General features: G+C 48.8%; 8 protein-coding genes across 10 annotated transcripts; 5 read left to right on the forward strand and 3 right to left on the reverse strand.

Moving 5' to 3' along the window:
• Positions 1-3,771: 3,771 nt before the first annotated feature.
• SLC2A4 (solute carrier family 2 member 4) lies at positions 3,772-56,787 on the forward strand. The gene is made up of 11 exons (XM_081167942.1): positions 3,772-4,096; positions 27,856-27,975; positions 30,719-30,879; positions 36,741-36,865; positions 39,369-39,484; positions 42,409-42,571; positions 44,421-44,608; positions 45,915-46,019; positions 50,015-50,116; positions 51,727-51,930; positions 53,575-56,787. The coding sequence occupies exons 1-11, from the start codon at positions 4,052-4,054 to the stop codon at positions 53,776-53,778; spliced, it is 1,533 nt and encodes a 510-aa protein (XP_081024068.1). The 5' UTR covers positions 3,772-4,051; the 3' UTR covers positions 53,779-56,787.
• Positions 56,788-59,942: 3,155 nt separating this feature from the next.
• Positions 59,943-74,755, reverse strand: YBX2 (Y-box binding protein 2). The gene is made up of 10 exons (XM_081168017.1): positions 74,467-74,755; positions 71,017-71,080; positions 68,801-68,834; positions 67,891-67,980; positions 67,505-67,798; positions 66,534-66,646; positions 64,809-64,983; positions 63,086-63,265; positions 62,106-62,198; positions 59,943-60,277 (listed from the first exon to the last, which is right to left on the reverse strand). Exons 1-9 carry the CDS (start codon positions 74,633-74,635, stop codon positions 62,148-62,150), a joined length of 1,170 nt encoding a protein of 389 aa, XP_081024143.1. The 5' UTR covers positions 74,636-74,755; the 3' UTR covers positions 59,943-60,277; positions 62,106-62,147.
• A 16,977-nt stretch (positions 74,756-91,732) lies between these two features.
• EIF5A (eukaryotic translation initiation factor 5A) lies at positions 91,733-106,945 on the forward strand. 2 transcript variants are annotated; one of them, XM_081168250.1, is made up of 6 exons: positions 91,733-91,879; positions 98,353-98,539; positions 101,694-101,798; positions 102,592-102,723; positions 105,310-105,383; positions 105,547-106,945. In XM_081168250.1, exons 2-5 carry the CDS (start codon positions 98,375-98,377, stop codon positions 105,370-105,372), a joined length of 465 nt encoding a protein of 154 aa, XP_081024376.1. In that variant the 5' UTR covers positions 91,733-91,879; positions 98,353-98,374; the 3' UTR covers positions 105,373-105,383; positions 105,547-106,945. The 2 variants fall into 2 exon arrangements, with proteins under 2 accessions (XP_081024376.1, XP_081024377.1); XM_081168251.1 differs by having other exon boundaries at positions 91,756-91,879; positions 98,350-98,539.
• Positions 106,946-108,809: 1,864 nt separating this feature from the next.
• GPS2 (G protein pathway suppressor 2) lies at positions 108,810-122,930 on the reverse strand. Of its 2 annotated transcripts, none has more exons than XM_081168030.1 (11): positions 122,710-122,928; positions 120,913-121,022; positions 120,461-120,573; positions 118,648-118,727; positions 117,516-117,598; positions 115,881-116,031; positions 115,679-115,765; positions 114,625-114,704; positions 113,538-113,633; positions 113,189-113,272; positions 108,810-109,072 (listed from the first exon to the last, which is right to left on the reverse strand). In XM_081168030.1, the coding sequence occupies exons 1-11, from the start codon at positions 122,801-122,803 to the stop codon at positions 108,986-108,988; spliced, it is 1,065 nt and encodes a 354-aa protein (XP_081024156.1). In that variant the 5' UTR covers positions 122,804-122,928; the 3' UTR covers positions 108,810-108,985. The 2 variants fall into 2 exon arrangements, with proteins under 2 accessions (XP_081024156.1, XP_081024155.1); XM_081168029.1 differs by lacking the exon at positions 108,810-109,072 and adding an exon at positions 112,557-112,702 and having other exon boundaries at positions 113,113-113,272; positions 122,710-122,930.
• A 2,857-nt stretch (positions 122,931-125,787) lies between these two features.
• On the reverse strand, positions 125,788-193,335 carry NEURL4 (neuralized E3 ubiquitin protein ligase 4; the record flags this gene model as incomplete). The annotated part of the gene is made up of 29 exons (XM_081167670.1): positions 125,788-127,617; positions 129,694-129,904; positions 132,008-132,120; positions 134,417-134,561; positions 136,691-136,798; positions 137,842-137,935; positions 138,549-138,728; positions 140,707-140,865; positions 141,728-141,892; positions 142,941-143,093; positions 145,020-145,118; positions 147,758-147,973; positions 149,425-149,570; positions 151,417-151,545; positions 152,616-152,791; positions 156,692-156,770; positions 158,067-158,143; positions 160,044-160,242; positions 163,027-163,189; positions 165,374-165,459; positions 166,989-167,170; positions 168,992-169,259; positions 170,215-170,287; positions 170,387-170,475; positions 173,617-173,728; positions 179,185-179,468; positions 182,644-182,709; positions 187,128-187,506; positions 193,108-193,335. 29 exons carry the CDS (start codon positions 193,333-193,335, stop codon positions 127,413-127,415), a joined length of 4,584 nt encoding a protein of 1,527 aa, XP_081023796.1. The 3' UTR covers positions 125,788-127,412.
• A 1,065-nt stretch (positions 193,336-194,400) lies between these two features.
• Positions 194,401-207,247, forward strand: LOC308572210 (zona pellucida sperm-binding protein 3-like). The gene is made up of 5 exons (XM_081168186.1): positions 194,401-195,576; positions 197,067-197,185; positions 200,363-200,475; positions 202,401-202,514; positions 207,082-207,247. Exons 1-5 carry the CDS (start codon positions 195,274-195,276, stop codon positions 207,192-207,194), a joined length of 762 nt encoding a protein of 253 aa, XP_081024312.1. The 5' UTR covers positions 194,401-195,273; the 3' UTR covers positions 207,195-207,247.
• Positions 207,248-210,767: 3,520 nt separating this feature from the next.
• On the forward strand, positions 210,768-226,612 carry ELP5 (elongator acetyltransferase complex subunit 5). The gene is made up of 8 exons (XM_081168147.1): positions 210,768-210,887; positions 212,017-212,077; positions 213,082-213,162; positions 215,141-215,367; positions 217,654-217,847; positions 219,949-220,059; positions 223,866-223,966; positions 226,242-226,612. The coding sequence occupies exons 1-8, from the start codon at positions 210,836-210,838 to the stop codon at positions 226,348-226,350; spliced, it is 936 nt and encodes a 311-aa protein (XP_081024273.1). The 5' UTR covers positions 210,768-210,835; the 3' UTR covers positions 226,351-226,612.
• A 2,688-nt stretch (positions 226,613-229,300) lies between these two features.
• CTDNEP1 (CTD nuclear envelope phosphatase 1) lies at positions 229,301-253,940 on the forward strand. Its single transcript, XM_081168196.1, has 8 exons — positions 229,301-229,591; positions 241,644-241,710; positions 241,855-241,973; positions 244,127-244,198; positions 247,309-247,425; positions 248,178-248,289; positions 251,857-251,941; positions 253,134-253,940. The coding sequence occupies exons 1-8, from the start codon at positions 229,490-229,492 to the stop codon at positions 253,192-253,194; spliced, it is 735 nt and encodes a 244-aa protein (XP_081024322.1). The 5' UTR covers positions 229,301-229,489; the 3' UTR covers positions 253,195-253,940.
• Positions 253,941-256,801: the final 2,861 nt, after the last annotated feature.

Raw genomic sequence — 256,801 nt, forward strand, 5'->3', positions numbered from 1 at the left:
AAGTCAAGTCCCATAGAGTGCAAGAAGACCAAACCTATCCATTCTGAAGGAAATCAGCCCTGAGTGCTCACTGGAAGGACAGATCCTGAAGCGGAGGCTCCAAGACTTTGGCAACCTCATGAGAAGAGAAGACTCCCTGGAAAAGACCCTGATGTTGGGAAAGATCGAGGGCAGAAGGAGAAGGGGACGACAGAGGACGAGATGGTGGGACAGTGTTCTCAAAGCTACCAGCATAAGTTTGACCAAACTGCGGGAGGCAGTGGAAGACAGGAGAGCCTGGCGTGCTCTGGTCCAGGGGGTCACGAAGAAGCAGACACGACTAAACAACAACAATTATTAATTCCACGATTCAAGAAACGTAAGGAGATTCTCCGCTAAAAGGGTGTCCATTTCAAATCCCTTTGGGAGTCCCAGAGGTGATGGATAGCTGCCATATACACAGAGGTTTGGGTCCAACAGAATGCCAGCGTGGCTGAACAGTAGCGTAAGTCCATTTCCCCCCCCCCCACTGGCAGAGAAACCGCCCCCTTTCCCTATCCTGTTTCCCAATCTCCCCTTCTTCAAACCCACACACAACTCATCACCCTCTTTTTCCTCCTAGGGGCTGGGAGAATATCGCCAGAACCTGCTGAGAGACGGGATCTGTAGCTTGCGGACTATTTTCGGAGGAACTGAGCCGGGTGCCAGCAGTGTGTGACTCGCGTCTGCTGGGGGGGGGGTCCCTGGGGAGGGAGGGGTGTCTGAAGGACATCAAGGCTTCTCTAAAGGCCACACACAAGGGGACAGCTGACACGAGACTTGGGGGGGGGGGGAGACACAGGGAAGACCTTTTCCTCTCCCCCCCCCCACACTTTCCCTCTCTGGCTTTGAACTCAAATATCAGGTTGCATCCTCGCCCCCAGGAGAGAGAGAGGCCTGAGGATTGTTGTGACGTCAAAAGAAAAAGCCACAGGCCAGTTATATCTTTACAACCTCCCTGGCCAAAATGTCACAAAGGGGCAGAGAAGAAGAAGGTTTTCATGGATCCAAGCGTGTATTGCAGGCAATGCCCCAGTGGCGTAGCATGGGGGGTGCAGGGGGGCCGGCCGCACCGGGCGCAACATCTGGGGGTTAGGGTTAGGGGGCGCAAATCCACGGGTTAGGGGGCGCAAATTACTTGCCTTGCCCCGGGTGCTGACAACCCACGCTACACCACTGCAATGCCCGATTTATGTATAAGCCAAACAAGCTATAGCTTAGGGTCCCACTCTCTTAGGGACCCCCCCCAAAAAAATTTAAGGGGGAAAAAACCTGGTTGTACATTTCCAAAATGTAAGATAAAAATTAAATAAAATCTGTCTTTGCATTATTAAGTTTGCTATAATAATAGTAGTAGTAATAATAATAATAATAATAATAATAATAATAATAATAATAATAATAATAATAATACAGTGGTACCTCAGGTTACATACGCTTCAGGTTACATACGTTTCAGGTTACAGACTCTGTTAACCCAGATATAGTGCTTCAGGTTAAGAACTTTGCTTCAGGATAAGAACAGAAATTGGGCTCCAGGTGCGCGGCGGCAGCAGGAGGCCCCATTAGCTAAAGTGGTGCTTCAAGTTAAGAACAGTTTCAGGTTAAGAACGGACCTCCGGAACGAATTAAATACTTAACCAAAGGTACCACTGTATAATAATAATAATAATAATAATAATAATAATAATAATAATAATAACAACAACAACAACAACAACAACAACAAAATTTATTTATACCCCGCCCTCCCCAGCCAGAGCCGGGATCAGGGCAGCTAACATCAGTAAAATTACAGTAAAAACATAATGGGGGGACCAATTGAAAATACAGGTTAAAATGCAATTTAAAATGCAGCCTCATTTTAAAAGGAGCCCATTTTAAGTTAGAGCTTAATAATTATTTCACTCTTAATATACTTCTTCTTAATTGTATTTCACTATTAATATGTTCTTCTTAGTTGTATTTCAGTTCCACAATTACTTTGATAAAATACATGTATTGTTATGTGCAAATGGCTTGAGATGCCTATGAGGTCCATAAATTACCATATAGCATATATTCAACACACAAAAAAGGTGAAGCTCTGTTCTGAAGCCTCAGACAGCCCTGCGATGTAGGCTGGGCTGCGAGAGGGGGGAATGCGGATGATGGGAGTTGTAGTCCCAGACATCTGCTTGTCGACCAATAATAATAATAATAATTTATTATTTATACCCCGCCCATCTGGCTGGGTTTCCCCAGCCACTCTGGGCGGCTTCCAAAAGAATATTAAAATACAATAACCTATTAAACATTAAAAGCTTCCCTGAACAGGGCTGCCTTCAGATGTCTTCTAAAAGTCTGGTAGTTGTTTATTTCCTTGACATGTGATGGGAGGGCGTTCCACAGGGCGGGTGCCACCACCGAGAAGGCCCTCTGCCTGGTTCCCTGTAACTTGGCTTCTCGCAGGGAGGGAACCGCCAGGAGGCCCTTAGAGCTGGACCTCACTGTCTGGGCAGAACGATGGTGGTGGAGATGCTCCTTCAGGTCTACTGGGCCTTTGAGGCCGTTTAGGGCTTTCAAGGTCAGCACCAACACTTTGAACTGTGCTCGGAAACGTACTGGGAGCCAATGGAGGTCTTTCAAGACCGGTGTTATGTGGTCTCCCAGTCCCCAGTCTGGCTGCTGCATTCTGGATTAGTTGCAGTTTCCGGGTCACCTTCAAAGGTAGCCCCACATAGAGAGCATTGCAGTAGTCCAAGCGGGAGATAACCAGAGCATGCACCACTCTGGTGAGACAGAGAGATCTAGTCCAACCCCATTCAAAGACGGTGGGCTTCCTTTGCGCCCATTTCACGGAGTGGGACCACTGAGGCGCGTCCCTCGATTTCCCCCCTTTCGCGACCCCGTCCGGGGAGCCAGCCAGGAACTGCTGCCCGCCCCGCCGGGCCTGGTGCCAGCCCAGCGATGCCAGCCAATGGGAGCGGGCGGGGCGGGGCGGGGCGTGGGGGCGTGCTGTTTGCTTTGCCCCCTGCCCAGCCCAGCCCAGCCCTGGCCAAACTGCAGACCTGCCAGCCGCCCGGGAGTTCTTTCCACGAGGGTCTTGCCCAGTTCTCCTTCCTCGCGGCTTTCTCCTTCCCCTCTTCTCTACATCTCTCTCCTCCTCACCCCGATTTCCCTGCTCTTTGAAGACCCCCAATTCTTTCTTTCTTTCTTTCTTTCTTTCTTTCTTTCTTTCTTTCTTTCTTTTTTTCTTGTTTCCCTCTTTGCCCGACTCTTCTCCTTTTCTCCCCTCTGTCCCCTCTTTGGAATTATTCCTCTATCTCACAATTTCACCTTTCCTCTGCTTCTTTGACACTCCCTCTCTTTCCTCCCTTATTCTTTCTTTCCTTCCCTCCATCCGTCTGTCCTTCACCTTCCTTCCTTCCTTCCTTCCTTCCCTCCATCCGTCTGCCCTTCACTCCCTCTCTTTCCTCTCTTTCCTCCCTTTCGTCTTTCTTTCTTTCTTTCTTTCTTTCTTTCTTTCTTTCTTTCCTTCCTTCCTTCCTTCCTTCCTTCCTTCCTTCTCTCCATCCGTCTGTCCTTCACTCCCTCTCTTTCCTCCCTTTCTTCATTCTTTCTTTCTTTCCTTCCCTCCATCCGTCTGTCCTTCCCTCCCTCTCTTCATTCTTCCTTCCCTTCATCCGTCTCTTATTCCATCAAACTTTCCCCTCTCTCTTTTTTATCTGTTTCTGTCTCTTTTCACCTGTTTTTTTTTTCTCTCTCTCTCTCTCCACCTGTTCCCCCCCTCTCTTTCTCTCCCTCTCTCCCTCCTTTCACCTCTTCCCCTCTTCCCTACTTTCCTCCCCTCAGGACATTTCCGGACTCCCCCCTTTTTTGTTTTCAATCCTTAGTACCCCCACACCTCCAATCCCCGCCTTGACCTTGACTTTGGATTTAAACTTCTTTCCCCAAAGAAGAAGGGCCAGCCTTTAAGCGAAAGAGAAGACAACTCTCTGCGTCATCTCCAGCAGGATTCGAACTCGCCACAGCCCCGGGCGCCTCCGTAAAGATGCCGGCTGGTTTCCAGCAGATACGGAGAGAGGACGAGGACGAGGTAAATGTTGGGTTGGGGGGCTGGAGAAGAGAAGACAGTGGGTGGTGGGGTGCTGTGGGGGTGCTGAGATCCAAAGCTCAAGGTGACCCATAGATTTGGGAGCACATTTTGGGGGGCTGTTGCTTTTTCTGGGATTCCTCAGAATATTCCATCGCTGGCAAACGTATCTTTACATGCCTCCGAGTTGTGACTTGAAGAGTTGGGTTTCACGCCGGGTCATGCAAGCAACTATTTATACCTACTTAGTTCAGGGTGTCCCTGTGACTGCGAAATGAGGGTCATGTTTACTCAGAGGTTAAGCCACGCTGTCTGCAGTGGGGCGTCTCCCCAAGTTGCTTTTCACCCAATTGCGGCTCTCAGACGCTTCCAGAATAGATGCGGACTGCCTTCGTCGCAGCGGGTTGGTCTGGATGACTCTCAGGTGTCCCTTTCCGATTCCACAGCTCTGTAATTCTATGGCGAGTGGTCCTCTCACAAACAAGTTCTTTGCAGTGTCCGGGTTTGATTTATCGCAATATCCGTTTAGCTTCCGCTTCCATTGCATTCTGCTTTCACCCGCCCAACAACCTCCCTGCAAGGCAGGCCTCTGAGCTGGGAAGAGAGGCAGTCTTAGTTTTCAGCCATAGAGGCAGCAAGGGAATTGGGCCCTGATTTCACCTCTAGGGATTTTTGAGCTTCTGTGTCATTCCCCTGAAAATATTGCCTCTGAGCATGTGCAATGTGTCTTTTTGAGCCGAGCCTTGTTCTCCGCAGAATCGCCGCACCCAGTAGACGCAGAAGGATGACAGGGCTTGTGGGTTCCTGGGATGGATGAGCCCCATGGGAGGGAGGGCAGAACACAGGCATCTTGCAAAGAACCCAACGCATTTTCCACGTTTTCAGAATGGAGGGTTTCTAGACCTCATGGAGTTTCGGGAATCAAGCCACCGAGTCGTGTTTGCTAGCAAAGTTTTTAACGCTCAGTGGAGAAACCGGATATTTTTTATGGGACGTGTAATGGATTGTCTTCTTTGAGGCACACCCGTTGTGATCCATTGCAGCCTGGAAGGAATAATAATAATAATAATAATAATAATAATAAATCATAGAGTTGAAATGTACCCAAAGGTCGTCTAGTCCAACCCCCTGAAACGCAGGAATCCCGGGAATGCTTCCTTTTGTTTGGGGACAGCCTCGGCGCTCCGGTGCCAGGTTGCAAGGAGCTGTGTCCGGCCCAGCTTCTTTCGAGTGAATTTCATTTTGCGTGCTCGGGGTCTGAGTGCGAATCATGCCCCTTTGCCAACACAGGCCGTATCCCTTGATTGCGAGGAGGGAGCGCAAAAAGCTGCGTTATACTACTCCAGACCGGCACTCTGATTCCTTGCAAAAGGCACTGAGAGGGATTATCTAGCTGCGAATCCCAAATCCAGGGGGCTGGACTGGATATCCTTAGGGGAGCCTCTTCCAACTTCACCATTCAGTGATTCTTTGAGAAGCGTGCTGCCTCCGAGAACAGGCCTTGTGGCTCCAAGGCTTTACCTTCTTTAAATGCTATCTGAATCGATGCCGTCGCTGCATCTCGTGGGAGCGAGCGCCGCAGCTGAGCTATGCGCTGCGCGTAGCTTGGCTCGCTTACCCGAGTAACGCAGGGACACAAAAAGCAGTTGTGTACTGAGTTCGATCGCAGATCCATCTATGTCAGTGTTGCCTGGTAGCAATTCTCCAGGGTTTGGGGCCGGGGATAATGTCTGTCACTGAGCTGTAGTCAGACCCGCTGAAAATAAAAGCAAGATTCTTTTTTTTTTTTTTTGAAACAATAATATTTATTAGTTTTCAATAGACATAATGGAAAGGATATACAACCACACAACAACATAGCAACAACAACGGTATAGAAATTAAAAAAAAAAGAATAACAGACTTGACATACCTAAACAGAAAAAAGTAAAAAAATAATAAAAATCAGTTAATTAATTAATATCCATTTTCATAAAAAATTTAGTTGACTTCCTCTAATCTTCTCCATCTGAATTTCCTCTTAAATTGAATGTAGCAGTTTCCAATATCATTATTTCATAAAACAATATTACAGTCATATTCCACTTTCTTTACCTTTCTTATAGTGCATTTTCTTATTTATACTTATAAATCTAATTTTGTCCTAGGCCTAATTGGTTCTTTCAAGTGGTTACATACCTTTAATGTTAGAATATTTATTCAAATAGTCTTTGAATTTCTTCCAGGTTTCTAGTCCTCATATTTCTGCGTGCAAGGCTGAAGGTCGATAGGAAGGCAGGAAGCTGATATTCCTGTTGTCCCTGAAAGCCCTGCGGCTCCCACTCTGCCCCACATTATCTCATCTATTCCCCCAGCTCTGCAGGAATCTTTCTGCCCAGCGTGGGATTCGAACCCTGAACCCCAAGATTCACAGTCTACCGACTGAGCTATTTTCGTCTATCGTTCCTTTGACTTTCCTGATTTTTTTTGCTATTTCCCCAGGGCTAGGTTTATTGTTTTGCCTTTTTCTCGTCAACCATTCTGACCTTCTTTTTTAACCATCAAGGGTTATATACATTTTAATAAAGGCATGCATTTGTGTATGCAAACAATGCGTTATTTGCATAATCAAAACCGTTCCCAAACCGCTGAATTTCTGCAGCGTTCTCCCCGCCGCTTGCCCAATTATGCCGCTCTGCTGAGAGAAACGCCATCAAGCCACCGCGGTAATTATAATCCCCGAACCAACCTGAGTAGCTATTTAGGAATTTTAATTGCTGTGGATTTTCTTAGGGGAGGCAGCGTGACCGAACCCATCCCTGACGTGACATTTTCTGCTGCAATTCTTAGATCAAGCCGCAACACACCCTCGGCTCGCCTGCGTTACTAACTTGCAAAAACTTGACCTGCAAATGACCCTGTGGTCTTGCGCCCATTTTGCAGATAGAAGGACTGAGGCTCAGAGAGAGAGAGAGACTTGCCCTAAGTTGTACAGACTCAACCATCTTTCCCCCTTCTAAGCCAGGTGCCATTGGCGTGCAGGACTAGAGACCAAAACAGGCAGGAGTATATAAATATTACCTTTATACCTTTACTTTTAAAAGACAACTGAAGACAGCCCTGTTTAGGGAAGTTTTTAAATATTCTTTTTAATATTCTGTTGGGAGCTGCCCAGAGTGACTGGGGAAACCCAGCCAGATGGGTAGAGTATAAATAATAATTTATTATTATTATTATTATTATTATTATTATTATTATTATTATTATTCTGTTCCCTGCATTCTATCCTCCATCCAGGAAGCATGATCAGACCTCAAGGGCACATCTCAGCTGTGAGCCGATTAATAATAATAATAATAATAATAATAATAATAATAATATTTTATTTGTATCCTGCCCTCCCCGGCCAAAGCCAGGCTACTAACGACAGTTAAAAATAGCACAGTGTCCATAAAACCGCACAGTCAATTAATTAAAATACATTCTAATAATAATAATATCGGTAAATACTGGGGGGGGGTGTTAACCGGAGAATATAAGCAGCGATCGGGGTTCAACTTGGGACATATAAGGAGAGCGGGAAACTGGTTTTGGAAACGGTTATCAATTGATTTGGCTGTGATTTGTAATAACTTGGAAAATCAATAGAAGTTATTGGCAAAAAATGGAGTGTGTTTTCTGCCTTGGGCTGGATGAGATTGGGGGGGTCCCTTGCAAGCGTACAGTTCTATGATTGTGCGACCCCAGCCTGGGAAAAAACATTAAAGGGAGTTAGGGTTTGGGTGAGATGTTTGCGGGAAAGTGTGTTGCCTTGGGACAGTCTTGAGGGCCGTTAGAAATTTTTGGAGGGCCGCAATTGAGGTTTTCGGGCCTTGCTCTCCACGCTGATGCAGACAGCAAACAGTGCCCCATATCTCTCTTCCTTTCTCTCTCTCTCTCTCTCTCTCTCTCTCTCTTTCTTTCTTTCTTTCTTTCTTTCTTTCTTTTTCTCTCTCTCTTTCTCTCTCTCTCTTTCTTTCGTTCTTTCTTTCTCTCTCTCCTCTCTCTTTCTCGCTTTCTTTCTTTCCTTTGTAAATATTTTTTATTGATCAATTTCCACCATATAATCACATACGTTATGTTTTCCCTTTCCCCCGCCCCAGGACTCCCCTCATCTCCTCTCCCTGATTTCTCTTCCCATATTTTCTCTGCATATTATAAAATTGCACATATCCTTACATGTCCATCCATCATGTTATTAACCAATAAATGTGTGTATGCTTATTCAAAACCTGCCAGGGAGTCCAGCTCGTTTTGTTGTCTTTTCAAATAGTTTGTAAAAAGTTCCCATTATCCTTATCTCAATTATCCTTATCTCGCAATTTGTAAGTCAATTTGGCCAATTCTGCATAGTTCATCAATTTTTCTTGCCACTGTTCTTTCGTCAGGGTTTCCTCGTTCTTCCATCCTTGTGCTATCAAGACTCTTGCCGCTGTTGTCGCATACATAAATAAATTCTTTGTTTTCCTTGGCAGGTCTTGTCTTACAATCCCTAACAGAAATGCTTCTGGTTTTTTTTTTTACAAATGTCATTTTAAACATTTTTTTTCAATTCATTGTATATCATTTCCCAATTTTTAAAAACTTCTCTACACTCCCACCACATATGATAAAAAGTCCCTTCTTTTACATTTCCAACAAATGTTTGAGCCGGTTTTGTACATTTTTGCTATCTTTCTTTCTTTTTTAATACCTTTATTATACATCGATTAACATCAGTTGACACATATAACTTATAACTTACACTATTTAACTTCGACAATACATATAACACAAACAGGACACACTACACAACATAAACACACCTTAAACACTAACTTCTAAGTCTTCTCATTTTACCATTTAACATTTTGTTAATCTGCACACAGTTCATTTTAATTTTTTTAGCTTTCCCATTTCTTATCCAGAAAATTCTGTTATAGGTACTCTCTTTATATTTCAAGATTCATTCTAAGTTTGCCAGGAGCTTACCATTATCACAATCATTTTTTAAGGTATTCTTTAAACATTATCCAATCTTTATTAACTTTCTGTACTAAATTTCCTCTTAATCTTTCTGTCATCCTTGCAAGTTGTGAATAACGGATGTTATCAGTTCTTTTCCAGTTCTTTACTATTAAAATCCTAGCCGCTGTGGTTGCGTACATAAAAAGAGGTCCAACATTTTTCTTAATTTCCATGGACATAATTCCTAACAAGAAGGCCTCAGGTTTTTTTGTGAATGAGAATTTGAATATCTTTTTAAGTTCTTTATATATGGTATCCCAAAATTCTCGCAATCAGCACCCCATATGTAGTCCATTTTCAGTAGGCTGGATTGGGCCCAGAATGGGTCACATCTGCACAGGGTGGATAAAAATCCATGATTATTTTTTTTAAATAAAATTTTAAAAAATCAGATTTTTAAAAATTTAAATTGGGTGTTGTTTTTTATTTCAATTGGATTTTTAAAATAAAATGCTATTGGAGGAAAAATCATTCTAAAGATAGTTTTCTATTTAAGTGACATTATAATCTAAAGGCTATTTATCAGGAAATAAGGATTTGTTTAAAGTTTTTTCATGTGTGCTAAAACGCAGTCTAAGGTGTTGTTTTTTTAAAAAAAGTTTAACCACATCAGTTAACAAACATGGATACATATGCTACAATGTTATTGTTTTAGTTAAATAAATTGTTTAAATAGTTATTAAGGAAATGATTATTTTTCTCCTTCTGATAAAGTACAGCAGAAAAGTTGTCCAAATATAAACAGTTAAATTATCAAACTACCTGTCAATGTATTTCTAATAGTAGAATCAAATCAGTAATTTCTGATATAACTGTAATAACTACTCTGAAGATTTATTATTCCGAAAATGAAAGCTTCATCTGGTTGGTAAATATTCAGATTATACCAGCAAGGATGAGCCTTTCTGTTAAATAAAAAAAAGATTTAAATTGGGTCTTACTGACTCGTGATTTAAATTGATTTGATTTAAATCAGATCCATCCTGCAGTTGCGGCACTCTGCACGTTCTCTTGCGCAGAGCTTCTGGAGCAATTGTCCGTCATTCTGATGCGTGTGCAAAGCACAACTACCTTCTGTGACATCACGGACAGCACATGCATGTGGCGAGCGTGACCTGGAGCTGCATTGCTGAATTCAAATTTTGTGGCCGTGCGATGGCTGCATCGCACCCAGCGATTGGCACTCTGCTACCTAGCAGGGAGACTGCAGGATTGCATTCAAGTCGCCTCTGTCATTTAGCTCATGCGCAAACAATTGCACATCGCACCAATCTTTCACCGCGCATGCGCCTCCCCTCCGCTATTCAGAGCGCACAGAAATCCTGCACTATTTAGCTGTGCCATATTGGCATCCTGGAACATTTTCGTGTGTGGCCCAGCTCCTGCTTATAAACATCACTTTTATTTATTAAATCGCAGAACGGTTTGCAGTATAAAAAGACAAAAAATGCTTAACAAAGTAACAAACTAAAGCAACACACCCAAAACGGTTTAAATGGCCATAGATTTAATTAGCCAAAGACCCAGGAGAAGAGGAACATTTTTGCCTGTATATTGAAGGCACCAGGCGAACTTTCCTGGGCAGACGGAGGAGCCACCACAGATAAGGCCCTGTTCTTGCGTCGCCACCCTCCGGACACGGAGGAGGCACACAAAGGAGGTCCTAAGGGGATGATCAAAGGGTCCCGGTTGGCTTATATGGGGAGAGGTGGTCCTGCGCCCTTTTAAGGCTTGATAGACAGGGCCAGATTTAGGTTGGATGAGGCCCTAAGCTACAGAAGGTAATGGGGCCCTTTATATGTCCAGCTGTCCTTTGTCAACAGCAAATTGTCCCGTTTTGTGTGTGTTGAATATATGCTCTGTGGTCATTGATGGACCTAATACGTCCATACACAACACAAAACACTGTATTGTATGTAGGTTTTATTTTATTCGTTTTTTATCTTATATTTTGGAAATGTACATTCAGGTCTCTAAAGCCATATGCACATAACAAAATATGTATTTTGTCAAAGTAAATGTTGAACTGAAATACAATTCAGAAGAAGTACAGTGGTGCCCCGCAAGACGAATGCCTCGCAAGACGGAAAACTCGCTAGACGAAAGAGTTTTCCGTTTTGGAGGTGCTTCGCAAAACGAATTTCCTATGGGCTTGCTTCGCAAGACGAAAATGTATTGCGAGTTCCTGCTGGTTTTTTTTCCTCCCCCCCCCCTTTTTCTAAGCCGCTAAGCCGCTTTTCAGCTGATCCGATCAGCAGATAAGCCGCTAAAAGCCGCTAATAGCGCTAATCCGCTAATCCATCAATGGGCTTGCTTCGCAAGACGAAAAAAACCGCTAGACGAAGAGAATCACAGAACGGATTCTTTTCGTCTTGCGAGGCACCACTGTATTTTAATAGGGAAACACAATTGAGAAGAAGTATGTTAGTGAAATAATTATTCAGTTCTAACTTCAAATGATTTTTTAAATCTTAACAAACTTCATAATGCAAACACATTGGCACTTGGCAATAACAAGAGTTCCTTTAGAAACACCATTTACAAAGACTGATAATCTAGTCTCGGGAAACTTGCTATAACATGAAATACTGTAATAATAGGTGTAAATATATGGTGCAAACTACTAATAATTATAAACAGCAGAATGTAGGCACCCTATATATAGAAAGGAGCAAACCAGTGATATTTTAGGGAGCAGGCTAGCAGGCGGGACCTATGACCGACATCCTAGGAGCCTACACAACACAAAACACACTGTTGCTGCATGTAGGTTTTATTTCATTTCTTTTTTATCTTATATTTTGGAAATGTACATCCAGTTGTTTTTTTCCTTTAATTTTTTGGGGGCCTCAAGAGAGTGGGGCCCTAAGCTACACTCTCTTGAGCTTATACGGTGGACGCTCGGGTTACGAACATGATCCGTGCGGGAAGCATGCGCGGGTTGCAATTCGGTGCTTCTGTGCATGCGCAAAGCGCAATTTAGCACTTCTGCGCAAGCGCAAGCGCAAAACCCAGAAGTAACCTGTTTCAGTACTTCCGGGTTCGGCGCAGTGCGCAACCCGAAATCACACAACCCGAAGCATCTATAACCCGAGGTATGACTGTACGTAAATCGGGCACTGTCGATAGGTCAAAAGCAGAAACGAATCGGCAGCCAGTGTCGTCGGGCCAGGGTTGGCGTTATAATGCTCAAACCGTTTTGCTCCGGTGCAGAAATGGGCTGCTGAATTCAGAGCATAGCTGTCAACTTACAGATTTGAAAATAAGGGATCAGCAGCCAAAATAAGGGATTTTCCGGGCACAGGTATTTTCAACTTCTGAGCCCTTCCGAGCCAAAGGCAGAAAGCCCAGCCAGCAGCCAAACGAAGCCTCATCAATAAGGGACAGGGGCGGGACATGGCGCTGGGATAAGGGACTGTCCCGCCACATAAGGGACGCTTGGCAGCTATGGTTCAGAGGCAGCCCTACATAGAACGCATTGCAGTAATCTAACCTAAAGGTTACCAGAGCATAGACAACAGAAGTGAGGCTTCCATCAATACAGGCTTATGCCCTTATGTTTATTTTGGATTTTCCTTTTGTCTGGGAGAGCATCCATTCAGTGGCGTAGTGTGGGGGGTGCAGGGGGGGGCCGGCCGCACCGGGCGCAACATCTGGGGGTTAGGGTTAGGGGGCGTAAATCCACGGGTTAGGGGGCGCAAATTACTTGCCTTGCCCTGGGTGCTGACAACCCACGCTACACCACTGCATCCATTTCTCAGATGAGACTCCACCAGGCTAAAGAGTCTCTGATCTGGAAGCTTTTGTCCCTAAACCTGCCCCTGTAGGGCGATGCTGAGCTTTACTCGCTGGGGAGAGACATTCGCCCACTCTGCACATGCTCAGAGGAACCTTCTTTTAATAAAATAAAAAGTTCATTTCTTGCATTTATACCCCACCTTTTTTCTCCAAGGAGCGCAAATTGGTTTGCACGTTTCTCCTCCCGCTCCTCATTTAAACCTTGTGAGGTAGTTTAGCCTGAGTAAAGTCAGTGACTGGCTGAAGGCCAGTGAATTTTGTGGTTCAGGGGACTTGAACCCTGGTCCCGCCCAGGTCTCGGACCAAAAGGTAGACCTGAGTTAGCTATGTCCGTTAATTTCAATTAATGGTTCCCTCAGTGCTCCGTACAGCACAGAATTCACCATAATTAAACATGACAAGTAAATATTGGGTTGTGACTACCGGAAAATTGTAGACGCAACCACCTTCCTTCCTTCCTTCCTTCCTTCCTTCCTTCCTTCTTTCTTTCTTTCTTTCTTTCTTTCTTTCTTTCTTTCTTTCTTTCTCTTTTTTTAAAAAAACAACATTAATTTTATTTCACTTAATAATACGCATGAACATACAACACAAAGCATTAGGTTCAAAAATCAAAACTATATTATTATTATTTCCCTTTAATTCTATACGCAGAGACTGATATTAAATCCTCAATGAATCACTTTACATAGACAAAGATATAAATATTTAGCTTTTATAAATATAATCAAACATTTGCCACGAAAAGATAATTAAGCTTTTAGCAAATAATTCCAGATTATCCTCGCTCTCATTTTTTGCAAAGCTTTTGGTTGTTGTTGTTTTTTTTAAAAAAAATCATTTTATAATGTATATAGAAGGGCTATAACAACAGACGGAAACTAAGAGCTGGAAAACCAAAACTACAAAATAGGCATGAGTACAGTCGCACGTGGGTTACGATAACAAAACCCAAGTGAAGAATATCTGATTATAAACCAGATTAAGTTGCTGGGGCAGTGCGGTATAGTGGTTAGGGCGTCTGCCTAGAACCTGGATGAGACTTGGGTTCAAATCACCCTGAAGCTCACCGGGTGACCTTGAGCCCAGTTGGCCTGACCTCCCTCGCAGGGTTAAGTGAGAAAGAGCCAGAATAGAGCCCCATACAAGACTTTGAGCTCCTTGCAGAAAACGCCGGGATTTAAATGCATTAATGACAGCAATATAATAGAACTGACGTTTTGCCTCTTTTTGAAATCACTGTGGCGTTTTTCTTCCTGCCTTAGTTTAGCTGGCAGTGCCATCCATCCCTAACTTTGCCTACTCGGAAGTAAGCCCCACTGAATCCCAAGGGTGCTTGCTCCCAGGGTAACTGGGGGGGGGGCTTACTCTGCAAGCAATGCTGAGCTTTTGCAGCGGGGATCGGAGCCGATTGCCAGCAGTCTGCAGACCCTCTCAAGTGCCCCTATTTTCCCGGGACAGTCCCGGATCAACAGAAGAAGGGACCGATTCAGGACTGATGAGGCCCTAAGCTACTGAAGGTAACGGGGCCCTTTATATGTCCAGCTGTCCTTTGTCAACAACAAATGGTCCCTTTTTTGTGTTGAATATATGCTCTATGGTCATTTATAGACCTAATAGGTCCATACACAGGACGCGGGTGGCGCTGGTGGTTAAACCACTGAGCCTAGGACTTGCCGATCAGAAGGTTGGTGGTTCGAATCCCTGCGACAGGGTGAACTCCCGTTGCTCGGTCCCTGCTCCTGCCAACCTAGCAGTTCGAAAGCACGTCAAAGTGCAAGTAGATAAATAGGTACCACTCTGGCGGGAAGGTAAACGGCGTTTCCGTGCGCTGCTCTGGTTCGCCAGAAGCGGCTTAGTCCTGCTGGCCACATGACCCGGAAGCTGTACACCGGCTACCTCAACCAGTAAAGTGAGATGAGCGCCGTAACCCCAGAGTCGGCCACGACTGGACCGAATGGTCAGGGGTCCCTTTACCTTTACCTTTAGGTCCATACACAACACAAAACACTGTATGTCGGTTTTACTTTATTTTTTATATTTTGGAAATGTACATCCAGGGTTTCCCCCCCCCTTTAATTTTTTTGGGGGGCCCCAATCGAGTGGGGCCCTAAACTAGAGCTTGTTTATTTTACACGTAAATCCGGCAATGGACAGAAACCACCCCCATTTTTTATTTGATCCCTCAATGTGCCGCTTGCCCTTTTGGACGTTCCTGTTCCCGTCGGAAAAACATTGGGACTTAAAAAAAAAAAAGCACTTTGCAAAAGCTGTTCTTCTGTTCTTCCAGGCCTGGAGGCAGGAATGAACCTCAGCTGCTGGAGACAGAGGGAAAAAAGCCATATTTGGCTCCTTCCATCCAGATCAGGCCTGTCTCCTATTACGCTGAGTAATGGCGGCAAAGGCGCATGTCTCTGCCTATTCCCCTCTGGCCCTTTAAAAAAAAATTAAATTAAATTACACTTGCCTCGCCCAGCAGCCGAACAGGTGCTGGCTGCCAGGCCACCCGTTGATTGACAGGGTGCAGAGGTTGTCAAGGCAGCCGCAGAGGCCCCCACCCCCCTTCCTATTTCGGGAAGGGGGCAGTGAGAAGCCTGGGTGGCTTAAAAATAAATAAATATGGATGTACCGTGCCATATTAGACGCAAAAAATCTTGTTTTGGTGAATCGGAAGAGCTGGGAAAAAGATCCCACTGTGCACATGGATTGACAACACGGACAGACTAGTTACATGCGAATCAAGAATTGCATATCAAGAATGGATAAATATGAAGAAATCTGGAAGGAATATTTAAGCAATAAGGCATAAAAATGGTGGGAGTTAAGGGGAGGAGAGGTGGAGAAATAATGTTAAAAGGGTATAGTTATAGGTATATCCATACTCAACTCTGAATTGTTAAATTGTATTCTTTTTCCTTTTTATTGGTTTCCCCAATATTATAAACAAACAAACACATAAGACAAACAAACATAAATCCTAGCCTTATTGAAAATTACACTTATTAACTTTGTTAAGTGACTTCCTCGCTTCCCCTTGGTTGAATTTCATTGCATAACGGTTTCCCAGGTCACCATTCTTATAAAATTTAACTTCAACATTAACGTCCTTAAATCTTAACTTTACGAAATTAAACATATTAACATAAATAAAATCCTCAGCCAATTAAGTATCTGCAAGCTGTTTTCAGTTCATTTAACTTAACGCATTTAACTAAGTAATCGTTAAATTTAAATTGTATTCTTAGTGTTATTGTGGTTTTCGTTGCATGTGGTTTTTGTGGTTGCTGTCGCTATTAAAAAAAGAATAAATGAATTTAAAAATAAAAAAGCAGACCCAGTTTCCTACTTCAGAGCCTGTCAAAGATGTTGCTGTCATATTTTTTTTGGGGGGGGGAGAAGAGGATGGTGGGACACACAGAGAGAGACAAGGACATTGGGGGGGGGGGTCCTGCGCGTGCAAGTAACTGGACCCTCTCCCACACGATGACATGCCCGTCACCTGCCACTCAAATGCATCGCGTGTCGTCCCCCCCCCCCCTCTCAAACAGAGGATGAAATCCTAGCCTGCCTTGGAAACTTTCCCATCTCAGAGCTGGAAACTGCCAGGTGAAACCTTGGTTTCCCCAGAGACTTGGGAAAGGGATTGAATGTTGAGGAGGTGGGGAGGCAGCGAGGCCAAATTAAGAGGAGGTATTAAAAGAAGGGGGGAGATTGCCGGCCTTTCTGGGGGGGGCAAGGCGGGCGTCCTATAAACGGAAATTATTACCGCGGATTTCTGTTCCCGGAGGGCAGTCTCCTGGGATGGAATGGATCCTTCTCTCACACAGGTAAGAAGGGTCTAATAATAATAATAATAATAATAATAATAATAATAATAATAATAATAATTTGAATCCTCCTGCCCTTTGGAAGTCCCTGCTGATTGACACCTGCCAGCGCCTTCGCTGGATTCTTTTTGACACCCCCCCCCCCTGTAAACATCCTTGTTTAGACAAGCCTACCCAGGCTAATAATAATAAAAATAATAAATTTTATTTATACCCCGCCCTCCCCAGCCAAGACCGGGCTCAGGGTGGCTAAAACCAGGTATAAAAACAATTGATAAAATACAACTTAAAAACAAGGTTATAGTACAACATTAAAATGCAGCCTCATTTCAGTAGAAACTTGGTTATAGAAAGTTGGTTTTAATTTGTCTTCTTCTTCTTCTCCTTCTTCTCAGGGCTGTTAACAACTTTTTAGTACGTTTCAAAGGATCGTAAACCACTTGGAGCTTTTTCCGTTTTAACAATTGGGCGGTGCCTAATTTTTAGGAAATAAATAATGATGTGTTCTGTTTCCCCTACCTACCCATCCCAGATATTCCACCGTGACCTTGAACGACCCTGCGTAACTCCATAAGGAGAGTCTGGCTGCCTGATCATGCCAAAGGCTTTTTTTGCATTCCTGGGCTTGCAGAATCGTAGAGACCTCAGAGACACCCCAGAGGTCATCCAGCCCAACCCCCGGCGACGCAGGAATATGCAGGTGTCCCTTACGGGGCTCGAACCTGCAACCTTGGGGTTATCAGTGAGAGCTAAATGGAGCCCCCATGTCCGGGCGCAGTCTACCTTTGAACCCTGGCAGCTCAGGAGGAGGACAGTAATAATAATAATAATAATAATAATAATAATAATAATAATAATAATAATAATAATTTTTTATTTATATCCCACCCTCCCGAGACGAAGCCGGGCTCAGGGCGGCTAACAACAATAAAATAATACAGCATTCTAAAATCATTTCATTATAAAATTAATTCAAATCAAATTGATGGCTAGAGTTCTGTGAAGATTGCCAAAGGAGGGAGTCAGGCTGTGCCTTGGCCAAAGGCCTGGTGGAACAGCTCTGTCTTGCAGGCCCTGCGGAAAGATGTCAAGTCCCGCAGGGCCCTAGTCTCTTGTGACAGAGCGTTCCACCAGATCGGGGCCACAGCCGAAAAGGCCCTGGCTCTGGTTGAGGCCAGCCTAACCTCTCTGTGGCCTGGGACCTCCAAGGTGTTTTTGTTTGAAGACCTTAAGGTCCTCTGTGGGGCATACCAGGAGAGGCGGTCCTGTAGGTACGAGGGTCCTAGGCCGCATAGGGCTTTAAAGGTTAAAACCAGCACCTTAAACCTGATCCTGTACTCCACCGGGAGCCAGTGCAGCTGGTATAGCACCGGGTGAATGTGATCTCGTAGCGAGGACCCCGTAAGGAGTCTCACTGCGGCATTCTGCACCCGCTGGAGTTTCTGGGTCAGTCTCAGGGGCAGCCCCACGTAGAGCGAGTTACAATAATCCAGTCTGGAGGTGACCGTCACGTGGATCAGAGTGGCTAGGTCAGGGCGAGAGAGGTAAGGAGCCAACTGCTTAGCTTGGCGGAGATGGAAAAATGCCACCTTTGTTATAGCTGCAATCTGCGCCTCCATGGAAAGGGAGGTGTCGAAGATTACACCCAAACTCTTAACGGACTGCGCCCCCGCAAGAGATGGGACAAAATGACAGAGGGTGTTTTTGCCACACCTGGGCTGGCGCAGTCGGACGCCGGATGATGGAGAAGGGTGGGCCTTTTGTTCAGAACCACCGGGGCTCTCTGTTTTCTGCCTTTAATGTTCATTTATTATCTTTGCACCGGCCGCCGAAATGGGGCGTTGTGAGCAAAAAGACCGCGTGCCTGAGCTTCCTTCTCCTTTGAAGCTCTCAAAAAAAGTTTTGATCTCACAATGGACCTGGCGGCGCTTATTTATAGACTTCTCAGAAGGCAGGCGGGCTTAGATCTGTCCGCCGAAGAGGGGAAGTGACACGCCATCCTTTAAACGCAGTCGCATTTTCATGCACGTACACACCGCAGCGTCCTTTGCCCTCCCGGCGCCTCGCGCTACAACTCCCCAGACGCCTGGAGAGCGCCACGTTGGAGAACGGCGCGTTGGAGGCGGCCTCCCCCCAGGCCGGTCATGAACTAGGGAGGCAAAAAATTAAGGGGGTCTCCTCTACATTTCCCCCAAAGCCGGGATAAAAGCAGGCTGGGCAGGCATTGAATTAGATGTGCATATGTTATATTACAATTTCTTCTATATATATATCCATTTAAAATAAATACATGGATGAGAAAACAGGCGTACATACAAATAAACAAACATACAATCAAAGAAATAGCAGAAAAATCAAACAAACCGCCGCACTATAAGATACAAGGAAGTTATATTCCACTTTTTGCATTCAAACAAACATTAAAAAGGAATAAGTAAAAAGGAAACATCAAACATTATAAAGGCAGTTGGAGTCTCTGCCAGACTTCATCTTCTATTATCCCCCAGCGGTTAATCGCTCCCTTGTGCCACACCCTTTGTCGCAGCCGCTCAAAGAAATGCAGGGAACTCTGTGCGTGCTCAGAGGCCCTTTGTTCGCGGGAGCGAATTGTCGCTCAGCAAAATTTAATTTGCTGCGTGGTTGCCAGAAGGAGCCCCTTAAAGTTTTGGTGGAGATGGCTTGAGATTGGTTGCCAGTTAACCCTTGCTGTCCCTCCTCCTCCTCCTCCTCCTCCTCCTCCTCCTCCTCCCTTTTTTTGGGGTCAAGCAGCCCTTTCCGTGTTTACATTTCTGAAGCTTCCTGACTCCAGCATCATCCCCTAATATGGTCCTCTCTTGTGCGGATGTCTGTCAGGACAGATCGCCCTCCCCTGGGTGCCTGGGGTGGGAGGTCCGTTCCAGATTGCCGGAAAACAAATGCACTAATAAACACACACACACACAACACTAACCTTAGCCACACTGCTGTCTCTCTCTCTCTTCTCCAGCAGAGCACAAACCCTCAGGGCCTCCAGAAAGCCATCCTTAAAGCCTGCCTTTCCTCCTCCAGCTCAAAAAAAAAAAGAGAAAACCCACAATTCCCCCCTCAAAAGGGGCTCCCAGCACCCCTGCTCTACTCTGACCCATAAGCCAGCAGTATTCGCCTTAAAACTCAAGTGGCAGGCAGGAATCCAACAGGTGAAGCGCCCCCAAAAAGCTCCACGTGTTGGATTCCCATCCCTCAAAAGGAGCCCCCAGCCCCTCTCCACTCTGACCCACAAGCCAGCAGCGTCTGATTTAAAATTCAAGCGGCAGGCAGGAATCCAACAGGTGAAGCGCCCCAAAAAACCTCCACGTGTTGGATTCCCACCCCTCAAAAGGAGCCCCCAGGCCCTCTCCACTCTGACCCACAAGCCAGCAGCGTTTGCTTTAAAACTCAAGCGGCAGGCAGGAATCCAACCGGTGAAGCGCCCCAAAAAAGCTCCACGTGTTGCATTCCCCCCTCAAAAGGAGCCCCCAGCCCCTCTCCACTCTGACCCACAAGCAAGCAGCGTTTGCCTTAAAACTCAAGCGGCAGGCAGAAACCCAACCGGTGAAGCGCCCCCACAAAGCTCCACGTGTTGGATTTCTGCCTGCCAGCTCGGGTGGGGGGAACCTTGCCGGAAAATTAAAAGTTTGCAAGGGAGCTTTGCTTCGCCCCATAGGCCGCACAGCCTGCAGGGTTCCCCCCCCCTCGCCTCCTTCCTCGCCTGTCTGGCTGCCCCTCCCTGCCTCCCAGTGCTATGGAAACGGGCCTCGCCCCAAATACCAGACCCAGAGGAAGAGGGAGGGGACAGGCCTCCAGCGACTGCGGCAGCAAGCAGGAGGCGTGAGTCACTTGGAGGGCAGCCTGGGAGCCGGCTCAGGATGGTTCTTCGGAGGAAGGTATGTGTGGCATCCCCTTTGCAGCCCCCTTCCTAGCCCCACATGCTCCTTCCAGCCCCCTCCACCCCATGTTGCCACCCCAAACCAGTCGCCAGAAGAAGCCGCCAGAGCGGAGAGCGGCTCTCGAACTCGGATCCCGCTGGCGGGCTCCCCAGAAAAGGCATCTATCTGGTTGGCCCCACAGAGGGACAGGATGCCGGGCCGGCGGAACCAACCACCGGCCTGATCCTGCCCCGTGCCGTCTGTTTTGTGCAGGAACCGGCTCCCTGAAAATGCAGCCGGCTCTGGGGTGGAGGAGGGCATTGATGCCGCCTGGCGATCTTTGCATGGGGCTGTGGCGGCGGTTGGCAGGGATCCTCGGTTTACGAGGGGCAGGGCGGGCATGGGCATGTGGAAGGCATTCCCCCGGAAGCCGAAAACTCAGATGTTTTCGGAGGGCCATTAAAGGACGGCACCACCGCATTTTCAGTGTGGCAGAGCGCAAGATCTCCTTTGCCAGGGAGCTGGCGGCAAAACTCTTGAACGTGAGGAAATGGGCACAGATGAGAAACCCACAAGGGGCACCAGAGCAGAGGCCAGCCCTATAGCTCTGGACAGGCGTTGCTCACTCCTCGCACACCTAAATAGCCTCGGCGTGAGTGTTGTGCAAAGGTGGCAGCCTGGCACGTTTTTGCGCCACTGCCCCGGGGCGAAATAACATTCGGCCTTGAGGCTGTGCGCTGTGGTGCGCCATCCTGGGGCTACGTGCGGTACGTGGGGTTATGGGAAGCCCTCATCAGCCAGCGCATCGCTGAAGAGCTCTGTGTCACAACACGCCTTGCTATCTGCCGGCAGGCGGGCCGTCGATGGCGCAATATGTGGGAGACAAAATGCCCCCCAGGTATGGGGTCCTGTTCTCAGATGCCCAGTGGACCCTCTCCTCACTAAAACCCAGCGAAGGAGGAACATGGCCATTGCGGCTGTTCACCATTGATCCTCCAGCGTTGACCTATGAGATCGGGCACATTCCACATTTATAAGACCATATTAGCGTGGCTGCGCCTGAACTTTGGAACTCCCCGCCTCTTGACGACAGGCCTTCAACTTCACTTTTTCTGGTGCCTGCTAAAAAAACACACCCCAGAATCTGCCTTTCCATTTATTGTTAGTTTAATTTTCGGATTGTCTTCAACGGATGTTGTTGATCAATTTGCTGCATTTTCCTTTCGAAAAGAATGTAAATAAATAAATTGGCCGGATCGGTTTTTCCAAGGCCATTGAAACCGGGGGCCGTCGCTTGCACGAGAGCAAATTCTGTGGTTGAACCGTGTGGCGGCTGTTGGACAATTTCCTTTGTTGTGAGGTCCTACGGCTTTCCTCCTGCAAAAGTTTTTCCACTTTGGGGCAAGGCCGAAAACAGTTGGGGGGGGGTGTTTGTGTGCAAGCTCCCAATTTCCCGTACCCACCCCCCCCCTCCACAAATGTGATCTTTTGGGACTGAGTTTGCCGCTGTTGGTGGTGAGGGGAGACAATGATAGTGCATAACATAATCACTATTCTCAAATATTGACATTACTCCTGCCAACCCGAGCGCAGTCCACGCTGGGCAAGGCTGGCCTCGCCCTAGTTCCTGGGAACTGGGAAGAGATGGCAATTTGCAACATCTTTGGTTTCCAAAGCTCATTTCCTTTCTCCTTTTGGTGCCACACGCTGGAGGGGGCAGGCGCCGTTGGCGTTACAGGAAATATGGAATTATTTGTTTTCGCCAAGGCCAATAATAAGTAGGTTAAAACCAGAAGCAGACTAATGCGGCAGTTTATGGGGTACCACTGATTCTCCCCTCTCTCTCAAGTTCCCAACAATATCTCTCTTCTGGGGGCTTCTTTTAAAAATCAAGGATGCCGGCGTTTGGGAACGGGAAAATGAGTCGCTTTGGTGGCTCAGGTGGAAAATTTAAGCGGGACATGTCTGCCCTACAGCGCACATTTTGAATAACATCATGATTGCTATTATTCCTTACATAATCATTACAGTGGTACCTCAGGTTACATACACTTCAGGTTACAGACTCCGCTAACGCAGAAATAGTGCTTCAGGTTAAGAACTTTGCTTCAGGATAAGAACAGAAATTGTGCTCCAGTGGCGCAGCAGCAGCAGGAGACCCCATTAGCTAAAGTGGTGCTTCAGGTTAAGAACAGTTTCAGGTTAAGAACAGACCTCCGGAATGAATTAAGTACTTAACCTGAGGTACCACTGTACCGTATTTTCCGCTCTACAAGACGCACCTGACCGTAAGACACACCAAGTTTTTAGAGGAGGAAAACAAAGCAAAAAATATTGTGAATCAAATGTTGTTGAAGAGGCTTTGCAAGAGTTCTGGCTTCAGCGATAGCTGTGCAGCCTGCATTCGCTCCATAAGACGCACACACATTTCCCCTTACTTTTTAGGAGGGAAAAAGTGCGTCTTATAGAGCAAAAAATACGGTATATGGAAGGTAAAAGTAAAGGGACCCCTGACCATTAGGTCCAGTCGTGGCCGACTCTGGGGTTGTGACGCTCATCTCGCTTTACCGGCCGAGGGAGCCGGCGTACAGCTTCCGGGTCAGGTGGCCAGCATGACTAAGTCGCTTCTGGAGAACCAGAGCAGCGCACAGAAACGCTGTTTACCTTCCCGCTGGAGTGGTACCTATTTATCTACTTGCACTTTGAGGTACTTTCGAACTGCTAGGTTGGCAGGAGCAGGGACCGAGCAACGGGAGCTCACCCCGTCGCGGGGATTCGAACCGCCGACCTTTTGATCGGCAAGTCCTAGGCTCTGTAGTCTAACCCACAGCGCCACCGGCATCCCTCAATCATTATACGTACGTCCACTGAATTCAAGATGTTTTGTTATGCCTTTTACGTTTTGTTGGAAGCTGCCCAGAGTGGTTGGGGGTAGCCCAGTCAGATGGGCGGGGTACAATATTATTATTATTATTATTATTATTATTATTATTATTATTATTACCTCCAATACACATGTGTCTCAAGGCAATCTGCAAAATGCAATGAGAACAGTTTGAAAGCAACCCTGAAAATGACATCTGATAAATTTTGAGGTGTGTGGACTATGCTAAGCTGGGAAAACTAGTCCCTCAAATACAGTAGAGTGAAAATTTAAGAACATAAAAGAAAGGGCTTTCTCCCTAGGCGTGGAGTTCCATAGATTATGTGTTGCATTAAAAAGTGCTTTCTTTTCTGTGCCCTCAATCTCCCAACATTCAGCGTCACTGGAGTTCTAGTGTTATGAGAGGAAAACTTTTCTCTAGCCATTCCACCCCCCCATCGCATAATTTTATAATTTTCTGTAGGGAAATTTTATAATTTTATAATTTTCTGTCATGTCGCCTCTCACTCACCTGGCGTTTGAAACCCTTTCCCCTCGATCATTTTGGTTCTCCTTTCCCCGAACCTTTTCCAACTTTGCATTATTGGTTTCCGAGGTTTCTGGTCTATCTAGTCCTGAGAAGAAGAAAAAGGCAGGTTTTTTTGCTCCATTTTTCTCTCGGTTTGAAGGTGACCTCTCACCTTCAGGCCCAGAGAGAGAGAGAGAAAGGTGAGGAGGAAGTTGTAAAAGAACACTGTAACCTGAGAGGTATCTGTAAACAACAAAGAGATGGAGGGAGAAATCGTCATAAAGATACAGTACCTTGGTTCTCAAACTTGATCCGTTCCGGCAGTCCGTTCCAAAACCAAAGCGTTCCAAAACCAAGGCGTGCTTTCCCATAGAAAGTAACGCAAAAGGGATTAATCCGTTCCAGACTTTTAAAAACAACCCCTAAAACAGCCATCTAACATGAATTTTACTCTCTAACGAGACCATGGCTCCATAAAATGAAAGCAATAATCAATGTACTGTACAGGGACGCGGGTGGCGCTGTGGGTAAAACCACAGTGCCTAGGACTTGCCGATCGTATGGTCGGCGGTTCGAATCCCCGCGACGGGGTGAGCTCCCGTCTTTTGGTCCCAGCTCCTGCCCACCTAGCAGTTCGAAAGCACCCTTAAAAGTGCAAGTAGATAAATAGGTACTGCTTTATAGCGGGAAGGTAAACGGCGTTTCCGTGTGCAGCTCTGGCTCGCCAGAGCAGCTTCGTCACTGGCCACGTGACCTGGAAGTGTCTGCGGACGGCGCTGGCTCCCGGCCTCTAGAGTGAGATGAGCACACAACCCTAGAGTCTGACTAGACTGGCCCGTACGGGCAGGGGTACCTTTACATTTACTATAAAATAAATAAGACAGTATCGTAGATGATACAAATTAAAATTACATTATTTTTTCTTACCTGCACTGATGATAGTCCTTGTTTGGATGGGGAGCTTTTATCCATTTCCGCAGTCACACAATCCACCCATCAGTAGCTGAACTGGGTTCCACGCAGTCACAAAAAACTAACAGAAAAAACCTCAAAAACAAAAACACAAAATAAAGAGCAAAAACGAAAGCGCCAAACCTAATCCGTTCCGGAAGTCCGTTTGACTTCCGGAATATTCGAAAACCAAGGCGCGGCTTCTGATTGGTGCAGGCGCCCCAGAAACAATAGACGACAGCTGTATTGGACCTTTGGCTCCCGAAAAACGTTCAAAAACCAGAACACTTATTTCCTGGTTTTTGGCGTTTGGGAAGCAAGGTACCACTGTATAGGGATAACCTGGGACTCTGAAGGTTTCTTAATTCCATCTCTGTGAACCGTCTTCTGAACACAAAGTTTGCAACACGGGTGGTGGGTGCTTTGGGGTGCAGATTTGGGGTGCCGTGGACAGCGAGGTGAAGATGCTCTGGGTGGCAGCTGGAATAATAATAATAATAATAATAATAATAATAATAATAATAATTTTATTTAATGGCAACCATTTGGCTAGAGTTCTATGAGGATTACCAAAGGAGGGGGTCAGACCGACTCCAAACCAAAGGCCAGGGCATGCTTCTGGGCATGTGCAAAGTGTCTTTTCCCTCAAATGTGGGGTTTTGTGTATGCTCACGTGCGCGACATCAGGATGTCAAAATATCACACGCATAAGTAAATAAATGTTTATTTATACCCCTCCCTCGCCGGCAGGGCAGGGCTCACAGCGGCTAGCACCAAATACGAATTACAGTAAAACGTAATAGAAAAACAACAACCGCCACCAAACAGTTAATTAAAATATGGCTTAAAATGCAGCCTCATTTTAGTAAAGGTAAAGGGACCCCTGACCATTAGGTCCAGTCGTGGCCGACTCTGGGGTTGCGGCGCTCATCTCGCTTTATTGGCCGAGGGAGCCGGCGTACAGCTTCCGAGTCATATGGCCAGCAGGACTAAGCCGCTTCTGGCGAACCAGAGCAGCGCACAGAAACGCCGTTTACCTTCCTGCTGGAGCGGTACCTATTTATCTACTTGCACTTTGACGTGCTTTTGAACTGCTAGGTTGGCAGGAGCAAGGACCGAGCAACGGCAGCACACCCAGTGGCGGGGATTCGAACCGCCGACCTTCTGATTGGCAAGTCCTAGGCCAGGGGTCTGCAACCTTTAAGACAAAAAGAGCCACTTGGACTCGTTTCCGAAGGGGGGGGAAACTGGGAGCCGCAAAACAAGCCAAATGTAAATAACCACACATTCTTCCCCTTCCCCCATTCTCTCTCTTTTCCCTGAGTCTATTTCAGATAGCAAAGAGGGGTATGGTACCTCTCATATCCATTTTTTGCAAAGCACCATGTGCATAGAGGGCATTATACAAATTAATACATAGAAAAGTGTCTGTCCCTCCCTGCAGTTCAACTCCCTCTCTTTTTACTAACAGTACATATCCATTCCTTCTGCTGGTGCAACTTTCTCATCATTTCTACATAGCAGCATTTACAGTGGTGCCTCGCAAGACGAAATTAATTCGTTCCGCAAGTCTCTTCGTCTTGCGGTTTTTTCGTCTTGCGATGCACGGTTTCCCATAGGAATGCATTGAAAATCAATCAATGCGTTCCTATGGAAACCGCCTTCAGACCAGGTCCGGGGACAGTCTGTCCCCTGACCTCTTCTGAAGGCTGGGGGGGGGGGACAAGGGCTTTTCTTCCCACCCCCAGCATTTTTAAAAACCCCGGGACAGTGGAGGACTGGACCTCTTCTGAAGGCGGGCGGGGGGCGAAAGTCTTTGCTCTCACCCCCCCCCGCCTGCCTTCAAAAGCCCTCCGCAGCGCGTTTCTCCGCTCTCCCGGGAAGGCAGGCAGGGGGGAGCAAAGACTTTTGCCCCCCGCCGGCCTTCAGAAGAGGTCCTGGACCTCTTCTGAAGGCCGGCGGGGGGCAAAAGTCTTTGCTCCCCCCCCCCGCCCTCACACACACACACACACACCCCGCCCTGCCCTGCCATCTCGAGCGCGCTCTCTCTCTCCCCCTCGCCTCAGGTGCCTCGCGCGCGGGGCTGAGGAGAGCGTGGCCTGGGTGGGCGGGGGAAGCTATGAGCCATGAAGCCGCCTGGCAGAACTTCCCTCCGGCGGCAGCAGCAGCAGCAGCCCTTCTCTGGCCGCCGCCGCCTCCTCCTCCATCCCAGCAGCTGCCACCTCTCGAGCTCCGCCGCCGCCGCCTTGCTTTGCCCGGCTCGGCTGCCCAGCTCCATCCCCCTCCTCTTTCTGACGGTCTTCTTTTCTGCTCAGGGTCCCCGAGGATCTGCAGAGCCGCGGCAAAGGTGCAAAAGAGCCGCATGCGGCTCCGGAGCCGCGGGTTGCCGACCTCTGCCCTAGGCTCTGTGGTTTAACCCACAGCGCCAGTAGTAGCCCATAAATCAAGACCATAAAGGGAGGAAACATCAGATATTCACCCGAGCAAGCTATCCATGCTGGTCCTACATGTCTCAGCAAAAAAGCCAAGAGAAAATTTATATACCAAATCCCATATAAGGGGTCAGAGTGAGTCCAAGCCGAAGGCCAGGCGGAAAAGCTCTGTCTTGCAGGCCCTGTGGAAAGATGTCAAGTCCCGCAGGGCCCTGGTCTCTTGTGACAGAGCGTTCCACCAAGTCGGGGCCAGTGCTGAAAAGGCCCTGTCCCTAGTTGAGACCAATCTAACCTCCTTGCAACCTGGGACCCCCAAAATGTTGTTATTTGTGGACCTCTCCGTGGGGCGTACCAGGAGAGCCGGTCCTGTAGGTACGTGGGTCCTAGGAATCCAGCTGCGAGCTGAGAAAAGGGATCCATCACTCACTCTTTTTTTTCCTCCTTGTTTTCTCCCAGGAAGGAGAGGAAGATTCGGGGAGCGGGATAACCTTCACCTTAATCTTGTCCGTCTTCACGGCCGTGTTGGGGTCTCTGCAGTTTGGATACAACATCGGAGTCATCAACGCGCCGCAAGAGGTTTGTTGGGGGGGGGTGTTCCCCTGGAAGGAGAGAGGGTCAGACCCCCAAGGCTGTCTGGGGAGAAAAGAGAGGGGTGGTCCCAGTCTTCTGGAGGGCAGCAAGTTGGGGAAGGCTGAGAGAATGGTAGATAATTCTGTTTCTTAAGTATATTATTGGGTATGAAAGGACAGGAAATTACAGAGTGAATCAATACTGTGTTGTTGTTATTATTAATTTCATATATATATATATACACACAGACACACACACCTACAGACACACACACACACACACATATATATATATATACACACACACATACATACACATTTTTATTATTGTTTTTAACATATCAGTTCCAACAGTCATACAACATAATGTCTCATCTTATACAATATTTTGGACTTCCGTCAACACCTCTGATGATTTTCCGTTCTTTATCACTTATTCCGCATTTCTTACTTTCTTTTTACATATAATTACCCTTAACTAATACTTCTCTTCATGGTCTATATTTCAAAAAATCCACCTTACAAAACTTCTTTCAGTCCTACTAGCGTAATCTGTTCATCACAGTTGCTTTTCAAATAGTTCATACATTTACTCCAGTCTTCTAAGAATCTCTGGTCCCGCCGGTTTCGAATCCTTCCTGATAATTTATCTAATTCTGTGCATTATTATTAATTTCTAGGCACTGTACAAAAATATGTTTTTAAAATCGAAGCAGCCCCATTTTGTGTTACAGCGGAACCTCGGTTTTCGAATGTCTCGGCAGCCGGACGATTTGGAAGCCGAACGCTGAAAATCCGGAAGTAATTGCTCCGGTTTTTGAATGATTTTCGGAAGCCGAATGTTCGACACGGCTTCCGTTTGGAGTTTCCCTGTTGTACTGAGGCTTCCACTTTCGGTTTTCGGACGTTTCGGAAGTCGAACAGTCTTCCGGAACGGATTACGTTTGAAAACCGAGACTCCACTGTATAAGAATTTGCATTAAACATTCTTCCAAATGTTTTTTAAATACCTGCTTTTTAACAACAATTTTAATTTGTGTTTTTTGTAAGCGACTTAGGTTGTTGGGCTTTTTTTGTACAATCGAGCGGTAGATGGATTTTCTTAAATGAAAAATGAAATGGTTTTTCTTAAATGAAATGACAAAACAATTCGGAACAGAAGGCAATGCCTCCTATGGAGTCAGACCAGTAGTCCGCCAAACCCAGTATTGTCCACACCAGCCCCTCTCAACCAGGTATTGTTGGACTACAACTCCCATCATCCACTGGGCCTGCTAGCTAGGGATGATGGGAGTTGTAGTCTAGCAACACCTAGGGAAAGGCGGCGTTCCCAACCCTAAATCCCAAGGATCTAAACCCGAGATGTTCTTCATGGCAAACAACCGCTCTGTCCACGAACTATTATAGTAATCTAAAGAATTCACTGCGGATTATTGATACGGTCTGGTTTGCTCTGATAAACTTAATAAAGAGAAAGCCGGGCCCTGTCTTCGTACTCGCAATTTAAGATACGCAATAGAAAAGAGTTAAAGGTGGAGAGAGGAGAATCAGCAATGTTGGCCGCCTGTGTGTGGTTGTGCGCTTGTGGCTCCCGGAGCACAAATCAGGGTATTTTAAACACACTTTAATAAATAAATTGTGAAACTATTATTATAATAATAACTTATATACAGTACTGGCCAAGCGAACACGTTTAATTAGAGAAAAACCATCACCGACATTTGCGAAGGACTGGAAATTTCTCTCTTTTTGCATGAAAGAGAAAACGAACTTTTAATATTGGGGTGTGAAGAAATCGAAAAAAATCCTGGTTTATAGAGGATAGAATGGTTGAAGGAATAAAGATTCAGGACAGAGAGCTGGAAGTCATTTTCCTCTCTTCTATGTTTCTGTAGTTTTTTCCTTCCTTTCTCTTTTCTTTCCCTTTCTCTTTAGGAACCTCCTTTTCTTGTTTCCCCCCATCTTCCTGACTTTGTTCTTTCTTTGGACTTAAGTAGCTATCTTACCTTAGTATATTATAGAAAGATGCTCTGTGATGGGTCAGCGTTTTTGTATATGAATGATAAATAAATAACTTTTTATTTATTTAACTTATTTATTATTATTATTATTGTTATTAAAAAGTTATTTATTTATCATTCATAGATAAACAAAAACACTATAAGTTAATAAGTTAAATATTATTTATTTAACTTATTTATTATTAATAATAAGTTATTTATTTATCTTGAGAGTCCCATGGACTGCAAGAAGATCAAACCTCTCCATTCTGAAGGAAATCAGCCCTGAGTGCTCCCTGGAAGGACAGATCCTGAAGCTGAGTCTCCAATACTTTGGTCACCTCATGAGAAGAGAAGACTCCCTGGGAAAGACCCTGATGTTGGGGGAAATGGAGGGCACAGGGGGAAGGGGACGACAGAGGAGGAGATGGTTGGATGGTATTCTCGAAGCTACCAGCATGAGTCTGTCCAAACCGCGGGAGGCAGTGGAAGACAGGAGTGCCTGGCATGCTCTGGTCCATGGGGTCACGAAGAGTCGGACACGACTAAACGACTAAACAACAACAACATTTATTTATCATTCATAGATATACAAAAATGCCGACCCATTACAGAGTAGTAATAATAATAATAATAATAATATAATAAAGTAAGCTTCTATTCTGCCCTCCATCCGAAGACCACAGATCGGTTTACGATATAAGAGGGGCTTTTCGCTACTCACCCCGTTTTTATTCCTGCTTTGCTCAGATAATCGAACAGAACTACAATGCTACCTGGCTACACCGAAATGGGGAGCACATCGACCCCAACACCCTCAAAACGCTCTGGTCCCTGTCGGTCGCCATTTTTTCCATCGGCGGAATGATCTCTGCCTTCATGGTGGGCGTTGTCTCGGAATGGCTCGGCAGGTAAGACCGCTCCGTGCGAAGCTGCAACAAAGCACCGTATTTTTCGCTCCATAGGACGCATTTTTTTCTTCCTAAAAAGGGGAAATGTCTGTGCGTCTTATGGAGCGAATGGGTGGGTCCCTGGAGCCTAATTGCCCAGGGGCAAAAAGCAGCTCATTTTTTGAAAGAGGGAAGCGGGTGTTGAAACAAAGCCGCTGATCGTTTGCTGATCGGGGGAGAGATAAGGGATGCTAGAGATAAAGGAGGCTGCCTGGGAGGGGGAGGTAAAGACAGCCAACTTGCAAAGGGTGGAAACAGGAAGACCAAAGCAATAAGGAGAGAAATTAGAAGGAAAGGAGGAGCAAAAAACTGCTCCAGCTAAGGAAAAGACACTAAGGCAAACAAGAGGGAATGGAGTGTTGAAAGGAAGCAGCTGATCAGCAAGCGATCGGGAAGAGAGATAAGGGATGCTAGCAATAAAGGAGGCTGCCTGGGAGGGAGGAGGTAAAAGCCCGTGGATCCTCAGGATTTTTGCATTGAGCCACCCCAAATTCACCATCAGATCACATAGCATGTCCATGGCTACAGCCTGCACCAAAAGAATCATGCACCCACTGTTGCCTGGGGCCGCAATGGTGCAAAAATGTGGTTACAAAGCACGGATCCACATGGATTCTCAGTATTTTTGCACTGGGTCACCCCCAAATTCACCATCAGATCACATGTCTGTGGCCACAGCATGAACCACAAAAATCATACATCCATTGTTTCGTTCAGAATATTTTTTTTCTTGTTTTCCTCCTCTAAAAACTAGGTGCGTCTAATGGAGCGAAAACTACGGTACCTGTAGAAGTTTCCTCTGAACATGTGCAGAGCACCCATCCATGGGCAAACTACAACCAGGGTGGATTTGATTTAAATCAAAATAATAATAATAATAATAATAATAATAATAATAATAATAATAATAATAATAATAATAAATTTTAATTTATACCCCGCCCTTCCCGGTTCAGAAAACCGGGCTCAGGGCAGCTAACAACAAATTTAATTGATGCAACAAAAAATCAGCTTAAAATACAGTATAAAATGTGAATAACAATAAATTCCAAATTCAAAAATCAGTTTAGGGGGGAAATCCATCCAATAAACATTAGATGATCACCAGGGCTGGCTGGCTCAATTAGTCCTATTTGGGCCAGCGAGGAGACCAGGAGAGAATTAGCTGTGGGATCCCAGAGTGGGCAATCTTCATAAAAAGGGGAAGGTGAATAAAAGATCATGCTAAGTTCAAATTGAAAGCCAGGCGGAATAGCTGTCTTTAAATCACAATTTAACTCACTAGTCAGTAAGACTTGATTTAAATCACTAATTGGTAAGACTTGGTTTAAATCATTTTTTTTACAGAAAGACTCATTTTTGTTGGTATAATCTTAATATTTACCAACCAGATGAAGATTTCATTTTCGGAATAATAAATTTTCAGAGTATTTTTTACAGTTGTATCAAAAATTGCTGATGTGGTTATATACTGTACTATTAGAAATACATAGACAGATAATTATGAAATTATTGTGAGGTTTAATAAGCGAACTGTTTATATTTGGACAACTTTTCTGCTGTGCATTATTGGAAGGAGAAAAATAATCATTCCCTTAATAACAATTAAAACAATTTATTTAACTAAAGCAATAACATTGTAGCATATGTATCCATGTTTGTTAACTGATGTGGTTAAACGATTTAAAAAAAAACAACTTAGACTGAGTTTTAGTACACATGAGAAACTTAAAACAAATCCTTATTTCCTGATGAATAGCCTTTGGACTATAATGTAACTTAAATAGAAAACTACCTTTAGAAAGTTTTTTCCTCCAAAAGCTTTTTATTTTAAAAAATCCAATTTAAATTTTTTAAAAAATTGTGTGTTTTTTAAAAACCACACATTGTTTTTTGTCCACCCTGACTACAACCAATCACTCCAAATTTATCGAGGATTGGGCAGATTGCCAATATTTGGCAGTGTTTGTGAGCACGTAATAACCGTATGAGGGGACATGACTGGCGCTGTGGGTTAAACCACAGAGCCTAGGACTAGCTGATCAGAAGGTCGGCGGTTTGAATCCCCGCGACGGGGTGAGCTCCCGTTGCTCGGTCCCTGCTCCTGCCAACCTAGCAGTTCGAAAGCACGTCAAAGTGCAAGTAGATAAATAGGTACTACTCCGGCGGGAAGGTAAACGGCGTTTCCGTGCGCTGCTTTGGTTCGCCAGAAGCGGCTTAGTCATGCTGGCCACATGACCGGAAGCTGGACGCCGGCTCCCTCGGGCAGTAAAGCGAGATGAGTGCCGCAACCCCAGAGTCGGCCACGACTGGACCTAATGGTCCGGGGTCCCTTTACCCTTTACCTTTAATAACCGTATGACCGGCAGTAATTCAACAGGTGAAGCTTTGTCACTGCTTGCCTATGTTGGAAGAGGCGGCACCTGTTGAGTTGCCGTCTGCTATAGAGCAACACAGGAGCCAGCCCAGAAATAAGAACAAAGTAGACTTAATAGTTATTTGCAAGGTCACCTTACCCATAAAAGCATGCTTGTCCACTTTGTTCTGCAGAAATGGCACTCTTACAGGTGACACATAATATTTGTTCTGTTCTTGGAAGAAATCAGATATTTTAGTGTAGCAGCGCTTAGACTTTGGAACTCCCTGCCTCTTGATGACAGGCAAACACCTTTGCTGTACCCTTCTTGGCACCTGCTTAAAACCTTTTCACTTAGGTAAACCTTTCCAGAAATATGTACTGTATTTTTTGCTCTATAAGACTCACTTTTTCACTCCTAAAAAGTAAGGGGAAATGTGTGTGCGTCTTATGGGGCGAATGCAGGCTGCGCAGCTATCCCAGAAGCCAGAACAGCAAGAGGGATTGCTGCTTTCACTGCGCAACGATCCCTCTTGCTGTTCTGGCTTCTGAGATTCAGAATATTTTTTTTTCTTGTTTTCCTCCTCCAAAAACTAGGTGCGTCTTTTGGTCTGGTGTGTCTTATAGAGCGAAAAATACGGGTAGGTACCGCTCCGGCGGGAAGGTAAACGGCGTTTCCGTGCGCTGCTCTGGTTTGCAAAAATACGGTGCACTGATGTGTTTTGATCTCCCTTTTGTCTGCTGTTGATCCTTTTAATCTTGTAAGTGTTTTAAACTGTTTTTAAATCCCTGTGGAACGCCATAAACAACCATCTGACTTTTAGAAGACATCTGAAGGCAGCCCTGTTTAGGGAAGCTTTAACAGACTAGTGTATTTTAATACTTTGTTGGAAGCTGCCCAGAGTGGCTGGGGAAGCCTAGCCAGATATGCGGAGTATAAATATATTATTATTATTATTATTATTATTATTATTATTATTATTATTAGCCACAGATAGCCCTCTCCGCCGCCGTGAATTTGCCAAGTCCTCACCATCATCTTAATTGATCGTTTTAATATTTCTTGTAAACCTGCTTCAATGTTTCAGGACATAAATTTTGCCAGAAAGAAACCAGCAAATAGCTAAGAAGTCTTCTCAGAAAATAGGATTTATATACCGGTCCAAAAACCTCTAAGCGGTTGACAATAAATACGAAAACTCTATTTCTTTATTATATCGATAGCCTTAATACTTCTCGTAACCTGCTTCAAGGTTTCACGACAACCAAGTAAATCTCGTTAGTCAACGCATAAATAGGAATTATTATCAGAAAACGGCATTTGTACTCCGATTGGCCTCTATAAATATGAAAGTTAGAAATAAAAGCGGTGGAAACCGTTTAAACGATAAATTAAAACCAACAGTAGGCTGAAGAGAGATTAAAACAGATCATCGTTGACGTGTCCAGATTGGCTTGCCTGAACAAAAAATGCTTTCAGCGAGCGGTTAAGACCTGTATAAACGTAACTTTGATTTTACGCTCCTTCAGGTTGTGCCCTCAGAGGCAATTTGCAAGCTGCAACTTGGAGCTGGGATTTTAATCCCTCGTTTCTTGCGGCGAACGCGTAATCGTTTCTTCTTCTACAGCAGAGGAGCCTTGCCTGCGGTGCGTGGGCCGGATCCAGCCCTGCACGCTGGGGCAAAAAGACTTGCCAGCCTTTGCTCTTTATCTCATGATCTGAACGTTAGGGAGGGATGTCTAAAGGGCAAGATTATCTCCTGGCACTGATAATCTGGAGATAAAATATTGCTTGAGCAGCTCTTTAGAGATCCTCTCTAGACAGCGGCCTGAGGATGGGGAGGGGGGCAGCGCAGCGCAGAATTAACCTGTGGAACTACCCGCCACAGGAGACCGCGATGGCCAACAACTTGGACGGCTTTAAAAGAGGATTGGGCCAATTCATGGAAGGGGAGAGGGCTCTCGATATCTGCTAGGCCTGCTAGGCTATACTCCAACTCAATGCTGTAACGCTGGAAAATGTCAATCACTTCTCCTACCTGGGCAGTTATCTTTCCACAAGGGCCGACATTGATGCCAAAATCCAGCATCGCCTGAGCTCTGTGAGTGCAATTTTCTCCCGATTGAAGTGCAGAGCGTTTGAGGACCGGGACATTCGCAGGGAAACCAAAATGTTTGCTTACAAAGCTATTGCACTGCCAATTTTACAGTGTGAAATATGGACCATTTATAAATGCCATCTCCAACTCCTCGAAAGATTCCATCAACGGCGTCTCCGAAATTTTTACACATCACTTGGGAAGACAGGCGAACTAATACCAGGGTACTGGAAGAAGCAAAGATCACCAGTGTCGAAGCGATGATTCTTCAACATCAGCTTCACTGGACTGGTCATGTTCAGATGTCTGATTATCGTCTTCCAAAGCAACTACTCTATTCTGAATTTAAAAATGGAAAGCATAATGCTGGTGGTCAACAAAAGAGGTTTAAAGACTCAAGGCAAATCTTAAAAAATGTAATATAAACACCGATAACTGGGAAACACCGGCCTGCGAGCACTCCAGTTGGAAAACAGCCTTTACCAAAGGTGTCATGGACTTTGAAGACACTCGAACTCAGGACGCAAGGGAGAAACGTGCTCAGAGGAAGGCACGCTTGGCAAATCCACACCGTGATCAACTCCCATCAGGAAACCAATGTCCCCACTGTGGAAGGATGTGTGGATCCAGAATTGGCCTCCACAGTCACTTACGGACTCATTGTTAAAACCCTGTTTATGGAAGACAATCTTACTCGGCTACGAGGGATCGCCAAAGAAGATGCCTCTGACAGTGGCGACAGAAGATAGCCGTTGTGGGCTCTGTGGATTTGCCCAATTCTCTTTTAAAGCCACCCAGGTTGGTAGCCATTTCTGCCTCCTGTGTCAAGGAGTTCCGCAGGTTAACGTCGTGCTCTGTAAAGAAAGACTTTCTTTTATCTGAATCTTCCACAGCTTTGTTGAATGTCCTCAAGTTCTGGTGCTTTGCGAAGGAGGAGGAAAACGCTCTCTCTACGCCACGCATAGTTTTATAAACGTCTAATCTCGTCGCCTCTTCCTCGCCTTTCCTCTAAACTAAAAAAATAATAATTCTTCAACGCTGCAACCTTTCTTCATAGCAGAGTCGCTCCATCCCCTTGACCAATATCTAAGGGGATTTGAGTCGTAAGTCGGTGCAGTGCTTAGTGTGTCAGGCTAGGTTCTGCGGGACCCGGGTTCGAATTCTGACTGAGCCACAAAAGTTCACTGGGTGACCTTGAGATTCAGTCGCTGCCTCTCAGCCTAATCTACCTTGCAAGGTTGTTGCGAGATGAGGTGTGGGGGATATGATTGTAATAAATAAATAAATGAAACGCTGTATTAAATTCTTCGAAACGAAACTAGCCGAACAACAACAACAGAAGCTTTCGTTTCCTCTGTGGTTTTTAGGAAAAGGGCGATGATTGTGAACAATGGCCTGGCTTTCCTCGGCGGCGGATTCATGGGGCTGGCCAAACTCGGCAAATCCTACGAGATGATGATCATCGGACGGTTCCTGATTGGGGCTTTCTCAGGTAAGGAAGCGGGTTGGGATAGATGACCTTTGGGGGGTCCCGTCTAACAATTCTATGAAAGGACACACGGGTTTTGAACAAGTGATGCTAGTGGGAATAGAGAAGAAAACCTGGATATATTTTTGTCAGTGGGGCCAGGCAAAAATGTTTCTCTGTAACCTGTCCTTTGGCTGGTTATTCGTTTAATTGTGTTTGTGGAAGGGGGTTTATTGGTTTGCTTTTGTTTCATTACATATTTTGCGTTCCCACCTTGTGTTTTTATGCGGCCAATCGCCCTGCGACCTTCGGATCTTCTACATCTCAGGTCTCGATTAAACTTGCTGCGCTGGGTTATACAGGAAGACTCATTCTTGCTGCTCTAGTCTCAATATTTACAACCAGATGAAGGTTTCGTTTTTGGAATAATACATTTTCAGAGCAGTTTTATCAAAAATCACTGGTGTGGTTATATACTATTAGAAATACATAGGCAGATAATGATGAAATTATTGTGAGGTTTAATAAGTGAACTGTTTATATTTGGACAACTTTTCTGCTGTACTTTATTAGGAGGAGGAAAAGAACAATTTCCTTAATAACAATTTAAACAATTTGTTTAACTAAAACAATAGCATTATAGCCTATGTATCCATGCTTGTTAACTGCTGTGGTTAAACATTTTTTTTTAAAAAAAAAAAACTTAGACTGAGTTTTAGCACACATGAAAAACTTAAAACAAATCCTTATTTCCTGATGAATAGCCTTTGGATGATAATGTAACTTAAACAGAAAACTATCTTTAGAAAGATTTTTCTCCGAAAGCATTTTATTTTAAAAATCCGATTTAAATTTTTAAAAATCCGATTTAAATTTTAAAAAATCCGATTTAATTTTTTTTTTAAATCCGATTTCTTTGATTTAAAAAATAATAATAATTGATTTTTATCCACCCTGAACTGGAGCATCATTCATTTCATGGTAGACCCACCCCCGGGAGAAATTAGCCTACAAAAGTCTACGATTAAGTTCGCTCTGCCCCCTTTTCACTCTGGCTCCGCCACCCATGGCCATGTGGTTCCCTGGGACTCGAAAAAGCTTCACCAAAGCGACTGCTGGTTTGTTCCCTGTGTGACTCAGCCGGAAATCATCCTCTGCGGCTGGACGTAACGTGACAAACTCCCAGGCGCAGAGAGGGAACATTTGAGTAACGGCCGCAGCAGACGAGAATCTTGGATGAACCTTTGGACTGAAGAGTCATCGCTACCCGTCAGCAAGACTGGATGCGTGCCCAGGGACACGGTGCCAAGGAAGAAAACTGCGTCTTGTAAAGAATAAAATGGGGCGCTTCCTTTCCCACCCTGTTTTGGGGCTTCCTGGAGTCATCTGTGGAAGGAAGCCGGGCTCATTTAGCAAGGGGAAGAAAAGGCATTCTCTGTTTGCCTGGACAGTCTTGCCAGAGTGGCGCATGCTCTGGTTATCTCCCGCTTGGACTACTGCCATGCGCTCTACGTGGGGCTACCTTTGAAGGTGACCCAGAAACTGCAACTAATCCAGAATGCAGCAGCTAGACTGGGGACTGGGAGCGGCCGCCGAGACCACATAACACCGGTCCTGAGAGATCTGCATTGGCTCCCAGTACGTTTCCGAGCACAATTCCAAGTGTTGGTGCTGACCTTGAAAGCCCTAAACGGCCTGGGTCCTGTATACAGTGGATGCTCAGGTTGCGAACGTGATCCATGCAGAATGCACATTCGCAACCGCAGCAGCGCGTCTGCGCATGCGCAGGTTGCGATTCGGTGCCTCTGTACATCCGCAAAGCTCGATTAAGCGCTTCTGCGCATGCGCGACCACCGAAACCTGGAAGTGACCCACTTCAGTAATTCCGGGTTTCGGCGCATCCATATCCCAAACGCGCAACTTGAAGCGTCTGTAACCCGAGGCATGACTATAATCCAGGATGCGGCAGCCAGACTGGGGACTGGGAGCGGCCCCCGAGACCACATGACACCGTTCCAGAAAGACCTACATTGGTTCCCAGGACGTTTCCGATCACAATTCAAAGTGTTGGTGCTGACCTTGAAAGCCCTAAACAGCCTCAAACCTGAAGGAGCGTCTCCACCTCCATCGTTCAGCCCGGACACTGAGGTCCAGCTCTGAGGGCCTCCTGGCGGTTCCCTCCCTACGAGAAGTGAGGTTACAGGGAACCAGGCAGAGGGCCTTCTCGGTGGTGGCGCCCGCCCTGTGGAACGCCCTCCCACCAGATGTCCAGGAAATAAGCATCTGACTTTTAGAAGACATCTGAAGCCATCCCTGTTCAGGGAAGTTTTGAATGTTTGATGCATTACTGTATTTTAATATTTTGCTGGAAGCCGCCCAGAGTGGCTGGGAAACCCAGCCAGATGGGCGGGGAATAAATAAATTATTATTAGTATTCCAGTTCTATGATTCTTCTGATGGCAGCTCCTGTTTTGTCACATTCTTCTGGCTGTTTCCAAGACTGATCCTATGTTTCCTCCCATCCTAGGATTTGCTTCGGGTCTGGTGCCCATGTACGTGGGCGAAATCTCCCCCACCAACCTTCGCGGGGCGCTGGGCACATTGAATCAGCTGGCCATCGTCATCGGCATTCTCATTGCCCAGGTAAAGAACAATTCCCCCTCTCTCCCTCACACACACAAGTAGCGTAGAATCCTAGGACTGTCGAGCGGGAAGGGACCTTGGGTCATCTAGCCCAACCCCAACAGTGCGGAAACCACCATTGGCCAGATTCTAGGAAAGTGAGAGGGCTCTGTTAATGGGATTCATCCATTCCAGACTTTGGAAAACAACCCCTGAAACAGAAGTTTAACATGAATTTTGCCATTGATCCATAAAATGAAAGCAAAAAAGCAATGTACTGCAGTCACACAATCAGTCAGTCGGAAGCGGAACTGGGTTCCACACAGTCACAAGAACAACAACAACAACAACAAAAGCCACAAAAACAAATATGCAAAATAACAGACAGACCTCAGCGCAACACTCAAAACGGAAGTGTGGAACTCAAAGCAGAGCTTGTTCTGCTTCCGAAAAAAGTTCGCAAACCGGAACACTTACTTCCTGGTTTGCAGTGTTTGGTTCCAAGTTGTTTGAGTACCAAGGCGTTTGAGAACCAAGGTACCACTGTAATCTCTTTGTTGAGTTTTCTGATGCAGTGACAGACTATACAGGGTTATTATTATTATTATTATTATTATTATTATTATTATTATTATTATTATTTATACCCCGCCCTCCCCAGCCAGAGCCAGGCTCGGGGTAGCTAACACCAATAAAATCACAGTAAAAACATAATATGGGGAAAAGAGAAGGGAAAAACAAACAAAACCAATTTAAAATACAGCTGAAAATGCAATTTAAAATGCAGGCTCATTTTAAAGTAGCTGATTAATCAAGACCATAAGGGGAGGGAAACATGAGGGTCAGACTGAGTCCAAACCAAAGGCCAGGCAGAACAGCTCCGTCTTGCAGGCCCTGCAGAAAGATGTCAAGTCCCACAGGGCCCTGGTCTCTTGGGACAGAGCGTTCCACCAAGTCGGGGCCAGTACTGAAAAGGCCCTGTCCATAGTTGAGACCAATCTAACCACCTTGCAATTTAGGACCTCCAAGGTGTTGTCATTTGTGGACCTCTCCACGGGGCAGACCAGGAGAGGCGGTCCCCTAGGTACGTGGGTCCTAGGCCAGTGATGGGGCAGACCCCAATATGAGGGTCAAGAGACTGCATGACCGCTGTCCGTTTCTTCTAACCCACGTTGGGTGACTGACACTTCCCCAGGCAATCGGAGTACAAGTCGGGCCGGACGGGGGGCCTGTGAAAACCTTTAAGGAAGTTGTGGGGAGGCGGACAGACAGCTCCAGAGAGGGATTTGGCTGCCAGACAGAACCTATTTCTGCGCTGTGTTTGGGGAACTTGGCAGAAGACGCTGCCTGCCTCGTTTGGGCAAAAGGAAGAGGCCAGGTCTCTCCTCCATGCTTGCCTGGCCTGGCATTCAAAACAGAAAGGGGCGTCTCAGTTTTTGAAATCCGCCCCAAGTCATTGGAATAGGGTGGATTAGAAAATATATTCAGTATCTGCTCATAGCTCAGAACTGAAAGAGCCTGGGGCATTTAAGAATATGAGAAGATCCCTGCTGGATCAGTCCAATGGCCTGATTAATAATAATAATAATAATAATAATAATAATAATAATAATAATAATAATTTCACAGAGGCAGAAGAATAGCCATCTTTGCTGGTAGCCCTCTCCTCCTCTATGAAGTTGTCCAGTCCTCTTAAAACCATCCAAATTAGACGGCATCACTTTTTCCTGTGGGAAGGAGTTCCGCAGTTTAACTATGCAGTCGTACCTTGGATCTCAAACGCCTTGGTTTCCAAACAAAGTGGCTCCCGAACGATCAAAACCCAGAAGTGAGTGTTCCCGTTTCCAAACAATTTTCGGAAGCCAAATGTCCGGCGCGGCTTCCGATTGGCTTGCAGGAGCTTCCCGCAGCCAATCAAAAGCCGCGCTTTGATTTCCGAACGTTTTGGAAGTCAAACGGACTTCCGGAACGGATTCCATTCGACTTCTGAGGTACGACTGTATCTCTGTGTGGCCACAAAAAGTATGGGGTATCGCATTATCGGGGGAAATTGGCTAAGGATATGAAGACTCTAGCTGAGGGGTCAGCAAACTTTTTCAGCAGGGGGCCGGTCCACTGTCCCTCAGACCTTGTTGGGGGCCGGACTATATTTTGAGGGGGGGGGAATTAACGAATTCCTATGCCCCACAAATAACCCAGAGATGCATTTTAAATAAAAGGACACATTCTACTCAGGTAAAAACACACTGATTCCCGGACAGTCCGCGGGCCGGATTGAGAAGGGGATTGGGCCGGATCCAGCCCCCAGGCCTCAGTTTGCCTACCCATTCAGTGGTTCTCAACCCGTGGGTCCCCAGATGTTGTCGGACTACAACTCCCATCATTCCTAGCCAGCATGACTAGTGGTCAGGGATGATGGGCGTTGTAGTCCAACAACATCTGGGGACCCACAGGTTGAAAACCATTGCATCTAGCTGATGGCTTTGTGGAAATCTGGTGCCCTGACATTCTCTGTTGAAAATTCAAATGTTTGGCATCGTCTGGAATCATGTTTACAACTACAGTGGTACCTCAGGTTACATACGCTTCAGGTTAAATACGCTTCAGGTTACATACGCTTCAGGTTACAGACTCCGCTAACCCAGAAATAGTGCTTCAGGTTAAGAACTTTGCTTCAGGATGAGAACAGAAATCGTGCTCCAGCAGCAGCAGGAGGCCCCATTAGCTAAAGTGGTGCTTCAGGTTAAGAACAGTTTCAGGTTAAGAACGGACCACCGGAACGAATTAAGTACTTAACCTGAGGTACCACTGTACTTATCTGTATGTTAACGTATGGTAAGGTAACAGTCTTGTTCTTTTTTCCACTGGAATCTGCAAAATCTGTTTTGAAAAATGAATGAAACGCGAAACATGTCAGGGGTCTAACTGGCTTTTTTGTGCAACAGGTGTTTGGTTTGGACAGTCTCCTGGGCACAAGTGAGCTGTGGCCGCTCTTGTTGGGTATTTCGGTCGTCCCTTCCATCCTCCAGCTCCTGATGTTCCCCTTCTGTCCGGAGAGCCCACGATATCTCTACATCATCCGCAACAAGGAGTCCAAGGCCAAAGAAAGTGAGATCTCGCCGTTTCCTTTCCCTCTGCCTTTTCCCATTCATAGAATCGTAGAATTGTCGAGTTAGAGAGGAGTTGTTGTTGTTTAGTTGTTTAGTCGTGTCGGACTCTTCGTGACCCCCTGGACCAGAGCACGCCAGGCACTCCTGTCTTCCACTGCCTCCCGCAGTTTGCTCAGACTCATGCTGGTAGCTTCGAGAACACTATCCAGCCATCTCGTCCTCCGTCGTCCCCTTCTCCTTGTGCCCTCCATCTTTCCCAACATCAGGGTCTTTTCCAGGGAGTCTTCTCTTCTCATGAGGTGGCCAAAGTCTTGGAGCCTCAGCTTCAGGATCTGTCCTTCCAGTGAGCACTCAGGGCTGATTTCCTTCAGAATGGAGAGATTTGATCTTCTTGCAGTCCATGGGACTCTCAAGAGTCTCCTCCAGCACCAGAATTCAAAAGCATCCATTCTTCGGCCATCAGCCTTCTTTATGGTCCAGCTCTCACTTCCATACATCACAGCTGGGAAAACCATAGCTTTAACTATATGGACCTTTGTCGGCAAGGTGATGTCTCTGCTTTTTAAGATGCTGTCTAGGTTTGTCATTGCTTTTCTCCCAAGAAGCAGGCATCTTTTAATTTCGTGGCTGCTGTCACCATCTGCAGTGATCATGGAGCCCAAGAAAGTAAAATCTCTCACTGCCTCCATTTCTTCCCGAGTTACAGAGGGATCCCCACAAAGTTCTCTAGCCCAGCCCCTGGCAATGCAGGTGTTACACTTAATTCACGTGACCACAACATCATTTTTTTTATTTTTAAATAGATTTTATTTTTTAAAAAAATGGGAGGGAAATACCACTGTTAATTTCAGATACCTTTTAATTCAAACTGAAAAGTTAACCTAAATCAATATGTGGACCAGGAAGAAAAAAGGGGTGGGGAAGGTGAAGGGAAAAGAAGAAAAGGTAAGAAAGAGAAAAGAAAAATAGAGAACTTCTGATTTTTTTCGTCTGTCAGCTATAAACAGAAAATTATTCAACGCATCCACTCCCAACAAATCCACTTTCTATAAACCTTATCTTCAATCTTCAAACCAAGATATCATAACTCCATTTACTTTCTCACGTAAAACGCCTATACTATAAGAAGTTTCCAATCTTTAGTAAATGTTGGCGATGGTTTTTCTCTGATTAAACACATCAACTTTGCCATCTCGGCTAGGTCCAATCATTTTAAACCAGCCATTCCTCCATGGTAGGTAATGATGAATTTTCCCATCTTTGTGTATATAAGTGTCTCACGGCTTGTAATCATATACAGTGTTACCTCGGGTTACATACGCTTCAGGTTACAGACTCCGCTAACCCAGAAATAGTGCTTCAGGTTAAGAACTTTGCTTCAGGATGAGAACAGAAATCGTGCTCCGGCGGTGCGGCAGCAGCAGGAGGTCCCATTAGCTAAAGTGGTGCTTCAGGTTAAGAACAGTTTCAGGTTAAGTACGGACTTCCGGAATGAATTAAGTACTTAACCCGAGGTACCACTGTATCGAAATAAAGTTCCATAGTCTTTTTTTCTAATTGTCTAGCCATTAGTCCCAGCAGGAAGAGTTCTGGTTCCAGCCGACCAACTCTACAATATCCTTTACGAGGCAAGGAGACCCAGAACTGCACACACAGTGCTCCAAATACAGTTGGGCCATAGATTCGAATCACGCCATTGTTCGATATTGGCAGTTTTCTGTTCGATCCCTCGCACGTAATCTTCCTTTTTTCACGTCTGCTGCCCCCTGAGCCTCCTATCTCTCTCGCCTCCTCTTCAACCTCCCCCCCAAACACACAGTGACGCCCCCTCTTCTTTCCCCCTCCAGGTCTCAAGCGGCTGACCGGCCAGGTGGACGTGACCGCGGCTCTGACAGAGATGAAGGAAGAGAAGCGGAGGATGGATTTGGAGCGCAAAGTCTCCATCGCACAGCTCTTCCGCTGCCGCATCTACCGCCAGCCCCTGCTGATCGCCGTGGTCTTGCAGCTATCGCAGCAGCTCTCCGGCGTCAACGCGGTGAGTTTGCTGCAGGGGGAGGAAGAATAATAGAACTGTCGAGTTCTAAGGGACCCCAAGATATCATCTAGTCCAGCCCCCCGCAATGCTGGAGTCCCGCAAACCTCCGAAGGAGTCCATTCCGCCACCGAACAGCTCTGACCGTGAGAAGGACGTGGGTGGCGCTGTGGTCTAAACCACGGAGCCTCTTGGGCTTGCCGATCGGAAGGTCGGCGGTTCGAATCCCTGCGACGGAGTGAGCTCCCGTTGCTCCATCCCTGCTCCTGCCAACCTAGCAGTTTGAAAGCATGCTAGTGCGAGTGGAGAAATAGGTACAGTCATACCTCGGGTTACAGACACTTCAGGTTGCTTTTTTTTGGGTTACGGACCCGCCGAAACCCGGAAATACCAGAACAGGTTTCAGAGGCCACACATGCGCAGAAGTGCTAAATTGTGCCTTGCGCATGCGCAGAAGCGCCAAATTGCAACCCGCGTGTGCACAGACGTGCTGCTGCGGCTTGCGAACGCTGTGGGTTGCATCCTGCATGGATCAAGTTCGCAACCCGAATGTCCACTGTACTGCTGCGGCGGGAAGGTAAACGGCGTTTCCGTGTGCTCTAGTTTCCATCGCTGTGTCCTGTTGTGCCAGAAGCGGTTTAGTCCTGCCAGCCGCATGACCCGGAAAGCTGTCTGCAGACAAACGCCGGCTCCCTCAGCCTGAAAGCGAGATGAGCGCCGCAACCCCCTAGTCGCCTTTGACTGGACTTAACCGTCCAGGGGTCTTTTGCCTTTTTTACCGTGAGAAAGGTTTAGTCAGGATCTCCTTTCTCGCGATGGTTCAGATCCTACCTTCTGGAGCAGGAGAAAACCAGTTTGCTTCGCTCCCCATTCTCAAAGAGGGGGACAATTGCCTCCCTCCAGTCTGCAGGGACCTCCCCAGTTCTCCAAGAATTCTCAGGGATTATAGACAGAGGCTCTGAAATGACACCCGCAAGCTCCTTTGGCACCCTTGGGTGCTGCTCATCAGACCCTGGAGATTTAAAGCAGCTATTCCTTTAGCATCTCTGTTCATCTCTTGGGCTGTTGCTCCCTCCCTGCATCACTCTATTCCAGGCTGCTTTCATTTTTGGGGTGAAAAAAGAGACAAAGTAGGTGTTGAGCAGTTAAGAAGGTGTTGACCAGGAGCAGGAAAAGAAGTGGAATTTTTTTGTGGGGGATGTTTGATGACTCGAAGGGGGCAGAGATGGTCCAGCCATGAGGCAAGATGTCTTGGCCCAGCCCTGCTGGGGGACACTGCCATTTGACCGCTCTCTCTCTGTCCTCTTAGATATTCTATTACTCAACCGACATCTTCAAAAAGGCCGGCTTGGACAAACCCATCTTCGCTACCATCGGGGCTGGCGTCGTGAACACGGTGTTCACCGTCGTTTCGGTAAGAACTTCCCACCGCTGTATCCGTGCCTGGCAAATCTTTTATTATATATATATATATATATATATATATATATATATATTATTGACTTAAGAAAATTATACAGACAGCAAAACGAAGAAATTAACACTGCCTTCTACCGATAAGAAATAATAGTAACTATTACAATAATGAAAATACTAAAAGTACATTTACTTCCCCTTTGGAACTTCTATTCTGGTTACAATATATTACTATTCTATAAGAATCTATTATATCCTTTGCTGTCCCATATCTTATCTTATTTCCCAAATTCAACCTAACCCTCCCCTCCTACGCACTGCTTCCCTTCCCCCGTGTGAGATTTTCCCATCATAATATTTATTCTAGTTGCTTTAATAAAATAGAATAGCATGAAAACTGTTAAATTATAATTACTTCTTTTATCCTTACACGCTTAACAATTGCCAATTAAGAGTTCTGCTATAACACCATATTTCTTCATGTATTCCCCTATGCATTCCCATTCTGTATAGAATTTTTGATTGGAGTAGACCCTGATAGATGCAGTCATTTTTGCCCGGCCAATCTTTATACGCATTTAATAAAAAGTAATAATAGCAATAAGGGACGCGGGTGGCGCTGTGGGTTAAACCACAGAGCCTAGGACTTGCCGATCAGAAGGTCGGCAGTTCGAATCCCCGCAACGGGGGGAGCTCCCATTGCTCGGTCCCTGCTCCTGCCAACCTAGCAGTTCGAAAGCACGTCAAAGTGCAAGTAGATAAATAGGTACCACTCCAGCGGGAAGGTGAACGGCGTTTCCGTGCGCTGCTCTGGTTCGCCAGAAGTGGCTTAGTCATGCTGGCCACATGACCCAGAAGCTGTACGCCGGCTCCCTCGGCCAGTAAAGCGAGATGAGCGCCGCAACCCCAGAGTCGGCCATGACTGGACCTAATGGTCAGGGGTCCCTTTACCTTTAATAATAGCAATAACAGTGCATTGTGGGAACATAAAAGGAATTCCCCTGCATCAGGCCAGTCGCCCACCTAGCCCACCATCCTGTTCTCAGAGGGGCAGCCAGAGGCCTGTGGGAAACCCGCAAGCAGGATTCGAACTCAAGAGCACCTGTATGGTTTCCAGCAACTGGTATTCAGAAGCGTTGTGCCATAGCCAGTGTGGCTCGCAGTCTTTGATAGCTCCCTCCTGGATGAATTCGTCCGTTCCTTTCAAAGTTGGTGGCCGTGACTGCCCCTTGTGGGAGGGAGTTCCACAGTTTAACTAGGTTCTGCATAATATCTGCCCTCCTTGTTGAGAAGGGTTAGGGTCCCCACTTCTGCTCCCTTCCCCCACCCCAGTGAGGACAGTTACAGGAGGTTAAAATCAGGGGTCAGCAAACTTTTTCAGCAGGGGGCCGGTCCACCGTCCCTCAGACCTTGTGGGGGGCCGGCCTATATTTTGAAAAAAAAAAAAATGAACGAATTCCTATGCCCCACAAATAACCCAGAGATGCATTTCAAATAAAAGGACACATTCTACACATGTAAAAACACGCTGATTCCCGGACCGTCTGCGGGTCGGATTGAGAAAGCGATTGGGCCACATCCTGCCCACGGGCCTTAGGTTGCCTACCCATGGGCTAAATGCATCTATGGGCTGTTAAGGTGGCTGAACAAGACTTCACAGAAATTGTTGTCGTCATCTTATATCCTGCCCATCTGACTAGGTTGCCCCAGCCACTCTGGGCAGCTTCCAACAGAATATAAATGAACACAACAAAACATCAAACGTTAAAAGCTTCCCTAAACAGGGCTGCCTTCAGATGTCTTCTAAAAGTCAGATAGTTGTTTATTTCCTTGACATCTGGTGGGAGGGCGTTCCACAGGGTGGGCGCCACCACTGAGGGCACCACCACACCCTCTGCCTGGTTCCTTGTAACCTCACTTCTCGCAGTGAGGGCCAGAAGGCCCTCAGAGCTGGACCTCAGTGTCCAGGCTGAACGATGGGGGTGGAGATGCTCCTTCACGTATACAGGGCTGAGGCTGTTTAGTTGAAAAAGTCCCCGAGGGTCATTGGTTCACAACCATTATAAGTGATAAATAACTACCTGACATTCAGAAGACATCTGAAGGCAGCCCTGTTCAGGGAAGTTTTTAATGTGTGATATTTTAGTGTATTTTAGGTTTCTATGGAAGCCGCCCAGAGTGGCTGGGGAAACCCAGCCAGATGGGCGGGGTACAAATAATAAATTATTATTATTATAACCCATGGGGCTACTGTGATACCTCTTCTTCCCTCTGGACCAGCGGTTCTCAATCTGTGGGTCCCCAGATGTTGTTGGACTACAACTCCCATCATCCCTGAGCTCTGGCCTTGCTAGCTAGGGTGATGGGAGTTGTAGTTCAACAACATCTGGGGACCCACAGGTTGAGAAAGGCTGCGAGTCTGGACCAATATGGTTGTCTCCCAGATGTTGCTTGCTGGACTATAACTCCCATCATTCCTGACTATTGGGCTATGCTGCCTGCTGGGAGTTGGAGTCCACCAATCTCTGGAAGGAGACACATTGGTTGCCTCCTGCTCTGCAAGGCCTTTGAGTGCCTGAATCCCTCCCTCTTTCTGACTTCCACACACCTTTCTATATTCTCCGCATTTCTATAATCACATGTTTACCTTTTATCTTATTATAATGTTTCATCTTATTATTGGTGTCAGGGGTTCAGGAGCAGAGGCGAGGGCAAGGGAGGAAACAGAGAGCGAGGGGGAGGAGGCAGAAGAAAAGATGAGTGATGACGACGACCCGAGATCTCCGAGTCTTTCCAGTGAATCAGAAGATTCACAGAAAGGAGCGCCAGTGGCCAGAGCAAGGGGGGAGCCTAGGGGGACACCCCAGGAAGAAGGGTCCAGAGGGGGCTCAGAGGGGAGCAGTTGGAAATCGGGACCAGCGTCACCAACAGAGAGCAGGGGAGAAGAAGGGCGCCAGGGATCAAGCGCTGGCAGCTCGCAACAGGAGGGAGGGCACGAGTCAGGAGTGGCCACACCTCCATCAGGGAGCGAAGAAACGGTCAGGCGGAAAGTGGAAGGTTGGGCGCGCGCGCCAAGTTCAAATGCACAGGAAGGTGGCGCAGTAAGCAGCCCGGAAAGGGAGCCAGGTCCTAAAGCCCGGCGCAAGGAGACAGGAGGGTCCGGGGGGTCAGCGTCAGAAGAGTCCCGGAAGGAAGAGACCACGGGGGGCAGAGGGACCCAGAGAAGGACGGTCAGGCGGAAAAGGTGGAGTAAGGCTAGGTTAGTAAGCTGGTGCACAGGGGGCGGAGACTCAGACGGAGCTTCGCCGGTCTAACCCTTAAGACGTAGAGTTGCGCGCAGCAGCTTGAGAATGGAAACTGTAACTCAATAAAGACTTTTATAAAGTGACCGCTGGCTAGCGTGATCCTCTGTGAGCTAGGATCTGGAAGCAGCTCTGACAATTGGTAATTCAGTTCCTTATATTTACATTACAAAACATTTCAATTCAAACCTACAAACGTTTTCAGATGTTTACAATTTTCTTTCATATAAAGTATAAATTTGTTCCAGTCCTTTTGAAACAGTTTGTCACGCTGATTCCGGATCTTCCCCATCAGCTTGGCCATCTCTGCGTACTCCACCATCTTAACCTGCCAGTCTTCCAGTGTTGGGAGTTTTTGAGCTAGGAGTATCCTTGCAGCCGTTGTGGCATACATAAACATATTTACATCTCTTTTATGTATTTCTTCTCCAATTAAACCTAGTAAAAATGCCTCTGGTTTTTTGTTAAAGTTACATTTTAAAACCTTTTTCAATTCATTATATATTATGTCCCAGAAGGCTTTCACTTTGGAGCAAGTCCACCACATATGGAGATAATTCCCCTCCTTCTCCTTACATTTCCAACAACTTTTGTCTTGGTTTCTATACATTTTAACGAGTTTGGCAGGTGTAATGTACCATCGATACATCATCTTAAATATATTTTCTTCATCTTTTCTTCTCTGCCCCAGGTGTTCCTGGTGGAGCGAGCCGGCCGGCGGACCTTGCATATGCTGGGATTGGCGGGGATGGCGGTGTGTGCCATCCTTATGACGGTGGCCCAGGGCTTGACGGTGAGTAACTGGGCAGAGGATGTAGCCCTTCATCGGCCTCAGACAGCCTTCACCCAGCTGGCGCCCTCCAGCTACTTTGGACTACAAATCCCATCAACCAGATCCAGCATTGCGCTGGTTCTGTATGATGGGATTTGTAGTCCAAAACAGCTGGAGAGCACCAGGGTGCCCTAGGCCTATCCAGTGTTGATTTGACTCATCTTCTGTTGGGGCTATTTCATCTGTGGGTCATCGTTTCAGCTCTTGGCTGGATTTAGGTTTAATGAGGCCCTAAGCTACTAAAGGTAATGGGGCCCTTTCTATGTCCAGCTGTCCTTTGTCAACAACAAATTGTAATTGTTTTTTTGTGTTGAATATATGCTATATGGTAAGGTTACCAGACAGTCCCTGGATTTACAAATCAGTCCCCCATACAAAATCCATTAAGTTGAAAAATGTCCCCGGATTCATTGGGGGGAAAATCTGGTAACCTTACTATATGGTAATTTATGGACCTAATAGGTATCTAAAGCCATTTGCACATAACAAAATATGTATTTTATCAAAGTAATTGTTACAACCACTCCATGCAGAATGTAGGCACCCTATACAGTGGTACCTCGGGTTACATACGCTTCAGGTTACATACGTTTCAGGTTACAGACTCCGCTAACCCAGAAATAGTACCTCAGGTTAAGCACTTTGCTTCAGGATGAGAACAGAAATCGTGCGGCTGCAGCAGGAGGCCCCATTAGCTAAAGTGGTGCTTCAGGTTAAGAACAGTTTCAGGTTAAGAACAGACCTCCGGAACGAATTAAGTACGTAACCAGAGGTACCACTGTATATAGAAATGAGCAAACACGTGATATTTTAGGGAGCAGGCGAGCAGGCGGGGCCCGTGACTTACACCCTAGGAGCCTACACAACGCAAAACACTGTTGCTGTCTGTAGGTTTTATTTTATTTGTCTTTTATCTTATATTTTGGAAATGGTAATCCAGGTTGTTGTTTTCCTTTACATTTTTGGGGGGCTCCCAAGAGAGTGGAGCCCTAAGCTGTAGCTTGTTTAAAGGTAAAGGGACCCCTGACCGTTAGGTCCAGTCGTGGCCGACTCTGGGGTTGTGGCGCTCATCTCGCTTTATTGGCCGAGGGAGCCGGTGTACAGTTTCTGGGTCATGTGGCCAGCAGGACTAAGCTGCTTCTGACGAACCAGAGCAGCACACGGAAACGCCGTTTACCCTCCCGCCGGAGCGGTACCTATTGATCTACTTGCACTTTGACGTGCTTTCGAACTGCTAGGTTGGCAGGAGCAGGGACCGAGCAACGGGAGCTCACCCCATCACGGGGATTCGAACCGCCGACCTTCTGATCGGCAAGCCCTAGGCTCTGTGGTTTAACCCACAGCGCCGCCCGCGTCCCTTATAGCTTGTTTAGCTTATACGTAAATCTGGCACCGCTCGCATATGCCTTGGACATAAAAGGCAAGATACTAGGGCGGAGAGGGTATCCCTGGCTTTTGCCATTGGTTTCCTTCTTCCTAGTTTTAAAGTAGAATATTTTACGTATGTATACGGTACATTTGGTCGCGAGAGGGTTGACGCAGCGCCTCCCGTTTCTCTCCACGCACCGCAGGACCGTGTGCCGGCAATGAGCTACCTCAGCATGGTGGCCACCTTTGGCTTTGTGGCGTTCTTTGAGATTGGCCCGGGGCCAATACCCTGGTTCATTGTGGCGGAGCTCTTCAGCCAAGGTCCCCGCCCGGCTGCAATGGCTGTGGCCGGCTTCGCCAACTGGACTTGCAACTTCATCATTGGGATGAGCTTCCCCTCGATTGAGGTGAGTTTCAGCCACTAGCCTGCCTCAGAATCATAGAACTGTAGAGGGTTTTATGGGTACCCCCAGGGGTCATCTAGTCCAACCCCCTGTGTTCGTGAGCAGGATGGCACGTTGCCTGGTGTCTGAAAGCAGAGCCGGGCATCAAATGGAAAGGAATGTGACACCCAGAATTCAGAGGATCTTCACTCTCACTTGTGGGGTGCCTCAGGGTTCCCTCCTCTCCCCCATGCTTTTCAACATCTACATGCAGCGGCTGGGAGAGATCATCAGGGGGGTTGGGCTGGGTGTCCATCAATATGCGGATGATACCCAGCTCCACCTCTCTTTCAAATCAGAACCAGTGAAGGCAGTGAAGGTCCTGTGTGAGTGTCTGGAGGCGGTTGGAGGATGGATGGCAGCTAACAGATTGGGGTGGAATCCTGACAAGACAGAAGTGCTGTTTTTGGGGGACAGGAGGCGGGCAGGTGTGGAGGACTCCCTGGTCCTGAATGGGGTAACGGTGCCCCTGAAGGACCAGGTGTGCAGCCTGGGAGTCATTTTGGACTCACAGCTGTCCATGGAGGCGCAGGTCAAATCTGTATCCAGGGCAGCTGTTTACCAGCTCCATCTGGTACGCAGGATGAGACCCTATCTGCCCGCTGTCTGTCTCGCCAGAGTGGTACATGCTCTGGTTATCTCCCGCTTGGACTACTGCAATGCGCTCTAGGTGGGGCTACCTTTGAAGGTGACCCGGAAACTACAACTAATCCAGAATGCGGCAGCTAGACTGGGGACTGGGAGCGGCTGCCAAGACCACATAACACTGGTCTTGAAAGATCTACATTGGCTCCCGGTATGTTTCCGAGCACAATTCAAAGTGTTGGTGCTGACCTTTAAAGCCCTAAACGGCCTCGGTCCAGTATATCTGATCGAGTGTCTCCACCCCCACTGTTCTGCCTGGACACTGAGGTCCAGCTCTGAGGGCCTTCTGGCGGTTTCCTCACTGCGAGAAGCCAAGTTACAGGGAACCAGGCAGAGGGCCTTCTCGGTAGTGATGCCCGCCCTGTGGAACGCCCTCCCATCAGATGTCAAGGAGATAAACAACTATCTGACTTTAAGAAGACATCTGAAGGCAGCCCTGTTTAAGGAAGCTTTTAATGTTTAATAGGTTATTGTATTTTAGTGTTCTGTTGGAAGCTGCCCAGAGTGGCTGAGGAAACCCAGCCAGATGGGTGGGGTATTAATAATAAATTATTACTATAAAAAAATTCCTTCCAGTAGCACCTTAAAGACCAACTAAGTTAGTTCTTGGTATGAGCTTTCGTGTGCATGCACACTTCTTCAGATACACTGAAACAGAAGTTGCCAGATCCTTCTATATAGTGAGAAGGTGGGGAGGGGTTATTATTATTATTTCAGACACGTGGTTTATATATTTATGTATGTGTTTGCCTTGTACATTTATGAACATTTATTTTAAATTTGAGACCTTAGAATTCTTATAAGGGGGTGGTTTCCCCGTCCTCGGAGGCTCAGGGGGTGACGCGTCCAAGAACAGGGCCTTCTCTGTGGCGGCCCCTAAGCTGTGGCGCTCTGAGGTCCTGCGCAGTTCGAGACCTGGCAGGGCTACAGTTTCTCACGCTCTCCTCTTCCTCCTCCTTGCAGGGAGCCCTCCACTCGTACGTCTTCCTCATCTTCGCAGCCCTTCTCTTTGTGTTCTTGATCTTCACGTACATCAAGGTTCCCGAGACGCGAGGCCGCACCTTTGACCAGATCGCCGCTACATTCCGACGGACGCCATCTTTGCTAGAACGAGAGATCAAGCCGTACACGGAACTGGACGAACTGAGCCCAGACGCCCATGAATGATAGGGTTTGGGCAGGCGGTGAACCCTAGCGCCCAAAAGGCACGGCAAATGTGGACCGTGGTGTTCAGGGTAGCCCGCAAGAGGTACCAGGATCTGCGTAGCACTTTAATGGTGCCACAAGCCTTACCGGCACGTGGTCAGAGTTGAACCCTATTTTTTTCTTTGTTTTCATTAGGTCAGTTTTTAGCCTGGATGTGTTTTTAACTTCTTTCCCTTTTTTTAAGAAAGAAAGGAAAAACATTAATAAAAAGCAGGGTGGGCATTGTGGGGGCGTGGGGGACACAAGGCCCCTCGCCCCGCTTTCTTTGTTTCGGAGGGCAAGAAGTTTGTGGCGTCGAGCCGGGAGCCACGAGTTCCGATTCTGTAAATAAAGGATCGTGAGGGATTTGCACTGAGAGCAGACAGGAGGCTGATGTGCTGTCGAGATCCAGGAAACGCATTCTCCCCAAAAGCAAAGTTCAAAGGCAGAGGCTGAATTTGAAAAAGGGACGGTGGACGGTGGGGTGGAAGTAATAATTCTGAGGACAGCGACTAAATTAATCTTCTCACCGATTTTCGGGTTATTTATATGCTGACTCCATTTCTGCATCGAGCCAGGGCTCAGCCCTGACTTACACAAGCAGCTGTTGCAGCTGAGAAAAGAGTGCCCCAGAGCGTGTGCTGAGTTCTTTCCCGCTCACACCCTAAGGAGCCACGTTCAGGCCTGTCCCATCACCCACTTTTGGGGTGTGGGGAGGGGTCAGGGCATTTAGGCCCGAGGACTGACCCATCTCCTTCTAGAAATTAAGAACTGGATGGTGGGTATGAAGAAAAACATCCTTGTATGCTCATGGAGAGGTAATATGGTCAGTAGTGACATTGCTGGGGTCTCAAGCCCCCCAAAAAATCATTTTTCCCTGGCCGTGTTTAGCGACCACCATGTGTGTTGCCTAAACACTCCTCTGTTGAGGACTCTGTGGCACAGTGAAGTAGGGCAGGGAAGTAAGGGCGCAGACCAAGGCCCCATTCGCTTTAATCAGCGTTGGTTATGGGAACTGTAGTTTTCTAATGGTGCCAAATCATTGGGGGGGGGGACCCAGGTCCATTCCCAGAGTGGTTTAACAATCAATTCCTCTTCATGGAGGACTCTGGGAATTGTAGTTCTGAGACAGGGGCTAGGGGGGTCTCCTAACGACGCTCAGCATCTGTTACAAACTACAGTTCCCAGGATCCTTTGGGGGCAGCCATGACTGTTTAAATTGCTATCAGTTGTGTTTTCAACATTGTATAGTGTGACTGTGGCCTAAGAGTAGGTGCAGAGAGGAGGATATGTCACCCATTCTCCAGCTTTGAATGTCAAGGCCATCTCGACGGATTCCCCAACAGCTTATTCTGCACTTCTAGAACTCCCTCCTATGAGGAATATTAAACCACCGGCAAGGCCGCTTGCGGAGGATGTCACAGCAATCGCTTCCCTACCAGAACACCCCGGGAATTAAGTTTTCTAGCGGTGTTGAGTTTTCTTTTGCTGCCTGGTCTCATGGTTGCGTTGGTTAGTGTCTCGGCGCAGAGAAATGCAAACCGCCACACGCCATGAATAAACCAAGAGGTCTAACTATGGGCAGAATATAAAGTTACGTGGGTGGACTTCCTCTTGTGTAACGGGATTTCGCCTTCCTTCATCTACTCCAGAGGGTTCCACAAACCTTCTAGAGCAGATTATGAGGAAGCAGGGAGAAGATGGTGACAGTCCCATCATGGAAGCCTGTTGCTCTCGAGAGCGCATGGACAGCGCATAGAAGAACCCTGTGGTTTATAGAGCTCTATGGATGGTCCATAGCAGTTCAAAAAGGCTTCTCGTGTGAAGAAGAGAATCTGAGGCAAGGATTTCCCCTTCCTTTATTTCAGTGTGGCTTGCTTACAAGGGTCACATATTTTTTTAAGAAACACTCAATCTTAGGTGATTGTGGTTCATCCTCTATTATTGCCAACTGATTAATGTTATCAGTTTGATTCCAAATGTATAGCTTGGTTTTCTGGAAGGTGAAACAATAATTTGCTTGCAAAACAAAAATGGAGGAGAGAAAGAACTCCAGGAAGGCCTCTTGGTCCATTGCAACCTGAGTTGGTTGGGAAGTTGTAGTCTAATTTATCTGAAGGGCACCAGGTTGAGAAAGGCTGGTGTACATGTCCACTATCTTAAAATTGCAATAGCACTCACCTGAGATGTGCCGGAACTGAGTTCCAGATGGAAAAATGTCTTGGCCTCACCAGTTACAAAGCCCAACCCCACACCCTACCTCAAGGGCAATACTTGGGAAGGTGAAATAACAAGTTCTCTTCTAGGCAGAACAGCTGCAAGGATATGTATTTATATCGTTTGGCATTAATCGTAAATGGCAAGTATTAAACCGCAGGGAACCTGGCTAACCCAGTCGTTTTCAGGTATTGCCAAACTGGTTTGAAACCATTGGTGGTTTTCACCCTAAGCCTCGCAAGGACATCTTTGAAAACACGCTGAGCGTGGGAACACAGGGTTTCTTGGCTGGGAGCGATGGAAATTATAAAGGGATTTTAATGTTGTAGAACAGGCCCTGTGAAGCTGTGACATCGGAGTCCACACCATCTTACAAATCCAGACTTGAACACGTGTAGTGAACTTTCTAGTGGTTTGAGCTTTGCACTGATTCTTCAGCACTTTTCACCATGGCACTTAAACCCCAAGAGGGCTAGGACGACTTTTCTATTAAAGGTGGGCTTTTAAAACAAGAGCAAATGGACTGCATCACTCCATAGGCTACGTTAGCCACCCACCACTCAAAATACTAAATGGAAGCAAGAAATGGGGGGGAGGAAAGGACACCCACTTTGTAAAAAGGGTTTCCCTCGGGACTGTGCAAAGGATTCTGTTTTCTGTGTATTTAATCGGAGGAAGAGACTCTCGAGATTACAGGCATGTTTGTGTGTGCGTGCGCATGATAATGTTTGTATTTCCAAGAAAAAATATTTGTATATAAAGAATAGACTCTTATACGGCTGTTGCTTGCTTTACATTAGTTCTCTCCAGTTCTAAATATTTAATGCATAAACAATCTGTTCCAAAAAGTAAAAGGAACAGGATAGTTCAAAATGCTACACAGATAATAGGGGAGTTGAGTCTGCGCCGCTACTTCTTAATATTTTCCTTCTCCAAAGTCTGAATCCTGGCACTCAGTAGCTAGAGAGACGGGCCTCCCAACTGCCCCTGCTTTTCTGGAAAGGTTAACAATGCCACAAGCTTCTTTAGTGATTTATCACTTGATCACTGTGACCTGTTCCTCAACTTTCAAGGAATATTTTGCACAACTCCCTTTTTGCTCAAGCCCAGGGGTCAGCAGACTTTTTCAGCAGGGGGCCGGACTATATTTAGCGGGGGGGGGGCGGGGAATGAACAAATTCCATAGAATCATAGAGTTGGAAGAGACCACAAGGGCCATCGAGTCCAACCCCCTGCCAAGCAGGAAACACCATCAGAGCACTCCTGACATTCCTATGCCCCACAAATAACCCAGAGATGCATTTTATATAAAAGCACACTTTGTAAAAACACACTGATTCCCAGACCATCCGTGGGCCAGATTTAGAAGGCGATTGGGCCGGATCCGGCCCCCGGGCCTCAGTTTGCCTACCCATGCTCAAGCCCATTGCTGGACGTATTTTTGCACATGAGCAAAGAAACTGGCTGTACTCTCCCACCCGCAAAAAGTCAGTTTTTGCCAAAGAGAGCGCAACTGAGGCTGCTTAATTTTGCTGGGCCTTTACAGTACATGAAGATACGGGGTTGTTTTGGCTTAAGCCATGTCACCGGCCCATGTACTCTAGCGGTGTCTACTTGAATTAACGGCAGCTCCCATGTCTTTTACCCCAAGACTTCCTGCATGCATACAGCACCCTCCACTCCTGAGCTAAGTGGCTCCTTCCCAGGGACTCAAAATTGAGATTATCCCAGCAAAAAAATGATGTTTCAGTTAAGTTGGACTCCACAATGTCTTTACAGGAAGTTATTGTTTATTACTGGTAGATGCTGGAAGTGCAATGCTGCAAATGCCATGTTGAGGCGTATGATGTGGGCATGTCCAGTGAGATGTTCAAGATGTTGACAATGACACAAGAACCTCGGAGTGGGTAAGACCAAAGACCCGTGAAATCTAGTATTCTGTTCCCATGGTGAGCAATCAGCTGCTTCTGGGACGCATGCAAGCAGGACCTCAAGAACTGGTATTCATAAGTAGACTAATGAGGACATCTAGCCATCGCAGCTAGTAGACACCAACAGCCCTGTCTTCCATGATTTTGTCTTAATTCCCTTTTAAAGCCATCCAACTGTGCTCACACTATAGATTTGTGGTTTTATCTATGCACTGTTGGAAAACAGTAGTTCCTTTTGCCTGTCCCAACATTCAGGTTCCTTGTGGTTGACCTTCCTTGGGTTCTGGAAAAGGAGACAAACTTTTCACTTTCCCCAAGCCACACATAATTTTTTACATCTCTTATCATGTCAACTCTTGCTCACTTTTCCAAATTAAAAGCCCCAAATGTTCTAGCCTTTCCAGTTCCTTCCACAATGCCATCTCTGAGATGCATAGACTAGAACAGTACAGAGTGTTCCAAGCATTAGCACACCATAGATTTAAGGAATTACAATATTGGCAGTTGTATTTTTCATCTTTTCCCTAATGCTCCCTAACATAGCTTGCTTTGTGTATATCTGAAGCTGAATTCTTTTTTGCCCCAATGTGCATTACTTTTATCATAATCAATTTATTAATTGCTTTCTAAACAACCGTCTCAAGTGATGCATTCTAAATTTAAAAATAGTTTAAATTGAGCCACATTTTAAAGGCCTGCCCACCCCAGATTAGAGATCCTTTTGAAGCACTTCACAATCCCTTTTTCATTTTTTCAGCTGTGATTTATTTGCATTGGACACTGCTGACCTCTAAACTCCAGATCTATGAATGTTAAAAAGCATAAATCCGAATTCAGATCCTTGGGGCACCCCACTTCTTACAGCCCTCCCTGGGCAGAACTGCCCATTTAATTCTTCTCCTACTTTAAGAGGACCTGTTATCCGATCCCATGGCTGTGAAATTTGGTGAGAAGTCTTTTGGACTTCCAAAAAGCTTTTGACAAGTACACAACAGGTGGCATTCAGCCTAGTCCTCCTCAGAGGAAAACCACCAAAATTAATGAACCTAAGATAGTAATGTCCATTAACGACACCAGGCTAGACAGGACTTCCCTTTGCAGAAGTGATGCAGATTCTTTTTCAGCAAGACTTCTGTTTCCTTGAAAATTTCGACTTTAATCAAAACATACATTAAGTTGCCCAGAACACACATTAAGCAAAGTGGCCTGTAATATCCTGGGCTCCCTTTTGTTAAAAAAAACCCACTTGTGTTACAGTGATCACTTTCCTGTTTTCAGGTTCCAGCACCAAACTTAAAGAGACAAGTTACGTATTTGGTGGAAGACCATAAATTTCACATTTCAGTTCTTCTAGAACTCTGGGGTAGGATATGTTTTGGACCCAGTGGTTTGTTAGCAACCGTGGCGAAACACACCGGACTTGGGCTTTGCTCCAGGAAAATGATTTTTGACGCTACCAGTGGTTACTTAGGGTCTGATGCTTTCCTGCTCACCACATTAGCAGGAACAGCAACTTCCTTTTTGCAAAAACACTCCCTTGGGAAGCAGTAAGTTAAGCAAATGTAAATTCCTTTTATAGGCTGACAGAGAGTCCTGCTACTACAATAACCACTACATTACTGTCTGCGCTTGAGGAAGTTAGGCACCACCTTTCTAATAATTTAGAAGCCTCTTTTTAAAAAGCAGCCTAGTGTGGGGCTGGTGCCCCCTATGGAATTATCCCGACTCCTGGACAATCTCTGACCTCTATCCATCCAAACTTCAGTTGCGGCCCCTCTGCATAGTACTAAGCAAGCAGCAACACTTGGTGCCAGGAACTATTCTCCGCTTCCTCCAAGTTATTTTTAAGTATTATGGGGTAGGTCTTAGGATTCCTTAAGATCAAGATCCTCCATATGCCTTCACCAAGAGCTGTGGGGTAAAGGACAAAGCAGCACCTTAAGGCAGCATTTATTTCCTTGTGGGGGGGGGGAGAAAAAAAACACAAGGGACACAAAGTCTGTGCAATTTTTCTTTTTACTGACGCCCAAACTGCACACAATGGTTCACACAGGGTGTTCTTCAACAATGGGGGAGAAAAAAGTTAACTGAAGATTCAACAGCCAGTTTATTTTTCTCAAACTGGCAAAGCTGTGGGAGAGGGAAGACAAACCCCTCAGAAGGTTTTTAAAGCAAAGCGAGTTATCTTTTTGTTCAAATTCCCCCCACTCGGGTTTACTAAATTTTTTTTTCACATTCAGGGCTTCAACAGCAGCAAAGGGGGTATTGGTGAAGTTTGGGGTCTCTTCAAGTGCAGGATGAGGTAACTTGGGTTGTAGGCACATTGAGGACACCTGTGGAGGGGGAAAGATGTGGTCAGAGGCAGAAGGAGAAGCTGGAAGCAGCAGCCTTCAGGGAGCAGAAGTTGTGGGGATGCATTTTCAGAATAGGACATAGGGGTGCTATTCCCACAAGGTAAATACCAAACTCTAGCAGAAATACAGAAGTTATAGGGGCATAATAATAATAATAATTTTATTTGTACCCCGCCCATCTGGCTGGGCTTCCCCAGCCACTCTGGGCGGCTTCCACAAAGACCAAAAGTACACTAAGATGTCACACATTAAAAACTTCCCTGAACAGGGCTGTCTTAAGATGTCTTCTGAATGTCAGGTAGTTGTTTTTCTCTTTGACATCTGGTGGGAGGGCGTTCCACAGGGCGGGTGCCACCACCGAGAAGGCCCTCTGCCTGGTTCCCTGTAGCTTTGCTTCTCACAATGAGGGAACGGCCAGAAGGCCCTCGGAGCTGGACCTCAGTGTCCGGGCTGAACGATGGGGGTGGAGACGCTCCTTCAGGTCTACTGGGCCTTTGAGACCGTTTATGGCTTTAAAGGTCTGCACCAACACTTTGAATTGTGCTCAGAAATGTACTGGGAGCCAATGCAGGAATGCAAGTTTCAAGCATAAATGTTTCCCACAAGAAAACCTTGAAAATTGTAGTTTATGGCGAGAAACAAAAGTCAGTCTGAATTTTCAGCAAGAAGTGTTAATCCCTCTTCTCAGAGATAACCCCTCAAGCCTCTCAAAGCATCCTCTTGTGCCTTTGAGAGCTTTGAATTAATTCAGGAGGTGTGACTTCTTTTGCCATGCAGCTCTTAAATGCTAAAAAGCTCCCTTTCAGAAGAGGCTGAAAACCAGAGATGGGGCCCAGCACATCTTGCCATCTTTACTTATTCTTCACTTCTGAAATCATATGCCCAGTGAAGCACTATGTCACAACAGTAGGGGAACCCAAAGGAAGGGGAAGAAAAACTAGCTTGCTTCAGGGATTTAGAAGTTTTCATTCAGACTGTTTCCTAGCAGGTGTAAGGCACACAAGTGCATCAAATTTGGAAATCTTAGACTGCTATCCTCTGATCCAGCTATTAGCAGGGCTTGAGCCAATTCCTCTGGCTAACCCACCTCACAGGGTTGCTGTGAGGATAAAATGGGGAGGGGAGACCACTTATGGCACTGCCTTGGTGCCTCGCATGGCACAATACAAATACAGTGGTGCCTCGCAAGACGAAATTAATTCGTTCCGCAAGTTTTTTCTTCTTGCGAGTTTTTTGTCTTGCGAAGCACGGTTTCCCATAGGAATGCATTGAAAATCAATCAATGCGTTCCTATGGAGACCGTTCGGGGACAGAGGGGAAGCGCCGCTCTGTCCCCTCTTTTGAAGCAAGGGGCGGAGAGGAGAAGATCGCTTCTCCCCCTTGCCGCCCCTTGGTTCAAAAGGGGTCTGGGGAGAGAGGGGAAGGCGCTGCGCCTTCCTCTCTGTCCCCGGAGCTTGCGGGGCTGGCAACGGGGAGAAGCAATCTTCTCCGCGCCGCCCCTTGCTTCAAAAGAGGTCCGGGGAGAGCGGGAAGCGCAGCGCTTCTCCCCGCCGCCCCTTGCTTCAAAAGAGGTCCGGGGACAGCGGGGAAGACGCGCTGCGCTTCCTGCTGTCCCCAGAGCTTGCAGGGCAAGCTTCGTTTTGCGAAGCAAGCCCATAGGGAAATTCGTCTTGCGAAGCAACTCGAAAACGAAAAAACCTTTCGTTTTGTGAATTTTTCGTCTCGTGAGGCGTTCGTCTTGCAGGGCACCACTGTAAATCAACATCATCTCTGTTCAGTTTTAGCGTTCCTGCCCAGGCGTCCTTACCAGATCACAGCTCTTGGCATCCCCTCACCGTGTGCAGGTTCATCACGCCAGTAGGGCTGGGGCCAGCTCTCCCCCAGGCTCAGGTGTTGAGATCTGCCAAGAAAAAAATAGCCCTGCTGACAAGCCTGTCCCTTTCTGTACTAATAACTTTGCTTCTCTGAAGTTAACTCACGGAGGACACCGTGTGGCAAAGGAAAACATGACAGAGTGCCAGAAAGACATAATGGCTCTTAACCAGGGGTCAGCAAACTTTTTCAGCAGGGGGCCGGTCCACTGTCCCTCAGACTTTGTGGGGGGCCAGACTATATTTTGAAAAAAATAAAAATGAATTCCTATGCCCCACAAATAACGCAGTGATGCATTTTAAATAAAAGCACACATTCTACTCATGTAAAAACATGCTGATTCCTGGACCGTCCGCGGGCCGAATTTAGAAGGTGATTGGGCCGGATCCGGCCCCCGGGCCTTAGTTTGCCTACCCATGGTCTTAGCCATATGCAGCATAGCATTTCGGGTTCCATATACAGCGGTACCTTGGGTTACATATGCTTCAGGTTACAGACTCCGCTAACCCAGAAATAGTACCTCGGGTTAAGAACTTTGCTTGAGGATGAGAACAGAAATCGTGCTCCAGTGGCACGGCAGCAGCGGGAGGCCCCATTAGCTAAAGTGGTGCTTCAGGTTAAGAACAATTTCAGGTTAAGAACGGACCTCCAGAACGAATTAAGTATGTAACCAGAGGTACCACTGTACTGACAGAAGATGCAGCCTGTATTAACCAGAATTCATGCACCTTGGTTTACAACACGGAGAGGCAAAACCTATGTCCCCTCCCCACATGCCGTAGAACTGCAACTCCCAGCAGCCCCTGTCCAGGAACATCTCTGGTTAGAATAGGGCTTCCTTGCTTCTGTGAATTTGTCCTGGGAACGGAGGACTCTAAGGGAACTAAGGGCCTTTCACTGCCAGCATCTACTTACATCCACAAGCTGTTGCTGGATCTCCGGCAGCGGCTGGGAGGGATTCTCCTGGGCTGGGGAAGCAGGCTTGCTGGCTTCCACCACTGCTTCCTGAGCCATCGCAGGTGTGCTAGTGGCAGGGGTGTCTCCACCAGCAGCAGCAGAGCTCGGAGCAGGCTGCTCTTTGGTAGCTGTGGTAGCCTTAGGCAGGAAAAAAAGCGGGGTTAGGTTTCTGAATAGAGATTGGCATTGACACGCAGGCCATTTTTATGTTCGGTAGTTGAATGTGCATGCAGAGTGTGCAGTTCCTCAAGGTCTACAGAAACCTAGCTCAGTTTACGGATGCCCCTCACCTATGTCAAAGTAAGGCACAAAATCTTGCCCATCGCACAGCCCTTCTGAACAGTGAGTGGGAGATTTGGATACTGAGAAAGAACAAGGCAGCTATGCCATGTCAGCAAGGCAGAGATAATAATAAATAATAATAATAATAAATAAAATAAAATAAAATAAAATAATAATTTATTATTTGTACCCCGCCCATCTGGCTGGGTTTCCCCAGCCACTCTGGGTGGCTTCCAAGAGACCAAAATACACTAAAATGTCACACATTAAAAACTTCCCTGAACAGGGCTGCCTTAAGATGTCTTCTGAATGTCAGGTAGTTGTTTATCACTTTGACATCTGGTGGGAGGGCATTCCACAGGGCAGGCGCCACTACCGAGAAGGCCCTCTGTCTGGTTCCCTGTAGCTCTGCCTCTTGCAATGAGGGAACCGCCAGAAGGCCCTTGGCGCTGGACCTCAGTGTCCAGGCCGAACGATGGGGGTGGAGACGCTCTTTCAGGTCTGCTGGGCCGAGGCCATTTAGGGCTTTAAAGGTCAACACCAACACTTTTAATTGTGCTCGGAAACGTACTGGGAGCCAAGAGAGTTTTCTTTCTTTAGCAGAACCCTGTTTGCATTTTTTACATTTCTTGCGAGGGTTGAGCATAGAAGCCATGGGTATAAATAAAGCAGACGACAGGGGCACCTCCCCACCCCAGTAAAAAAGGAGAAAGAGAGGGAGTTGGAAGTGAAGGAGATTCGTTTTGCCTCCCTGCTTTGTAATATCCCACAGTTGGACAAACAAATTTGCAAGTAAGCACTGGCTATATTTCACCTCTTTTCAAATTACTTCTACTTCCATTTAGGAGAGCAGACTAACTAGCCAGTTTCAAATCCCACTGCTTTAAAGAAGTTTAACCCATGTTTACAGTGCACAGAACACTTTGCTTTGTACATCTTTTAAGCCAATGGTTGCAGAATTATCTGGACAGCCTTGGTGAGCAAGGTTCCTCCTGTTCAGAGCATTTGATTAACACTTGGGTTAAGATAAAGAACCCACTCTCTTTAGATTTTTATTTTTTAAATTTCAACATATTTTATTATTCCAAAAAGAAAAAAACACAAAAAGAAAAAGAAAAATCTCTTTAGATGATGTTTCACCAGGGGATGCCTTTATTTTTAACTGATGGGAGCTGCTTTGGGAGTTGCTAGCTCTCTGAAACAAAAAACGTAGCAAAGAAATACAAAAATAAATAGATAAGGCTTCCCATCTATCTCAGCCATTGAAATTTTAACAAATGCACTAAACAAGGCTGTGTTCTAGAGCTTCCAAAGAGACGGAAGAACAGAGGCTGGTATTGATGGCCAGAGATCCCATCCTATCCATCTGTAGGATCAATCAGTAGTCCCTGGATCTCACCTCAGTTGCAGTCTGGCGGGCGGCAGCTGTTTGCTGGCGCCTGCGCTGGAAGTAAGGTCGGTTGCGCTGGCGCTGGGGCTCAGGACGGATGCCGTCCGCTGGGGCTTGTGCCGCCTTTGTCTCGCCATCTCCTCCCTCAGTGGTGGGCTGCTGCGGTGGGCGGGGGCGGAAAGCTCTGGAAAAGCAAAGGATAGTCACACTCTGCTTATGGAGTCCTCCCAGATAAAATCAGGTCGCCCCTCACTCTGGCTATGTTCAGGCATAATTTGAAAACTCACCTGTGTGTTCAGGTCTTTGGAGTATGTTTGGTCTCAGGGCTGTATTACCTGCTGCTGCTTTTATTGACGAAGATCAGTTTGTGATTTAAAAGTTTTTTATGATTAACATATTGTTTTAAGTTGTTAGCCACCCCATTCTCCCTTCTGGGACAAAGGGCAGGATATAAAGAATATAATGAAAACGTTAAAGACAGACTTAGTGGCTGAAAGGAAGCAGGTTATTTAACAACATGGCTTAAGAACTTAAACAGGAAACTCCTTGTAAACAGTAGCTCCTCAAATGGGAGGTGGGGGAGAAAAGCAATTGGAAGAGGCTGCAGATTTCAAAGCAGAATATGCATCTCCTCTTGAAACTGTTTATGAGATATTAGCAGAGTAGACCCTTTCCCATCCCTTTCAAAAATGCACCTTGCAGAGAGCTGTCGTTTCCATCCTGGAAAAGCAGAGGAGCTGCCATATACAGTTGTACCTTGGTTTTCGAACAGCTTAGTTCTCAAACATTTTGGCTCCTGAACGCCACAAACTGTTCTGGTTTGGGAACTATTTTTGGAAGCCGAATGTCCAATGGGGCTTCCGCTGCTTCCGATTGGCTGCAGGAGCTTCCTGCAGCCAATCAGAAGCCGCGCTTTGGTTTCCAAACATTTGGCAACGGACTTCCAGAATGGATTCCGTTTGACCAGTGGCGTAGCGTGAGTTGTCAGCACCCAGGGCAACGCAAGTAATTTGCGCCCCCTAACCCGGGGCAAGGCAAGTAATTTGCGCCCCCCCTAACCCCTAACCTGCTGCGTCAGGTGATCCGAGGCGAGTTGCCACTGGCGCTGCCGCCCAAACGACGCCGCTTGCCCGGAGGAGGAGGGGGGCAGAGAGGCGAGGAAAATGCAACATGGCCCAGCAGCTGCTGCAGCAGCAGCGGAGGCGGGGCTGTGAGGAAGGGCAGCCTGGCGCGTCCTCTGCGGCCCTGATGCGCGGGGACCGCGGCAAGCGCTGAGAGCCGCTGCCTGCCAGACGCCTTCAGCCCGGACGTGCGCACAGCTCGTCGGTTCCGCAAAACACGCGGCTCTGCTACAGCCTGTGCCCGAGGCTCTTAGGCGACTCCGGAGGCAGCGAAAGCGCCCCCCCCCAGATGTTGCGCCCTGTGCGGCCGGCCCCCCTTGCACCCCCCACGCTACGCCGCTGCGTTTGACTTCCAAGGTACGACTGTACTCCCCTTATTCCTTTAAACACTACGCTGTTCCTTAAAGAGTAGGGAAGGTTCTCTTGTACATCAAGCATGTGAACAGCATACAAAGAGGACACCTGCCTAAATAACCCTACTCTTTGCTTTGATCATGTGGATATAGGTCCCCAGAAGGGATGTTGTGAAGGGAAAGATGGTTTGTAACTGAAATACCAGCCTTGGTGTTACTGGTTGAAGTCACAGACATGACGGTGCTGCCTGCAGCTTTACCTGCGGTATCTGGGACGGAAGCGAGGGCCTGGGGCTCTCTCACCAGCCTGGATCTGCTGTTGCTGGTCTCCCTCAGGCTGGGTGGCATCTTTGGGTTCTGTGCTTTCACTGCCCTGAGGGAGAAATATCACAATGCCTTCACTTCCTCGGGGTATTATCCCAAACTGCTCTTACCCCAAGGCCAGAAGAGCCACTTAGAACCATTGATACAATACACCCACAGCAAAGGATGGCAGGTGAACTAATGCCAGGGTACTGGAAGAAGCAAAGACCACCAGTGTCGAAGCAATGGTTCTTCAACATCAACTTCACTGGACTGGTCATGTTCAGATGTCTGATTATCGTCTTCCAAAGCAACTACTCTATTCTAAACTTAAAAATGGAAAGCGTAATGCTGGTGGTGAACAAAAGAGGTTCAAAGACTCTCAAGCCAAATCTTTTATTATTATTATTATTATTATTATTATTATTATTATTATTATTATTATTATTAACACTGACAACTGGGAAACACTAGCCAGTGAGTGCTCCAATTGGAGAACAACCTTTACAAAAGGTGTCATGGGCTTTGAAGACACTCAAATTCAGGATGAAAGGGAGAAATGTGCTAAGAGGAAGGCACGCTTGGCAAACCCTCACCGTGATCAACTCCCACCGGAAACCTATATCCCAACTGTGGAAGGATGTGTGGATCCAGAACTGGCCTCCACAGCCACTGTTAAGAGTGTGTTCAGGGAAGACCATCTTACTCAGCTACAAGTGATCGCCAAAGAAGATCATGGCTCAGTGGCGAAGGCCATTTGGCACAATGAAGTTCTGTACAAATTCACTTATGTGTAGGGCTGTGTTCTGTGTGTGAGTGAGAGATCGCAAAGTGTTACTCCCACAATGGCTGGAAAAAGACTAGATACTCTGCTTCTCCCACCTCTCAGCAGGTTCTCTAGCGAATTCCAGCCCCACAGAGGACTCACTTCTGCTGGCTGGGCCTGTTGCTGCTGGGCTTGAGCCCTAGGCCCTCGCACAAATCTCCGGCGGAAGAAAAATGGTGGGGGGCGCCTCCTTCGGGGGCGCTGCTGTACAGCATCATCAGCCCTCTCCCCCTCGCTGACCGTCTCTGCGGCCCCTTCTGTTCGGGTGGCATCCTGTGGCTGTTGGGCCTGCCGGGGCCTGGGGATGAACCTGCGGAAGCGGCGGCGGTTGGGAGCATAGCGGCTGCCCTTCACAGGAACGCCGCCTGGACCAGTCACATTGGCCGCCTCAGCCCCCTGCAAAAGAAAACAAGGAACAAAAGGAGTGGGGAGAGACTCTTCCATCGCAGTCTTCAACGGCTGGAAGGCTAGCGCCACAGTCCTCTTACCTTCTCTCCTTCCACAACATCAAACTCCACCGTTTCCCCGTCTCCCACACTTCGGAGGAATTTACGGGGGTTGTTCCTCTTAATTGCCGTCTAGTAAAGTGCAGAGAAGACAACATGAACTTTTCGGGAAGGCGATGTAACTCATGCTACATTCTCAAGTTTCTACCGATTCCCAAGTTAAACCCTTTTGTAAGCACCAACAACAAACCATTTTGGCTGCACCAAGTTTCTGGGATGCAGAATCGCTCTTCCTTGAGGAGTGGGGAAGAAAGCAAATACCTTATTCCCATCAAACCTTTACAGATAATGCACAAGAACTATATTCTAACTGAATTAACAAACTCTCAAACAATTGGAGATAGCTCTTTTCAATGTTCTTTTATAATGACCAGCAATTAGGAATGCAGGCTTATTTGGCTACTGATGCAAGTTTTAAGAAAAGAACATTCTCCAAACCATGTAGATAGACAAGAGTAGTCCAAGAAGAACCATGTTGCTTGTGGTTTACAGGAATAATAACTTGTAGCAACTGAAGTTCTTCTAAAGCTTTATCTGGATGGCAACGCTAACCTACCTTAAAAGAGGTAGCTCCTAATCTACAAAAGAGTTGCACATCTGTTTAATAAGTTACCCATCCAGTTCAGTAATACAAGCTTTGCATCCTTAAAGCTTAGTGCCTATCTAATGGACATCTGATCATCTAAAGAGAAGGATTTAGGGGGTCTCTCGTTAATTCAAACAATGATTTCCACGTCTAGGAAATTTCCTCTAGGAAATCCAGCAGAGCGCCGTAATTCAGATTTCTGTTTGCCAACTTATTTACCACATGGAATGAGCTTGTGATTAAGACACAAGCCTACAGCATAACAGAAAAGAGGGCAAAGAGAATGAACTTTAGTGCGTTTCTTACCTGGTGCACAAACACATCCTCCTTGGTATCATTCCTGTGTTGAGGGAAGGAGAGAGAGACAAAGCTCAGAATACGCAGAGGGTGAGAGTTCTGGATTTCATGTATGCCAAATGAGGACTCAAATTAGGGAGTGGGGAGGTACGAGTTCTACAATCCTCTCCCAATTTTAGCCAGATCCCATCTCCCACAGCTTGGAGGTAGGGAAGTAACAAAAGGTTTGTGGGTGGTAATACCCCATCTGACCCTGCTGCAATTTGAGTAATGTGCCCAGCGCCCACAACAAAACTTTAACGTGTCTACTCCTATACCAGCCTATGGTCACAGTCACTACCACCATACCCACTTGGTACCTCTTCAACTTGGACAGGCACCCAGCTAACTTAGTCTAAGGAAGCTGAGAGAAATTAGTCACAGGCATTGTTTTCCACAAGCATAAAAGGAGAACCATAACTGATCAGTTACAGGTAAGTGTTGGTCTGCCGTAGTTGAAACAAAAAAAAAATCCTTCCAGTAGCACCTTAGAGACCAAGTTTGTTATTGGTATGAGCTTTCGTGTGCATGCACACTTCATTATGTTTCCATAACTGATCAAGTGATGATGCATGTGATAGCTATCTAAGTTTCTACTGTATATTATGAGAAGTTTGAAATTCAGAATATAGAAATTCCCAGTCTGACAACAGGTCTCATTTAAGTTAAGCACTGCTCTACATACACATACACACACACACACACACACACACACCATCTGAAAGCTTCTAGCTCTCTGCTCTATCACCTTCACCAGAAATCCATGCTATTAGTACGAACAGTGGCTTTCTGCTAGCATAGCCAATTCCATTTACATACAGCCACCCAAAGAGGGCATCATAGTACCAACACACAGCATGGATAAACATCCCAAGTCCTTGGCTGGCTAGCTGGGAGTGTCACAGCTCTGCTTGTTGGCTTAATCAGATGTTTGTATTAGCCAAGCCACACACTGGCGTCTGACAGATTAGTAGTGCAACCAAGCAGCCCAGATTTCTAAAATCACACACGAGCAAACAGTATTCTATTTGTAAGGGGATTCAGTCAAATGCACAAAGGTCCAAGGAAGCTTCTTCCGAGCATGCACATATAGACCTGTTAAGGAGTTCTTGTGTTTCAGTACATTAGTTCTACAAAGATGTACTGGAAATCTTGCTCAGGTATGCTCAAGTCTTTCACTAGAGTTATCTTGGGTGGGGCACAATAATTTTTCTGCAAAAGAGCAGACCAGCTGGCAATTTCTGGGTTAGTCTTTGCTCCTGTGACTCAGAGGCTCTCTAAGAGAAATTAAGGAACTGAGAAGCAGCCCTGTTTTGTGGCACTAGGCTTAATTTCAGGCTCAGTTCACCTAAGAGAAAGTTCATTTCATTGAAGTGCAGTTCTCTTCATTGCTAATTCACAGCCAACATGCAAAACGAACTGAAGATATACCTACTAGTCAAGGCTGTCTTAAGCATATGTGGCGCCGAGGTGCGAGGGCGGAGCTGGCCGGCCGCCTCAGCGTCTCACTGGCTTGGTCGCCCCCGAACTTGCGGTACAGAGCCGCCCGCAGCAGAAGAGCCCGTCACGGCACTCCGACCGATGGGCGGGCTCTTCCCCGGACTCAACTCTCGGGACCCAGACTCTCGGCCTGGCACCCTTGAGAGCCCGGCGCACCGCACCCCTAGCACCTATGGGTAAGACGGCCCTGCTACTAGTCAAGCCTGGCCTCCTTTACATTTCCCTTTTTTGCCATCAGCCACCGTAGTGGGAATCTACTGAAGGGGACTTTCTTGAATGCTACTGTACTCAGGTCCTGTTTGCAGCCTTCCGATGGGCATCTAGAAGAATGGGACGCTGGACCAGATGGGCCACTGGTCTGATCCAGCCAGGTTCTATTTTTATGTAATCATTGTCCATTTATTATTTAAGCCAATAAATTTCAATAGATTAAACTACTGTAGAGTTGTCTTCCTTAAACGTTTGGTTGTAAAACTCGAAAGTTTTGCATTTTGTTCATCAGTATCGACAGAACTCCAGCTGCTTCTGACCTCCCGAGATGAAGAGTCCATTGCAACAAGGCTTGTTCCTTCTTAGGAAGGAAGCATGGAACGTAAATCAAATTTATAAATTCATAAGCATGTAAAATAAAAGGCCCAAGAGTTTCATGCATCTTCCAAGCCTTTGGGGAGGTAAACTAGGCTCACCTGTTTATAAATCCATAGCCATTGCGGACATTGAACCATTTCACAGTGCCCTGCACCTGGGTGGCTGCAAGTCGTTGGCAAGAAAGAAAGAAAATTAACATGTTGAGAGGCAGATACACTTCCACCCACCTGGTGAAACATCTTTCCCTTCTAAGCACACCTCCAAGCCACTTCCATACCCCAATACTACTCTGCAAGCATTAAGAGTTTCGGTTCAGGTCAGGAGTTCCAAAACAAGCTAAGATTTGCCCCTAAGGCTAGCTAATTTTTATTTCAACCCACTACAACTACACAGTTATTACATACTTCTTTGTTGTATGACCTTGGGGCGGGGCTGTGAGTGGTTTAAAGAGGGCGGCATAGAAATGTTTTAAAACAATCTAGTAGACACCTAGCTTGGTAATATACAGTCTTCTCTAGGCTTTAAAGAAGCAGTGCACACTTTTACGTTGGTGGTCAAGTCCCTCAATAGACTTTCAGGAGGCAGAATTCTCATGGCTCCAACTTCATTTGCATCAGTTTCAACTGCCAGAGGTCTAGCCATGTGGCATAGTGGTTAGAGTGTCAAACCAGTACCTGGGAAACCAGGGTTCAAAATCCCCAGCTATGAAGCTCATTGGGTAACCTTGGTTCAGACACTGCCTCTCAACCTAACCCACCTCACAGGGTTGTTGTGAGGATTAAATGAGGAGGGGAAGAAACATGTATGACACCCTGAGATTTAACAATAAAAGTAAACTAATGGGGGTTTTTTAGCTCTCTATAAGGCCAGGTAATTTAAGCAAAAACAACACCTTTACTCTGAAGCAAACAGCCCCATATCCATTTCTCCCATGGAACCCTAGACACGCCCCCTCACCAGCCCCAAACCAGGAACACTTCCGAGCATCCTACCTACATAAGTGCTTATCCTGTAAAAGGCCACAGCACACCATTCAGGCATCTCTTTACGATTGGGGGATGTGAGAGAGGTGGCAGAGTTTAAACTATTTCCAAGCCAAAAGGGTCAAAGCAAGGGAGGAGCCATAGCTTCACCAATGGGCAACATGCATTGCACACCGGTCCCAGATTCAAACCCTAATATCTTCTAATTAAACTTAATTAACTCTTGCATTTACATCCCACTTTCAATGAGCTCAAGGTGGCATGGGTGGTGAGGTCCTTTCCCTCTTAAAGGAACCAGGCACATGCATGGGCATAATGGGGAGCGGGCGCAGGGGGCAGTTGCCCACCCCAAGCAAGAGGAAAAAATGCTTAGCTGACCAATCGTGTCACAGATAGTTCCGCCCCCCCCCAAAGCCTGGCTACGCCCATGGGTACATGGAAAGCGGTATTAATTAAAACTTTCCCCAAATTATTTCTGCCCAAGAAATAGTATGCTGGTAAGACTAAAACTCTCAAAAGGGGTGCACTATTATTGTAAGTTTGGGAACCGCTGAACTAGAGCAACAAATTTAGCCAATTAAGGATCTAGCCAATTAAGCCCCAATCCCTTGGGGGAATGGCCCCCACCCTCTCTGGTGTCTTGCCCTCCTGCCCCGCCCACAAGCCCTTAAGTTACCCCCCTGCTCCACACCTCAAAGTTTGTTTTAAGGGCTCCCAAAGTAAACTTAGCCAAGTTAGTGTTTTTGTCAAATGAGCCACAACCCCTGGGGGGTGGGGTGGCCCCCATTGCCTAGCCCTTCTCTGCACCCAAATGACTCTGCTCACAGACCCTTAAGATGTTCTCTGTTCCCAGGACCTCGAAAGCCTGGTCTGCTATAATTTAGTCTTCGCTTTTCTTTTTGTAAAAAAAGTGCTGCTATCACAAATTTAGGGCAGTTAGTGGTTTTTGCCACAGCACTGCCCCTATATAGCTCTTTTCATTTTAAAAAGTGCTCCTAATGCAAACTTTGTCAAGTTGGTTTCCCCGCTCCCCAAAAAAGCTATAACATTTTGGGGTCGTGGCTCCCACCATCCCAGGCCCGCCTCTGCCCAGGTGACCCCGCCCACAATCCCTCAAGCCACACCCCTTACCCCACACCTGAGAGTCCAGCTTCTCTAAAGCACTTTTTTCATTAAAAAAGTGTTCCTACAAACTTTGCCAAGTTAGTGGGGTCCCCCCCCAAAAAAAAACTTGGGCACCTGCCCCACTAGCCCCGCCCCCAATCTCTTAAGCCACACCCCTGCCCCACACATCAAATCCTGACCAAATACCAAATAAGCACTTTTTTAATATAAAAAACTGCTCCTGCCACAAACTATGCCAAGTTAAGTGTTTTTTCGCCACAATCTTTTTGGGGACCAGCCCTCCGCCACCCTGACTCATAGCCCCGCCTCTGTCCAAGTGACCCGCCCACAATCCCTCAAGCCACACCCCCAGCCCCACTAGCCCCGCCCCAATGACACCGCCCACAACCTCTTAAGCCACACCCCCTGCCCCACACCTGAGAGTCCAGCTTCTCTAAAGCACTTTTTTCATTAAAAAAGTGTTCCTACAAACTTTGCAAAGTTAATGGGGTTCCCCCCCCATAAAAAACCCGTGGGCACCTGCCCCACCCCTAGCCTCTTAAGCCACACCCCTGCCCAACATTTCAGAGCCTGAGTTTCTCTAAAGCTCTCCTGCTACAAACTTTGCCAAGTTAGTGGGGTTCCCCCCCCACCAGAAAAAAAACCCTTGGGCACCTGCCTCACTAGCCCCGCCCCCAATCTCTTAAGCCACACCCCTGCCCCACACTTCAGAGCCGGAGTTCCTCTAAAACACTTCTTTAAAGCATTCCTGCTACAAATTTTGCAAAGTTGGTGGGGTCCCCCCCCAAAAAACACCTTGGGCTCTAGCCCCGCCCCCAAGAGACCCCGCCCCCAACCTCTTAAGCCCCACCCCTGCCCCACACTTCAGAGCCTGAGTTCCTCTAAAACACTTCTTTAAACCATTCCTGCTACAAATTTTGCAAAGTTGGTGGGGTCCCCCCCAAAAAATAACAACCTTGGGCTCTAGCCCCGCCCTCAAGAGACCCCGCCCCCAACCTCTTAAGCCACACCCCTGCCCCACACTTCAGAGCCTGAGTTCCTCTAAAACACTTCTTTAAAGCATTCCTGCTACAAATTTTGCAAAGGTGGTGGGGTCCCCCCCCAAAAAAAACACCTTGGGCTCTAGCCCCGCCCCCAAGAGACCCCGCCCCCAACCTCTTAAGCCACACCCCTGCCCCACACCAAATACTTTTTTAATATAAAACCTGCTCCCGCCACAAACTTTGCCAAGTCTTTTTCCCCCCCAATCTTTTTGGGGACCTGCCCCCCCCCCAGTATCCATGACGCCCCGCCCCCTCCCCCCGCGCCCCTCCCCCCGCTCCCGAGCTCGGCGCTGGCCCCGCCCACCCCTCCGGCCCCTCCCCCTCCCTCAGGTGCTCGCGGGGCAAACGGTTCCCTCAGAGGGTCTCCGCGCCCTCCTTCCCTCCTCAGCCCCCTCACCTAAGACGCGCTTGGCCGCCTGGCTCCGCGCCGCGGGTGCCGCGGGCAAGGCTGCCGCGGGCGGGGCGGGCTTGGCCGCGGGCTCCCCCGCGGGGCTCTCCCCGGGGCCGGTAACGGCTCCTCCTCCGCCTCCTCCTCCTCCTCCGCTCTCCACAGCTTCGCTCAGCATCCCCGCCGGCTGCGTCCGCCTCTCCGCCGCCTTCTCCTCCACCTGTTGGGTGTCCGCCTGCCCGTCCGTTGGTGCCGCCGCGGCCGCCGCCGAAGCGCCCCCTCCTCCTCCTCCTCGCCGCGCGCCCGCCCGCCTGCCTCTGCCGCTGCCCGCCTCGCGCCCGCCGACACACCCTCGCCCCGCGCCCAACGCCCAATCAGCAACGGCCGCCGCTCGCTCGCACGCCCGCGCGCCCTCCGGCCAATCAGCACCTCGCACCTGCCTACCGGCCGCGCTGACCACCCCCCTCCCCTTTTATATATAGAGGTGATAAGGCAGGGGGCGGGGCGTTCGGGGGAGAGGCACGCCCACGCCCCGCGGCCACGCCCACGCCCCGCGCTCCCATTGGACGGCCGGGTCCCGCTCAGGTGCTCCGCGGCCACGTGGGGGCCGGAGTGGGATGAAGGATGCGATGCAACGCCGGGAGAGAGAGAGAGGAATCCAGCGCCCGCGGGTGGGATGGCGAGGCGATTAATTGCTGGGCGTAATCAGCCTAATCAAGGTCCTGCGAAAGTTTTGCACCGCGGGGAGTTTTTTTGCACGGCTGGAGGGAAAAGCCTCCGTTGCAGATCGGCGGGATTTGCTTCCGAGTAGACCGAGCTGCGATCTACGACAAGGCTGTATATTGTCTCCCATGTTATTTAACTCATATGCAGAATTCATCATGCGAAAGGCTGGGCTCGATGAATCCCAAGGCGGAATTAAGATTGCCGGGAGAAATATCAACAACCTCAGATATGCAGATGACACAACCTTGATGGCAGAAAGTGAGGAGGAATTAAAGAACCTTTTAATGAGGGTGAAAGAGGAGAGCGCAAAATATGGTCTGAATCTCAACATCAAAAAAACGAAGATCGTGGCCACTGGTCCCATCACCTCCTGGCAAATAGAAGGGGAAGAAATGGAGGCAGTGAGAGATTTTGCTTTCTTGGGCTCCATGATCACTGCAGATGGTGACAGCAGCCACGAAATTAAAAGACGCCTGCTTCTTGGGAGAAAAACAATGACAAACCTAGAGAGCATCTTAAAAAGCAGAGACATCACCTTGCCAACAAAGGTCTGTATAGTTAAAGCCATGGTTTTCCCAGTAGTGATGTATGGAAGTGAGAGCTGGACTATAAAGAAGGCTGATCGCCGAAGAATTTATGCTTTTGAATTCTGGTGCTGGAGGAGACTCTTGAGAGTCCCATGGATTGCAAGAAGATCACACCTCTCCTTTCTGAAGGAAATCAGCCCTGAGTGCTTACTGGAAGGACAGATCCTGAAGCTGAGGCTCCAAGACTTTGGCCACCTCATGAGAAGAGAAGACTCCCTGGAAAAGACCCTGATGTTGGGAAAGATGGAGGGCCCAAGGAGAAGGGGACGACAGAGGACGAGATGGTGGGACAGTGTTCTTGAAGAGACCAGCATGAGTTTGACCAAACTGCAGGAGGCAGTGGAAGACAAGGAGGGCCTGGCGTGCTCTGGTCCAGGGGGTCACGAAGAGTTGGACACGACTAAACAACAACAACAAGGTTTCCAAGAAGCGCAGCAAGAGGGGTGGACCACCTCTGCCGCGCTCAGCTCTTTCACTTTCTGAAGCCTCTGCAAACGCAGGACCTTGTCGTGTGCTGTGTTGCAACTTGCGAAAGTGAAGTGCAGGCTCTCCATCACAGTTACATTGCCTTCAGATCAGTTTTGCTCCTGGCCCTAATTTGCAATAGCTACGCCGTTGGTTCCAGAGGCTCTAAACATACTTACACCCTGTTTGCGTAGGCTGGAGGGGCAGGTGTGTTTCTTTATTACTTGCACTCTTTTTTATTATTACTGTTACCATATTAGCTGCCATCTCTGCATCTTTTGGCAAGCATGAACCATGCAGGTCTTTGCATTTTGCAGAAGATTTTTGGCCCTGATTGTGCGTGCTTGATAGTAGTCACTTGCTGTCTTACATTTGCATTCGTGTGTATGCATGTATTATATATATATTCTGTATACAGTATTTAACACGTATACCCGCCTATTTTTTTAATTATTTATTAAATTTTTATACTACCCTTCATCCGAGGATCACAGGGCGGTTTGCAATATAAGCACACAAAAATAAATGAGGATTGACTGACACTCATATAGGTGTGCATTGGCTTTATCCTTTTGGGCTTGCTTGCTATGTCCATCTTTATCTAGAAGCATATACATGATGCAGATACCTCCTAACTGATTTGCACCTGTGATTCCTCGAAAGTAAGTGGGTGATCTGCAGTTGCAAACAGTTTAACTCTTTCTTTTGCACCAGTCCTGAACAATCTGTGCATCCAATTCTGTAGTTGTTGCTTACTTGGGAGCAAGTCCCAAGTGAGGCTTGGCTTCCGAGTAAACATACAGAGGGTATGTCTGCTTGTTTGTACCACTATTTGCACCTGAAGATAAGATTCAGCCACTTCTGATGAGACAGAATCATATCTTCATCCAGGAACTGGATAAAGGTCTCTCACTTGGCAGAAGGGTACAGCACCTTTGTGACCTGCAATTTCCTCTCTCTTTCTGGGTCAAACAAACTCCCCCTCTGCCCCAAAGCAGAGAACTTGATTCTTCCATTTTCATCCCCTTTTTGATTTCTGATTTCTTCCCTATCTCCACCACCCCCATCGCAATCAGTGTGCATTCTAATCTCCTTTTTTGTTATCAAGACAAGGTAAAAGTCCAACAGCCCCATTTCCTTGTATAACCATTAACTAAAAATAAGGTGTTCCGCTGCTTTGCTTTCCGCTGCAAAGCTGCGGCTCTCAATGTAATCAAACGCCAGGTCAGCTGGGGACAGATCTTGAAAGCACTTCCTTATTTTGGGACAGTGTAACAAAAAGTTACTCTTAGTTCGCCTCTGTGCTGCCTCTTGGGTTCTGTCATAGGAAGTATTAGGTTTCCCCTCGAATGTTGCCTCCTGGGCCCTTTAAACATATTTTATTGTGATAAGAAGCAAACAAATAAACAAGGAAAATTACACACTGCGTCTCCATTTTCGATTCATACAGTCTTTTTCACAGTTCACAGACGCTGTTGTCATAGACATCATGCAGTTTGAGGAAGAGAAAGGGGGATGGAGAGAGACGGAGGGGCTTAATGTTCTTTTGTTCTATTGCATAGTGTTAGTGTAGGGTTTGTGTCAGCAACACATTTATTTGTATATATTTGTATTTGTATTGGGAGAGATTAGGAGGTCCAGAGCTGGATTGGTTTTTAAGGTGAATTCTTAAGCCACCTTAAAAATTCCTAAGTCATCTCCCCACCCTGAGCTGGTCTTAAACCAGCATATCTGCTTAAACTGGCTGTGGGAGAGCCTGAATTAAGCTAGCGGAAGTTACGCTGGTGTAAACTATAGGTAAAGGTAAAGGGACCCCTGACTATTAGGTCCAGTCGTGGCCGACTCTGGGGTTGCGGCGCTCATCTCGCTTTATTGGCCGAGGGAGCCGGCGTACAGCTTCTGGGTCATGTGGCCAGCAGGACTAAGCCGCTTCTGGTGAACCAGAGCAGCACATGGAAATGCCGTTTACCTTCCCGCTGAAGTGGTACCTATTTATCTACTTGCACTTTGACGTGCTTTCAAACTGCTAGGTTGGCAGGAGCAGGGACCGAGCAACGGGAGCTCACCCCGTCGCGGGGATTCAAACCGCCGACCTTCTGATCAGCAAGTCCTAGGCTCTGTGGTTTAACCCACAGCGCCACCCGCGTCCCTGGTGTAAACTATACAAGCAATTAAAAACACATCCTTCCACATTGGTTAATTGATTGTGTTTTTAATTTTTTAATGGTTTTGTTGTACAGCTTTATGCTTTTCTCGCCATAAACTGCTTTGATTTTTTTGAATGACACAGTGGCATACCATATATTTTTTTACAAATGAAATCAGTAAAAAGGGCAAATGGAGGTGGGGGATGTCAAGGGTGCAGAAAGAGATAACCAACGTTATCCTATCTCCTTTAATTCATTGGTCCAGCCCACATAGCCTGGTGAAACTTACCCCAATGAAAAACAACAACACACAGGCATAACTAAATTCAACGGAAAGGCAGAAAAATGAAGATTTATGGCTTACACCCAGTCTAGCCACCCCCTGGCCACGAGCAGTCAGGAAGCAGCTTAATTTACACAAGACGGAGGCTTGCTTTTGCCAGCTTAGAATTGCTGTGCCCGAGTGCTGTAATCGCTTTCCTGGGAGTAATCTCCGTTTAACACAGTGGGACTTACCTCCAAGTAAATAGGCACAGGATTGGACTGCCTACAATGGCTTGTGGACAAAAAATAAAAGTAGCCTTCCACTTGCTCCGATGTTCCTTTGCTCAGCTGTGGTGGAGAACTTTTTCTGCTTTCCTCTTTGGGTTTGAGGTGCGATTTCTTTCTCATTTTCAATTTTTCAATTTTTCTCTCTAGCACAATCTTGATGACAAAAGACTTCAGGGAAACAAGACTTAGGAGTGTGATTTCAGCCCTCGGCATCAACCCCTGTGGGTATATGCCTTCGCTTAGCCTCAGTGTCCTAGTCAGTAAAATGGGAAGCATTTGCCCCCCCCCCCGCCTTCCCTGGGCTGTCATGAGGCTCAGCAGGCTGCAAGCATAAACTTGCTTTGTGCGGAAGCAAATGAAATGTGTAATAGGTCAATATGTAGGGGGAGAAGCAAGGACATTCAAGACGTAAGTGTTCTTTGGAGAAAATGCATTTATAGACTGACATCAACGATGAGACATAGAATACAAGCAAAAGCAAACTAATAATACACAAGTGCCTCATTGGTTTTTAACACAAGCTGACTAAGCAGGGGTCAGAATAGAATCCAAGTCCAGGGGAATTAATCGGCTGCTGTGCAGTTTTGAGCCTTGATGTCGTCGAGTGGTTCTTAAAGTGGGTGCCGCTGCTCCCTGGGGTGTGCTGGGATTATCGGGGGGGGGGGTTGCTAAGAGGCAAGGGGGTGGTGATGTACCCCACCCATTGAACTGGGTTGCCCAAGACCCTCTCGGCGGCTTCCAGCATATAAGGTAAAGGGACCGTGCCCATTAGGTCCAGTTGTGTCCGACTCTGGGGTTGCGGCGCTCATCTCGCTTTATTGGCCGAGGGAGCCAGTGTAGTTTCTGGATCATGTGGCCAGCAGGACTAATTTGCTTCTGGCAAACCAGAGCAGCACATGGAAACGCTGTTTACCTTCCCGCCGGGGTGGTACCTATTTATCTACTTGCACTTCAACAAAAGCTAGGTTGGCAGGAGCAGGGACCGTGCAACGGGAGCTCACCCTGTAGGGGGATTCAAACCGCCGACCTTCTGATCGGCAAGCCCTAGGCTCTGTGGATTAACCCACAGCACCACTCATGTCCCATATACAACAACATAATAAATTTACAGTGGTACCTCGTGTTAAGTACTTAATTCGTTCCGGAGGTCCGTACTTAACCTGAAACTGTTCTTAACCTGAAGCACCACTTCAGCTAATGGGGCCTCCTGCTGCTGCCGCGCCGCTGGAGCACGATTTCTGTTCTCATCCTGAAGCAAAGTTCTTAACCTGAAGTACTATTTCTGGGTTAGCGGAGTCTGTAACCTGAAGCATATGTACCTGAAGCGTATGTAACCCAAGGTACCACTGTAATTGGATTTTGAATAAATGTGCAATCAACTGTTTTGGATTTTATTGTGTTGTTAGCTTCCTTAGCTGGTTGTGCAAAGTGCTGTTCTGAATAATGCTTTTCATAAGAGAGAGTTTATGGAACCAAGGGGGGGCGGGGCCCCAAAAAGTTTGGGAAAACTGATGTAGTTGATACAGATTGCTGAGATCAGCTGTTTCCATTGCTCGCCCCACAAACTTGGAGGTTCACACGTATGAAAGATTCCCTGGCAGAAAGAACACAGAACTTCAACTGTCAGGGGTTAAGGGCAACTGAGTTGTGCAAGCTCAGAGTTTGTGGTTTGTGTTTGTGGTCTTTATTGCATATGCAGTCTTGAGGGTCATTTCAGCCGGGGGTGGCCAACTCCTGAGGGACTGCGATCTCCTTTCGGAATTAAAATCTGGCAGTGATCTACCTCCCTTTTTAGGGGTTCAGGTCAAAGTTGTTGAGAAAAGTTACGTTTGGGGGGCAACTTTTAGGGGGAAGGAATCCTAAGGTGGGATGTCGATCTGGTAAATTTATAAATAAATAACAATATTTATTGTTTTTTAATAACAATAAATAACAATTTATTTAATAAAAATAAATAACACTGAGGGCCTTCTGGTGGTTCCCTCACTCCGAGAAGCCAAGTTACAGGGAACCAGGCAGAGGGCCTTCTCGGTAGTGGCACCCGCTCTGTGGAACGCCCTCCCACCAGATGTCAAAGATAACAACAACTACCAGACTTTTAGAAGACATCTGAAGGCAGCCCTGTTTAGGGAAGCTTTTAATGTTTGATGTATTACAGTATTTTAATATATATATTTTTTGGAAGCAGCCCAGAGTGGCTGGGGAAGCCCAGCCAGATGGGCGGGGTATAAATAATAAATTATTATTATTATTATTATTATTATTATTATTATTATTATTAGTGAAACACTCATATTAGGACACACTGGTTGGGCGCTGTGAGGAACAGAATGCTGGACTACATAGGACTTTGGCCCGATCAGAAGAGGTTATTTTTATATTCCCACAACCCAGTCAAAGGTGGATAGCAAGTGCCAGCAAAGGGGAGGGCAGGGTGACCAGCTACCCCCTTACGGACACTCCCGGGATCCTCAGCCAAGATTTGCCACTGACAGGGGCATCCAGATGCAAAAGGGGGGGACTGATGTGTGCTTTTGAAAAAGGAAGGAAGAGGATGAGAAACGTTTTACCTGCCAATATCTGCTCTTCAGGAGGGACGCGGGTGGCGCTGTGGGTTAAACCACAGAGCCTAGGACTTGCCAATCAGAAGGTCGGCGGTTCGAATCCCCGCGACGGGGTGAGCTCCCATTGCTCAGTCCCAGCTCCTGCCAACCTAGCAGTTCGAAAGCTCATCGAAGTGCAAGTAGATAAATAGGTACCGCTCCGGCGGGAAGGTAAACGGGGTTTCCATGTGCTGCTCTGGTTCGCCAGAAGCAGCTTAGCCATGCTGGCCACATGACCTGGAAGCTGTACGCTGGCTCCCTCGGTCAGTAAAGCGAGATGAGCGCTGCAACCCCAGAGTCGGCCACGACTGGACCTAACGGTCAGGGGTCCCTTTACCTTTATCTGCTCTTCACTATAGGATTGTGCAGATCTCTGACCTCCTCTGATCATTGGAGGTTTTTAAACAAAGGTTGGGTGGCCAGCTGTCAGGAATTACTTAGCTATGATTCTTGCATTACAGGGGAAGGACTAGATGGCCCTTGGAGTTCCCTTCCAACTCCACAATTCTATAATTCTAATCACTTGGCTGATTCCTATTGTCCGATTCACACCTTGCTCCAGCTGCCCCCTGGTGTCTCCATCTGCATCCTGCAAGCTGTAGCTATAGATTACAGAATGGGTAGGCAAACTAAGACCTGGGGGCCGGATCCAGCCCAATCACCTTCTCAATCCGGCCCATGGATGGTCTGGGAATCAGCATGTTTTGACATGAGTAGACTGTGTCCTTTTATTTAAAATGCATCTCTGGGTTATTTGTGGGGCATAGGAATTCGTTCATTCCCCCACCCCAAATATAGTCCAGCCCCCCACAAGGTCTGAGGGACAGTGGACCGGCCCCCTGCTGAAAAAGTTTGCTGACCCCTGCTCTAGTGTTATTGTATGTGTTACTGATATTGCAAGTACAGTACAATCGCTGAGACATTTCATTCACAGTGGCGTAGCGTGGGTTGTCAGCACCCAGGGCAAGGCAAGTAATTTGTGCCCCCTAACCCATGGATTTGCGCCCCCTAATCCGTGGATTTGCGCCCCCTAACCCTAACCTCCAGATGTTGCGCCCGGTGCGGCCGGCCCCCCCTGCACCCCCCACGCTACGCCACTGTTCATTCATAACACCAGGAGTTTTTTTAAAAAGTATTCAGAGCAATGAATGGGGAAGAGAAGAAGTAAGCAGCAGATAGTAAGGAACTGCCAGCGTGGTGTAGCGGTTAGAGTGCTGGACTAGGACTTGAGAGAACAGGGTTCGAATCCCCGCTCAGCCTTGAAGCTCATTGCGTGACTTTGAACCAGGCGCTGCCTCTCAGCCTAGCCTATCTTGCAGGGTTGTGGGAATTAAAGGTGGAGGGTGGGGGAGAACCATGTACCTTGAGCTCCTTGGCGAAAAAGTTGAAACGTAAATGCAAAATAGAAATAAAATATCTGCTTGCTGCTGCTCTCACCAGTTAGACTGGGCCCCTGCTCCCCAGCAAAGAGGCCATTCCATCTGTTCCTGCTTCCCTTTGAAGAAGAAGCAGGAACCATCTGCACCAGTGGCGTAGCGTGGGGGGTGCAGGGGGGGCCGGCCGCACCGGGCGCAACATCTGGGGGTTAGGGTTAGGGGGCGCAAATCCACGGGTTAGGAGGCGCAAATCCACGGGTTAGGGGGCGCAAATTACTTGCCTTGCCCCGGGTGCTGACAACCCACGCTACGCCACTGATCTGCACTGGGGTTGATGGGATTTATTATTATTATTATTATTATTATTATTATTATTATTATTATACCCCGCCCATTTGGCCGGGTTTTCCCAGCTGCTCTGGGCGGCTTCCAACAGAATACTAAAATACAATAACCTATTAAATATTAAAAGCTTCCCTAAACAGGGCTGCCTTCAGATGTCTTCTAAAAGTTTGGTAGTTTGTTTTTCTCTTTGACATCTGGTGGGAGGGCGTTCCACAGGGCGGGCGCCACCACCGAGAAGGCTGCTTCCTTTAAGACTACAGCTTCCATCATCCTGACCGTTGGTCATGTGGACTGGGGCTGATGGGAGCTGGAGTCCAAACACATCTAGAGCAGGCTTCCTCAACCTCGGCCCTCCAGATGTTTTGAGACTACAATTCCCATCATCCCTGACCACTGGTCCTGCTAGCTAGGGATCGTGGGAGTTGTAGTCCCAAAAACATCTGGAGGGCCGAGGTTGAGGAAGCCTGATCTAGAGCAGGCATAGGCAAATTTGGCCCTCCAGATGTTTTGAGACTACAATTCCCATCATCCCTGACCGCTGGTCCTGTTAGCTAGGGATGATGGGAGTTGTAGTTCCAAAACATCTGGAGGGCTGAAGTTTGCCTATGCCTGATCTAGAGGGCCACAGGTTAGCTGCTGCCGCTGCCTGGTTGGGTCACCAGTCTGTTTTTCAGAGGCTGGCAAGCTCTGTTTCTTGACGTATGAGCCACCTGTTTCCATACAAGCTAATCATTATAAGAACCCTGCAGCATAAAAAAATCTTCGTTTCCCTCCTTTCGTGTCACGTCTTTGCAAGCCTTAAGGGCAGGAACAGGGTTTACGTTGATTACTTGGCAAGCTGCCCTGGCAGATTTTCTGGGGTAGAGATGGTTTGAACATATATTTAATTAAACGCACAAGCAAAAAAACAAAACAAACAAACAAAATTAAACCTTAACGATTAGCCACAAAAGCAGCAGTACATTATGAAATCAACTATATTTTTTTTATATAGTGTCGACTATGCCGGGGCTTTTCAAATTGTGATCTGCAGGCCACATGAACTGCTTCCATGAGTTTCACAGGTGCTTCACAAGGTGTGTGTAAAAATGCAGTTAAGAATCATACAGTATTTAGCACCCGCAATTGCAACAGGCTGAAAAATCACCAAATGGTCTACCAAGAACCTAAGCAATTTTCAAGAGATCTGTGGGTGGGAAGTTTGGGAACCACTGTTTTATGTGCATCGTGCTTTAGAAAGAATTGGTAGGGTAGGTTCCCTGGCTGAGGGGGGTTACAATCTCAAACCAGCCCCCCCAAAACAGTGGGGGGGGGAGCGGGGAATATGGAGGCATGAGCAGGTAGAATAATATGTTATTATTTTTGCTATACCAGGTTTCCCAAACTTGGGTCTCCAGCTGTTTTTGGACTGCAACTCCCATCATCCCTATCTAGCAGAACCAGTGGTCTGAGATGATGGGAACTGTAGTCCAAAAACAAGCTAATCGTGTCTACATTTACTCCTTTGGCTTTGCTCCTTGTAAAGCAGTGCTGGCCAACCTGTCCTGCTGATGTTGGGACTACAACCCCCATCATGCTTGCTCATTGGCCATGGTGGGTGGAGTTCACGAGAGATGGGAGTTTAACAACAAATGACAGGCCACAAGCGTAGGGAGAGCAGTAGTGGGCAACCTGTGGCCCTCCTGATGTTGGGACTCCCATCAGGCTCAGCCAATATGGCGAACGGGTAATGGATGATGGGAGATGTAGTCCGGCAACTTCTGGAGGAGTGCAGGACTATGTTGGATGGCGCAAAAACTTTGGAGGCAATGCAGGTTTTGTGGAGGGACTTAAAGGAAATTATGTGGTCACGTAGAATCATAGAATCATAGAATCCTAGAGTTGGAAGAGACCACAAGGGCCATTGAGTCCAACCCCCTGCCAAGCAGGAAACACCATCAGAGCACTCCTGACATATGGTTGTCAAGCCTCTGCTTAAAGACCTCCAAAGCAGGAGACTCCACCACACTCCTTGGCAGCAAATTCCACTGTCGAACAGCTCTTACTGTCAGGAAGTTCTTCCTAATGTTTAGGTGGAATCTTCTTTCTTGTAGTTTGGATCCATTGCTCCGTGTCCGCTTCTCTGGAGCAGCAGAAAACAACCTTTCTCCCTCCTCTATGTGACATCCTTTTATATATTTGAACATGGCTATCATAACACCCCTTAACCTCCTCTTCTCCAGGCTAAACATGCCCAGCTCCCTTAGCCGTTCCTCATAAGGCATCGTTTCCAGGCCTTTGACCATTTTGGTTGCCCTCCTCTGGACACGTTCCAGTTTGTCAGTGTCCTTCTTGAATTGTGGTGCCCAGAACTGGACACAGTACTCCAGGTGAGGTCTGACCAGAGCAGAATACAGTGGCACTATTACTTCCCTTGATCTAGATACTATACTCCTATTGATGCAGCCCAGAATTGCATTGGCTTTTTTAGCTGCCGCGTCACACTGTTGGCTCATGTCAAGTTTATGGTCAACCAAGACTCCTAGATCCTTTTCACATGTACTGCTCTCAAGCCAGGTGTCCCCCATCTTGTATTTGTGCCTCTAATTTTTTTTGCCCAAGTGCAATACTTTACATTTCTCCCTGTTAAAATTCATCTTGTTTGTTTTGGCCCAGTTCTCTAATCTGTCAAGGTCGTTTTGAAGTGTGCTCCTGTCCTCTGGGGTGTTAGCCACCCCTCCCAGTTTGGTGTCATCTGCAATTTTGATCAGGATGCCCTTGAGTCCATCATCCAAGTCGTTGATAAAGATGTTGAATAAGACCGGGCCCAAGACAGAACCCTGTGGCACCCCACTAGTCACTCTTCTCCAGGATGAAGAGGAACCATTGATGAGAACCCTTTGGGTTCGGTCAGTCAGCCAGTTACAAATCCACTGAGTGGTAGCATAGTCAAGACCGCATTTTACCAGCTTCTTTACAAGAATATCATGGGGCACCTTGTCAAATGCCTTGCTGAAATCAAGGTAGGCTACATCCACTGCGTTCCCTTCATCTACCAGGCTTGTAATTCTGTCAAAAAATGAGATCAGGTTAGTCTGACATGACTTATTTTTCAGAAATCCATGCTGACTATTGGTGATCACAGCATTCCTTTCTAGGTGCTCACAGACTGTTTGCTTAATGATCTGCTCCAGAATCTTCCCTGGTATTGATGTCAGACTGACTGGGCGATAATTATTTGGGTCCTCTCTTTTCCCCTTTTTGAAAATAGGGACAACATTTGCCCTCCTCCAGTCTGCCGGGACTTCGCCTGTTCTCCAGGAATTCTCAAAGATGACTGCCAGTGGTTCTGAGATCACATCTGCCAGTTCTTTTAATACTCTTGGATGCAGTTCATCTGGCCCTGGAGACTTGAATACATCTAAACTAGCCAAGTATTCTTGTACTATCTCCTTAGTTATTCTGGGCTGTGTTTCCTTTGCTGAATCATTTGCTCCAAATTCTTCAGGTCGGGCATTGTTTTCTTTATCGGAGAAGACTGAGGCAAAGAAGGCATTGAGGAGTTCAGCCTTTTCTGTGTCCCCTGTTTGCATTTCACCATCTTCTCCTCTGAGTGACCCCACTGTTTCTTTGTTCTTCCTTTTGCTACGAACATACCCATAAAAGCCTTTTTTGTTGCTTTTAACCTCTCTAGCCAGCCTGAGTTCATTCTGTGCTTTAGCTTTTCTGACTTTGTGTCTACACGTGCTGGCTATTTGTTTGAATTCCTCTTTGGTGGTTTCCCCCCTTTTCCATTTTTTGTACACATCCTTTTTTAATCTTAACTCAGTTAAAAGTTCTTTAGATAGCCACCCTGGCTTCTTTAAGCACCTTCCATGTTTCCGTCTCATTGGTATTGCCTGACGTTGTGCTTTTACTATCTCCCTCTTAACAAACTCCCAGCCATCATGAACTCCCTTTCCTTTTAGTATTACTGTCCATGGGATCTCACCCAGCACTTCCCTAAGTTTTTTGAAGTCGGCTTTCTTAAAGTCAAGAAATTGAGTCCTAGTATGCTTGGCTGCTCCTTTCCGCTGTATAGTAAACTTCAGAAGAGCATGATCACTCGCGCCTAATGATCCTTCCACTTCTACCCCACTAACCAGGTCATCAACATTGGTTAGGACCAGATCTAAAATGGCTGTTCCTCTTGTTGCTTCTCCCACTTTCTGGACAAGGAAGTTGTCTGCAAGGCCAGTGAGGAATCTGTTTGACCTTATGCTCTTGGCTGAGTTTGACATCCAACAAATATCCGGGTAATTGAAGTCCCCCATTACTACTATCTCCCTTCCTTTTGCATGCTTGGCCATCTGTTCCAGGAAGGCATCATCTATGTCCTCCGTTTGGCTTGGGGATCTATAGTAAACTCCCACAATGAGGTCTCTGTTATTCTTCTCTCCCTTAATTTTGACCCAAATGCTCTCACTTTGGCTTTGAGGTTCTAAATCTTGGATCTCTTCACAGGTATACACATTCCTGACGTGGAGGCAGTTTGAGTGGCAGTTCCCTCTCTAAGGGGTAGCGAGGCAAAAGAGACTTAATGGTGGAGTCAGATACAGGCAGGAGGGCGAAACATGAGGCTTTGGCAGAGGGGTCAGCCAGCTTTTTCAGCAGGGGGCCAGTCCACTGTCCCTCAGACCTTGTGGGGGGCCAGACTATATGGGGGGGGGGGGAATGAACGAATTTCTACGCCCCACAAATAACCCCGAGATGCATTTTAAATAAAAGCACACATTCTACTCATGTAAAAACACCAGGCAGCCCCCACAAATAACCCAGAGATGCATTTGAAATAAAAGCACACATTCTACTCATGTAAAAACATGCTGATTCCTGGACTGTCTGTGGGCCAAATTTAGAAGGCAATTGGGCCAGACCCGGTCCCCAGGCCTTAGTTTGCCTACCCATGCTTTGGTATGTGAAGTGGGTATTTGGTGGTTGGTGCAAGAGTCCGGAGAGAGCAACAGAGAGGGGAGCCATTGGAAGAATTTCCATTGTTAACGGAAAAATCCGAGGGCTCCCTTGGACAAAAACAAAGACACCAACCAGGATAATTTGCAGCAAAACAGCAGCCTGTAGGCTTGGCCTTTATTGAACTGTTGCAACAGGGTGCTCCCCTCACTTGCAGGAGAGAGGAAGGACCCAGAAAAATGCTGTGCAAGGTCTTATAAAGACTTTTGAAATTGCCACCCTGCAGATCAAGACCACCCCCAGAAACATCATACATACATCACAGAAAGGAGGGATTGAGGGAGGGGTTGTGGTGATAACCTGAGTGTCCTGTCACCTGGCTGGTTCCCCCTTTCCCCCTCCCCATGAGTACTTTCCAGGTGACAGAGGGGAGTTTGCAGTTTCCTTCCCCCAGAGGGAAGAGCTGATTATTGTCCTTTGTTCCAGTCCGTGCTGAATCCACTCCCATATGCAAGTTCTTTGTTACAGATAGGTAGCCGTGTTGGTCTGCCATAGTCAAAATAAAAAAATTCCTTCCAGTAGCACCTTAAAGACCAACCAAGTTAGTTCTTGGTATGAGCTTTCGTGTGCATGCACACTTCAGAAGAAGTGTGCTTGCACACGAAAGCTCATACCAAGAACTAACTTAGTTGGTCTTGTTATGGTAAAATCTGGGTGCGGGGCTATTCTGCCAGCCAGCTCGTCGGACTAGGTCCACGGGTCCCTGCGGAGGAAAATGAGCTCAGCCGGAGACAGGAGCAAACTGCAGAAGATCCAAGTTTATTGCGCAACAGGTTCAAGGCGAGATTGAACCGCGAGAAAGGGGTGACATGAACTTTTGAAATTTCCCTCCATATCCCAGAATACAGTGCAAAATACATCCCAGTTACATCATGAATACATTAAGAAGACGTTGGGTTACACAGATTACATCACGAATACATTAGGAAGAGGTTGGGTTACACCATATGGAGGAGGGAGGGGGGAATATGCAGAGAGCTGGAGATATGGGGGAGGGAGGGGGGAATATGCAGAGAGCTGGAGATATGGGGGAGGGAGGGGGGAATATGCAGAGAGCTGGAGATATGCGCAGATAAGCACATCCTGAGAAGACAATGGTCAATGTATGCATAGTCTGTCACCTGGCATTGCCCGGAGGAAAGGCTTGGCAGAGTGATTTGACAGGATTAGGGTCTTGACACCTTGCTTGAGGGATTATGGAGGACAGGGGAGGTGTCATGGGGTCCTAGAGAAATTGAGCAAATTGGCACGTTGGTTTTCTATGAATTTTATAGATTTTAGTCCCTTTTGACATTGACAACTGGAAATAAATGGATATATTGTAGCGAAGAAGGAGGTGAAGAAGACATGCCCCCCCTTCCGTATCAGTCTTTAAGGTGCTACTGGAAGGAATTTTTTTATTTTGACAAGTTCTTTGTGATCTTGATGGTCTTCTGTCTAGGACCATCAGGGTTGACATAGCAACTGGGCAGGGCTCCTGTGGATGTGCTGGGATGGTGAAGGGATTATGGCTGCCCTGTATCAAACCTTCCCCGTTTTGTAGTCCTTCCTTCATGGAGTAAAATAAAAGTGGAACAGTGCAAATCCGATGTATGGTTGATTTTCTATGAATTTATAACAGAAGCGTAGCGTATGTAGTGTGTGAGTGTACGTGAAGTTTGTACAAACTGAATGATTGGGGGGGGGGTTTCTTGCTACACCATGGGGTGCTGCTGCTGGCTCCTCCTGGCTCCTGTTCTCTAGGAATGGGAGAATGAATGGGGAGCAGAGGGTGGGAGCTGATTTCAGGAACCCTAAAGGAATGGCTGATGTTTACTTTGTTACCACACAGCTATCTGCAAGCAGCTTCTGATGTCCCTCATTCTGAAGACTGCGGGAATAAATGGAAACTACAGTGGTGCCTCACAAGACGAAATTAATTCATTCCGCGAGTTTTTTTGTCTAGCGAATTTTTCGTCTTGCGAAGCACGGTGTCGGAAAAGTTTTGGAAAAGCTTCAAAAATCACCCAAAACCTAAAAAAAGGCTACCACACCGCGTTCTATGAGTTGCTCCTCGAAGTCAAGTCGCAACTGTATTAACGGTGTTAAGAAAAAGGAAACAAACTTGCAAGACGTTTTCGTCTTGCGAAGCAAGCCCATAGGGAAATTCGTCTTGCGAAGCAGCTCAAAAACCGCAAAACCCTTTCGTCTAGTGAGTTTTTCGTCTTGCGAGGCATTCGTCTTGCGGGGCACCACTGTATCAGGATCAGGAAACTCAGTCAAAAGGATCAAAGTGATGAAACTAGAAAATTAATAATAATAATATTTATTTATTTATTTATTTATACCCCGCAAATCTGGCTGGGTTGCTCAAGGCACTCTGGGCAGCTTCCAACACAAAAACATAATAAAACATCAAACAGTAACAGTAACAATCTGATCCAATATAAAAGTCACAGTAACTTTTAAAATAAATAGCTTGTATCAAAGCAACATTCAACAATTCAGCAGAATCTAATAGTAAACAGTAAAATTAGACATCAGCAAATCATAGTTAAGCAGTTCACACTTATCAGCTACAATAAAGAATTACCAATCCATAATCAATAAAAATAACTTAAGCGAGAAAAAAGATGGCAAATGTGAGTTACGGCCTCAGACCTTGCAAATGACAATTTCACTGAAGGAAAGCATAGCATAGTTATCCTAACCAAATTACAATGTTATTAAACAGGGAGCTCTGGTTGTTGGGAATGGCGGGTGGCCGATATGAAGTTTTCGCTCTTTTATTTATTTCTCCACCTTTTAGAATGGCTTTATTCGGGCACGTTTGAATGGTTGCAACCCGCGGTTGCCTTGGTAACCATGGCGGGCAACCTCTCGGCCAAGATGGCTGCCGAAGACCGCGTGGGAGGCTAAGAAAGGCCAAAGGGCTCCGGCGTGCCGCTCTGCTCCCCCTCGCGCACTCTATGGTCTGAGAGTTTCGGCAAGCGAGCGCAGGAGAGTCGGCCGGAACCCATGCGGAGCAGACGCGCATGCGCATCTACAAACATTTCCTCGGTAGGGAAGCAAGTCTCATTGGGATTTCAGGCGCAACTCAAACCAGACGGGCAAGGACTACTGGCGCATGCGCAATGGAAAACAAATGGGGGGAAGGAGGAACTCAGTTTCTGTGCGCTTGCGCGCTGCATAAGCTCAGTCCCAAACGATGAAGCCGGACGTTTCCTAGTTGTGGTTCTTTCCCCACTCCCAAATGAACATGCGCAGCAGAACCCCACACCGCCAGTCGCCTCGTGAGCATGCGCAGCCTCCTTCGCCCCTTAGACGCGCACGCTCAGAGCCGCTCCGGCGCCCCGGCGCCTACCCACAGCGCAGGCGCAATACAGCGTCGGGAGACGAGGCTCCGCCTCCTTTCCTCCCCCCCTTCCTTTCTTCCCTCCCACCCATTGCGGCCGCCTTCGCTTTTTTTTTTGGAGCGTTTCCTCCCAGTGCGCGTGCGGCAAAAGGAGAGAGGGGAGAGAAAAAAAAGCGACAGCGCGAGAAGAGGCGGGAGGGAGGGGGGAAAGGGCGAGAGGAGGCGATAAGTGCGCGTGCGCACTGCGGGCTGGGTTGCAGCAGGCAGCGGCGGCGGCGGCGGTTGAGCTCGCGGGCGGGTGAGTTTGGTGCGCGCGGGAGTGTGTGTGTGTGCGCGGGGCTGTCCCGTGTGTGCGCGCGCGCACGCGGCGGCGGCAGCCGTTGCGGCGCGGCGCGGAATGAGGGGGGGGGAGGGGAAGGGAAGGGAAGGGAAGGGGAAGCCTCACCGACCGGCGCCACCTCAGCCGCGTGGCTCCCTTTCCCCCCTCACGGAACGAGGCGCCGCGCGCACCCTCCCCTCCCCCCTCATTCTCCTCAGAGAGAGAGCGGGGGGGGGGAGACGTGAGGGGGGGGAGGAGAGCCTGGCGCCCCCCGTGTCGCGTGCAGGAGGAGGAGGCGGCGGCGGCGAGGCCGAGGCCTGCGCTTGGGAGGCCAGGCCGGGCCCCTCTGCTGGGCTGACTCACGGAGCGGGAGAGGAGGGAGGGGGGGGGGAGAGACGGCGGCGAGTCAGGCCCGGCCGAGGCCTACCTTGGACTGGGTCTCCTCTGGGTTACACTGTGTGTGTAAAGGGGTTCCCATTGGGGGAGGGAAGGGCTTCGCATTGGGACAGGATGAGGCCTGGTGTTGCTTTTTCACACGGGGGGGCTCCCTAAGACCTTTTAAAGAAAAATACGGGGGGGGCGTTAGCCTCCTGGTAATCGGGGTTTGCGGGTGGGCTGTATAACTTGAGGTTTGGGGGCTCCTTTAGCTCTTGCGTTGGGACTGGCGCGAAGGAATAATAATAATAATAATAATAATAATAATAATAATAATAATAATAATAATAATAATAATAATTTAATTATACCCCGCCCATCTGGCTGAGTTTCCCCAGCCACTCTGGGTGGCTTCCAACAAAATATTAAAATACTACCTATTCAACATTAAAAGGAAGGGCCCTTTGATTTGGGGAGGGATCAGGGAAGGGCCAGTGGCCTTTGAGGGGGGGGGTCGCCTCCTGCAATTGCACAGGGTTACGTTTTGGGGTCCTGCACCAGAAGGCATTGGTTTTGGAGTGAGGGCTGATCGGCAGTTGAAAGAAAGAAGGGTGGTTTTCTTTGGGGAAGGGTGTGTGGCTCCTATATGAAGTCCACTCCCTGCTGTAGGGGCTTTACGCCCTGCTGGCTTTGGTACTGTGGGAAAGAAGGCCTTTGAGGACACGGGTGGGGGTGGGATCTGTTTCAACAAGGGGGTCAGGGCTGCCTTTAGGGGAGGGGAAGGGGCGCTGAGGTTCCCGCACTCTGCAAGGGGAGGCTTGTCCTCAGCTGAACTTGGGAAGGTAGGAGATGGGTGTGGTGGGAATATCCCTCTAAGGGCTGCTCTGCAAGAAATAGAGCTGGAGGGCGTTTCTCCCCCAGAGAATTGACATTTTGCTTAGGGTCACCAGCTCTGCCCCAGTTTACGGCTTAGGGAGACGGCTGGTAGGTATCGAAGTAAGGTTTTGGTAGAGCTGGAATTGCCCACAGAGGTGTGCATGCACACGAAAGCTTATACCAAGAACAAACTTACTTGGTCTCTAAGGTGCTATTTTTTAATATATTTTGATTGGGGAGCATTGCACTAGGTAAGGCAGTGGAAGGGGCTTCAGGTTAGCTGTTGGGGGAAGAATTAGATGATTCCCCACCCTCAGGGAAGGGCTGGTCCCAGTTAGGGCTTGATGAAGGAAGGGAGTGGTGCCTGAGTGGGTTGAGAAACTGCACCAGGTTAGCAGAAAGGACTGACTTCCAGCTGGAGTGGGGTTGAAGGTCTGGTTTGGAGGATCAGTGCTGGGGCAGGAAGATGGCAGTTGGGAATCTCATAGACATGCTGTCTGGTATTCCTGGTGGGCTGGTTCCTTGGGGAGTGAGCTTTGGAGTGGTTGGTGCATATGGCTACCCTTTGGGTACACACATGAAAGAGTAGCTGGCGGTGTCTTCACCCCCTTGCCCCTCTCAGTTTAGGGCTCCAAACTGAGGAGAGTAGCCCTGCAGGAACTGACAGAGGGGTGGAGAAACCCCCTGACACTGAAGTTTGGGCCTTTAAGTATGGAACCCGGGATATATTTTTAAATTTATCAGATTTCTATACCACCCTTCACCTGAGGATCACAGGGCAGTTTACAGTATAAAAGCACAAAAATACATGCCATAGTAACAAAAATACCCCACCATTTAAAAGGCCACGGAGAAAGTTAGCGTAGGTTGAGGAGGGAGCTGTTGTGATGAATTCCCCCCCTCCTCTTGTAGGTGATGAGAGAGTGAAGATTGGCGGCATAGCTCCAAAGTATAAATATATATATAAATATATATAAAATAAATATATTACTGAATGCATGAGAGTATAGCTAATGCATTTTAAAGCTCCTGAATCCCATGAACCATTCCTCCATCTTTGCAGTTTTGTTGGAGAAAGTAGGCAAACTCATTTATGGTTAAGAAGTTGGGAGGGGGAAGATCCTCTCCTGGCCGGGAGGGATGGAGCTTGGTTGGTCTCCCCAGGTGGTTTTGGCATGGCTTGAAGACTTTCAAGTAGCAGGCCAAGCTGCCTGGAAAGCAGGGGAGGCAGGGAGTTGAGTCCAGGGTTGCAACTTCCAAACTTGTTCCCATGCAAGGAGAGGCAGAAAGGTGGTACGAAGCTGCATGTCCCTTTGCAATACCAGCCTTACTGGTGCTATCTCCTGCTTCCCTGGTGTGGGGGCTGGGATCCCATTCACCACAGCACCTCCTTTCCCCTCTGGGCATGGCTTCTGATCCCCTTGAGGATGGCAGAGGTGTGGGCAGCGACTGGGCTTCCATTGAGTAACGGGGACCCTGGGCTGGGTGTGAATGACTGTGACTGAAAGAGGCCTTTCCTGCAGCAGCTGTCTTGCCGCTGAATCTGTGCTTGGTGACTGGAACCGTATGGCAAGAATTGCTAGGAATTTGGCCCTTACATGGGAAATGCAGTAACTGAATCTCCCATATTTTGATGGGGATGTTTCCCCATGGAATCTTAAGGTAGCTCTGCAATGGGGGAGGGAGGGGGGTGCAGAGGCACTGCCCGTAAATGTAAAGGGCATTTCTTCCATCCAAATGCTGTGGTAATCCTTCCCTCCCCCCCTTTTCCCCTTTCATTGGCCACGTGTGGCGCTCTCTGCAGTGGCAGCTTAGCTGAATCATGCTTGGTGTTGGCAGGAAGAGAGGGAGTCTCCCTCCAAACATGTGGCACGGAGGGCCTCTCTGCCTGATCACTTGGGCTAAAACTTCCTGCCTTTCTCTGCAGCTCCCTCCCTCTTTCCCACTGCTCCTCACGGTGGCGGCGGCAGACAAAAATCGGAAGCACGTGGTGACCTCGCAGGCGCACCCCGTTGCCGCCTGCAAAGGGGCATGTCATGCCGCTTAAGCTGTTGCAGTTAACAGTTGTCCTATTCAATTATCGGAGCGTAGCACGGGTCAGAAGCGGTTTTTGGATGAGGAGGAGGTGGGGTGGCGGCGGCTGGAACTAAAACAAGCTCAGCAGATCTCTGGAGAGGGTAAATGAACCGACATGCTCCTCCCGGCCTGGGAGGGAGTGCCAGGCGGCCATGTAGTAGCTGAGCGGAGCAGCTGTGGCTGCAGCCGCCACCGCCTCTGCTCCGCTTTGTCTTAACGCTAGGGCGAGCCTGCAGCACCTCCTCAAGAATTCAATCTAGTTTTTCCAGCTCTGATGTAAGATGGGGAGGGTTCCAGACGACTTGGGAGCCATGTGCCTGCACGAAATGAGGCGAGGCCTGGCCTTTGTCAGGGATCTCGTGGCCCGCTGAGAGGCATCTCCAGAGTGCGAGTTGGTAAATTTGGGGAGACTTGGCAGCTGAGGGGGGGAGTGTGTGCGCGCCTCAGTCCTTTCCATAGTTGCTGAGGGGTCCTTCTCCTTGGCAGGGATTGGGATGTTAATGTGTGTTGCTGAGCTCTACCTGGAGTATCTACTCAGGACCTTTTAAACCTGGTGGGTGGGCATCTGCATGCTGAAGCCATTGCTGTGAGTTTTATTTGTTTTTAAATAGAAGGCAAAACTCCGGAATAGACTTACTGCTCATCAGAGTCCTTGGGGCTTAAGGGTCTCACTTGCAAGCCTCAACAAGTGAAGCTTTTTCATTATACTGAGAACACAAATGGTCTTTTTCTCAAATAAAGCTTTCTCTTCCCCTCTCCCCACCCCAGCCCTAAATTACTTTGCATCCCAAGATCTTAAACCCTTGATTTTGTAATGACTTGCATTAGGGAAAGGGTAGCAGAACACCTTCAGACTCTAAATACTTCTGTCGCTTTTGATTTCTTTCTTTTAAGGTATGCTAAATTTCCATAAAAATGCACTAAACAACTAGTCCAGGTAAGTTTCGAAGTGGGGCTGGGGAGGATAAACAGGCAGCTTTGATTTTTCTCCAAGGCAGGTGGCCTTTCTCGCTTTCCCTCATCTCTGCCTTTGGCTCAGCATTAGTTTAGGGGGCAGCACTTCTTCCAGAGTGTGATGCTCATAATCTGGTGTAGTTTTACTGTCAAGGCACAGAAGCTGGTCACTTCCATTGCTCTCTCTCTCTCCCTCCCCCCCCCCCCGGCTGAACCTTTGCCAAAATAACTTGTGGCTGCCCAGGCCAAAAGGTATGTGTGCCCGGGCAGTTTTGGAATTTGCTTGGGAGTGGGGCCCCTGCCCCGGACATCACACCAGCTTATTTCAGCAGTTGCGCATTCCACATGCTTGAATTAATGGGCGACATCCGTGCAGTTGGGGCGCCGAGTTGTGCAGAAGTCTTAAACACAACCAGCAGCTCAGGCATCAAGGGTTCCTTTACAGAAGGCAACGTGGAAAGAGAAATTGGTGAACGAAGCTGGTGTGATTTTGGGGGGGGGGACCAAAAGCATGGCCCTGCTCCCACACAAACCCCCCAATGCACTACACATGAGCAGCACAGAAACAGGGCTATTGCAAGGCAGCTATGCCCTTGTCACAGGTGAGAATTGACTTGGTTGCGCGCAGTGCTGGAAAAATGTCAAATTCCCATGAGCAGGCATTAGATTCTTAGGTGCCCACCTTGCACAACACTGGAAACTCTGGATTAGTTCCGCCGCTGCTGCCATGGCAGCTTCCTCTTGGCACGCAGAGATTGCAAGCAGAGCTCTGGACTTCCTGGAGTGCAAACTCCCCCCTTTGCAGAGCTAGACAGCTGGATTTTTGGACTCCCTTAATCCTGTCGGCCGTACCGCCTTGGTTCTCATGCTGAGGCGTGTGTTTGTATGCCTAAGACTGCAGGCATGCAAGTGCTTCCTCGCCTTCTCACATAAGCTGTCGGTGACTTAAGCGTGGAGCCTTATGGCCATGCTTATAACTAGAGAGCAGCTATCAGCCTGCACTTCTCCTCTTGCCCAGAGCGCTGTTAACTGAGAACTGGCTCATCTAATGAAACGACTTGGCCGGGGTGATATTGACAAGCTAAAGTGTTTTACATGGCAAGTGGTTAACCTGTGGAATTCATTGCCACTGGATATTTTGTCGACTCAAAAAACAGTTCAGAGTTTTTGCCATGAAAGATTTTTATTTTGGGGGGCGTTAGGGGCTTTGTGTATAAGCCTTGGTAGCTGAATGTGACCTGAGTGCTTCTTCCGTGACACTTCAGAGGCAGTGGCCGTGTAGTTCCTCTCCTGATTAAGAGGAAGGTGTGGTTCTTGGGCTGCGATATTCTTTGATGTAGGCCAACTTCAGGAACTGTTTCTTCTGAAGAGAACCTAGAAATCTGCCAATTAGAGCTGGGTGCAAAAGAAAAAATCTTTAAAAAAAGAGTTAGAATTCTGAGCCCAGGAATTTGTTCCAAGTCTTGGAACTGAACTGAGCTCACAGCCCTGCCACACAAAAATCCATTCCTGGTTGCCGTGAGCCTTCAGAAACCTTAATTCAGGGGTGCGAGTCACTTTGTTAGCATAGCTAAGCAACCAGAAATCCTTGACCCTATACTTAAGTTTTAGACATTTTCCAGCGAGGGCATCCGAAGAGCCTGCAGCTGGAATAAGGCCGAAAGAGGACCCTTGTAGCCCAGCAATTCTTTTCTTGCAGTGACCAAGTAGATTCCCCAGTGGGAAGTCCGCAAGCAAGACAGAGCGCAAAGCAATGCATTCTCTTCCCTGCATATCCAGTGACTGGTATTGAGAAGCTTTGCTGCTTCCTAACTTTGGAGGCAGAGCCAAGCTGTCAGGGTCAGTAGCCATTGTTGCCTCATCCTCCGGAAATCAATCTGTACCTACTTTTTATGGATCCCTGCTGTGAGCACCGTTCGATGCCGAATTCTATACATGCACAGGGTGATCACGGGAACTGCGCCTACCTCATCCATGCCTGCGGTTAGCCAGGCATTGCCCCACCCTGACTCACTCCAGCCTAAAGATGAGAAATCGTCCTGGGCTAAACGTGCTAAATGGATCGGCAGCACCAACCCAAGCCTTTTTATTTTGCAAGATGATGGCGATGAGTTTGCCTAACCATTCTTCCTTGTCTTTCTCTCCTCCCCCCTCCCCAATGCCCCCAGCAGTTTCCATAACATCTGTTCCACCATGGCTGATGACCTAGACTTCGAGACCGGCGATGCCGGGGCCTCCGCGACCTTCCCCATGCAGTGCTCCGCTCTCCGCAAGAACGGCTTTGTGGTGCTCAAAGGGCGTCCCTGCAAGATTGTGGAGATGTCCACTTCCAAGACCGGCAAGCACGGTCATGCCAAAGTGAGTGTGCGTCGTCGCCCATGGCGGCTGGTTTCCCTTCGTGGTCCTCTTTTGGGACAGCTCTTGGCGTGAATTTGCATGCTTGGCTAGGGCTGCCATACTTCTGGAATTTTCCAGATATAGCCAGAATTCATCCATCGAAAATGGTGTCTCGGTGGGATTTTCGAGAATTGACTAAAATGTGTGGGGAAACCCTGACATACGGCAGCCCATGTGTTGATTTTTTTGGCGTTTCCCCTAAAAAATAGTCACAACTCAACAACTTTGGCAAAAAAAACCCAAAAACCCTCAACATCCTTTGTGTCTGGATTTTCACTTTCTGAAATATGGCAACCCTATGCTTGGTATTCCAGCAGGAGTTTGTGCGTGTTCACGTGTAGCAGTGTTAGAAACTCAGATATATAAGCCAGGGACCAAATTGCTCCTTAAACCAAGGTTACAGCCACCAAAGCAGAATGACTAGCTGCCATTTTGAGGCAAGACGGTTCTCGAGTCTCATTTTTCAAATGATGGACTGTCAGTGATTGATTCTTAGTTAAACATCTGGCTGGTTCAGATGACAAACCTTGAGCTAGTTAAGAACTCTGAGAACTTAAAAAACAGCAGTCCCTTGATCCGGGCACAGTCCACATATATATTGGCCAATCCCTACCTCTTTCTCCTAATGGTGACACAGACCGTCCATCTTCACTTGGTCACTGGTGGCCGATAGCCAGGTGCAAAATGTGCCTGGCTAATTTCAAACCTTGGACCTGTGTAGCACTTTCACTGTAGTCCTTCAGCTTGCCTTTTATGTTGTGCATCTGGTCAGTTGCTCATGAGCAGGCAAAGCTTGTTAAATCAGCTGGCATTTAAGGAGGAGGAACATCAAAATTGAATGGGTTCTGACAGCTGGTCCTTGCTGCCTCGCCTTAGTACATTGGTTCCCAAAGTGAGCGGTACCAGCCCAGAGGGATACTAAGAGGCAGGGGGTTGCTGGAGGGGTAATGGACTCTCCTGACTTTGAAAAGCTGGTATTACCGAATCACATTAATCAGTTTTGTTGAATTAAGCTAAATAGTTTAAGTTGGATTTTGAATAAATGTGCAATTAATTGTTCTGGTTTTAAATTTTATTGTGATTATCTTCCTTAGTGGGTGGTGCAAACTGCTATTCCGAATAATGCTTTTTATAGGGTAGGGGGCACTGGGGGTGAGTTTGTGGAACCAAGGGGGCAGTGACCTGAAAAAGTCACTGCCTTAGAAGATGGGGTACATAGCGCAAAAAAATGCCAGGAGGGCACCAGGTCTGGAGAAGGTGCTGGGCTTAGACAATAAGCCTGGAGCCAGAGGGTTAGTTCTTTACTTCCTCTCCCTGTGTCTGTCTGTCTCTCTTTCTGCCCTGGCACAATTTGAACCTCTTGTTGTTCTCTTCTCCATTGCATGCAGCCCTTCCTGGCTGAGATTATTGTCTACATTTATAAACAGCCTTTCTTCCAGTCAGTTCAAGGCAGTTTGCAATATGAAATGCTGAAAAGTAAGGTGCAAGGTGGAATGGAAATGTTGTGTGAGGCTTCTTGGGTCTGCAAAGCATTGAGAGCCAGTGTGGTGTAGTGGTTTAGAGCGGTAGTCTCGTAATCTGGGGAACCAGGTTCGCATCTCCGCTCCTCCACATGCAGCTGCTGGGTGACCTTGGGCCAGTCACACTTCTCTGAAGTCTCTCAGCCCCACTCACCTCACAGAGTGTTTGCTGTGGGGGAGGAAGGGAAAGGAGAATGTTAGCCGCTTTGAGACTCCTTAAAGGGAGTGAAAGGCGGGATATCAAATCCAAACTCCTCCTCTTCTTCTGCTCTCTCCTCCGTTGCCTGCGCTGGTCACCTTTCAGCCACCTGACCTCTGAGGCATGCTGCCATTTAGCTTCTCTATCTCCTGAGATCGTTTTCCAGCCCTTAGCCTCAAGGAATGACTTGCTTTAGAATGTGTTGAGAGGCCTGCTTTTTTGCCAAAAATGCAAGGCAACATACATGTTTAATCTCTTGAGCTCTGTTGGCAAAAGTAGTTGTAGCCCCAGACATCTGGAGGGCACTGTGTTGAGGAACCCTGGCTAAGTGGTGTACAAAAGTACCCAGAGTTTCTCAGTCTGTCTACTGAGGCTGTATTCTCCTCTCCTGTGAAGGGCCAAGAGACCTGCTTTCTTTGTACGTCAGTGGCATTGTTAAGTCGCCTGTAGGCGATGCATTCTGGAGACGGTCTGGATGTCACCTGGACACTTTAGGTTGCAAGGCGTGTTTCCCTGGACTGACCTCTTGGTGTCTGGGGCTAATCAGGTTCTTGGGGGCAACCTTTTTTGGGATAATCACTTTAGTACCTGTTTGAATCTCCCCCTGTCCCAGTCAGTGGTTCTCAACCTGTGGGTCCCCAGATGTTGTTGGACTACAACTCCCATCATCCCTGAGCTCTGGCCTTGCTAGCTAGGGGTGATGGAAGTTGTAGTTCAACAACATCTGGGAACCCACAAGTTGAGAAAGGCTGGCTTAGATGGACTAGAAATAGAAACCCCCAAAAAGGGAGGGGGTGTTAAAGTAATGCTTTGAACTTTGTGAAAGTTCAGCCTCTGAATTAGATAACCCGAAAAGTTAAAGGCGAAAGGCCAGTGGAGAATAGATTGCAAAACGTGGCAGTTGGTATTCCTGATTTATTTGTTTCTTAAAATAAAAAAGGTAGGTATTGAGTGTATAAATAACCCACACCATACTGCTACTCTAATCTGGAAACTGGAGAGAGGGAGAAAGAGAGGGAAGGAAGGAAAGGGAAAGAGCTGGAGGCGAGGCCTAGCTGTTGAGGGAGTTTGCAGCTTGACAAGGAGACTGGTGTGCAAGGCACAGAAAGTCCAGGTCGAGCGGAGGCAGATACGGTGCCAGTGGGGTGCCAAGGGATCTGGTTGCAATGGACCAAAGCATGCCCCCCAGTTCCAGACTGGGTGCGGTTGTATCTGTGTCTGCCTACCATAGAGAGAGGGACTGCATCATTGAGAAGGGCGGAGCCTCCCTTCCTGAGACAGAACAAGGTCCTTGCCTGTTTCCTCCGGCCTTCTCCTGCAGGAATACCTGGGTGCTGTTTGTTTTTTTTAATGTGTCCCCGTTAACATCCTGTCTTCCTCTCCACCCCCACTGTAGGTGCACCTTGTTGGCATAGACATCTTCACCGGGAAAAAATATGAAGATATCTGCCCTTCCACCCACAACATGGATGTGCCCAACATTAAGAGAAATGACTTCCAGGTAGGTGGGTGGAGTTGGGTGGGGTTCACCCCCCCTTCAGAGATGGGAATCCCGAAAGTAGAGGGTTGGTGTGCACCCGCTATGGCCTGCCTGGCTTGCAAACTGGGTAGACTGCTAGCGGGGTGGCTGCTGTAGCAAGGATAGGCAAAGTGGCCCTCCCACATCAGCTGCAGTGGGCAATGGAGGCAGGCTTCTGCCCTTCCAGAGAAATCTTTTTAGCTGTTTTGGACCCTCTCCCTCAGTTTTGAGCGTTCATATATGATTCTTGCTACTGCTGGATGTGCCCCAGGGACTGTTAGTTTTGTCTCTTGGCGTGGGATTGTTCCCTGACAAATCATCTGCTGTTACAAACTTGGGGTGGTTTCAAAAAGGTGGCAGGCCAAGGCAGCTGGAGGAACAGACACTCCTTCCTTTCCATGCCAAGGTGAACAGGAACAGGTTATTATTGTCTGTTGAAATCAATAGTTTCTTTTCCACTATGGCAACTCAAAGCAGCTTTAAAAAACTGCTTGCATTAAGACCTGTGGGGAGAGTGAAATTCACTAAAATATCTCAAACACTCTAAAAGGCCACATGGGCAGTTAAAGAGGAATTTTTTTTGCCTGGTGCCTGAAGGTACAGAATGATGGCTCCAGGCCAGCCTCCCTGGGGAGAGCATTCTGCAAGCAGGGAGCCACCACTGAAAAGGCCCCGTCCTTCTGTTGCCAAAGTGCTACTTCAGTGAGTTTTTTAAGTCTGGAAGGTGGTCCGATAGCTCAGCGCTGACTGTTCTGCCCTCCTTCCTTTCCTCCAGCTTATTGGGATCCAGGATGGGTACCTCTCCCTGCTCCAGGACAGTGGGGAAGTCCGGGAGGATCTACGCCTTCCTGAGGGAGACCTGGGCAAGGAGATTGAACAGAAATATGACTGTGGCGAAGAAATCCTGGTAAGAGAACACGTCAGGGGCCGGAGGGGAAGAGGCCTGCTGCTGCTGCTGCTGCTGCTGCCGGCCTCCCTCCCTTGGCCCAAGTGATTTGTGTGTTTGGGGGGGGGTGTATTTAACAGCAGCATTCCTTAACCCAGAGAGGCCTGAGATGGCAAAGCATGGTGATGACTGAAAAGCAGGGTAAAAACAAGTTAGAATACCAAATTCCAATCCCAGCCAGACGCAGAAATGATTCCATAAGCCTTAAAATTCTATAAGCACCATGTTTTCCCGTCCAGTGTAACATAAGCAACAGTGGGAACAAATTAAGCTTTGTTAGGGAGGAAGTTGCAAAGTTGAGCTGCCCAGGGCCGTAGGCGGCCTTGCCTGGGGTTCCCAGCCACCAACTGGGAAGATTTCCTTGCGGGTGGAGTGGAGAAGGCGAGAGAGCAGGCCTGGCATTGATCCGAGTGTGCATAAGGCAAAATGCCCCACTGCTGCTGTGTCTTTGAGGACATTGGAGATAGACTAATGAAGGAGGAGGGAAAACGGGGCGCTGGTCCTCAGCTGCACGGTGGGGTGTTGGACAGCAAACAGAGCAGGTTTCTTCCCTGCTGCTGCTTCAGGTGGCAGGGCGTGGAGTCACTCTGCAGCTCAGAGCACCTGCTTCCCTTGCAGAAGGTCCCAGTGGCATCTTCAGGTGGGAAAAGACCTTTCCCGTATACCTGAAGGAGCGTCTCCACCCCCATCGTTCAGCCCGGACACTGAGGTCCAGCTCCAAGGGCCTTCTCGGTGGTGGCACCCACCCTGTGGAACGCCCTCCCTCCAGATGTCAAGGAAATAAGCAGATATCCTATTTTTAAAAGACATCTGAAGGCAGCCCTGTTTAGGGAAGTTTTTAATATTTAATGCTGTATTGTTTTTAACACTCAATTGGGAGCCGCCCAGAGTGGCTGGGGAAACTCAGCCAGATGGGCAGTGTATAAATAATAAATTACTATTATTATATATTTCTCTGCCTGAAACCCTGGAGAACTGTTGCTGCCAGTTAGAACAGGTGCCCGTGAGCTAGGCAGACTGGTGTAACTCAGTAGAAAACCGCTTCTTATGTACGATACCGGCGGCTTTGGCGAGCTCTCCCCTTCGCCTGGAGGTCCTCAAGCTGAACCCCGATGCCCATTGTGGATCATGCTTGGTCTGGGGCTAGCAGGACCTCACGGCGGCTGGGCTCTGCTTCCACAGTCGGGAGGCAGCGATGCTTCTGAACGTCGCTTGCTGAGAACCGCAGGAGGAGGGAGGGCTGTTCTCGCACCCGGATCCCGCTTGTGGGTTTCCCATAATGATCATCTGGTTGGCCACTGTGAGAACAGGGTGGTGGACTAGAGGGGGCCATTGGCAAGAGCCCTCTCTTTCCCCCCCCAAAAAAATAATATTTATTATTTTCAGTAGGTAAACATAATAAAAAAGAAGAGATTAATAATAATAAAGACAAACAAAAAATAGGAGAAAAAAGAGAAAAAATAAAAAAGATACATACAACATATTGCCACTTAATTAATTAAAATTAAGTACCATCCATCTTCAAAAACATAGTATTTGGCTTCCTGGAATCTCTTCCATCCGAATTTCTTAGTAATTATATGTAGCAGTTTCCAATATCAGTGTTTCAAAAAACCGGATGTCAGGGGTTTAGGAGCAGAGGCAAGGGCAAGGGAGGAAACAGAGAGCGAAGGGGAGGAGGCAGAAGAAAAGATGAGTGATGACGACGACCCGAGATCTCCTAGTCTTTCCAGTGAATCAGAGGATTCACAGAAAGGAGCACCAGTGGCCAGGGCAAGGGGGGAGTTTAGGGGGGCACCCCAGGAAGATAGAGCCAGAGGGGACTCAGAGGAGAGCAGTTGGAGATCGGGACCAGCGTCACCGCCAGGGAGCAGGGAGGAGGAAGGGAGCCAGGGGGCAAGCGCTGGCAGCTCACCACAGGAGGGAGGGCATGAGTCAGGAGTGGCCACACCTCCATCGGGGAGCGAAGAAACGGTTAAGCGGAAAGTGGAAGGTTGGGCGCGCGCGCCAAGTTCAAATGCAGAGGAAGGCGGCGCAGTAAGCAGCCCGGAAAGGGAGCCAGGTCCTAAAGCCCGGCGCAAGGAGGCAGAAGGGTCCGGGTCAGCGTCAGAAGAATCCCGGAAGGAAGAAACCCCGGGGGGCAGAGGGACCCAGAGGAGAACAGTCAGGCGGAAAAGGTGGAGCAGGGCTAGGATATTAAGTTGGTGCACAAGGGGCGGAGAATCAGACGGAGCTTCGCCGATCTAGCTACTAGACGTAGAGTTGCACGCAGCAGCTTGAAAATGGAAACTGTAACTCAATAAAGACTTTTACTTAATGATCGCTGGCTAGCGTGATCCTCTGTGAGCTAGGATCTTCGAGCAGCTCTGACACCATATCACAGTCCTAATCATATTACATAACTTTCCTTATCGTACATTTTCTTATTTGTAAATTTAATTCCATTTTAATCCTAGGCCTAATTGTTTCTTTCAAGTGGTTACCTATCTTTAAGAGTCCTCCTTCCCTTCTAAGCTCTTTATTCTTGCTTGCTTCCTCCCTCCTCAGATCACCGTACTGTCTGCAATGACCGAGGAAGCTGCAGTTGCTATCAAGGCCATGGCTAAATAAAGGAAGCACAGGTGAGTGCAGACCCAGATTGGAAGGATGCTGTCCTGCTCGCTCGAGATGGAAGGGGAACGTGCAAGGCTTTTGCGAGAGATGGGAGAGGAGTCGTCTCTTACCTTCCTGCCACTGTCACCAAACCCTGTCACCAACTTCTCTTCTTTCTCTCCCACCTTGCAGGGCAGCAGTTTCAACTTGTTATGAACCAGAGAGGATCGCAACCCGCAGACTGTCAGATTTGGCTCCAAACCACCCAAATCTCTCTTTTTTTTTTCTTTCCCCCCTCCTCTAAAAAGCAAAAAAAGGACAAAAAAGCAAAACCCTCCCACACCCACTCACTCCCTTTTGAATTAAAACAAAAGAAAAGAAACTTTTTTGTGGTCTTTTTAAAAGCAGAAAAGCTGGACGCTTAATTGTATTCCTTTTGTTATGATTTCACTTGTTTTGGTCCCCCTCTCGCCCCCGTCCTCCCAGTCCCCCTCCCCTCTCTCAGGTGCTAGTGACACTACAGTTGTTTTCTGGCAAGAGAAGTTGAGAATTTGCACTTAAAAAAAGGAAGAGGAAAAAAAGAATAATATTTAAACGGCTAGAAGGAGGGGGGGAAATTGCAGGAGACTCTTGTTGATTTTTTCTCTCTCTCAAGTTTTAACGCTTTCTGTTAAGATTGGTGGCAGCGCTGAGGAGGGAGCTGCCTCCCCCCCCCCAATGACAAACTGAGCAAAAATTATAAAAAAAATTACCGTTGCGAATTGCGAAGAGTCGCACTCTTAACCCTGTCAAATGTGTTTGTTCTCGTGAGCGTTTTCTGTTGAGGCAACGTGGGAAGGGGAAGCACGGCACCCTCTGCCGTCGGACGCCCCCCCAGCCCCCGCATAGTGATGGTTGCGGCAATTCGGTAAATTCTTTTGGGACGGCATCCTTTCTTGTGCTTTGGAGGTTAACCCATTAAATGTGGTTTTTTTGTGGGGGGGCGGCGGCGGCGGGATCACTGCTCTAGTTGCTGAGCTTGCTTAAAACTCCCTTCTTTAACCCTTTCCCTTCTAGAGCACAGAAGCCCCCCCCTCCCCAGATCTGGAAGTGGGGGGCAAGCGGTGTTCCTGCCAAAGGCACGGAACTCTGCCCCCCGAAATGGGAGGAAAAACCCGCTCGCGGCTGCCTGGCGAATGACACACTTCTTTTTTTTGCTCCTCTCCTCGCCCTCATCCCACCTGGGCTCTGATCCCTGTCAATCATGTTCAATGACACCCCCCACCTTTTCCCTGGCAACCAGTGCTGTCGCTGCCTCCCTTCTGTCCTTGGAGCTAGCTAGAAAGTCTCTAGCACGCCACCCCCCGCCTCAAGCCCTTCTTCCCAGGCTGGGTAACTGCGCATCCCCCACCTACGAGCTGTTCAGGGTAAGGGGGTCTTCTGGGGTAGGTAACAAACTAGCCCCCACCCCACCCGCTGCCCATTTCCTTGGTTCATATTTACTCCCCTCTGCTGTTCACAGGTCAGCGCTGTGGCCTCCTCCCTCTCCCCCTGTTAATCCAACACATTTGTTAATCAACCTCAATAAAAAAAAACAAGTTTAATATGAAAATATGTGTGTGTAATTTGTAAGGGACCGGGGACGGGGGTCACGTTACCAGCAAGTTCATTAAAACTACTGCATTATCATAGAATTGTATAGTGGGAAGGGACCCCGAGGGTCATCCAGTCCAACCCTCTAAAATGCAATGTACCACCATTTGCAACTGGGCGGCAGCCTCTTCCTGGGGCCAGTAGCTGATCGACATTCCCCAGAAAGGAAGCTCATGGAAGCTTAAGACTATGCACTCACTGCAGGGACAGGTGCTAGATGAGGCAAAGAGGGGGGGAGTGTAAAAAAAATTAAATTAAATTTCAGTTCTGTGTGTGTGTTTTTTTGAGAGCCAGTGTGGTGGTGTGGTTAAGAGCAGTGGACTCGTAATCTGGGGAACCGGGTTCGCTTCTCCGCTCCTCCACCTGCAGCTGCTGGGTGACCTTGGGCCAGTCACACTTCTCTGAAGTCTCTCAGCCCCACTCACCTCACAGAGTGTTTGTTGTGGGGGAGGAAGGGAAAGGAGAATGTTAGCCGCTTTGAGACTCCTTCGGGTAGTGATAAAGCGGGATATCAAATCCAAACTCTTCTTCTTTCTTTTCTTTCTTACAGTTTACAGTCATACCTCATGTTAGTTCTTTCAGGTCTGCGGCGACTCGGAGGTATCGGAAAGGATTACTTCCGGGTTTCACCGCATGCGCAGAAGCGCAGAATGACGTCACACGCATGCACAGAAGCAGCGAATTGCAACCCGCAGGTGCGCAGACACGCCGCTGCAGGTTGCGTTCTTTTCATGCTCTTTTCATGTTGCAAACGCAACCAGAGGTACCACTGTATAAAAATGTGGAGGTTTCATAAAGATATGTGCCTCTCTTTTTTTGTCCTGACCCATGAGGTTTTCCCTCCTGCATTGAGAGTTTCATAGAATTTTTGTTCAACAAACTACCTGGAATATTTGTTTTTGATGACTGTGACGACGGCAATTCTTAGAAGCCAGCTCCGAAAATTAAAAATTTCCTGATCTCATTATGTGTTAATGACTGAGTGGGGCGTAGGGAGAAAAGAAAGATTGCTTGTCACGTTACGCTCAACCTTAATGGCGAGGGACCAGTGTGTTTGCAGTGTGTTTAACGGACAAAATGTCTCAAACCAAGGCCGGTGGCTGTTTGTGCCCCACGCCCATTAGTGAAACCGGCACAGGGGGAAGCAGGCTTTTTGCCTCTCCGTATAAAATGGAGGGTAGTCCTTTTATGTACAGAAGCAGGAGTGGAAAACACGACCCGTAGGTCAGCTGCCGTCCGAAAAACATTTGTAGCACCTCTTAGAACAATGGGCAGTAAATTTACATACGTTTCGCTTTTAACCTGACCTGCGAGGGCGCTTGGAACTACAGCTACTTTAGGTGCACACACACAAAAAAAGCTGCTTTTCCTAGAAATGGGGGACTGACAACAGGAAAGCACTTTGGACCCTTTGCTCCTGGCAGGATTCAGCTGAACAAGCCTTTAGGTCTTTTCCCACTGACCTGCCCCAAAGTTTGAAAACGGCCTGTTTATACTCTTTAAGCTGGTGGCCTTCAGACATGTTTGGACTATAGCTCCCATCGGGCATTAGCCAAGACGTCCGGTCCAGAACGTGATGGGCACCAGCTTGGGAGAAGTGTCATACTAGATTATGAGCGATGTGTGCAAAATTTGCTTGCTTTGCATACACTTGATTCCTTCTCTCCCTCCACTTAGAAATACAAATGAGAGTCCACTACCTTCCGGTCAGCTCTTACTGCCCAAAAGTTCTTGCTAATGTTTAGCCAGACTCTCCTGATTTCTGTTATCGGGGCAAGGTAGTAAGGGGGACGGGAACAGACCCAGGCACCGTTGAACGCTCCTCGAATTATACAAAGTTTTATTTAGAGTGCAATCTCTGTTTTCACAAATTACAGCAAAGAGAGAAGGGGAGAATAAAGCCACACACATGGTCATCCCACGTATATTTTCTTCCTTTGCGCTGGGACTTGGGCTGAGGTTCGGGGGGGGGGTCGAAGCAACGAGAGTGGGGAGGGGCTCACTTGTGGTAGAAGCGCTGGCCCTGTTGCGGGTGCTGGATGAATGGGTGCCGAGGTGCTGGCTGTGGGGAGGCCTGGAAACCAGACTGCAAGAGGGGAGAGAAAGAGATGTTAAAGGAAAGAAGTTTTCAGTGTACAGTGGTGCCTAGGTTCCTCAAACACCTTGCTTCCCAAACACCAAAAACCCAGAAGGAAGTGTTTCGGTTTTCGAACGTTTTTCAGAAGCAGAACGTCCGATGCGGCTGTCGGCTATTGTTTCCAGGGCGCCTGCACCAATCAGAAGCTGCGCCTTGGTTTTCAAACATTTCGGAAGTCAGATGGACTTTGGTGCCTTTGTTTTTGCTATTTGTTTTGCGTTTCTGTTTTTGGGGCTTTTTCGGTTAATTTGTTTTTGCGACTGTGTGAAACCCAGTCTACTGACTGACTGATTGATTGATTGATTGATTGATTGCGTGACTGTGGAAATAGATAAAAGCCCCCGCATCCAAACAATGACTATCAGAGCAGGTAAGAATTTTTTTAAAAAATTTATCATTACAATACTGTCTTATTTTATAGTACAGTACATTGTTTATTGCTTTCAATTTACAGATCAATGGCCTCGTTAAATAGTAAAATTCATGTTAAATTGCTATTTTAGGGGTTGTTTTTAAAAGTCTGGAACAAATTAATCCGTTTTGCATTACTTTCTATGGTAAAGTGCCCCTTGGTTTTGGAATGTTTTGGAACGGACTTCCGGAACGGATTGAGAAACAAGGTACCACTGTATATGAATTAACGGTCACAACCGGAAGGTTGTACAGCAATCCCTCATCTTGCGCAGGGGCTAAGTGGAAATCGTGGAGGATCCAACCCTTAGAATTGCCTAATGGGGGAGAGGGAGAGCGAGAGACAGCTGGTGAAACAAGGCAGGGAGCTAAAACGCTTTGTGCCAGCGTAATCCCGGCTCTCCGCCTGACTTGGGACTCGACTTGTGCTTTTCCAACCAGCCTGCCGTCAACCGTGTGTGGTTGACATCACACCCATCAAGCGTGCAGCAAGACGAGGGGTTACTGCCTTCGGTTTTCAGGCTGCTGGGTACTGGGTGGAAACTCCCAGTACGTTTCCGAGCACAATTGAAAGTGTTGGTGCTGACCTTGAAAGCCCAACACGGCCTCAAAGGCCCAGTAGACCTGAAGGAGCGTCTCCACCCCCATCTTTCAGCCGGACACTGATTTCCAGCTTTGATGGCCTTCTGGCGGTTCCCTCCCTGCGAGAAGCCAAGTCACAGGGAACCAGGCAGAGGGCCTTCTTGGTGGTGGCGCCCGCTGTGTGGAACACCCTCCCGTCAGATGTCAAGGAAATAAGCAACTACCTGATTTTTGGAAGACACCTGAAGGCGGCCCTGTTTAAAAGGTAAAGGGACCCCTGACCATTAGGTCCAGTCACAGACGACTCTGGGGTGCGGCGCTCATCTCGCTTTATTGGCTGAGGGAGCCAGGTCATGTGGCCAGCATGACTAAGCCGCTTCTGGCGAACCAGAGCAGCGCATGGAAACGCTGCTTACCTTCCCGCCAGAGCGGTACCTATTTATCTACTTGCACTTTGACATGCTTTCCAACTGCTAGGTTGACAGGAGCAGGGACCGAGCAACGGGAGCTCACCCCGTTGCGGCGATTCGAACCACCAAGTCCTAAGCTCTGTGGTTTAACCCACAGCGCCACCCGCGTCCCTAAAGCCCTGTTCAGGGAAGCTTTTAATATTTGATGAATTATTGTATTTTAATATTTTGTTGGAAGCCGCCCAGAGTGGCTGGGTAAACCCAGCCAGATGGGCGGGGTATAAATAATAAATAAATAATTATTATTATTATTATTATTATTATTATTATTATTATTATTATTATTATTATTATTATTATTATTAGTCTGGAGGGGCCCTGGGGTGCCGGTCAGGCTGTGGGCAGTCAGTGTCTCCGCATGGACACACTGCTCCTGCCCTGGGCCTCCGTATACATATATAAAGCTCTCTCCCGGCCAAACGGTCAGCTCCTCCCAGCCTGATCGAGTGTGCCTTCATGAGTTTATCATCTGTGTGCTAAATCACGCCACCCAAGGGCATAGCAGGGAAGAATTCTTGGTGCCGGCCTGTGGAACTCCCTTCCCCTGGAACCTTGCCAAGCAGCCAGCACTGTAAACCTCTCCATTTCTCTCTCTGTCCCTCCCCAACCCACCTTCCAGTCTACGCGGAAAGGGTTCAAAGCAGCAGAGGGTTCAGAACATACCAAACACTGAGCACGACGCGGTTTCCCTCCTGTTAAGGGGCGCAGATTATTTTTTAATAAAAGGAAGCCAGCCAGGCCTCCCACACTGCTCACACCTTTGGCGATGTTGTGCTTTGGTTTGTTTAACCCCTGCTGCTGTTTTTCATACCGAAACTAGGCTCAAGAATCCTACTGATAGTTTTGTGCTGTCTTGTTTGTTTGATCGGTTTATCTTTTTAATAGGAAGGTAGAGTAAAAATCCTGAAATTACGAACAGATTGTCTGAACTCCTTTCCCCGAGGAAGAGTCAGAAATACAGTTGTGTTTTTTAAAAAAATAAATACAATGGTACCTTGGTTCTCAAATTCCGAAAACCTGGAAGCATTCCAGTTTTTCAGAAGTCAAATGTCTGATGCGGCGTCGGCTATCGTTTCCGGAGCGCCTGCACCAATGAGAAGCTGCGCCTTGGTTTCCGAACATTTCGGAAGTCAAATGGACTTCCGGAACGGATTAAGTTTGGCGCTTTTGTTTTTGCTATTTATTTTGCGTTTTTGAGGCTTTTTAGTTTAATTTGTTTTTGTGACTGTGTGGAAGCCAGTTCAGCAACTGATTGATCGATTGTGCGACTGCAGAAATGGATAAAAGCCCCCCCATCCAAACAATGACCATCATCAGCGCAGGTAAGGGGAAAAAAATAATTAATACTGTCTTATTTATAGTACAGTACATTGATTATTGCTTAGATTTTATGGATCCGTGGTCTCATTAGATAGTAAAATTCATGTTAAATGGCTGTCTTAGGGGTTGTTTTCCAAAGTCTGGAACGGATTAATCCATTTTGCATTCCTTTCTATGGGAAAGTGCGCCTTAGTTTTGGAACGGACTCCCGGAACGGACTAAGTTTGAGAACCAAGGTACCACTGTAAAACAAATACAGTGTTGTATTCTAGTAAAGGTAAAGGGACCCCTGACCGTTAGATCCAGTGGCGGACGATTCTGGGGTTGCGGCGCTCATCTCGCTTTATTGGAGCTGGCGTACAGCTTCCGGGTCATGTGGCCAGCAGGACTAAGCCACTTCTGGCGAACCAGAGCAGCGCACGGAAACGCCATTTACCTTCCCGCCGGAGCGGTACCTATTTATCTACTTGCACTGGTGTGCTTTCGAACTGCTAGGTTGGCAGGAGCAGGGACCGAGCAACGGGAGCTCACCCCGTCGCGGGGATTCGAACCGCTGACCTTCTATTCGGCAAGCCCTAGGCTCTGTGGTTTAACCCACAGCGCCACCCGCGCATTCTAGTAGCCCCGCATAAATTGATGCACCAACATTGGCGGCATCCAACAGGAAGTGTGATTGGCGGCGGTTCTGCTGGCGCTTGGCCTTTTCAGTGGGGGCTCCCCATCTGTGGAATGACCCCCAACCTCAGACTGTACAGAGGCCAGAGGCTCACTAGGGAGGAGAACCACTCTGCATGCGCTCAGAGATACTGCTATCCGACCTAACCGGAAGAGTCCGCGACCACAAGGAGGAGGAGTATCAGGAAGAGTGGATTAAATTGAATGATTATTTAGTTAAATATGTTTAGTTAAATTAACTGAAAACAGCTTGCAGATACTTAATTGGCTTAGGATTTTATTTATGTTAAGTGATGAATTAATATGTTTAATTCCATAATATGAAGATTTAAGAATGTTAATGTTTAAGTTACAATTTCATAAGAATTGTGATTTGGAAAACCGTTAAAAGGACATGCAATGAAATTCAACCAAGGAGAAGTGAGGAAGTCACTTAACAAAGTTAATAAGTGTAATTTTCAATAAGATTACGATTTATGTTTGTTTGTTTATAAAATTGTGAAAACCAATAATTTTTTTTTTAAAAAAAACCCCAGAGGTACTGCCGTGGTACGGCAAGGCTTGGGATTGAGCTCTGCTCCCCCCACCCACCCAGCGAGATACTTACTGTGTGGGGCTGCTGTGGGGCAGTTCCGTGGGAGAAGCTGCCTGGAGAGGCTGGGCGGGCCGGGTGGGTGTACGCCAAACTGGGCTATAAGGGAGAGAAAGGGGGTGGGGGGGCCACAAATCAGCAAGCGGGAGAGAGCAGGAGGGAAAGGGGCTGGGCGTCGCGACGGAGGTGGGAGAGTCGCCCACCTGGGACGAGGAAAAGGAAAGCAAAATTCACAACAGGCCGAAAACAAGAGGATCCACGACAACACATTATGGGCACGGAAAACCGCGTAACTGGGAAGCGAAATAAAGAGGGGGAGTAGAAGCAGGAAGAGGGGCAACGCGCCTTCAGGTTCTGAGCTTACCTTGGCAGCTGTCTGCATCTGGACTGGGATTTGGGGGGCTTGTAGGAGGCCCTGGTTCGGGTGCAAGGCTTGGGGGTGCATCGGACGTAGGGTCGACTGGAGAGGAAAGGAGAGAGCGGAGGAATTAGACCACCTCCCAAGGTGAGAGGGAATGCACTCTGCACATGCACTGGTTATTTCACGGCCGAGTCCCGGCAAGCAGACGTTCTTCCCAGGCTCCTGTCCGGACTTAAAATTTACCCCTGTGCAGTTAGAAACAGTCAAGAACGGCTGCATTCGCAGCGCTGCGACGCCATTTTTATACAGTCGTGGCTTCCCCCCAAAGGATTCTGGGAGATGAGGGTCTTTATTTTTTTATTGGAGACCCGTATCCTCCTCAGACAGGTATTTCAGAGTGGTCCTGTATACCTGAAGGAGCGTCTCCACCTCCATCGTTCTGCCTGGACACTTGTGTTCTAGTAAAGGGAAAGGGAACCTGGACCGTAAGGTCCAGTCGTGGCCGACTATGGTGTTGCGGCGCTCATCTCGCTTTATTGGCCGAGGGAGCCGGCGTACAGCTTCCGGGTCATGTGGCCAGCATGACTAAGCCGCTTCTAGCGAACCAGAGCAGCGCACGGAAACGCCATTTACCTTCCCGCCAGAGTGGTACCTATCGATCTACTTGCACTTTGACGTGCTTTCGAACTGCTAGGTTGGCAAGAGCAGGGACCGAGCAATGGGAGCTCACCCCGTCATTGCGGGGATTCGAACCGCTGACCTTCTGATTAGTAAGTCCTAGGCTCTGTGGTTTAACCCACAGCGCCACCCGGGTCCCATACTGACTACTTAGGTTTGCGGCTGCTTCCCTGATGACGTACCACTGCCGTTTGGTTTTTAAAAATATTGTTAGCCATCTCGTAAGACCTCTGTGGGATAGCCCAGTCGGTAAGAGCATAGGGTTCTTCATCTCGTGGCCACGAGTTCAAGCCCCACGTTGGGGCCAGAAGATTCCTGCATTCCAGGGGGCTGGCGACCCCTGGGGTCCCTTTCCAACTCTACAAAAGAGCACGGACATTTTCAGAGAGCGATGCTGCGGGTGTGAACTCACCGAATCGGTAAATCCTGACTGCTGGTTTGCATGCTCCAGTTGTTTCTGCAGAGGGATGGCTGTGCTGGGAGGAATGAAACCTGGAAAGGGAAGGTTGAAAGAGCTAAGCGTGAGCCTTGCAAGGAAAGAAACAGGGCCTGGGAAGAAGTGTGGGGCTGGTTCATTTTCTCTTTCCTTTTTGGACAACATCTCCCAGCGCAGCTGCCCTGCCATCTCATGTCCATGGAGGTGCAGGTCAACTCTGTGTCCAGGGCAGCTGTCTGCCAGCTCCATCTGGTACGCAGGATGAGACCCTTCTTGCCCATGGACTGTCTCGCCAGAGTGGTGCATGCTCTGGTTATCTCTCGCTTGACTACTGCAATGCGCTCTACGTGGGGCTACCTTTGAAGGTGACTCGGAAACTACAACTAATCCAGAATGCGGCAGCTAGAATGGCTGGGAATGGCTGCGAAGACCACATAACACCAGTCCTGAAAGGCCTATGTTGGCTCCCAGGACGTTTCCAAGCACAATTCAAAGTGTTGGTGCTGACCTTGAAAGCCCTAAACGGCCTCAAAGGCCCAGTAGACCTGAAGGAGCGTCTCCACCTCCATCGTTCTTCCCAGACACTGAGGTCCAGCTCCGAGGGCCTTCTGGTGGTTCCCTCACTGCGAGAAGTGATGTTACAGGGAACCAGGCAGAGGGCCTTCTCGGTAGTGGCGCCCGCCCTGTGGAACGCCCTCCCATCAGATGTAAAGGAAATAAACAACTACCAGACTTTTGGAAGACATCTGAAGGCAGCCCTCTTTAGGGAAGCTTTTAATATTTGATGAATTATTGTATTTTAATATTTTGTTGGAATCTGCCCAGAGTGGCTGGGGAAACCCAGCGAGATGGGCGACGTAATAGTAATAATAATAATAATAATAATAATAATAATAATAATAATAATAATAGGATTTGCCAACCTCCAGCATGCTGTGGTCCATGGGGTCACGAAGAGTCGGACACGACTAAACAACTGCAGATTTATTATTATTATTATTAAGATTTGCCAGCCACTCTGCAGACTTACCAGGCTGAGCGGTGGGGAAGTGGCTGTGGATTGTGTAGCCGGGCTGCTGTTGCGGCAAGTACTGCATGGTGGGGAATGCAGAAGGCCCTGGAAGGGAAAGGAGAGGGGGGTGAAACCCCGGCCTGCTGTGCCCCCGCCACCCACGCCGCGGAGGGAAAGGGGTGCAGCGTGGCACCCGATCGCCCACGGGCTCCATCCTCACCTCGGATCGACTGGCTGCTGGCGTAGCTGACGGGCACTGTGTGCTGGCTCTGCCCCACGGCGTAAGGGCTGTGCCCGGACTGCCCGCCCTGGTACTGGCCGTGCTCTGCCGTGCTGGCGGGGAAAGTCGGCTGCGTGGCAAAGTGGCGAGACTGGGGAGACAAAGCACGCACAGAGACGTCCCTTATTTTTACCGCCAGGCACACCAAATCCGCCTCACAACTAACCGCTTTGTCTTATTTGCCACCCGACGTATTTCCACGTTTCCCTGCCGTAAACGGGCCTGTGGCGCTCGGAAGGAAGGGCGGCAATTCAATTTAATTAGTAACTCTCATAACAGCAGCAACAGCAAAGGCAGCGCTGCCGCCGTCCGCCATTTTGAAAGGGGAGCCATTTTGTGAGGGAAGAACCTAACCGTTTTGTCTTGTTTATATGGGGCATAAGCAGAATACTGCACTTGGAAGCAGCATCCAGGAGGAAACCGGGAAAATATCTGGGAAAATCCAGACGCATGGCAACCCATGTTGGCAGTGTTGTTTGTGCCGATTTCCCTTAAAAATAGCTCCAAAACATCCATTTTTGTTGAGATTTTGCCAAAAACAACCCCCACCCCGCAATAAAAAGCTCAACAACTTTTGTGTCCAGATTTTGAAACGTGGCAACCCTAGTTTATCATGTTATGTGGTTTTGTGCTGTAAACGTTGGGATCGAGGGCAGTATATAAATTTAAATAACAACCACCACGACAATAGAAAAGGCAGCGCTGCCACAGCCCGCCATTTTGTGAGGGAACATTGGGAAGAGAACGTTTGACTCTGCTCATGAAAAGCAAAATATAACCACTTCCTGGGGGAAAAGAAAATTGGGCTCAGCCCCTGGCACGGTTCTTGCTTGCTTAGGCAGGCCTGCCTTCGTGGCATTTTAACGGGCAATTTTTATTACGTATCATTTGTTTGAGACGCATGGCTTTTACTTCTACTCTGATAAATCTTATATCAATTTGGCTTTATATATAAGGCATACGCAACCGGTCAATTGCGGGGCTTTCCTGGTCGATCGTGTGATCCTGGTTGATCACACCCCCCCAAAAAAAACTCCACAATGGTCAATCCAAAGGGTAGATCACTGCCAGTTTTTTTATATAGTGGGAGTAGATCACAGTCTCTTGGGCATGGGTAGGCAAACTAAGGCCTGGGGGCCAGATCTGGCCCAATCGCTTTCTCAATCCGGCCCACGGACGGTCCGGGAATCAGCGTGTTTTTACATGAGTAGAATGTGTCCTTTTATTTAAAATGCATCTCTGGGTTATTTGTGGGGCATAGGAATTCGTTCATTCCCCCCCGCCAAATATAGTCTGGCCCCCCACAAGGTCTGAGGGACAGTGGACTGGCCCCCTGCTGAAAAAGTTTGCTGACCCCTGCTCTTGGGAGTTGGACATGCCTGTTTTATATTATCAGTTTTTTAAACGAATATTTCACATTGCATTTTGCAAACTGCTTAGAACGTTTCTGCTGATTAAGCAACGTGCCCCTCTTGCCAAATAAATTAGGTAATAAATCCTTCGAGGAATACTATGACTTCAGTATTGAATAAAGAGATCTGGTCTTTCCAGGAACGACTGGGGAGAGGCACTCACTGTGATCACTGGAGGTCCAAACATCTGCTTGGCTCGATCGGCGGATATCAAGGTGCCGGCCCGGTTATGGCCCCCGGGGCTCCCTGCGGAGAAAGGGAAGAAATCCCATTGACATCAACCCCTCCAAGCCGTCCAGAGGGTGAGAAAACTCCTTCCCAAAGGGGTGGACGGTCAAGTCTTCTCTTTCCTCCAATAAAAGACTCTCTGGAAGGGTGATGTGACGCAATATTTAATTGGGATCCGCCATTATGGGACAGAGATAAACAGTCATGGGGGAGGCGAGCTCTTAATTTGTTATCATATCTGTACTTCAAGCACAAATTGGCAAATCTCCCCTGAAAGACTAATGTTTGATGCAACCTGTCTGAGAAAATGAATGAGCAAACGCCTAGATTTTATTTCATCGGAACTGAGAGAAGATGGCGTCTGCCACCAGAGAAGGACTTTTGGATTGATTTGGCATAAACACCAGCATGTGAGGACATATTGCAAACAACAGACTTATCAGCTGCTAAAAAAGGAGAGTAATACAAACTTCACACAGAAAATAAAAAAGGAGAGTAATACAAACTTCACACAGAAGCATATCACTGCTCACTTCAGCTCGCCTGTGGAAACAACTCAGAGGCCATGAAGAAAGGAAGGATAACAACAGGAAGATTTAAAGAAGGAACTATTGGAAACTCAAGGCAGTAGAAACGTAAGATGATTGGAACCCCACTGAACTTGAAGCATGGGAAGCCCCAACAAAAAATTATAATTTGGCAAAATATTTGGACTATATGAGAGGTATTTGTATAATTTGGAATATGTAATGTGATCTGATCGGATTGTTAAAATGGAAAACTTAATAAAAATTATTTTTTTTTAAAAAAAAGTCTTCGCTTTCCTCCGCTCTCCCCTCTCCCATACCTGCAATCCTACCAAGGGAGGTACCTCAGAGGCTTTATACATGGAATGTCCTGGGTTCGAGCCCCGACATCTCTCGCTAAAACTGGACCGCAGGTGGAGACTGGCGGCCCAATTCAGCACAAGGCGACTCCAGGTGGGGAAAGCAGACCTGCCTGATCCGTGGCCGAACTCTAAGAGAATCCTCTCAATGCGCCGCCGACGCGGCCAAAAAGAAACGCACCTTGCATGTTGAGGATGTGAGCCCCTGCGTGGACGGCCATTCCTTGCTGGTAAGCGGCTGCCGTCAGCGTCGTCATGTCGCTGTGGACAGGAGGAAGGAGGTCAGTAAAGCGCCTGCAATAACAGCGGCGATGAAACCCAACTCAGAAAGAAACAGATCTTTGCCGGCGCCTGCTCTCGCCATTCGCTGCCCCTTTTGCAGAAGGCAGGGGAGAACTGAGTCGGTCGTGGGCTGCCTTCACGGTTTCCCCCACACAGTGATTTTTGCGTACTGCACACACACACAACACAATTCACGAAATATTGCCAGGTCAAAAATTATGAAACTGGTACAGTTGTACCTCAGAAGTTGAACGGAATCCGTTCCAGAAGTCCGTTCTGACTTCCAAAACATTCGGAAACTAAGGCACAGGTTCCGATTAGCTGCAGGAAGCTCCTGCAGCCAATCAGAAGTTGCAGAACCCGCGTTGGACGTTCGGGTTCCAAAGAACGTTTGCAAACTGGAACACTCACTTCCGGATTTGCGGCGTTCAGGAACCAAAACGTTTGAGTCACAAGGCGTTCAAATTCTGAGGTACGATTGTATCATGATACGGACTTCAAACCGGTTTTGGACGATATATGAACGTCATTATTTTATTTTATTCTTTGAATTTCTATATCACTTTATATTTTAAAGAAAAAGTTCAAAGCAGTTTACAGCAGGGGTCGGCAAGGTTTACCTCACCTGGGTGAGCTCACTCCTGCGGAGATCGCTCCATGGGCTGGATCGTGTCAACTGAATCCCCGCTGTGCGCTGTGCTAGTTTAGCGCAGTGTGTAGGGACTCGCTGAGCAAGCGGCTTGGTTCAGGGGCGGCTAGTGGGCCGTTTAAACAACCCCCATGGACCGACCACTTGCGGCCCATGGACCACAGGTTTAAAGGTAAAGGGACCCCTGACCATTAGCTCCAGTCATGACCGACTCGGAGGTTTCATGCTCATCTTGCTTTATTGGCCGAGGGAGCCAGCGTTTGTCCGCAGAAAGCTTCTGGGTCATGTGGCCAGCAGGACTAAGCTGCTTCTGGCGAACCAGAGCAGCGCACGGAAACGCCGTTTACCTTCCCGCCGGAGTGGTACCTATTTATCTACTTGCACTTTGACGTGCTTTCGAACTGTTAGCTTGGCAGGAGCAGGGACTGAGCAACGGGAGCTCACCCCGCCATGGGGATTCGAACCGCCGACCTTCTGATCGGCAAGTCCTAGGCTCTGGGGTTTAACCCACAGCGCCACCCACGTCCCGACCCCTGGTTTACAGCATATTAAATCAATAAAACATAAATAAAACAATCTGAAGAAAATCAAATATACAGTCAAATCAACATAACATCGCCCAGCCCTATGTGGAGGCCAGCATTCCAGGCACGCTCACACCACAGAACAGGCTGTGGGCAGTTTTATTTTCAATTCCTTGCCTAATAACTCCTAAGCACGGAATTCGCCTTTTTCTTTTAGAAGACACCTTTTAGAAGACAAACTTTTAGAAGACACCTGAAGGCAGCCCTTTTTAGGGAAGCTTTTAATGTTTAATAGGTTATTGTGTTTTAGTGTTTTGCTGGAAGCCGCCCAGAGTGGCTGGGGAAACCCAGCCAGATGGGCGGGGTATAAATAATAAATTATTATTATTATATTATTATTATTTTTCACAGCAGCCAAACACTGGCTCAACATCTCCACGAGGCTCCTGCTCGGTCACAGCCAGTTCAGAACCCACCAACATCAACACACAGTTAGGATTTCGCCCTCTGCCTCGCTAGACGCTTGTGATCTCGCCAACCTTTGCTCCTTGCGCCGTCGTTTCTCCTCCTCGTGAAGCACTTTTTTCAGCTGAAGGAAAAGCTGGTGTTTCTCCTCCTGTAGGGCGAGCAGTTTCTCTTCCAGCTTCATGATCTGCGGGTGGAAAAGGGGTCGGAGGTGAGCTGGGGTGTCTCCAGGGACGGAGAAGAGGAGTTTGGATTTGATATCCTGCCTTTCACTCCCTTTAAGGAGTCTCAAAGCAGCTCACATTCTCCTTTCCCTTCCTCCCCCACAACAAACACTCTGTGAGGTGAGTGGGGCTGAGAGACTTCAAAAAAGTGAGACTAGCCCAAGGTCACCCAGCAGCTGCAGGTGGAGGAGCGGAGATGCGAACACGGTTCCCCAGATTAGGAGACTACCGCTCTTAACCACTATACCACACTGGCTCTCTCACACTGGAGACCTGCCAAAACACAGGGCCACCCCACAGACCTGCTCCTTCGTCTCCTCCAGGGACATCCGCTCTTCCATCTCCTTCTTCCGACGCCTCTCCTGTTCCTCCTTCATCTTCTGCTCCATCATCTTGTCGACTTCTTCCTCCTCTGCAGGACGAGGGGGAAAGGCATAATAATAATAATAATAATAATAATAATAATAATAATACTTTATTTATACCCCGCCCATCTGGCTGGGTTTCCCCAGCCACTCTGGGCGGCTTCCAACAGAATATTAAAACACAATAATCTATTAAACATTAAAAGCTTCCTTAAACAGGGAGGAATTACCTTCCCAAAATGCAACTTCCATGGAGCCTCAATTCATTTCAAGACTTCTTCAGGTTCTGCACTACTTAGGCAGGAAGAACCAGTTGCACAAATATAAAATGGCGGACACCTGGCTTGCCAGTGATCCTTGTGAAAAGGATCTAGGGATCTTGGTGGACCACAAGCTTAACATGAGCCCACAATGTGATGCAGCAGCAAAAAAGGCCAATGCTATTCTAGGCTGCATCAATGGAAGTCTAGTGTCCAGATCAAGGGAAGGAATAAGGTAAAGGGACCCCTGACTGTTAGGTCCAGTTGTGGCCGACTCTGGGGTTGTGGCGCTCATCTCGCTTTACTGGCCGAGGGAGCCGGCGTACAGCTTCTGGGTCATGTGGCCAGCATGACTAAGCTGCTTCTGGCCAACCAGAGCAGCGCACGGAAACGCCGTTTACCTTCCCGCCGGAGTGGTACCTATTTATCTACTTGCACTTTGACATGCTTTCGAACTGCTAGGTTGGCAGGAGCAGAGACTGAGCAACGGGAGCTCACTCCGTCGCGGGGATTCGAACCGCCGACCTTACGATCGGCAAGCCCTAGGCTCTGTGGTTTAACCCACAGCGCCACCCGTGTCCCAAGGGAAAGAACAGTCCCGCTCTATTCTGCCTTGGTCAGACCACACCTGGAAGACGGTATCCAGTTCTGGGCACCACAATTTAAGGAGGATACTGGCAAGCTGGAATATGTGCAGAGGAGAGTGACCAAGATGGTCAAAGGTCTGGAAAACAAGCCTTATGAAGAACGGTTGAGGGAATTGGGTATGTTGAGCCTGGAAAAGAGGGAACTGGGAGGAGATCTGACAGCCACCTTCAAATCTCTGAAGGGCCGTCGCATGGAAGATGGAGCAATCTAATTTTCTCCTGCTCTGGAGGGTCGGATAGATTAAAGTTGCAAGGAAGGAGATTGGGACTAGACTTCAGGAAGAGTTTTCTGACCGGAAGAGCCGTTTGACAGGGGAAGCATCTTCCTGGGATGATGACGGGCTCTTCTTCCTTGGAGGTTTTTAAGCAGAGGGTGGAAGGTCTTGGAAGTGTCAGCTGGGATTCCCGCATTGCAGGGGGTTGGGTTGGATGACCTCTGGGGTCCCCTCCAACTCTACAATCCTGGGATTTCCCCCCAGCAGGTCACCGGGGGTCGGCCGCTGCCTCCTCCCAGCCTAGCCTACCTGGCACCGGGTTGGAGTTGTGGGGATTGCGCGCCGCCTTGAGCACCTTGCAGGAGGCGGGATACAAACTCAAATGCAGGTACATGCAAATGCATGCAAATGAAAATGCAAATGCAAGTACATGTAAATACATGCAAATGAAAATGCAAATGCTAGTACATGCAAATACAAATGCAAATACAAGTACATGTAAATACATGCAAATGCAAATGCTAGTACATGCAACTGCATGCAAATGAAAACAGAAATGCAAGTGCATGCAAATGCATGCAAATAACCCCCTCCCCCGTCTCTCTCTCTCACCCTGCCGCTTCCTCTCTCTCTCCACCATGACGTGCCGGTGCAAGGCGCGGGCCATGGCCGAGCTCAGCTTCGGCCTCTCCAGCAGCGCCGGCATGGCGGCCTCTCCGGCTCCCCGGGGCGCCCGGGACCCAAGGCGGAGAAGGAGGCTCCTCGGAGGCCGCGGGGAAGGAGAAGGAGAAGCAGCAGCCCGGGAGAGGCGACGCCAACACCCCGCGCGGCTTCCTCTTCCGGGTCACAGCCGCCCCGCCCCCCCCGCCGGGGACCCAGGAGTCCGGGCAGGCTCCACCCCCGCAACTGGCTGAGAGAGGGACCCAGGAGTCCGGGAAAGGGCTCCTCGCTCTTCCTCAACTGAGAGGGGGACTCAGGAGTCCGGGAAAGGGATCCCCGCTCTCCCCCAACTGAGAAAGGGACCCAGGAGTCCGGGACTGGGCTCCATGTTCTCCCCCAGCTGAGAGGGGAACCCAGGAGTCCGGGAGAGGGCTGCCCCACCTCCCCCAACTGAGAGGGGGACCCAGGAGTCCGGGACTGGGCTCCATGTTCTCCCCCAACTGAGAGAGGGACCCAGGAGTCCGGGACTGGGCTGCCTCCTCTCCCCCAACTGAGAGAGGGACTCAGGAGTCCGGGAGAGCGCTGCCCCACCTCCCCCAGCTGAGAGGGGGACCCAGGAGTCCGGGAAAGAGCTCAATGCTCTCCCCCAACTGAGAGAGGGACTCAGGAGTCCGGGAGAGCGCTACCCCACCTCCCCCAACTGAGAAAGGGGCCCAGGAGTCCGGGACTGGGCTCAATGCTCTCCCCCAACTGAGAGAGGGACCCAGGAGTCCGGGACTGGCTGCCCGCTCTCCCCCAACTAAGAGGGGGACCCAGGAGTCCGGGAAAGGGCTGCCCCACCTCCCCCAACTGAGAGAGGGACCCAGGAGTCTGGGCAGGCTCCACCACCCCCACTGGCTGAAGCGGAACCAGGAGTCCGGGAAAGGGATCCCAACTCTCCCCCCAACTGAGAGAGGGACCCAGGAGTCCGGGAAAGGGCTCCCCGCTCTCCCCCAACCGAGAGAGGGACCCAGGAGTCCGGGAAAGGGCTGCCCCCTCTCCCCCAACTGAGAGGGGGACCCAGGAGTCCGGGCAGGCTCCACACACCCCCACTGGCTGAAGGGGACCCAGGAGTCCGGGAAAGGGATCCCAACTCTCCCCCCAACTGAGAGAGGGACCCAGGAGTCCCGTGCGCTCCGGCGCAGAGGGGAAGGGACCCAGGCGTCCGAGAGGGCGGAAGAGCCCAGCCACTTGTGGCACCCCCCCCCCATTAAAAAAATGGGGTGGTGGTTCTAATTTTAAGCTGCTATTGTGCTTTTCGCCAGAAAGAGACAATGATTTTAAATTATGTTTATGATATGTGAAAAATATATATTCGAGAAAATAAAATAAGCCCGATTTTTTTTCTTTTCAAGCAGTAAGAGATGTCCTCAGCTTCACTGGAGTTGCAGATAGAAAACCTTTGCTGAGTTCGAATCTGGAGACCAGTCATACCTGCTTCTGTGATCTCCCTTCGCTAATGGAAGGGGCTTAACATTGTTTGATTTGATTTTCCACATTTCTATGCAGAAGACACTAAAAATGAATTTAAGGCAGGCTTCTTCAACCTCGGCCCTCCAGATGTTTTGAGACTACAATTCCCATCATCCCTGACCACTGGTCCTGGTAGCTAGGGATCATGGCCAAAACATCTGGATTAAGCCTGGATTAAGCTGTGAACCCCATCTCTAGGCTCACGTTCTGTACTTGTGTAAATAAACCATCTACCCCAAAGACATTGCAATTCTCTGATGTGACTCATTTCCCAAAAGCAACCACAAACCTTGGGTGCCTGGAACTCCCCTAAACCTTGTTCCACTCAAGAGATTTTGGGTGGCAGGCAATGATTTATTAAGGAAGGAAATGTGCTTTCCCGCCACGCCCACTCGCAAAGTCTCCCTGCAGCCAGAGTCGGGCCCGCCAAGTGGCAAGGAGTGACACAGGCTCAGCGCCTATGGAGATGTCCTAAAGGTAAAGGGACCCCGACCATTAGGTCCAATCGTGGCTGACTCTGGGGTTGCGGCGCTCATCTCGCTTTATTGGCCGAGGGAGCCGGTGTACGGCTTCCAGGTCATGTGGCCAGCATGACTAAGCTGCTTCTGGCGAACCAGAGCAGCGCACGGAAATGCCGTTTACCTTCCCGCCGGAGTGGTACCTATTTATCTACTTGCACTTTCGAACTGCTAGGTTGGCAGGAGCAGGGACTGAGCAACGGGAGCTCACCCCGTCATTGCGGGGATTCGAACCGCCGACCTTCTGATCGGCAAGTCCTAGGATCTGTGGTTTAACCCACAGCGCCACCTGCGTCCCACCATGGAGATGTCCATACCTTCTTGCAAATCACGGGGAAGGCCTGTGGCTCACAGAAGGTCCCAGGTCAAATGCCCGGGTTAGGGTGAGAAGATGCTGCCAGTCCGTGCTGGGATGCAAGGCAGTTTTCGGATGCTGCTTCCAAGCTCTTGCTGACCCAATGGTGGATGGGAAAAGAGCAGAAAGGGCTCACCCCACAATCATCTGCGGCGCCACCCCAAAATAAGGTATTTCAACGAGTCCCATGCAAAGCAAATTTTGTGGCATTTGGGACCTTTTAGTTTAAGGGACGACACGATAGAAGCTTATAAAATTAAGTGTGCCAAAGGGAAAGTTTTCCTCCAAACACAGGAAATCGTGGGTCTCCCATGAACGGTGGAAGATTTAGGAAAAGGAGGAAGACGTACTTGCTCATCCAGGAACTGCGGAACTCCCTGCCACAGGAGGCCGACTCGGGTGGTTTTAAAAGGGGATTGGAAAATTCCTGGAGGAGGAGAGGGCTATCGGTGGCTGTGCTCTCCTGTCGCAGTTGAAGCCGGCGATGCTTCTGGGTACGAGTTGCTGGAAACTGCAGGCAAGGGGGGAGGGATCTTGTGTTCGAATCCTGGGTGCAGGTTTCCCAATGAGGCATCCGGTTGGCCACTTTGAGAAGGGGATGCTGGACTGACTTAGGTTGTAGGAAAAAGAGACACGGACACTGAACCAGCTGAATCCTGGTTTATAAACCCTTGCAAGGAACTTGGGGAGAAACGCACTGTACAACCTTTGAAACTTTTGTTCAAAAAAAAAGAAAAAAAAAAGGAAACGAAGTTTTTTTACAGAGGTAAAAAAAGCAAAACACCCCAATGCATGTCATTTTCCAACAAATAAAGTGAAAAAGCAGCATAAATACCATTTAAAATATATATAAATCAAAGGGGGGCGGGGTGGGCATTAAAAGCCATTTACCCTTTCGCCCCTCAAGAAAATTCACATTTTTTTTAAATTTTAATTTGACAACCAACACAAGGTTTTAAATAAATAAGGGAAGGGAGAGGAGGGGGGGAATAATAGGCTTGAGAAGGAAAAATGGGTGTTCACACACACTTGAGAAGTGAGTGCTGGGCTCCTTCAGGATAAAAAGAGCAAGGAAATTTATTTTTTTGGGGGGGGAGAGGGCGATGTGCTTGTTGTACGGGGAACAGGGAGGGTCAGAAGAAAGGAGGAATCACCGGAGTCTTCTCTGGAGAGAAATCGTGGTACGGGTGGCGAGTTCGAGAAGCTGGGTGTGAAATTTGATAAATCCATGTCTCTTCTCTTACGTGGGAATAACTGGAGGGAAATCGTGGTACGGGTGTTGAGTTCGAGAAGCTAGGCGTGAAATTTGAGAAATCCATGTCTCTCCCCCCCCCCCCGGAACCCACCCTTGAAACCTTCCACGGGGTTAAGAGCTTGTTCACAGGCTGCGTTAATTAAACACACACACACACACACACACCATTCCACGCCTTATTCCACGACCTTCTTGGGGGCGGTACACAGAGTTGGTGCAGAAGGCTGAAGAAAGAGGGTGGTGGTGGGGAGGATGAAAAAGAAGGACCCCCATTAAAAACAGGCACGCGTACTAAGGAGGAAAGAGACCCACGCCTGGGGGGCGAGTGCGAATCTGCACCTCTGCTTTCTCTTCCGGGGAGGGGGCAGCGGCTGGGTCAACCCCTGCCCCCTTCACACACCCCTCCTGAAATGTCCGATCCTGTCACAATGCAGCCGTCGAAGAAAAAGAGAGGGGGCCGATATCACCCCCCCCAAACCCCCCACTTTCTATCCTTTCCCAATGAACAGACTCAACTTGGCAGGAAGGGCGAGTTTGGAAGGGAGGGAGGAAAAGGGTGAATTTTGCCGGTATAGAAACTCCTGGGCGTTCCAGAAAGAGCCCCCGCACCCCAGAATCTGCAAAAGTCCTTTTGTGGCAACTAATTCCCCTGCCCCGCTTACCCCAAAACCCCCCTCCCCTCATGCTCTTAAATACAAGGCTCAACTCAACACTCCCCAAACATACCACCCCCCCCCCAAGTTTAGCTTGTCTCTGTGCAAAAAAAGGAAAGGTTGGGGGGGTAGAAGAAGCAGCCGTCTGTGGCCACAGGGGGGCGACGCCGTCCTCTGCCCCACTGGGGGGGGGGCAGTCTCTTGTGCCTGTCGATCGCCGTAGCTGTCGTCCCCCCCCCCAGTCTGTGCGTAGTAGGGGGTCGGGGGTTTTGTTTTTTGGCAACAGCCGCTACCCCTGCCGCTCTTCCTCGCCGAACGCCGTGGCGTCGTCATCGTCAGCGCTCCTGGGCGGGAGGCGGTCCTCATTCCACGCGGACGAGGAGCCCGTAGAGGACAGTAGCACCTTTCTCCTTGGTGACCCACTCGATGTCGGCGCTGCTGAAGCGGGGGTCCAGGGGCTCGGGGGCCGCCAGCGACTGGGCGCAGACTTTGTAGGACCCGGGGCGGACGCACACCTGGAAGGCCACCTGGGCTGAGTGCTGCCGGTGGGACTTTGGGTCTTTGAATCTGCGGGAGAGAAGGCGGGCAGAATCAGGGGGCCGTGAGGTCGGCAGGAGCACCCAATAATAATAATAAAATTTTATTTATATCCCAGGACACAGGTGGCGCTGTGGGTTAAACCACAGAGCCTAGGACTTGCCGATCAGAAGGTCGGCGGTTCGAATCCCGCAATGATGGGGTGAGATCCCGTTGCTCGGTCCCTGCTCCTGCCAACCTAGCAGTTCGAAAGCACGCCATTACAAGTAGATAAATAGGTACCACTCCGGCGGGAAGGTAAACGGCGTTTCCGTGCGCTGCTCTGGTTCGCCAGAAGCGGCTTAGTCATGCTGGCCACATGACCCGGAAGCTGTACGCCGGCTCCCTTGGGCCAGTAAAGCGAGATGAGCGCCGCAACCCCAGAGTCGGTCACGACTGGACCTAATGGCCAGGGGTCCCTTTACCCTTTACCTTTATTTATATCCCGCCCTCCCCAGCCGAAGCCGGGCTGAGAGCGGCTAACAACAATAAAAGTAACACAGCATTCTAATATCAGTTCATTTTAAAATCAATTCAAAATCAAATTCATGGCAACCACTGGGCTAGAGTTCTGTGAGGGTTACCAAAAGAGGGGGTCAGACTGTGCCTTGGCCAAAGGCCTGGTGGAACAGCTCCATCTTGCAGGCCCTGTGGAAAGATGTCAAGTCTCGCAGAGCCCTATTCTCTTGTGACAGAGCGTTCCACCAGATCGGGGCCACGGCTGAAAAGGCCCTGGCTCTGGTCGAGGCCAGCCTAACCTCTCTGTGGCACCTCCAAGATGCTTTTGTTTGAAGACCTTAAGGTCCTCCGTGGGACATACCAGGAGAGGTGGTCCCGTAGGTACGAGGGTCCTAGGCCGTATAGGGCTTTAAAGGTTAAAACCAGCACCTTAAACCTGATCCTGTACTCCACGGGGAGCCAGTGCAGCTGGTATAGCACCGGGTGAATGTGATCTTGCAGCGAAGACCTCGTAAGGAGTCTCGCCTTCTGCATTCTGCACCCGCTGGAGTTTCTGGGTCAGTTTCAAGGGCAGCCCCACATAGAGCGAGTTACAATACTGTATTTTTCGCTCCATTGGACGCACCGGACCATAGGAGGGGGAGAACAGGGAAAATTTTTTTTTTCTTGTTCTCCCCCTCTAAAACAAGGTGCGTTCAAGGTACATTCACCAGAGCTTATGGGGCTGGCGGTGGGGGGAAGCGCTGCTTTCCCCCACCGCCAGCCTCAAAGATCCCTGAAGCCTTTGGAGCGCAGCGCCCCGCTGCCCTCCAGAGGTTTGCGCGCAGCATTTCCCCTTAATTTTTGGAGGGGGAAATGTGCATCCTATAGAACAAAAAATATGGTAATCAAGTCTGGAGGTGACCGTCGTGTGGATCACAGTGGCTAGGTCAGGGCGAGAGAGGTGAGGGTCACCTGGCCCCCTGAAATTGGCCTGATCCTATCAACTGTCTTCAAGTTACCAGAGGGTTTGGGGGGGGGGGAGGGAGTAGGGGGGGAGATCTCTAAATTCTTGGATTTTGAGAATCCGTTTCCCTGCTTCTCAATCCAGATGAACAGTATCACCTGGACGGTCTCCCTGCTTGCTTTCTCACCTGCTGCCAAACGGTCTGCTTCTTTGAGATGGAGAGGAAATAAGAAGCCCATTTCTCCCTCCCTTCCTTTTTTATTCCGTTTACTGCTTCCACAAGCTTCTCCTCCTTGTCGATTACAACAACCCTGTGAGGTAAGTTAGGCAGAGAAAGGCAGCGACTGCCCACCCCCCCAAGCTGAGCTGCGGGATCCGAACCCTGGTCTCCCAGCTCCTAGGGTCAGACACTCTCAACGCCAACGTTTCTCAAACCCGGACCCCCAGCTGTTGTCGGACTACAACTCCCACCATCCCTAGCAAGCAGGACCAGCAGCCAGGGATGATGGGAGTTGTAGTCCAACAACAGCTAGGGGACCCGGGTTCGAGAAGCGGTGCTCTAACCACTGCGCCACACTGCCCCCCCTCCCACCAGCTCCTCGGCCAGGCTTGCCGAAGGTCCCAGTAACAGCACACACACACACACACACCAGGATACGTACTGCACTTTGGTGGCGAAAGGCTCCAGTCCGGCGTAGCGCAGCGTGGGAGACAGCAGGACGCGCTGAGGATCCTCGCGCCCGTGGGAGCTGTTCTCCTCGGGCTCGTGGTACCCCCCGCTGCCGCCCCCGCCACCCACGCCGCCGCCACCTCCGCCGTTGCCGCCTTGCGGGTCCGCCTTGACCGGGCGGCAGCTCAGGATCGACGTGCTTCCTGCAAAGAGCGAGGAGGAAGAGACACAAGGTGGAATCAGCCTCTCCCGATGGGCTTACGGGGGAAGCGGCGATTGCTTGTTCCCACTGTTATGGTATGTACCGTATTTTTCGCTCTATAACACGCACCTGACCATAACACGCACATAGTTTTTAGAGGAGGAAAATCCGTAGGCATGCCACCCATAGGCATTTCCTCCATAACACGCACAGACATTTCCCCTTACTTTCTTGGAGGAAAAAAGTGAGTGTTATGGTGCAAAAAATACGGTATTTGGTGCCTCCGTTTTCAGTGTTTAGGCTGTAAACCGCCCTGCGGTCTTTGGATGAAGGGCGGCGTATAAATCTCAACTACAACAATAATAATAACGCAAAAAGCAATACCTGACATCATGGGTAGACAAACTAAGGCCCGGATCTGGCCCAATTGCCTTCTAAATCCGGCCCGCGGACGGTCTGGTAATCAGCATGTTTTTATATGATTAGAACGTGTCCTTTTATTTAAAATGCATCTCTGGGTTATTTGTGGGGCCTGCCTGGTGTTTTTACATGTGTAGAATGTGTGCTTTTATTTAAAATGCATTTCTGGGTTATTTGTGGGGCATAGGAATTCGTTCATTTTATTTTCCCCTTCAAAATATAGTCCGGCCCCCCCACAAGGTCCAAGGGACAGTGGACCAGCCCCCTGCTGAAAAAGTTTGCTGAGCCCTGCTCTAACCACTATACCACACTGTCTTCCACACTCTCTTGGGGGTGTCTAGATCGGCAGAGGGTCCCCCGCTCAGGTAGCTTGCACTGCCCTCAGAGGTTTGAGTTCGTGTGTGCTGAGGTTTCCACACATGGCTACTCCATGTTGCCTTTATTTATTTTGTTAAATAAATCACGACACAGAGCAGTACAGTAGTACCTTGGTTCTCAAACTTAATCCGTTCCGGAACTCCGTTCCAAAACAAAGGTGTGCTTTCCCATAAAAAGTAATGCAAAATGGATTAATCTGTTCCAGACTTTTAAAAACAACCCCTAAAACAGCAATTTAATGTGAATTTTACTATCTAACGAGACCATTGGTCCATAAAATGAAAGCAGTAAGCAATGTACTGCAGTCACACAATCAATCAATCAGTAGCTGGACTGGGTTCTACAGAGTCATAAAAACACAAAATAAATAGCAAAAACACAAAATAAATAGCAAAAACAGACAGACCTTGCTGTAACACTCAAAACAGAAGTGTGGCACTCAAATTGGAAGTGTAACACTCAAAATGGAGCATTTTCAGTGTAGTGGTTGGGAGTTACTTGTGCGTAAACTTTCCCACTTTGAAGCTTGGTTGCATAGTTTAAACCGTCTTGACTGCACAGCCCATCTCAGCGTGGCTGCCTCAGTCGCTAGCAGAATCTGTCTGTGGGCGTTTCTTAAACCTTTGCCAGCATAAAAGCTGTTTGACACCCAATCGTCTCCGCCTCTCATTGCGCGGAAGTCTTCTGCGCAGGGAGGGCGTGGGTAGTGGAGGACCAGGGCTCTCCTCACTGACTTCCAAGGAAGAATCCCGGAGCCCTTCCACCTCCTCTGCCATTTGCTCTCCTGGATCCTTGGTGTTACACTGATTTCCTTCCCCCTCCATCAAGCTACGTCTCCCCCTTGTGCTGGTACCTTCCCCTGCAGAATCGGAGAGCCTCTCCTTCTCCTGTTGCTCCGATGTCAGTTCCCTGACATCCAGCTTCTGAAAAAAGTTCCCAAACTGGAATACCTACTTCCGGGTTTGCAGTGTTTGGGCTCCAAATTGTTTGAGTACCAAGGCGTTTGAGAACCAAGGGACCATTGTATGTCATGTGTGTTGTTGTTCTTCTAAGGTTTTATTCACCTAATTTTAAGACCTGCAGAGGAGCAGGGGGTGGTTGTTATGTGTAAAACCACAGAATTCAAAGTGGGTGTGTTTCCTTTCCCCCATGAACTCTCATGGGATGCGGTTTCCTAGGAACAAAATTTGGGCTGTCCGTCGAGCAGGGGGAGGAACTGCCCTGTAGGGGACAGCGGCAAAAGCATTGCGGGGGCAGAAGCTGGCATTCTGTACCCCCAGAAAACACAACCTGGGCACCCCCTTACCTGGCACCAGCTCCCCTTGATCCAGCATGCGCCGGACGGATCCGATGCTCGTCCCGTGATAGGCCATGTGCCATTTCTTACAGGTGCTGCCCACCTCCAACCGGGGATTCACCCTGCCGAGAGGAGAGGAAAGGGTTATTTCGGGGTGCTGGGGGGGAATGAACCCACAGAAAAGAAGGAATGCCATAAGCGCGAAAACCTGTGAGAACAGGAAGCTGGATTGGTGAACCATTGGCCTGAGCCATATCTTCGGATAGCTACCGTATTTTTCGTTCTATAGGACGCACCTTATTTTAGAGGGGGAGAACAAGAAAAAAAAAATTCTCCCCCTCTCTGCTCAGCGCCCCTTCCATTTCTCCTCCCACTTGGCTGAAGGGGCGCTGCGCAGCTCTCCCTCTCTGCTGAAGCCAGGAGAGTCTGGAACGGATTGATCCATTTTGCATTGATTTCTATGGGAAAGCGCACCTTGGTTTTGGAATGTTTTGGTTTTGGAATGGACTTTGGAACGGATCAAGTTTGAGAACCGAGGTACCACTGTATGTATGTTTGCCAATTTGCTCGGTGTTAGGCCCGCCCCCCCGGCTTTCCAATCCAGCCTCCGTAGGTAAAGGTAAAGGGACCCCTGACCATTACTGTATTTTTCGCTCGATAACACGCACCTGACCATAACACGCACATAGTTTTTAGGGGAGGAAAACAAGAAAAAAATTCTGAATGAAACAGTGGATGTATCATTTTTTGTGCTTCATGCTGTGGCCACAGACATGTGATTTGATGGTGAGTTTGGGGTAGCCCAATGCAAAGATCCTGAGGATCCATGTGGATCTGTGCTTTGTAACCACGTTTTTGCACCATTGCAGCCCCAGGCAACAGTGGGTGCGTGATTTTTTTGGTGCAGGCTGTAGCCATGGATATGCTATGTGATCTGATGGTGAATTTGGGGTGACCCTATGCAAAGATCCTGAGGATCCATGTGGATCCGTGCTTTGTAACCATGTTTTAAGTGGGGAGGGAAGGGAAAACATAGAAGGGACAAGGAGCACCGAGAGGGGTGTGCGGAGAAGCAGCTGGCTAAGAATGCAGGAGAGGGGTTTTACCGGAGGGAGGAAAGGAAGGCAAAAGTGAGGAGATTTCACCCCTCCCATACCCAAGAATCTCCTGACCATCTCCTGATGGTCTCTGCTGACTCTACACAGAGAGAAGGAGGCGTGTCCTGCCTATCTACTTATCCTGCCCAGCAACATGTCTGTGTGTGTGAGAGAGAGTCAGTCAGTCAGTGTATCGGAGAGAGTGAGAGTGTTAGAGATCCTAGAGATAAGATTGCTGCTAAGAGCAGCTGCAGACTCTCAGTGTAGCATTGATTTATGCTCAGTATATTCAGCTCTGTATATAGCTTTGTATCATAGTTGTAGTTATAGAATAAAAGGAAGATATTCTACAGAGCTGCTCTCCGAGTGGTTTATACTCTGCAAGACTCTGCAAAACTCTGCTGCGCAACGACTGTATCATTGAGACAGTGAATCCGGTGCTCTCAGCTCTAAGCTGTGAGTCCACAGCACTGTGACCGTTTCCTGTGAGAAGGAGGTCTCTGGTGGTGCTACCCAGCTCGCCTAGCCCAGTCGGGGTTGAGGTGCATGAGTCCAGTTGGCGCACTGGCTCTAGGGCGATGCTGACACCCCACGAACCCACCAAAGCCAGCCAGCTCTCTCTCCCTCCCCCCCCTACTTGCATGTTGCAGCACCGGAGCACGAGAGGAATTAGAAGGAGGGACGCTCTGCTTTCCCCTCTGCTTGCCTGGAGGGGAGGGGTTTTCTCTGCTCTTTGTTCCGTTTGAGCAAACACAGTAACAAACAGAAGCGGGTGGGCAGTAAGACCCTGAGGCAGAATGCAGGAAAGCAGCAGCTTCCTCTTTTCAAGGCTTCCCTTCTCCGGACGATTGATATTTGCCTGATTTTTGCCTTCACTCGCGCCTGTCGGCTCCAGGGACCACACATTCGCTCAATAACACGCACAGACATTTCCCCTTACTTTTTAGGAGAAAAAATCTGCGTGTTATAGAGGGAAAAATACGGTAGGTCCAGTCGTGGCCGACTCTGGGGTTGCGGCGCTCTTCTCGCTTTATTGGCCAAGGGAGCCGGCGTACAGCTTCTGGGTCATGTGGCCAGCAGGACTAAGCCACTTCTGGAGAACCAGAGCAGCGCACGGAAACGCCGTTTACCTTCCCGCCAGAGCAGTACCTACTTATCTACTTGCACTTTGACGTGCTTTCGAACTGCTAGGTTGGCAGGAGCTGGGACTAAGCAAAGGGAGCTCACCCCGTCATGGGGATTCGAACCGCAGACCTTCTGATCGGCAAGTCCTAGGCTCTGTGGTTTAACCCACAGCGCCACCCGCGTCCGACCTCCGTACCTGAGGTTAAAACGGCACCACCCGAAAGGCAGGGCGTAGTCCCGGGGAGGCTCCCCCCGCTTGTAGTAGGCCTCGTCGCCCCGGAGCTTGTGACACGACTCGCAGTAGCAGAGGCTGAATTTGGGGTCTTCCACGAAGTAGTCGTCTGGCGAAAGAGATTGGATGAGGCAGAAGCAGCCCAGGTCAGAAAAAAACGGGAGGGGAACCCCAAATATGCCCCTGCGCGTTCTGCCACTAAAAAGAACCTTTGGCAAGGCTATAGCATTCGCATTTTGAAAACGAATAAAGAGCAAGCTGTTTTAGTGTGGCAGAGTCTGAACTGTGGAACTCCCTGCCTATTGACATCACTCAAAAGTAATAATAATAATTTATTATTTATACCCCGCCCATCTGGCTGGGTTTCCCCAGCCACTCTGGGCGGCTTCCAACAAAACACTAAAATACAATAACCTATTAAACATTAAAAGCTTCCCTAAACAGGGCTGCCTTCAGATGTCTTCTAAAAGTTTGGTAGTTATTTTTCTCTTTGCCATCTGGTGGGAGGGCGTTCCACAGGACGGGTGCCACTACCGAGAAGGCCCTCTGCCTGGTTCCCTGTAGCTTTGCTTCTCGCAATGAGGGAACCGCCAGAAGGCCCTTGGAGCTGGAAATCAGTGTCCGGGCAGAACGATGGAGGTGGAGACGCTCTTTCAGGTCTACTGGGCCTTTGAGGCCGTTTAGGGTTTAAAGGTCAACACCAACACTTTGAATTGTGCTCGGAAACGTACTGGGAGCCAATGTAGGTCTTTCAAGACCAGTGTTATATGGTCTCGGCGGCCGCTCCCAGTCACCAGTCTGGCTGCCACATTCTGGATTAGTTGCAGTTTCCGGGTCACCTTCAAAGATAGCCCCACGTAGAGCGCATTGCAGTAGTCCAAGCGGGAGATAACCAAAGCATGCACCACTCTGGACGGACAGTCTGCGGGCAGGTAGGGTCTCATCCTGCGTACCAGATGGAGCTGATAAACAGCTGCCCTGGACACAGGGCATTTGTGTTTACTCAGAAGGTAAGAAACTTGCTGCGAGGACTCAGCTACCTTACTCAAAAAACAGTGTTTTGAGTGCGTTATAACATGCAACAGCCAATGGCACTGGAGAGCAATTAAAAATAAAACATCTTTGCGATTTTACATAACCGTTTCCCCCTTTTGTTTTAACGATTTAATTTCTGACGTACTTATAGCGTGTTTTTTCCTGTGTGTAGATCCACCCCAATCGGTTTTTAGTCCATTTTAATTTCAAAGGCCCCCAATTTTTGTTAATTTTGCTTACAGATAATTTTATTCTTTTATCTGTTTTGTAAACTATTTTCAGGGTTGTTGCTGTTGTTTTTACAACCAAACGATGTAGAAGTTTCATGAAATGGGCAGATAAGGCCACATTTGCACCACGCGTTTGAAACACTGTGATACCAGTCCTGGCTTCTGCCCAAGGAATCCTGGGAAGTGTAGTTTGTTAAGGGTGCTGAGACCTCCTTCCCCCTCCCGGAGTGGTTTAACCATCAACCCCTCTTCCCAGGGAACTCTGGGAACTGTAGTTCTGTAATGGTGCATCGTTCCTGGCAGGCCCATCTGGAAGAGGTGCTTCTATTTAAAAAGTTGAAGTATTCAATTAGCCGTGTCTGATTTCTACACACCCTTCCTCATTTTCTAAGAAAACCTTCCCCAATCTGGTTTCCTCCAGATGTCTTGGACTACAACTCCCATGTGGCTGAGCCCCGCTGGCTGATGGGCTTTGTAGTCCAAAATGTCCGAAGGGAACTGGCTGGAGAATAATAATAATAATAATAATAATAATAATAATAATAATAATAATAATAATAATAATAAATTTTATTTATACCCTGCCCTCTCCAGCCAAGACCGGGCTCAGGGTGGCTAACACCAGATATAAAAACAATTAATTGAAATACAACTTAAAAAACAAGATTAAAATACAACATTAAAACATTAAAATGCAGCCTCATTTCAGTGGAAACTCAAATCAAAAACTTTTTTGGGGATGAAAACGTCAAGTCTTCACCAAGGCTAACTATCTAGACTGGTCCTACATGGGCCAGAAAAAAGCCAGGGAGGAGAGAAGAGAAAATAAAAGAAAAGAGAAGGCTCTCTCCTAAACAGTTTTTTAAAATAAAAAAATTAAAAATAGCATAAATATAATTTGTGCATGTTCCTAGGACCGGCCGGCATGGAATAAATCATGCAAATCTATGCAAATGTGCCTAATTTTGCTCACCAGGCAGCAGCAGGAGGTCTTTGAAGCGGGCACAGAGGGCGTGGTATTCACAGGTCTTCATGGTGTTCAGGTCTACGGGGGGAGTCCAGCAGACACTCTCCTTGATACCTGAAAATACAGGGGAGTCAGACACCCACACCTCTCCAGGTGATATGTGCCACCTTTGGCTATCAGAACTTTGTCACGGCTAAAAAATTGGCCGCTGTTTCTTTAATGCTGAAAGAACTAAGTCAGGATGAGTCAGCAGCCTACAATGACTCACACAACCTTTCACCAAATTGTACCTGTATATATATAGAGTGCAATGACAAACCTAGACAGCATCTTAAAAAGCAGAGACATCACCTTGCCAACAAAGGTACGTATAGTTAAAGCTATGGTTTTCCCAGTAGTGATGTATGGAAGTGAGAGCTGGACCATAAAAAAGGCTGATTGCCGAAGAATGGATGCTTTTGAATTCTGGTGCTGGAGGAGACTCTGGAGAGTCCCATGGACTGCGAGAAGATCAAACGCATCCATTCTGAAGGAAATCAGCCCTGAGTGCTCCCTGGAAGGACAGATCCTGAAGCTGAGGCTCCAAGACTTTGGCCACCTCAGGAGAAGAGAAGACTCCCTGGAAAAGACCCTGAAGTTGGGAAAGATGGAGGGCGCAAGGAGAAGGGGACGGCGGAGGACGAGATGATGGGACAGTGTTCTTGAAGCTGCCAGCATGAGTTTGACCAAACTGCGGGAGGCAGTGGAAGACAGGAGTGCCAGGCGTGCTCTGGTCCAGGGGGTCACAAAGAGGCGGACATGACTAAACGACTCAACAACAGCATATATAGAGTGGTCAATATTAGTGTTGGGTGTGGGTTGGTTGGATGGTAGAAAGCTGGTTGCATTTGGTGTGCGTAAAAGCTGTCGATCGTGGTTGGAGAAGAAGACTTTTTAAGAATAAAAGCAGCAATACTCTGCAAGAATACTCTTTCTCAGAGACTCTTTTGTGCCAGCTAAGGTCTGAGGACTAGGCAAAGGAGTAAAAAGGAGGTCAGAACCTTTTCTTTTTCAAAACACTGACAAACTTGCACTGCGAGCAGCAGCAAGGTTTGCAAAAACAAGGAAGACCAGTCCTGGAAAAGCAAAGGGGAGATGGGGTGGGGCTGTTTACTCACCGTCCACCATGTCTGCCTTCTCCATGTCGCCCTGGTTGTGGGAGTCGGCCCCCTCCGCGCCCACGGCTGGAGTGTCGTTCGTCACGATCGTAACCTAGGAAGAAAGCAGTGCTTGAGAAGCAGGGAAAATAAGGAGAGAGATCTGGGAAGAGGAGGAAGCCCTCTCCCGTCCCAGAGCTTCCAGCAACTGGTCTTCAAAAGCATTACTGCCTCTGACCGTGAAGGTCTTATTATTATTATTAATAATAAAATTATTATTAATAATATATCATCCAATACCCGGAGCTCTCTGAGCGATTCACAGAACAAAATCAAAATATAAAACTACAAAATATATACCGTATTTTTAGATCCGTAAGATGCACTTTTTTCTTACTAAAATGTATGGGGAAATGTCTGTGCGTCTCATGGAGTGAATGCGTGGTCCCTGGAGCCAAATTGCCCAGGGGCAAAAAGCAGATCATGCTCTTTTTTTTGAAAGAGGGGTGGGGGTGTTGAAAGGAAGCAGCTGATCGGCAAGCGATTGGGGAGGGAGATAAGGGAGGCTAGAGATAAAGGAGGCTGCCTGGGAGGGGGGAGGTAACAGCCCATGGATCCTCAGGATTTTTGCATTGGGTCACCCCAAATTCACCATCAGGTCACACAGCATGTCCATGGAAACAGCCTGCACCAAAAAAATCCTTGGGGGAAACCCAAACTGCTCTCACCTGCTCGCACTGCCCATAGAGGTCGATGAGGACGTAGCAGGGGTTCAAGATGTCCTGTGCGGCCACCCCCTGGTCCATGCCGTTGACGTAGAGATGGAGGCAGCTGCTCGAATCCACCAGGAGGCCCAGCACCGTCCCCTCGGGGCAGGTGTCCAGGTTGGGGCCGTAGTTCTCACAGATCTGGAGTGGAGGGAGGAGGAGACGCTGGGTGTTTGGAGAAGAGGGAGCGCTCAGCTCCGCAAGGGCGGAGGGTCAGCGCACATGGTCCGCGAAGCCAACCATATGAACTCCACTGTGATGCATAACCAGCTAGACATGGCGATATACTGAGGATATATCACCAAACTGGGAGGGGTGGCTAACACCCCAGAGGACAGGATCACACTTCAAAACGACCTTGACAAATTAGAGAACTGGGCCAAAACAAACAAGATGAACTTTAACAGGGAGAAATGTAAAGTATTGCACTTGGGCAAAAAAAATGAGAGGCACAAATACAAGATGGGGGACACCTGGCTTGAGAGCAGTACATGTGAAAAGGATCTAGGAGTCTTGGTTGACCACAAACTTGACATGAGCCAACAGTGTGACGCGGCAGCTAAAAAAGCCAATGCAATTCTGGGCTGCATCCATAGGAGTATAGCATCTAGATCAAGGGAAGTAATAGTGCCACTGTATTCTGCTCTGGTCAGACCTCACCTGGAGTACTGTGCCCAGTTCTGGGCACCACAATTCAAGAAGGACACTGACCAACTGGAACGTGGCCAGAGGAGGGCAACCAAAATGGTCAAAGGCCTGGAAACGATGCCTTATGAGGAACGGCTAAGGGAGCTGGGCATGTTTAGCCTGGAGAAGAGGAGGTTCAGGGGTGATATGATAGCCATGTTCAAATATATAAAAGGATGTCACATAGAGGAGGGAGAAGGGTTGTTTTCTGCTGCTCCAGAGAAGCGGACACGGAGCAATGGATCCAAACTACAAGAAAGAAGATTCCACCTAAACATTAGGAAGAACTTCCTGAGAGTAAGAGCTGTTTGACAGTGGAATTTGCTGCCAAGGAGTGTGGTGGAGTCTCCTGCTTTGGAGGTCTTTAAGCAGAGGCTTGACAACCATATGTCAGGAGTGCTCTGATGGTGTTTCCTGCTTGGCAGGGGGTTGGACTCGATGGCCCTTGTGGTCTCTTCCAACTCTATGATTCTATGTCTGAAAGAAGGATGGAGCTATATAGAGCAGGGGTCAGCAAACTCTTTCAGCAGGGGGCCAGTCCACTGTCCCTCAGACCTTGTGGGGCCAGACTATATTTTGGGGGGGAAATGAACGAATTTCTGTGCCCCACAAGTAACCCAGAGATGCATTTTAAATAAAAGCATTCTACTCATGTAAAAACACGCTGATTCCCAGACTGTCCGCAGGCCGGATTGAGAAGGTGATTGGGCCAGATCCGGCCCCTGGGCCTTATTTTGCTTAAAGGTAAAGGGACCCCTGACCATTAGGTCCAGTCGTGACCGACTCTGGGGTTGCGGCGCTCATCTCGCTTTATTGGCTGAAGGAGCCGGCGTACAGCTTCCGGGTCATGTGGGCAGCATGACTAAGCCGCTTCTGGCGAACCAGAGCAGCACACGGAAACGCCGTTTACCTTCCTGCCAGAGCAGTACCTATTGATCTACTTGCACTTTGATGTGCTTTCGAACTGCTAGGTTGGCAGGAGCAGGCTTCCCCAACCTCGGCCCTCCAGATGTTTTTGGCCTACAACTCCCATGATCTCTAGCTAGCAGGACCAGTGGTCAGGGATGATGGGAATTGTAGTCTCGAAACTTCAGGAGGGCTGAGGTTGAGGAAGCCTGTTCTGAAACAATGTCAAGACAATAAATAAATACAGTGGTACCTCGGGTTACATACGCTTCAGGTCACATACGCTTCAGGTTACAGACTCCACTAACCCAGAAATATTACCTCGGGTTAAGAACTTCGCACGGCGGCAGCAGAAGGCCCCATTAGCTAAAGTGGTGCTTCAGGTTAAGAACAGTTTCAGGTTAAGAACAGACCTCTGGAACGAATTAAGTACTTAACCCAAGGTACCACTGTATGGGGGTGAGGGTGGAAGCCACAGAATGTATTTGAAAAGAACCCAGCCCAATGCCTCCCTCCCTCCCCTCACCTTGAGGGAGTTGTGGAAGACCGAATCGCGTTGCAGCAGCCAGGTGGAGCGCTTGAGGGAGCAGGCTGTGGCGGGGAAATTGAGGCGCTCGGGAGAACTGCCAATGACGCCCAAGGAGAGCGACGACGTCCACTGCTGATTCAAGGAGTCTATCTGGAACTGAGGACAGACAGGGCAGGATGTGAGCCGAGAGGTTTTGCCACAGGGCGGGGGTAGAGACAGCATGCGAGAACACACACACCCCAATGCATGTGCCACAGTCTTAACACTGGTGCGACACCGCTTATTTATTTTTATTTATTCAATTTCCATACAGCCCTCCACCCGAGGACTGCAGGGTGGTTTAAAATAGGAAAGCACAAAAACCACTGTATTTTTAGCTCCATAAGGCGCACTGAACCATAAGGTGCACCTAGTTTTTAGAGGGGGAAATCAAGAAAAAAAATATTATTTCCCCTCCCCCCAGCCCCAAAGAGCAGCGGACAGGCTGCGCGGAGCTTGTGTGAAGCTCTTGGGGGCTTTTCCTGCCTGCCTCCCCCCTGCATTCACTCCATAAGACACACACACATTTCCCCTTACTTTTTAGGAGGGAAAAAGTGAGTCTTATGGAGCGAAAAACACGGTACATAGCATAGCAGCAAACAGACACAGTAACCCTCCCCAGAGATGAGTGGTGTCCAAACTTTTTCCAAAGAGGGCCAGATTTAAGTGAAGGCCTTTTTTTAGGGCTGAAGTTGTTGAGCTTTCTTGAGGATTTTACCCCAAAGTTGTTGAACATTTTTTACGACTGAAGTTGTTGAGCTTATTTTAGGGTTGAAGTCGTTGAGGTTTTTTTTTTAGGATTTTACCCCAGGAAATAAACTGCCACAGGGTCCGGATTAGGCCCCCAAAACAGACTTTGGGCATGCCTGCCGTAGACAGTATTTATTTATTTGTTACCCTACAACGGCCTTCACAAACCCCATGCCCTCCAGAGGTTTCTGTGGCCCCAAACACCTGCCCTCCTCCTCCTCGAACCCACCTGGAAGAGCTGCTGTGGCGGCAGGGGCTGCGCCACGACCACGATGCCCTGGTTGTAGCTGGAGACGCGCGTGGCCGTCAGGTTGTTGTTGGAGAGGAGGATGTTCTTGCCGTGGTTCTCCAGGAACTCCATGGAGGACGTGGCCGCTGGGGCTTCGTTCTCGCACTGGGAGAGAGAGAGAGAGACGCAGAGTCAGGGGGACGGAAAGAGCCAGCTAGAGGCATAGGGGAAGGGGCGCAGTTTGGTGGGAGAGGCGCCTGGAGAAAGTCTAAATATAAAAATTCCTTCCAGTAGCACCTTAAAGACCAACTAAGTTAGTTCTTGGTATGAGCTTTCGTGTGCATGACCACTTCTTCAGATACACTGAAACAGAAGTTGCCAGACCCTTCTATATAGTGAGAAGGTGGGGAGGGGTATTACTCAGAAGGGTGGTGCCAATCTCCCATTCCCACCACCCTTCTGAGTAATACCCCTCCCCACCTTCTCACTATATAGAAGGGTCTGGCAACTTCTGTTTCAGTGTATCTGAAGAAGTGTGCATGCACACGAAAGCTCATACCAAGAACTAACTTAGTTGGTCTTTAAGGTGCTACTGGAAGGAATTTTTATATTTTGACTATGGCAGACCAACACGGCTACCTATCTGCAACTGGAGAAAGTCTGTTATTGTGATTTATTTTATTATCGGTCAATCCCAGGTAGGGCTGGGCTAAGAAACACACGCCGGGCCTGAAACCCTGGAGCGTTGACTCCAGCCAACGCAGGCTAGGCTCTCCTCACCTGGATAATAATAATAATAATAATAATAATAATAATAATAAATTCATTTATACCCCGCCCTCACTGGCCAAAGCCAGGCTCAGGGCGGTTAACACCAATAAAATTAGGGAAGTTTTTAATATTTCATGCTGTGTTGTTTTTATCACTCAATTGGGAGCTGCCCAGAGTGGCTGGGGAAACTCAGCCAGATAGGCGGGGTATAAATTATTATTATTATTATTATTATTATTAGACACAGAAGGAAATGATAAATAACAGGACCCACAAAAGGAAGCCCAGGCGATTCCTTGGGCTCTTGTTTTTATGATTGATGTTTGATATATCTCTGTAAAATTTTAATTTGAAAAACCAAATAATTTTATATATATAGAGAGAGAGAGAGAATATAATAATTTTGCCCAATATTTGGGGCATGCTCGTTGCAAACACTCACAGGGGTGGCTGCTTCCTCCTCCTCTTCCTCTTCGCTGTAGGGCTCCGAGGTGACGGAGGGGGGCTTGGTGCCGTCTGCCTCTTCCAGCATGGTGGAGCTGACGATGGAGACGGACGTGACTCTCCCGTAGAGATCAAGCACCACGTAGACGTTCTGCGGGGAAGGGGCAGGCAGGGTGAGGGGTGGAGGAATCAAGGGGCTCCTCCGAGCCTCTCCTCTCTTAGCTCCCATTTTATTTATATATATATAAATAAAGAATTTATTAAATTAATTTTGGTTGATAAAAGATAAAGTGAAGGAAGAAAGAGGGAGAAAGGAAGTGCAAAAAAATACAATAATCTGACACAGTGACTATAATCAGCTACATTTTCATGTTGTTGTTTAGTCGTTTAGTGGTGTCTGACTCTTCGTGACCCCTGGACCAGAGCACGCCAGGCACTCCTGTCTTCCACTGCCTCCCGCAGTTTGGTCAAACTCATGCTGGTAGCTTCGAGAACACTGTCCCACCATCTCGTCCTCCGTCGTCCCCTTCTCCTTGTGCCCTCCATCTTTCCCAACATCAGGGTCTTTTCCAGGGAGTCTTCTCTTCTCATGAGGTGGCCTCAGTCTTGGAGCCTCAGCTTCACGATCTGTCCTTCCAGTGAGCACTCAGGGCTGATTTCCTTAAGAATGGACAGGTTTGATCTTCTTGCAGTCCATGGGACTCTCAAGAGTCTCCTCCAGCACCAGAATTCAAAAGCATCAATTCTTTGGCGATCAGCCTTCTTGATGGTCCAGCTCTCACTTCCATCCATCACTACTGGGAAAACCAGAGCTTTCACTATATGGACCCTTGTTGGCAAGGTGATGTCTCTGCTTTTTAAAATGTTGTCTAGATTTGCCATCGCCTTTCTCCCAAGAAGCAGGCGTCTTTTAATTTTGTGACTGCTGTCACCATCTGCAGTGATCATGGAGCCCAAGAAAGTAAAATCTCTCACTGCCTCCATTTCTTCCCCTTCTATTTGCCAGGAGGTGAGGGGATCAGTGGCCATGATCTTCATTTTTTTGACGCTGAGCTTCAGACCATATTTTGCGCTCTCCTCTTTCACCCTCATTAAAAGGTTCTTTAATTCCTCCTCACTTATTATATAGAAATATGAATCGTATTATTTGAAGGAAGAGAGACAGTCTCTTTCATGGGAGTTCACAATATGGTGGAGTCATAAAAAATATTCAGTAACGTTGATGGCCTGAGTCTAGTGGGTCTATGATGTTTTTATGGGTTGCAGGGAAGAAGGTGAAGGAAAAGGGAGATGGCAAAACCTAAGAGACCTGATGGTTAAAGCCCAACCTATGGATGATAGACTACGCCAGACTGGCAAAATGACCGAGAAAATCAAAGATCAAGAGAACAATAAATTTAACCAAGAATGAGGATTTTTTTTAAGTTACTTGAAAGAACACTGTAAACAATTGAAAACATTGGCAGGATTTTAAAAACACTTGCAGCGAAATGAGAACTATGATAAAAATTGAGTTTTAACAAAACATGGAGACTATGATATGACGCAGTTTGAAAATAATATCTGGGGGAACCGTGGAGGGAAGTTCAGGGATTCTGAGAATCCTATTTGTAAAATGATTACGATTCAGGTATGATGTCAAACGGTAAAAGTGAAAATGAAATTAAAAAACTTTTTTTAAAAAAAAGGATAGAGCCCACCTATGTTACCGAATATTTTTAACGACACCACTGTGGATATATTGCCGGCGGCACTTTGGGCAACGAGGGTGGTGAGGCAGCAAGTCACGTTTGCAAGGAGACTCTCGTCAGCTCATGATGACGGAGACCCGATTGGAAACTGGCCTTCCGACTTACTTTGAAAGAAAAACCAGGCGTCCCAGGGCTGAGCCAGCAAAAATAGGTTTGTCCTTATACTTGCAAGCCACTCGGAAGCCTATTTTGGCACCAGCAGGATAATAATCCTGATGGCATTGGAGGGTCATGGGACAGATTGAATGTGTAGCACAGAGTTACCAAAACCTCAGGGAATAACCAAGGGAGCGAGGGCCACGTTCAGCCTGCGCCCGGCTCTTTACCTTGGCCACTCCAGCCGCAGCTGGCCCCATGTCCTCTCCGTCGATGAGGATGTGCATGGTGTCGTCAGTGCAGCGCTTCACCCCCACACGACTCCCCACCTGTCCAGGAGAGAAAGGGTCACTGTCGGGTCTGCTAGGATACAAGGCCCCAAATATGGAGAGGGTGCCTGGCTGGCTAAGGCCGTGGACGGCTTTCCCTTTAACAAATATGTGCCCCCAACGAACCCAACCCAACCCAACCCAACCCAACCCAACCCAACCGCAGAGTCCTCCTGGCCTCTCCTTTCTGCTTATTCCAAAGGCAGCAGGAATCAGAGGACCCCAAAAATGCCGCCAAACCAACAATTCATGCTTTGCCAGATGGGCACGCAAAGGGGCAGAGGCTCAGAGCTTTTCTGTAAAATTTGCTAGAGAGAACTTATAGGGGTGCAAATATCCACAGTGTGGGGGTCAGGTGGGATTGCTATGAGGAATTATGAAAAATGAAGCAGGCCACTGTGTCCGCAATGAAAGCATGGCGTTGACTGGGTTTGATTTGTTGACAATAGTTTCTGATCGAATCCCACAGGCCTCTCCACCTCTGCCATTTGTTTTCTCTACGCTTGACAGGCACGTATAAGCATTCTGAAACACAGGCCGGTTGCTTCACCAGGCATCCTCAGTACATAAAGATAGTAGGTTAATTTGACGTAGTTTAATCTTTAGATAGGTCTTAAGGGCCAGGAAGAGAGTGCAAATACTGCCATCAGGTCTCTCCTGTTTATGACCTCCGGGGTTTTGCTGAATGCATTCCTCCTTTTATTCCTATTTTATTTACTATGCTCAAGTAGGAAATAGTTTGTAGTTTTAACTTTAACTTTGTCTCCACGTAGGGTTTTTTGAAATGCTCAGAGGAAATCTGATTGGTTCTTATGAACACTGTGTAAAAAGTTCTTTTGTGAGTAAAACGACCTGGGCCGAGGGGTGGGCAGGAATTATTATTGGCACCTCCTCCCAGAGTCTTGCTGGTCAAGCCTCAGGTGTATTTTATTAATCAGAGTCCAATCCTTCTTTGCTTTGGGAACGCTACAGAACTCTGTGAGTTTGCTTCCTTTGTCTGTCTTGGCAGGAAGCTGTAACTAAGGTTACCAGACGTCCCCGTTTCCCGGGGACAGTCCCCGGATTTACAAATCAGTCCCAAACAAAATCCATTGAAGTTGAAAAGTGCCCCCAGATTCATTGAAAAAAATCTGGTTCCCTTATGTAACACTCTATACAGTGGTACCTCGCTTGTCGAACGCCACCTGTTCTGGAACACTGTTCGACTGCCAAAATGTTCGACAACTGAGGCACAAAGGGCAGTTGACAAAGTCAACGGAGAAAATCGGAAAAAACGCAGAGGAAGTTGTTCAACTTCCAAGGCGCGTTTGAAAATGGAAGCATATACTTCCGTGTTTTTGGCGTTCAAAAACCAAAACATTTGGCTTCCGAGACACTCGAAAACCGAGGTACCACTGTACTTCCTTCCTGCCTAAGCATCTCAATCTCTCCATCACACACCCAAGCCTGAGCTCTGCAGCTCAGACACCCTTTTGTACTTTTGAGACTTTGATAAGTTATAAACCTGCCTGCCGTTTGCTGTTATAACTGCTGCTTCAAGGCCTAGGCTATGTAAGTAAATATCACTTTTACATCTTCACAAAACAATGTGTGTGCAATTGTTATTTTTAAGGAGGCGAAATGGGGTGATATAAGGGAAAATCCACTCTGCCTTAAAGCATCCTGAATTATTGCTTCTAGAAGGTTAAATCCACCTCATCTCAGGTGTGGACCAGTATACCTGAAGAAGCGTCTCCACCCCCATTGTTCTGCCCAAACTCTGAGGTCCTCCTCTGAGGGTCTTCTGCTGATTCCCTCACTGCAAAAGGCGAAGTTACAGGAAACCAGGCAGAGGGCCTTTTCAGTAGTGGCACCCTCCCTTCAGATGTCAAGGAGATAAAGAACTACACAACTTCTAGAAAACATCTGAAGGCAGCCCTGTTTAGGGAAGCTTTTAATGCTTGATGTTTTCTTGTTCTTATATATTTTTTCCTGGAAGCCGCCCAGAGTGGCTGGGGAAGCCCAGCCAGATGGGCGGAATATAAGCGATTTTTATTATTATTATTATTATTATTATTATTATTATTATTATTATTATTATTATTATTATAGCTGCAAAGGGTGGCACTCTGCTGAATTCACTCACAGGAGCAAGGAAGGATAATAATGAAGCAATACATCTTTTCCCAGGGAAGCGGGTGGCGCTGTGGGTTAAACCACAGAGCCTAGGACTTGCCGATCAGAAGGTCAGCGGTTTGAATCCCTGCGACGGGGTGAGCTCCCGTTGCTCGGTCCCTGCTCCTGCCAACCTAGCAGTTCGAAAGCACGTCAAAGTGCAAGTAGATAAATAGGCACCGCTCCGGCGGGAAGGTAAACGGCATTTCCGTGCGCTGCTCTGGTTCGCCAGAAGCGGCTTGGTCATGCTGGCCACATGACCCGGAAAAACTGTCTGCGGACAAACGTCGGCTCCCTCGGCCAATAAAGCGAGATGAGCGCCGCAACCCCAGAGTCGGCCACGACTGGACCTAATGGTCAGGGGTCCTTTACCTTTACATCTTCTTCCAGTGTCTAAATCCATTCCTACGCAGAGGATCCCTTCATCTTCCACCAGGCCTTCCTCCCTGTCACCACACCCAGAAAAACAAGAGCTCTGCACTCACCCCAAGGCGCTCCAGAGAGCACCCGTAGTTCTGTTTCTGGAGGATGCCGTTCCGACGCACCTCGGAGCCTGTCACCAGCCAGGTCACCTTGGAGCGGAGGTCCAGAAGGGACGACGGCAGCCCCGCCACCGTGTAAGGAGCGTCCAAGGGCAGCAGGGTGGTCAGGCCCACGTGGACAGAGCCCGCCCACTTCTCGTCCAGCTCGTCAATCTTCACCTAGAGGGGGAGGGAGCAGGCAGGAGGGGAGAGCTCCACAGGGCACTTACAGTGGTCCCAATTTAGATAGTTCTATCCCTATAATTCCCAAAAGAAAAGCTTCTGGTGTTTTTTTTACAAAAGTGATTTTAAACATCCTTCCCAATTCCTTATCTATCATTTCCCAGTTACAGGTAGGTAGCCGTGTTGGTCTGCCATAGTCAAAATAAAAAAATTCCTTCCAGTAGCACCTTAAAGACCAACTAAGTTAGTTCTTGGTATGAGCTTCACGAAAGCTCATACCAAGAACTAACTTAGTTGGTCTTTAAGGTGCTACTGGAAGGAATTTTTTTATTTATCATTTCCCAGTAAGCTTTAACCTTGCTACAAGACCACCACATATGATAAAAAAAAACCTTTCTCTTTTCATTTCCAACACTTGTTTGATTTAGATTTACAGTGGTCCCTTGGTTCTCATACGCCTTGGTACTCAAACAACTTGGAACCAAAACTCTGCAAACCTGGAAGTGTTCTGGCTTGCAAACTTTTTTCGGAAGCCGATCATGCTCCATTTTCAGCGTTATTCTTCTGATTTGAGTGCCATGCTGACGATTTAAGTGTTACGCTGAGGTCTGTCTGTTTTTGCTATTTATTTTGCGTTTTTGTGGATCCCTCTTTTTGTTTTTGTGACTGTGTGGAACCCAGTTCAGCTACTGATTGATTGTGTGAGTGCAGTACATTGTTTATTGCTTTCATTTTATGTATCTATGGTCTCGTTAAGATAAAATTCATGTGAAATGGCTGTTTTAGGGGTTGTTTTTAAAAGTCTGGAACGGATTAATCCGTTTTGCATTACTTTCTATGGGAAAGCGCACCTTGGTTTTGGAATGCGCTTTAGTTTTGGAATGGACTTCTGGAACGGATGAAGTTTGAGAACCAAGGTGCCGCTGTACTTATGTTCAAATTTAAAAGCATTTGTAAGTCGCATTTGCAATTCTCCAGGCAAATTCAGTTCCAAAACTTAAGTTTTCTAAAAAAGGAACTGGGGAAGAAGAGGGAGAGATGAAGGGCAGAGAGAGGATCTGGCAGGATCTGAGATCCAGTATGGTGTAGTGGTTAAGAGCGGTAGTCTCGTAATCTGGGGAACCGGGTTCGCGTCTCCGCTCCTCCACCTGCAGCTGCTGGGTGACCTTGGGCCAGTCACACTTCTCTGAAGTCTCTCAGCCCCACTCACCTCACCGAGTGTTTGTTGTGGGGAGGAAGGGAAAGGAGAATGTTAGCCGCTTTGAGACTCCTGAAGGCGAGTGAAAGGCGGGATATCAAATCCAAACTCTTCTTCTTCAGTGCATCACAGAGAAGGATAACAGCTACAATTTTTTTCAGAACGAGGAAAGAGGAATGCTGTTGCTGAATCTGCCCAGCTCTTTCCTCCTCCAGACGCACAAGTGTTTCCTCGCGCACGCAGTCCTCACCTCAAAGATCTCATCCGTCTTCAGTTCCTTCATGCTGAAGACGATGCCGTGGCAATAGCCAGCCACCCGCATGGCCCGGCAGCCGTCGTCCTGAAAGGCCACGTTCTTGCCGCAGCTGCTGTGGAAACGGTGGGCGACGCCGGGGACTGGAGGAGGTGAAAAAGAAAGGATGGGCACAGCAGGGGACAAGCGCATGACTACGCTGGAAGACGGAGGAAGGCTGCACGGCCATAACAAAATGGGCAGGCACAAAGGATGGAAAAGATTCCAAGCCGGCTTGTGGTGGTGGCAGAAGATGTTATCTCTCGCTTGGACTACTGCAATGCGCTCTACGTGGGGCTACCTTTGAAGGTGACCCGGAAACTACAACTAATCCAGAATGCGGCAGCTAGACTGGGGACTGGGAGTGGCCGCCAGGACTACATAACACCGGTCTTGAAAGACCTTCATTGGCTCCCAGTACATTTCTGAGCACAATTCCAAGTGTTGAAGCTGACCTTGAAAGCCCTAAACGGCCTCAAAGGCCCAGTAGACCTGAAGAAGCATCTCCACCCCCATCGTTCAGCTCAGAAACGGAGGTCCAGCTCCGAGGGCCTTCTGGCGGTTCTCTTCCTGCAAGATGCGAGGTTACAGGGAACCAGGCAGAGGGCCTTCTTGGTGGTGGCGCCCGCCCTGTGGAACACCCTCCCATCAGATGTCAAGGAAAAAAGCAACGATCTGGCTTTTAGAAGACATCTGAAGGCAGCCCTGAATCGAGAAGTTTTTAATGTTTGGTGTTTTCGTTCTTTCGTTTTTTGCATTTTCAAAAACAGGAAGCATATTTAACCCCCCTTCTACCTTCCCCTCCCTCTGTCCCACTTACAACTTTGTACCAAATACTGCATGTATATATATACCATATGACTTCCCTTCCACACTTTTCCTGGTTCCAGTTACAGATAGGTAGCCGTGTTGGTCTGCCATAGTCAAAATAAAAAAATTCCTTCCAGTAGCACCTTAAAGACCAACTAAGTTAGTTCTTGGTATGAAGGATCTATATAGAAGGATCTGGCAACTTCTGTTTCAGTGTATTTGAAGAAGTGTGCATGCACACGAAAGCTCATACCAAGAACTAACTTAGTTGGTCTTTAAGGTGCTACTGAAAGGATTTTTTTTATTTTTACACTTTTCCTGGTTCCTTTTGCTTTTCTACTACTCCGCGCAATGCACATGTTTTTAATCATCCAATTTGTTATCTATTAAATACTCTATGTATTTCAACTCTTCTGGATTCACTCGAGACCTGCTAAGCTACGTATCTGTCTGTACTGGTTCTTAAAATATTCAATAAACATTATCCATTCCTCCTTATATTCCTTATCTTCCGTTTTCTCTTATCCTGTTCGTCAGACAAGCCAGTTCAGCATATTCGAACATTTTACACTGCCTTTCTTCCTTAGTGGGTACTACACTTGTTCTCCACCTTTGCGCCAATAAGGTTCTAGCTGCGGCAGTGGCATATAGTAATAATCTCTTTTGTTTTCTTGAGGCCTCCATTGTTACCATCCCCAAGAGAAAAATCTCAGGTGTTTTGGGGAAAGTTTTTAAAAAATACCTTTTTTAATTCATTATACATAGTTTCCCAATATTCCTTAATTGTTTTACAGGACCATCACATGTGAAAAAAGACCCCTTATTTTCATTACACTTCCAACATATACCTTTTTCTTTTTCGGACATTTCAAAAGAAATTTTTGCCAACCTGGTGGGTATTAAATACCATCCGTTTGATATTTTATTATGCTTTTAATTCCGTCAGAAGTGGCCCAGAGTGGCTGGGGCAACCTAGTCAAGATGGGCAGGGGACATATAATAAAATAATTATAGTTAGTGGTCCTGTACTGAGTCCAGAATAGCGCCCTGCAGGGTTCCAGGCAGGGAGCGTTCCCAGTTTTGCCTGGAGACGCTGCTGAGCATGGAAGCAGGTGTTCTCACCTGAGCAACGGTTCTTACCTGGCGAATGGATGGGGAACGACTTCTCGGTGATGTTGCTGGTGGACAGGCTGTTGTCCATTGGCCCTGTGGCACTGGTGATCGACACCTGGACGCACTGGCCGTACAGATCAACCACGGCGTAGACCTCTGCAGCGGACAGGGTGGGGGTTTTTTGGGTGGGGGGGGAGGCAGAAGGGAGAGAAAGGCTGGTTTAGCACAAAAGATGACCAAGGGTCTGGAAGCCAAGCCAGATGAGGAACGGTGGAGGGAGTTGGGCATTTTTAGGCTGGAAAGAAGGCTATCTGTCGTGGATGCTTAGTTGCGATTTCTGCACGAGAGCGGGTTGGACTACATTACTCTGGGGGTCCCTTCCAACTCTGGACAGAAGACGTCAAGGCAATATGCCGTATGCATGGCTCAATCACGGAAAGGCAAATCAAAGTCACAAGTGCTGTGAATACTTTCTTTATCCTGAGCAAACTGTTTTGTACGACTGGCTTTTCGGACTGATGAAGCGTGTAGAGAAACCTGTAATATATCCTTACCTCTCTCGCCCTGACCTAGCCACTGTGATCAACGCGACGGTCACCTCCAGACTGGATTATTGTAACTCGCTCTACGTGGGGCTGCCCTTGAGACTGACCCAGAAACTCCAGCGGGTGCAGAATGCCGCGGCGAGACTCCTTACGGGGTCCTCGCCGCAGGATCACATTCACCTGGTGCTATATGGCCTAGGACCCTCGTACCTACGGGACCGCCTCTCCTGGTATGCCCCACAGAGAAACTTACGGTCTTCAAACAAAAACACCTTGGAGGTCCCAGGCCACAGGGAGGTTAGGCTGGCCTCAACCAGAGCCAGGGCTTTTTCGGCTGTGGCCCCGATCTGGCGGAACGCTCTGTCACAAGAGACTAGGGCCCTGCGGGACTTGACATCTTTCCGCAGGGCCTGCAAGACAGAGCTGTTCCACCAAGCCTTTGGCCAAGGCACACTCTGACCCCCTCCTTTGGTAATCCTCACAGAACTCTAGCCCAATGGTTGCCATCAATTTGATTTGAACTGATATTATAATGAATTGATTTTAGAATGCTGTATTATTTTACTGTTGTTAGCTGCTCTGAGCCCGGCTTCGGCTGGGGAGGGCGGTATATAAATAAATTATTATTATTATTATTATTATTATTATTATTATTATTATTATTATTATTATTATTATTACCCTTCCCTGGCGGCAGCCCCGAGCAGGCCACCCCCTGGTCGACGCCGTTGATGAAGTAGTGCAGGTCTCCCTTGGCCGTGCGCATCATTCCAATGCGCGAACCGGTGGTCAGGGAGTCCAGGTCGCAGCCGTAATTGTTGCGCATGGTGTTCCCGTCCTGCATGATTGCTGTGCCGCTGGAAGGGAGAGAAAAAGAAAAGATGAGTCTGTGTGACGTTCCTTCCTCTTCTGTGGGATCCCCTTCCCAGCTCCAGCACTCCCACCCCAGGCAGTAGTGTCATTTTTATTATTAATAGTACAGTGGTGCCCCGCAAGACGAATGCCTCGCAAGACGGAAAACTCGCTAGACGAAAGGGTTTTCCGTTTTGGAGGTGCTTCGCAAAACGAATCTCCTATGGGCTGCTTCGCAAAATGAAAATGTCTTGCGAGTTCCTGCGGGCTTTTTCCCCTCCCCCCCTTTTCTAAGCCGCTAAGCCGCTTATCAGCTGATCCGATCAGCAGATAAGCCGCTAAAAGCCGCTAATAGCGCTAATCCGCTAATCCGTCAATGGGCTTGCTTTGCAAGAGGAAAAAACCGCTAGACGAAGAGAATCACAGAACGGATTCTTTTCGTCTTGCGAGGCACCACTGTATTTCGTTATGAAAATTTCATTTATAGGAAGCTAGAGTGAGAGAGAAGAAGAAAAAAGTGAATTCAGAATAAAAAAAGAACAAGACTGTTACCTTACCATACGTTAACATACAGATAAGTACAGTGGTACCTCAGGTTAAAAACTTAATTCGTTCTGGAGGTCCGTTCTTAACCTGATACTGTTCTTAACCTGAAGCACCACTTTAGCTAATGGGGCCTCCTGCTGCCACTGTGCCTCCAGAGCACGATTTCTGTTCTCATCCTGAAGCAAAGTTCTTAACCTGAAGCACTATTTCTGGGTTAGCAGAGTCCGTGACCTGAAGCGTCTGTATCCTGAAGCATCTGTAACCCGAGGTACCACTGTATATTCTTCCTTTCCTAATACAGTCGTTCCTCGGAAGTAAAACAGAATCCGTTCGACTTCCAAAACGTCCGGAAACCAAGGCGCAGTTTCCAATTGGCTGCAGGAAGCTCCCGCAGCCAATCAGAAGCTGCAGAACCCGCGTCAGACGTTCGGGTTCCAAAGAACATTTGCAAAGTAGAACACTCGCTTCCAGGTTTGCGGCGTTCGTGTGGATCCAGAATTGGCTCCACAGTCACTTACGGACTCATTGTTAAAGACAATCTTACTCGGCTATGAGGGATCGCAGAAGAAGAAGAAGAAGAAGAAGAAGAAGAAGAAGAAGAAGAAGAAGAAGAAGGGGCGTTATTTGCAAATGATATTCTTCTGTTTATTTCAAAGCCTCTAATCGGTATCCCTAATCCGACTGATGCTTTTGGCACTGGGGTAAAGATTCGCCGGCCCTACTAGCCACTGTGTGCGTGAAAACTGCGAAACAGCCCTGGTTGCCAGGCCAGATTTGGGGTGGGGGCACCTGCAGCTTGTAAGATCAGCCCTGCAGCAGCCAGATCAGGACAAAAGCTGCCCCCCCCCCAACGTCCTGCCTCCCTCAGTGGCTCAGGCAGAAGATGTCCATCATGCGGCGCCTGAAAGCCAGACTCTGCCCCAGGTCGCTGCCCTTTTGCAGCACCTTTCCTCTGACACTGCGCCGGGACTGTCCACAAGGGCATGGGCAAGGTTAAAACCTTTTGATTTAAACCCAGGTGTTTGAATACAGTGGTACCTCGGGTTAAGTACTTAATTCGTTCCGGAGGTCCGTTCTCAACCTGAAACTGTTCTTAACCTGAAGCACCATTTTAGCTAATGGGGCCTCCTGCTGCTGCCACGCTGCCGGAGCACGATTTCTGTTCTCATCCTGAAGCAAAGTTCTTAACCTGAAGCACTATTTCTGGGTTAGCGGAGTCTGTAACCTGAAGCGTATGTAACCTGAAGTGTATGCAACCCGAGGTACCACTGTATCAGGGTATTTTTAAATGGGTGCCATTGATTTTTACAGTTGGCGCCTATTATAACGTTTCAGGCATTTTGAAATGTTGTTATACACAGCCCAGAAATCCACTTTAGGGTGGTGGTGAAGGGGAATTATTGTTTTGTTTCATTCTTGTTCTTGTTTTTATTATGTACTTTGTGCTTTTTTGCTGTGAAATGCTCTGATATCTGTGGAGAAAGGGTGGTATACACATTTTTAAAATAATAATAATAGTAATAATAGTAATTTTTAATAATAATAATAATAGCTCCCAGTACGCTTCCGAGCACAATTCAAAGTGAAGATGCTGACCTTGAAAGCCCTAAACGGCCTCAAAGGCCCAGGATACCTGAAGGAACGTCTCCACCCCCATCGTTCTGCCCAGACACTGAGGTCCAGCTCTGAGGGCCTTCTGGAGGTTCCCTCCCTGCGAGAAGCCAAGTTACAGGGAACCAGGCAGAGGGCCTTCTCGGTGGTGGCCCCTGCCCTGTGGAATGCCCTCCCACCAGATGTCAAAGAGAAAAATAACTACCAAACTTTTAGAAGACATCTAAAGGCAGCCCTGTTTAGGGAAGCTTTTAACGTTTAATAGGTTATTGTATTTTAGTGTTTTGTTGGAAGCCGCCCCAGAGTGACTGGGGAAACCCAGCCAGATGGGTGGGGTGTAAATAGTATTATTATTATTATTATTATTATTATTATTATTATTATTATTATTATTATTAACAAGATTCCAAAGTACGGGTTAAGCATTCTAGAGGGGAAGGACTGTGCCACGTAGCTGTTTCTCAGCCTGTTATCATTTCTTGCCCTGCAAACGAGTGTCTCTTGTTGCCAGTTCTCCCCCCTGCCCCTGGCAGTGTGGTCTAATAATAATAATAATAATAATAATAATAATAATAATAATAATAATTTATTATTTATACCCCGCCATTCTGGCTGGGTTTCCCCAGCCACTCTGGGCGGCTTCCAAAAGAATACTAAAATACTGTGATACATCAAACATTAAAAGCTTCCCTAAACAGGGCTGCCTTCAGATGTCTTCTAAAAGTCTGGGAGTTGTTGTTCTCTTTGACATCTGGTGGGAGGGCGTTCCACAGGGCAGGGGCCACTACCGAGAAGGCCCTCTGCCTGGTTCCCTGTAACTTGGCTTCTCGAAGGGAGGGAACCGCCAGAAGGCCCTCGGTGCTGGACCTCAGTGTCCGTGGTGTAGTGGTTAGAGCAGTGCTTTCTCAAACTCGGGTGTCCAGCTGTTGTTGGAACTACAAATCCCATCATCCCTAGCTAAGCAGGGCCAGTGAGCAAGGATGATGGGAGTTGTAGTCCAACAGGTAGCTGGGAACCCGAGTTTGAGAAACACTGGGCCGGAGCGCCAGGCAGGGACCTGGGACACAGGGGTTCAAACCCCTTCTCAGCCATGATGCTGAGTGATTTTGGGCTAGACACTCACTCTCAGCCTAGCCTACCTCTTAGGGTTGTTGTGAGGATAAAAAAAAGGGGGGAGAACTACGTACACTTCCTTAAGCTCCGTGGGGGAAAAGCGGAGTGTGGCGTTTGCCTCCTAGGTGGGTCATAAGGAAAGGATTAAAATGAGTGTGATGTGATTGGCCAGTGAGAATGTAAGGGGGGAGTAAAAGTTAGAGTGGGAGGTTTTGAAAGTCAGTTGAGGTTTGGGAGTTGAGAGTTGAGGTTTCGGAGTTGGAGAAGGAAGAGGGAGGATTAGGTGTTGGTTGGTAGAGTTGTACTGTGAGAGAGTGAGAGGAATTGTTAGGTGGAGTCAGATAGATGGTTGGAATAATCAGTTTGGAGTTGTTAGGAACTAAGATTAAGAAACTGACAAGAGAAAAATAAACCGAAACCATACGCTTGTTCCTGCATTTAAAAATAAACTTGATTATTTGCTCATGTTAACAACTGCCTGGACTCCGTGTCCCCCCGTGAGAAGCGGGGTGGTGGCAGCGAAGAAAGCAATCGCAGTGGTGGCAAACGGTCAATAGACCGTCAAACGTCCGGGGACCATGTGTGATCGCCACAGTGAGACATAAACAAAATACATAATAATTATTTTTACTCACCTTAGCATCCACGTGTCGTAATCGATATCGGTCATCGTGTTGGGGAACTCCAGGTCCTCTGGACGGATGGCAGTGACCCCTGGGAAGGGGGGGTAGAGAGAAGGGGGGCGGTTAAAGAAGTGTAGGGATCAGGTGGGATTGCTATGAGGAATTATAAAAAATATGGAGCAAGCCATTTGTGTCAGGAATGAAAGCATTGCGTTGACTGGGTTTGACACATTTTGATATGATTTTTCACCAATCCATGCCTCTGCATCCCTGACCTATTTCTCTTGCTTGGCAAGTCATGTACACAGCCCAGTTGCCAGTTGCTTCATCAGGCATCCTCAGTACATAAATATAGTAAGTTACTTTGATGTAGTTTAATCTTAGGGGCCAGGACACGGGTGGCGCTGTGGGTTAAACCACTGAGCCTAGGACTTGCCAATCAGAAGGTTGGTGGTTCGAATCCCCGTGACGGGGTGAGCTCCCGTTGCTCGGTCCCTGCTCCTGCCAACCTAGCAGTTCGAAAGCACCTCAAAGTGCAAGTAGATAAATAGGTACCGCTCCGGCAGGAAGGTAAATGGCGTTTCCATGCGCTGCTCTGGTTTGCCAGAAGTGGCTTAGTCCTGCTGGCCACGTGACCCGGAAGCTGTATGCCGGCTCCCTCGGCCAGTAAAGCGAGATGAGCGCTGCAACCCCAGAGTCGGCCACAACTGGACCTAATGGTCAGGGGTCCCTTTACCTTTACCTTTAGGGGCCAGGAAGAGAGTTCACAAGGAGATGGCAAATACTCTTTCTTACAAACACTGTGTAAAAAGTTCTTTTGTGAATAAAACGACCTGGGCCAGAGGGTGGACAGGAATTATTATTATACACACTCCTCCCAGAGTCTTGGGACGTGGGTGGCGCTGTGGGTTAAACCAGAGCCTAGGACTTGCCGATCACAAGGTTGGCGGTTCGAATCCCTGCAACATAGTGAGCTCCCGTTGCTGAGTCCCTGCTCCTGCCAACCTAGCAGTTCGAAAGCACGTCAAAGTGCAAGTAGATAAATAGGTACTGCTCCGGCGGGAAGGTAAACGGCGTTTCCTTGTGCTGCTCTGGTTCGCCAGAAGCGGCTTAGTCATGCTGGCCACATGACCTGGAAGCTGGACGCCGGCTCCCTCGGCCAGTAAAGCGAGATGAGTGCCGCAACCCCAGAGTCGGTCACGACTGGACCTAATGGTCAGGGTCCCTTTACCTTTTTACCTGGTCTTGTTGTTTCAAGCCTCTGTGTGTTATTAATCAGAGTCTAAAGCTTCCTTTGCTTTGGGAACGCCACAAGAAGAGTCAACGCCCCTCCGAGGGAAGAAGGAGAGGCTATTTTGCTCCTTTTCAACCTCCCTGTATTCCTCACCTGCTTCGATGGAGCCAGACCAGCGATCCACCATCTTTTGAATGACGATCTCAAAGAGCTCCCCGTCTCGGAGGGGCCTGCAGTGGAATAAAAGGAGGGCCCCCCCTTTAATAACTCTTTCCAGAGAAGCTCTGGCAGGAAGTAAAATAACTTGGTTTAACTGTATACAACTGGGGCAATGGACAAGGAAGGGGTTAAGGGAAAACAAGAACTGCAAAGAGTAAACAAAATTTGAAAAAAGACTATTAAAAGGGGAGATAATGAAGAAAACATAGATATAAAAAGGGAAACCAGTGAAATTTGTAAAATATTAGTAGAAATGGAAAATCAACAAGATCAATTAAAAGTGGGGGGGAAGGAGACAACAGGTCAGATAGATGGTCAAAGCTGGGGTGAAATATGGGAGAATCGTATGTTGCAAAATGCTGCCTATAAGGATAAAGGAAAATTATTATAAATTAGTTTGGAGATGGCATTTAACACCAATCAGATTTAATCAATCAAACAAGGACTATTCGGCGTTATGTTGGAGGGGATGCCAGGAAACCGGGAATTATGTTCACATGTGGTGGGGGTGTAAATATGTACATTTTTTCTGGCAAAGGGGGTTTAAGGAGATAACAGAAATCACTGAGTTAAAGATGACCCAGAGACCAGAGGTAGCATTATTTTCGAATTACGATGGGGTGGAAGGTTCACAGGGTACGAAGGACTTGCTCACAAATTTATTGATAGCTGCACTAGTTATCATAGCTAGGAAGTGGAAGGGGCAAGGGGAATATAAAATGGAAGAATAGTTTAAAGAGGTGTGGGATATAGCTATTAATTATAAATTAACATGTGCTATTAAAGACAGGGAATACACAGGAGGAATTATTTTGAGGATATACGGAAGGTGTTTGTAGAATTTGTAGTGTTAAAACAGAAAGGGGTCGAACCATCGCAAGAGGTGTTGAAATTTTGGGAAGTCAGTGCCCAAAAATGGAAGGAGGATAATCTACCTACCAAAAAATGGCAGGTAAAGATGATGGACTACACCAAATTGGCAAAAATGACCGGGAAAATCAGAGATCAAGAGGACAATAAATTTAACAAAGAATGGGAATTTTTTTAAAGTTTCTTGAAAGAACACTGTAAACAAGTGAAAACATTAGCAGGATTTTGAAAACACTTGCAATGACGAGAGAATATGGCCCAAAAAAAATGAGTTTAAGAAAATACGGAGAATATGATATGATGCAGTTTGAAAAGAATATCTGGGAAAACCATGGAGGGAGGGAGGGAAGTTTAGGAATTCTGAGAATTCTATTTGTAAAATGATTGTGATTTATGTATGATGATAAGAGCTGAAAGTGAAAATGAATTTAAAAAATGTTTTAAAAAAAATTTGGGGGGGGAGTTGGATAGTTACAATGGGAGTGGAGTGCACATTTTTATTCTGATTTATTTATTCTCATTACTTTGTCAAAATAAAAAATAAAATGATATGAAAAAGAACTCTTTTGCATAACATTAAACCACAGTTTAGTGTTACAGCCAAACACATCTACCAGCCCTGAACACAGAAAGGTTTTGCTCTGAGCCAAACCCATTCTTGACATGTACAGAAAAAGGACAAAATAAAAAAATTCCTTCCAGTAGCACCTTAAAGACCAACTAAGTTAGTTCTTGGTATGAGCTTTCGTGTGCATGCACACTAAAGCTCATACCAAGAACTAACTTAGTTGGTCTTTAAGGTGCTACTGGAAGGAATTTTTTTATTTTGACTATGGCAGACCAACACGGCTACCTATCTACTACTAGAAAAAGGACAGTCCTGCTATTTAAACACGGATCTCTTAAAGATTTGCTGGGTGCAAACCGTTTCCCATGCTTCTAAGCCTCAGGCTGCGGTGCAATTCCCTGAAAGGAGGCGCATTGTTTTGGGACTGGCAGGGGAAGAGAAGCGCCGCTGCCTGCCTCCGCTCGCCCACTCACCGGTTCGAGATGACGATGGCGTCGTTGAACTCGCTCCGGCAGTTCTGCCGCAGTGCCGTGCGCCCGCCGTTGGTGATGACGGCGTTGTTGCCGTGCAGGTGGTGGAAACGCAGGTCACTCCCGGAGGCCACTGAGGAGGGGCTGCTGGGAGACAGCTGGTTGTTGCCTTCCGATACGTCGTCGGGGAGAGGAAGGAGATCTGGGGGAGAAAGGGCGGAAGGGAAGGAGGTCAATTTTCTGTTTTGCAATTTAGAATACTCATTTAAACATCCTTAAAATATCAATGACTTCCCTTCTTCTCTATCCATGGCTCGTTTTCCATATCATTAAATCCCTGCATATTTTACATAAACCAAACCATTCACTATTCCATTATTACATCCCACAAAAGTCATTTACACTGTTGAATTTATCTTAATGCTGCCAACGTTTTCAAGTGTACACAATTTCCCCCTAATAATAATAATAATAATAATAATAATAATAATAATAATTATTATTTTTATTTATACCTCGCCATCCCCAACCAGAACCGGGCTCGGGTCGGCTAACACCAATAAAATTACAATAAAAATATAATAGAAAGGGGGGGGGTCAATTTAAAATACAGGTTAAAATACAATTTAAAATACAGCCTCATTTTAAGAGTTGCTCATAAATCAAAACCATAAGGGGAGGGAAACATAAGGGTCAGACCGAGTCCAAACCAAAGGCCAGGCGGAACAGCTCTGTCTTGCAGGCCCTGCGGAAAGATGTCAAGTCCCGCAGGGCCCTGGTCTCTTGGGACGGAGCGTTCCACCAAGTCGGGGCCAGTACTGAAAAGGCCCTGGCCCTAGCTGAGACCAATCTAACCACCTTGCGACTTGGGACTGCCAAATAAATATTTTCCAGTCTCTTCTAAATGTATGTTCTTCTGGTTCTCTTATTCTATATGTTAAGTCTGCAAGCTGCGCATATTCCATCATATTGCTATTCTTCTTTGGTTATGACCTTGCTCGTTTTCCATTTTGGGGCTAACAAAACACAGGCTGAAGTAGTGCCATACATAAATAACCTTTTTTGACACCTGGGAATTTCCATCTGAATTATCCCCAACAAAAAGGACCATGGACTCTTGTTGTTTTTTGGAAAAGTGCTTTTGAACATTTTAAAAAAGTCATCATGGACTATTTCCCGATACTCTTTTACCCTTTCACAGGTCCACCACATATAAAAGAACGTTCCCCCAACCTCATTGCATCTCCATCGCAATGGTTCAGTTTTATACATCTTAGCAAGCCTAAGGTAAAGGTAAAGGGACCCCTGACCATGAGGTCCAGTCGTGGCCGACTCTGGAGTTGCGGCGCTCATCTCGCTTTACTGGCCAAGGGAGCCAGCGTACAGCTTCCGGGTCATGTGGCCAGCAGGACTAAGCCACTTCTGGCGAACCAGAGCAGCTCACGGAAACGCCGTTTACCTTCCCACCGGAGCGGTACCTATTTATCTACTTGCACTTCATGCTTTCGAACTGCTAGGTTGGCAGGAGCAGGGACTGAGCAACGGGAGCTCACCCCGTCGTGGGGATTCAAACCGCCAACCTTCTGATCGGCAAGTCCTAGGCTTTGTGGTTTAACCCACAGCGCCACCCACGTCCCTTTTGTTAGCAAGCCTGGTCGGAGTTAAATAGCATCTTAAGGACCCACACTGAAACGCCCTGATGCCTGAAGCCGCCGCAAACAACGTCACCGCCCCAAACCTGTTTCCCGCAACCCCACGTCCCTGTCGGAACTCCACTCAGCCAAGCCGATAAGGCCTCTCTTCCTCCGAGTTGAGCCTCTGAAACACCTCCAACGTGTTTAATGACCTGAGCCTTTGATAAGGCCTCAAGCACATTCTATCCAGCAGGGTTGCCAGCACAGGGAAGGATGAGATAGTATGAGCTACATGTTAAAGAGTTTTATTTCTAAACTACGCAGAACAGAAAGGACATCCTCTCTCTATGAAAGCAGAGAGCAACTGAACAAAGGAACCAGGAAACCAGGAACGCCACAGCCGTCTCTAGTCTCCCGTGAGACTTCCAACAGCCTGGACTGTCTCTGGTGAGGAGATTTCACCCCTCCCATATCCAAGAATCTGCTGATGTTCTCTGCTGATTCTCCAGAGAGGAGGGGGCGGTTTCTGCTCTCTACTTATTTCGCTCCACCTCACATCAAAGAGAGAGAGAGACTGAGTGTTAGAGAGAGATTGTATGTATAGATAAGGTTGCTGCTAAGAGCAGCTGCAGACACTCAGTGCAGTTCAGCATTTTGGCTTAGACTCTGTTTAGCTCTGTATATAGTTTGTATTATACAGTGGTGCCCCGCAAGATGAATGCCTCGCAAGACGGAAAACTCGCTAGACGAAAGAGTTTTCCGTTTTGGACGTGCTTCGCAAAATGAATTTCCTATGGGCTTGCTTCGCAAATCGACAATGTCTTGCGAGTTCCTGCTGGTTTTTTTCCCCTTCCCCCCCTTTTTCTAAGCCGCTTATCAGCTGATCTGATCAGCAGATAAGCCGCTAAAAGCCGCTAATAGCGCTAATCCGTCAATGGGCTTGCTTCGCAAGACGAAAAAACCGCTAGATGAAGAGAAACACAGAACGGATTCTTTTCGTCTTGCGAGGCACCACTGTAGTTGTAGATAGAATAAAGAAGATATTCTACAGAGCTGCTCTCCGAGTCATTTATGCTCTGCTATACTCTGCCGTACTCTGCTGTGCGACGACTGTCTTCTTGTTGGAGTGAATCCGGTGCTCACAACTCTAAGCTGTGAGTCCACAGCACTTTGACCAGTTCCTGTGCAGAAGGTGGTCTCTGGAAGTGCTACCCATCTCGCCGAGCCCAGTCGGGGCTGAAGTGTGTGAGTCCAGTTAGTGGCACTGGCTCAAAGGCGATGCTGACATCTGGAACGTAAACACAGTCCTGTGACTCCAAGCAGCTGCTCAGAAACTAACAACCCCTACTTACCTGTGTCATCCACAATAGTAGCCTGAGCTGCCTGCCCGTACAGGTCCACCACGGCGTAGATGTTGGGCGGGACATTCCACGCGGCAGGGCCCTGCGCCACCCCATTGACGAAGAAGTGCAACGTCCCGTCTTCCTTGCGCACGACGCCCACAGTGTCTCCTGCCTGAGGGAGGGAGGAAGAAGAAAAATCAGACAGGACAAAAGAGGGAGGGGGCTTCCAGAATTTGAGTCCCGCTGGATGAGGCCAGCGGCCCACCTAGTCCACCATCTTGTTTTCACAGCAGCCAACCAGATGCCCATCGTGGGAAACCTGTTGGCAGGATCTGTGCGCAAGAGCAACTCTCTCCTGTTGCGGGAATTTATGTATAGGTTGGGGGGGGGGTGTTTGCCCCTCCAGCAGATATCATGCACATGCAGCCCATTACCAAAATCAGCACAGTCACTTTTGTGACTTTTGTGATTTGTCCCCACAAAACACTTCATCACAGTTTCTTCCTGTCTATTCAAAGGGCCTTTGCTGCACGATACCAAATGTAAGAATTCACTGATCAATGTATCTCTGTACTGGCTCACTGGGAAAACTTCAGAAATGCATATAGACCTGTGAGCTCAGCTCCTCAGCAGCCCCTCTGCCTGAGTGATAACCCCTGGCATCCTGAGTGCCAGACAGGTAGCCATTCCAGAAATAACAAACCCAGATGAAGACAAAAGGGTGTGATGAACTTGGCTGGGAAACAGGGAAATGTAAATATCTCTTTTGTTTCACTTGATGGGTGTTTGGTGGAGGGCAAGGGGAACCATGGGGCAGGGTCCAGGATGCTCAGATTACTGCCACCAGACCTCCCCTTTCATGATGTAACCGTGATGTACGAGTGATGTAGTTTGGGGGGGGTGTAACATGGGGATGAGCAGCTAATAAAAATTTGGGGGCTCTTTTGTTCAGGGTTTCCATCTTGTTCCACCTGGTGGCAGGTGGGAGTCCTGTCGCAACAGTCTTAATAAAGACCAAGCCTACTGGCTGCTGTTTTGCTCCAATTTTCCTGGTTGGTGTCCTTGTTTTTTGTCCAAGGGAGCCCTCAGAGTTCTTCGTTAACACTCCCTCCTGTGCAATTCAGAAGCATTGCTAGCAGCCACTGAAAGCCTTCTCCCCCGTGAACCGGTCTTATTTGCCGAAACATCTGCAGAGGCCTAATGGAACAGATTCAGCCTTTCTCAGTCTTGGGTCCCCGGGTGTTGCTGGACTACAACTCCCATCATCCCTGACCACGGGCCAGGAATGATGGGAGTTGTAGTCCAACAAGGAGGATAGCTCCATTGGTCACAGCAGGGTGCGGATAATGCCAAGGTTGCAGGTTCAATCCCCTGTAAAGGGCAGCTGCAGATTCCTGCATTGCAGGGCGTTGGACTAGATCAGGCATAGGCAAACTTGGCCCTCCAGATGTTTTGGGACTACAACTCCCATCATCCCTGACCACCGGTCCTGTTAGCTAGGGATGATGGGAGCTGTAGTCCCAAAACATCTGGAGGGCCAAGTTTGCCTATGCCTGGACTAGAGGATCCTCAGGGTATGATCTATGAACATTTATGGACCCAAGATTGAGAAAGGAGACCTTAAGGAGACCTTAAAAAGATGTTCTGAGTGGCGGTTTTAACTTTAAGCTGCTACAGTGGTACCTCGGGTTAAGAACTTAATTCGTCCCGGAGGTCTGTTCTTAACCTGAAACTGTTCTTAACCTGAAGCACCACTTTAGCCAATGGGGCCTCCCACTGCTGCAGCGCCACCGAAGCACGATTTCTGTTCTCATCCTGAAGCAAAGTTCTTAACCCGAGGTACTATTTCTGGGTTAGCGGAGTCTGTAACCTGAAGTGTATGTAACCCGAGATACCACTGTATTGTGCTTTTCGCCAGAAAATGACAATGATTTTAAATTATGTTTATTATATGTGAAAAAGATATACTCTAAAAAATAAAATAAGCCCATTTTTTTTTCTTTTCAAGCAGTAAGAGATCTCCTCAGCTTTACTAGAGTTGCAGATAGAAAACCTTTGCTGAGTTCAAATCTGGAGACCAGTCATACCTGCTTCTGTGATCTCCCTTCGCTAATGCAGGGGGCTGAACATTGTTTGATTTGATTTTCTACATTTTTCCATTTTCCATTTTTCTACATTTTCCATGCTGCTTTGGAATTCTATGTTGCAAAGCTGCTTACAAATGATAATTAACGACAAAGCAATAGAGTATCACAAATACAACGTAAATCATGTGTAGAAGTAAACCCCACAGGTTCTGAATACTTCTTGTCTATTATTATTGTAGTTATTTCCCCACTCCCAAAAAAAACCTCACCTTCAAGCGGTCCAGGTTGTGGCCATATTCGTCCAAGATGGTTGTTCCATTGTGCATCACCCCGTTCCCCGTCATCATCCAGGTACCTGTGGGAGGTCAGGAGTAAGACAGGAGAACGGACAAGTGAGAAAGGATGGGAGAAGGAGACTTCGAATCCCAGGAATTCATTTACAAGAAAGTCCGCAAACCAAACAGGTTTCCAGTCCTCATGATCAGCAAAATGAAAAAAACGGGACCATGCAGATCCATCGAGTTTTCCTAGGTTGCCATAAGGCTGCAATTGGTGCCCATCTACTACCAAGCCAGGACTAAGTTTTAATAAATTAAATAAGCTAATAAATTGCATTGATTTGCAAAGCCCTGAACCACTTAGGTCCGGGAGACTGCCAGAACCCTTGTATCCCTGCTTGACCACTGAGATCACCTGCAGGAGCATCGCTGGGCATACCCCGAAGTCGGCGAAGCCCGTTTGATGACAACAATGACAAACTGAGCCTTCAGTGTCATCGGCCCAGTCCTGAGGAACCCTCTGCCACCAGAGATTCAGCAGGAGACCTCTGTGCCAACTTTTAAAACGCCTGCTGAAAACATTACAGTGGTACTTCAGTTTACGAACTTAATCTGTTCCGGAAGTCCGTTCTTAAACCGAAATTGTTCTTAAACCGAGGCGTGCTTTCCCTAACGAGGCCTCCTGCCGCTGGTGCCCTTACACTGTTCGGATTCCGTTCTTAGACCGAGGCCACGTTTGCAAACCAGGACACTATTTCCAGTTTTGCAGAGTTGATAAACCAAATCGTTCGTTAACAGGGCTGTTCTTAAATCGAGGTTCCACTGTATTTTTTACCTCGCAAGGCCTGTGCGGGAAATTAAGAGTGCATCCTTCCGCGATGGTTAACCAATGTGTCTTTTTAACTTTTGACAGTTAACACTTCAGACATCTCCCCCTTGAGAAACAGATGGGGGATTAAGCGTTGGAAAAGAGAAGTGGGGGACTCCCTCGCCCCCAACACACAGAACCAAGAAAAGCTGAAATGAACAGGAAAAAATGTTTAAGCCTTTCTTTTGGGAATTTTAAGTGTCGAAATCCCAAGGGAGCAGAAAAGACTATTTATGTACGCAACCACGGCTGCGCAATTGCTACTAGCCCAGAGGTGGAAAGAATAAAAAGTCTCAGTTGGAGAAGAATGGCAGATCAAGTTGATGGATTATGCAGAAATGGCAAAAATGACTGGAAGAATCAGAAATCAGGAAGAACAAAATTTTAATAATGGGGAAAATTTATAATTTATCTGAAAAAATCATTGTAAACAGTTAAAAACATTAGTAGGAGTGGAATACCACTTGGTGAATTTTGGATATAATGGAGATGTAAAAGATTTGGATTATTATAAAATATGCAGGAGGAAAGGACTAACGATAGGACCTACAAAGAGGAGAACGGAAGCCCCGGAGATTCTGTGGAATCTTGTTTCTAAATTGTATGTTGGTATGTGATTGTAAAACTTTAATTTGAAAAACCCAAATAAATAAATGTACAAAAAAAGAGCAAAAGTTGGAGGTGGTGCTGTTCCCACCACGGCCACTAGGAGGCCCCAGCGGCGAGAGGGCCTCTCACCTGATCGCAGGTTGGTCATGGTGGATGGCAGCTGCAGGTAAGTGGGGTTGTGGGTGGTGACGCCAATCTCGATGGAGCCGGCCCACTTGTCCACCATCTTGTCGATGCGCACCTGGAAGACCTCGCCGTTGCGCAGCGGCCGGTTGCTGAGGACCACGCCGTGGTTAAAATCGTCCGTGGCGCTGGAGGGATGAGAGGGCCGTTAAAGAGCGGCCACAGTTGGAGGGGCTTGTCAAAGATCAGGGCTGAGAGCGGCTGGCTCTGGGGAGCAGCCCTGCTTACAAACACGCCTTGTGCAGGGGTCGGAATACAGTGGTACCTCAGGTTAAGAACTTAATTTGTTCTGGAGGTCCGTTCTTAATCTGAAACTGTTCTTAATCTGACGCACCACTTTAGCTAATGGGGCCTCCTGCTGTCCACCTGGTACGCAGGATGAGACCCTCCCTGCCCGCTGTCTGTCTCGCCAGAGTGGTGCATGCTCTAGTTATCTCCCGCTTGGACTACTGCAATGCGCTCCACGTGGGGCTACCTTTGAAGGTGACTCGAAAACTACAACTAATCCAGAATGTGGCAGCTAGACTGGGGACTGGGAGCGGCCGCCAAGACCACATAACACCGGTCTTGAAAGACCTACTTTGGCTCCCAGTACGTTTCCGAGCACAATTCAAAGTGTTGGTGCTGACCTTGAAAGCCCTAAACGGCCTCGGTCCAGTATATCTGAAGGAGCGTCTCCACCCCCATCGTTCTGCCCGGACACTGAGGTCCAGCGCCGAGGGCCTTCTGGCGGTTCCCTCATTGCGAGAAGCAAAGCTACAGGGAACCAGGCAGAGGGCCTTCTCGGTGGTGGCGCCCGCCCTGTGGAACGCCCTCCCATCAGATGTCAAAGTGATAAACAACTACCTGACATTCAGAAGACATCTTAAGGCAGCCCTGTTTAGGGAAGTTTTTAATGTGTGACATTTTAGTGTATTTTTGGTTTCTATGGAAGCCGCCCAGAGTGGCTGGGGAGGCCCAGCCAGATGGGCGGGGTACAAATAATAAATTATTATTATTATTATTATTATTATTTCTGTTCTCATCCTGAAACAAAGTTCTTAACCCGAGGTACTATTTCTGGGTTAGCGGAGTCTGTAAACTGAAGCGTCTGTAACCCGAGGTACCACTGTACAGCTCCTTCTGCTTCAAGTACTATCTCCACCAGGGTTTCTACAACTCAGGCCTCCAGCTGTTGTTGGACTACAACTCCCATCACCCTCGACTGCTGGTCCTGCCAGATTGAGGTTGAATCCTGACAAGACAGAAGTACAGCTTTGGGGGACAGGGGGCGGGCAGGTGTGGAGGACTCCCTGGTCCTGAATGGGGCAACTGTGCCCCCGAAGGACCAGGTGCGCAGCCTGGGAGCCATTCTGGACTCACAGCTGTCCATGCAGGCGCAGGTCAGTTCTGTGTCCAGGACAGCTGTCTACCGGCTCCATCTGGTACGCAGGATGAGACCCTACATGCCCGCAGACTGTGGTACCAGAGTGGTGCATGTTCTGGTAATCTCCCACTTGGACTACTGCCACACGCTCTACGTGGGGCAATTAATCCAGAATGTGGCAGCTAGACTGGGGACTGGGAGCGGCCACCAAGACCACGTGACACCGGTCTTGAAAGACCGAAATTGGCTCCCATTACATTTCCGAGCACAATTCAAAGTGTTGGTGGAACGTCCTCCCACCAGATGTCAAGGGAAGAAACAACTATCTGACTTTTAGAAGAAATCTGAAGGGAGCTCTGTTTAGGGAAGTTTTTAATGACTGGTGTTTTCTCATGTTTTTAATATCCTGTTGGAAGCCGCCCAGAGTGGCTTGTAGTCAAACGACAGCTGGAGGTAGGGCTGGGAGGGACCCCCGTCCGCCAAACCTGGAGAGGCGGTCACTGCATTAGAGACACCAGCCGTGTGTCTTGGTGCAAGGCTGCCCCCTCCGTCCCCGGAATAAGAAGGGCTTCGCGGCACGTACTGGGGACGCAGGGCGGTTCGTCCCTCGTTGATGATGGCGGCCTTCTGCCCGCAATTCGGGTGGAAGAGGAGACGCTCTGGCTCGGGCTCACTCCCCGTGGCATCGATGGCGCGGCGCCCAACGTCCGGCGAGAGAGCCCTCATGATGGCGTTGTTACGCCGGAGGCGGTCGCTGTGGTTGTGGTTGTGCACGATGGTGACCTTCACCGCCATGCCGTAGAGGTCCACCACACCATAGACCACGAGTGGGGTGAGAGTGGTCGCCACGCCTGGAAGGAAGCGGGGAGAGAATTGGAGGATGAATGGCGGCTAACAAATTGAGGTTGAATCCTGACAAGACAGAAGTAATGTTTTGGGGGGACGGAGGCGGGCGGGTGTGGGGGACTCCCTGGTCCTGAATGGGGCAACTGTGTCCCCAAAGGACCAGGTGCGCAGCCTGGGAGTCGTTTTGGACTCACCGCTGTCCAGGGAGGCGCAGGTCAATTCTGTGTCCAGGGCGGCTGTCTACCAGCTCCATCTGGTACACAGAATGAGACCCTCCCTGCCCGCAGACTCTCTTGCCAGAGTGGTGCATGCTCTAGTTATCTCCCGCTTGGACTACTGCGATGCGCTCTACGTGGGGCTACCTTTGAAGGTGACCCAGAAACTGCAATTAATCCAGAATGTGGCAGCTAGACTGGTGACTGGGAGTGGCCGCCAGGACCACAGAACATCGGCCCTGAGAGATCTGCATTGGCTCCCAGTACGTTTCTGAGCACAATTCAAAGTGTTGGTGCTGACCTTTAAAGCCCTAAACAGCTTCGGTCCTGTATACCTGAAGGAGCGTCTCCACCCATTGTTCTGCCTGGATACTGAGATCCAGCTCTGAGGGCCTTCCGGCGGTTCCCTCATTGCAAGAAGTGAGGTTACAGGGAACCAGGCAGAGCGCCTTCTCGGTGGTGGCGCCCGCCTTGTGGAACGCCCTCCCTTCAGATGTGAAGGAAATAAGCAGCTATCTTCTCCTTAAAAGACATCTGAAGGCAGCCCTGTTTAGGGAAGTTTATAAGGGGGCGACAGAGGACGAGATGGTGGGACAGTGTTCTCAAAGCTACCAGCATGAGTTTGACATAACTGCGGGAGGCAGTGGAAGACAGGAGGGCCTGGCCTGCTCTGGTCCAGGGGGTCACGAAGAGGCGGACACGACTAAATGACTAAACAACAACAAAACCTCATGAGCACACCAACCTTGGTCGATGCCGTTGATGTAAAAGTGAAGAGCGTTGTTGGACTTCCTGGTCAAGCCGATGTGGTCTCCTTCCTGCAGAAACAGAGAGGCGATAGAGGGTGGATTTCTGGGGAGAGTGGAAAGGAGCTGAAGTCCCCACAAGGAGCAGGGATGGGGCCACACTCAGCTCACCTGTAGCTCATCCAGGCTGAACTCGCAGTACTCTCGCCGCGTCCCCTTCCCATTGGTCAGGATGCCACAACCACTCATCATGATGGTTCCTGGGTGGGGATGACAAGAGGAAGGAGCCTGATTGGCTGCCGATGGAGACGGGTACCAACTCATCCCCTCCGAGTCAAATGCAGGTCCGTGGTGCTTCTGCAGCACGAACACCTGTACAGTGGTGCCCCGCAAGACGAACGCCTCGCAAGACGGAAAACCCGCTAGACGAAAGGGTTTTCCGTTTTGGAGGCGCTTCGCAAAACGAATTTCCCTATGGGCTTCCTTCGCAAGACGAAAGCCCATAGGGAAATCTCCGGGACAGCGGGGAAGTGCAGCGCGTCTTCCCCACTGTCCTCGGACCTCCTCCGAAGGCTGGCGGGGGGGCGGAAAGCCCTTCTCCCCGCGCCAGCCTTCGGATGGCTGTCCTGAAGACTTGCGGTGGGAGGAGGGTTTTCCTTCCCACCACCAACATTCAGAATGCTGTTCTGAATGTTGGCGGTGGGGAGGAAAAACCCTCCTCCCACGCAAGCCCCGGGAACAGAGGAGAAGCGCTGCGCCCCTTCCCCTCTGTTCCCGTACCTGTCCTGAAGGCTTGCGGTGGGGAGAAAAGCCCTTCTCCGCACCGCCAGCCTGGCAAGCGGTTTCCATAGGAAGGCATTAATTGATTTTCAATGCATTCCTATGGGAAACCGTGCTTCGCAAGACGAAAAACTCACAAGAAGAAAAAACTTGCGGAACGAATTAATTTTGTCTTGCGAGGCACCACTGTATACCTGAAGGAACGTCTCCACCCCCATCGCTCAGCTCGGACACTGAGATCCAGCGCCGAGGGCCTTCTGGCGGTTCCCTCATTGCAAGAAGTGAGGTTACAGGGAACCAGGCAGAGGGCCTTCTCGGTGGTGGCGCCCGCCCTGTGGAACCCGCCCTCCCATCCGATGTGAAGGAAATAAGCAGCTATCTTATCTTTAAAAGACATCTGAAGGCAGCCCTGTTCAGGGAAGTTTTTAATATTTAATGCTGTACTGTTTTTAACACTTGATTGGGAGCCGCCCAGAGTGGCTGGGGAGACTCAGCCAGGTGGGCGGGGTATAAATAATAAATTATTATTATTATTATAACTAGCAGCGATGAGATCGGCTACCACATCAGATTCAATGTACAGTGGTACCTCGGGTTAAGTACTTAATTCATTCTGGAGGTCCGTTTTTAACCTGAAACTGTTCTTAACCTGAAGCACCACTTTAGCCAATGGGGCCTCCCACTGCCGCCACGCCGCTGGAGCACGATTTCTGTTCTCAGCCTGAAGCAAAGTTCTGAACCCGAGGTAATATTTCTGGGTTAGCCGAGTCTGTAACCTGAAGCGTATGTAACCTGAAGCGTATGTAACCCGAGGTACCACTGTATATAAAGACCTTTAGCAACCTGGGACCAGTTTACCTGTGAAATCATCACTGCCCCATCTATGCCCACTTGACGGCTTTGATCTGTGGGTGCCACATCAATAGCTGCTTCCCAATCGTAATAATATTTTCATTATTTACCGTATTTTTCGCTCTATAGGATGCACTTTTTCCCTCCTAAAAAGCAAGGGAAAATGTTGTGTGCGTCCTATGGAGCGAATGCAGTGGGGAGGGAGGCGGGAAAAGCCCCCAAGAGCCGCACACAAGCTCTGCGGGGCTCTTGCGGGCTTTTCCCCAGGAGGGAGAAGGGACTGACTGGCCGCATCAGTCCCTTCTCCCACCTCCCAGAAAAGCCCCCAGGAGCCACGTACCCTTTAAAGAGTGCGCAGCTTCTGTGGGCTTTTGCGAGAGGTGAGGGAATCCCCCCCCCACCTCCCAGAAAAGCCAGGAGAAGCCGTGCAGCCCTTTGAAAGAGCGCGCGGCTTCTGCCGGTTTTGCGGGAGGTGGGGGAATTCCCCCACCTCCCGCAAAAGCAGGGAGAAGGTCTGGGAGAATCGCACAGGCTGCCTACAGCCTGTCCGCTGCTCCCAGAGCTGGGGGGGGGGGGAGAGAATCATATTGTTTTCCTTGATTTCCCCCTCTGAAAACTAGCTGCGCCCTATGGTCAGGTACGCCCTATGGTACGAAAAATACGGTACAGTGGTGCCTCGCAAGACGAAAAGAATCCATTCTGTGATTCTCTTCGTCTAGCGGTTTTTTGTCTTGCGAAGCAAGCCCATTGACGGATTAGCGGATTAGCGCTATTAGCGGCTTTTAGCAGCTTATCTGCTTATTGGATCAGCTGATAAGCGGCTTAGCGGCTAAGAAAAAGGGGGGGAGGGGAAAAACCCAGCAGGAACTCGCAAGACATTGTCGTCTTGCGAAGCAAGCCCATAGGAGATTCGTTTTGCGAAGCACCTCCAAAACGGAAAACCCTTTCGTCTAGCGAGTTTTCCGTCTATCTGACTGGGCTGCCCCCAGCTGCCAACAAAATATTAAAGACACAACAAAACATCAAACATTTAAAAAACAACAACTTCCCTACACAGGGCTGCCTTCATTTGTCTTCTGAAAGAAACGCCAGTCTCCTAGTGAGGAAGCGTCTACACTGCGGAACTCACTGCCTATTGATACTCTTCTAGGCAGCTGATAAAAATATTTTTGTTTAGACAAGCCTACAGAAGGCTGTGTGCTTTAATCCGATTTCAAATCAGATAAAATGGCTAATTTCAAATTTCTGGAATGTTTTGAATAGTGAAAACAAACTACAGTGGTGCCCCGCAAGGCGAATGCCTCGCAAGACGGAAAACTCGCTAGACGAAAGAGTTTTCCGTTTTGGAGGTGCTTCGCAAAACGAATTTCCTATGGGCTTGCTTCGCAAGACGACAATGTCTTGCGAGTTCCTGCTGGTTTTTTCCCCTCCCCCCCTTTTTCTAAGCCGCTAATCAGCTGATCCGATCAGCACATAAGCCGCTAAAAGCCGCTAATAGCGCTAATCCGCTAATCGTCTTGCTTCGCAAGACGAAAAAACCGCTAGACGAAGAGAATCACAGAACGGATTCTTTTCGTCTTGCAAGGCACCACTGTACTTTTTTGCTGACAATTTTAACATTTTTCTTGCAACCAAACCTTATGGAATTGCTAAAAATAAACAAACTCTCCATGCTGCAGTAGTGCTACAGAAGCCTTGTTAGAAACAGCCAGTTCCTCTCCTGCCCTTCATCTCCCACAAACCCCGACAGAATGAGCGAGGGGGGTTACCTGAACGCAGGTTGGTCATGGTGGCTGGGTACTCCAGGTTGTTAGGATTGTGGGTAGTGACCCCGATTTCAATGGATCCCGACCACTTGTCCACTAGCTTGTCGATTCGGATCTGGAAGAAGCAGCAGAGCCGTCAGTCATTTTTCATGCCCAGGGACCTAGTCCTCTTCCCCATCCTTTGCCTGTCTCACCCTGGGACCTGTATCTCTTGTTGGTACTAAAGGGTTAAGAGGTAACAAGTCGCTCTAATCACTGAGCAGCTGGAAGTCATTAAGCATCCAGGAATGTGAGTTAGTTTGTATAAATAGTCAGTTCACCCGTGTGTTTTCTCTTCTCTTCCCCACCCCTGACCTGACTCGCAGACTCAGTTTGTGGCCATGGGCGTGTTTGCTAATATGAGTTAAGTTTAGAGTAAAGTTTTCTTTATGACGGAGATAAAAGCATGTGTGCTTTATCGCCAGGGTTTTTTCTTTTGTAAATAAAGTGTTGTTGTTTTTGAGTTCCAAAGTGCTTGCTCCAGGATTCTTCATTGAAAGGTACTGACTCTCCTGCCTTCTTCAACCGCTGCACGAAATTCTCTGCTGAGATAAGATTTATGGCGTTGGAAGCGCACTGGACGTTTACTTAACATTAAACTAATTAAAGTTTAATGGACATCTCTCTTGATGCCTTCTGTCCATCTCCTCCCCACTTCAGGCACCTAAATCAGCCTCCCCCTAAACTGCGTCCTTCCAGCTGTTTGGGACTACAGCTCCCATCAGACTCCCGTCCCCGGACAACGTGCAGTTCGACAGCTGCGATTCAAAATGGCTGAAGCGACTCAGGCTTGGGGAAGGCTTGCTAGACCACAATACCCATCATGCCCGACCACTGGATATGCTGGCAGGGGGGCTGATGGGAGCTGGAGTCTAGCAACATTGAGAGGGACTCCTTCGTTCCGGAGGTCCGTTCTTAACCTGAAACTGTTCTTAACCTGAAGCACCACTTTAGCCAATGGGGCCTCCTGCTGCCGCCGCGCCGCCGGAGCACAATTTCTCTTCTCATCCTGAAGCAAAGTTCTTAACCTGAAGCACTATTTCTGGGTTAGCGGAGTCTGTAACCTGAAGCGTATGTAACCTGAAGCATATGTAACCCGAGGTACCACTGTAGCCTATTAAACTTTAAAAGCTTAGGTCCAGTCGCAGACGACTCTGGGGTTGCGGTGCTCATCTCGCTTTACTGGCCGAGGGAGCCGGCGTACAGCTTCTGGGTCATGTGACCAGCAGGACTAAGCTGCTTCTGGCGAACCAGAGCAGCGCATGGAAACGCCGTTTACCTTCCCACCAGAGTGGTACCTATTTATCTGCTTGCACTTTGACGTGCTTTCGAACTGCTAGGTGGGCACTGAGAACTTACGCACAGTCCAATTGTGTGCGACCACGTATATGCACAGCGTCAACAAATAAATTGATTTAAACTGCGAAAATAGTGCCAAAAGAGCAGGGAAATGGCTAGCAGTTCTGGGAGCCTTTGCAAGGGCAAAGGGACGCAGAATCAGCTGCCTGGGACAACCAGGGAGGGAGGGAAGGCTCTTGACGCTTTAACGTTAGTGCAGAAGACGGAAATCTGGACAGTCTAGAGATGGGTTTTTTTCCTGGGCAAAAACTGCAATTGCCAGAATTTTCTCTTCGAAGTAACCACCAGCAGGCCTCGTTTTGGAATGGGGTTTGCATGCGCCTCTTCTGTGTCGACAAGAAGAAAACCACAATGCGGCTGCCAGCCTGGCGTGTTCCTGCATTGAGGCGATACTTCGATAGCTGTTTAGGTAAGAACATATGAACAGGCCTGCTGGATTAGGCCAAAGAGGACACCCAGCAGCCTGTTTTCACAGTGGCCAAGCAGATGCCCATTATGGGAAACCCACAAGCAGGATTCGAACCCAAGAGCGACTCTCTCTCCTTCTGCGGTTTCCGTGGTAGCCGAGCAGAGCCATCGTGCCTGGTAGCCCTCAATAGCCCTAAAATTGATGAAAGCTAAAATGCCGAGGTGGTGAGAGAAAAAGGGAAACAGTGACATAAGACTAAGCTAGAGAAAGGACTAAGAGGACATATATTTGATAAAATTGCTTAGAAGCTGCTGAAATAATCTTGGAAACAGGGATGCAGAAAGGGGAGGTATGGGGGAGTCCGAGAAACGAAGGTTATAGAAAAAAGGTTATGAAATTATACATGTTTGTTTGTCTTTTTATTTGTTTGTATTGTTTAAAAAATGTTGTAAAACTAATAAAAAATTATTTAAAAAAACAATAGCCCTCTCTGTCATGAATTTGTCACTAAGATCTCTTAATAATAATAATAATAATAATTTTTTATTTATATCCCGCCCTTTCCGGTTCAAAAACCGGGCTCAGGGCAGCTAACAACAAATTTAAAACACTTAATTATAAAAGCAGTGTAAAATACAGTATAGAAACATGAATAACAATAAAATTCAAAAATCAGTTTAGGGAAAATAAGCATTAGATAATCCCCAGGACTAGCTGGCTGAATTGGTCCTCTTTGGGCCAGCGAGGAGACCAGGGGTCTGAGAGTGGGTGATCTTCATAAAAGGGGAGGGGGAGGGAAGGAAGGGAAGGGAAATAAAAGATCAGGCTGCACTTAAATTAAAGGCCAGGCGGAATAGCTCTGTCTTACAGGCCCGCCAGAAGGTTAAATTCTGAAGGGCCCTGGTCTCCTGGGACAGAGCATTCCACCAGGTCGGAGCCACCACTGAGAAGGCCCTGGCCCTGGTGGAGGATAATCTGACTTCCTTAGGGCTCGGGACCTCTAAACTATGGTTGTTCATGAAATCTTGCTGATTTCATCTGTACCCTCTAACCATGTAGTCTCGGTGAGATCCTTTCTTTGGCAGAAACTGAAAGTAAAGATTGATAAAAGCAAAAAAAGAATAGAGGAGCCCCCGCCCTTGCGCTGCTTTTTGGCTAGTAACGCCAAATGCAGATGACACCAAACTGGGAGAGGTGGCTAACACCCAAGAGGACAGGATCACACTTCAAAACGACCTTGACAGATTAGAGAACTGGGCAAAAACAAACAAGATGAATTTTAACAGTGAGAAACGTAAAGTATTGCACTTGGGCAAAAAAAATGAGAGGCACAAATACAAGATGGGTGACACCTGGCTTGAGAGCAGTACATGTGAAAAGGATCTAGGAGTCTTGGTTGACCACAAACTTGACATGAGCCAACAGTGTGACGCGGCAGCTAAAAAAGCCAATGCAATTCTGGGCTGCATCAATAGGAGTATAGCATCTAGATCAAGGGAAGTAATAGTGCCACTGTATTCTGCTCTGGTCAGACCTCACCTGGAGTACTGTGTCCAGTTCTGGGCACCACAGTTCAAGAAGGACACTGACCAACTGGAACGTGTCCAGAGGAGGGCAACCAAAATGGTCCAAGGCCTGGAAACGATGCCTTATGAGGAACGGCTAAGGGAGCTGGGAATGTTTAGCCTGGAGAAGAGGAGGTTGAGGGGTGATATGATAGCCATGTTCAAATATATAAAAGGATGTCATATAGAGGAGGGAGAAAGGTTGTTTTCTGCTGCTCCAGAGAAGTGGACACGGAGCAATGGATCCAAACTACAAGAAAGAAGATTCCACCTAAACATTAGGAAGAACTTCCTGACAGTAAGAGCTGTTTGACAGTGGAATTTGCTGCCAAGGAGTGTGGTGGAGTCTCCTACTTTGGAGGTCTTTAAGCAGAGGCTTGACAACCATATGTCAGGAGTGCTCTGATGGTGTTTCCTGCTTGGCAGGGGGTTGGACTCGATGGCCCTTGTGGTCTCTTCCAACTCTAGGATTCTATGACTCTAGGTAAAAGGTAAAGGACCCCTGGACGGTTAAGTCCAGTCAAAGGCGACTCTGGGGTTGCGGCGCTCATCTCGCTTTCAGGTCGAGGGAGCCGGCGTTTGTCCGCAGACAGCTTTCTGGGTCATGTGGCCAGCAGGACTAAACTGCTTCTAGCGCAACGAAACACCGTGACAGAAACCAGAGTGCACAAAAACACAATTTACCTTCCTATTTATCTACCTGCACTGGCGTGCTTTCGAACTGCTAGGTTGGCAGGAGCTGGGACAGACCAACGGGAGTTCGGCCCATTACGGGGATTCAAACCTCCAACCTTCTGATTGTCAAGCCCAAGAGGCTCCGTGCTTTAGACCACAGCGCCACCCGTGTCCCTATTTTTCAGCTAGTAATGAACCCCAACCCGCCAACAATATTTTACTTTTCGTAAATGGAAGAAAATATGAAAACCTGGAGAAGACTGAGAGGGGATATGATAGGTAAAGGTAAAGGGGACCCCTGACCATTAGGTCTAGTCACGAACAACTCTGCGGTTGCGGCGCTCATCTCGCTTTAGTGGCCGAGGGAGCCGGCGTTCAGCTTCCGGGTCATGGGGCCAGCATGACAAAGCCGCTTCTGGCGAACCAGAGCAGCGCACGGAAACGCCGTTTACTTTCCCGCCGGAGTGGTACCTATTTATCTACTCGCACTTTGATGTGCTTTTGAACTGCTAGGTTGGCAGGAGCAGGGACCGAGCAACGGGAGCTCACCCCGTCACAGGGATTCGAGCCGCCGACCTTCTGATTGGCAAGTCCTAGGCTCTGTGGTTTAACCCACAGCGCCACCCGTGTCCCAGGGGATATGATAGCCGCCGTCAAATATCTGAAGGGCCATCCCGTGGAAGACGGAGCACGCTTGTTTCCCAGACCAATGAATCCAAATGACAAGAAAGGAGAGTGCAACTAAACTTCAGGAAGTCTCCTCTCCAGGGCTTTATTTCTGAGCAATCGAAGACTGTGCCTCCATGCAGCCCACCTCTCCTCCGCCCATTTCACGCCTCTTCTGGTTCTGGGAGACATGGGAGGAAGGGAGCTGGTTGCAGCAGGAGGGGGAGACACTCTTCACCGGCCTGACTCACTTCTGCCCCTTGATCTCCCCCTCCTCTCCTGAAGTAATGGGTTTCTGTACTGTCAGTTTAAAACTGACTCGACCCCCCCCCCTTTTCTTCTTCGCAGACCCAGTCTGGAAACAGCGCCAGAGTGTGTTCTCGGAGATGGTGACCTCTTGCTCCAAGATAAGAGTAGGAACAGAAAGATCCTTTTATGGTCAGAGGTACAGGAAGGAATATCCTTTTATGGTCAGAAGTATAGGAAAGAATACCCTTTTATGGTTAAGGATACCAGAGCAGGAACATATGTGATGTCAACCTGCGTGTATAGGCTGACGTGGTTGGATTCCTAGGGAAGGAGGGAGAGGGTGCCTGGAGGATATATATACTGCATGAAATTTCTCATTTCTTTGGACTTGCTGTGGACACACCACACAGGTGCCTTTCTCCTGTTCCGGAGAGCAGAAATAAAGCACTCTTTCTCTGAACCAACCCTCAGTGTCATTTGACTTCCTTCCTCCCGTCCGGGACCAACGCAGAGCCCACCAATCGGTAAAGTCTAATAAGGCTACACTCCCGCTCCAGTTTCAGCCTCCGATTCTGGACTTCTCTCTGCCCCCAATTCTCCCCTTCTCACCTCAAACATCTCGTTGTCTCGCAGCGGACGGTTGGTCATGACAACGCCGTTGTTGAACTCGTCCAGCGGGCGCCTCCGCTCGGCCGTCTTGTTGTTGTTGCTGAGCTTGATGAGGGTGCCGCACTTTTCGTGGAAGAGGAGGGCATCGTTTGAGGTCATGGCGGGGGCTCCACAGGAGGCAGCGTCCGAGGGCGGACTGCCCAGGCTGACGTTCAGCAGGCTGCCGTTGTAGGCCGACAGGATGGCGTTGCTCACGACCTCCGACAGCTCCATGCTGGAAAACCCTGCAGGCCGGAAGAAGAAGAGTTTGGGTTTGATATCCTACTTTATCACTACCCAAAGGAGTCTCAAAGCGGCTCACATTCTCCTTTCCCTTCCTGGCCCATAACAAACACTCTGTGAGGTGAGTGGGGCTGAGAGATTTCAGAGAAATGTGACTGGCCCAAGGTCACCCAGCAGCTGCATGTGGAGAAGCGGAGACGCGAACCCGGTTCCCCAGATTACGAGACTACCGCTCTTAACCACTACACCATGCTGGCACCGGAGGAGGAGGAGGAGGAGGAGAGCGTTGTTAAGAAGGGGACAAGGCCCTCTTTGGTACACACTCCAAAATAGCTCGCAAGGTCTCCTATCCCAGGATGCTCAACACATCTACTGAGAGCAAAGGACCCTGGAATTGCTAAGATCAGTCCGCGGGAAGGTAGTAGGTATTTCTTCATACACAGAGGAAAGGCCACCAAACACTGGGCAGTATCAAATGCCCTTTCTACACTGGGGGCCCCCAACGCATGCCCAATTAAAGGGCCTTGTTTTGTTCTCAATGCCAATGGGGCAAAGAGCATAAGGAAAGCTGAATCAGGCCAACAACCCAGCATTTATTTATTATTATTTTTTATTTATAGGCATCTCCCCACTTAAAGGTAAAGGTATCCCTGACCATAATAGTAATAATACTAATAATAATTATTTATTATTTATACCCCGCCCATCTGGCTGAGTTTCCCCAGCCACTCTGGGCGGCTTCCAACAGAACACTAAAATACAATAACCCATTAAACTTTAAAAGCTTAGGTCCAGTCGTGGCTGACTCTGGGGTTGCAGTGCTCATCTCACTTTATTGGACGAGGGAGCCGGCGTACAGCTTCCGGGTCATGTGGCCAGCAGGACTAAGCCGCTTCTGGCGAACCAGAGCAGTGCACGGAAACGCCGTTTACCTATTTATCTACTTGCACTTGATGTGCTTTCGAACGGCTAGGTGCGCACTGAGAACTTACGTGCAGTCAAATTGTGTGTGACCGCGTACATGCACAGCGTCGATAAATAAATCGATTTGAACTGCGAAAATAGTGCCAAAAGAGCAGGGAAATGGCTAGCAGTCCTGGGAGCCTTTGCAAGGGCAATCCCACGAGCCTTTGCACTGAACTTTTGGGCCTTTTCAAGGGGTTACAGATGGTTAGAGGGCATTTACAGGTTTCTTAGGGCCCCCCCCATATGCCATTTTGTGTAGACGCACGGGACCCAGGAGCATAACCCCTGCGGAAGTGGAGAGGTGCCTGTATTAAATGTGTTGTATACCGCCCTTCAAGGGACGTGGGTGGCGCTCTGGATTAAACCACAGAGCCTAGGACTTGGCGAAGGTTGGCGGTTCGAATCCCCGCGACGGAGTAGGCTCCCGTTGCTTGGTCCCTGCTCCTCCTGCCAACCTACTGGTTTGAAAGCACGTCAACCCCAGAGTCGGTCACGACTGGACCTAATGGTCAGGTGTCCCTTTACCTTCAGCTGTAGATGTCAGAGCAGTTCCTCAAGTCCAGCACCTTGATCTCACAGTGGCCACCCAGACACCCCCATGGGAAACCCACAAGCAGGACTTGAGTGCGAGCCTCTCCCCCCTTGTGATTCACAGCAACTGGAACCCAGAGACAAGCTGCCTCCCAAACTGGAGGCAGAGCAGAGTCATCACGGCTAGTAGCCACAGGCAGCATTAATTTGTCTACGGCTATTAGCCATCAATATAGGGATGCAGGTGGCGCTGTGGGTTAAACCCCAGAGCCTAGGACTTGCCGATCAGAAGGTCGGCGGTTCGAATCCCCGCAAAGGTGAGCCCCCGTTGCTCTGTCCCTGCTCCTGCCAACCTAGCAGTTCGAAAGCACCTCAAAAGTGCAAGTAGATAAATAGGTACCGCTCCGGCGGGAAGGTAAACGGCGTTTCCATGCGCTGCTCTGGTTCGCCAGAAGCGGCTTAGTCCTGCTGGCCACATGACCCGGAAGCTGTACGCTGGCTCCCTCAGCCAATAAAGCGAGATGAGCGCCACAACCCAAGAGTCAGTCACGACTGGACCTAATGGTCAGTGGTCCCTTTACCTTTATTAGCAATCAATAGTCCTCTCCTTCTCCGTGACTTTGCCTCATCTTCTTTCAAAGCTGCCCACGTTGGTGGCTGCCACTGCGTCTTGTGGCGGCGAGTTCCACAGTCTGCTGTGTGAAGCATCTATTCCTTTAGGCCCTCCCAAATCTCCAGGCATGCTGCTGCAGTGGGTGGCACCCAACATGATGGCCTGGGACTGGGGCTCAGACTCGGAGCCAGAGGAGTCTCAGTCCGCACTGGATCCTTTGCCCCAGGCGGCATCTGAACCTAGTCTGGGGCCTGATTCTGAAGAGTCCCAGTCTACACAGGTCCCCCTGCAACAAACACCAGCTGGGCCGAGTCAGGGGCCTGAGCCTGCCCTGGCTCCAGATGGGGGATTACGGTATTTTTTGCTCTATAAGGCTCACTTTTTCCCTCCTAAAAAGTAAGGGGAAATGTCTGTGCGTCTTACGGAGCGAATGCAGGCTGCGCAGCTATCCCAGAAGCCAGAACAGCAAGAGGGATCGTTGCTTTCACTGTGCAGCGATCCCTCTTGCTGTTCTGGCTTCTGAGATTCAGAATTTTTTTTTTCTTGTTTTCCTCCTCTAAAAACTAGGTGCATCTTGTGGTCTGGTGCGTCTTATAGAGTGAAAAATACGGGTACCTCGTTGCCTCCAGCTGGGCCATCACTTACTGCTGCTCCACTACCGGTTGGGTTAGGAGGGGCTGAGGTGGCCCCTGGGTCTAGTAACCCAGCAACGTCTCCGGAGCTGCAGAGACTCAGGTCTGAGAGAAGGAGAGACCTAAGTACTCGCAGGAGGAGTACTAGCCTTTGGCCAAGACAGGGAGGTGAGTCGCCGGGGGATCAGGACCGGCCATTACCCCGATAGAGAGAAAAGGTTGCTGGACCCTGCCCCAGGTTGCGGGAGCAATGTTGCTATTTGCCAGAACCTGCCTGTGATCCTGTGCCCGACCTTGCCTGATTTCCTGCCTTGGCTCTGTTGGACTGACTCCTTGTGGAACCCTTGGATTTGGGACCGGACCTGGACTGTGTTCCTCGGGTGACCCCCAGGCCCAGCACACCCAAGTCCTCCAGAGCAGAAAGGAAATGCTCACCGTTCTCCGACTCCAGGCTGTTGGGAAATTTATCCGGCCGGTTCTGGTTGCAAGGCAGGTCCAGAGCTGCAAAACGAGGGGGAAAGGAGGTGAGGGATTAGACTCAACACCAGCTGCAATGCCCTCTAACTGCAGTGCACAGATCGGTCCGGCATTGCGAGAAGCAAAGCTACAGGGAACCAGGCAGAGGGCCTTCTCGGTGGTGGCGCCCGCCCTGTGAAACGCCCTCCCTTCAGATGTGAAGGAAATAAGCAGCTATCTTCTCTTTAAAAGACATCTGAAGGCAGCCCTGTTCAGGGAAGCTTTTAACGTGTGATATTGTACTGTATTTTTGGTTTTTATGGAAGCCGCCCAGAGTGGCTGGGGAGGCCCAGCCAGATGGGCGGGGTATAAATAATAAATTATTATTATTATTATTTTCAGATTTGAAAATAAGGGATCAGCAGCCTCAGAACTAAGGGACCAGCAGCCTCACCTGTCCCGGGGAAAGTCTACGGGATATCTAACAATCCAGAATAGCAGCGGGAAGCAGCAGGAAACGGCACTGGAATAAGGGAATTTCCCGCAAAAAAAGGGAAGGTTGACAGCTACGTATCAGGGCAACAACAACAGATCGACCCCCATGATTCAGATCACGGCATATCTTTCTGCTCAAAGCAGAGACAGTGGCTACAGCTCCAGGTGGTTCATAGAGCACAACAAGAGCTCTGCTGAATGAGGCCAGCGGCCCAGCCAAGTCCAGCCTCCTGTTCTCACAGCCGCCACGCAGATGGCCCAATCGAAACCCTCAAACAGGATTCGAACACAAGATTCACACTCTCCCCTCCTGAGGTTTCCATCAGCTGGTACCCAGAATCACTGCTGCCTCCAAGCATAGACAAATTGGCTAGTAGCCATTGATAACCTAACCCCCCATGAATCTGCCTAATGCAATGCTAATCTAATATTAATCCAATATTACAGGCACTGGGCTGAGTCGCCTTCGCTTCTCATCTTGTCTCACCCTTAAGCAGGCAAGCCGAGCCCCAGGGAAAACAACACAAAGCGAATTCCCCAGCTTCGCCGGCTGCGCAGCGACATCTCAGCAAATTCCTCCCAGGATTCATCCGAATCATCAAACTGTAGAGTCGGAAGGGACCCCAAAAGCCAGTTTGGATAATTAAGGAATGTTGAATGATGTTGGATTGGAATTAAGTGGTTTTAAGCTGTAATTATGATAAAATGGTTTTCTTTTTTTTTAAGTAAGAATGTGAAGTTATAATAATTTAAGATGCTGAGATAAGGATTTGCTGTATAAACAACTTAAACTGGGGATACAAGAAGGGGAGGTATGAGGAGGTCGGGGAAATAAGCTACAAGAAAATAAGCTGTGAAATGTATGTGTTTTTCATATTTTTATGTTTGTTTTTTTCTTTTTTGTTTGTATAAAATTGGAAACTTTAATAAATATCTTATAATAAAAAAAGCCAGTTTGGATAGTTAGCCTTGGTGAAAACTTGACGTTTTCATCCCCCCAAAAGTTTTTGATTTGAGTTTCCATTGAAACGAGGCTGCATTTTAAATGTTTTAATGTTGTATTTTAATCTTGTTTTTTAAAGTTGTATCCCAATCAATTTGTTTTTATATCGGGTGTTAGCTGCCCTGAGCCCGGTCTTGGCTGGGGAGGGCGGGGTATAAATATTTTTTTATTATTATCTAGTCCAACCCCCAACCCCCCGCAATGTGGGAATCTCAGCTAACACGTTCATGACACGATGAATTGTTGGGACTACAACTCCCATTGTTGTTGAATAATTGGATGCAACAATTTTGTTTTAAAACCAATTAACACCCAATGTGTGCAGAGGAGGAGAAACCAAGATGGGGGAAAAGAGAGTTTGGGAAATTAAGCTTGATGAGGAACAGTTCAGGGAGTTGGGGATGCTTAACATGGAGAAGAGGAGACAGAGCGGTGGCGTGGAAGCCAGCTTCGGGTATATGGAAGAAGCTTGTTTTCTGCTTCTCTGGAAGGGGGGACTTCACCAAGAGATTCAAGTGGTAAGAAAAGAAATTCCAACTAAGCATTAGGAAGAACTTTCTGAGGGTAAGAGCTTTTCGACCCTGGAATGGTCTCTCTTAGGAGGTACAGTGGTACCTCGGGTTACATACGCTTCAGGTTACAGACTCCGCTAACCCAGAAATAGTGCTTCAGGTTAAGAACTTTGCTTCAGGATGAGAACAGAAATCGTGCTCCGGCGGCGCGGCAGTAGCAGGAGCTAAAATGGTGCTTCAGGTTAAGAACAGTTTCAGGTTAAGAACAGACCTCCGGAACGAATTAAGTACTTAACCCGAGGTTCCACTGTAGTGGACTTTCCTTCCTTGGAGGTTTTTAAAGCGAGGCTGCATGGCTGTCTGTTGAAATTGAAATTGAATTGAAATACTTTATTGTCACTTGTACAACTTGTATACAGTGAAGCACCACTTTAGCTAATGGGGCTTCCTGCTGCCGCCGCGCCGCCAGAGCACGATTTCTGTTCTCATCCTGAAGCAAAGTTCTTAACCTGAAGCACTATTTCTGGGTTAGCGGAGTCTGTAACCTGAAGCGTCTGTAACCCGAGGTACCACTGTACATTTTTTTTCTGGCAAAGGGTGTTTAAGGAGATAACAGAAAACACTGGGTTAAAGCTGACCCAGAGTCCAGAGGTAGCACTGTTATCGATATACGATGGGGTGGAAGGTTCACAGGCTACGAAGGACTTGCTCACAAATTTATGGACGGCTGCACAAGTTGTTATAGCTAGTGGAAGAGCCAAGGGGAATATAAAATGGAAGAATGGTATAAATAGGTGTGGGATATACCTATTTATGATAAATTAACATGTGCCATTAAGGTAAGAAGGGGAATACGCAGGATAAATGATTTTGAGGATACTGTATACGGAAGATGTTTGTAGAATTTGTAGTGTCAAAAAGGAAAGGAGTCAAACCAACGCAAGAGGTGTTGAGATTTTGGGAGGTTGGATAGTTACAATGGAATGGCCTCGGGGGTGTGGGGTTAACATTTTAATTCTTATTTATTTATGATTATTTCTTTGTCAAAATAAAAAATGAAATTGAAAAAGATAAAAAAGGGGGAAAGATAAGAATCATAGATTTGGAGGGGCACCAAGGATCCTCTAGTCCAGGAATGTCCAACAGGTAGATCGTGATCTACTGGTAGATTACTGGACGTCGGTGGAAGATCACTGGCTCCCCCCAAAGAAGCTCAGCAACTTTGGCTCCCCTAAAGAAAGCTTTACATCTTTGCCCTGAAGCCCCCCAAACAGGGCTTTCCTTCCTACGGGACTGCCTCTCCTGGTATGCCCCACGGAGGACCTTAAGGTCCACAAATGACAACACCTTGGAGGTCCCAAGTCGCAAGGTGGTTACATTGGTCTCAACTAGGGCCAGGGCCTTTTCAGTACTGGCCCCGACTTGGTGGAACGCTCTGTCCCAAGATACCAGGGCCCTGCGGGACTTGACATCTTTCTGCAGGGCCTGCAAGATGGAGCTGTTCCGCCTGGCCTTTGGTTTGGACTCAGTCTGACCCTTATGTTTCCCTCCCCTTATGGTTTTGATCTGTGGCCTGCTTTTAAAATGAGGCTGCATTTTAAATGGTATTTTAATGCGTATTTTAAATTGGTTATTTTACCCCCTATTATTTATTTTTTGTAATTTTACCGGTGTTAGCCGCCCTGAGCCCAGCTCTGGCCGGGGAGGGCGGGGTATAAATAAAAATTTATTATTATTACTACTTGAAAAAAAAGCTCAACTTTGACCCGAACCCCCCCAAAAACATGGATGGTTTTCCTTCCTAAAAAAAGCTCAACAACCTCGACCTGAACCCCAAAAAACAGGGTTTTCCTTCCTAAAAAAACTCAGATCACTGCCACCACCACCGTCCCTTACGGGGATCAAACCTGCAACCTTGTCAGGAAAAAGCAGCAATGCGAAAGCCAGCTGCAGGTGTCTGGAATGCAAAACAGGATGTTGATGTGTGGGACTGTACTAGTGGAAAAAGGGGCAGTCTATTCACTGTACTGAGCACTGGATGTTAGCTCAGAGTGTCATCTGACCTGTACTGGAAGTACAGGGGTGGAGTTACTCCTCTACTGTTGGAGACTGGAGAGTGCAGACACGTTTCTCTGTACTGCTGGTAAGACAGAAATAAAGCAATGTAAATAGATTTCTGTCTGTCTCTTTCCCCCTCCCTGAGGGAACCAGGGAGAGGGGGGAGAGGTGTGTCCCTCTCACGTTGAGTGGGATCGCCGATATGTGACCTTGCCTGTATCCTGCCGGGAGACGCAGACGGGGAGGTCAACAAGGATCTCAAGCCGAATGCCTGGAGTGAGGCCAGTTACCTCTGACTGCGGCTGAGACAATCAGCACCCTGGCCTCTAACCAACTGAGCCACCCAGCAGCCATTGGCCTAGCAGATGCCTTGCAGGTGAGCTCTTCCCCCGTACCTTCATCGTGCGCGACTGCCTCTTCCGCCTCCTCGGGGCTGCTGGGCACCACTGTGATCTGGGTGCACTTGCCGTACAGGTCCACCACGGCCCAGACGTGGAGGGGGATGCCGGTGGCGGCCACGCCGCAGTCCTGCCCGTTGACCCAGAGGCGCAGCTCCCCGTTGGCCGTGCGCTGGATCCCCACGCGGTCGCCCTCGCCCAGCTGGTCCAGATCCTGCCCATACTCCTCCAGGATAGAGCGCCCGTCCCGAAGCACCGAGCAGCCCGAGATGATCCAGGAGCCGCCCTTGAGGCCCGTGGCGCTGCTGGGGAACTCGAGGTGGTTGGGGTCCAAGGCCGTCACGCCAATCTCGATGGAGCCGCTCCAGGAATTAACCTGCGGGAGGCAGAGAGCCGTGTTAGGAACTCATAGATATGGAAGCTAGCGGGCAAGCCGCCCCTTAAACCTGGGTGGTGGTCGCCATAACGGAACGGCTGTTTGCGAGGGGGTTGGAATGGATGACCTTTGGGGATCCAAACCGATCGATTCTACTACATTGCGTGATTGTAAAGGTAAAGGCAGCCCTGTTTATGGAAGCTTTTAACGTTTGATGTACTACAGTATTTTAATATTTTTTTGGAAGCCGTCCAGAGTGGTTGGGGAAGCCCAGCCAGATGGGCGGGGTATAAATAAATAATAATAATAATTATTATTATAAAGGGACCCCTGACCGTTAAGTCCAGTCTCGGACGACTCTGGGGTTGCGGCGCTCATCTTGCTTTACTGGCCGAGGGAGCCGGCATCCAGCTTCCGGGTCATGTGGCCAGCATGACTAAGCCGCTTCTGGCGAACCAGAGCAGCGCACAGAAACGCCATTCACCTTCCTGCCGGAGCGGTACCTCTTTATCTACTTGCTCTTTCAACATGCTTTCGAACTGCTTGTTCTTAAAACAGGAGCCCTGGATGGTTAAGTCCAGTCAAAGGCGACTATGGGGTTGCGGCGCTCATCTCACTTTCAGGCTGAGGGAGCCAGCGTTTGTCCGCAGACAGCTTCCCAGGTCATGTGGCCAGCATGACTAAACCGCTACCTGCGCAACGGGACACTGTGACGGAAACCAGAGAGCACGGAAACGTCTTTTACCTTCCCGCCGGAGCAGTACCTATTTATCTACTTGCACTAGTGTGCTTTCGAACTGCTAGGTTGGCAGGAGCTGGGACCGAGAAATGGGAGCTCACCCTGTCGCGGGGATTCAAACCGCCAACCTTACAATCAGCAAGCCCAAGCGGCTCGATGGTTTAAATCACAGCGTCACCAGCATCCCAGGAGAAACACACACAGGGGAAATGGAAATAGTATTGACTATGGGCTAGGGCAGAGGTCTTTAAACGGTGGTTCGCGAGTTCCGTTTGGGTGGAACGGCTGCAGCAAACTCAAATACAGTGGATGCTCGGGTTGTGAATGTGATCCGTGCGGGATGCACGTTCGTAACCTGCAGCGTTCGTAACCCGCAGCGGCGCATTTGTGCATGTGCGGGTTGTGATTCGGCGCTTCTGCACAAAGCGCGACTTAGCACTTCTGCGCATGCGTGACTGCCAATACCCGGAAGTAACCCATTGCGGTACTTCCAGGTTTTGGCGGTCCGCACCCCGAAAAACGCAACCTGAAGCGTCTGTAACCCGAGGTATGACTGTATCTCTGCACTCAGCCCTACTCATTCATTGATGTGACAAGGGAGGCCTAAGATGACCAGCAAGGTGCCTGCGATTCGCACAGCAGTGCAGGTGCACAAGACATGCGCCTTTTGCTATGCACGAGTCAGCTGGCTCAATGCGAGATGTCGGTTGCCAACCCGGTGCCTGGAAATCTCCGCACAGTAGCAAACCACCTGGGGAATTTCAAACACTGGCAGAAAAGAGGAGGAGGAGGAGATGAAGGTAGTCGCTGCACCTTGCAACAGAAGATCCCGCTTTTGCTTACAACAGGGGCAGTAGCCTCCTGTTGCTTTAGACTACAACGCCCATCATCCTTGACCACTGCCTGCGGCTGCTAGAGCCATAGCGTGGCGCAATGGGTCAGTGCGTCTAGCTGTTAACCAGAAGGTTACTGGCTTGAGCCCACCCAGGGATGCCTGAAGGCAGGATTCCTGAATTGCAGTGGGTTGGACTAGATGACCCTCGTGGGACCCTCCCTCTATTACTTACTTATTTTTATTTTACGTATGTACAACCCAACCCTCCCTGACTGCAGGTTGCAGAAATATATCAATGTATTGAAACAAGTACAGATTCTAATCAAAGGACCATACAAAATCATGGTACTCAACGGGTACAGCCCTTTCTCAAAGGAATAGCACTCTTAACGTGCACAAGGGTACTTCCTGAGCTGACAGGCTCAAGTCGACAGAGCCTGGAGAAACAGCTCTCAGGTGGGATGTACAAAAAAAACCCCTAAAAAATGAGCCATTTCCCACCATATTATTTTATTTTAAATCTCACCCCCTCCCCAGCTCTCCTGAGCTACCTAGGAGAATTCTAATTTAGGAAGGAGAGAAGGAAAATGTTTAAAAATTGGGTATTGGGCCAGAATTAGCACCCTCTCTTTCTCTGCTCAGGAAATGATCACATCACAGCAGCTCTGGGTCAGACCGAAGGCGACTCGTCCAGGGTCCTGCTTCCCCAAAGCGAAGCCCACGTAGCACCTTGGAGGCAAACGCTCTCCTCCAGGCCAGGAAATAAAATTTGAAAAATTTCTTCCAGCTGCTCTGCCTTCTCTGAACCTGCCCACTTTCCCATCTGAGCTCATTCAAAACACGCAATTGTGTTTGCTGCCCTGGATTCAAAGGGAAGAGCGGAGAGACAGAAACATTTCAAAATTTGCAAGCGGACAGAGCGCACCATCGTGCTCCTCTGCAGGGCTTTCTCCCCAGAGAGATAAGCCCTTTCCTAGGATACGCCAATCCATGCCGACACGTAAGATCAGAAGAGGCCTGCAGCTGGATCAGGCCAGCAAACCACCTAGTCCAGCAGCCTGTTCTCACAGCTGCCAACCACTGGCCACAAGTCTGAACACAAGAGCATTTACTGCGCGCCCCCTGCCCTGATTCCCAATAGCTGGTATTCCAAGACACCCTACCTCTGACAGTGGAGAGAGAATACTAAACCACTGTGGTTAGATGGCACTGATGGGCTATTTGTCTAATCCATTTTTAAAGCCATTCAGGTGGGTGAGCAACATGACCTCTTGTGGCAGTGAGTTCCATAGTTTAACAAAGCGCTGTGGGAAGGAGTACTTTTCTTTGTCTGCCCTGAACTGTTCAGCTTCCTGGTGTTATGAAAATGAGAAAAAACTTTTCTCCACCTTCTGAACTTTTCCCAGCTACACATTTTCTGAAGCGAGGCAACCAGAACGGTACACAGTACTCCATAGGTGGTTGCAACTGAGATTTGCAAAACGGCATTATGATACACGTTGGATTTTAAATTGGCAGTCCCTTTGCTAAATGGAGACGGCATCCTCTCCTGTTTTCCTGTGGCTCCAATTTGTCTACAGTACGCAGACATTGGCACTAACAATCGACGTTGGCTCTTAGAGAGAGTGATCATTCTCTCCATTCTCGGCCCTCACTGCTCTTGAACTCGGGACACGTGGCCCTTACTTCCCATAACCTGTTTCCCCTCTCAGTGACCTCTTGCCCCAGATGCCACTATTCTCCCTTAGTGTAGCCCACCTCACAGGGTTGTTGTTAGGACCAGATGCAGGGGTGAGGACTATGAATACAGCCTCATATGTACCCCTGGAGCTCCCTTTCTTCTTCCTCCACACAACAAAATTCATCTCCAGATACCTCCCTTTACCTCTCATATATTCCACCCCGCTCATCTCTGCACCCCACAGGCTGATCTCCCAGCCCCACACCCCCCGGTGGCCACCAAATCACCCTCCACACACCCTGATCTTCCTTCTTCATCTTACCCTGCATTTACCCTGCTTATTCTGCCCTTCTTCCCACCCACAGTTACCCCAACATGTCTCCCACTCACCCTGCTTCCCACTCCTCTGGTTGCCCCACCTGCACCCCAGTTGCCCCTCCCTCCCTCTGGCACCTGCCACACTAGGGGGGGGGGATAACTGTGAGCTTTCCTACATACAAACCCAACAGAGCTCCCACCCCCCTCCCAGCCTAGCCTTCTTCCCTCTTCTTACCTCAGCTATTCTCCCATCTCCCCACCCTCCACATACCCTGATCTTCAACCTTCACCTACCCCCGTTATCTCCCCACTTACCCCTCACCTGGCCTCCACATACCCCACCCTTCACTCTTCTTAGCCCCCCAGTTACTTCAGTCACCCCCATCTCCTGATATTCACCCTTCATCTTACCCCAGTTATCCCTTTACCCTCTTCTTACATCCCCCCCTGCCTACCCTGATCGTCAACCTTTCATCTTACCCATTGCCCCAGTTATCCCCCTCACTTACCCCCCAGTCACCCTACCCTCTGCATACCCTGATCTTCACCCTTCACCTTACCCCAGTTACCCCCCACAGCCTCCATGTACCTCACTCTTCACTCTTCTTACATCCCCCCACCCTCCACACCCCCTGATCTTCAACCTTTCATCTTACCCGTTACCTGTTATCCACCCACTTACCGCACTCTTCCCTCTTCTTACCCCCTAGTCACCCCACCCCATACCCTCTGCATGCCCTGATCTTCACCCTTCATCTTACCCCAGTTGCCCCCCGCAGCCTTCACTCTTCTTACACCCTCCACATCCCCTGATCTTCATCTTACCCCCAAGTTACCCCCCTCACCCTCCATGTACCTCATTCTTCTTACCCCCCACCCTCTACATACCCTGATCTTCAATCTTTCATCTTACCCCACAGTTACCCCAGTTATCCCCCTCACTTACCCTCCACATCCCCCCTCTTCTTACACCCCCCACCCTCCACATCCCCTGATCTTCAACCTTTCACCTTACCCCACAGTTACCGCCCTCACTCACCCTTCACATCCCCCTCTTCTTACATCCCCCCACCCTCCACATACCCTGATCTTCAACCTTTCACCTTACCCCAGTTGCCCCCCCGCAGCCTTCACTCTTCTTACACCCTCCACATCCCCTGATCTTCATCTTACCCCCCAGTTACCCCCCTCACTTACCCTCCATGTACCTCATTCTTCTTACCCCTCCACCCTCCACATACCCTGATCTTCAACCTTTCATCCTACCCCACTGTTACCCCAGTTATCCCCCCACTTATGCTTCCCTAACCCCACTCTTCACTCTTCTTACCCCCTGTCACCCCCTACCCTCCACATACCCTGATCTTCAACCTTTCACCTTACCCCACAGTTACCCCCCTCACTCACCCTCCACATCCCCCCTCTTCTTACATCCCCCCACCCTCCACACACCCTGATCTTCAACCTTTCATCTTACCCCACAGTTACCCCCCCTCACTCACCCTCCACATCCCCCTCTTCTTACATCCCCCCACCCTCCACATACCCTGATCTTCAACCTTTCACCTTACCCCACAGTTACCCCCCTCACTCACCCTCCACATCCCCCCTCTTCTTACACCCCCACCCTCCACATACCCTGATCTTCAACCTTTCACCTTACCCCACAGTTACCCCCCTCACTCACCCTCCACATCCCCCCTCTTCTTACATCCCCCCACCCTCCACACACCCTGATCTTCAACCTTTCATCTTACCCCACAGTTACCCCCTCACTCACCCTCCACATCCCCCTCTTCTTACACCCCCACCCTCCACATCCCCTGATCTTCAACCTTTCACCTTACCCCCAGTTACCCCCTCACTCACCCTCCACATCCCCCTCTTCTTACATCCCCCCACCCTCCACACACCCTGATCTTCAACCTTTCACCTTACCCCCCAGTTACCCCCCTCACTCACCCTCCACATCCCCCCCTCTTCTTACACCCCCCACCCTCCGCCTACCCCGCTCTCCTCCCCCCTCACCTTCCTGTCGATGCGGACGGTGAAGACGGCGCCCGGGGCGAGGGGCTCCCTGCTGAGGACGAGCCCGTGGTTGAACTCCTGGCCGGGCTGCGAGCGGGCGGCGCTGCGGCCGCCCCGAGACACCGTCACCAGCCGCCCCGTGCGAGGGTGCAGCAGCGGCAGAGGCGCCGAAGAGAGGCCCGCGCCGGGCCCCGCCGCCCGCTCCCCGCCGCCGCCCGGGCCCAGCATCCCGCCCCCCGGTGGACCAGGCCGCCCCCTCCTCCGCCGCCGCCTCCCCCCCACCCACGGCGGAGGCACCAGGGCGCACAGCCGCGCGCGACGGACGGCCGCGCTTTACGGCACAGGGGCATGCCTCCGCCGGCCCGCTTGGCGGCAGGAGGGCGCTCCGACGCCCGGAAACGCTTTACGGCAGGAGGGAGGGAGGGAGGGAGGGAGGGAGGAGCGCAGCGCCGCCGCCGCCGCGCTTTACGGCAGGCTGGCGCAGCGGCTACGTGCCGCCTTTTCCGTCTTTTTCTTTTCCGGCAGGAGCGCTTTACGGCAGCAGGGCAGACACTCTCTGGGGATAATAATGATAGTTTATTGTTATATTTTTAAGGCGGGGGGGGGACCTCAAAGCGGCTTACAATCTGCATTAAAACATCAAATGCACAAATGATCTTTATTTATTTATTCATTATTAATTCTGACACATTAATACGTGGTTGCTAAAATTCCAATGCGTCAACAATAATTTTGCTTATTGGTATTTAATAATCGGATAGGACAGCGATACAAATGCAATATTTCAATGTGTTAATAATTGGTTATCAATGATAATAATGTAATGTTGCAGCAATACGAATGCAACAGGTGCAATAAAAATTACGTTATTGGCATCAGTACAGCGCACTTATTTCCTCGCGTCTCTTTAAATTGTAAAACTATTCTTAGTATTAGGTATTAAAATTTAAATAGCATAATAATATGACATCAGCATTACTTGTATTATTATTCATTTATTTATACCCCGCCCATCACAACTTCTTGTTAGACTTGGTGCGCTCCTTTCCTCCTCCCAACCTGTTTTCCTTTTGTGTTGCATCCGTTTCAGATTCTTTTCATTTTAGCAAGTTGCAATTATGCCCTCTTTTTGGCCAAAAAATTGGATTTTTAAAACTTTAGATAAAATTATTTATTTTTTTAAACAGCGTTTATAGACCGCTTGATTGCAATAAAGCCTCTGAGCAGTTCACAAGAAGAATCATTGATACCTCAGTGGCATATTTCAAAGCTGCACAGCATACCTAAGATTAACACCGATAGAGCTCAGTAGGACTTTCTGGGTAAACATGTAAGAAACTGCTGTCAGTCTATAGTGGGGAGGGTGTGTGTGTGTGTTAATATTTTACACTTTTTAAGGCTGCAGTCAAAACCCCACTTACCTGTGAGTAAGCCCCAACAGGACTTACTTCTGAGTAGACACGGTTAGGTTTGCAGCCTTACCCAGCAATCCCGGCCTGCATGCTTACCTAGAAGCAAGTTCCACTCTGTCTAATGGGGCTCAGTCCCCAAACTTATGTGTGCTTAGCCCCCCTGAAATCAACAGGCTGAAACATACCCCCAAAGTTAGGGTGCGGCAAACTTTTTACAATCTTCAACAAATCCATCCTATCTCCATCTTCACCCACCGGAGAAAAGAGTAGTAGCCTTATTTTATTTTATCATTTATTTAAATTTGTTATTTTAAAAAAGCAGTTTGCAACAACTGTAACATAAAACCACACAATAAAAACCATGTAGAAAATTGAAACCAGATAACTGTTGCGGAAAGATAATTGCCTGCATAACCTGCCAGAATAGCAAAGTTTTATGGCAGGCATTTAAAAGTCGAAAACAGAAGACTCTCTAGTGGCAGAGAGTTCCACAGGACTGGGAAAACGATAATAAAGGCTCAGTTTCTTTTTTGTTGTCAAATGAGCCTTGCAAACTGGAGGAGCTCTAACCATCTCATACAATGGGAGGAAAATACTCCCCATAGCAATCACCTTTTGGTCCAAGACAGGTGTGTGATGAAGAGAGGGAGGGGGAAAAACTGTTAATCACCTGATGCAGGTGAAGCTATAAAAAGCAGCTGTTAGGGGTATTTTTCCCTTTCTGGGCTGAAGAAGGCCTTGTAGGGTGTGAAGAATGGGGGGCTATGGCTGGCTGTTAATTTGCTTAACTGTGGGGGCGATGCCAGCCCCATTTAGAGTTCATACAGGACAGTGGTTCCCTTCGACCCAGTCCTGGTGGGTTCAGCAAACTGGGCCTTACTGGGTAAAGGTAAAATGTGACCAGTCCCAAGTTATTGTGTCAGTGGAGAAAAGTCCAGGCGCCAAAGAGCTGGTGAAACCAAGTGACCTGACCCTGGGAGACTGTCCTTATACGAGCCTCGAAGGAGAAACTGTGGTTTTTGCGGTCGCCCTCCAAGCGTGCGGATCCCAGGTCCAGGTGAGATGTTGGGGTTCCTCCTCTGTCTTCTCCATTCTTCCTTCTGGGTGATGTTGAAATGTTGGGAACAGAGCCTCGCTTTCCTCCAACTCTATGATTCTATGATTCCTTGAAATAAAAAAATTAAGGTCATATATATATATGTATGTGTGTGTGTGTGTGTGTGTATATATATATATAGTGGAACCTCGGGTATAGTGGAACCTCGGATTACATACGCTTCAGGTTACACACTCCGCTAACCCAGAAATAGTGCTTCAGGTTAAGAACTTTGCTTGAGGATGAGAACAGAAATCGTGCTCCAGTGGCACGGCAGCAGTGGGAGGCCCCATTAGCTAAAGTGGTGCTTCAGGTTAAGAACAGTTTCAGGTTAAGAACGGACCTCCGGAACGAATTAAGTACTTAACCTGAGGTACCACCGTCCGTGTGTGTGTGTGTGTGTGTGTGTGTGTGTGTGTACATATATATATATATGTTCATAATTGTATCAACCAAGCGCATACATAGATGTGTGGCCCACATGTCTGGAGCAGCACAGGAAGACCGCCCTGAAACCATTTTGACTCCCAACCTACCAAATGGTTTCTCTGCAAGGAGGGAGGTGGTGAGGCAACCTTCCCATTGTCTCAGGAATTGGGTAATCACCATCTCAAAGGAATGGCCAGACTACCAGGAAAGGCAATCAGATAAGGCATTATCAGATAACCTGGCTAAAAAACAAGGCACTCAGATTTCTGTTGTAGACCGCCTTTTCTGTGATGTAGGTATGATGTTTGTGGGGTGGTGGTCTTGGGTTACACTCCTAGGGCAGGCACACCTTTCCTCCTTGTGAGGGGAGCACCCTGTTGCAACAGTTCAATAAAGATCAGGCTTACGAGCTGCTTAGCTTCTCAATATTCTCTGGTTGGCCTCTGCTATTTTCTCAGACCAACGGAGAACCTACAAAGGACTTTATAAGGGCTTTTGTGCCCCCCATAAGGGAATAAGGGCAGGCTTTTGTTTATTACACTTTCCTGCCTTTGGGCTGGCTGAGGACTTCCCAAGCCTGGTGCGTCTGGGAACTCTCCATCGCTTGCCAACGAGAGGCAGTGTGGCACAGTGGTTGCAGGGACCTGGGAGACCAGAGTTCAAATCTCCCCACCACTTGGCTATGAAGCTCACCGGGTGTTTCTCAGCCGAACCTACCTCACAGGGTGGTTGTGCGATTGAATGAGGAGGGATCGAAGCATTTCTGCCACCTTTAGCCCCTCCGAGAAAATGGTGGGCTGTGAATGCAATCAATAAAATAAAATAAATTGCAGGTGTGGATTAAGGTTTGGAGCTGTGTCCATCACCCTGACATCTGGGCTTGTGTGTGTGCAAATGTTGATAATAATAATAATTTATTATTTATCCCCAGCCCCTCTGGCTGAGTTTACCCAGCCACTCTGGGCGGCTCTCAATCAAGTGTTCAATACTGCAGTGCGATTCTCTGTTTATTCTCCCAACAGCTGACTCCAGGCACCATGATCTACAGAAATATTTTGTTTTACAAAGCGGAAAGGCCTACTCCCACCACAGCTGAGCCCAGCCTGCCGTCTGCAGTCCTCATTGAGTGTCATTGTCCAAGGTTTGCAAAAAAATCGTGTAAGGTATTTGGGGAGAGAGGGTACTGGGCATGAGAACAGCGCCTGGATGGTTCCCTACGATGAATGACCTCTCAGGTTAACTTGAGCTGGGAAAACCTATATTTTTAGGTGCAGCTTACATTCTGGAAGACAAGGAAATCACAAATACAAAGGCTTATTATCGGCATTACCCCATAGACATTTAAAGTGCTAATATATCAAATAATAATAATAATTTCCCCAGGCACTCTAGGCGGCTTCCAAAAAAATATTTAAAATATAATAAAGCATCAAGCATTCAAAACTTCCCTAAACAGGGCTGCCTTCAGATGTTTTCTAAAAACAGCCATGGTTTCTCCAAAATAATTACGTGAGCTGAGGTTGTGGGTTTTTTTTTTAGGAGATCCTTATTCTCCCCAGAGATGTACAGTTTTTGGAGTGGTTTAACAACCAATCCCTCTTCCTGAGGAATTTGATTAATTGTGAGGGGATATGGGGGATTCCCTGTACTTTTTTCCGGGAGTACTTGAGGGTACTGGCATCTTTTGTCCTGCTAAAAAAGCACTGGTTTGAAATGTGGCTCTTACTATAGCAACTTCGTAGTGAGTACCACCAGCAACCTCTTTCTTAAGGAAAGCAATGGAGGGTTCCTAACCAGTCTCAGGCTCCATCCATAACAAACTACACCAGTGTTTTTCAACCACTGTTCCGGGGCACACTAGTGTGCCGCGAGATGTTGCCTGGTGTGCCGTGGGAAAAATTAAAAAATTCGAAAGATTTTTTTTTTTAAAAAAGTCAAATTTTCGATTGGGGCACCGTCCCCGGAGGGAGGCGGGCGAGTCAGGCGGCGAGAGGCGGGGTGGCGGCGAGGAGAGGCCGCCCAGCGCGGGGCTCTCGCCGTCTGCCTGCCTGGCTGCCTGCGAGCTCGGCGGGCAGCGCCTCCGTCCGCAGCGCCCGCCTCGCGGCTCTCATTCCCTGCCCCTGCCAAAGCTCACCCAGCCAAGCCGCGCTCTCCTTCCTGCCTCGCTTTGCTGCCTCCTCCTCCCCCCCACCCCCAAAGCTTGGAGGTTCCCCGGCGCCGACCCGCAGGTTTGACCCCCTTCTCACACCTGTTCGCGCTCCTTGCACGGAATGGGGCGGATGGGGAGGAACGGGGCTCGCCGCTGCCTCCGCTTGCCCTCCCCCCCTCCGCCGGCGGTCCCGCGATTCTTGGCTTTTTGGCGGTTGGCACAGAAGGAAGGCAAGGGGGAGGGGAAAAAATTGAAACTTACACTTTCGTGCATCCCTCCCGGCGTGACGCTGCGCGCTGACGTCACGGGGCTGTAATGGTGGTGTGCCTCGAGATTTTTTTCATGAAACAAGTGTGCCTTTGCCCAAAAAAGGTTGGGAAACACTGAACTACACTACCCAAAATTCTTTGGGGGAAGCCATGACTCTTTAAAGTGGCATCTTAGTGTTATATGGTGGGAATGTGGCCAGAGTGTCTCTGGGCATCTGCAGAGTGTCGCCCCTTAATTCAGGGCTCGTGACAGATGGAGTCCCAGAAGATTTGCAGGGTCACAGATATCCTCTATCTTGGCTTGAATAATGTTGTAGCCACAGACAGGAACGAGGGGCCAGAAGGCAGATAATGCAGATGCCGAACCCAGTTTGCATTGCAGCTCAGTAGTATATCTTAGGCTTTTTTAAGGACAACGCACCATTTAAGGCAAGCTATGGGAATACTGGGATGCGGGTGGTGCTGTGGGTTAAACCACAAAGCCTAGGACTTGCTGATCAGAAGGTCGGCGGTTCGAATCAGCGCGACGGGGCGAGCTCCCGTTGCTCGGTCCCTGCCCCTGCCAATCTAGCAGTTCGGAAGCACATCAAAGTGCAAGTAGATAAATACCGTATTTTTTGCTCTATAAGACTCACTTTTCCCCTTCTAAAAAGTAAGGGGAAATGTGTGTGCGTCTTATGGAGCGAATGCAGGCTGCGCCGCTATCCCAGAAGCCAGAACAGCAAGAGGGATTGCTGCTTTCACTGCGCAGCGATCCCTCTTGCTGTTCTGGCTTCTGAGATTCAGAATTTTTTTTTTTCTTGTTTTCCTCCTCCAAAAACTAGGTGCGTCTTGTGGTCTGGTGTGTCTTATAGAGCGAAAAATATGGGTAGGTACCGCTCCGGCGGGAAGGTAAACAGCGTTTCCGTGCGCTGCGCTGGTTGGCCAGAAGCGGCTTAGTCCTGCTGGCCATATGACTCGGAAGCTGTACACTGGCTCCCTCGGCCAATAAAGCGAGATGAGCGCCACAACCCCAGAGTCGTCCACGACTGGATCTAATGGTCAGGGGTCCCTTTACCTTTATGGGAATACTTATTATCTCAGTAGGCAAGCAGCCTACCACACTTCCTTTTTCACCCCTCCAAGCTATGAGAACTGGAGAGCAGGACAGGTGTACGTGATTTGGGGTGGGAGGGATTAGCAGTTTTAGTGACTTACCTGGTGCAGGTGTGGTTGGGCTTGGTGGGCAACGACAAACCTGAGCAACACCTGTATTTCTGAGCCAGTAGCAGCGAGTTCCATAGGTTAACTGATGTGCTGCCCATGGGAAGAGGTGGCACAGAATTATTTGAATGGACCTTTTAAATACCCGTATTTTTCGCCCTATAGGACGCACTTTTTCCCCTCCAAAAATGAAGGGGAAATGTGGGTGCGTCCTATGGGGCGAATGCAGGCTCTCTCTCTCTCCAGGCTTCAGGAGAGCCCCACCGCCAGCCCCACAAGCTTGGGGGACAGCGGGGAGGCGGAATGGCGCCATTCCGCTGTCCCCCAACCTCGTTTGGAGGCTGGTGGCAGGCTTCCCCCTCCCCCAGCCCTGCATGCTCCCAGAGTGGGCTTCGCGCAGCTCTCTGCAAGCTATGGGAGCCCGGCGCGACTTCACGCTCGCCTCCAACGGCTTGCGGAGAGCTGCCTGTTCTGGGGGCTGGGGTGGGGGAAGCTCGGACTTCCCGCGCCCCAGCCCCGTGCCTGGGGGGGGGGAAATAATTTTTTCCCCTTTATTCCCCCCCCCAATCTAGGTGCGTCCTATGGGCCGGTGCGTCCTATAGGGCGAAAAATACGGTATGTAGCTTTGGTACAATGCACCCTTGCCCTTTCATGTAAATTGGTTTTTTCCCCCAGACTGGTATTTTCTCTTTCCCAGGCAAATGCCCTTAGCAGGCTCAATGAATATCAGTGAAGCAAAAGGCTCCGAGATGCTGGCGAATCTGAGAACAGCTGTTGGGCGACAGAAAAGAAATGTCTATTGGCAACAAGGCAGGTGTCTCTGAAACCAAAAACATCATGGGTATATCTAGGTCAGCCTCCCTCTGATGCCCTCCAGATGTCTTGGACTACAACTCCCATCATCCTTAGTCAGCTTAGCCAATTGTCCGGGATGATGGGAGTTGTAGTTCAAAATTATCTTGAGGGGGAAGGCTGACATAAAACGTGGTGCATGTCTTTTGGCTTAGCTCAGTGGTGGCCAAACTTGGCCCTCCAGCTGTTCTTGGACAACAACTCCCATCATCCCTAGCTATCAGGACCAGTGGTCAGGGATGATGGGAATTGTAGTCCCAAAAAACATCAAGAGGGGGCAGAGTTTGGCCACCACTGGAGCCTTAGCTTGATTCTTATAATGTGCTCAATGGAAAGAGTCGTATGTCTTTTTTTGAATTCTCATTTCTGTTAAATTATCATTGAGACCAGTGGCTCATAGGCAGTAATGCAACCCGACCACAGAACTGGCAAATGGTTAAAGAGGAACATAACAGCTGAATGTTAAGGTGGAAAACAGATAAGGTACAAGGAGGGTTCAAACATGTACAGTAAAAAATTGAGTTGAGTAAAAAAATTTTGGGTTGAGTAAAAAATTATTCCGAGGAGTGTTTTTGGATGAGATGGTGGGACAATGGGGTAGCAGAATGTGGTTGGGCAAAGGATGAAGAGCTAAGATAATAATAATAATAATTTATACCCCGCCCATCTGGCTTTCCGCAACCACTCTGGGCGGCTCCCAACCGAATGTTAAAAACACAATACAGTGGTACCTCGGGTTACAGACGCTTCAGGTTACAGACTCCACTAACCCAGAAATAGTGCTTTGGGTTAAGAACTCTGCTTCAGGATGAGAACAGAAATTGCTCAGCGGTGGCAGCAGGAGGCCCCATTAGCTAAAGTGGTACCTCAGGTTAAGAACAGTTTCAGGTTAAGAACAGACCTCTGGAACGAATTAAGTACTTAACCTGAGGTACCACTGTATAGCATTAAACATTAAAAACTTCCCTAAACAGGGTTGCTTTCAGATGTTTTCTAAAAGTCAGATAGTTGTTTATTTCCTTGACATCTGATGGAGGAGTGCTCCACAAGGCAGGTGCCACCACCGAGAAGGCCCTCTGCCTGGTTCCCTGCAACCTCACTTCTCGGAGAAGGCCCTCAGAGCTGGACCTCAGCGTCCAGGCAGAACGATGGGGGTTGAGACGCTCCTTCAGGTCTACTGGGTCGTGGCCATTTAGGGACTTAAAGGTCAGCACCAACACTTTGAATTGTGTTGTAGTTTTGCCTGTAGGTCTGTCCTAATGGAAATGCTCTCGCAGACTCTGAACTGTCTGGGACTGCATTGTTGAATGAAGCCTGACCATTTGGGATTTGGGGTGAGCCTCTGTACTTGAGCCACTCCCAAGGGGAATTTCCCCACATGCCGCACATCAGAGAACGCATCACAGAAATCTGGGAAGTTACAGAAGTCTTCTTCTTCTTCAGTACATTTCCAAGCACAATTCAAAGTGTTGGTGCTGACCTTTCAAGCCCTAAATGGCCTTGGTCCTGTATACCTGAAGGAGCGTCTCCACCCCCATCATTCAGCCTGGACACTGAGGTCCAGCTCCAAGGGCCTTCTGGCAGTTCCCTCCCTGCGAGAAGGGAGCTTACATGGGAACCAGGCAGAGGGCCTTCTCAGTAGTGGCCCCCACCCTGTGGAACGCCCTCCCACCAGATGTCAAGGAAATAAGCAGCTATCCTATCTTTAAAAGACATCTGAAGGCAGCCCTGTTTAGGGAAGTTTTTAATATTTATTGCTGTATTGTTTTTAACACTTGATTGGGATCCGCCCAGAGTGGCTGGGGAAAATCAGCCAGATGGGCGGCGTATAAATAAATTATTGTTGTTGTTGTTGTTATATTCTTCTTCACCTTCACTTACAGAGAACTCGTCTTTAATTCAAACGGAGTCCAACGAGGAGACCACCCTTGCTTCAACCCAGGGCCCAGTTCCAGACGCGGAGAAGAAAGTGGTGATTGTGAAACACAAGTCGGCACGTGAGACAGCCAGCAGTGCTATGCTAATTGATTCCTTTGGCTCTTTGGTCTCCTGTGAGAATCTGCCCCTCTCTTGCTTGGTTCCTCCCAACAGTGGAGTGGACTCAGGTGGCCAAAGACCGTTAACTATTTCTGCGGCAGGGTCCCTGTTGCCAGGATCCCAGAGCTGCCCCAACAACCTGAAAGGGGGAGCTTTGTCGGCACAGTGTAGAACCGTAGAAGCGGAAGGGGGACCCCCAAAGGTCATCCATCCCAACCCCCTTCAATGCAGGAATCTTAGTTAAAGAATCCCTGGCAGATGGCCATTCAATCTCTGCTTTAAAACCTCCAAGAAAAGATAAGCCTACTGCCGTCCAAGGTAGTCTCCATACCAGGAGTCACAGATCCCTCTTGTCTCCCATACGGTTTGGGGGTGAGTGCGAGACTCCAAGATCCCCCATTCAGGGGAAAATGGAGGGTACCCCCATTAGGATTAGGTAAAGGGTAAAGGGACCCCTGACTATTAGGTCCAGTTGTGGCCGACTCTGGGGTTGCGGCGCTCATCTTGCTTTACTGGCCGAGGGAGCCAGCGTACAGCTTCCGGGTCATGTGGCCAGCAGGACTAAGCCACTTCTGGCGAACCAGAGCAGCGCACGGAAACGCCGTTTACCTTCCTGCCGGAGTGGTACCTATTTATCTACTTGCACTTTGATGTGCTTTCGAACTGCTAGGCTCGCAGGAGCAGGGACCGAGCAACGGGAGCTCACCCCATTGCGGGAATTTGAACCGCCGACCTTCTGATTGGCAAGTCCTAGGCTCTGTGGTTTAACTCACAGCGCCACCCCACGGATAAATCTGCGCTCAGGGCAGGAGAGCCATATATAAGGTGGGGGACACCTGGCTTGCCAGTTAATTTATGTGAAAAGGATCTAGGCCATTGTAATAAATTTTGATTGCCTCCCCAAGGGGCTCCCTCCTCAGAAGAAGGACCAGGGCCCTGGAAGGAGCGCAAATGAAGGCTCTGTACCGGTCGGGAAGAGACAGAGACCACACCAGGATTGGAAAAAGCAAAGCCTGATCTTTATTGAAAGAACAGGAAAAAAAACAAACCAACAACACAAAAAACTGTTGCAACAGGGTCCCCGCTCACGCAATGACACGGAGTCAGAGACCCTGAACAAAGGGACTGCCTTGATTCTTATACCTTTTGATTTTCATTCAGATCAATAGCAAGGAGGTGGGGGGAAGCGATATGAGGGGTGTGAAGAGTTGATTAACATAAGGTAAACAGGATGTTGAAAGAGTTTCTGGAGGTGTCAATTTGCTGAAGGGCTCAGGTGGTAGGTGTCGATCTTCAGGTGGTATGTGTCGATCTTCGTGTTAATTAATTTTGGATCTGCTTAAAATGGCTTTTCCTTTATCTACAGGAAAACCTCCGCAACTGTTGATAATCAGCATGCAGGTGTGAGGCTGGATGTTTGAGAAGATGTTCGGGAAATAACTTAAATGTTAATGTGAAATCCTATTCTGCATTGCTATCAATTCGGGTGATAGCCTGATGTTTGCATACTTTTTTGGAAAATAGGATTGCTTTATTTTGAGCTCATATCTGTGTGTATTCATGGTATGGTTTGCAGACCCAGTAGGAGGCAGTGTGGTGGATTGAGTTTTGGCAGCCTTTTGGATACACTATTGAGTCAAGTATATACATTTTGAAATATTTAGATTGTTACATTATTTTAAAACTACATTTTGGATACATTCAGAAAAGTACAGCAAACTACATTTTGGATACATTCAATACTTTTTAAAAGGATAGCTTCATGGAGAAAGAGGTACATGGCAACAGGCACGTTACGTTAAGATGATGCATTAAAAGGCACACATTATATTACATTCAATGATACGTGAAGAGACACAGTAAGATGGCATCTTCCCAACAATGCATTCTTTAAGGCACAGTTTATTATTATTGTGAGACTTGGGTAGGATGATATCATTAGGATCATTTTACCTTTATTCCCCTCTCTGACCCTGACTCTCTTATGACAGCCATGCGTAGGCAAACTAAGGCCTGGGGGCCGGATCCGGCCCAATCGCCTTCTAAATCCGGGAATTTGTTCAATATTTTTTTTCAAAATATAGTCCAGCCCCCCACAAGGTCTGAGGGACAGTGGACCAGCCCCCTGCTGAAAAAGTTTGCTGACCCCTGCTCCATACCCTCCAACATTTCTCGGATGAAAATAGGGACGTCCCATTCCATAATGATGAATTTTACTATTTATACCTCACACATCTGACCGGGTTGCCCCAGCCGCTCTGGGCAGCTTCCAACATATATAATAAAACATTAAACAGTAAAAAAAACCAAAAACCTTTCCCTATACAGGATTGCCTTCAGATAGCACAGGGGATCAGATAACTCCATACCCTCCAACGTTTCTCCAATGAAAATAGGGACACCCTAAGGAAAAGCGGGATGCGGGTGGCGCTGTGGGTTAAACCACAGAGCCTAGGACTTGCCGATCAGAAGGTCGGCAGATCGAATCCCAGCAATGACGGGGTGAGCTCCCGTTGCTCGGTCCCTGCTCCTGCCAACCTAGCAGTTCAAAAGTACATGCAAGTAGATAAATAGGTACCGCTCTGGTAAACGGCGTTTCCGTGCGCTGCTCTGGTTCGCCAGAAGCGGCTTAGTCATGCTGGTCATATGACCCGGAAGCTGGACGCCGGCTCCCTCGGCCAATAAAGCGAGATGAGCGCCGAAACCCCAGAGTCGGCCACGACTGGACCTAATGGTCAGGGGTACCTTTACCTTTAAGGAAAAGCGGGACATTCTGGGATTAAATCAGAAACTGGGGTGGCTTCTCTCTATCAGGGATGTCCCTGGAAAATAGGGAGACTTGGAGGGTCTGTTGCTCTGTCACACAGCTCCAAAATAGGCCCAGCCATCACCATAATCTGTTCCTTAGTTTCCTGTCCGAACAGGAAGATCTTTGGAGGAAGGACAAGGAAGGAGCCAGTCTAAGCTCTCTTTGGGAGGGAATTCCGCAATCTGGGAGCAGCAACAGAGAAGGCTCTTGTTTTACCCCTAAGCGAAGGTTACCAGATTTTTTTCAATGAACCCGGGAACACTTTCATTAATTACTACACGTTCGGGACGTTGATTCTGCAGTGATGGCGGTGGCAGAGGGGCGACGGCCGCCTTGACCTCAACCGCCACGTTTCCCCTTCCTCCGAAGCTTCTATCTCCTTTCTCCATGAGCCTGGGCAGCCCTTGAGTTGCTGGTTCTTCGGTGGTGGTGGTGGGGAAGCGATGCGCGGTGGGTCATAGAATCATAGAATCCTAGAGTTGGAATAGACCACAAGGGCCATCGAGTCCAACCCCCTGCCAAGCAGGAAACACCATCAGAGCACTCCTGACATATGGCTGTCAAGCCTCTGCTTAAAGACCTCCAAAGCAGGAGACTCCACCACACTCCTTGGCAGCAAATTCCACTGTCAAACAGCTCTTACTCTCAGGAAGTTCTCCCTAATGTTTAGGTGGAATCTTCTTTCTTGTAGTTTGGATCCATTGCTCCGTGTCCGCTTCTCTGGAGCAGCAGAAAACAACCTTTCTCCCTCTTCTATGTGACATCCTTTTATATATTTGAACATGGCTATCATATCACCCCTTAACCTCCTCTTCTCCAGGCTAAACATGCCCAGCTCCCTTAGCCGTTCCTCATAAGGCATCGTTTCCAGGCCTTTGACCATTTTGGTTGCCCTCCTCTGGACACGTTCCAGTTGGTCAGTGTCCTTCTTGAACTGTGGTGCCCAGAACTGGACACAGTACTCCAGGTGAGGTCTGGCATGGAAGGTGGAGAAGGAGGGTTGAGAGCGGCGGCGGCAGCAGCGAGGCTCGGGCAGCGCGATGCCTCCCTTCCCATCGGAGCAGCTCCAATCCCATTCCTACTTGCGTGCAAGCAGGAGGGGGCGGGGATCCCTCATCTGGGAAGGGAGGCTTCCCTTTGCCTAACTGAGAGATCCTTGCTCCCTCCTGCTTGCACGCAAGTAGGAGTTGGGAGGCTGCTCTGATAGGCAGCATGAAGCCTCCCTTCACAGCTTAGTTGCTGGGCTCAGGGAAGGTGGAGGCAGCCCGGAAGCTGCATCTTTGAGCCTCTGCACCACCATCACATGGGGACTTCTGAGCAGCTCCTGAAGCCAGCAAGACCCAACTGCTCTGGGCTGCTGAGACTGCCGCTGCTGCGTTTCCCGGGGACATTAGATGAAATCCGGGGACATTCCCGGGATGGAATTTGTCCAGGGACTTATTTGCAAATCCGGGGACTGTCCCCGGGAAACGGGGATGTCTGGTAACCCTACTCTAAGCATGATGCTGATGGGACCCAGGTAAGGTGCTCACCTGATGATCCTTAGCACCTGGGCAGGTTTGTAAAGGGAGATACGATCTTTCAGATTATCTGGGCCCAAACAGTTCCCCCTTAGCTAGCACCCTGCTATATCGTATTTGGGGGGAAAAATAGTGTGATCAGGGCCTTTAAAAAAAGAGGAAATAATCTTCACTGGAGTTTTGCTGTTTCTCTTTCAGTGATGATGAAGGATCCCGGAATGATAATGGCGCTGATTATCGTCGTATCTTCGCTTGCTCTCGTCCTTTTTGCCATGATAACCCAGTTCGTGTACCAGAGATGCGGGGGCTGACGCTGCTTAGTGCAGAGTTGTAATTAATTTTGTGTGTGCACGTGTTAATAAAACAAGTTGAAAGTGGATTTCCCTCTGTGCAATTGTATTGTGGGGGGGGGGGGTCAGTCTGGATGATGCCCTGAGTTCCCAATTCTTGGGATCTTGTACCCAGTGAGGGTTCGACTCTAAAAGATGATTCTGTTGCTGCTGAACCTAGTCAGACAAGCATCTTAGCAAGAGAACGGCCTTCGCTGGCCATTTAAATGTCCTCAAAAGTTTGCCAAGTGATGGTTCCTGTTATGTATTCAGTGGGTCTGTGTTTGTCTGAGCTTGAGTCTGGACTGAGGATCCTGAGCTCCTGTGTTCTGATTCGATACATGATGTCCAATCACAGAACATTTCAGGATTTGGGCCTCTGCCATTGGCTCTTGAACTTGTGAGTCGTGATTCGCTGCTTGGAAGTTTAGACAGCCAATCATGTCGGGAGTGGGAGTGGCCCAGGCTTTTATGAATGTATATAAGCAGTTGCTTTGCCCCTGTTTCCCAGTTATGTAGTTCAATAAAAGTTCTTGCTGTTATCACTTGTGTCTTGCCTTGTGGGAACCCAACTACACTTCAGTTCCCACTCAGGGATGGTCCCTTCCAGGCTAATGGGTGGGCCCTTTCCCCACTCAATATCTAGCTGCTAGGGAGGAGAATAACAGTGTGTGAATGCCCATGAGATGGGCTGGAAGGCTGGAAGTTGGAGACAGAGATGCTTGCACTGTGATGGATTCAAAGCTGCAACACCAGGGCCAGTGCCTTCTCAGTGGTGGCTCCGACCTGGTGGAATGCTCTGTCCCAGGAGACCAGGGCCCTGCAGGATTTAACCTCCTTCCGCCAGGCCTGTAAGACAGAGCTATTCCACCTGGCCTTTAATTTGAATCCAGCCTGATCTTTTATTCCCCTTCCTTCCCTTCCCTCCCTCTCCCCATTTTATGAAGATTACCCGCTCTGGGATCCCACAGCTAATTCTCCCCTGGTCTCCTCATTGGCCCAAATAGGACCAATTCAGCCAGCTAGCCCTGGTGATCATCTAATGTTTATCGAATGGATTTCCCCCCTAAATTGATTTTTGAATTCTGAATTTATTGTTATTCATGTTTTATACTGTATTTTATGCTGTTTTTTGTTGCATCAGTTGTTTTAAATTTGTTGTTAGCTGCCCTGAGCCTGGATTCTTGAACCAGGAAGGGCGGGGTATAAATAAAAATTCATTATTATCATTATGTGTAAATAAAACCATATATCCTAAAGACACCACAGAAACAGAAAACACTGGAATCCCTGGATAAATCTCACTGCTCAGAGATTAAGATGATCTGTAGGTTATATCCAATGTGAGGGCGTAGACTCATGGCCATTGATTTTAGTGGGTCTAATCTAGGTAGAACTTAATTGCACACACCCCAATATGTGTGTGTGATCTTTCTTCCACTTAAGAATAATCACAGCAATCACCCATTTCCTACCCATTCCACAGCCCTCTTTCCCCTGCGCCCAGAAGGGTCACTGACTTGGTTCTCTGCCTATCGGAGACTTGCCTCACTTAATTCCACTTATGAATCACTTCCTATATAAAATATCACCAGTGTTGAAGCAATTATTATTCTTCAACATCATCTTCGTTGGACTGGTCATGTTGTGCAGATGCCTGATGATCGTCTTCCAAAGCAACTACTCTATTCTGAACTTAAAAATGGAAAGCGTAATGCTGGTGGTCAACAAAAGAGGTTTAAAGACTGTCTCAAGGCAAATCTTTTAAAATGTAGTATAAACACTGACAGCTGGGAAACACTGGCCTGCGAGCGCTCCAGTTAGAGAACAGCCTTTACCAAAGGTGTTGTGGGCTTTGAAGACACTCGAACTCAGCACGCGAGGGAGAAACGTGCTAAGAGGAAGGCACACTTGGCAAACCCTCACCATGATCAACTCCCACCCAGAGACCTATGTCCCCACTGTGGAAGGACGTGTGGATCCAGAACTGGCCTCCACGGTTGCTTATGGACTCATTGTTAAAACCGTGTTTATGGAAGACAATCTTACTCGGCTACGAGGGGTCGCCAAAGAAGAAGATAAAATATCTCAAAGCAGTTTTGTAATAAAAGCATCACCAACAACAACCAACCACTACAAAATTCCATACATTATTTAAAAAATGCTTCGCTATGTTGAAACAATCCTAAAGCAGATGCAGCCTGAGAAATATCTCTACTTAAAAGGTTTGCTGGAAGAGGGAGGCATTTAACAGGCGCCGAAAAGTCCCACTTTATTAACCTAGAACGCGGCAGCTAGACTGGGGACTGGGAGCAGCCGTCGAGACCATATAACACCGGTCCTGAAAGATCTTCATTGGTTCCCAGTACATTTCTGAGAACAATTCAAACTGTTGGTCCTGACCTTTAAAGCCCTAAGTGGCCCAGTATACCTGAAGGAGCGTCTCTACCCCCATCGTTCAGCCCGGACACTGAGGTCCAGCTCCGAGGGGCTTTTGGCAGTTCCCTTGCTGCGAGAAGTGAGGTTGCAGGGAGCCAGGCAGAGGGCCTTCTTGGTGGTGGCGCCCGCCCTGTGGAATGCCCTCCCATCAGATGTCAAGGAAATAGTCAACTATCTGACTTTTAGAAGACATCTGATGGCAGCCCTGTTTAGGGAAGTTTTTAATGTCTGACGCTGTATTGTTTTTAATATTTGGTTGGAAGCCGCCCAGAGTGGCTGGGGAAACCCAGCCAGATGGGCAGGGTATAAATAATAATAATAATAATAATTAGGGAGTTGCAGCCATAGGCATCCATTTATTTTTTTTAACAAAGAGTAAGGTCCCGTGTGCACTATATGTTTAAAGCTGTGTCATACCATTTTAAACAGTCATAGCTTCCGCCCCAGGGAATCCTGGGAATTGATTATTACTTAAAAACGCATCTTGCAAAAGGGAGGGCTTCAAAGGCGCTGATGAAACAATATAAACGGTGCCTGTCTGATATGTAAGCACCAAAGGGCAGGCAGAAATTCATCAGGTTGAATCTTCCCCAGGCTAGTGCCATGCTCTTGTACATGTTCTGCTTCTTTATTGTTCATTCATTCATTGCCTTCACATTGCCGCCTTTCTGCCAAGGCGGTTTGCCGTTTTTTAAGTCCAGCTGCTGCTGCGAAAGGCGCAGCGCCTCTCGATTAGCAAACGAGGATACCTGCAGGCGAACCCGGCGCCCTCCAGCTGTTTGGGACTACAACTCCCGTCAGCCCCCACCAGCCAGACAAATGAGGACCTTTTTCAGGCGTCCTGACTCCTGCCTGTCCAAAAAGATAAACATATAATCTGCATACACAGAGACAGGAGCCTTCGCGTTTCCAAGCCGCGTTCACGGCAGCTATTTTAAATCCGGGGAGGGTCTCCTGGTTTGCAGGGGAATTATTCCCCTCCAATGACTTCAATCCGGCAGCCTCATAAGGCCTCCCTCAACATGGCAGCGCCCATGCAGCGCCTTTCCGTACAAAGGGCCTTCGCGGGCCGCTCTCTCGCGCTGCGTCCCGCTTGTCCGTACAGTGACGTCAGTGGAGCGCGCCGGGCGGCGTGAGCGAGAACGAAGGCGCCGGCGCAGAGGGGCGGGGGAGGCAGGGGAGGGATGCTTGGGGAGCTGGTGGCCGGAGGGGCCGAGGGTCTCGTCCTTATCCAAGGTGAGGGGGGGAGGGGGGGGAGAAGGAGAACCCCCCACTGGAATGGGGCGGGGCAGGGACCCACCTTTCAGGGGGGTGGACTAGATGACCTATGGGGGACCCCTTCGAACTCTGCAATTCTGTGAGGTTTAGGAGAGGGGGGGGTCTCTTGCGCCACTTTGTTAGCAGCTGCTGTGGGAGTGAAGCAGGAGCCTAGAGGTGGGAGGGGGGACTTGGCGATTCCCCCTGCCCCCTTTTCTTCATAGCTCCTATGGAAATGGAGGGGACGTGGGGCAGGGATCTAAGGCAGAGGTGCACGGTGTGTGGGGCAGGGGGTTAAGTGAGAACTGTGGGCTGGGAGGATTCAAGTAAAGGCAGCGGGGTCCTGGAGGCGAATGAAGGGGGAAGGTGGTGTATGAGGCAATCTTTACAGTGGTACCTCGGGTTACATACGCTTCAGGTTACAGACTCCGCTAACCCAGAAATATTGCTTCAGGTTAAGAACTTTGCTTCAGGATGAGAACAGAAAATGTGCTCTGGCGGTGCGGCAGCAGCAGGAGGCCCCATTAGCTAAAGTGGTGCTTCAGGTTAAGAACAGTTTCATGTTAAGAACGGACCTCTGGAACGAATTAAGTACGTAACCAGAGGTACCACTGTATTTTGTTTTTATATATGTTGAAAGCTATGGGACGCGGGTGGCGCTGTGGATTAAACCACAGAGCCTAGGACTCCCTGCGACGGGGTGAGCTCCCGTTGCTCGGTCCCTGCTCCTGCCCACCTATTAGTTCGAAAGCACGTCAAAGTGCAAGTAGATAAATAGGCACCACTCCGGCGGGAAGGTAAATGCCGTTTCCGTGCGCTGCTCTGGTTCACCAGAAGCAGCTTAGTCATGCTGGCCACATGACCAGCTGTACGTCGGCTCCCTCAGCCAGTAAAGCGAGATGAGCTCCGCAACCCCAGAGTCGGCCACGACTGGACCTAATGGTCAGGGGTCCCTTTATTTTACCTTATGTTGAAAGCTGCACAGAGTGGCCGAAGCAACCCAGTGAGATGGGTGGGGTTACAAAGAATAAATTATTCTTATTCTTATTATTGAAAGACTTCTGGTGGTCAATCTGTTCTCCATTCATCCTGTGTTTTCCTCCTGCAGACTCCGTCACCTGCGAGGGCCGCACCCTCCTCAAGAGTTTCGTGGAAGCGTCGGCCCGAAGGTGGGTGAAATCCACCTTTAGACTTTGGCGACTTAGCCCACTCCCCACCGCCACCACCACCACAAGGCAGGGGTGGTTTGGGTGGGCGGGCGGCACCCATCCTCTCTGCAGATCCATGAGGAAATCCTCAAAAGATCATATACAGGAGAGAGGAGGAATCTTATGAGTGGCCAGAAATATGAGGTGCGGGAGGGTACTCAGTCACTGTGTGTTACACGCACACATTTTCTGCATGTGTACTGCTGAGTGAAGCTTTCTGGAATAGTGGCCTGTAAACGTTCAGTTAGAGTAATAATAATATTTCCTGTTATATTGTGGGTGTATCGCCAATCGGTACCCAAACTGAAATAGGCATTCTGTTAGGGATGCGGGTGGCGCTGTGGGTTAAACCAGAGAGCCTAGGACTTGACGATCAGAAGGTTGGCGGTTCGAATCCCTGTGACGGGGTGAGCTCCCGTCGTTCGGTCCAGCTCCTGCGAACCTAGCAGTTCCAAAGCACGTCAAAGTGCAAGTAGATAAATAGGTACCACTCCGGCGGGAAGGTAAACGGCGTTTCCGTGCGCTGCTCTGGTTCGCCAGAAGCGGCTTAGTCATGCTGGCCACATGACCCGGAAGCTGGACGCCGGCTCCCTCGGCCAATAAAGCGAGATGAGTGCCGCAACCCCAGAGTCGGCCACGACTGGACCTAATGGTCAGGGCTCCCTTTACCTTTACCTTTATGGCCTTATTAGTGACATCAAACTTTAAGTTGTGAGTACTTTCTGAATGAGATTTGCACCTCCATCCCCCCCTCCACTCCTGATGCTCAGTAACCACAATATGTCACCCTGATCCTTGCAGACAGGTGTGGCTCACCAAAGAAGTCTAGAACCAGCTCACGTTCTCCCTCTGGAGCCCAATCTTCTTGCCCTCAATCTCTGATTTCTTCTGCTTTGGACTGTGAAGGGACCCCTTTCTCTCTCCCCTAAAAGCATAATCAGCTCTCACCTCCGTTCCTCCTTTAGGGGTGAATCTGTTCACGTTTTCAGCTTTGAGGTCCCGGAAGAAGAATTCAAAGCTGGATTCAGCCCTGAAGTCACTTCCCGGTGAGTGTGAGAAAGCTACTGGGATGGCCTGGCCAATGTGTTTCATGTGCTGGCAACCTCCAGACCCGATTAGTGCACATCCAAGAGACTGCAATCTACTCCCAGTATAAAAAAAACTGGCAGTGATATACCCATTGTTGTAAAAAGGAGCGTTCGTGGGGTGGGTGGATTGCCCAGAGTTGTTGAGCCCAGAGTCGTCTAACTTTTTCAGGTTAGGATTGCCCAGGGTTCTTCAGCTTTTATTTGTTAACTTTCGGTAAACTTTATTTAATCCCACAATCGATAATGGTCTCGCGATCTTCTGGGATCAGCCGGGGATCTACCAGTAGATCGCGATCTACTGGTTGGACATGCCTGCTCTATGTGGAGCTACCCGTGGACCTGTTCTGGAGGCTCCAGCCCATGCAAAGTGCTGCGGCTGGGCTGTTGATGGGACAGACAGTTTCCAGCACATCACTGCAGCACTTAAAAGCTTGCACTGGCTGCCCCTAAGACCCCAGGCCATGTTCTTTCTTTTTTTTTAAATAATATTAAAGTTTCACAGACAATAAAAACAAATTCCAAAATTTAAACTACAAAAACATAACACATAAAAAATGCACCATAGAAAACAGTTAACAGAAGAAAAAAGAAGAAAAAAAAGAATAAGAACAAAGAAGAAAACCAATAATCAAAACAGAAAATAAATTAATATTTTCAAATCTTATATTTCCTTCACTAGTTTCTTGACCTCCTCACACCTCCCATTTTGTATTCCAGTTCAGATATTAAATTCAGCAAATCCTTACCCTCTAACATTTATCCTTACTCAAGATATTAACCTATTATAAGTATCAACTTCCAATTGTCAATCCCTATTTGCATTTTCTTAAGCATCTTTTTACCAATACCACTTATTTTCAATCAAACATCATTTCAATATTCCTTAATTTTACAGTGCTTCTGCAGGTAGTCTTTAAATTTCTTCCAATCTTCCTCCACCGGGACCCCAGGCCATGTTCAAGGTTCTTGAATGAATTCACAAAGCCTTGGGTCCAGGATACCTCCCTTAAATACCTGCCTGGTCCTCAAGGTCCTCAGGGGAGTCACTGCTAGGACCCTGAAATCATCATTGGAGACCCTTCTTCATATGCCTCCTCCTTGAGAGGTCCAGAGGGTGGCGACTTGAGAACGGGGCCTTTTCTGCAGTGGCCCTCCATTTGTGAGATGTTCTCCCCAGGGAGCCTCACCTGGTGCCGTCATTATGCACCTTTAGGTAAAGATATTCCTTTTCAACCAGGCCTTTGGATGATTGACACCTGTCGCTCTTTTAAATGTTCTGTGGGAGGGGGGAATTATTGGTTTGTTTATTTTCGTTCCTGTTTCGATAATGCATTTTGCGATTTTTATATTGTAATTGTATGTTGTGAACAGTTTTAGAAACTCTTTCTGCTTTCGTGATTAATTCCAATTGATCTTACCCATTGCATGCTTTAAAAAAAAAATTGCACGCTGCTTAGAATGGGGCGTTCCGACTTTCCATACCAAGTGGGCCGCCAGAGAACTTTGACACAGGACCTGCGGGCCGCACGCTGAATTAAATTTCCATATTGCAAATTAAAGTGTCAATTAATATTATGTAACGTATGCAGTTGGTAAACTTAATCAAATATATATAATTAAATAAACGATGGATTTAATTGTTAAACTGATTTATCGTACAGACAGAGGTAGAGGCTCTTGTTTGAAATGCATGACCAAAGAAAAATTAAAATTTTAAGGCTTTAAGGAGTTTTCTCTTGAATGCTTAGAAACTTCCGTAAATAGATTTGAACCAGCGTTTCCCAAACTAGGTTCTCCAGCTGTTTTCGGACTACAGTTCCCATCATGCTTTACCACTGGTCTTGCCAGCCAGGGATGATGGGAGTTGTAGTCCAAAAAGAACTGGAGAACTGAGCTATGATGATGATGATTAATATGTTAATATGTTTTATCCAAGGATATGGTTCCACGATGCCTTCCGGGATCCCCTGGGCTGGGCCGGGGAGCCCCGTGGCTTCACCCTGGGAGACTTCTCTGCCTCGGAATTGGTGGGCCACTTGACTCCAGGATCTCCTGGCCCTGTCACGGTCGTGCTGGATTCGCTGAGCTGGCTGCTTCTCCGTTTGCCATTTGCCGGCGTCTGCCAGGTCCTTCCGCAGCTGCCCAGGAGAGCAAAGGCTGCTGGTGAGAGAGGGGGGATGTTTTCAAGGAAGCCTTGTTGTTTAGTCGTTTAGTCGTGTCCGCCTCTTCGTGACCCCGTGGACCAGAGCACGCCAGGCCCTCCTGTCTTCCACTGCCTCCCGCAGTTTGGTCAGACTCATGCTGGTAGCTTCGAGAATACTGTCCAACCATCTCGTCCTCCGTCGTCCCCTTCTCCTTGCGCCCTCCATCTTTCCCAACATCAGGGTCTTTTCCAGGGAGTCTTCTCATGAGGTGGCCAAAGTCTTGGAGCCTCAGCTTCAGGATCTGTCCTTCCAGTGAGCACTCAGGGCTGATTTCCTTCAGGATCGAGTGGTTTGATCTTCTTGCAGTCCATGGGACTCTCAAGAGTCTCCTCCAGCACCATAATTCAAAAGCATCCATTCTTCGGCGATCAGCCTTCTTGATGGTCCAGCTCTCACCTCCATACATCACTACTGGGAAAACCAGAGCTTGAACTATACGGACCTTTGTCGACATCAAGGGTAGCTTTAAAAGAGGGTTGGGCAGATTCATGGCGGAGGGGGCTGTCAAAGCTTACTAGCCATGACGGCTGCGTTCTGTCTCCACAGTCAACGCCCCTAAATTCCAATTGCTGGAAACCACAAGAGGGCAGGGGGCTGCTTTTGTGATCGAATCCTGCTTGCAGGTTTTCCATAATGGGCACCCAATTGGCCACTCTGAGAACAGAGTGCTTGGCTAGATCAGCCCTTGGCCTGATCCAGCAGGACTCTTCTGACGTTAATTTTCTCGTATGCATTTACAAGGCCCTTAACAACTTTGGGTCCAGGATACCTCGGCCTGCTCCCTTATATCCCTGCCTGATCGCTGAGGTCTTTGGGGGAGTCATAAGGCTGCTGCGCTCTACTAAACATCTCCCAAGATAATAACGCTCACTCACATCATAAAGAGCTCGTAACCCACCTACTCTCAGCAGCCATAAACATCATAGCCAGACACTGGGGAGACCTGTCAGGACCAATGGTATCTAATACAGTGGTGCCCCGCAAGACGAATGCCTCGCAAGACGGAAAACTCGCTAGACGAAAGAGTTTTCCGTTTTGGAGGTGCTTCGCAAAACGAATTTCCTATGGGCTTGCTTCGCAAGACGACAATGTCTTTCGAGTTCCTGCTGGTTTCCCCCCCCCTTTTTCTAAGCCGCTTATCAGCTGATCCGATCAGCAGATAAGCCGCTAATAGCGTTAATCCGCTAATCCTTCAATGGGCTTGCTTCACAAGATGAAAAAACCGCTAGATGAAGAGAATCACAGAACGGATTCTTTTCGTCTTGCGAGGCACCACTGTATTAGAAAAAACTAACCAATAAACCATTGCTGGCAACTTTCCCCCTTTTTTTTAAGGGAAATTCCCTTATTGCGAATAGGATTCCTCACAAGAAAAGGGAAAAGTTGACAGCTATGAATAAACTGAAACTGACACGGGGCCAAATAGAAGAAGATGCCTTCACCCCGGTATGGTTCCCCTTTCTCACATAAACAGCCCAACAAGACAACAAGAATCCACCAACAACATACAAATCAATCTGGCTAACCCGATTCAAAAATACACACACACACACACACAGACCCTGCTGTCACACAAAACAAATCTCACTACAGCCAACCAAAGACAACCAGCCACCCCATAAGCCACCCCCAACCTCTCTCACCACCAAGGAAATACAACAAGCGAATAGTAAGAGAACCCACAGAAGTAACGCTGACACAAAACCCCACACATATACTAAGTAGACGAAAAGCAGCATAACTACCTGACCCCACCCTACTCACCATTCCCCCTCCCCCTCTTTTCTTCTTAACCCATGGGTAGGCAACCAAAGGCCCGGGGGCCGGATCTGGCCCAGTTGCCTTCTCAATCCAGCCCACAGACAGTCCGGGAATCAGCGTGTTTTTACATAAGTAGAATGTGTGCTCTTATTTAAAATGCATCTCTGGGTTATTTGTGGGGCATAGGAATTCGTTCATCCCCCCCTTCAAAATATAGTCCGGTCCACCACAAGGTCTGAGGGACAGTGGACCGGCCCCCTGCTGAAAAAGTTTGCTGAGCCCTGTCTAACACTGTATGTAACACCAATGTCTCTCAACAAATGAAACTGATTTGTAGAAAACACAACTTGAAAAAGGAGACGACGCATGCATTTTTGTAAACTAAGAAATCTTTAATAAAAATATATTAACAAGGGGGGGAAAAGGCTATCGTGCTGACGTGATGGGTCTCTTGGCTTTCCCAACATTTTCTGATCTTCTGCAGGTCTGAAAATTGCCCGGCTGGTGACCCTCGTCCATGGGGACTTACACCATCGTGGACAATTAGAAGCCTTGCATGCCTTGGCTCGCGTTGTGGTGGCTCTGGAGCCGGCGCCGTGGAATGTGTGCCAGGGGGACGAGGCTCTCCGAGTCGCCGTCACGTTGCACAGGAAGAAAGGTGGCAAAGTGCTGCGGAAGGTGAGGCTGGCCGGGTGTCAGACGGGGAGGCGGAATGTGCCTGGGGAGTGGAATTGTGTTACAGGGAGCCTCCAAAAATCTTGCGAAGCAGTTCCTCCCTCCGGTGAGGAGGAAAGCCCCTCCTCCAGTGAATCATAAAATCCTAGAGTTGGAAGAGACCCCAAGGGCCATCGAGTCCAACCCCCTGCCAAGCAGGAAACACCATCAGAGCACTCCTGACATATGGTTGTCAAGCCTCTGCTTAAAGACCTCCAAAGCAGGAGACTCCACCACACTCCTTGGCAGCAAATTCCACTGTCAAACAGCTCTTACTGTCAGGAAGTTCTTCCTAATGTTTAGGTGGAATCTTCTTTCTTGTAGTTTGGATCCATTGCTCCGTGTCCGCTTCTCTGGAGCAGCAGAAAACAACCTTTCTCCCTCCTCTATGTGACATCCTTTTATATATTTGAACATGGCTGTCATATCACCCCTTAACCTCCTCTTCTCCAGGCTAAACATGCCCAGCTCCCTTAGCCGTTCCTCATAAGGCATCGTTTCCAGGCCTTTGACCATTTTGGTTGCCCTCCTCTGGACACGTTCCAGTTGGTCAGTGTCCTTCTTGAACTGTGGTGCCCAGAACTGGACACAGTACTCCAGGTGAGGTCTGAAGAGGTGCAGGGACCAGGGGATGCTAGGGAGAGCCTCAACACCGAGCCTGAGCAAACCGGAGAGGGGGGAAGTACGTCCCTGCCAGCACCCATTTGGCGCAGTAAGCTTCGGCGCAGGGAGGGAAGGAAAAGGCTGGGGGAGATACAAGGACCCCCATGCTTTTTAACATCTATATGAAGCCGCTGGGAGAGATCATCAGGGGGTTTGGGCTGGGTGTCCATCAATATGCAGATGATACCCAGCTCCACCTCTCTTTCAAATCAGAACCAGTGAAGGCGGTGAAGGTCCTGTGTGAGTGTCTGGAGGCGGTTGGAGGATGGATGGCGGCTAATGGATTGAGGTTGAATCCTGACAAGACAGAAGTACTGTTTTGGGGGGACAGGAGGCGGGCATGTGTGGAGGACTCCCTGGTCCTGAATGGGGTAACTGTGCCCCTGAAGGACCAGGTGCGCAGCCTGGGATTCATTTTGGACTCACACCGGTCCATGGAGGCGCAGGTCAGTTCTGTGTCCAAGGCAGCTGTCTACCAACTCCACCTGGTAAGCAGGATGAGACCCTCCCTGCCCACAGACTGTCTCGGCAGAGTGGTGCGTGCTCTGGTTATCTCCCGCTTGGATTACTGCAATACGCTTTATGTGGGGCTACCTTTGAAGGTGACCTGGAAACTACAACTAATCCAGAACGCGGCAGCTAGACTGGTGACTGGGGGCGGCCGCCGAGACCACATAACACCGGTCTTGAAAGCCTACATTGGCTCCCAGTACGTTTCCGAACACAATTCAGAATGTTGGTGTTGACCTTGAAAGCCCTAAACGGCCTCGGCCCAGTATACCTGAAGGAGCGTCTCCACCCCCATCGTTCAGCCCAGACACTGAGGTCCAGCGCCAAGGGCTTTCTGGCGGTTCCCTCATTGCGAGAAGCAAAGCTACAGGGAACCAGGCAGAGGGCCTTCTCGGTGGTGGCGCCCGCCCTGTGGAACGCCCTCCCATCAGATGTCAAAGCGATAAACAACTACCTGACATTCAGAAGACATCTTAAGGCAGCCCTGTTCAGGGAAGTTTTTAAAGTGTGACATTTTAGTGTATTTTTGGTCTCTGTGGAAGCCGCCCAGAGTGGCTGCGGAAACCCAGCCGGATGGGCGGGGTACAAAAAATAAATAAATAAATAAATAAATAGGATCGCCCACTCCCAGATTCTGCTAGCGATTGAGCCAGACATGAACTTATGACGCTCTGCACTGTAAATAGTTTGCACCAAGAATAAAGCCTGGAAAAGACAGGTCGGAGTCTTGCCTGTTTACTCTCGAGCAACCACACCCGCACCTGACAAGGCGTAAATCCTGCCTCCTGAGAAGACCCGGTTTCCTTGCACCAAGAGTTAACTTCCCTTACTAGGTGTGATTTATTGCTGACCTGCTCCTGACACCCCTCACCCCTCTTTTGCTCCCTCCCAGAAAGAACGCTTTATGCTCCTTCCGGGTTTTCTCCTGAAGCACCTTGGCGAGCTGCCACGGGACGGCGTTTCCGAAGGGGACCGTCCAGAAGATGGCAAAGCTTTGCCTACGGTAGGTGACCTTGCTTGCTTATTTACCGTATTTTTCGCTCCATAAGACACACCCGACCATAAGACACACCTAGTTTTTAGAGGAGGAAAACAGGAAAAAAATATTCTGAATCAAATGTTGTATAAACTACCGTATTTAATAAACAACCGGTATATCAGAATCATATTACAGCCATGTAAAGTGAACAGCAGTCAACAGTGGCATTAAGAACCATCGTCACTGTCATTAACAAATGAAGAGAGACTTTAAGATTTGAGTACTCTTCTAGTCTTCTGTGAACCCCAAGAACTCCTCACTGCTAGAGTCAGAATTTCTGAAGCTCAGTTGCTCACAATCACTGACATCACTTTCTTCGCTATCTTCATGTAAAATACCATCTTCGCGTGAAAGCCCCCTTTTCCAGCCTCCTCCTCTCCATCCCTTTCACCCGAACTCCTCAGGTGACGTCTGCAAATTTTTTTTTTAAATAAAATATTTTATTAAGTTTTCAAACACAAAATAAAGAATAAACACACAAAATCCCTTCACCAAAAAGATAACAAACAAAAAAAACCCAAATACAATTACACCAACAAACAATATAGGAAAAAAAACATAAAAAGAAGAAACCCAACTGTTCAAAACATTTTTTATATAACTAACTGGACCTCCTCGCATCTCCCTTACCCTGCATTCTTTGTAATAAAAAATACAGCAAATTATTACCTTGTTTCATACCGTATTTTGTACTTTTCAAGTGTTATATCCTAAATTTAAAGTAATTTTTGTCAGTTATTTGTACCTTAAATTAAACATAATATTACTTTAAATTTTGACCTTTTCTTACTTATAACTTAATTTTCTGTTTCTCAAAATCAAATTACTGGAGCCGTACTTTTCTGGATCATGCAACTTCTTAACATCCATACAACTTATATTGTTTTTGTAAATAGCCCTTGAATTTTTTCCAGCCCTCTTCCATTGTTTCTTCTCCCAAATCTCGGATTCGGTGACGTCTGCAATTTCTCCCCTTCCCTGCTCCCTCTCCTTTGCCCTCTACCATGACTCTCCACTCACGGCAACCTACGGTACCTGGTCTCCCTTAACCCAGCTTCTTGGTCCCCCTCCTCTCCGTCCTCTTCCTCCCCTCTCTCAGCGAACAGCCTGCCTGCTGCTCCAAAGCTTGAGGAGAAAGGGCAGGCTGCTGGCAGAGCAGCACCCCCTACTCCCATTCAGCAGCCCAGGAGCATGGGGCATGGGCGCACAGCCCTCCCGCTGCTGCAAAGCTTCCCGGGGCTGCAGGGGGAAGGTGAGGCTGCCGGCAGAGCAACGCGGCTCCCTACCACCACCAAAGAGCAGCCCAAGAGCGTGCCGCACTCCGGCAATTTGGCTCCAGGGACCACACATTCGCTCCATAAGACGCACAGACATTTCCCCTTACTTTTTAAGAGGGAAAAAAGTGTGTCTTATGGAGCGAAAAATACGGTAGTTAAGCATCCAGTTCTGTGGGCTCTGGGGCTTGCGAGCAGGCAGTTTGTTCCAGGGAGTCTGCAAGTGGAGGAATGGTAAGGTGGGGGTGGCAGCAGACGAGACGGGAATCTCGTTGGGTGCTGGAGCTCCAATAATAATAATAATAATAATAATAATAATAATAATAATAATAATAAATTATTTTTATACCCCGCCCTTCCCGGTTCAAAAACTGGGCTCAGGGCGGCTAACGACAAATTTAAAACACTTAATTATAAAAACAGCATAAAATACAGTATAAAAACATGAATGACAGTAAAATTCGAAAATCAAAAATCCTACCTGTCAGGGAACTGCCATCAGAGGCGAGAGGAGAGGTAAGACTCTCCAATGATGCAGGGGAGGGAACTAGCAAGGAGAGAGAGAGAGCTTCCGCTGGGGAAGGAAATCCAGGGGACACCAGGGAGAAAGGGGAGGCTGAGAATACTGCGGAGGGGAGGCTCCGAGACTCTTCCAGTGAGATCAGCGGAGAGAGCACAGGACCTCCGCTTGGCACGCCTACGCTGCACAGAAAGCTTCCGCGCAGAGAATCTAGGAGGAGACTTGGAGTCAAGGAATTTTTATGTTGGAAGAAGTTTAGGAAACGCCCACTGACGGATTCTGCCAGTGACTGAGACTGTCGCGTTGTAAGGGCTGTCAAACCAGGGAAAGGTTTAGCTATACAACCAGCTTGGAGCAGTTTGCAGTTTACGCACAAGCAACCCCAATTCCCATTACACTACCCAATGCCCTTAAGGAGTAACAAGATGCAGGGCTCGGACTCCATAACCTCATTTCTTTGCTTGGAACATAGGCACCTGCCTTGAGTTGAGTCAGACTTTTGGTCTATCTAGCTCAGAATTGCCTACACTGATTGGCAGTGACTCACTGGGGCTTCAGGCAAAGGTTTTCTCCTCTCGTAACGCTAGAATACGTGGACGGCCAATGAAACTGAGCGCTGGGAGATTCAGGAAACATTACAAACTCAAACTCAAGGATATGTAAGGTATATCCAATTATGGATCAGAAACCAGGACAGGGCCTTGTTTCGATGTATTCACCTTATTCCTGTTATTTTCTACGTTTCTCAGAGATAACAGAAAAGCTCAAGATAGACGTTGATCTATCCACATGTAGTTGTTATCTCTGACAAACGCAGAAAATAACAGGATATATTTATATGAATTCCTCAAACTTACACAACCCTTTAAAAATTAGCTGATGAAGGTGAATACATCGAAACAGGGCCCTCTCCTGGTTTCTGATCCATAATTGACTTCTGACTTCTGCTCAGTGATTGAAACTGAGACCTTCACATCAAATCTGACTATGGACTAACATAAATGTACTGGTTTCTGATCCATAATTGGATATACATATCCTTATGAGTTTGAGTTTGTAATCTCTACTTGAGTCTGTAATCCTTGTCAGAGTACAGTGGTGCCTCGCAAGACGAAAAGAATCCGTTCTGTGATTCTCTTCGTCTAGCGGTTTTTTCGTCTTGCGAAGCAAGTCCATTGACGGATTAGCGGATTGGCGCTATTAGTGGCTTTTAGCGGCTTATCTGCTGATCAGATCAGCTGATAAGCGGCTTAGTGGCTTAGAAAAGGGGGGGGGGAGGGAAAAAAACCAGCAGGACCTCGCAAGACATTGTCGTCTTGCGAAGCAAGCCCATAGGAGATTCGTTTTGCGAAGCACCTCCAAAACGGAAAACCCTTTCGTCTAGCGAGTTTTCCGTCTTGCGAGGCATTCGTCTTGCGGGGCACCACTGTACATATTTTTGAATGGATTACTTTTTGTTACAATTGACTATTGATTTGCGAGTAGGGACCACTCCCACTACTGAAACTTATACAGTGGTACCTCGGGTTAAGTACTTAATTCATTCCGGAGGTCCGTACTTAACCTGAAACTGTTCTTAACCTGAAGCACCACTTTAGCTAATGGGGCCTCCCGCTGCTGCCGCCATGCCGCCGGAGCACAATTTCTGTTCTCATCCTGAAGCAAAGTTCTTAACCTGAGGTACTATTTCTGGGTTAGCGGAGTCTGCAACCTGAAGCGTATTTAACCTGAAGCGTATGTAACCTGAGGTACCACTGTTTTGGCCTGAGTTCATGGTGTGCTCTTTTCTTGGTATATTTAATAACAAGAAGTCCATCTTGGCTAGGGTTTCAGGCCCACCTGGATCCTGCCTTCTGCCCATTAAATTTGTACCCATTTCACCTGTTCCAAGGCTGAGATTCATAGCAGCTGTCCCATCGCTTTGCTGTCAAATCTCCCCCTCCTGCTGGTATTGACTGGGCTTCTTCCCCTCTCAGGCCGACCCAGCCGCCAACTTGACCTTTAACCTGCGCCTGTCGGAGGCTGAGCGCCGGGCCAAGGAGTCTGTCCCTCTCCCGTATCAGTTCAGTGACGAAAAGTAAGTCCTTCGATTGGGGGGTGAGGTGGATTTATTGTTGTCAATATTTGCCAAGTGTCTTTGTCTTGCTTTCACAGCCCAATTAAAAACCTTAAAAGCCTACCCATACCATAGCTGTCAACTGTCCCTTATATGGTGGGAAATTCCCTTATTCTAGCACCGTGTCCCGCTGGAAGATGTCTCTTAAATTTCCCGGGTTTCAAAGGAAGCAGCTCCTCTCCCTCCCTCCCTGCCGGCCAGGGAGGAGGGAGGCTCCAACTGCGTTGCTTGGCTGCATTGCTCACCCAATAAGGAGTCTGAGAACGCCTGGGGGTGGAGCTTGCATGCCTTGTGCCAATCAAATCGGCCGCCTTGCCTGGGGACTCGCCTTTGCTCAGCGCTTCCCAGCGGAGAGGTGACAGTGGTTTTCCTTGCTGCTGTATCCCTTTGCCGGGTTGCTGCGCTGTGGGAACCACCGCTTGAGACTTCGTTTGGCTGCTGGCTGGGCTTTCTGCCTTTGGCTCAGAAGCTGAACATACCTTGTGCTGGGAAAATCCCTTATTTTGGCTGCTGATCCCTTATTATTGAGACTGTTGGTCCCTTATTTTCAAATTTGTAAGTTGACAGCTATGACCCAGACATAGCTGTCTGCGTGTTTGCTTTTCAAGTCTGCTGGGTGCATCTGGGCTGTATTTAATGCAAAAAGCTTACAGAACTCAAACTCGGGCCTCGATACCTGACAGGCCACCCCTGCGGTCCCTCTCAGGTGCTGAGGAGAGAGCCCCCTTGGTTATTCCATCACCCTCAGAGGTTTGTGGAGTGGGAACAGCAGCCTATGAGAAGGCCTTCTCTGTGGTGGCCCCTAAGTTGTGGAACTCCTTGTGGAAATCCTTCCCCACAGAGGTGCTTCTGGCAACTTCACTATTAAGCTTCCGGGCGCTCTTCTTTGCACAGGCCTTCTGTGACCCCCTTGAGGTGTATGTTTTCATGACCCGCCTTATTTCTGTGATTCTAAATTGTTTTAAACTGTATTTAATGTTGTAGTCTAACGTTAGGAGACCCCCAACTTCCCCTCTCAGACTTAGTTTCCCAGAATTCCCTGGGAAAGAGGGATAGACTGTTAAAACCACTCTGTGAATTGCAGCTCTCCGAGCAGAACAGGAGGGTTTCCTGGCAACTCTCAGCACCCTGGACCAAACACAGTTCCCAGGATTCCCTGGGGTGGAAGCCATGACTGTTTAAAGTGGTACAAAATGGCTTTAAATATATAGCGCAGACGGGACCTTACTCTTTGTAAAAAAAATTGGATGCCTATGGCTGCAACTCCCTAATAATAATAATAATAATTTATTTATATCCTGCCCATTCCCCAGCCACTCTGGGCGGCTTCCAACAAAATATTAAAATACAGTACAGTGGTGCCTTGCAAGACGAAATTAATCCGTTCCGCGAGTCTCTTCGTCTCGCGGTTTTTTCGTCTTGCGAAGCATGGCTATTAGCGGCTTAGCGGCTATTAGCGGCTTAGTGGCTCTAAGAAAAAGGAAACAAACTCGCAAGAACTCGCAAGACATTTCGTCTTGCGAAGCAAGCCCATAGGGAAATTTGTCTTGCAGAACGACTCAAAAAACGGAAAACTCTTTCGTCTTGCGCGTTTTTCGTCTTGCGAGGCATTCGTCTTGCGGGGCACTACTGTAATGCATCAAACATTAAAAGCTTCCCTAAACAGGGCTGCATGGGACGTGGGTGGCGCTGTGGGTTAAACCACAGAGCCTAGGACTTGCCGATCAGAAGGTCGGTGGTTCGAATCCCTGCGACGGGGTGAGCTCCCGTTGCTCGGTCCCTGCTCCTGCCCACCTAGCAAATCGAAAGCATGAAGTGCAAGTAGATAAATAGGTACCGCTCCGGCGGGAAGGTGAACGGTGTTTCCGTGTGCTGCTCTGGTTCGCCAGAAGCGGCTTAGTCATGCTGGCCACATGACCCGGAAGCTGTACGCCGGCTCCCTTGGCCAATAAAGCGAGATGAGCGCCGCAACCTCAGAGTCGGTTACGACTGGACCTAATGGTCAGGGCTCTCTTTACCTTAAACAGGACTGTGTTCAGATGGCTTCCACTGGGACATTTGGGCAGCACTAGAGATTGGATGTTCATGCCATGATTTATGTTTTGTGTAATTTTTAGAATTTTGCACTGGCAGGGGCTGATGGGAGTTGGAGTCCAAAACCACCCAGGGGGCAAGGCTGTTCTCTGACGGGCATTTCCACCCTGTTTCTAACCCCCCATTTCTCCCCCTGTCGCAGGAAGTCGTCTCTGCTGCAGACGCCAACCAGCCAAGGGAAGATTTATTACGAGCCGGATGCTGCAGATGACATAGACGAAGAAGACCCAGATGACGACTTGGATGTGTGAGAGATGGGGAGTCGGCTGCGAACGAAACATTCTGGTGCCTTATTGAAAGCCGCCATCTTGGATAGCCCCTCTTGGCTTCTTCCCACTAGAACATCGGCCTTGGACCTACCTATGAACATAGATGTCAACCGCCCCTTATTTGGCGGGACAGTCCCTCATCCCAGCGCCGTGTCCCGCTGCTGTCCCTTATTGATGCTGTCCCTTAAATTTCCCGGGTTTCAAAGGAAGCAGCTCCTCTCCCTCCCTCCCTGCCGGCCAGGGAGGAGGGAGGCTCCAGCTGTGTTGCTGGGCTGCGTTGCTCACCCAATAAGGAGTCTGAGAACGACTGGGGGGTGGAGCTTGCATGCCTTGTGCCAATCAAATCGGCCACGTTGCCTGGGGACTCGCCTTTGCTCAGCGCTTCCCAGCAGAGAGGGGACGGTGGTTTTCCTTGCTGCATCCCCTTTGCCGGGTTGCTGCGCTGTGGGAACCACCGCTTGAGGCTTCGTTTGGCTGTTGGCTGGGCTTTCTGCCTTTGGCTCAGAGGGGCTCAGAAGCTGAACATACCTGTGCTGGGAAAATCCCTTATTTTGGCTGCTGATCCCTTATTTTCGAGGCTGTTGGTCTCTTATTTTCAAATCTGTAAGTTGACAGCTATGCCTATGAAGGGGAAATCATCCCTCGCCTTGGGAATAGATGTGCACAGCTGATAGGATGGAGTCCTCCCTGGTGGGGGAGAGACACAGAAGTCCCCCGAAAGTCCTGGATGTTCCTGCAGGAGCTGCCACAATCAATCTCTTTTACATGCTAAATGGACACAATCCTGATCCCATCCAGTTGTGGGTACGCAAAGAGGAGGGGGTTAACACAGGAAGTTATTCTGTGGAAAGAACATGGGTTTGGTTTTTTTGAGGATAAACAAATGAAGATTTTTTTAAAACCGGACATGGATTGGTGATTTATTTTTATTTTTTAGGAAAAATTGATATATCACACCCATTTCAATATTTTTCACACACTAGTTTGTTTGGCAAATATTCAGTGTTGTTGTTTTTTTACAACTAAAAATAAATTCTGTTCTAGCATGTTGTCAAAGTTATGAAGCTATGCTCCTTTATAATAGGAAATTTGCAAAAAAATCAACACTTCTGGCATGGGTTGCCTTCCACCCGGGTTTTCATGGACTTTTAAAAACGATTTTCGAAAATCAGACACTATTTCCGACGGGTGAATCCTGGATATGTCCAGGAAATCCAGGGCGTATGGCAGCCTTACTTTATAAATGTTTTGGATGTTCCTTTTTATAAAATTATTCGTATACCACTGTATACAATATATCAAAATGGTTTGCAGCAATAAAAACATAAAGCCATCCAGTAAAACCATGAAAAGTTAAAAACAGATGTCAGTTAACCATTGTGGAAGGATATATTCTTAAAACTGCCTGCCTTGGCCTGGCAAAATAGAATTGGTTTTCAGCAGAGATTTGAAAGTTGGCACAGAAGGCAGAGGCTGACTCTCTAGTGGCAGGGAGTTCCTTATGTTCAGACAGACTCACTTGCTTTCAAAGAAGTGTGGTTTCTTTCTGAAAGCTGCCTGTTTTCGCTTCCTTTTTTGACAACCCGCTTCCTTTTTTGACAACCCAGTGCAGGTGCATTTAACCTTCCTGGTGCCGCAGTCAGATTCTTCTAATTCGAATTCTTCGCCTTTGCAAGAACACCTGCTACCTTCTAATCTGGGCTGCCCTAGGAGTCATGTGTGGACCCTCCTCCTACCACGAAAAGCCCACCACCTTTTTGGACACAGTGTTTGTACCTGGGGGAAAAATTGCTTCTTCACGCAGCGTGGAGTTAAACTACGGAACTCCCTGCCACTGGATGCAGCAATGGCCACCAATCTGGATGGCTTTAAAGGAGGATTATGCTGGGGGTGGTGGTTAAGTAGCAGGAGGGGGGTGGGAAGCCTGGGCGAGGACAGAGGACCAGTCCAGCCCCATCTTCAAACCTATATTTGAAAAAGAAAAGCAAAAATACATTTGCCAAGCACAACAAGACCTGAGTGGGGCACTCTGGCTGCAATCTCCTCGCGCCCGTGCCCAATCACAGCTGCGATTTTTTAAATTAATTTTAACATATAAATTATAAAATGTACCACAAAACTTATCATTTATACAATCTTTCTAGACTTCCATCAGCACCTCTGATGATCCACCGTTTTAACCACTTATGCATTTCTTAACTTTATATTGCCTTTACATCTCTTAACAAATCAGCCTTCCCCTTCTCCAATTTTGCAATACTTCCAATAATACTCCTCACAAAACTTCTTGCAAACCTACAAACGTCGTCTGATCTCCACAAATACTTTTCAAATAATTTATTTTTGTGTGTGTGTGTGTGTGTGTATTTTATATATATATAAAATGTATGTTGAGCCCGGAAGCAACCCTCTGCGTGTAGGTCTAAGGCTATACATCTAGTAGCAAGCGAGCGTCTTGGTTCCTCACGCATGCGCCGTTTCCTCCCTGTTGTGTTCGCCCTCCCCGGTCGTTCAGCGCATGCTCAGACCCGAAGACTCTAATCAGCCCGCGCCTGCTCACTTCACCCTCGTGTTTTTCCCCCCCTTCAGCTGGCGGTGTGTTCTAAGTTTCTCGTTTCGCGCGTGCGCAACGCAGACCCCCAACCTTGGCCGCATGCGCGGCTGTGTCCTCGCGCATGCCTCTTCCCCCACCGCCACACGCTCCAACTCCCGCTACTTAACCGTCTCCTCCAGCGCTTCGACGCAGGCGCAGTGCGCTCCTCGGCGCCGTGGCTGCGTCTCCCTCGGCTTCTGATTGGACGCGGCCGCGCGCCCCCGGAAGCAGTCTGTGGCGCTGGGTCGGTTGCCCCGGAAGCGGACCGAAGAAGAGGACTACGGTCGGCGGCGGGGGAGGGGGGGAGCGCTTCCCCCCTAAAGCCGGTAGCGACCGTCAGCGGGGAGCTAAGATGGCGGCGCCCGCGGGCACGGGCTGAGGCGGAGGGCGGCGGCCCCTCGCCCGCCTCGCTTTCCCCTTCCCCCCTCCCCGGCTCCTTCCCTTCCTTCCTTCCGCCCGGCCTCCCTTCCCCGCTGGAAGCTGGCGGAGCTGGGCCGGGCCGGGGGCGCGGCGGGCCCCGCCGGCGGGATGATGCGCTCGCAGTGCCTGCTGGGCCTCCGGGCCTTCCTCGCCTTCGCCGCCAAGCTCTGGGGCTTCCTGCTGTACCTGCTGCGGCGGCAGGCCCGCACCGTGAGTAGCGCCTCCCCGACCCCCGCGGTGGCTGGGTGGGCGTCGCTTCCGGGTTGGAAAGAGCTCCGTGGGCGAGAGTGCCTCTGAGGACGTGCAGAGAGCGAGCGTTCCCTTTTGAAAGCCAGGCGCTGGCCCCCCTTCAACGCGGGGGAGAGAGCGGGGTCGCCTCAAGCTGGGAATCCTCCTCGCTTTGCACCTCTCTGCCCTCCCGACCAGGGTGACCCTCCGCCAGCCCAACATAAGAGCCTAGGAAGCTGCCTTGTTGTCAGAACCACTGGTCCTCCTCGCTCGCTATTTGTGCTGACCGGCAGCAACTCTCCAGGTTGTCTCTCTACCTGGAGACGCTTTTCGGGGTTGAATCTGGGACCTTTCGCGTGCTAAGCAGATGCTCTACCTGTGAGCTACAGAGCAACTACATACATGCTCCTTCTTTCCTTGAAAGAGTTGTTTCGAGGGGTGTGCGTGCATAGACAAAGATATTTGTGCGTACCTTGCCTTGTGCGTACAGTACCTGCCCAGTTCCATGGCCGAAGGTTTGGCCAGGGTGGAAGGTTGTAACAACTTCACACCTTGTTGACTTTTACTGGGTATGGGTTTTACTGGCTTGTGTGAGTGAGGTCCAAGTGTAGAGCTGAGAATCCTGGCCTGGGGTTTGTACCAAAGCCTTGGCTCAGGTGTCTCCGCTTGCTGGAGGTACCCTAAAGTGATTGGTGTGTGGTTGATGCTGTGGCAAACAGTTCAGATGCTGTTAAAATTGAGCTAGCGAGGAAATGCACTGGTTTCAGACTTCGTTGACAGTTCAAGTGCCTTTTCAAATCCGGCCCATGGTTTCTCAGCCAGTGGTTACAGTTTCTCACCGTTGACCCTGCAGGGGATGTTTTACTAAAAGTTTTGCAAGTGCCGTTTCAGCTTTAAAGAAAACGAGAAGTACCCTAAAAACACACCCACCCAGATAGTGGAGATAGTGAATAGCAGCGAGTGAACGTGTCACGAAGTTTAAAAGTGTAGTAACTTAACACTTCTGAAGTGGCTTCTTGAAAGCCAGCCTTTCCCAACTTGGTTTTGGAATATAACTCTCACCAGCTGCAGGAGAGTTACAGTTCAAAACAGTTGGCGCATACAGTGTTGGAAAAGGCTTCCTTAGGTCACAGCAGAAGTAGTTGATAGGAAAACAATGGGGTACCAAAACAAGGAGGGTAACTCTTCCCCATGAACCCATTTGGCCTTAGAGGAAGGGTATTTCTGAGATTGGGAGCTCAGTTGAAACAAAACACCAGGCCTGTCTGTTGAGCCTGAAATTCTTTTCCAAACTATATGTATGTAAAACTTGGTTTGACTGGTTAATGCACTTACAACGCTTAATGGTGCCGTGCAGTTTCCTGTTCCTTCAGCTCACAGCTTCATCAAGCTTCGGGTGCTTTTTCAGATATCCTTAGGAATCAATCTGCAGGTATTGCCGCCTAATTTTCTCCCTCAACATCTTTAGATGGTCGCAGACTGCAGACCTCATCTTCCCTGTCGTTTGGCCAAACTGGCTAGGGGTGGTGGGAGTTGTAATCCTCAGTGTCTGGAGGGCACCCATTTGCAGTTTCTGCTTTACACTCCAGTTCAGTACACCCCTGCCCCATATGTGAACTGGGACTGGAGGAAAAGGAAACTAGAAGCAGTAGGAACTACAAAACAATTTCATTTGCAATTTCCATCCTGAGGTGTCACAATCTGCTTTTCAATCTGATTTCCATTATTTTTGTTTGTTTCAGATGATTTTGGAGGGTGGGAACAAGATCGGGGTCCAATGGTTCTATTAACAAAGATTAGAAGGGATTTGAGGAGGAGGGAACCAGGGTGCTTCGGTTTTCATGGAGACAGGAAGTGTGAAGCTTGAGATCCTGGAGATTTCAGTGTTTGGTTAGAAGCTTGACTGCTCCTTTAGCTACAGCCATTGTTGTTGCTGTGTGTGCGTTTGTGTGAGAGAGGGACAACCTGTACCTAATTATGAAAGGTAAAGCTTTCCTTCTCCTAAGTTTCTAGTGGGCCTCTCTGTTTCCTTCCTTGTGCCCCTACCATGCTGAGGACTGCCAGTTCAGTTCAAGTATTGGGCTGCCTTTAGACGTGGGATTCTAGGGCACGGTTCTCCTATAGATCACTCCATCTTGGTTACCTTGTGTGTAAAATTGAAATAAAGCTTGACTGGGACAGTTGCAACTGGAGCATGAGTTGGTGGGGAAGCAGTCCTCTTCTCTTCCTTCTTGCAGGAGAAACTTTCACCACAGTCACAGTTAAGCAGGTTGCCATGTTTGCACTTGAGAGTTTCAAGCCCAAACTAGACTGGTTCGTGAGCCCGTTTCTTTGACACTTGACTAATAAGATACTGTACTTGAAGGTGTGAAATATGTGGAGGGGTGTGTGTGTGTGTGGAGCAGCTCTGTCTAGATGCTGCTAGCATATGGCAGGGAGTTTATCACCAGGTGGTACACTGATAGTTTTATATCCATGTGGCTGGTTTCTACGGATGTTGGTTTTGGATTACCGGTTTTGGGGGGAAATGGGTTGGGATGTCACGAGGCGGAGGAGCTACCTTGAAGCCCTTTGGTCTCCCTTCTGGTCCTGGGACAGCTGCCGGGGAGGATTCTAGGAGTGCTTAAAATACTTGCCGTTCAAGATATCTGTGGGGCACCAGGGATGCCGTGCCCGCACTGTGGCGTGTGTGTTCCTAAAGTTTGCTGTTGGCAGAAATATAAGGAAGCGAGTGCCGTGTGTGTGTGTGTCTGTGTGACTCCCACTAGCTGTCTTTCCTTCCAGGCACAGCTACTGCTGGATAAGGCAGGATCTCCTCCTTGGGGTTAGTGACGGCAGGGTGCTTTGGGAGAAGTCGCCCAATGAAACAGTACCTTGTTTCCCTCTGATTCCTATTTAGACTGTGGGGAGTTGAGAGCATCTGAAGGGTCTGAACCCCATTTAGGCTGCCTGCTCTCTGCTTTACCCCTGGCATGAGGATCTATGGTGCTTTGCCAAGCTGCTCTGTCCAGGCCCTGGACACAGAATTGACCTGTGCCCCCATGGACAGCAGTGAGTCCAAAATGACTCCCAGGCTGCGCACCTGGTCCTTTTGGAGCACAGTTACTTCATTCGGGACCAGTGAATCCCCCTGTCCCCCAGAAACAGTACTTCTGTCTTGTTTGGGTTCAAGCTCCATTAGTTGACCACCATCCACACACCCCAACCGCCTCCAGATTATCCAAATGCACCCGATCCATCTGGTGGCTCCCCTGAGAGTAGCTGCTTTCCCCACCTGCTGACTGGTGTTGTTGACCAACCTTCCCCAACCAGTCCTGGCTGGGAGTGGTAGTTCAGGGTATCTGGAGTGCAGCAGATTGCCAAGGGTGGAGGGAGCCTAGTCCTGAGTGAGACTGGGGGCGTTCTAACAGAAAGGTTGTGATTGGGAGTTTCGGTTCCCCTTCTAGGGGACAAGGAAATGTTGGATTTTTCCAAGACAGCTCAGGAGTTTTGTTTTATTTATTTTACTTATTAAATTTGTATACCACCCTTCATGCGAAGATCCCAGTGCGGTTCACGACATAAACAAGCAAAACGAGAGCAGAAAATACATAATAAAAACAAGAACAAAATCAAACCAATAATTCCTCCCGTGGCCTGAACATATCTAAAAGACCATAGAATCAGCCAAAGCCCTGGCTATAGAGAAACAGCTTTGCTTGGTGCCTAAAGATATGTAATGAAGGTGCCAGGGGAGCCTTCCTGGGGAGAGCGTCCCACAAACTGGGAGCCACCACAAAAAAGGCCCGTTCTCGTGTGGCTGCCCTGTGGACCTCTTCTGGAGGAGGCACATGAAGAAGGGCCTGGGTTGGTTCATATGGGGAGAGGTGGTCCTTGAGGTATGTCAGGGAACTGACATCGGAGCGAGAGGCGAAGGGGAGGCTCCCAGATGATGCGGGCGAAGGACCCAGCAGTAGGGGGAGAAACAGCTCAGTTGAGGGGGAAGCCAATCAGCGCAACACCGGGGATAAAGGGAGGCAGACGGGGGAATTGGAGAGAGGGCTCCAGGACTCTTCACTGGACATCAGTGAGGAGAGCCCAGGTCCTCCGCTACCCACGCCTTCCCTGCACAGAAGACTCCCGCGCAGTGAGAGGAGGAGGAGACTAGGTGTCAAACAACTTTTATGCTGGAAGAGGTTCAAGAAACGCCCACTGACGGATTCTGCCAGTGACTGAGGCAGCCACCATGAGAAGGGGCTGCGCAGTCAGAAAGTTTTAACAAGGCAAATTAACCGAGAAAGGCACCAGTTTACGCACGAGTAACTCATACACATTACAAGGTATTACGGTCCTGACTTGTTTAAGGCTTTATAGCTCAAAACCAGCACTTTGGAGTGGGCCAGAAACTAATTGGCAGCCAGCGCAGTGTTACACACCCTAACCTTCTTGCTGCGGTGAGCAACCTGGCTGCCAAATTCTACACCAGCTGAAGTTTCTGCATCGTCTTCAGAGGCGGACTTCTGAGGAGAGAGGGCAGGGAACAGTCACATCAGGAGAAATAATGAGAGTGGCTTGGTGACAACTTCAACCATCATACAATAGACAAGGCAGCGCTTTTGCTGTTAATTTTAATACCCGCACTTCGGATGTTTCCTTTTCCTAGACTCCAGCGCTGAGCTTCTAGGAGCCCGAGCAAGGAGGGCCCTGGGCAGAAGTGGGCTTTTCCAGGTGCCACTGCAGAATTAGCACTTGAATGTTGAGGTCCAGGGTGAAATTTGTGGCGGATGAAGCTGGGAGCTGAACGGCGTGTTGTGCCCGGTTCTTGAGGAATTGTCAGGCTCATCTGGTAACCCAAAGAAATGGCTAGCAATTGACGCCAGGCCAGGCCAGGTGTCTGTCTGTCTTTCTGGGTCAGGCAGCCAAAGGCATCCTTTTCCATCTCACCTAGAGCACAAACCCAAACAGTGTGTGACATGGGGAGTGCAAAAGCCGTCTCTTTGTTCACTCGGCTTCTTTTCTCCTTGTTCCTCAGCCTCCCTCTAGGAAGAGAAAACTTACATGCACGCTGGCTTTCTTTCTTTATGAAAAAATAACAATCCACTTGTCAAAACCAAACCCCAGAAACTTCCTTTTCACAGCCAGTTCCAAAGCTCTGTCAAAGTGATGGTGGGCTTCTGTACTTTGAGGCCCCAGCGACTTGGAGAGGAAGTGGAGCCTCTGCTTTAGTTTCTCAGTCCGTCTTTACGAGAGCAACCAGGGGGAGTGGGGTTACTCTGGAGTGGAAGGTTGGATCTCCTTAAGTCCACCTGTGCCTCATAAACCCCTCCCTCCACCATCTGCTTGATAAGAGGGGGGGAGGCAGAGGTGCCCCCCCAGAGGCAAGAAATTGGCTTCTTCCTGGATCACGCTCAAACCTACATGGGCTTCAAGGCCTGGACTCTTGACTTCTTCTGCTTACACCTCTCTGCCAACTTTTCTGTCTGTATGAGAAGATGATTTTATTCATGACATTTATATCCCACCATTCTTCCAAGGAACCCAAGGAGATGTACGTACATCTTCCACCGCCCCCACTTTATCCTCCCAACAACCCTGTGAGGTGGGTTAGCCTGAGAGCAGTCTTAGGAATTAGCTGGGCGCCAGGCAAATTTTGCTGCTGGCGCAGGTCCAGTTGCAACTATGCAGAGACTTGAGGGCACCGCGTTGGCAATCACAGTTTAAAAACCTCTGCCTTAGTCCATAGTTAATACTATTTCCATTTCACTGTGTGTTCCTCCTTCTTGCATACTGGGGATGTGAATTGTTGTAAGAGCAAGCTACAGTCAAGCAATGTAGTTGATATCGGAGAATCATAGCATTGGAAGGGAACCTGAGGGTCATTTACGATACGATACGATACGATAATCTTTATTGTCATTGTCCCATACAGAACAACAAATTGGAAAAATCTATGTAAGATATTCAAAAACCAACAAGCCTGCTATCCCAACTATCCCAGCCTGGTTAGCCCCCCCAAAACTCTGATACCCCATAATTGAATACAATATACTCCCATAGAGACTACCTTACACTGCGTTTAAAACCAAAATCGCATTTGGATAGACACTTTCTCAGGAGGTTAGTCCTGGTCTTTATAACCCTGGACCTTCTTCCAGAAGGCAGGAGCTGAAAGAGATCATTTCCAGGGCGCGCACTATCCTGCACTATCTCTGCAGCTTTCTTATGGTTCCTGGAAGCGTAGATTTGATCCAAGGTGGGAAGAGTGCACCCAATTATTCTCTCCGCAGTCTTTACAACCTTGGACAGCATTGTTTACTGACGGCAACCTAAATTTAAGGTGCCATTTGGCACCCGGTTTATATATCATGAGATTTTAACACTGGCTGAGAGTGATTGGTCTGCCCAAGGCCACACACAGTGGGTTTCATGGCTGCCTGGCGATTTGAACCCTGGTCTTCCAGCCAGGTACTAAGTCCAGCACTCTTAACCACTATGCCACACTGGCTGTCAGGTCAAAGCATAGGAAGGACTAGCTAGAGTGTTTCTCAAACTGGGGTGCCCGGCTGTGGTTGGACTACAACTCCCATCACCCCTAGCTAGCAGGACCAGTGGCCAGGGGTGATGGGAACTGTAGTCCAGCGACAGCCGGGGACCCCAGTTTGAGAAACACGGAGCTAAACTGTAGTATCTGCTGCCATGGCCCCAGATGGCCTCTCACCAAGTGTGTGTAGGAGAGAGAGAGAGAAAGACAAGGCAGGGCTGCCCCCACAATAAGGGTTTGGGGGGCCACGATGCTCCTTGATTTCCCCCCACTCCACCCTGAGGTTGCTCTGTTTCCTTGCTGGGCCTCCAATCCTCACTCTCTCTCCTTCCAGCCCCCAGTTCCAGTGCCTCCTTCTGGGACAGGGGCCTCCTGGCCTCTGGCCGGCTTCCCAGTCGCAAGAAGCTGCCCTGGCTAAATTTGGGAGGGGACCACGTGGGGTGGGAGGGTGTTGGCCGCAGGCATGGGACTTGCAGGTGCCTGCCAAGGGCTGTTAGGGGGCAGCTGTCGTGTGAGCGAGTGTGGGTGGGTAAGGAGCCAGGCCAGGCCGGGGGGCGGAAGAGAGCGAGAGACAGACCCCTGGGCCTGCGGCCATCTATGTGCCCTTGCAGAGGAGCCCTTTGAGGAAAAGCAGCAGGTGGGAGGCAAAAATAGATCTGGACAAGCACGAGATGAGGAGAGTCACCCCATTGGCCTCTCTGGCCCAGTGCGGTCAGCTCTGGCGGGCAGCTGAGACCTTACCTGCCCTCTGTGGCTGCCGGAGACCCTCCAAACCGGAGAGGGCTTTGGCATCTTCCCTGGCATGGGCTCCGAGCCCTCCCCACCCCATTTCCTAGAGGCCTTTCCCCAAGAGATGCTCCAGGAGGCATCGTGTGAATATCCGAAGGCGTTCTGCACTCTCGGTGTGGAAATTCTGCAGCTGGGGGCCTTTTGTAAGAGGCAGTGCGTTGCAGGGGTTAGAGCAGGGGTCTGGTCCACTGTCCCTCAGACCTTGTGGGGGGGGCAGACTATATTTTGAAGAAAAAATGAACCAATTCCTATGCCCCACAAATAACCCAGAGATGCGTTTTAAATAAAAGGACACATTCTACGCCGATTCCTGGACCGCCCGCAGGCTGGATTGAGAAGGCGGTTGGGCCGGATCCGGCCCCCGGGCCTTAGTTTGCCTACCCATGGGTTAGAGTGCTGATCTGTGGCCTGGGAGACAGGGGTTCAAATCCCCATAAAAGAGCACTCTCCCCACTCTGTGGTCTCCAGCAACTGGCATTGAGAACCGTTCCTGCCTCGTAACTGTGAAGGTGGGGTTGAGATTCTTGCATCGCAGGGGGTGACCCTCGGGGTCCCTTCCCACACTAAGGTTCTATGATTCCCCAAAGGTACAGTGGTGCCTCGCAAGACGAAAATACAGTGGTGCCCCGCAAGACGAATGCCTCGCAAGACGGAAAACTCGCTAGACGAAAGAGTTTTCCGTTTTGGAGGTGCTTCGCAAAACAAATCTCCTATGGGCTTGCTTCGCAAGACGACAATGTCTTGCGAGTTCCTGCTGGTTTTTTCCCCTTCCCCCCCTTTTTCTAAGCCGCTAAGCCGCTTATCAGCTGATCCAATCAGCAGATAAGCCGCTAAAAGCCGCTAATAGCGCTAATCCGCTAATCCGTCATGGGCTTGCTTCGCAAGATGAAAAAACCGCTAGACGAAGAGAATCACAGAACGGATTCTTTTCGTCTTGCGAGGCACCACTGTAATCCGTTCTGCGAGTCTCTTCGTCTAGCGGTTTTTTCGTCTTGCGAAGCAACCCTATTAGCGGATTAGCGCTATTAGCGGTTTAGCGGCTATTAAAGGCTTAGCGGCTTAGAAAAAGGGGTGGGAAAGCGAAAAAAATCGCAAGACTCGCAAGACTTTTTCGTCTTGCGAAGCAAGCCCTTAGGGAAATTTGTCTTGCGAAGCGCATCGAAAAACGGAAAACCCTTTCATCTAGCGGGTTTTTCGTCTTGCGGGGCACCACTGTAGATGGCGGCATTTTAACTGTACAATGGTAGAAACGACTTCTGGTGTGTAATCCTTTCCCCTATTACACCGCTTTGATGATAGCTTCTGGCTGCGAAGTGGTTTGTTGATCAGTCAGACAGCGATCTGGCTACCTTCCTGGCCTCTGAGGCAGGTCCGGCCGTGGTGCCAGGCACCACCACCAGGTGAACTTCGTCACACCTGGAATGCAGTCAGAGCGTTTTGAGCGTCCAGAGGGTTTCACTCGCCTTGCGCCAAGAATCCTTCCTTAACGGCCTCCTTGGAGGGTGCGTCAGGGTTCTTCTCCCACCGGCTAGGACAGAGACTGGGGATTTCGACTTGCCTAAATGAATTTGCTCAGGGCAAAAGTGACTCTCTTAAGGCAGGCCTTTTGGTTCAGAGCTCAGTCCCTTCACTGCTCTCCGTTTAAGGAGAAGGCCCCTGGCTCGGTGGCAGGGCAACTGCTTGGCATATAGAAGGTTTTGTCCCCGGGGCCGCCTTCTGCTAAAAGGATCTCTGCCGGAAGGTGATGGGAACGCTCTGCCTCTGCCAGTCAGAGCAGGTGATACTAGGCCCCGTGGACAAATAGGCCAAACTGGTACAAGGCAGCTTCTTTTGTTCTGGCCCTTTAAAAAAACAAATCCAAAGGACGGAAGGTCTTTTGGCAAGAGATATGAGAGGGAATTTGAGGGTGTGTGGGGAGGATAGCTGAGAACTTGGAGAACTACGGGACCGCCTCTCCTGGTATGCCTCGCAGAGGACCTTAAGGTCCACAAGTGACAACACTTTGGAGGTCCCAGGTCTCAAGGAGGTTAGATTGGTCTCAACTAGGGCCAGGGCCTTTTCAGCACTGGCCCCGACTTGGTGGAACGCTCTGTCCCAAGAGACTAGGGCCCTGCGGGACTTGACATCTTTCTGCCTGGCCTTTGGTCTGGGCTCAGTCTGACCCTTATGTTTCCCTCCCCTTATGGTTTTGATCTATGGGCTACTTTTAAAATGAGGCTGTATTTTAAATTGTATTTTAACCTGTATTTTAAATTGGTTCCCCCCCCTCTATTATGTTTTTACTGTAATTTTACTGGTGTTAGCCACCCTGAGCCCTGCTGTGGCCGGGGAGGGCGGGGTATAAATAATTTATTATTATTATTATTATTATTATTATTATTATTATTATTATTATTATTATTAGCTTGCACGATTATCTGTATAATGTTTCCGCTGGTCCAGAATACTCTGGTGGCTCTAACTTTGGTTTGTCATTTGTTGCATTTATACCCTCTCTTCCAAGGTGGTGTATATGGCTCTCTCCCCGTCCCAATTTAATCCCTGCAGCAACAACCCTGAGAGGTAGGCTAGCTTGAGGGAGGCCATGGCTGGCTCCTTTGGTCACGTCCAGTGAGCTCCTCATATGTGTGGCGAACACACAACCTGCTCCTTGCCCCATAAGGCCTTGCCCTGCACAGTTCACCCAGCTTCTCCTTTCCAAGCTGCTTGGAGTGACACCCTTTTCCTTCTGAGCAGAATTCAGCAGAAATGAGCCAGTGGCCAGGCCCCAGTTCGTAGCGGTTTCCTTGGAAATAGGAAGAGGGGGTCGGCTTTCAAAACAGCTAAACGCCAGGTGCAAGCCTGGTTGCTGCGGGGTTTTCCTTTTAAAAAGTCCTCAACCTGCAAAGGTGGGAAGTGTCGGTCACAAAGGTACCCTGGAGGCTGTTAGTATCAGCAGTGACAACTGCCTCTCTCACCTGGGCCTGGAATAAGCGGCTTGGTTAGGGAGGCGACGCAGGCAAGGTCAGATAGCCTCTCTTGAAATCCAGCTCTTCTGGCCTGAGTGTCCCGCCTTCTGCATTGTTAGAAATTCATATGTATAAGCTAATCGCCAAAGGGCACCTTAAACCTCAGCTATGGTCACCACAAGAGAATGTCTAGGCCAGTGTTTCCCAACCGGTGTTCCGCGGCACACTAGTGTGCCGCCGAACATTGCCTTGTGTTCCGTGGGAGGGAGACGGGCTGCTCACCATACCCCGCGTCTCGGGCGCAGCAGCCGGCAGTCCGAATGCATCCCGAGCCGCGCTGCTCTCGCCTTGCCTCCTTCTTCGCGCCTCCTCCCGGCTCGCGCGCCGTCCCTGCGCGGATCCGTCCAGCCTCCGGCCGCCGCCGCCGCCCCCTCCTCTTCCTCTCCTTCCCCCACCCACCAACCCGCACGGCGCGCTCCCACCGCCCCCGATGGGCGCAACCACTTCCGGGTCCGCTGCAGCCGCCCCTTCCCCGCCTCCGGCAGCCGAAAGTCCCCCAGCGGAGCCCGTCTGGCCGCTCCCCCCGCTCCCTGCCCACCTCCCGGAGTTGAGGCGCCCTCTTTCGTTGCTTCGCGGGGAGGGAAAAAACTTTAACTTTTGTGCGTCCCTCCCGGCGTGACGCTGCGCGCTGACGTCACGGGGCGGGGCTTTAATGGTGGTGTGCCGCGAGATTTTTTTCCGGCAAACAGGTGTGCCGTTGCCCAAAAACGTTTGGGAAACACTGGTCTAGGCGCTATTTTGTCCATGCAGTGCAAATTATTATTTCATTTCTATACTGCTTTACAAGGGACGCGGGTGGCACTGTGGGTTAAACCACAGAGCCTAGGACTTGCTGATCAGAAGGTTGGTGACGGGGTGAGCTCCCGTTGCTCTGTTCCAGCTCCTGCCAACCTAGCAGTTCGAAAGCACATCAAAGTGCAAGTAGATAAATAGGTACCGCTCTGGCAGGAAGGTGAACGGCGTTTCCGTGCGCTGCTCTGGTTCGCCAGAAGCGGCTTAGTCATGCTGGTCACATGGCCCGGAAGCTGTACGCCGGCTCCCTCAGCCAATAAAGCGAGATGAGCGCCGCAACCCCAGAGTCGGTCACGACTGGACCTAATGGACAGGGGTCCCTTTACCTTTATACCATTTTACATATATCTCGAAGTGGTTTACATCCAGTCAACCAATCCTGAATAAAATAAATTCAAGCATCAAGGAAAATATTTCAGATGCTTCTCTATGTGACATTCTCTATGCTCCCCCCATATTTATTTACCCGCTTAATTTATAGAGCTGCCCCATAGCAGAAGGATTCTAGGAAGTCAGGGTGGTTGCAGTGGTGAGTGTGTCAGACGAGGACCTGGAAGTTCCGGGTTCAAATCCTCGCACAGTCCTGAGTGACCTTGGAGTCAGTCGCGGCCTCTTCACCTACCTCACAGAGTCGTTGTAGGGATTAACTGATGGGCGGGGCGAACCATGTATTCCTTGGATGAAAAGGTGGGAGATAAATGCAAGAAATGAGCTCACCTGCTTTAAGAAAGTTTGAGGGGCCAGCCACATGGAAATGTCTGTCGCTAACCTGGCGTCAAGAGATCTCCACGGGGCTGCAGTTGGACCAGTGCTGGTCGCAAAACGCGCCTGGCACCTGCCTAATTTCTAACACTGGCCCTTCAGGTGTTCTTTCTGGGCCACCCTTTATAAACTCACCCCCCCTTTTCCTGTGTCTGTCCGGCAGGTGATCCAGTATCAGACGGTGCGCTACGACATTCTTCCCCTTTCCAAAGTTTCACGGGAGCGCCTCAGTAAGTACATTGCCCCGTGGAGGATGGGGGGGTCTCCCTGGTTCCCTCCCCCTGGCCGAGGCTCTCCCCAGAGCACTGGGAAGGAGGGAGGTGTGTAGGGCACTGATCTGTTTGTCTTGACGCTCCTCTCCCCACCTCCACCAGACCAGGTGAAGAGGAAGATCCTTGTTCTCGACCTGGACGAGACGCTGATCCACTCCCATCACGACGGAGTCTTGCGGCCCACGGTGAGGCCTGGCACTCCGCCCGACTTCATCCTTAAGGTGAGCCGCTCTCGGGTGCGGGAGGAGCTGGGCGCAAGGGGCGCAGGTAGCAGGGGCTGGTTGGACGCAGAGGAATGGACCCAGAGAGGAAGGCTCAGAGCCCGGGGATTGGGGGTGGGATGACGATGAGTGGTCAAGAGCGAGGAAACTGGGAAGAGGAGGTGTGCGAAGCCGAAGGGGTAACAGTTCTTAGTGAGCTGGGAGAGAAAAAAGAGGAGGGTGGGAGCCCATGAGACAGGTGGAGAGTCACAGCTCCTCTCCACCCTTGTCTCCAGAATCTGAAGAGGGTGGAGGAGAGGTTGACGATTCACACACTGTATTTCTCGGTGTATAAGACGCCCCCATGTATAAGACGCCCTGCTATTTTGGGGGACTAAACTTAAAGAAAATGAGGGGAGATGGCTCAAAGTTGTTGAGCTTTTTATTAGGGGGAATTGCACACACGCCATCACCCCAGCAGGGCCGTTGCTAGGGTTTGGCAAAGTGGGCAGCCGCTCCCCCCATGCCACTGTGGGCAGGAAGCTCTCTAGAGCACGGGCTGCCAACCAGCTGGCTGGCAGGGGCAGCTTCCCCTCCACGCCGCTGCGGGAAACTGCTCCCTAGAGCGTGCGCCTCCCGCTACGACATGGGGGGGGGAGTTGCGCGCCCGCAAACCAGCTGGCAGGGGGCGCAGCTTCCCCCTCATGCCACTATCAGTGTATAGGACGACCCCAGTTTTTCGACATGATTTTTGAGTCAAAAAATCTCATCTGATACACGGGAAAATATGGTATATTGTCTCTGATTGCTTGGGGGAAAGCCCTGGGGAGAGGAGGGGACTTTCAGTCTCTGCCACTGGTTTTCCTGGAGGGAGCTGTTTTGCTCATTAGGTCTGAGCCTGACACGCAGCCAAGTCTGTGGAGATCCGGCTTTTTAGCTAACAAAGAGTTAACTCCATCTTTGAACTCTGTGGTTACTGACCTGCACACGCCAGTGACAGCAGGTGTGTAGGCTCAAAGGAGGAGGCGGCCCTCTTGGCCTCCGGAAGGTGCAGCAGAGAGGCTTTGCAACCTTTAGCCAGTTTGCGGTGGCGCAGCCATCGCAGAGGATCTGCACCAGCCAGTCTGCATTCTTCACGTGTCCAGGGCTGTTTTCCTGGCTTCAGAAAGCAGCTGCCTTGGCTTAGGTCAGGGGTCTGCAACCTTTAAGACAAAAAGAGCCACTTGGACCCGTTTCTGAAGGAAAAAAAAAAAACCTGGGAGCTGCAAAACCGGGAAGGTGATGTCGGGACGGTGCGTGACTAACGCACGCACCGCCCCATGCAACGTCACAGCCAGTACAGCGCCCGCCACAGTGGGGAGTGTCGGGGTGCACAATGCGCCTCCTCCCCTCGCTAGTATCTGCCCCGGAGCCGCGGCAAAGGTGTAAAAGAGCCACATGCGGCTCCGGAGCCGCGGGTTGCAGACCCCTGGCTTAGGTGAAGCCCTGAAGTTCCCACAGCAACCCACACTAGCCACTGGGGATTGAGTTTGGCCTCGTTTTTTGAGGATCAGAGGCAGCTACGGCTCCTTAAAATGATGATGATGATGATGATGATGATGATGATGATGATGATGATTTATTTATATCCCGCCCATCTGGCTGGGCTTCCTCAGCCACTCTGGGTGGCTTCCAACAAAATATTAAAAACACGATAAAACATCAAACATTAAAAGCTTCCCTAAACAGGGCTGCCTTCAGATGTCTTCTAAAAGTCTGGTAGTTGTTGTTCTCTTTGACATCTGACGGGAGGGCGTTCCACAGTGCGGGCGCCACCACCGAGAAGGCCCTCTGCCTGGTTCCCTGTAACCTCACTTCTCGCAGGGAGGGAACCGCCAGAAGGCCCTCGGAGCTGGACCTCAGTGTCCGGGCAGAACGATGGAGGTGGAAACTCTCCTTCAGGTCTACTAGGCCTTTGAGGCCGTTTAGGGCTTTCAAGGTCAGCACCAACACTTTGAATGGTGCTGGAAACGTATTTATCAGTGAGTTATCTTCACCAACCTGCCGATTTCGTGGTTGGACTACAACTCCCACCAGCCCCAGCCACCCGGCTATTGTAGTCCACAGCACCAGGAAGGCTCTGGGCTTTATTTACTTTGCCAGGCTTTGACTAAAAGGCCTTCCTCTGTTTCCAGGTTGTCATAGACAAACATCCAGTCCGCTTTTTTGTACACAAGAGGCCTCACGTGGACTTTTTCCTAGAAGTGGTAAGAAGCTTGTGTGCGAGACTGAACCTTTATTTATTTATTTTTATTGATTACAGCCGTACCTCGGGTTACATACACTTCAGGTTACAGACTCTGCTAACTCAGAAATAGTACCTCAGGTTAAGAACTTTGCTTCAGGATGAGAACAGAAATTGTGCTCCGGCGGTGTGGCAGCAGCAGGAGGCCCCGTTAGCTAAAGTGGTGTTTCAGGTTAAGAACAGTTTCAGGTTAAGAACAGACCTCCGGAACGAATAAGTACTTAACCCGAGGTACCACTGTATAACATTGCCATTATTGTTATTATTTATTAAATCTCTAAACCACCCTTCATCCGAAGATGCAAAAATGCATACAATGATGATGACAACAACAAAATACCCCCCCCCCCCAGTTTCAAAGGCCATAGATTGTTTAATTAATCAGTAGCCAGGCAGAAGAGGAACGTTTTTGCCTGGGACTTAAATATATGTGACAGAGGCGCCAGGCGAGCCTCCCTGGGGGAGAGCATTCTTCAAGTGGGGAGCCACCGCAGAAAAGGCCCCGTTCTCGTGTTGCCACCCTCTGGACCTCTTGTGGATGGGGCATTTGAAGAAAGGCCTCAGAGGATGATCTGTTGGTTCATATGGGGAGATGCGCTCCAGAACCGTTTAAAACTTTATAGGTCAAAAGCAGCACTTTGAATTGGGCCCAGAAACTAATTGGCAGCCAGTGCAGTTGGGCCAGAATTGGCGTTACAGGCTCAAAGCATCCTAGGTCCAGTGAGCAACCTGGCTGCTGAATTCTGCACCAGCTGATGTTTCCAGACCGTCTTCAGGGGCAACCCTATGTCTAACACATTGCAGTAATCTAACCTGAAGGTTACCAGAGCATAGACAACAGACATTAGGCTGTCCCAGTCCAGATAGGGGCGCAGCTGGGCCAGCAGCCGTAGTGGATGGAAGGCAAAGGATCCAGAACAGGGGTCAGCAACCTTTTTCAGCTGTGGGCCAGTCAGCCAGCCCTCAGACCATGTGGGGGGCTGGACTATATTTTTTTGGGGGGGGAATGAACGAATTCCTATGCCCCACAAATAACCCAGAGATGCATTTTAAATAAAAGCACACATTCTACTCATGTAAAAACATGCTGATTCCCGGACCGTCCGTGGGCCGGATTGAGAAGGCAATTGGGCCGCATCCGGCCCCCAGGCCTTAGGTTGCCTACCCCTGATCTAGAAGGACCCCCAAGCTGCACACTTGCTCCATCAGAGAGAGTGTAACCCCCCTCAAGAGCAGGCCACCTCCCATCCATCCAGTCTAGGAAACAGCCCCCTAATAGGACCTCAGTCTGGATTGAGCTTCAGTTTATTGGCTCTCCTCCAGTCCATTACTGAGGCAAGACATCAGTCCAGCACATCCACTCCCACACCTGCAGATGTAAAGGAGGAGCAGAGCTGTGTGTCTGCAGAACATTGCTATTCCAGCTTTCCTTCAAGGAGACCGTGCCAATTCTCCGCCCCTCTATATTTTTATTGTCGCAACAACCCTACAAAAAGTAGGTTAGACTGAGTGATAGCAACCGGCCTGCAAGTTCACCCCGGCGGGCTTCACGTGGCCAGGGCGGATTTGAACCCACAGCTGTGACCACTGCACTGCCACTGATTCGCTGGGCGTGCTCCTCCAGTCCAGAGGGGGCTTTCCAAGCCTCTCAGCTTCACGCTCTTGAGCTGGACTATGTTGGGAGGCCTATCCTCCCCTCACTGAGCTCCATGGAGAAACTGCCAAGCAGGTATGAGCATCCTGGCACACTGCCGATGTTGAAGGACTCTGTCCTCCACCATGCCTGTCCGTCAGCGCCTGTTGGCAGGGGCTGATGGGAGTAGTAGTCCAAAACATGGGGAGGGTTCTAGCTCGGGAAAAGTTTACTTGGAGGGTGGTGTAGTGACATGGGGGCAGGGAGGGAGAGTAGCAGCCAGGGCAACTGGGAAGACATTGTGTTGTGTGTTGCCCATGCGCATCACCCGGAAATGTCTTGAACTTGGGTGGCCTTTCGAGTGATGCGCACGCCCAGGGATGGATCTTCCCAGAGCCAGCTCTGCCTGGGAGAGAAGGTGGTGTGCTAAATCCATTCTGTCTTGCTCCACCCTTGCCTTGTCTGGTTCAAGGGTGGAGAGCTGATCCCAGACCCGACTGGATCAGCCAGCCTTGCCTCTAATCGCCGGCACCTGTTTAGCCTAATCCGCGTTAATCCTGCTCAAAGCAATTCGTCCCAGCTTCTTTAGGGTCCCTTTCCTCATCACTTTCTCTCTTCCCCCTTCTTCCTGGAAACTCGGAAAATTTGAAGCGGGCCCCTGGAGCTTTGCTTTGTTTACTAAGGCTAGTCAACATCTCCATCAAATCCAGGGAAGGGTGCAAAACATGGAATACATAAAAGCACATGCACCAACCCAGACGCTGCAACTGTCCCCTGAGGTCCTGCGTCACGGGTGTTGCGGAGGGTGGCGACACAAGAACAGGGCCTTTTTAGTGGTGGCTCCACACTTGTGTAATGCTCTTCCCAGGGAGGCTTGCCTGGCGCCATCATTACTTAGCTTTAGACTTGATAGTGGGAGGGCTGGCCAGAACCTGAGAAGCTGCCAGAGGGGAGGAGGCTGGGAAAGAGGAAGAGGTGTTCACTGAAAGCCCCCCAAAGCATCACAAGGGCTCTTGTTGCAGGTCGATAGGAGCTATGAGCAGCAAGCAGCTTCTTCCGTTAAGGGCTGAGAACGGAAGGGGGTGCTTCTGCAGGACTAATAATGGGTGCCTGCTGCTCTCTGCCCGGCTGTCGTTCTTTGGAGGGGCTGGCGTAATAACCGTGCCACAGTCAGTTCATAAAGAGCTTTTCAGACCGATTTTTAAGTGAAGCTTAAATGTAATCTGTATTGGGAGGGCATGGAAGATTTGGGGAGATTTGATGGCGTTTCCTGAAAGTCTAACTTGGATTATGTGTGGGTGTAAGTTGCCGAAATCTGGGGCTTTCATCTGCCTGCGAGGAGCCTGCAAGAGTGAAAGGGGCTTTTTGTGTGTGAAGGAGAAAGGGAGCTCCCGTCTGACTTTCCATTTCCTTTTCTTCCCCCCCTCCCACCAACTCAGGTGAGCCAATGGTATGAGCTGGTGGTCTTCACGGCCAGCATGGAAATATATGGCTCTGCTGTGGCCGACAAGCTAGACAATAATAGGAGCATCCTAAAGAGAAGATACTACAGACAGGTGAGTCCTTTGCCCCTTACGGCTGTGAAACAGCCTGTGGAGTAGGGAGAAGAAGGGTCCACCCAGTGGCTCAGAGGGAAGGCTCCCCGCCTCGGCTTGCTTGCTGCCAAATGAGTGGCACACCTGGATGTTCTGACAGAAGGGTACCAGGTGCACTGGGGTTACCGTAGCAACGGCAGCAAGGTCGTGCGCTTGACTGGCTGAGTCGCTCACCCTCCCATTGGTTCAGGAATGCAGAGACGGGCATGATAGTCTCCGGGGCATTTCTTCCATTATGTGAGGTCCTGTCCTGATGCTCTCCTGCTTTGCTGTCAGGGTCCGACTCTGAATCTGTCAGAATCTGTGGGTTTTACACAGCAGCGTCAGCTAGCAGGGTGATAGCGTTAGCGGATCTCTCCGTACATAAGCATCTTTACTTCAAAGACCAGAAGAACTGTATAAAGTCCATAGTGGCATTTAGCTTTGCCTTGTGCCCGGAAATAATGAACACTTCGAACAGTGCGGGAGAAGAGATTTCCCCTTAACTGTGGGACTCTGGAAGAAGCAGTTTCTGCTGGGAGCAGGAAATCTCTGAAGACTCGGCTGGGGCTCTTCATCTTCTGTGATGGATTGAGGTTTGGTGAACTTACCAGCTGACTTCCACAAGTCACCCACCCGCCGCCACTAAGCTGCAGCCCCGTCCAGTTTAAGAGAGGATTGTTATTTCTGTCCTGTGCGTAAACATATCCCCCCCCCCATTTCTCTCCTTCCAGCACTGCACTTTGGAGCTGGGCAGTTACATCAAAGACCTTTCCGTCGTCCATAACGACCTGTCCAGCATAGTCATCCTGGACAATTCGCCAGGAGCCTACAGGAGTCATCCAGGTAGTGCGCTTGACCCGCCGTCCCCTTTGAAAATTGGTGGTGGGTGAGGGGTGGTGTCCTGTGCCTTGACCAGTGGTCTGCTTGCTGGGTGAGGGGCCGCTCTCTGGAGCCCAGGGTGCCTCGTGGCGGGCCTGCTGTATCTTCCTCCTTGCTCACTCCCGTCCCCGGGGACTTAAGGAACGAGCCACTCATTCCCACAGGAGGCCATGCCATTTTAGGGGGTGAATTCTTGCAGATATATTCAGCGAGGCATCTTAAAAACCCGTTTCCGGGTGTGAGGAGTTTAAGTCTGCTATTCTTTTTGTACTTGGTAAGTCTATGTTCGATCAAAAAGCTCACAAACTGCTTTCGGTAAACCAAAGATTTTTAATTTTGCCTTCTGAAAATGTCAGGTGATGCAGTAAACATTTTTAGTTTCTCTGCATGAAACATAATCCTCCTAAGCGTACTTGTAACCATGAAACAACATCAGGAAGTAATGAGATCAGTTAAGAAATGCAAACAAGACGTTTCATCCCTGGACATCAGCCACAGACTTCTTGGCCTCTGATACACGCCTCACGTTCCTCATGAGTTACACCCTACCTGCTGACTCTGTGACTTGTTTCACGCGCTTCGCTATAGACCGAGCATGACAAGGCCATTGTGAAATTTGCATGGGCTTGCTAGCGAACTTACTTCCACTGTAGTGAGTTTACATGTTAAAGGAGGTTCCTATAGCCTGTCGGACCAGTCTGTCAGCTCCAACAGGGATGAAGTGCTGGGGTTGCTGGAAAGCGCCTTCCTCGGATGTACACAAAGATCTCCTCCCGGTGTGTCGTCATCTTCACACCTCAAGTCACCGATCTTTTGGACACCAGCTGTTGTCTCCTCACGGTCATCTGAGCACAAGAGGGTCTGGATTATCATTTTGCTGAATGCATGTCGTGCTGAGCACTGGACGGTTGGCCAAACAGAATCCACCTTCTTTTGCAGCCTAACTCACCATGGCTGAAACAAAATGTGGCGTGGGCCTTCCACCCAAAAGTGTTCTACTTTGATGTTGAATCAGCAGGTGTAGTACATGCAGACAATGCATGTATGTCTTAAATCGCTGAGGGTTCTGCCTTTAAGGCCGTGTTTTGAAACCCGTATGCGACAAAGCCCGTTTGCTGTTGTTAACCACCTTGAATGGCTCACTGGACCCATTTCCCTGCCCTTATGGCCCGTGTGATCCGATACCTCTGCGCTTGATCAGTAGACAGATCCTTTACGACGTTGCCACTCTGAAGTAAGAGGCTCTGCAACGGAGAGTTTGGTGCATGGAGGATCGATTTCAAGTTCCGTAGCAGTCTGTAGCATCTTGCCAATGTTAATTGTCTTACGTGCTTGTTAGACAAGGTCTTCCATCGAGTGCTGCGATCAAGTGTTGCAGGGGTAACTTGCTGGCACAAACCAACCAGATCAGCTTACGACCACGCTTGACCTCTACAGCCCTCCGAGCCGGTGTTAACAATTGTAGAATTGCCTCCAACAGCCTGCAAGCTCAATACCCTCCTTCATGAAATCCACAAGATTATCAGCAAGATCTTCAGCTAGTTTTTCTCTCTTTGAGTGAAGTGGTAGAGATGTCTTCCACCCAGCTCACCTCTCACAGAATACCGTCTTTTTCCGTGCACATCATGCCTCCGTGTATAAGACGACCCCTATTTTGGGGGACTCCAAATTAAGAAAATGGGGGGGGGGAGATTACCATGAGTTGTTGAGCTTTTTTCGGGGGAGGGGGTTTGCCAAAAATCACTCATCCACCTGACCGACGCTTACAACTGCCAAAGCCACCAATTGTCCCGCTCACCGCCAATCACCCACACAGTTGCCACAACAGCAGCCAATCAACAGCAGGCCTTACCACAGCTACCAATGACCTGCCAAATCACCACTGAAAATCTCCTGCTCACGGCTGCAATCAGTTGCCCGTCACCTCTCAGCACTATCCGTGTATAAGATGACCCCCAATTTTTAACATTATTTTAAAATAAATAAAAAACATTGTCTTATACACGGAAAACTATGGTAATTCTGTTCTGGGGGACGGCTGATCTGAATTGTCCAATTTCAGCATAGCATTAGTTTTATTTTGGCAGCCGTCAAAGAAGATGAAGTCAATTTCACCCCTCTAACAAGAGATAATCAAATTCCTGATCCAGGGATTTCATCACTTTTTCTTGGGCTCTTGACTTTATTGCGATCATCTGAAAGTCTCTCGTCGTCTTCAGTGATCAAACCAGCAGCGGTGATGGCAGCTGTTGTACACAGACCAACATCATATCTGATGCTCTGCGTAGCAACATTATGTGTTTCCAATGTGTTGCACTCCATCTTGGTTTTCCCAGTGCCCATTCATAACTTCCGTCATGTCCATCTTGGGCATCGGCTATTTGTTCTTCATTTTCACCAGCTGAGAAAATTATTTCATTTGATGGTATTGAAGCATCCTTAGTTCTCTGCTTCTATTCAGCAAGCGTTCTTCTCTCGTCTTCCTGCCGCTTCCGCTTTCCGGAGTTGTCTGTTACGCTCAAGCAGATCCGGCAAGCCAATCTGATGTGGTCCAATAGAACCAGTCTTCTCTGGCCTTTAAGGATTTGCATCGCATTAGGGCACGTAGCATCTTAAAAAGCATAGACATCACCTTGCCAACAAAGGTCCGTATAGTAAAAGCTGTGGTTTTCCCAGTAGTGATGTATGGAAGTGAGAGCTGGACCCTATAGAAGGCTGATCGCCGAAGAATGGATGCTTTTGAATTCTGGTGCTGGAGGAGACTCTGGAGAGTCCCATGGACTGCAAGAAGATCCAACCTCTCCATCCTTAAGGAAATCAGCCCTGAGTGCTCACTGGAAGGACAGATCCTGAAGCTGAGGCTCCAAGACTTTGGCCACCTCATGAGAAGAGAAGACTCCCTGGAAAAGACCCTGATGTTGGGAAAGATGGAGGGCGCAAGGAGAAGGGGACGACAGAGGACGAGATGGTGGGACAGTGTTCTCGAAGCTACCAGCATGAGTTTGACCAAACTGCGGGAGGCAGTGGAAGACAGGAGTGCCTGGCGTGCTCTGGTCCAGGGGGTCACGAAGAGGCGGACACGACTAAACAACAACAGGGCGTGTACAGTTAGCGGGAGCTTCCTTTTTGCAACCAGCATTTTGCCGGGCAGCCAAATTCATTGAAACAAATTACACCTACAGTTGCGGGTGCAACTATACATACATTTTTTTCACAATTTTAAAAAATAAGGTATCCTAAGGGGTCATCTCTTTCAAACCCTTGTGATGCAGGAATATGTTGTAAGTGTTCTCTGTTCAGTCCCCTGCCGTGCTTGTGCATTGGGAATAAGGCAAGGCTAAAACTCTACTTTAGGATTTGTGTGTGTACGCACGCAAAAGATTCTTTGGCCGTACGAGCCCCTTCTGTATCTCCCCAGCAATCTTAAGTGTTTTCGACCCAAAGCACAGGTTTGGTCAGAGAGGGTAGGGTGTGGTTCAAGCGCAGTGACGGTTGTGTTTGTGTGTGTCTCTCTCTCTGTGCGTCCGGCAGATAACGCAATACCTATCAAGTCCTGGTTCAGCGATCCCAGCGACACGGCACTTCTCAACTTGCTCCCCATGCTCGATGCCTTGAGGTAAAGCTCTGGGGTGGAGCTGGGAGGAGAAAAGGGAAGGGGGATTCCTTGGGTTGTTCTAGAAGAGCCCTGCGCCTGTGTTTTTTGTAAGAACAGAATAGCCTGCTGGATCTGTTCAACGACTGGTCTAGCCAACATCCTGTTCTCACTGTGCCCAACCAGATGCTCCAGGGGAAACCAGCGAGCAGGATCCAACCGCCAGAACCCTTTCCCTTCCTGCGGTTTCCAGTAACTGGAATTCAGAAGCATTGCTGCCTCTGACTGTGAAGGGTGAACATAATCATCCTGGCTAGCAGCCATTGGTAGCCCTTCTCTTCTTTTAAAGCCATCCAAGCTAGTGGCCATTGCTGCCTCCTGCGGCAGGGAGTTCTACAATTGATTGAGTTGCATTTTTCTGGACCATTTCCAATTCTACGATGGCGTTTTTGAGCGGTGGTGACCCAAATTTGGTGTTCCAAATGCGGTCTCCACCCCTCTGGTGCAGGCTGTCGAGTCTGCTTGTCGCTTGGCGTGTGTGCGATATTTATTGCCCTAGAACTGGTTGACGTGCGGGACCAAATCCTGTGGAAGATAAATAATAATACAGTGGTGCCCCGCAAGACGAATGCCTCGCAAGACGGAAAACTCGCTAGACGAAAGAGTTTTCCGTTTTGGAGGTGCTTCGCAAAACGAATCTCCTATGGGCTTGCTTCGCAAGACGAAAATGTCTTGCGAGTTCCTGCGGGGTTTTTTTCCTCCCCCCCTTTTTCTAAGCCGCTAAACCGCTTATCTGCTAAGCCGATAAGCCGCTAAAAGCCGCTAATAGTGCTAATCCGCCAATGGGCTTGCTTCGCAAGATGAAAAAACCGCTAGACGAAGAGACTCACAGAACGGATTCTTTTTGTCTTGCGAGGCACCACTGTAATAATAATAATAATAATAATAACAACAACAACAACAACAACAACAACAACACGTTATTTATATCTCACCCTCCCCAGCCGAAGCCAGGCTCAGAGCTGCTAGCAACAATAAAAGTAACACAGCATTCTAAAATCAATTCAGAATAAAATCAATTCAGAATAAAATTCATGGCAACCACTGGGCTAGAGTTCTGTGAGGATTACCAGAGGAGGGGGTCGGACTGTGCCTTGGCCAAAGATGCAGGCCTTGCGTGCCTCTTACTCTGTCTCTCCCCCGCTTCCTCCTCCAGGTTCACAGCTGACGTGCGGTCGGTTCTGAGCCGAAACCTGCACCAGCATCGCCTTTGGTGACGGTGGCTCCTCCTTTCTTCAGGGCTTGGCCCGCGACCTCTGCCTTATCCCGCCATCGTGACCCCCCCGCCTTGGTCGCTTGGACTCTGGCGAACGTGTCCGGACTCAGCCAACCAGGAGGGGAGGAGCTGGGAGTGAGCCGGCCGGCGCCCCGCCCGCCTCTCCCTGCGTCAGCCAGCTGCGCCGCTGACCACCGTCCCGCCCGCCCGCCGGGGGACTGGCCAGGACTCTGCAGGGCAGCAAGCGGGGCTGGCGCCATTGGCACGATGGCACCAACTGCTTGGGGGGGGCAGATGTACAAGAAAGGGGGTGAAACAAGCCAGCCGCACGGAGGAGTGCGACGGACACTTTGAGACGAGGCTGCGTTTTCTCATTTTAAAGACCGAGCTCCCTGTACAAAGATCTTATTTTCCTTTGTTTTCATTTCTTCTCCCTCCCCTTACGCTCTTGATAAAGAGAGAAGCCCTTTCATCTAAGGCCATCTATTTTTTAGATGATTGACAGGCCTGGCTTAATTTCTCCACCACCCCCCATCCCAAAGTCTTGTCCCCTTTTTTTGTGGAAGTAGGAGCGTCTCTCCCCTTTTTCTCCTCCATTGGAATTGTGTTGAGGAGGCCACTCCTTCCAATCTGCCCCTTGTTTTATTTTATTTTTGACTCTTTTTTGGGGGGCGGGGAGGGATCGAATGATGAGATATTATAGCCTTGAACTGAGGTGGAAAAAAACAACAACCCGACAACCCTAAATGATTTTCAGGAGTTCTTATTGCCGATGCGGGGGGACGGAGAAGATCACATTGGTTGAGTGGCTGGCTGGTTTTGCCGTACAACTGGTTTTGAGATCTTAATTCACCTCTCTTCCATATTCAGACCTGTACATTGCTGGGGGTTTCACAGGGGGAGTGTTGTCTGCGTCGGGGTAGAGCAGGGTTCACTGTTATTTATAGTTGGGAGCTGGTAAGATAGATCAGTGAGGGAAATACCGTATTTTTCGCTCCATAAGACGCATCAGACCACAAGACCCACCTAGTTTTTGGAGGAGGAAAACAAGAAAAAAAATATTCCGAATCCCAGAAGCCAGAACAGCAAGAGGTATCGCTGTGCAGTGAAAGCAGTGATCCCTCTTGCTGTTCTTGCTTCTGGGATAGCTGCGCAGCCTGCATTCGCTCCATAAGACGCACACACATTCCCCCTTACTTTTTAGGAGGGAAAAAGTGAGTCTTATAGAGCAAAAAATGTGGTAGTTACGAGGAAGGTGGGCTTGTGGGGGGCAGACAATAGATTCCTCTCTTTGCAGGTAAAAGTAATGCCCTTTAGCCTCTTGTCCTCAGTCTCATGGGCCAGGGTGGTACATTCCAGGGCTCTGCAACGTTTGAGGAAGGGAGAGAGATACTTTCCTACCTATGTAATTACACTAGCAGAGCAAAGGGTATTACCTTTCCTTCCTAGGAAATGAAGTTGTAGGCAGAAAAGGCTCAAGAGTAACATACTTGCTTTTAAACTAGGCTTGAGTTTTTAATCCGAGGCCCCAGCCCACACATGGGAACTCTAAATAGAACTGTCAGAATGCTTGTCCCACTGTGTAGCTAGAAAACGAGGCTTCCAGCTAAATCCTCTATGCTGGGATGTTTGCCCAGAGTGCCTATATCTCTTCCTTCAATTCCTCACCTTTCAGCAACTTTTTATCCCTGGGGCCTGGAGTAGATGCAGTTAAATGGTAAAGATAGTTACCAAGCACCTTTGTGAAGAGTTGATAGGGAAGGGAGAAGGAAGCCCAGGAGTGAATGGCTACACTGCCGGAGGCGAATCCTTGAAAGAACGCAGACAGCCAGTGTCCTACCCTAAACACACGGAAGTGGAGCCTGCCGTAGATGCGGTCTGCCAAGCCACGATCTCCTATGTTACTGTTAATTGTGATATCCCCGGTGCCTGGTTTTGGTATTCTAGGGTAACTAGTCCACCTCCTTTTCTCCTGCGCTCTAGAAAAGCAGGCCACAGCTTGCAGAGAAATGGTTCCTTTAACTAGTTTCTCTTCCTCCTCTTTTCGCTTCAGCTTTTCTTCGCACCTCCCTCTGCTAGGAAGTGGCCCAGATAGTGAAGGGGAGAAGAAAGGTAGAACCCACCTTCTTAGGAAGAAAGCCAGCCAGCCTCTGAGTGGGGTTTTTGGGGGAGGAGGCTTTCTCAGGAGGCGGGGAGGTTTGATTTAATTGCTTGCATTTCCATATGCATTTCCTGAAGGAGCGTCTCCACCCCCATCGTTCATCCCGGACACTGAGATCCTGAACCGAGGGCCTTCTGGCAGTTCCCTCCCTGCGAGAAGTGAGGTTACAGGGAACCAGGCAGAGGGCCTTCTCGGTGGTGGCGCCCGCCCTGCGGAACGCCCTGCCTTCAGATGTGAAGGAAATAAGCAGCTATCCTCTCTTTAAAAGACATCTGAAGGCAGCCCTGCTTAGGGAAGTTTTCAATATTTAATGCTGTATTGTTTTTAACACCTGATTGGAAGCCACCCAGAGTGGCTGGGGAAACTCAGCCAGATGGGCGGGGTATAAATAATAAATTATTATTATTATTATACGATTCCCTGGGACATTTAAAAAGCTTGGCTGGGGGCTCGTTCCCCACCAGCCAGTATCCAAACGGGGGGTGGACAAGCTTTCTCCCCAAATATAGGCAAAGCATCCTCTTCCCCTCCCCCCCACCCCTCCTGTTTTTGTGCCTGAGCTAAGCTGCCCCCTGCTGGATCCCGGTTGATCCTCCCGTCCCTGAGAAAGGCTATTTATTGGCACTGCAAGGCTCCCATTTGGGGAGAGGGGCCCTATTCTCTATGGCAGGGACCCAGGCGTCCTGCCAGAGCAACAGGGAAGCTGTCCTCTCCCCTCCCCTCTTCCTATTGGTCGCCCTTCACGTGACTGCCTCCCCCGCCTGCCGCAACTGTTTTCCGGCGAGGGTACACGTGACAATTCCTCTCCGCTGACGTCAGTCACATGACGAGTCGCTTCACCCCCGTCGTCTCCCGATCCTTCCGCACCTCATTTTTTTGAAATAAAAATAAAAACAAAACCCTCCGGTTTTACATCGCCGGCTTGGGCTGCCCGAGCCTTCGGCCGCCCCGCTTCCCACCCCCCCCCTCGGCGCGCCCCCTTCCTCGAAGAAAGAGGAGGAACGGCGCACCCCCCCCCGCGGACTACTTTGTTTTGGTGTCAACACGGCACGCCAGCGGCGCCGGTCGCGTTCGTGAATCCCATTTGACGTAACGCTTGGACGCCCCAGCGGGGGCCGCGAGGGAGGTTCGCCGACGGGGCCGGCCCCTGGGCGGCGACGGGAGCTCACGACCCGGCGGGTGAGGGGCTGAGAAAGGCCGGCGGGGCTTGAAGCGCCCGCCGCCTTCCGCTACGCCGCCAGCGCCGGCTGCCCCCTCTCTGCCGCAAACTGCGCAACCCGCGTGGAAATGGCGCCCTCACAGCCACGCGACTAGCGCAGGGCGGGCTGTGGCGGCGTTTCCTCCGCGGGCCTAGCGCCCTCGCTCGGGGAAAAGCGGAGGCCGCGCAGCTCCCCTCAGCTGCGGCTTCTCCTCCCCCGCCTTCTAACGGCCGCTCGCGCCAGGAGCG

Source organism: Podarcis bocagei (assembly GCF_964188305.1).
Source record: "Podarcis bocagei genome assembly, chromosome: 13".
Classification (NCBI taxonomy): Eukaryota; Metazoa; Chordata; class Lepidosauria; order Squamata; family Lacertidae; genus Podarcis; species Podarcis bocagei.

Bases quoted from the DNA above. Each gene is read 5' to 3' on its own strand.
- SLC2A4 (XM_081167942.1), top strand. From the start codon at position 4,052: ATGCCGGCTGGTTTCCAGCAGATACGGAGAGAGGACGAGGACGAG. The intron at 30,880-36,740 runs GTAAGACCGCTC...TGTGGTTTTTAG, and splicing joins GTCTCGGAATGGCTCGGCAG to GAAAAGGGCGATGATTGTGA. The intron at 42,572-44,420 runs GTGAGATCTCGC...TTCCCCCTCCAG, and splicing joins GGAGTCCAAGGCCAAAGAAA to GTCTCAAGCGGCTGACCGGC.
- YBX2 (XM_081168017.1), bottom strand. From the start codon at position 74,635: ATGCTGAGCGAAGCTGTGGAGAGCGGAGGAGGAGGAGGAGGCGGAGGA. The intron at 66,647-67,504 runs GTGAGTCCTCTG...TTTCTCCCTCAG, and splicing joins AACAGGCCCAGCCAGCAGAA to GGCAGTGAAAGCACAGAACC. The intron at 62,199-63,085 runs GTAAGTAGATGC...TTTTCTTGGCAG, and splicing joins TCCAGCAACAGCTTGTGGAT to ATCTCAACACCTGAGCCTGG.
- EIF5A (XM_081168250.1), top strand. From the start codon at position 98,375: ATGGCTGATGACCTAGACTTCGAGACCGGCGATGCCGGGGCCTCCGCG. The intron at 98,540-101,693 runs GTGAGTGTGCGT...CCCCCACTGTAG, and splicing joins GCAAGCACGGTCATGCCAAA to GTGCACCTTGTTGGCATAGA. The intron at 101,799-102,591 runs GTAGGTGGGTGG...CCTTTCCTCCAG, and splicing joins TTAAGAGAAATGACTTCCAG to CTTATTGGGATCCAGGATGG.
- GPS2 (XM_081168029.1), bottom strand. From the start codon at position 122,803: ATGCCGGCGCTGCTGGAGAGGCCGAAGCTGAGCTCGGCCATGGCCCGC. The intron at 118,728-120,460 runs GTTGGCGAGATC...TCCTGTCCACAG, and splicing joins CGACGGCGCAAGGAGCAAAG to CGACATGACGACGCTGACGG. The intron at 113,273-113,537 runs GTAAGCTCAGAA...TCTCCCTTATAG, and splicing joins AGATGCAGACAGCTGCCAAG to CCCAGTTTGGCGTACACCCA.
- LOC308572210 (XM_081168186.1), top strand. From the start codon at position 195,274: ATGGGGGGCTATGGCTGGCTGTTAATTTGCTTAACTGTGGGGGCGATG. The intron at 197,186-200,362 runs GTTTGCAAAAAA...TCTCTTTCCCAG, and splicing joins ATTGAGTGTCATTGTCCAAG to GCAAATGCCCTTAGCAGGCT. The intron at 200,476-202,400 runs GCAGGTGTCTCT...CTTCACTTACAG, and splicing joins AAATGTCTATTGGCAACAAG to AGAACTCGTCTTTAATTCAA.
- ELP5 (XM_081168147.1), top strand. From the start codon at position 210,836: ATGCTTGGGGAGCTGGTGGCCGGAGGGGCCGAGGGTCTCGTCCTTATC. The intron at 210,888-212,016 runs GTGAGGGGGGGA...TTCCTCCTGCAG, and splicing joins GGGTCTCGTCCTTATCCAAG to ACTCCGTCACCTGCGAGGGC. The intron at 213,163-215,140 runs GTGAGTGTGAGA...GTTTTATCCAAG, and splicing joins AGCCCTGAAGTCACTTCCCG to GATATGGTTCCACGATGCCT.
- CTDNEP1 (XM_081168196.1), top strand. From the start codon at position 229,490: ATGATGCGCTCGCAGTGCCTGCTGGGCCTCCGGGCCTTCCTCGCCTTC. The intron at 241,711-241,854 runs GTAAGTACATTG...CACCTCCACCAG, and splicing joins AGTTTCACGGGAGCGCCTCA to ACCAGGTGAAGAGGAAGATC. The intron at 247,426-248,177 runs GTGAGTCCTTTG...CTCTCCTTCCAG, and splicing joins AGAGAAGATACTACAGACAG to CACTGCACTTTGGAGCTGGG.